Source organism: Procambarus clarkii, chromosome 14 (assembly GCF_040958095.1).
Source record: "Procambarus clarkii isolate CNS0578487 chromosome 14, FALCON_Pclarkii_2.0, whole genome shotgun sequence".
NCBI classification, from domain to species: Eukaryota; Metazoa; Arthropoda; class Malacostraca; order Decapoda; family Cambaridae; genus Procambarus; species Procambarus clarkii.
The window spans coordinates 33,147,810-33,436,167 of NC_091163.1; the positions used below are offsets into that span (position 1 = coordinate 33,147,810).

The window sequence follows — 288,358 nt, forward strand, 5'->3', positions numbered from 1 at the left end:
CGGCAGCTTAACAGTCATGTGCTCCACACCCACCCAAATGGGCGGCAGCTTTACAGTCATGTGCTCCACACCCACCCAACTGGGCGGCAGCTTAACAGTCATGTGCTCCACACCCACCCAACTGGGCGGCAGCTTTACAGTCATGTGGTCCACACCCACCCAACTGGGCGGCAGCTTAACAGTCATGTGCTCCACACCCACCCAAATGGGCGGCAGCTTTACAGTCATGTGCTCCACACCCACCCAACTGGGCGGCAGCTTAACAGTCATGTGCTCCACACCCACCCAAATGGGCGGCAGCTTTATAGTCATGTGCTCCACACCCACCCAACTGGGCGGCAGCTTAACAGTCATGTGCTCCACACCCACCCAACTGGGTGGCAGCTTTACAGTCATGTGCTCCACACCCACCCAACTGGGCGGCAGCTTAACAGTCATGTGGTCCACACCCACCCAACTGGGCGGCAGCTTTACAGTCATGTGGTCCACACCCACCCAACTGGGCGGCAGCTTAACAGTCATGTGCTCCACACCCACCCAAATGGGCGGCAGCTTTACAGTCATGTGCTCCACACCCACCCAACTGGGCGGCAGCTTAACAGTCATGTGCTCCACACCCACCCAACTGGGCGGCAGCTTTACAGTCATGTGGTCCACACCCACCCAACTGGGCGGCAGCTTAACAGTCATGTGCTCCACACCCACCCAAATGGGCGGCAGCTTTACAGTCATGTGCTCCACACCCACCCAACTGGGCGGCAGCTTAACAGTCATGTGCTCCACACCCACCCAAATGGGCGGCAGCTTTATAGTCATGTGCTCCACACCCACCCAACTGGGCGGCAGCTTAACAGTCATGTGCTCCACACCCACCCAACTGGGCGGCAGCTTTACAGTCATGTGCTCCACACCCAACCAACTGGGCGGCAGCTTAACAGTCATGTGCTCCACACCCACCCAACTGGGCGACGGCTTTACAATCATTTGCATGAATTACTTACAGTAAGCAAATTTTAGATACTTCGCTAAGATTTCGGGCAGCACATCATTATAAATGAAGTACTTACACTTTTCTTGGACACCAATGATGGTGTTATCTCTGAATTCCGCGATTTTTTTTAAATTCCAGTACTGTATATAATGACGCAAAGTATGCGAATAGTTCTGCAATAGTGATCCTATCCTGCGTCATAATTTACATACATATCTACTTCTGTTTTGTGTATTAAAATTACTACATTTTTATGTTAATTTATTTCTGTAAATGATGATGATGATAAATTTCAATAAATGTAAGAACATAAGAACGGAAACTGGTCGCGTAAATGGAAATGGTTGGGTATATTTCCTTTCACCTACCTAATGCGAATATTCATGTGTCCGGACACTGGCGATGGTGTGGTATTGCCTATTTATTTGACCATATCTTTGCTTTCATTTAAGATATGTTTTCCTTGAAATGTATTTACATTATCGTCTACATCTGTCTTTATTCTGAAATAAAAACCTTTGACGTTACTTTGCATATATGTACATTAATTATAAAATTGATTGGCTTGTGTGCAGGCCTTCAAACTCCCTGAGCGAGCCATCAAGTAACTATAAAAAGGCATATATCTTCACTTTCACTTCAGTTATATTTATACCAAAGTATTAACATGCAGCTTATATGTCTTTCTGATGACATAAAAAACTTCGTTTTTTACAATATATAGATTCAATTAACATTGATTTTCAAAAGGTCATAGTTCCCATCGAAAGGGAGAGCGTCGGCCAAGAAGCCTTGTTTAAAATATGAATATTTTTCCTCTCTAATAAGGTATAATCTCTGTGATGCATTAACACAAACTATTTTATATCTGCCTTTCTGATAACATATATAAATATAATCTTTATTTGTGAATATTTGTTAATTAAGCAATATATCAGAGAGCGTGTAGGGTTCGGTGTTCTATGAACGAAAAGGACTGGAGTAGTTTAAATAGCGAACGCATACCAACGAATAACGCTAGTATCTATATAACAAATTTATTGTCATGTGGAATTGATTTAACTTCCAGACACTTTTTTTTAATAAATATTAAATATTTTGTGGCTGTTTATGAAAAATATTATTATAAATACACATTCTACTTGTTAATATTACCAATTAAATTTGCGACAATTTGAGCCATGAAATACGACGACTGGATCAATGTGTACAGGAGGCTGTTATGGCAGCAAACACTCTCCAGGCGACCATATATCTTGGATAAGTCGCTCCACACAATTGTCGCTTGGACCGTCGACTTCCTATGGCGTCACCTCTCACATATTTACGTCTCATTTCGTTATGAAATTAGATTATTTCAGAGTAAAAATAGGTTTGATCATGTTCTACGTGTAGCACCAACATTATAGTAAGTAAATATACCATATTTCTTCATTACTTACGTAATGCTAGGACGATTTGGGTAGTTTTGGCCTGATTTGGGCCGACTTGGGTAATTCTATGGACCCCCCGTGGGTAAAGGGGACTGGTCAAGTCGTATACTGCAATTTCGGATATCGGGCTAGAAACAACTTCGTTCAATGAGAAGTTTGTACATACAAACCATTCCGTTCGTATATTTTTTTTTTTTTTTTTTTTTTTTTTTTTTTTTTTTGAGATATATACAAGAGTTGTTATATTCTTGTACAGCCACTAGTACGCGTAGCGTTTCGGGCAAGTCCTTAATCCTATGGTCCCTGGAATACGATCCCCTGCCGCGAAGAATCGTTTTTTCATCCAAGTACACATTTTACTGTTGCGTTAAACAGAGGCTACAGTTAAGGAATTGCGCCCAGTAAATCCTCCCCGGCCAGGATACGAACCCATGACAGCGCTCGCGGAACGCCAGGCGAGTGTCTTACCACTACACCACGGAGACTGCAAATATGCGCTGGTTTGTGTTCGCTGTTGTTCTCGTCTGAATAAATACATGGCATATAATTAGCGCTTCCATTATTAGAATTATTTATCCATTATTAGAATAACAAGGTGCAAACCATATCCCCTTACAGTTGAAATCTATTTATTTATATACAAGAAGGTACATTGGGTTGCGAGAGTACATAACATTTATTAAGCGGAACATTGTAGCAAGATTTGAGATTAAAGGATTTAAGACTAACACGTTTAGAAACAAGGCGCACACGAAGGAGGCTATTATTTGTTATGCACCCCATACTCTACCAGTAAGTAGTGGAGCAAAACATAGATTACATGGTCATAAAGTCTTAATCAGACCAATTCAATTTCTTTCTTTATTATGCACCCCATACCCATTCCGTGGGCGGTGGTGTAAAGGATTACAGAGGCACATAATCGGTTCAGGAATTGAACCCTCTAGTTCGTTTAGCTAAGCAAATAACAATTTTTGACGCTAGTTACAAAATTATTAATATTATATATACATGTACACACTCTCATACATACATGTACATATATATATACGTATACACATATACATACACATGCATATCTAATCACCTACACAAATACACACATCAATAATCTTTGTGTCACAAGTGATCAACAAGAGGCTCACAAGTCACTATACAAGGCACTTTACATCCATGGTGAGTCACACAGTTACTAGTCTTGCTGCACACCCACCCAACTGGGCGGCAGCTTTACAGTCATGTGCTCCACACCCACCCAACTGGACTGCAGCTTTACAGTCATGTGTTCCACACCCACCCAACTGGGCGGCAGGTTTACAGTCATGTGCTGCACACCCACCCAACTGGGCGGCAGCTTTATAGTCATGTGCATGCATTACCTACAGTAAGCAAATTTTGGATACTTTGCTAAGATTTCGAGCAGCACATCATTATGAATGAAGTACTTACACATTTCTTGGACACTATTGATGGTGTTATCTCTAAATTCCGCGATTTTTCACATTCCATTATATAATGACGCAAAGGATGCGAATAGTTCTGCTGACAGAGTTTACATTTAGTCAAATCTACATCAGCAGATATTACAAACTGCCAGAGGTACTTGTAGCCGAGCCTAAGCCTAGCAGTGGTAACATCTAGAAGTCTGCTAACATTATTGGATGACCCATAGACGTGCGGTTCTTCCTGCATAATAGAATGATGATAGATGGAGTAACTGGTTTGAATTTCACTTTGCCTCAAGTCTCCGAAATTTAGTTGATGTTCCTGGGATATTGCTGCCCTCAGGCTGCTCAAAGGCAGTCCAAGTTTGTAATCAATTCCCTCTTTACTAGCAAAAGTCTGGGGCAACTCATCAGTTCTCAGTGGCTATTTTTACATTATCATTTACAACTAACTTAAGTTAAATAACAACCAGTAAACAGACTGCTGTTTTCTAATTCTAGTTCAGGCACTTCCTGGGATAAAACGCGAACATTCCTTGAGGAACTGTGAGGTGCTTATCTGTTTTTCCTCGTAACGGTCCCAAAGCTTCCACAAATGTTCCTGTTTCTCTTTATTGCCCTTGCGGCGACTGGACTTTAGCTTTTAATCAGAAACCAGTTGGTATTGCAAGGTTACCAGGGACGCCTCACGGTATAGTAAGGGGATTAAAATATATAAAGCCAAGTTGTCCCTCACTGCCCTTTGATTCAGACGCTGGTGCCATCCTTCTACGTCATTGTTGGTCCTCACCAGTCGTCTAAATGCACACCAGTTCCCCAATTCCCACACACTGTTGCACAGCCACGTATTTTATTATGTAATGAGTTAATTGTGTCGTTAAGGGTGGACTGCTAGCCGACTTTTCTAATTCAGCAAACGCCTTACAATTATGTAGTGCATACGTACCACATAAGTACGTGTGTGTTACACACGTACTCATAAAGGTACATACAGATAAAGGTACATAAAGATAAACTGTTTAACACGGGTGGTAGGCGAACAAGGGGACACAGGTGGAAACTTAGTACCCAAATGAGCCACTGGGATGTTAGAAAGAACTTTTTCAGTGTCAGAGTAGTTAATAGATGGAATGCATTAGGCAATGATGTGGTGGAGGCTGACTCCATACACAGTTTCAAATGCAGATATGATAGAGCCCAGTAGGCTCAGGAATCTGTACATCAGTTGATTGCCAGTTGAGAGGTGGGACCAAAGAGCCAGAGCTCAACCCCCGCAACCACAACTAGGTGAGTATTCACACAAACACACACACGTACACATACACACATACACACGTACACACACACACACAGACACAAACATACACACACTAATGCCTCTATTCACCTTGAAGTAAATAGTAACCTAAAAGTCAGGAAGCTGCTAAAGGCTGCATCTTGGGGATGTGTGTGTGTGTTAGATAAAAATATATGTTGTTTAGATATGATGGAGGAAAAGAGGCCGAGAGTCGGTACATTAGACAACCGACGCTTAGAAAGGCGGGGTCCAAGAGCTAACAGCTAAATCTTGGAAATAATAAATTCAAATATTTAATACACACACATACATATTTCACATGAATTTGGCTGAGGGCACACTGAGGGCTGATGGCCCCGTCGACGGGGGCAGGAAGTCGGTGGTTGATCAAAGGCCTCCCACATCCTCCACATACCTGAGGATTATTCCGGCTTAATATTAAACGGAAGTAATGTCTTGGCATTTACGGCTTCAGCGGGTGGGTGGGTCCGTAGGTTTATTACACTATAAGTGAAAACAATCGCCTATTCTCTATTTTATATTGCCGCTTGTAGAGCTAGAAGCTGTTGCCTCTTGTGTGCGTTGCACAAGGGGATTAATATCTGGATTAACATCTTTCAATATTTCCAGTATTTTTTAAGGTATCGCTTAAATACCGAAGATACTGTTATTGGACACCGCTTAATTAACAATGTCTCAACAACGCAGGCTGAAGATGTGCGTGGCTCCTGCTATTGCAATGATGCGCATTAGTTGTCCCCTCTCTAACTTACCGTTCTAAATACCCCTTCTCCATCTCTCGCAAACATTCCCCCCTCATACATCTCCCCCCTTTCCTCCTGTCCCCCTGTCCCTCACTTTGTCCCCTTGCCCACATTTTCTGTCCTCTGTCCCCGATCCCTTTCCCCCTGTCCCCTGTCCCCCTCTCTGTCCCCTTGTCCCCCCTTTCCATCTCTCTGTCCCCCTGTCCCTCTCTATCCCATTGTCCCTCTCTCTGTCCCCCCGTTCCTCTCTCTGTCCCTCTGTCCCCCTGTCTCTCTCTGTCCCCCCGTTCCTCTCTGTCCTCCTGTTCCTCTCTCTGTCCTCCTGTCACTCTCTGTCCCCCTGTTCCTCTATGTCCCCCTGTCCATCTCTGTCCCCCTGTCCTTCTCTCTGTCCTCTGTCCCCCCTGCCCACTCTTTCTGTCCGCTGTCCTTCATCTGTCCCCCTCCCTTTCCTCCAGTCCCCCTATCCATCTCTGTCCCCTTGTCCCTGTCTCTGTTCCCCTGTCCCTATCTCTGCCCCCTGTCCCTCTCTCTGTCCCCCTTTCTGTCCCCCTGTTCCTGTCCCTCTGTCCCTGTCCTTCTCTGTCTGTCCCTGTCCCTCCCTCTGTCCCCCTGCCCACTCTTTCTATCCCCTGCCTCTCCTCTGTCCCCTCTCTCTTGGTCTCCTGCCCCCTCTCCTCCCTCTGTCCCCCGGTCCCCCTCTCTGACCCTGTCCCTCTGTCTCTGTCCCTCTGTCTCTGTCCCTCTCTCTGTCCCTGTCTCCCTCCCTGTCCCACTGCCCCCCTCTGTTCCCCCGTCCCTCCTCTGGCCCTGTCCGTCTGTCCCTCTGCTCCTATCCCTGTCCCTCTGTCTCTGCCTCTCCTTGTTTCTGCCATTCTCTGTGTCAGCCTATCTCTCTGTCTCTTTCCTCGCTCTATCTCTGTCATTCTCTCACTGACTTTGCATATCCTTATCTATCCGTCTCTGTGTCTAACATTCTCTCCCTGACTCTGTCTATATCTATTTTTCTGTCTCGGTCTTCATCTCTTTCTCTCTCTCTCTCCTTCTCTCTCTTTCTCTCCTCTCTCTCTCCTTCTCTCTCTTTCTCTCCTCTCTCTCTCCTTCTCTCTCTTTCTCTCCTCTCTCTCTCCTTACATACATACATACATACATACATACATACATACATACATACATACATACATACATACATACATACATACATACATACATACATACATTTATTTAACACATGTAGTACACGCACAAGGGGACACAGGTGGAAGCTGAGTACCCAAATGTGCCACGGAGAGATTATAGAAAGAACTTTTCAGTGTCAGGGTAGTTAATAAATGGAATGCATTAGGCAGTAATGTGGTGGAGGCTGACTCCATACACAGTTTCAAATGTAGATATGACAGAGCCCAGTAGGCTCAGGAATCTGTACATCAGTTGATTGACGGTTGAGAGGCGGGACCAAAGAGCCAAAGTTCAACCCCCGCAACCACAACTAGGTTAGCACATACATACATAAGATATAAAACAGTGGAGGATTCCCAGGTAGAACAATCAACCACAATGCCCATTACCCCTTTACCCTGTTGTCCTTAACTACACAACTATACAAGAGTCATTAACACGTGTAATGGCTGATCCCCCATCACGATAGCATGAAGACCAATTGCCTGACCCGCAGTCCGTCTTGCTCCTCAAATAATTTTCGGGTTAATATGAAAACGTCTCTCGAGTTTATCTCTCTAATGTTGTTTTCCCATCTTTCATTTTATCAGCTTAGTTCCTTTATTATGCCCCAATTACTCATTCATTGAGCGGTAGTTAAACTGAACCCAAATTTAAAAAAAGTTCCCTTTGCTAAGCAAGCTGCAGTCTTGATAAAGTCAGATATATTGTTTGTTAACACATTTCTCAACAATGAACAGTCAGTTTTATCAAGCTAACATATCCTAACACAACGAGTGAGAGTATTAACTGGTCTAATTATTTTATTAGACCAGTATATATTATTAGATTATACTGGTATAATTATATATATATATATATATATATATATATGTCGTACCTAGTAGCCAGAACTCACTTCTCAGCCTACTATGCAAGGCCAAATTTGCCTAGTAAGCCAAGTTTTCATGAATTAATTGTTTTTCGACTACCTAACCTACCTAACCTAACCCAACCTAACTTTTTCGGCTACCTAACCTAACCTAACCTTTAAAGATAGGTTAGGTTAGGTTAGGTAGGGTTGGTTAGGTTTGGTCATATATCTACGTTAATTTTAACTCCAATAAAAAAAAATTGACATCATACATAATGAAATGGGTAGCTTTATCATTTCATAAGAAAAAAATTAGAAAAAATATATTAATTCAGGAAAACTTGGCTTATAAGGCAAATCGGGCCTTGAATAGTAGGCCAAAAAGTGAGTTCTGGCTACTAGGTACGACATATATATATATATATATATATATATATATATATATATATATATATATATAATTATATATATATAATTATATATAATTATATATATATATATATATATATATATATATATATATATATATATATATATATATATATATATATATATATATATATATATATGGTCACTGCTTCACAAGCGGGGATTTTTCTGGCGGGGGAGAAAGAAACAATTGCGCAGCGCGTCCCGCGGCGTTGCGCGGGCAGTTTGGGGCCGTATAAATACGGGCACACAATGGGGCTCTGCCTCACTCCGCCCGCCTTCGCCGCTGCCCTCGCAACCACTCCCCGGCCGCCCGACTTCGCACGAGATGGACAACACGCCAGCCGCCTCGGTACCTGACCTCTCTCTCACGGACATCCTGGGGCCCTCGACACCCCAGACTGTTCCGGCAGGGCCCTCCTGCCCTACACTTTTAAACCCAAGGTGAGGTTTTCTGTTCAATTCTAGTCAGGTCTTCCCCAGTGCGGCGTGTGCCATGCGCCATTCCCTCGCGGTACGTGTGTGCCGCCTTAGTTAGTCCTTTGGGCTCTCTGCTGTTAGTTCCCGGAGAGCTGGGGCGCCCTCCTTGGGCCTGTGCCGGGCGCCCCCGTGCTGTGCTGGTCGCGTGGCTGGCTTAGGGTCGGCGTGCCCCGGGCCGCGTCCCTAGTGGCCTGCGTTCGGTCTCCTCTCCTCTGGGGCCCCGTCCAGCCGTGCCCGTCCGTGTCCAAGGGGCCCCGCAGCGCGGCGTGCCCAGGCGCGCGCCCTGCCCGGGGCCCCGTCGGCGGCCAGGCGTGCCCTTGCCGGCGTCGCCATGTGGCCAGGCGTGGTGGGCCCTACGCACTTTGTGCTCTGCCTTGGGGCCCTTCCCTCGCCGCCATCGACCACGTGTCTGGGCGTGCTTCGGCGTCCTTCCCGCCTTTCCTTCGGGGCTCCCTGTCGCCGGCCCGCCGGGTTTCCCTGGGTGTCTCAGGGGGCCAGGCTTCGCCTTGTCCGAGGACATGTGTCGCCGTCGGCGACGGATTGTGGCCAGGTTCGGTCCTACGCCCGGGGCGCATGTTCTCAGCGGCGGCGACACGTGGCCAGGCGTGGGCGGCCCTATGGCGGGCCCCGCCTTGGGGCCCATGCATGCCTTGCCGGGTCGTCACGTGCCTGGCCGGCAGGGCGTGCTTCTGCGTCTTTCCTGTTTTTCCCTCGGGTGTTCCCTGTTGCCGGTCTGCCGGCTTCCCTGGGATGTCCCCAGGGGTCGGGTCTCCCTGAGCGGACAAGCGTCGCCCCTGGCGACGACTCGTGGCCAGGTCCAGCCCTCCGCCCGGGCCTGCTACGGGGCACGCGCCTGGTCATGCTGCCACGTGGCACGGCGTTCCGTGGCGCGCACGGTTGGGCTGTGTCCCGCCCTTCCTGTTCCCTTTTGGGTGCTAATCCACGTGGCTTTGCGCCACAGCTTCCCACGTCGGGGCTCGGGCTGCCTCGCGCCCGTACGGCCGTGCCTGTGTGCGGCCCCCCCCCCCCCCTCCCCTTTTCGTCTAGGCCCTGAGCATGCCGTGTGGCAGCGCGTGGTTGGTAGGCCACGGGGTCCTTGCCGTGTGTGGTGTGTTCTCTGCTAGGCACGTCGCCCTCGGACGTCTCGCCCGGCCGTGTTGCCCGGGGTGTTAGCCCCAGGCCCTTCGGTGTCCCGGAGTCCCCAGGTACGTCTTCCCCAGAGTGGCGCCGATCAAGATGTCCCCAGACGTCCGTCGGCCGGTGTAGTCCGGCATGTAGTCCCCAGACGTACGTCTGGCCGGTGTTGCCCGGTGTGTTATTTCAAGCTTTCCGCCGTCCAGGCCCTCAGGCACGTGCCCTGCTTGCCTGGGGGGTAGCCAGGACCGTTACTCCATGTCCTCCGTCTGGCCGGTGTTGCCGGCAGGTTGGTTCCCAGGCGCTCCCGCCTGGCCAGTGTAGCCTGGTGTGTTTGTCTTAAGCGCCCTGCACGTCCGTTGTAGCAGGGATTCCTCCTACGTCGTAAGTTCAGCGTTCGTCCGCCTGCCCGTCCGCCTGTGTCGTCTGTTGTTCTTCTTCGTCGGAGGGAGACGCCGGCGTTGGAGCAAGGACCCGAGATCAGCTCGACGACGACGGCAGGTTTACGTCTAACGGTACGCACCACAGGCCCTGGGTTCGGCGTTGCCGCCGGCAATCCAGGATGACTTCGTTATGTCCGTTAAGTCCTCGGCGTCCAGTTCCAGGGGCCGTGCCCTGGACAGGGGGGTGGCCCCCATGTTGCCTGGGGCACGGTATCCTCCAGCAGATGGCGGCGTCGAAGCGTCGTCGGGAACGTCGTTTATTTAATGTTTCTCATTCGTTGCCTTCCTAATTAAGACACTGTAAATTAAGACTTTCTCACACTTGGTGTGAGAAAATACGGAAGGTTTCTTATTTTGTACTAGCAGACATCTCGCGGCATGCCTTGCCCTTATTCATATTTATGTTCTACATTTCAGCACTGACATGCCTCTGCTTTCAGATCACCTCGGATTCACTTTGCCACCAGCCTAACTTTTTACTCAGGCATTCGTAGCCTTGTGCATGTCGCACGTTCAAATCTTCGCGTTCGCTGTGTTACAGTATGCTTGTTTCACCTTTCCTTGTCTTACGTCATTAAGTAAAGTCAGCCAGGATGTCCTATTTGCAGAGTTATAAGTAATTTATTAAGTAAAGTCAGCCAGGAGGTGCTATTTGCAGTATTTGCGGGCCCTTATTTTGCTTTACGTTCCCTGGCCCTGCATTTTGCCTAGTTTCCTCAGTAGTTACAGTACTTTCACTTGGCTCTTGCAGTTTATTCACGTCGCTTATTTGGTTATATTTATGTTATGCATCTCCTCCGTTCTCTTAATGTAAAATGGCTATCTATAGTTATTAATCTATATTATTCTATAGTTATTAATCATTAGCTTAAATTTGCCTATGTTTATTATTCAACTTTTCTTTGATTTCATTTATTACCTAGGTTGCCTAGCCTTGCCATGCTCCCTTACTCCATTGTACCCCTGGCTTTGCCTGCATCTCAAATTGCAAATTGTTACTTACAGTGTACCTGTGAGTACTCGTAAGCAATCTACCTCATTTTTGCTCAATTTGTTTTTTTTTGTATTGCTTAGTCTTGCTTATATTTTTTGTTTTGTATTTCCATTTCTTGTGTTTTGTATAGTCCATGTTTACATGTTTTTTCTTTAATCTCATTAATTGCCTAGGTTGCCTAGCAGAGCCATACTCCCTTACTCCATTGTACCCCTGTAAGCCCCTTTTGTGTTTGTTTTGTACAGTATTGTGTATATATTTTTCCCTATTTTATAGCTTTTTTCTACTTATTTCTGATTCTACATTCAGCTTTTTTTATGCAGTCAAGTATAGACCCAGAACTTAACCTCTTATCCACTATCTATGACAATAATCACTTTAATGATCTAAATTGCAGATATTTTGCAGCACATGATGTAAACAATGTATTAACTCATAATCACAATATCTCTGTAATCAATTTGAACGTTAGATCCCTAGGTAAACACTTCGATGATGTTAGTGCCTTGATTGAAACTATTGACAACAAATTCTCTTTTATTATACTTACTGAAACATGGTTGAAAGAGGATACTACTCAACTCTTTAACATGCCTAACTACTCAGCAATTCACAACTGTCGTCAACTTCAGAGAGGTGGTGGCACTGCTCTTTACTACCACCAAGAACTAACATGCTTAAAAGAAATTAGAACTAGAGACTGCTATGGGGAGTATATCTTCGCCAGCTTCAGAGTCAAGGGTGCCGAGTCTGTCCTGTCTGTGGGTGCAGTCTATAGAATTCCCAACACTGATGTGTCTGTATTCAACTCAAACCTTAGAAATCTAATACTTGATAACAGACTGAACAAAAACCACCTAATTATCGCAGGGGACTTTAATATTGACCTCTGCGAGCCAGAACACCCTACTGCTGTTAGCTTCCTCAACTGTATGAATTCCTGCCTCCTCATACCCTTAATCACTAGACCTACTAGAATCACTGATAGCACTGCCACGACTCTAGATCACATCTGGACCAACATAACCTCTCCGCTTACTTCAGGTATAATCACCGATAGCACTACAGACCACTACCCCACATTTCTCTTAACTAACATTAGCAAACCACCTCTAGAAACAAGGGAGTTAAGCTTTAGGCTGCACAATGAAACTGCTATAAACAATTTTATAACTGCTGCTGATAATGTCAACTGGGAGTCCGAGTTAGGTAACATAGGGGACATCAACCTAGCAGTGCAATCTTTTCTACAAACAACTCTTAGCCTTTATAACACCCACTGTCCTAGGCTTACAAAACAAGTCACAAGCAAAAGGCTTAACAATCCTTGGCTTACAAAGGGAATACTGAAATCCATTAACAAAAAACACGACCTTGAGAAGAAGTATAGGTTAGGAATTGTCTCCAAAGAATTCTCAAAGAATTACTCATTATTGCTATCTAAGATAATTAGACGAGCCAAAACTAAATACTACGAAGATAAATTTACTCAAATAAAGAGCAACATTAAACAAACTTGGAGCACAATTTCACAAATATTGGGATCAAAGAAATCTTTAAATAACAAACCGACTCTCCTGTCTAATAACGATGGTCAGCTTTCAGCCTCTGATTCTGCTATTGAGTTCAATAGGTTCTTCTCTTCCATTGGTTCATCCCTTGCAAATGATATTCCATCTTCCAGTACTGACATTAAGGACTATCTTACAGGTAACTATCCACAGTCTCTGTACCTAAAGCCTATTAACTCCACTGACGTCAATGAGATAATCCTTTCCCTTAAAACCAAGTCTGGTGCCCTTGAGGAGATACCAACTTTAATTTACAAAAAAGCCTCCAGATCTTTAGCCCCTGCTATTGCTTTGCTCTTCAACAAGTCACTTGAACTCCAAACCTTTCCAGATATTCTAAAAAAAGCGAGAGTAACGCCTGTCCACAAATGTGGTGACCCCACAGATGTTAACAACTACAGACCTATATCAATCCTGCCAAACTTGTCAAAAATTTTTGAAAAACTTATATACAAGCAGCTTTACTCATATCTAGCCAAACTCAATATACTTAGCCCTTGCCAATATGGCTTCAGACCCAAAAAAAGCACTAACGATGCACTTATTAGTATGCTTAACTCGATTCATACAGCTCTTGATAAAAAGGAGTTCCCTGTTGGGTTATTTGTGGACCTGCGTAAAGCTTTTGATACTGTCAACCACCATAACCTTCTTCTTAAATTACATCATTATGGAGTCAGAGGACACTCCCTACAATACCTCGAGTCCTACCTTACTGACAGGCTCCAATATGTTTCTGTGAATAATACAATTTCTCCCACCCTACCCATCAACATTGGTGTTCCTCAGGGCAGCATACTTGGCCCTCTCCTCTTTCTCATCTACATTAATGACCTTCCAAATGCCTCCCAACACCTCAAACCAATTCTATTTGCTGACGACACAACCTTCATTTACTCCAGTCCTGACCCTCTTGCTCTAAATGCCACAGTAAATACTGAGCTAAATAAAGTCCATCTTTGGCTAACTGCCAACAAACTCACCCTTAACATTGACAAAACCTTCTATATTCTGTTTGGCAATAAATCCTCTAGTCTTATAAATCTCAAAATAAACAATACCCAAATTTGTAACAAATTAGATGGCAAATTCCTTGGCATTCTCATTGACCACAAGCTGAATTTCCAGGGACACATTCTAAATATATCAAAAAAAGTTTCAAAAACTGTGGGCATTCTTTCTAAGATCAGATATTATGTACCACGCCCTGCCCTGGTGACTCTCTATTACTCCCTTATCTATCCTTATCTCAACTATGGTATTTGTGCTTGGGGTTCTACTACCCAAAATCACTTACGTCCTCTAATTACCCAACACAAAGCCGCTATTAGAACAATATCCAACTCTGGCCCCAGACATCACTCGGTACCCCTACTCAAATCTCTTAATATGTTAGATATTAAGTCACTGCACATTCTCTCATGTGTATTATACATATATAAAACGCTAAACTATAATGCCAATCCTGATCTTAAAAGCCTCATAGAAGGTTGTAACAGAACCCATGAGCACCACACCAGAAATAAATACAGTTTTGATATTCCTAGAGTACGTCTTAATCAAACTAGAAATGCTCTGCAAATCAAGGGGCCCAGAATGTGGAATGACCTTCCCAACCATGTTAAAGACTGTACCTCTCTCAACCAGTTTAAGATAAAAACTAAACACTACCTAATAAATTCCCTGTAATCTACCTCAATCCTCTATTGTCAACCCATGTCTGTTATTTTCTTTTTTTTTTTTTTTTTTTTAATCAACACTGTTTGTCAACCTATTGTATTTGTGCTGCTTTTTCAGTCATGTTCCCCCTTTTTTTTTATCTTTATTTGTATTTGTTCTCAACATCTTTTATTCTTTATGCTCAATTAGTATTAAGTTCTAGATATTAATGTTTTTCTTGCCCGAAACGCATTGCGTAATAGTGGCTTTAGGCATTGTATGTACTAGCTCTATCTATATATCAATCCATTAATGTAACATCACTTGTATGTATATACCTTACCTGAATAAACATCTGAATCTGAATCTGAATCTATATATCCACGCCGATTGTATACCCTTATTTTGTACTTGCAGATACCACGTGCCATGCCTTGCCCTATTCATAATTATGTTCTACATCTCAGCGCTAACATGCCTCCTTTTTCAGGTTACCTCGGACTCTCTTTCCCAAACAGCCTCCTTAATTTACTCCGACAGTTGATGCGTTGCTCATGTCGCATGTTTATTTTTGCGTTGCTGTGTTCAGTGTGCTTGCCCACTTTTACCCTGCCTTACGTCATTAAGTAAAGACAGCCAGGATGTGCTATTTGCAGAGTTACCAAGTAATTTATTAAGTAAAGTCAGACAGGCAGTGCTAGTTGCAGAGTTACTAAGTAAATTATTAAGTAAAGTCAGCCAGGATGTGCTATTTGCAGAGTTCCTAAGAATTATTAAGTAAAGTCAGACAGGATGTGCTAGTTGCAGTATTCGCGGGCCCTTATTTTAGCTTCTCGTCTCCTGGCCCTGCATATTTGCCTAGTTTCATCGGTAGTTACAGTAGTTTATGCTTAGCTTTGCAGTTTAGTTTCCTCAGTGGTTACAGTATTTACACTTGGCTCTTGCAGTTTATTCACGTTACTTATTTGGTTATAATTATGTTATGCTTCACCTCCGTTCTCTTAATGTAAAAATGGTTATATATGCACGCCGATTGTATACCCTTATTTTGTACTGGCAGACATCTCGCGACCTGCCTTGCCCTTCCTCTTAATTACGTTCTACATTTCAGCACTAACATGCCTCCTGCTTTCAGATTACCACGGATTCCTTTTCCCAAACAGCCTACCTTAATTTACTCCGACAGTTGATGCTTTGCTCATGTCGCATGTTTAATTTTGCGTTGCTGTGTTCAGTATGTTTGTTCATTTTTCCTTGCCTACGTCATTAAGTAAAGTCAGCCAGGATGTGCTATTTGCAGAGTTACTAATTAAATTATTAAGTAAAGTCCGCCAGGATGTGCTATTTGCGGAGTTACTATGTAATTATTAAGTAGAGTCAGCCAGGATGTGCTGTTTGCAGAGTTCCTAAGTAAATTATTAAGTAAAGTCAGCCAGGATGTGCTATTTGCAGAGTTACTAAGTAAATTATTAAGTAAAGTCAGCCAGGATGTGCTATTTGCAGAGTTCCTAAGTAAATTATTAAGTAAAGTCAGCCAGGATGTGCTATTTGCAGAGTTACTAAGTAAATTAAGTAAAGTCAGCCAGGATGTGCTATTTGCAGAGTTACTAATTAAATTATTAAGTAAAGTCAGCCAGGATGTGCTATTTGCAGAGTTACTATGTAATTATTAAGTAGAGTCAGCCAGGATGTGCTGTTTGCAGAGTTCCTAAGTAGATTATTAAGTAAAGTCAGCCAGGATGTGCTATTTGCAGAGTTACTAAGTAAATTATTAAGTAAAGTTAGCCAGGATGTGCTATTTGCAGAGTTATTAATTACTAATTACTAGTCTTTTGCTGGGTTACCTTTATGCTTCTCCCCCTCCTGTCTAGGCATGTCTAGGTATGGCTAGCGGTGCGCGAGCCCCGGCTTATCGGTTGCCCCCCCCCCCCCCCCCCGGGTCCCTGTTTACTCGGTCTCGCCCGCTTACTTCCGCATTCTTCCACCCCATTCTACGTTATCGCCTCTCGCTTTTGGGCCTATGCCCTTTCTCAGACCGGGTTGTGTGCCGTCCAGCGCGCCTCGGCGACGTTATCTTCTCTTCGGCCCTCTGTCATTTCCGCCCCCCCCCCAGCCGTGTGGGCTCGCCTGTGCGAAACGTCCCCTTGGTTCCTCCTACGTCTGCGTGTCTGTTAATTTTGTTATTGTTGGACTCGCAATTTGATTTGTATTTATTACGGCAAAAATTTTTCTCCCGCAATTTACTCTTTGTTTAAGTTTCACGTTCAATTTGTTATTAAGGGACTATCAATTAGGATTTGTATTAATCTATTGCTTTGCCTCTGTGCCTTTAAGTTATTTTCAGCTAGGGTACGCTAGTTGCAGTGCATTCGGGTGGCCCCCCCCCCCCACAATTTTTTTTTCCACCGGCTATTTCGTCCTATTACACTCGTTTCCCTCTTTATATATTCTAAGTTCGCGCATTATATTTGACCACCCTTTCTTCATCGTATCGACAGTACATTAAGATCATTTGGAATGCTACCGAGTTTAGCATGGCCGCGCACGGTGTCATGCAAAAACTGGCCATTCGGCCTTCCTTCGGCACGCTCAAGCCAGTCAGTTAGCATGATGACGGCCAGCATGTTGTTGGCCAGCAGCAGACAGCATGTTGTTGGCCAGCAGCAGCCAGCATGCTGTTGGCCATACGGTCGCTAACGTTCTTTGGCCATCCGGCCTTTTGGGCTATTTTACTCTTCTTGTTCCTTCGCCATTGTTGTTTCCTACTACGTAATAGTATTCTATTAAACTTTACCTCATCTATCATTAGGTTAGGGGCCTTACCTCCAACCGCTATTCCTTCCACCGCGCTCCGCCCGCTTGGCGTTCAACGCCGGCTTCTTCTGATCCCTTTATTTGCAGCCACGACAAGCCGGAAACCCCCCCCCCCCCTCCTCACCCTACTGCGGCGAGGAAGAGAACGCGAGCCGGATATTCCTCTGATCACCATTACAACGCACGCAGCGGTGCCGGGATGCAGCCGCCCAGGGCCTACGTTAATACTATTATCTTCCCTTTATTTGCTGGGCTATATGGCAGTATTAATATTATTCCGTATCGTTACTGTCATTCCAGTATTATTTTATTAAAATATAAATTGTTATTATGGTTTGGCGTTGCTTTCTTAATTTCTTCCATTCTGCGGCACTTGCCGTCATCGGTTATTTACGATATTACATTGTATTCTTCATTGTACGATTATTTACGACATTGTATTCTTATTATTATCCTTATTACAGTTACTGAATGGCAGCTCCTTGCCGTCGATTTCACTTTGCTCCTGTTCTAAAGATGTTGCCGAGGTTCACGGCGTACTAGCTGCGGCTCGCAGACGCTCATTGACAACACAAGACTACACTCAGCGGCCACTTAGGCAGACTCCTTGGCTTCTATCCAGCCCAATCACCCGTCTGGAGGCAGAGATGGGATAGAGACCAAGGGTAATGTTCCCCGCTCACATTCTACATCCGCTTAGGACACAAGCATGTTATAGATTTGGCTTTAAGAATTGGTTCTTATTCCATTTTATTGTTTATGTATATGTTGCTTAGTTAATGTTATACCCGTTCTTGGTATATGTATTGTTTATATTCAAGATTTATAGTGTTTCGTATTACCCTGTTATAGTTGCTTTGTGCTTCCTTGCTGTTCTCCTACTGGTTTTCTCCCACCTTTGCTCTTAGCAAAGGTACTTCCCCCTTCTGCTTGCTGGAAGATTCTTAGAATTGTTAGCCCCTTCATTGCTACAGTATAATTACTCGGATGCTCTTTATTCATCCAGGATTGTTAATTAAGGTTTCTCTTAATTCCTGCTGCCGGGCTCCCTCCCCCGTTTTTCGTCTCTGTATTGATTCAGCTAGGGTTTCCCCCTCGTCTGTGCTCTTGCCTGTCACGATAACACTGCACGCCGCTTCTGCCCACCCTTACTGCCTTATATCTTTCAGCCCGGGGGAGGTGAGCTACGCGACAAAAAATCGTCGCACGCTCCGACTGGACCAGGTATCGCTTACATGGTCAGGAATCAACACTCTTCGGATCCTACAAGCACAGATCCTACAAGCGCTCCTGTCACCAGGCGGGATTTCTCCAGGATCCTATGCGCTGCCCTCTCGGCGCTAGGCTTGACTTCAGATGACTACGCTCAGCACCCAGCTGTCTCGGGACGGGCTCGCCACATCAGAAATAATGGCAGACGGCAGGCGGAAGAGTAGTGCTCACATCCTACGTCAGACGGGACGTTGTTGCTCTGCTACTTTGAGTGCCTCACGCGGCCAGCTGGCACTCGCCCTTCGGGGGGAGGGGGGGGGGGGTCCGGCCGCTGGCCTGCGGTGGGGGTGCAGCGCCGGTCCCCAAGTGTCCCGCTGTCCGCAGCTAATACTTTGCCCAGTCTAGGTGCTAGTAAGCCCTACTTGTAGTCACACCCCCTTCTCCTTATCCATTAGGTCTTTTACGGCCTCTTGGCCGGGTACATTACGTGTTATGTGGTCTCTCACTTATTAGTTATTCTTTGTGTCCTGCCTGTTATATCCTAGTGTTATATAATTACTACACATTTGCACTCGGCCTTAATTCTAGTACCAGTTAACCTTTAGGTTTCTGCAGAATTAGTTTCCATGTCACTATAGGCTAAGGTCTCATACTTACTACGGGTGTACCTTAAGTTAAATCTAGTCCTCGGACTTGGAATTGTTACTGTTAATTCTTACTTTATATATTTACTTTATATATTTTGATATAAACGTTATATATTTACTTTATATATTTACATGTTCAATATTAAGTTTAATATAATATCAACTTGTTATAAGTCTATAATATAAACCGTGTTTAATATAGACTTTATATAATTACTTACTTTATATTTGAACTTTATATATTTACATGTTCTGCAGAATTTAATCCTCAATAAACTTTAACGCCCCATACTGCCAGTATCTTTCTCCCCCTGGTCAGAAAATATATATATATATATATATATATATATATATATATATATATATATATATATATATATATATATATATATATATATATATATATATATATATATATATATATATAGTGCCTGTTCATTACAACTATATAACACTGAGAAGGGATCAGGATAAGGATTTGGGATGGGATGGGGAGGAATGGTGCCAAACCACTTGGACGGCGGTCGGGGATTGAACGCCTAGGACTGCTACTGTGCATTTAAATTACTAACTTACCTGAAAGTCTATATCCCTACATGTCAATGTTTGTGTATACTGGTAATGTGAGGAACATACAGAAGATAAGGGTAGCTGAACACCACAAAATGCTGAAGGACAACTTTATTAAAGTTGCATAATGAAATGTGTAAGTACTTCATTCATAATGATGTGCTGCCCGAAATCTTAGCGAAGTATCCAAAATTTGCTTACTGTAGGTAATGCATGCACATGACTGTAAAGCTGCCGCCCAGTTGGGTGGGTGTGCAGCACATGACTGTAAACCTGCCGCCCAGTTGGGTGGGTGTGGAGCACATGACTGTAAAACTGCCGCCCAGTTGGGTGGGTGTGCAGCAAGACTAGTAACTGTGTGACTCACTACAGATGTAAAGTGCCTTTTATAGTGACTGTTGTGAGCCTCTTGTTGATCACTTGTGACACAAAGATTATTGATGTGTGTATTTGTGTAGGTGATTAAATATGTATGTGTATGTATATATGTATACTATATATATATATATATATATATATATATATATATATATATATATATATATATATATATATATATATATATATATATATATATATATATATATAAGATTACAAATTCTTGAGGCAATTCACATAAGAATAGAGCGACCTACCATGAACACCCAAATCACGGAACTATATATATATATATATATATATATATATATATATATATATATATATATATATATATATATATATATATTTATATATATTGGTGTATACTGGCAGCAGGTTTTCTTTCAAACATGTTTCATTGAATATGACCGCATATTCTGTATTTATTATTTTCTGGTTTAGGGCTTCTATCCCTCTAACTATTTTCTTAGCATCAGGGCTTAATTGAAATAGGAGTTCTCCAAAACTCATTTTCGTACTTTTAAGGTGAAGAAAAGAAGTGATTTACTATAGAGTGTATTACACTTATTTGTATAATTTGCACGACGTTTCGAACCTCCATGGTTCATTCTCAAGTGAACAGATCTTACAATACTAGTTGATTTTATACCCGCATTAGGTCAGGTGATAATACAATGAAGGTGAAAACATGGGGAGATACATAAGGGATAAACATAGGGGCTGCAGAAGGCTTATTGGCCCATACGAGGCATCTCCTATCTAAACATAAGGGATAAACATAGGGGCTGCAGAAGGCTTATTGGCCCATACGAGGCATCTCCTATCTAAACACAAAGATTAATCCAGTGTAATTGGCCTGTTATGTTGGACATTGTCTTCTGTGTTGGCATCGATATGTTCTTGTCTTGTCCTTACTCTCATGGTGGGTAGAGTAAATAGTTCCGTGATTTGGGTGTTCATGGTAGGTCGCTCTATTCTTATGTGAATTGCCTCAAGAATTTGTAATCTTCTTGAATCTTGGGTTTTGTCTATTATGCAAGTATTCTTGTTCAACATTTCTCTTGTTAGAGTAATGTCATGGGCTTGTCTCATGTGATTCCTAGGGGCACCAGATTGAAGATGGCATGTCAAACGCCTCGTCAGCTTGGTCGACGTCATACCTATGTACTTACATTGAAGGTTACATCCTTCGTGGGGGCAAGTGTACATGTATACAACGCTTGACTGCTGTAGAGGGTTCTCCGTCGGCTTCGGGCTGTTTTTGATAAGGAGTTCGGAAGTCTTCTTGGTTTTGTAGAATATTATCAGGTAATAATAATTACTGATAATATTCTACAAAACCAAGAAGACTTCCGAACTCCTTATCAAAAACAGCCCGAAGCCGACGGAGAACCCTCTACAGCAGTCAAGCGTTGTATACATGTACACTTGCCCCCACGAAGGATGTAACCTTCAATGTAAGTACATAGGTATGACGTCGACCAAGCTGACGAGGCGTTTGACATGCCATCTTCAATCTGGTGCCCCTAGGAATCACATGAGACAAGCCCATGACATTACTCTAACAAGAGAAATGTTGAACAAGAATACTTGCATAATAGACAAAACCCAAGATTCAAGAAGATTACAAATTCTTGAGGCAATTCACATAAGAATAGAGCGACCTACCATGAACACCCAAATCACGGAACTATTTACTCTACCCACCATGAGAGTAAGGACAAGACAAGAACATATCGATGCCAACACAGAAGACAATGTCCAACATAACAGGCCAATTACACTGGATTAATCTTTGTGTTTAGATAGGAGATGCCTCGTATGGGCCAATAAGCCTTCTGCAGCCCCTATGTTTATCCCTTATGTTTAGATAGGAGATGCCTCGTATGGGCCAATAAGCCTTCTGCAGCCCCTATGTTTATCCCTTATGTATCCCCCCATGTTTTCACCTTCATTGTATTATCACCTGACCTAATGCGGGTATAAAATCAACTAGTATTGTAAGATCTGTTCACTTGAGAATGAACCATGGAGGTTCGAAACGTCGTGCAAATTATACAAATAAGTGTAATACACTCTATAGTAAATCACTTCTTTTCTTCACCTTAAAAGTACGAAAATGAGTTTTGGAGAACTCCTATTTCAATTAAGCCCTGATGCTAAGAAAATAGTTAGAGGGATAGAAGCCCTAAACCAGAAAATAATAAATACAGAATATGCGGTCATATTCAATGAAACATTTATATATATATATATATATATATATATATATATATATATATATATATATATATATATATATATATATATATATATATATATATATATATATATATATATATGTACATGCATGTATGAGGGTGTGTACATGTGTATACAACATTAATAATTTTGTAACTAGCGTCAAACATTGTTATTTGCTTAGCTAAACGAACTAGAGGGTTCAGTTCCTGAACCGATTATGTGCCTCTGTAATCCTTTACACCACCGCCCATGGGATGGGTATGGGGTGCATAATAAAGAAAGAAATAGAAGAAATTGAAATTGCATAATACGGTTATTGACATTCAATAATAGTAAGATAAAGCAATGAGGACCAAATGGGAGACCAGTGATCAGATGAATATTACAGACTCAAGGGTAGCCTTCTCTTCTTGTATATAAATGAAAAAATAAATTCGTTTGTTTAATTCTAATGCTTGTAGACGAGAACAGTTGTGAACGCCAGCTAGCGCACAAGTACATGAGCGCCCAAAATACTTTTACACAAAAGACATGTACAGACAGGCGTGTGGCTTCTGACTTCTTTTTTATTGATTAATATTAAATATTAGGGGCTTACCTATAATAGTTATCATTTTATACAAGTATAACTTTCACATAATAAATATAAAAGGAGTTTATCCAAAAACTGACATAAGTGTTATGTTTTGTGCGTTGTATCGTGTTTGTGGGCATTCGGGTGTGTTGTGTTTACGCTGGCGGGCGGCGTCCTTACCAACTCCGGATTATGTCTATTACATCACTAAACTTCATTTAATAACTATATGCCTGTTAAATAGAAGATTTTAATTGTTAATAGCATTATATTGTCGTTTTAATATGGAACACGTACACATATGCGAAACGTCGAAAGCTGGTGTCCGAAGTGGTAAAAATATTAGTGTGCGATGTTGTCAATGTACGGAGTGTCTTGTATCCTGGGTTAACACTGACGCTCCTCGCCTATCTTAAAGACGGTCTCCTGTGTCCAAAATACCCGCCAAATTGTCCCTCCCACAATACTCACAAGACAGTTGTGGCAGTGTAAGTGTGTGGTGAGGGCACACCACTGAAGACATTGAGGATATACCACGAGGAAGAGACAAAACTGTTGAAAAAAGGAGTCACTGGCTCCACCTGACCACCTTGGGCCACATTCACCAAGGTACTTAGCAATGTTTTTCTTCTTAGCTACCAATGTTTTTCTAATTAGCTACCAATGTTTTTCTTCTTAGCTACCAATGTTTTTCTTCTTAGCTACCAATGTTTTTCTTCTTAGCTACCAATGTTTTTCTTCTTAGCGCCTTTGTGGCGGCTACGTCGGTATTCAGGTAGCAATACTAAGAAGAAAAACCTTCGTAACTTTGGTCCGTCATCTAAGTGTACTGTCGACCACTCGTAACTGGATATAACAATTTTTCTCTACTACATAACACTGGGATCGATTTTAATATAAACAAAAGATTATTAGTTGGTGAATCTCGTGAAGAGGAGTCCTTCGTGTTAGTTATATATGCATTCTCTGCTTGAAACTTGAAGTAAATATGTCTTTTATGATAGTAGAATTAGTTTTATAATAGCAAGATATTATACCAGTAGTTATTAAGTAAATAAACACTGGTGAACATGAAATTTGAGAGAAGGTTATGAGCCCTGCCTGATGGGAGCATTTACTATCACCAAATGCCCCTGTTCACCTAGTAATCAGTAAGGGTGTACCTTAGCTATACATACACAGTTTTAATTTATTTTGTTTGGTTTTATTTTGAAATTAAATCTGGGTGAGACACAAAAGAAAAATATCCTGCACTAAGATGTTAGGTTAGGGTAAAAACTTCAAAAACTTTTCTCATTGAATACTTAAACCTATAATTATGACTATATGGACTATTTATTTATTTATTTATTTATTTATTTATTTATTTATTTATATATATACAAGAAGGTACATTGGGTTTGTGAGAATACATTGGATAGTACAGTATTTACATTCTTGTAAAGCCACTAGTACGCGCAGCGTTTCGGGCAGGTCCTTAATCTAGCAGATAATTTTAAGTAGGTAATTTCAATCAGAATTGATAAATGATAAAGATACATTACAAGAGAAAAATGAGATGAGAGAGATAAGTAGGTATATTAAAGCACATTGTTATATTAAAGCTCTGATTGATTACATTGACAGCTTGATTAGTAATTTAAACAAGGTTAATAGACACCATACAGCAGATAGACAGCACATATAAGACAGCAATGATCACAATGGTAAAGATGTTCAGAATGGGTACATAAGGATTGGGAGACTGGGTAGCAAAAGATACAGATAAACAAGATTTATAAACACCATACAACAGATTGGCAGCACATATAAGAAAACAGCAATGATCACAATGGTAAAGATGTTCAAATTGGGAACATAAAGGTTGGGAGATTGGGTAGCAATTGATACAGTGCAATTTTAAGGCAAAAAGTGAAAAACTATGAAGATGAAATTAGGTACTTTTTAGTATTGATTTTGAATGATGTAAAAGTTGGACAGCTTTTCAATTCAGTAGGGAGTGAGTTCCATAAACTGGGTCCCTTTATTTGCATAGAGTGTTTACACAGATTAAGTTTAACTCTGGGGATATCAAAGAGATATTTATTTCTGGTGTGGTGATAATGGGTCCTATTACATCTGTCCAGGAAGAGTTTCAGACAAGGATTTGCATTTAAGAACAGGGTTTTGTAAATGTAGTTGACACAAGAGAATTTGTGGAGTGAGATTATGTTTAGCATGTTTAGGGAGTTAAACAAGGGGGCTGTGTGTTGTCTGAAAGCAGAATTTGATATTATTCTGATAGCAGATTTTTGCTAGGTGATGATGGACTTGAGGTGGTTTGCAGTGGTTGAACCCCATGCACAGATACCATAGTTGAGATAGGGATAGATTAGTGCATAATATAGAGAGATGAGAGCAGAGTTAGGAACATAATATCTGATTTTGGAGAGTATACCAACTGTTTTAGAGACTTTCTTAGTTATGTGTTGTATGTGGGTACTGAAGTTGAGTCTCTTGTCTAGGAATATGCCAAGAAACTTTCCATCATTTTTATTGCTAATGTTTACATTGTCAATCTGAAGCTGAATTGCATTTGTAGATTTGCTTCCAAATAGGATGTAGTAGGTCTTTTCTATGTTAAGTGTTAGTTTGTTGGTTGACATCCATAAGTGGACTTTTTTTAGTTCATTATTAACAACACCATTTAGTGTATGTGGGTTGGGGTTGGAGTAGATGAGGGTTGTATCATCAGCAAACAAAATAGGTTTCAGAATGTTAGAGACAGTAGGCAGATCATTAATGTATATAAGAAAAAGAAGAGGTCCCAAGATGCTGCCCTGTGGCACTCCAACAGTTATTGGTAGAATGGGAGAGATTATATTATTGATGGCTACACATTGGTGTCTATCACTAAGATAGGATTGGATATAGTCCAGTGCATGGCCTCGGATTCCATAATGATGGAGTTTACTTAAGAGGTAATCGTGATTAACAGTATCAAAGGCCTTTCTCAGGTCAATGAAGAGTCTAATTGGAAACTCATTTTTGTCAAGAGCTGAGTAAATTATATCAAGGAGACTAATAATTGCATCGTTGGTACTCTTGTGAGAGCGGAATCCAAACTGACAGGGGCTGAGAATGTCGAATTTTAGGGCTGTAGTCCTAGTGCTGTAAGTAGTGCATTTATATCATCAAAATGTTTACCATCCATATCTATCCATATCTCAACTATGGTATTTGTGCTTGGGGTTCTACTACCTAAAATCATTTACGTCCTCTAATTACTCAACACAAAGCTGCTATTAGGACAATATCCAACTCTAGCCCCAGACATCACTCGGTACCCCTACTCAAATCTCTGAATATGTTAGATATTAAGTCACTGCACATTCTCTCATGTGTATTATACATATATAAAACGCTGAACTGTAATGCCAATCCTGACCTCAAAAGATTCATTGAAGGTTGTAACAGAACCCATGAGCACCACACCAGAAATAAATACAGTTTTGATATTCCAAGAGTACGACTTAATCAAACTAGAAATGCTCTTCAAATCAAGGGACCCAGAATGTGGAATGACCTTCCCAACCATGTTAAAGACCGTACCTCTCTCAACCAGTTTTAAGATAAAAACGAAGCACTACCTAATAAATTCCCTGTAACATACCTTACCCCTCTGTTGTCAACCCATGTCTATTTTTTTTCAAAACAACGCTGTTTGAATGTAATTGTCTGTAATAATTTGTAATTTTATTTGTGCTGCTTTTTCAGCCATGTTCCCCCCTCTTTTACCTCTATTTTTATTTGTTCTCAACACATTTTATTCTTTATACCCATTAGTATTAAGCTTTAGTCATTAATGTTTTTCCTGCCCGAAACGCTTTGCGTAATAGTGGCTTTAGGCATTGTATGTACTAGCTCTATCTATTAATCCAACAAGCTTTGTAAAATCTCTTGTATGTATGTACCTTACCTAAATAAACATTTATTATTTATTTATATTTATATGATCACAAAGGTAATATTGTTTGGATTTAGTACATAAAGATTAGGAGATTGGGTAGCACTAGATACAGACCAAATTTAAAGCACAGTGTAGGAAACTATGAAGATGAAATTAGGTACTTTTTGGTTTTGTTTTTGAATGAGGCAAAAGTCTGACAGCTTTTCAATTCATTAGGGAGTGAGTTCCATAGACTAGGTCCCTTTATTTGCATAGAGTGTTTACACAGATTAAGTTTGACTCTGGGGATATCAAGGAGATATTTATTTCTGGTGTGGTGATAATGGGTCCTATTACATCTGTCCAGGGAGAGTTTCAGAGAATGAACTATATGGTCCTTCATACAGAATAGGGAAGCAGCACATTGCTGTGTATGCCTAAGCATGTTAAAAAAAAAATTGTTTGAGAGGAGTCTTGTAGAAACTAGTAAGAGAACTGTAGTTATAATATAATGTTTCCATGATTCAGTGCTTACCTCTCGTGAAAATTGTGAAGTTATTGTTTAGTCAGAGTTGATTTATTTTTTGTATTGAGGCAGGTAATTTCTCCCCTGATTCCATGTATGACTAACCATCCTGTGAGATGGGAGTATTAGATGAACTTATAGCTAGTTTTTTATCTACACTGTATAATCTTCCATATAGAATAGGGTAGCAGCACATTGCTATGTATACCTTAGCTTCTTAATACAAAAATATCAGTAATAAAGATTTTAAATTATAGTTTGTGTTATTACCAATATTATCCTTATTAAATCATGTTAACCATGGATCATTAAGTTCTCATGTTGATATGTAATACAGTAGTCATATTTATTTTGAATCATTCATTAAATTGTGCATTATGTCTCAATATTTCACTTCTTTGAATATACTGTACTGTATAGTACAAAAAGATAGAATAAAAATAAACCAGTAATATTTCTTTCATTATATTTTTTATTTAACTGCATCAATACTTTTACAGCTGACAGGATTTGTTTCTCACAGGTGCATTATTTGTTAAAAAAAAATTAGGTTTATTGCTATACACAATGGTGCTACATAGCCTTCCCAGCTTGGTGCCTTCTTTTGATAATTACTTACTGATTGTTACACAGCCAAATTGTGTAACAGGAAGAGGTCTTGGACACAAATTTGTTCCATGCTAAATGTAGAGGAATCAGCTGAGCATTCCTCAAATAAAATAGGCTGCCTCAGCTTATAAGGTAAATAAAATAAGCATTCCTCAAATAAGTAGCTGACTCACCTCACTTCCTTAATGCTACATAGCCTTCCCGGCATGGTGCCTTCTTTTGATAATTACTGGTTCCACACACCCAAATTGTGTAACAGGAAGAGGAACCCTACTTCCCTCTCTCTTTTTTTAATAGTCATTTGTCAAATTTTTTTTATATATTCATCTTGACAGTCTCTACTGATTTTTTTGTTCTCTCCACCAAACTTGTGTATCCTCCATGGCTATCTAGTGACTTTTATTCTACCTCTAATTGTTTCAATTCTTTTGTTTACTTGCATTTATTGTTGTATTTTGCCATAATTATTCTCTAATTTTAGCAGACTCAATACTTTGTAAGCACTTATTGTATTGTTATATTATTATATTGCTGTGTTTTGCTATAATAACTTTCTATTTTACAGCAGATTTAGTTTTCATCTGTTCCTGAAATTGCTTATCTTATTGTATCGTGACATTATCTTATCTATATGCTTACTGATATTGATCCAGATCGAAATCTTCTGTCCCATATCCACACAAATCAGCACATTGATCATCATTATTGCAGGTATTACACAGCAAATCTTGCAAAAAACAAACTCCTAAATAGCACCTGCTTATCAGTTTACAACCAAAATGTTAGGTCACTTGGTAAACATTTTGATGATATAAATGCACTTCTTACAGCACTAGGTACTAAATTATCTTTCATCATTTTAACAGAAACTTGGCTAAGTAATGACTATACCCAACTCTACAATTTAGCTGGTTATAAAGCCATTCATAACTGCAGGCCTAACAAAAAAGGTGGCGGTACAGCAATATATTACAAAGATACCTTCATTTGCAATAGTGTCATTAGTGATAGAGACGACTATTGTGAATATACCTTTGCCAAGTTCTCCAGTAAATCCCTTAAATCCTCCCTGATAATCGGTGCCATCTATAGATTTCCTAATACCAACATAGCTTTATTCTCTGACAATGTAAGGAATCTTATCATAAATAACAATCTCAACAAAAATCACATTATTCTGGGAGGTGATTTCAATATTGACCTGGGTCTTCAAAACAACCCTCAAGTTGACTATTTCCGTAACAGCATGCACTCCTGTATGCTAATCCCCACAATCACCAAGCCCACCCGAGTCACTCAAACATCTGCCACTACCCTGGATCACCTATGGACTAATATAACAGCTCCCCTTACATCTGGGGTAATTTATGACAGAACAACTGACCACTATCCTACTTTCCTCATAGCAAACATTGACACATCACCACCAGAAACCAAAAAACTTTCATTCAGGCTACATAGTGAATCAGCTTTAGGCAATCTCTCTAATGCACTCCACAATATTAACTGGGAATCTGAATTTAATAATTCACAGGATATAAACTCATCAACTAACCTCTTTCTCTCCAAAACTCTAAGCCTCTACAACACTCACTGTCCCCTCCTTACCAAACAAGTAACTGATAAAAGAAAAAATAACCCGTGGCTCACAAGTGGCATAATTAAATCAACAAAAAACATGAATATGAAAAGAAATTTAGGAGTGGCCTAGTTTCAATGGAAGTAGTTAAAAGGTACTCGTCAGTGCTTACCAGTATCATAAGAAAAGCAAAACTTTCATATTATGAGACTAGATTCAAAGAAGCAAAAGGCAACATGAAAAGCACATGGAATACCATCTCTAATATCCTGGGAACTAAACAACATTCCCACAACCAGATAACACTCTCTATGGATGGCCTTGCACCGTCATCTGACTTAGAAATGGCGAATGAATTTAATAGCTTCTTTTCATCGATTGGTGCTAACCTTGCAAGTAAAATCCCACAGACTCAGACACATATCAACACATATCTCTCAGGCAGCTATCCAAACTCTCTTCTCCTCTCACCAGTCAGCCCGACAGATGTTGTGTCCATCATACACTCACTAAAAAACAAAGCTGGGAACATCAGTGAAATCCCATCCATTGTATACAAGAGCGCCTCCCATGCCCTTGCGCCACCTATAGCTCTGCTGTTCAACAAATCCCTTGAGTGTCATACCTTCCCTGATATCCTTGAAAAAGCAAGAGTAACGCCAGTTCATAAAGGAGGTAATCCGGCAGACATAAACAACTATAGACCAATATCGAACCTACCCATACTATCAAAAATACAGGGTATTAGAAAAAATTATCTACAAACAGCTCTACTCCTATCTCGTAAAATTCGACATTCTTAGCCCCAGTCAGTTTGGCTTCCGCTCTCAAAAGAGTACCAACGATGCAATTATTAGTCTCCTTGATATAATTTACTCAGCCCTTGACAAAAATGAGTTTCCAATTGGACTCTTCATTGACCTGAGAAAGGCCTTTGATACTGTTAATCACGATTACCTCTTATGTAAACTCCATCATTATGGAATCCGAGGCCATGAACTGGACTATATCCAATCCTATCTTAGTGATAGACACCAATGTGTAGCCATCAATAATATAATCTCTCCCATTCTACCAATAACCGTTGGAGTGCCACAGGGCAGCATCTTGGGACCTCTTCTATTTCTTATATAAATCAATGATCTGCCTAATGTCTCTAACATTCTGAAACCTATTTTGTTTGCTGATGATACTACCCTCATCTACTCCAACCCCAACCCACATACACTAAATGATGTTGTTAATAATGAACTAAAAAAAGTCCACTTATGGATGTCAACCAACAAACTAACACTTAACATAGAAAAGACCTACTACATCCTATTTGGAAGCAAATCTACAAATGCAATTCGGCTTCAGATAGACAATGTAAACATTAGCAAGAAAAATGATGGAAAGTTTCTTGGCATATTCCTAGACAAGAGACTCAACTTCAGTACCCACATACAACACATAACTAAGAAAGTCTCTAAAACAGTTGGTATACTCTCCAAAATCAGATATTATGTACCTAACTCTGCTCTCATCTCTCTATATTATGCACTAATCTATCCCTATCTCAACTATGGTATCTGTGCATGGGGTTCAACCACTGCAAACCACCTCAAGTCCATCATCACCCAGCAAAAATCTGCTATCAGAATAATATCAAATTCTGCTTTCAGACAACACACAGCCCCCTTGTTTAACTCCCTAAACATGCTAAACATAAACTCACTCCATAAATTCTCTTGTGTCAACTACATTTACAAAACCGTTCTTAAATGCAAATCCTTGTCTGAAACTCTTCCTGGACAGATGTAATAGGACCCATTATCACCACACCAGAAATAAATATCTCTTTGATATCCCCAGAGTTAAACTTAATCTGTGTAAACACTCTATGCAAATAAAGGGACCCAGTTTATGGAACTCACTCTCTACTGAATTGAAAAGCTGTCCAACTTTTACATCATTCAAAATCAATACTAAAAAGTACCTAATTTCATCTTCATAGTTTTTCACTTTTTGCCTTAAAATTGCACTGTATCAATTGCTACCCAATCTCCCAACCTTTATGTTCCCAATTTGAACATCTTTACCATTGTGATCATTGCTGTTTTCTTATATGTGCTGCCAATCTGTTGTATGGTGTTTATAAATCTTGTTTATCTGTATCTTTTGCTACCCAATCTCCCAATCTTTATGTACCCATTCTGAACATCTTTACCATTGTGATCATTGCTGTCTTATATGTGCTGTCAATCTGCTGTATGGTGTCTATTAATCTTGTTTAAATTACTAATCAAGCTGTCAATGTAATCAATCAGAGTTTTAATATAACAATGTGCTTTAATATACTTACTTATCTCTCTCATCTCATTTTTCTCTTGTAATGTATCTTTATCATTTATCAATTCTGATTGAAATTACCTACTTAAAATTATCTGCTAGATTAAGGACCTGCCCGAAACGCTGTGCGTACTAGTGGCTTTACAAGAATGTAAATACTGTACTATCCAATGTATTCTCACAAACCCAATATACCTTCTTGTATATATATAAATAAAATAAAATAAAATAAAAAAATACTTTGTCCTTTATAGACGGGGTATTGGGGAGGTGCAGCGCCGGCCCCTAAGTATTACGCTGTCTGCAGCTACTTACTCTGACTTGTAAGGGTAATGTTAAATTTGCACTCTAGGTGTATTCTACAGCTACTGGTAATATACGATTTCACATTATGTCTGGGATTGGCGCATTATTTCTGTCATGTGTTAGGCCACTATATGCTACTCTATAAGCCCTGATTCTACTTGAAAATTATGTTAAACGTTTGCCTTACTTGTACACATAGTTAATAAGGATTCGGCGTTCTGCAGACCATGTTTTATTTAGTTACCGGCTATAAGCATATGTATTAATGTTATTAAGTTGTTGTAGTGTAGTCAAGTTATACATGTATTTATGCTGTTGTAAATTATACAAGTTACCTGCTTCATTAACATGGTCTGCAAAAATTATTTATTTGTTTATACTATTAATTAAATAAATAGGTCCCCATGCTGTTGGTGTCTTATTCCTCCTAGATCAGAAATTAAACGAAGAAGCAAATAATATTATAATAGGAGTTATATATAGGCCACCAAATTTAGACAGAATGGAAGCAAAGCATCTATGGGATGAAATATCTAGAGATCTAGATCTAACAGTATTTATGTCATTGGTGACTTTAATTTTAGTGGAATAAACTGGTTGAACAAAACGGAATAATGAAGCAGAAGATTTTCTAGAATTAATTAACGATTGCTTTCTTACGCAACACATTAAGGAACCAACACGGGAAACCAATATTTTAGATTTAGTATTAACTAACAGGGAAACACAAATTAATGACATCGAAATAAGGAATGAGCTAGGGAACAGTGATCATAAAGAAATCAGATTTAGCATAGAATGTAGGAGAAAATTATGTTTAAGTACCTGATTTTCGAAAAGCTAATTTTAATAACCTAAGAAATTTATTGGGTCAAATAGATTGGAAAGTCTTGGGTATGGGGTGTGGGCCGGTCTTGGAGCTAGACGTGAACCCAGCGATAGGTGACGTAAAAGGGGTTTTCGATGTGGACTCAAAATATAACCTATTTAAAAATATTCTAAGCGAAGCTCAGGAATGTAGTATACCATATAAATTGAATAGATCGAATACTAATGATCCCAAGTAGATAACAAAGGATCTGAAGAACCTTATAGGTAAAAAGAGAGCGTGGTACAAAAAGATTAAGAATGGCAAAGTCAGTTTAGAACAGGAATTCGTACAACTGGTTAGAAATACTAAAAAAGAGATAAGGAAAGCAAAAAGAAAATATGAAGTTCGCATAGCAAGCAAAGACAAATCCTAAAGGGTTTTTCCAGTTATACCTGACAAAGATTAGGGAAAGGATAGGTCCATTAAAAACTGAAACAGGTCAAATAACAGATAATGATGAAGAGAGGAGTAGTATTTTTAATAAATATTTTATATCTGTATTTACTAAAGAGGAACTTAACAATATGCCTTCAGCCGAACAAGTATATGTGGGTGGGGACGAGGACAGGTTGACTAGTTTAGCAGTTACCAGGGAGGATGTAATTAAACAAATAGTTAAACTCAAACCAAACAAATCCCCAGGGCTGGATGAAGTGTTTGCCAGGGTGCTTAAAGAATGCAAAGAGGAGCTTTCCGAGCCACTGTCTACCATATTTAATAAATCAATAGAGTTAGGCAGAGTGCCAGAGTTATGGAAAGTTGCTAATGTGATACCAATTTTTAGGAAAGGAGATAGATCACTTGCGTCAAACTATCGACCAATTAGCCTAACGTCTATTGTGGAAAAGTTACTTGAATCGATAATTGCAATTGAAATTCGTCTTCATCTTGAAAAACACAAATTAATAAATGAGTTGCAACATGGTTTTACAAATGGCCGTTTATGTTTAACAAATTCGCTATCTTTTTATTCCAGCATAGTTGAGGCAGTTGATAGTGGTAAGGATTGTGATGTGTACCTTGACTTTAGCAAAGCTTTTGATACAGTGCCACATGAAACACTGATTAAAAAAATAGAGGCTCATGGTATTGGAGGTGCTATATTAAGTTGGATTAGGGCATGGCTATTGTAAAGAAAACAGTTAGTATAAATGGGGTTAAGTCAGAGTGGGAAAATGTTGTAAGTGGAGTGCCTCAGGGCTCTGTCTTGGGACCTCTGTTGTTTATAATATATATCAATGATTTAGATTCAGGTATGAGTAGCAACATTTGCAAATTTGCCGATGATACAAAAATCGGCAGGGAAATTATCACGGAAGAACACTCACTATCACTTCAAGTTGATCTAAATAAGGTTTTGAAATGGTCAAAACCAAAGGATTGGCAGATGCAGTTTAGTGCTGATAAATATAAAGTTTTGAGGCTAGGTAATGATGATAGTTACAAGATACGAGCTAGATGGTGTTGAGATTGCTAAGTCAAATTGCGAAAGGGATCTGGAAGTTATGATAAGTAAGAATTTAAAACAAAAGGGTCAATGCATGAACGTTCGTAATAAGGCAAATAGGACACTGGGATTTATTAATCGAAGCATTAGTAACAGGACACCTGGTGTGGTTCTTCAGCTATATCTTGCTCTGGTTAGGCCCCATTTAGATTATGCAGTTCAGTTTTGGTCGCCGTACTATAGAATGGATATAAATTCACTTGAACGTGTCCAGCGTAGGATGACTAAGTTAATTCCCCAAATTAGAAATCTTTCATATGAAGAAAGATTAACAAAGCTTAAATTGCATTCACTGGAAAGGCGAAGAGTTAGGGGTGACATGATAGAGGTTTACAAGTGGATGAATGGCCATAACAAAGGAGATATTAATAGGGTATTAAAAGTATCAACACAAGACAGAACACGAAATAATGGGTATAAATTGGATAAGTTTAGATTTAGGAAAGACTTGGGTAAATACTGGTTCGGTAACAGGGTTGTTGATTTGTGGAACCAATTACCGCGTAACGTGGTGGAGGTGGGGTCCCTCGATTGTTTCAGGCGCGGGTTGGACAAGTATATGAGTGGGATTGGGTGGTTATAGATAGGAGCTGCCTCGTATGGGCCAATAGGCCTTCTGCAGTTACATTTGTTCTTATGTTAGGTTGATATCCCCTATATTACCTAACTCGGACTCCCAGTTGACATTATCAGCAGCAGTTATAAAATTGTTTATAGCAGTTTCATTGTGCAGCCTAAAACTTAACTCCCTTGTCTCTAGAGGTGGTTTGTTAATATTAGTTAAGAGAAATGTGGGGTAATGGTCTGTAGTGCTATCGGTGATTATACCTGAAGTAAGCGGAGAGGTTATGTTGGTCCAGATGTGATCTAGAGTCGTGGCAGTACTATCAGTGATTCTAGAAGGTCTAGTGATTAAGGGTATGAGGAAGCAGGAATTCATACAGTTGAGGAAGCTAACAGCAGAAGGGTGTTCAGGCTCGCAGAGGTCAATATTAAAGTCCCCTGCGATAATTAGATGGTTTAGATTAGATTAGATTAGATGATTGTTTGGTTTTATTTTGAAATTAAATCTGGGTGAGACACAAAAGAAAAATATCCTGCACTAAGATGTTAGGTTAGGGTAAAAACTTCAACAACTTTTCTCATTGAATACTTAACCCTATAATTATGACTATATGGACTATTAAAAAAAGAGAGGGGGAAGTAGGGTTCCTCTTCCTGTTACACAATTTGGGTGTGTGGAACCAGTAATTATTAAAAGAAGGCACCATGTCGGGAAGGCTATGTAGCATTAAGGAAGTGAGGTAAGGCAGCTACTTATTTGAGGAATGCTTATTTTATTTATCTTATAAGTTGAGGCAGCCTATTTTATTTGAGGAATGCTCAGCTGATTCCTCTACATTTTGCATGGAACAAATTTGTGTCCAAGACCTCTTCCTGTTACACAATTTGGCTGTGTAACAATTAGTAAGTAATTATCAAAAGAAGGCACCAAGCTGGGAAGGCTATGTAGCACCATTGTGTATAGCAATAAACCTAATTTTTTTTTAACAAATAATGCACCTGTGAGAAACAAATCCTGTCAGCTGTAAAAGTATTGATGCAGTTACTGTAACCCCGCGATTATCCGGGATTCAAACATCCGGAAAACGCCTTTATACGGCCAAAATCGTGATCGGATAAAGTTATCACAATATCCGGCCAAAATGGCCACAGGAACCGGATAAAAGCTGGTTTGGCCGGATGAAAATACGGCCATACCGTATTAATCCCGTCTGTGGCTCTAGACGCATGGTGGAGGAGGGGGGTGGGGTGGGTGGGTGGTGTTGGGAGGGTGGGAGGGGTGCGTCAGGAGGGACCACCTGGGTACAGGAATTACCAATAATTTTAGAACAATTAATCATAGCCAAAAACAAATGAAATAACTACTAGTAATTATGTAATAACAAATAAATAAGTTTCCTAAAAGCATTGTGCATAGGCTGAAGTTTCCTTCAAAAATATTGTGAATTTTTTTCCTCCTGGCGGCCTACGTAACGCGCTATCCCAAGTGGACCCGTCCAACACTGGTCAACCCATGTGCGTCCGTCCCTCGTGTTATACACAGTGCTGCGCCATTAGTGAAATATTTTTTTAAATAACTTTTTTATTTTCATAGTAACTTTGAACATTTTTGGCCAAGACTATGTCTGGTAGCAGCATCAATCGTTCTGGAGGTGTTAAGAGGAAGAAAGTTGTCCTGACAATAAAAGACAAGTCACAGTTATACACCTCAACCAGTGCGGCCTCACAGTGTTGCGCCATTAGTGAAATATTTTTTTAAATAACTTTCTTAATTTTCATAGTAATTTTGAACATTTTTGGCCAAGAATATGTCTGGTAGCAGCATCAATCGTTCTGGAAGTGTTAAGAGGAAGATTGTCCTAGCAATTAAAGACAAGTTACGTGTTGTTCAACCAGTGAGGCGTCACAGGCAGCCAAGCGCCTTCAACAAGTGAGGCGCCACAGGCAAGCCAAGCTCCTTCAACAAGTGAGGCATTACAGGCAAGCCAAGCGCTTTCAACAAGTGACGCGCCACAGGCAAGCCAAGCGCTTTCAACAAGTGAGGCGCAAGTAAGCGCCTTTAACAAGTGAGGAGTCACAGGCAAGCCAAGCGCCTTCAACAAGTGAAGGCATGCAAGCGCTTCAACAAGTGAGGTGCAAGCAAGCGCTTCAACAAGTGAGGTGCAAGCAAGCGCCTTCAACAAGTGAGGCCTCACAGGCAACCCAAATGCCCTCAACCAGTGAGGCTTCAGCAGCTGGCAGTCAAAACTAACTTAGCTTAATGAACTGTACAGTAATTTTAAGTGTTAATTTTAGTGTTGTGTTAGTATAGGTTACGTAAATTGTTAAGAATTTTTAACTTCAGGATGTGTGGCATCAATCAAGAAGACAAACACCAACAAGGTAAGTTGAGGTTTCTAGTTGAATATTTAATAAATGTATGTGGCAAGGCAATTCAAATTATGTTGTTTGTAGTATAAAAATAGTTGGAAATGGTCACTTTTGGACTCGTAGGTGAAAAAGTACCATTATCCGAAAAATGTGATAATCCGGCTGGGGGTCCTTCCCATATAGTCCGGATGATCGAGTGGAGACAGTATTTAAATAAAAAATATAATGAAAGAAATATTACTGGTTATTTTTATTCTATCTTTTTGTACTATACAGTACAGTATATCCAAAGAAGTGAAATATTGAGAAATAATGCACAATTTAATGAATGATTCAAAAGAAATATGACTACTGTATTACATATCAACATGAGATCTTAATGATCCATGGTTAACATGATTTAATAAGGGTAATATTGGTAATAACACAAACTATAATTTAATATCTTTATTACTGATATTTTTGTGTTAAGAAGCTTACGTATACATAGCAATGTGCTGCTACCCTATTCTATATGGAAGATTATACAGTGTAGATAAAAAACTAGCTATAAGTTCATCTAATACTCCCATCTCACAGGATGGTTAGTCATACATGGAATCAGGGGAGAAAATACCTGCCTCAATACAAAAAACAAATCATCTCTGACTAAACAATAACTTCACGATTTTCACAAGAGGTAAGCACTGAATCATGGAAACATTATATTTTAACTACAGTACTCTTACTAGTTTCTACAAGACTCCTCTCAAACAATGTATTTTTTTAACATGCTTAGGCATACACAGCAATGTGCTGCTTCCCTATTCTGTATGAAGGACCATATAGTCCATTCTCTGAAACTCTCCCTGGACAGATGTAATAGGACCCATTATCACCACACCAGAAATAAATATCTCCTTGATATCCCCAGAGTCAAACTTAATCTGTGTAAACACTCTGTGCAAATAAAGGGACCTAGTCTATGGAACTCAGTCCCTAATGAATTGAAAAGCTGTCAGACTTTTACCTCATTCAAAAACAAAAACAAAAGTACCTAATTTCATCTTCATAGTTTCCTACACTGTGCTTTAAATTTGGTCTGTATCTAGTGTTGCCCAATCTCCCAATCTTTATGTACTTAATCCAAACAATTTTACCTTTGTGATCATTGCTGTCTTTTTTTCAGTGCTACCAATATTGTGTATTGTGCCTTGTAATTTTTGTTAAACTATCATTCAAGCTGTCAATGCAATCAATCTGAGCTACCTATGTGCTTTAATATACCTTCTAATTTCTCTCATCTTTTTTCTTTGTTTTCTTACCATGTACATTGCCTGTTATCATTTTTATAAATTTTGCTAGTATTTACTACTTAAAATTTTCTGTTAGATTAACCCTTACACTGCTTAGGGGTCCTTGGGACATTTACACCCTTGTGCGCAAGAAAAAAAAAAATAAAAAAAATTTTTTCGTCTTCTAAACATGTTAATTTGTGTCCCCTGAGCACGGAAAAAAAAAAAAAATCGTAGGTGACATATTTTGGTCGCAATTGACCGAGGAAATCTGGCAAAAAGTGGGCGTTGACAGAGCGGTCGTCAGACCTGGTCAGCGTCACCCGCGTTGACAGATGGGAGTTGCCACAAAGATATTATTACCTAATTGTTTCAATGTCTCCGATTGATTTTTTCTTAGTTTTTTTGCAGTAATATTATTCAATAGTGTGTATTGTAATATATTTATATAATAAAACTGGTTAATAATCGCTATACTCAAAAGTATGATGTGCATATTAGTGATTCAATTATTATGTTTATAAAACAATGAACAAATAGTTTTGCTGCTATTACACTCTATACACAAGTTATATATAAGTATTGGCATGTTTTGGTCACCATAACGAACCACTAAGTTGGTATTGAGAGTCGAAAAGCAACGAGGAGTTACCGCCACACACCAGCCAGCCACTCGCTGCCACTCCCTCAACACACGCACTAAACTTTCTCCCCCAACAATACCAGTTGTGGTGTTATTACACTATATGCAGACGTTATATATATGTATGTGTATATTTTGTTCACCACAACTGTACAGCTAAGCTGATATAGTTAGTTCAGACACTAAGAGTCGTCGCTATACACAGATGGAGGCTGGCGGCTCCCTCACTCATTCAAGGTCACACGCACTAAACTTTCATCCCCAACAATACCATTTGTGGTGTTATTACACTATATACAGACGTTATATATAAGTATGTGTATATTTTGTTCACCACAACTGTACAGCTAAGCTGATATAGTTAGTTCAGGCACTAAGAGTCGTCGCTATACACAGATGGCGGCTCCCGCACTCATTCAAGGTCACACGCACTAAACTTTCTCCCCCAACAATACCAGTTGTGGTGTTATTACACTATATACAGACGTTATATATAAGTATGTGTATATTTTGTTCACCACAATTGTACAGCTAAGCTGATATAGTTAGTTCAGGCACTAAGAATCGTCGCTATACACAGATGGCGGCTGGCGGCTCCCTCACTCTTTCAAGGTCACACGCACTAAACTTTCTCCCCCAACAATACCTTTTGCAGTGTTATTACCCTATATACACATATTATATATAAATATCTACATGTTTTATGCACTGTAACTGTACACCTAAGCTTGTAGTGCGCCCAAAGAGCATAGTGGCCTCCCTCTAAACAGCTAGACAAATCGTGCAGACGACGTCACCTCCGTCACACATATGGCTCCTCCCAGCATAATCCTTTTGCTGTTATTACACTAATACACACATTATATATAAGTATCTACATTTGTGTTCACCATAGAGAACCACTGACCTGGTATGGTCAATGCAAACAATAACAGGTGGCCACACAGTCAGTAAACGATGCTGTCTCCCTCCGTCTCTCAGCATCACTCCTCCCACAGCGCTAATTATTACAACAATCCTGCTATTATCACAACCCTGGTTATTTATATCACAGTCATTGGTCATCTGTAATATTGTCATCGCTAAATAATAACAATTATATATTTATTTTGACATTTTTCGGCGATGCTGTGGTCACAAGCTGAACATCAATGCTGTTCGCTCATGCTGCGTGCGCCGGCCTTGGTTGCTCCATCAGTACTGTGCCTCTCACACCTGAGAATATTGCCCACGATTTTTTTTTTAAATGGCATCTGTTTACAAGAGCCCTGAGGAAGCTAATGTGAACCCCGTGTAGCCGCGGGCCATTTGAATCAGGCCTGGCACCCTATGGCGTATATATACGCCATGCGCACCATGGGATATGTTACTCAGGGCGTATATATACGCCATGCGCAGTTTAAGGGTTAAAAACCTGCCCGAAACGCTGCACGTACTAGTGGCTTTACAAGAATGTAATCACTATGCTATGTATCCTCATAATCTCACTGTACCTTCTTGTATTTATATATTAATAAATAATAATTAATAATAATAAATAAATAGTCTAGATAAAAAACCAGCTACAAGCTCATCCAACATCCTCACCTCACAGGACGGCCAGTCATACATGGAATCAGGAGAGAACAAAATACTTAAGGCTGATCTATTAGCTCCCACTGACAAAATCTGGGTACAGCACAAGAATATCTTCAATATTCCTGAGTGTATGAAGTAATTACAGAGCTCAAAGTGCCTCATATCATCTGGTATGAAGTCACTGATACTGTAACAGGGCAATCACAGATATAGTGTTGGAAAGTATGTCCTCTCAAGTAAGACTGAAAAGAGATGTTTTTTTTACCCAGATGGTTAAAACCCATGGAACTGCCTACCCACTGAAGCCGTACCTGCCAAAATCCAGTTAGAAAATATCATTAGGACAATTAGCGAGACTTAACAAGCCCCCGGCTTTTTATCCTCGTCGAGGCCACTTGATAGATTGTGGCCCTTGGGTAAATTTAGGTAAATATATACGTAAATAGATACCATCGCTTCTCAAATCTTGAGAGCGAGAAGGGGAGCTATACACTATCTCTTAGAATTACGTAGGTAAAGAAAAAATGTAACATATTTGTATACTACAATGTCGGTGCTGACTGTACAAGTTGAAAAAAACATTGTTTTACTTCGAAATACAGTGCTTCCTCAGACTAATGAACCCCGCTCTATCGAATTCCCGGAAGAGCCGAACAAATTGAATTCGGTACCAAATGTTCAGTGGAACATACAAATGTTCGATTAAGTGAGGAATGTTCGTCCAAGCGGTCACTGAGGCCGAGCGTCGGAGCTGGCTGTCATCAACTATGATTCGCCAGAGTGTAAACAGTTATGTAGTGTTTTATTATCCTTACCCATTGTTTCTAGGGAGAAATGGTGATAAAAATGGTGATAAAATGGTGTCAGGGGGCATTAGTGAGAGAGTTGTTGCCAGGAGGCAAGAGGCAACACGTGACTGGCGCCTCCATGCTCCCCCGCCCCCACCCTCCATCCTCCACCTGACCACAGAGACCACTCACTCTCCTCTCGTTGTCAGATGCCAAGAGTCAATTTAATGATAATTATCGCATTATCTACACTGAAAATAGCCTTTTTATTAGAAAAATGTCATATTGGAGCAATAATAATGGTGAAAATTGTAATATATACAGTACATATTTTAAACAGTTTGAACACATTTCCTTTTCACAGAATTTTTAATACAATTGGGGTGTAGATAACAGCTGGCATTGTGTGGCCGGCCGGTCGCTCCCTGAGCCATTGGGGGGGTGGGTGGGAGGGGGGGTTTGTTTCCTGGATCCCTCCCTCCCTCCCTCTAACAGCCTACGTACTGTACTAATATCTATTTAGAATAAATTTTGAGTAGACCAATAAAACAAGCACAGGTCGTGTGAACGTTAGGCCTTGGTGAGGTGGCTAGCATCATTTGTGGTGGTGTCAGGGGAGGCAGGCGGTGTCAGGGGAGGCAGGCGGTGTCAGGGGAGGCAGGCGGTGTCAGGGGAGGCAGGCGGTGTCAGGGGAGGCAGGCGGTGTCATGGGAGGCAGGCGGTGTCAGGGGAGGCAGGCGGTGTCATGGGAGGCAGGTGGGGTCAGGGGAGGCAGGTGGTGTCAGGGGAGGCAGGCGGGGTCAGGGGAGGCAGGCAGGGTCAGGGGAGGCAGGCGGGGTCAGGGGAGGCAGGCGGGGTCAGGGGAGGCAGGCGGGGTCAGGGGAGGCAGGCGGGGTCAGGGGAGGCAGGCGGTGTCAGGGGAGGCAGGTGGGGTCAGGGGAGGCAGGCGGGGTCAGGGGAGGCAGGCGGTGTCAGGGGAGGCAGGTGGGGTCAGGGGAGGCAGGTGGGGTCAGGGGAGGCAGGTGGTGTCAGGGGAGGCAGGTGGGGTCAGGGGAGGCAGGCGGTGTCAGGGGAGGCAGGTGGTGTCAGGGGAGGCAGGCGGTGTCAGGGGAGGCAGGTGGGGTCAGGTGGTGTCAGGGGAGGTAGGTGGGGTCAGGGGAGGCAGGTGGTGTCAGGGGAGGCAGGTGGGGTCAGGGAAGGCAGGTAGTGTCAGGGGAGGCAGGTGGTGTCAGGGGAGGCAGGCGGTGTCAGGGGAGGCAGGCGGTGTCAGGGGAGGCAGGCGGGGTCAGGGGAGGCAGGTGGTGTCAGGGGAGGCAGGTGGGGTCAGGGGAGGCAGGTGGTATCAGGGGAGGCAGGTGGGGTCAGGGGAGGCAGGTGGGGTCAGGGGAGGCAGGTGGGGTCAGGGGAGGCAGGTGGGGTCAAGGGAGGCAGGGAGGCAGGCGGTGTCAGGGGAGGCAGGTGGTGGAAAGAGGCAGGTGGGGTCAGTGGTGGAAGGTGTTGTCAGGGGAGGTGGAAGTGGAGAGAGAAGGGTGGTGACCACGCATGGCTGCCAAACCTCTCATTCATTCTCTATTATAAATCTCAATCTTAGCTGTAAAATATTTATGCCAAAATATGTTAATTTTCGTGTATTAATACACATTATTAATCATTAACATGTTTTATTGTTTCCTGTAGAAAACAATTGCTGACTTGGCATTGTGGTGTGTATGGCCGGGTACCTGGGGGGTGGGTGGGGAGGAGGGATCCTGGAGGTGTGAGAGGAGACCTGTCAACCCATCATTTTTTTTGTCGGGCGAGTTGAGACTCTTCCAAGCCTGCTGCTTCAATACACCCCGTGGATGGTGTGGTGTGGTGTGGTTTGGGTGGTGTGGTGTGGTTTGGGTGGTGTGGGTGGGTTGGTGTGGGTGATGTGGTTGGGTGTGGGGGGATGATGTGGGGTGTGTGGGGGATGATGTAGGGTGTGTGGGGGATGGTGTGGGTGGTATGGGGGATGGTGTGGGGGATGATGTGGGGGATGATGTGGGGGATGGTGTGGGGGATGATGTGGGTGGTGTGGGGTGTGTGGGGGATGATGTGGGTGGTGTGGGGTGTGTGGGGGATGATGTGGGTGGTGTGGGGTGTGTGGGGGATGATGTGGGTGGTGGTGTGAGGTGTGTGGGTGGTGGTGTGGGGTGTGTGGGTGGTGGTGTGGGGTGTGTGGGTGGTGGTGTGGGGAGTGTGGGTGGTGGGGGCGAATGGTGTTAGTGGTGTGGGGGATGGTGTGGGTGGTGTTGGGGGATGGTGTGGGTGGTGTGGGGGATGGTGTGGGTGGTGTGGGGGATGGTGTGGGTGGTGTGGAGGATGGTGTGGGTGGTGTGGAGGATGGTGTGGGTGGTGTGGAGGATGGTGTGGGTGGTGTGGGGGATGGTGTGAGTGAGGTGGGGGATGGTGTGAGTGGGGTGGGATCTGGTGATTCTCGCATCTCAGATTATTATTGACACCAAAAGAGCATGAAAGATATTATAATGAAGCACCACACAACAAAGAAACAAACTAATGTGTCCTGGCATATGTTTAAAAAAAAAAATAATAAGAAGGTTGTTGGGGCCGGACGGATGGAACGAATTCCGCACTGGAACGAATCGGCTTCGCCCCATATAGTTCGTTCAAGTGAGGACACACTGTATACTAATTTTATAAGAAAATTTGACGTAAATATGTTGCAAGTGGTCACGGATTAGCTCTGATATGGCAGCGTCATGATTGACTACAGCTGTAAGATGAAAAATGTTACCTTCTCTCTGATTGGTCAAACTAAAAGCGTAGTGATATCTAGCGAGACCTAAGTGAACTACAGTACTGTCTCCACTCGATCATCCGGACTATATGGGAACGACCCCCAGCCGGATTATCACATTTTTCGGATAATGGTACTTTTTCACCTACGAGTCCAAAAGTGACCATTTCCAACTATTTTTATACTACAAACGACATAATTTGAATTCCCTTACCACATACAATTATTAAATATTCAACTAGAAACCTCAACTTACCTTGTTGGTGTTCGTCTTCTTGATTGATGCCACACATCTTGAAGTTAAAAATTCTTAACAATTTACGTAACCTATACTAACACAACACTAAAATTAACACTTAAAATTACTGTACAGTTCATTAAGCTAAGTTAGTTTTGACTGCCAGCTGCTGAAGCCTCACTAGTTAACCCCTTAACTGCGTTGCCTCCAAATGTGACACCCCCGCAGTGCGCAGGAAATAAATTCTCTTGAAAAAATTATTTTTTCTTTTTAAAGTGTCAAAAACCCTTCCCTGAGTATGGGTATGTAAAAAAAAATTCGAAATTGTACTTACTTTGGGTGCTATGGGGTCCGGAAGTTGGGGCGTGACGTCATCATTCCCCGTGCGCCCGTGGTGTAAGCTCTCAGAGGCGGTGGGGCGCTCGGGGCGGGGCGCGCGAGTTGCCGCGAATATATTTTTGTTCATTTATTGCGCACATTTCCCAATACATTTTCATTGTTTTTATGTGCCAATCCAATGTATAATGAACACGTACACTGTAATATCGCAGTACAACATCCGTACTGTCCGTAGACACTGTGTTACGTGCATCACAAACAACTTCACTTATCCTACACAATTTCCAATGTATCATGCCAAATAAATTTATATTTACACTTTATATACACACTGTACAGTATCACACACTATATACACACACCATAAACACACTCAGTACTCCGCGAGTGTGTGATATGCTGCGAAACAGCCAACGGGGCAGAGTGGCACCTTGCACTCCACGCACCAGGTGCTGATACATCTTCGTTTCTGTTCTCTGCGGGTAGTGTTCCTGCATACTATACACGCACGTTTACCCTTCTCCCGTGATGCTGTGCCTGGCATATACTCGAGCATATGTACTCCGAAGTTCTCATTACCCCTCAATCTGTCTGGAGCTGCATGTGGCATTGTTGCTTGCACTCCGCGCGGTACAACAGAACCCTCCTTGCCATACTTTACTAGCAGCTGTGACACAACACCAGCACTGAATGTACGTATAGACGGTCTCCTGCCAGATTTTACTAAGTACATATTGAAGCAGTTGAGCACTGCAACATCCATCAGGTGGAAGAAGAACTTTTTAGTCCACTTCACAGACTTGCGCACGCACTCTACTCCACCAAGCATCATGTCACACTTATCGACGAGGCGCATGTTCACGTTATAGTCTATGACACAGTCTGGCTTATACACGGTGTTGCGTGTCTGAAAGTGGACTTTCCCACTGTCCAACATGGCACCGGTGTGAATCGTACTCAGCATATTCACCTCGCGTCTGTCCTTCCACCGCACTGACAGCGTATTGTCACACTTGCGCAGCTGGCACTCGCCCACGGCTATAGCTATACCGAACACTGGCATTTCCTTCCTATGGCTCTTCACAGTGCCACATACGCCGGTGTTGTGGGCAAGGAGGTATCTGGTCAATAAGGGGCTGGTGTAATAGTTGTCGGTGTACAGTACATGCCCCTTGTTCAGCAACGGTTCCATCAGGGTCTTTACAACACTGCCAGAGAACCCGTGTTCATCTTGAGCCGGTATGTCGACGTCTGTACCAGAATATAATATCATGTCCAAGACAATACCAGTCTCACAGTCGCATAGCACAAAAAACTTCAGTCCAAATCGGTGCCGCTTTGATGGAATGTACTGTTTGAATGCCAGTCGCCCCTTGAACAGTACAAGCGACTCGTCAATAACCACATTCTGTCCAGGTACAAAATAATCCCTGAACTTCCCTCTCATGTCACTGAACATCTTCCGTACTTTCCACAGTCTGTCGTGTCTGTCCTCATTTGCATTATTCTCGAAATGCAGGCACCTGAGAATCAAGAGATACCTATCACGCGACATGTACCGGTTGAACACAGGCGATGGAACAAGGCTGTCTTTGCTCCAATATTCCTGGATGACAGCTTTCTCAGAGTGCTTCATCATCATGGTGAGTGCCAGAAACACGTACATTTCGTCAATTGTCGTGTCCTTCCATCGTGTGAGCCGTGAGGCAGGTAAAATGCCTTCGTCTATGAGGCTGTGAGCGAACCTGTTTGTCTCAGTCACAAGATGCGCCATGAATACATTGTCATAATATGCCTGAAAATATTCCATGTGTGCCATATCATCACCAGTATATGGGAATAATGGTGTAACACCAAAATCGCTATCATCAAATGTTGGTATTTGAGGGGCAAATGTGGTGCAATCCTCCCACACAAGTACACCAGGGGGTTTGGTGTTGGCGCCAACACCACGGCCAACACCACCACGAGCACCAAAACTACGGCTACGTCGTCCGCTGCTTCTGCTGGAGCTGCGTGAGGGTATGCTAGGCGCTGAGGCAGATTTACGTACTGTACACCTACCACGAATAAATGATGTTGAGGGGCCACTGTCGTTGTCCACATGCTGTGAGGCACGCTGCCGCCTGCCGCGGCGTGTTGCTGAGGTAGCAAAACCCCGCCTGGTAACACCACCACTGCTCGTACTCGGGTCGTCCACACTACTCGTATCGGAGCCAATGTCACTGAAGCCCGAGAAAGATTCGTCACATGTACTATCACTGAATAAACTACTAGCGTCTGGGGACATACATGATGGTGGTGATGATAACGGTGTTGACCCAGGGCGGCGAGGCAGGCCGGGCGAGGCACGAGTACCCCACACACTCGCCACATCTTCCAATTCTGTCTCTTCCTCACTCGTATCAGATCTCTGAGTTAGGTCTTTATCTGGATCATAGTCCAGGTCATCATCCAGAGCACCGTCATCATACAAAATATCGCGTATTTCCTCCTCAGAGAGTCGTTTTCCATGACCGCGGGTCACCGTGGAGCGGGAGCTCGTAGAGGATGCGTCAGACATGGTTGCTGCCGTGAAACTGAGGCTCCCCACGGCCGCAGGGCATGCTGGGATTTTTTTTTAAGATGGCGGACGATCACTGGGGCCCCCACCCACCCATACCATACCCGCGTCACCGCGCGCCAGTTTTGAATGGAACGTGAAAAATCAAAATACCTGGAGGCGCGTTGCGCAAACCAGACGCGAGCCTGCAGGCGCGTTGCGCAGTTTAAGGGTTAAAGGCATTTGGGTTGCCTGTGAGGCCTCACTTGTTGAAGGCGCTTGCTTGCACCTCACTTGTTGAAGCGCTTGCATGCCCTCACTTGTTGAAGGCGCTTGGCTTGCCTGTGATGCCTCACTTGTTAAAGGCACTTGCTTGCGCCTCACTTGTTGAAGGTGCTTGGCTTGCCTGTGGCACCTCACTTGTTGAAAGTGCTTGGCTTGCCTGTAATGCCTCACTTGTTGAAGGAGCTTGGCTTGCCTGTGGCGCCTCACTTGTTGAAGGCGCTTGGCTTGCCTGTAGCGCCTCACTTGTTGAAGGCGCTTGGCTGCCTGTGACGCCTCACTGGTTGAACAACACGTAGCTTGTCTTTAATTGCTAGGACAATCTTCTTCCTCTTAACACTTTCAGAACGATTGATGCTGCTACCAGACATATTCTTGGCCAAAAATGTTCAAAGTTACTATGAAAATTAAGAAAGTCATTTAAAAAAATATTTCACTAATGGTGCAGCACTGTGAGGCTGCACTGGTTGAGGTGTATAACAGTGACTTGTCTTTAATTGTTAGGACAACTTTCTTCCTCTTAACACCTTCAGAACGACTGATGCTGCTACCAGACATAGTCTTGGCCAAAAATGTTCAAAGTTACTTTGAAAATAAAAAAGTTATGTAAAAAAATATTTCACTAATGGCGCAGCACTGTGTATAACACGAGGGACGGACGCACATGGGTTGACCAGTGTTGGACGGGTAAACTTGGGGTGGGGCAGCTATAGCACGTTACATAGGCCGCCAGGAGGAAAAAAATTCACAATATTTTTGAAGGAAACTTCAGCCTGTGCACAATGCTTTTAGGAAACTTATTTATTTGTTATTACTTAATTACTAGTACTTATTTCATTTGTTTTTGGCTATGATTAATTGTTCTAAAATTAATGGTAATTCCTGTACCCAGGTGGTCCCTCCTGACGCACCCCTCCCACCCTCCCAACACCACCCACCCACCCCACCCCCTCCTCCACAGTGCGTCTAGAGCCACAGACGGGATTAATACGGTATGGCCGTATTTTCATCCGGCCAAACCAGCTTTTATCCGGTTCCTGTGGCCATTTTGGCCGGATATTGTGATAACTTTATCCGATCACGATTTTGGCCGTATAAGGGCGTTTTCCGGATGTTTGAATCCCGGATAATCGCGGGGTTACAGTACTTAGAAATCTTCGTAAGTTTACTTCTCTAAATTGCCCTTTGGCGCGTTCTTAGCGGGCACTTGGGAACCTTCGTAGCAAACCAACTGACGAAGAAATACATGGAGCTTCGTGAATCTAGGTCCTTGTTCCTCGCACTCTCATCATCCACCATAAGTACTTTAGTGCTGTATGCTCCACCATTGTCTTACATAGATAGGCCTATGCAAGTGTTGGCGTATGGACATAGGCCTATGGAATTGCTGGGGCTTGGACATTGACTTATCGAATTGTTAGTGTTTGGACTATATTGATCTAATCATCGACCTGGAAAGTGAGGGTACTGCCTCTGCTGGTTAACCGAGAAAGATACAGACAAATGTCCAAATACTGATGACCTTCCAGATATTGGTGACCATCCAAATACTGGCGACTGTCCAGATGCTGGCGGCTGGGTAGCGGTAACTGTCTGGATATTGGTGACCATTCAGGTACTGGAAACAATCAGGATATTGGTGGCCATTCAGGTACTGGAAACAATCTGGATATTGGTGGCCATTCGGGTACTGGAAACAATCTGGATATTGGTGGCCATTCAGGTACTGGAAACCATCTGGATATTGGTGGCCATTCAGGTACTGGAAACCATCTGGATATTGGTTGCCATTCAGGTACTGGAAACCATCTGGATATTGGTGGCCATTCAGGTACTGGAAACCATCTGGATATTGGTGGCCATTCAGGTACTGGAATCCATCTGGATATTGGTGGCCATTCAGGTACTGGAAACCATCTGGATATTGGTGGCCATTCAGGTACTGGAAACCATCTGGATATTGGTGGCCATTCAGGTACTGGAAACCATCTGGATATTGGTGGCCATTCAGGTACTGGAAACCATCTGGATATTGGTTGCCATTCAGGTACTGGAAACCATCTGGATATTGGTGACCATTCAGGTACTGGAAACCATCTGGATATTGGTGGCCATTCAGGTACTGGAAACCATCTGGATATTGGTGACCATTCAGGTACTGGAAACCATCTGGATATTGGTGGCCATTCAGGTACTAGAAACCATCTGGATATTGGTGGCCATTCTGGTACTAGAAACCATCTGGATATTGGTTGCCATTCAGGTACTAGAAACCATCTGGATATTGGTGGCCATTCAGGTACTGGAAACCATCTGGATATTGATGACCATCTAGTTACTGGTAACCGTCCTGATAGTGGCAACCATCCAGTTACTGGAAACTGTCTGGTTAATGGCAACTATCCAGTTACTGGCAACTGTCTGGTTACTGGTGACTGTCCAGATAATGGTAACCTTTCAGATGCTAGCACCTGTCCAGATATGGCAACTGTCTGGATACTGGGACCTGTTCAGATATGGTAATTGTCTGGTGACAATTGACTGGTGACTGTCCAAATTGTGGCAATATTTCAAATACAGGCATACCTCAGTTTAAGAGTTTAATTGGTTCCTGGAGATGCCTCGTATTCCGAAAACTCGCATTCCGAAGCTAATTTCCCCATAAGAAATAAAGGGAAATGAATTAATCCGTTCCTGACTACCCCAAAAACCCCACATCAAACTAAATTTTTATACCTAATTCATCTAAATAAACCTACAAAACTATGTTCAAGTTATTACTTACATTGTTGTTGAATGCTGTAGGCGTATGGAAGATGGTGAGGAGGTGGGAGGAAGAGAGGAGTTACTGTTTGGAAGGGGAGTCCCCTTCCATTATCACATCAGGCAGTGAGGACTTCACTGGTATGCACACTCTGGCACATTTTGCCTGCATACCACTAGGACTTGCTTGTTTTACTAAGAATTTATCTAATGACACTTGTTTTTCCCTACATTTTAACACTTGTCTGTAGTAAGAAGACATCACATTGTCATTTAAAAGGTTAATGCAATGGCCTGCTACAGCTTTATCTGGGTGAGTTTTTTCAACAAAACTTTGCAGTTCTTCCCATACTTCACACATTTTCTTAATCAAGAAGGGACATCCTCTACTGCCTCTACTCACAGCTATTTTCTTAGGTTGAACCTTATCAATGGCTTTCTTGAGACCCATGGCAAGATATATAATGACAACTTTTATGCTCAAATGGCCAAAAAAACGATAAAAAACTGTAAATCCTTGTGAAGAATTCAGGTGGGATAGTCACTGGACACGAGACACTGGTAAACTGAGGCGCGATCGCCATGCCACCACGCGCCAGTCGGCCTGTACACGTATCAACAAACTCGCGTCCCGAGGTAACCCTCGCCTTCCGAGACATATTTTTGGAGTAAATCCTGCTCATCTTCCGAAAAACTCGCATACAGGGACACTCGCATTCCGAGGTACCACTGTACTGGCAACTGTTCAGTTACTGGCAGCTGTTCAGTTTCTGGTAACTGTCCAGATACTGATGACCCCTCTAGATACTGGTGACCCTCTAGATACTGGTGACCCTCTAGATACTGGTGACCCTCTAGATACTGGTGACCCTCTAGATACTGGTGACCCTCTAGATAATGGTGACCATTCAGATATTGGTGACCATTCAGATATTGGTGACCATCCAGATGCTAGTAACCAGACATTGGTGACTGGTCACTGGCAATTGTAGAGTTACTGGTGACTATCCATATACTGGCAACCATCCAAAGATATTTTGTGTAGTGCATCCTGGGGTTCAGGGGCTTTCTTGTTTGACACTCAGACAATTGGGTATGGCTCGCAGCAGGTTTCTGGAGTTTGTGTCTCATCCCATTTTGGGTAGATGGCCTGGCTCAGGTGCCTGGCCCTGTGCTGGGGTCCTATCATGGTGCCTGGCCCAGTGCTGGGGTCCCATCATGGTGCCTAGCCCGGTGTTGAGGTCCCATCGTGGTGCCTGGCCAGTGCTGGGGTCCTATCATGGTGCCTGGCCCAGTGCTGGGGTCCTGTCATGGTGCCTGGCCCAGTGCTGGGGTCCCATCGTGGTGCCTGGCCCAGTGCTGGGGTCCTATTGTGGTTCCTGGCCTGGTGCTGGGGTACCATTGTGGTTTCTGTGTTTTTCTTGTGAGTTTTGTCTTCAGTTTTTTGGAAGATTTTAATTTTGATTCAAAATGAATATTCTGCATTTTGGAAGAAAATGCAGAATAGAACCAGTGAAGAGCAGGGGTGCCATAGGCACAATCAGAGAACACTGTATAAACATCAGAGCTCCACGGTTGTTCAACATCCTCCCGTGAGCATAAGAAATATTGCCGGAACAACCGTGGACACCTTCAAGAGAAAACTAGATAATTTTCTCCAAGGAGTGCCGAACCAACCGGACTGTGGTGGATATGTGGGCCTGCGGGTCGCTGCAAGCAACAGCCTAGCGGACCAAACTCTCACAAGTCAAGCCTGGCCTCGGGCCAGGTTTGGGGAGTAGAAGAGTAGTTTACAGTCTCCGTGGTGTAGTGGTAAGACACTCGCCTGGCGTTCCGCGAGCGCTATGTCATGGGTTCGTATCCTGGCCGGGGAGGATTTACTGGGCGCAATTCCTTAACTGTAGCCTCTGTTTAACGCAACAGTAAAATGTGTACTTGGATGAAAAAACAATTCTTCGCGGCAGGGGATCGTATTCCAGGGACCTGCCCGAAACGCTACGTGTACTAGTGGCTGTACATGAATGTAACAACTCTTGTATATATCTCAAAAAAAAAAAAAAAAAAAAAAAAAAAAAAAGAACTCCCAGAACCCCATCAACCAGATATCAACCAACCAGGTATCAACCAGTTCTGGGGTTTCTTCATACCTCTATTCCTTCAAAAGAAAGGGTAGGGAAGAGGGTTGTATTCTTTCCTCTTCCTGATAACTATGCGGGAATGCAGGCAAAAGACACTGGCACTGTGGCAGAAAATTCAGGTTAATTTCGTCTCCACCCAACACTACATTGCCTAACTGCTGTCTAGCAAGAGATAAGTGCATGGAGACTTAATATGCCATAACTCACAGGAAACTTCAACAGTAATCAACCATAAATAACCAATTTTCATTGTGCATGTTTATGTATGACCCTGCTGCCAGGCGTACACTATATGCTTAACCCACCTCCACTACCAATCTCCACGTATCTACTTCTGTAAACATTACCAAGTATCTACCACCGTAAACATGTCCAAACCTGGCAACAAGCAAGGTAGAGGTGCCTCTCGCCCATTCAACTTGTTACCAAGAGACCCAAATGAAACAACGGCAACACTGGGATCATCGCCAGTGTTGGTAAACACAGCATCTGGCGTTACAACCCTCTCTCCCAGCCGCTGCCAACGACTCAACTCAAAACTCAAGCTGTGGAATTCACTCAATCTATGCCTCCCTGTATAAATTTCAAACCATTGTGGGACAACAAATGGCTGAAGAAACTACACAATTTAGTGTAGATTGTGTAGTTTCAATCTAGTTTCCTCGGAAGCAATTGAGGCCCTCCAAGCCACGGTCTCCCATCAACAACAAACTATGTCCGCCTCCTTTAATCTTCGATGACCAACAATCAAGCAATTCACAAGTGACACAATGGAGCAAATAAATAAGATTATGACCAGGGGAAATGCAACCAGGATAAAGCGACATCCTTCAAAAGCTGGAAAAATAAATCTCCAGATGCACCAGGCGGCCTCTGAAGACGCCTTAGAACAACAACAACTTCACGACTCTCTGATCATTAGCTCTGCGGATCTACCAGAGGAACTACAAGGTGAGAACTGCTGTAATGTAGCTCACGCCCTTAATTATTTCAAAGATCAAAGTCTACGTTGATATAAAATCGGCTGTCAGGAAAGATTAAAACAGTCCCCACAGCATTACGTGAATGCTCATCAAACTTGCAAATCAGGCTGCTAAGTATGACCTCATACAAACAGCTACAAAGCAAAAAACCAATCTCTATATAAATGAGTGCCTTACCAAGCAGCATGGATCCCTCCTCTACAGACTGCATCAAATTCGCCAACAAAACCCAGGTGTTATTAAGCAGTGCTACACTAGGAATGGAACGATCATTGTAAAGAAGGATAGAGCAGGAAGAAGATAGGAAATAAAGTGTGACCAACAACTACTGACCTTTAATGACTGTGGCATATCTGAAAACCAGAATCTTTCCAATGCCAATACTGAAAATATCTCATGAGTGTCTGAGCCTAACCTGGCCTAACCTTGTCCAAGGTGCTGTCTTTCACTCTATTGGTTAAATAATGCTCTCTCATCCATAAAAGTTCCTAACATCTCAGTAAAGTCTCCATGTACTTATGTAAGCATCTACCTCAGTATCTTAGTAAAATCTTACTCATATGTATTATCTTACTCTGTTATCTTTAAATTTAATGGTATTTTGATTTATATTAGTCATTTATTGGATTTAATTAATTGAGTTCATATTTTTCTTAAGTTTATAATAATAATAATAGTTTATAATAATAATAATAATAATAATAATAATAATAATAATAATAATATATTTAGGAACAGTACATACAAAGTTGCAGAGTTACAGTACAAACATTTTGTTAGATTTAAAGATAGAGCTAGTACATACAATACATTAATTTATATTAATTATAGGATCATAACTAAGCTAATTATAGTTAATTATCATTAAGATTATACAGTATTACTTTATGATTATTTAAGTCAGTATTAATTAATTAAGATTAACCTTGTAATTTTTTTGTCTTCATTAACCCTTAACATGCTCGGGGTCTAATATCCTGCTATCCACACAGGCGCATGTCATTTTGAAAAAAAAAAAAATTTTTTTTTTTTGCTAATCTGTTAAGTTCTGTTCACTGATCACGGGAAAAATAAAAAAAAAATTCTATTGTACTTACTTTTGTTGCAATAGAGCCGAGAAGCTCTGCGATGACGTCACAATCTGCATGGTCGCTCATGCAGTACACGCCCGGGAGATGTTGCGCGCGGTCCTCAAACAGCCAGAGTTGCCACAAATATATTTTCGCGCTATTTATTTACAATGTCTAAGCGCATTTTATCTAATCTTTTTTCACTAATTGTGTTTCAAATACTGTTTGAACATATTTTGTATCAATAATTGTTGCATATTTGAGTATACACAGGCGCACACAAATGTTTTCAATTACGGCAATATAATATGTCATTACAGTCTATTATATTATATGTTCTGCTTATATGTTTACATATTTACACACTCGCACACGCTATACACACTTTGAAGCACACTTAGAAGATTTCTAGACTGTGGTAGTCATTGAAGCAGTCGACAGCACATAATGGGATACCACACGTTTCACACCATGTTTGCACAAGCTTCCGTTTCTTGTCTCTACGTGTCGTTGTTTTACACACCAAGCAATCACGTTGGGCTATTGCACGCTTCACACCAGGTGGCAAATACTTAAGTTTGTGTGCTAGGAAGCCTTCAGTGTGAGCGAGGCGTGGAGTACCAGCATGCTGCAACAGTGGGTTTATGATGGGCCGCTGAATACCTGGGACATCTTTTGCAAACTTTCCTAATAACTGTATTGCAGCATCAAATCATCATCAGGTGTTCGGTCCTGAACACTTCCAAAATGTAGACACCTGAGGAGTATCTGAAACCTGTCTCGTGACATATATTTCCCGAATAAAGGTGTTGGTATTGTCTTGTCCTTGCTCCAATAGTCATTTATTGCATGTTTGTGACAGTGCTTCATCAACAAACAGAGTGCCAAAAACACATACATTTCCGCCACTGTGGTATTTTTCCAACGCTGCAGTCGTGAAAATTCTGTGATTTCCCTCTCAATCAGGTAAGCAGCATGCAGGTTCGTTTGGTGTACAATGTATTCCATGAGTGGTTCATCATAGAATGCTGTAAAATATTCCATCTCAGCCATGTCCTCACCTTGATTAGGGAAAAGGTTTGTAATCCCTACATCTTTATCGTCAAAGTGAGGAATATTAGGAATAAAATCGTCACCATCACTCCACTCAAGTACACCAGGCGTCCTGCGAGATGCAGAGGAAAGACGGCGAGGAAGCGATGCATACCGGCGACCAGGAGCTGAATACCGTCTGCGAGAAGCACGGCGGCTACGTGCACGTGAGCGCTTGGCTGGGCGAGATGCTGCTGACGCGACAATTTCTCGCCCAGTTACACCACTGGTACCAGCCACAGGCTCAATAAAACTTTGATCTGAGTCACTAAACCCAGAAAAGGAGTCACCTCCCTCTGACTCGTCACCCTCAAACAGAAAATATCCACAGGAACTGTGAGGTCGTGGTAGAATTGGGGTAGAAAATGGGCGAGGAGGCATGGGAGAGCGTATAGGCCTCGCCATGGCATGGCGGTCATTCTCACTTTCACTGCTGCTGCTACTATCTCCCGACAACTGTGTATAATCCTCATCGTTGTCTGAATCGTCAAACACACTTTCTTCACCTTCAGAGAATAATTCGTGGGCTATTTGCTCTGGGGTGAGGGACTGAGTGATGCGTGCTCGTGAGGCGTTTGACCATGCGCTCGCCATGGTGACTCTCGCTAAACTGAGGCCTCCCATGCCATCGGAGCGTGAGCTGGATTTTTTTTCAAAATGGCCGCTGTTTACTAGAGCCCCTGGGCAGCGTATGGGACCCCCAGCTACACCGCGGGCCATTCAAATCGTGCGCGGTACCCATACACTTCATATGAAGTGAAGCGCAGTTGACTGGTAAAACGATTTACACTTCATATGAAGTGATGCGCACTTTAAGGGTTAATTATATATTCTTATCGAACCTTATTCTTGTCAATCTTTATTGATTTTTTTTTTTTACTTCTGTATCCTTCTTGTCTAACTACAGTGATCTTTATTTGACTTTTTTTGTGTGTGTTTTTGTTATAGTTATTTTATATTTACAGCAGATATAGTATTTTACTGTTGTGTAATTGCTTGCCTTATTGTATCTTGACTCCATTGCATCTACATGCAAGCTGATATTGATCCTCAACTAAATCTGCTCTCACACATCTACAATAACCACCATATTGATCATCACTACTGCACCTATTACACACAAAACTTTGCACAAAAAAAAAATAACTCCAAAATAACACTTGCCTATCAGTTTTCAACCAAAATGTCAGATCACTTGGTAAAAAATTTGATGATATAAATGCACTACTCACAGCATTAGGTACTAAACTATCATTTATTATTTTAACAGAGACCTGGCTAAGTAAAGACTATACTCAACTCTACTTTTTCACTTACTGTGTTGCATATAATATTACTTGATGTTGAATTATAATGCAACTTGCATACATTAAGTATACACCTGATTAATAGTGTCACAATAATGCACACACAAATGTTTTCAATTACGCCATGTATGTATTCACATTTTTCATTATTATATTTACACACATCCACTCACTGTTTACAGGTTTTTGCAACATCATTGTACATTTAGAAGTCTTGGAGATAGTGGTAGTCGTTGAAGCAGTTGACAGCACACAACGGGACTGCACACACTTCACACCATATTTGCACTAGTTTATGGTTCTGTGGTCTCTTTTTTTTTTTTTTTTTGTTCTACAAACTATGCAATCACGTTGGTCTATATGCACGCTTTCCAGCTGGTGGCAAATGTTTTAGTCTGTGTGCTTAAAAGGCCTCCATGTAAGTGAGCCTGGGTGTAGCAGCATGTTGCAACACTGGGTTCATGATGGGGTCTTTGTATGCCAAGAATTTCTTTGCCAAACTTTGTTAGTAACTTTGTCACAAGTGTAAAATGGAAACTTGGTTTACGTCCAGTTTTCACCAGATACATATTGTAGCTGTTCAGCATGCTTACGTCAACCAGATGGAAAAACACTTTTCTCATCCACTTCAATGTTTTCCTAACACACTCGACAGCGCCCACCATCATGTCACGTTTATCAACCAAACGCATGTTAATATTATAGTCAAGAAGACAATCTGGCTTATATACTGGTTGTTTTGTTACTCGGTTCACCTTGCCACTGTTCACCATTGTACCATCATGAACGGTTGTCAGCAAGTTCACTTCTCTCGTCTTTCCACCTAACTGAGAGTATTTGATCACTTTTTCTTAGCTGGCAGTCACCAACTTCAAGATTATTGTCAAACACTGGCATTTCTCGTCTTCTTGACTTTACTGTGCCACACACTCCAGTTCTATTTTCAATCAAGAACTTAGCTAGCAAGGGACTTGTATAGTAGTTATCTGTGTATAAAATGTGGCCCTTGTTCATCCATGGTGCCATCAGTGACTTTACCACACTACCTGAGAAACCATGTTGGTCGTTACCGGGAATGTCTACATTGCTAATAGAATACAGAATCATGTGTAACACGTATCCTGTTTCACAGTCACAAAGAACAACGAATTTCAATCCAAATCTGTTGCGTTTGGAGGGAATATACTGCTTGAACCCAACACGTCCTTTGAAAAGCACAAGGGATTCGTCAATCACCAGCTTCTGTGCTGGTACGTTGAAATATCTGTGCTTTCCAATCACTTCATTCATAATATGCCTGACTCTCCAAAGTCTATCAATCTCTGTCCGGTCTTCATTACTTGCAAAATGAAGACACCTGAGGAGTATCTGAAACCTGTCTTGGGACATATATATCCTGAACTAAGGTGTTGGAACAGTCTGGTCTTTGCTCCAATAGTCTGAGATAATATGTTTTACACAATGTTTCATCAACATACATAGTGCCAAAAATAAATACATTTCACCTACAGTGGTGTTTTTCCAATGCTGTAATCGTGAAAATTCTGTTATATTTTTCCAATGAGATGAGCTGCATGAAGGTTCGTTTGGTGTACAATATATTCCATGAGCGTCTCATCATTAAATGCTGTAAAATAGTCTATTTCACACATGTCCTCACCAGTATCAGGGAAAAGGTTTGTAATACCATCACTCCACACAAGTACACCTTGTGTCCTGCGAGACGAAACACCGGCACGACGGCGAAGAATCGTTGCACACCATGTACCAGGAGCTGAAGCCTGTCTATGCAAAGTACAGGTGCTATGTGAACATGAGGTAACATCACGTGAACATGAGGGTCTTGGTTCCTCATGTGGTGCCATGCGGTGGCGCTTGGCTGGGTGAGACGCTGCTGACGCGACAAAATCTCGCTTGGTAACCCCACTGGCACTAGTGACAGGCATGGTAACACTATGTTCTGAATCCACCTCATTAAAAGCAGAAAAAGAGTCACCTTCCTCTGACTCGTCGCCCAAAATATCCTCATACTCTAAATAAGTACAGGAACTGTGTGGTCGTGCGCGAATTGGAGTAGACACTGGGCGAGGAGGCACTGGTGAGCGTGTAGGCCCCGCCATGGGAGGAGGCTGTATCTCAAATTCACTCTGTGCTACTATCATCGGTCAATTGCGTGTAGTGCTTATCAATGTCACATTCCTCACCATCAGAAAATAATTCACTAGTTATAATTCACTTAACTCTTGAGTAAGTGATTGAGTGGTGTGTGCCCGGGAGGCGTTTGGCCGTGCGCTCACCATGGTGACTTCTAGGTAACTGAGGCTTTCCACGCGTTGGTGGCGGAGCTGGATTTTTTCAAAATGGCGGCTGTTTACTATAGCCCCTAGGCAGTGTATGGGGGGCCCCCACTACCCCCCACTGGCTATTCAAATCTTGCGCGGTACTTCATTACGTCATGTGACGTGATGCGCACTTTTGCGTAAGTTACTCAAAAGTCATATGACGTGTTTTGCAGCTTAAGGGTTAAGTGAATGAGTATTACCTGATGCTTGGACAAAGAGTGTTATTGTTCATATCCCCAAACCACACTCAGATAATTATAGGCCCATATCTCTAACATCATGTGTTTGTAAAGTGCTTGAACACATTGTCCTTAACCGACTCACATATCGTATACAGGGGCACCTGTCTCCCCAACTGTTTTGATTTATGCCTGGGCTCAGTACACAACACTGTTTTCCTGACTACTTCGCTCATATTAAAGCTTCCCCTCAAGCCGTCTTCATCAAGCTAGCAGCAGCTTTTGATACAGCAAACAGGGAAATCATGCTAGAACAGCTTGCTGAGCTGGGAATACAAGGAAAATTACCTTAACCGACTCACATATCGTATACAGGGGCACCTGTCTCCCCAACTGTTTTGATTTATGCTTGGGCTCAGTACACAACACTGTTTTCCTGACTACTTCGCTCATATTGAAGCTTCCCCTCAAGCCGTCTTCATCAAGCTAGCAGCAGCTTTTGATACAGCAAACAGGGAAATCATGCTAGAACAGCTTGCTGAGCTGGGAATACAAGGAAAATTACTGAAATGGATAATGGGCTGCTGAAATGGTCTAATCGAACAGCATGTTTTGTTTAACCACTGTACTGTTCTGCATTAAAATATGACAACCGCTTGGTGCACAGAAAATAAATTCTTTCAAAACAATTATTTTCTCTTCTTATATTGTTAAAAGAAGTCTCTGATCAATGAGAATAACTGGAAAAGTAGGATGCTGGATACTCAATTTCCTGTCGAACAGAACACAAAGAGTAACAGTCAATCAGATAAAATCGAGTCCAAGCGATGTTAAAAGCTCTGTACCTCAAGGTACAGTCCTTGCACTGCTACTGTTCCTTATTCTCATATCTGATATAGACAAAAATACACGTCACAGCTTCGTGTCGTCCTTTGCAGATGACACAAAAATCAGCATGAAAATTACCTCTGCTGAAGACATTGAAAAACTACAAGCAGATGTCAACAAAGTTTTCAATTGGCAGCAGAAAATAACATGATGTTTAACAGTGATAAATTTCAGGTACTCAGGAACGGCAAAAATGAGGATCTGAAACATAATACAGGCCTACCTTGAGGTAGGCCTAATTAAATTATAATTAAAATTATAATTTTAATTAGGCAGGCCTAATTAAACAGCTTGTCTTATATACTCGCATTTGGGTGAGGTGATATGTTGCAACAGTTTTGTATGAGGTGAACAAACTTTTGACCAACACAAGACAGAATATGGAACATTGGGTATTAATTGGATAAATGAGAGGGAAGAATGAAAGTAACTGCAAAGGGCCTATTGGCCCATACTTACTCTTGATGCTTCTGGTATTCCGTACCAATATAGAACCTGCTCTTAGCATAATACATAAACAAAATTATTACATTTTTCTAAACATTTATTATGTTTTGATGGGAAAATTTAGTTATAGAAACCTTAAATGTTTTATTTCCCCTAATAGGTAATACGGCTTCCAGTCTCTGCTCGGCTACCAAGGACGATAGCAAACACAACTTCTGCCCATTAATGATGGTAAGAACACTTTTATTCTTACTGTACAAGAGGTGAGTGTGTGTGTCATGTTGATGTCATTAACCAGTTATGGTGAGCATATTAATCATGATGTTTACAGTAACTAGTGATAATGACTGTATTTATTATGTTTTCAATAACTAGTGATGGTGAGTGTATTTATTATAATGTTATTAACTAATGATGGTGAGTATTAATCTTGATGTCATTAACCAGTAATGGTGAATGTATTAATCATGGTGTTGTCATTAACCAGTGATGGCGAGTGTATTAATCATATTGTCATTAACCAGTGATGGTGAATGTATTAATCATGGTGTTGTCATTAACCAGTGATGGTGAATGTATTAATCATATTGTCATTAACCAGTGATGGCGAGTGTATTAATCATATTGTCATTAACCAGTGATGGTGAGTGTATTAATCATAATATCATTAATACTCTCACCATCACTGGGTAATGACACCATAATTAATACACTCACCATCACTGGGTGATGACAATATGATTAATACACTCACCATCACTGGGTAATCATATTGTCATCACCCAGTGATGGTGAGTGTATTAATCATGGTGTTATTAACTAGTGATAGCAAGTGTATTAATCATGGTGTCATTACCCTGTGATGGTGAGTGTATTATTGTTATCACCCAGTGATGGTGAGTGTATTATTGTTATCACCCAGTGATGGTGAGTGTATTATTGTTATCACCCAGTGATGGTGAGTGTATTATTGTTATCACCCAGTGATGGTGAGTGTATTATTGTTATCACCCAGTGATGGTGAGTGTATTATTGTTATCACCCAGTGATGGTGAGCGTATTATTGTTATCACCCAGTGATGGTGAGTGTATTATTGTTATCACCCAGTGATGGTGAGTGTATTATTGTTATCACCCAGTGATGGTGAGTGTATTATTGTTATCACCCAGTGATGGTGAGTGTATTATTGTTATCACCCAGTGATGGTGAGTGTATTAATCATGGTGATATTAACTAGTTATGTTGAGTGTATTAACCCTCTGAACTGCACATAGTGCCTTAATGTACTCAATCGGGGGTGCGCATAACCCCTTAATGCACTCGTAGATATATTGTAGGATTCAAAACTTGGGTACAAGATGGAGGCCTGAGGCTTCCAATGAGCATCCACCAGTTTGAAAAATATTCCCAGCATGCCTCACAGCCGTGGGCAGACTCATTTTCTGGGGGGAGCCCCAACGGCTCCCCGGAGCTATTCATGGCTGATATGGATACCCTAACTATTTTGCATCAGTCAATGTGGGTGGAGTTCTAGGCCTACCGGGGATCACGAGCCAGAACCTGGCCCCTCAGAGAGGCACGGGGAGCAATGGCCCATAGAAATGCACATATGATTTGGAGCATTCTGTATCTGCCATCGACCGGGACAGGCACCCAGAAAGGTAAGCGCCACAAAACAAACCCCTATTCTGGTTAACAACAAAAATCGACAAACGAGTGGACAGAACTCCCCCAGGGAACTAACAAGCATGACGTCACACGAGCCACGCCGCATGTCTGCACAGCTTCCCCCCTCCCCGGGAGGGGGAAGGGGGAGCCCCAGACCCCCGCGCCGGCGAACCCCCCTCCCCAGTTTCTCGGCTGATGGGATAATGCACGGTCGTGTGGCTCCAGCTGCGGTCTTGTCTCAGTGCTGTGACTTGTTTTCAGTGCTGCTCTTACGGTGGTCGTGTGAGCTGGGAGTAGTATTCTCAGGTATTCAGGCTGCATGTGCTTAGGGTCACCTTCCCTGAGTGCCCTGTAAGTACCGCCCTTGGGGCTTGGGGTTGCCTTCCACAAGTCACCTTGGGTCTACCTCTTTTGGCTTTTCGCTGCTTGGCGTTTGGCCGCCTTGAGGGTTTGGGGGTTTTACTCCCTTGTTTACCTTGGGGTAAGTGGTAGTTATAGCACTGGTGGGGTGCAGGGTACTGCGTAGCTAGTTTTCACCTATGACAGCGGCCGGCTCTGTTTCCTCTGGGTACGTTGTCCACTTGTGTGGTTTTTGTTTTATATTTGTTTTTGCCTGGTAGGGGGGTCTGCCTTTTGTTCCTCCCCCCCCCCTTATATTAGGTTCGTTTGTGTGGTGGCACCCCCTGCTTCACCCTCACGGGTGGACACGTCCCGTGGGTTCAGCTTTAGCAGTTTGCTTGGTAGTTTGGGGCGCCGGTTAGCAGTACCCTGCCTGGGATAACCCTTAGCAGACCCAGTCTAGGGGCCCTGGAAAACCCCGCGGGGGCTCCCGGATCCGATAGTGGAGACCCTTGCGTCCCCTCTCGCTTTGTGCGAGTTGAGGGTTGCTCTGTCCCTTTGTCTCAGGGTGACTATCCTTGTTTTTGCCTCCGTCATGCTGCCTGTTGGGTCAGTGACACATTCGACCCTTGAGTCATGCGAGCTTTGTTGCTTGTTCGTGACTCCATTTACCCAGTCTGCTGATGAATTCCCATGGGTGCAGGCAGCTCGCGCGTTGCTGGGTAGGATGTTGCAACACGCTCAGGTTTGTCGCTTCCCCGGACGCCCCGATGCTGCCCCGCTTGTGTAGGGACCCAGACTTGGGGGTTTTGGTCGCTTCGGCCTTGGTTCTTCCACGCCCCCTTTGTTTTTCCCTCCTGCTTCCGGCCCCTATGCATCTCCAGGCTTTGGGGTCGGGGCGGGGTTAGAGGTTCTGAGACTTGGGCAGTTTCGGGGGTTGCCCTGTCTGGGGTAGCTGCGGAGGCATTCGAGTCTGTTCCTCCGGCCGATGCTCCGGGGTCTGACCAGTGGGCCCCTTCTCTTCCAGCTCTCTCGGCTGCCCCGGCTTTTTCTTGTGGGGCTGGGGCTTTGGAGGTCGACTCGGCCCCGGGGCCTGGTGTAGAGTCTCCTGGGGTTGGGGATGAGCGGCCTTGGGGGCCTTGGGCTCCATTGCGCCCCGCCTGGATTTCCGTCCTTCTAAGTGGGGCTTACTGTTGCGAGGAGTGGGGTTTTCTTTCCCCCCTCTGCGTACGATATGGGCTTGGGTTCTGCTCCTCCCCGGGTTCGGTTCCGTGTCCCTGTGGTTTCTTCGGTTCCGTCTTCCGGAGGTTTTCGGCTAACTGCATCTCTTCGCCTGCGGTGTGGTTGGCCTTTGCGGCTTGCCTCCTGCGTGTCCCGGAGTTTGCCTCCATACTGGTTCCTTCTGTTCTGGACAGGTTGGGCTCCTTGTAGCCGTTTGGGCTCCTTGTAGCCGTTTGGGCTCCTTGTAGCCGTTTGGGCTCCTTGTAGCCATTTTGGGCTCCTTGTAGTCGTTTTGGGCTCCTTGTAGCCGTTTTGGGCTCCTTGTAGCTGTTTGGGCTCCTTGTAGCCGTTTTGGGCTCCTTGTAGCCGTTTTGGGCTCCTTGTAGCCATTTTGGGCTCCTTGTAGTCGTTTTGGGCTCCTTGTAGCCGTTTTGGGCTCCTTGTAGCCGTTTAGGCTCCTTGTAGCCGTTTGGGCTCTTTGTTGCAGTTTGGGCTGCTTGTCGCCGGTTGGGCTGCTTGTCGCCGGTTGGGCTACTTCTCGCCTTGTTGGGCTCCTTGTAGCCAGTTGGGCTACTTCTCGACTGGTTGGGCTACTTCTCGCCTTGTTGGGCTACTTTTTTTTTTGCGTCCTGAGCATACGCCGTGGGAGTTAGTTTTGGTTCCGGGCTGTGTGCACACGTGTTCTGCATCCATTTTCTCTCGAGGGGGGGGGGCTTCGCCTATCGCTCTTTTCTTAATCCAATCCGTTCCCCGTTGCTTTGGGGGTGTTCTGGGGTGCCGCTGTGGGGAATTCACGTGGTTTTTCCCTGCGTTCTAGGGTGGGGAGCCTCTTTTGCCGCTCCCCTCCTCTCCAGCATGGGCGCCCTGGCCGCCTTCGGCGGCTACGGACTCGAAAGCTTGCGTCATGGCCCTTCAGCGCCTATGTTCTGCAGGTGAGTTGGTGCGGTTTGGCGTCTCCTTCGTCCTGACGCTGTTTTTGTTTTTGGGAGTAGGAATGGGTGTACATACGTACTTGAGAACGTGGACCATACCACCCGAGGTGCCTACTGCAGGGCTATTAGCCCAAACTGGGCAGCTCTTGTTCTCTCCATCTGATTCCTTCCTCGGTTCACAGGTGTCTGCGGGGTGGCCTCTTGGCCCTTCCGAGGCGGCTCCTGCCTGTACTCCTGCCCCTCTCCTCTGATTGTCTAACCTTGCTTGAGTTCGGGGCCCCGCCTCCACCTTGTTCCGCAGTGCAGCGGTGGGGGTGCCTGTTCGGTGGTACGTTTTCCTGTGTCGAGGGTGTTTTGTGCTCACCTCCTTGTGCTTTCAGGATTGGGTTCTGGCTCTTTGGTTCCGCCTCTCCCCTGTCGTTTGCCTGTCGAGTGGATTCTGTGCTTCATGGGTGCTCTCGTCTCTGCTCTTGGGGCTGTGTATGGGGTCAGGCCAAGTTGGGCTGCCTAATGTGTTCCTTTGATTGCCTGTTACACTGCACACATTTCTTCTACCGTCCCTGTGGCTCAGTTGGGTGCTCGGTTTCCGCCTGTGTCCCCTTGTGTGCCACTCATGTACGATTTATCTATCTTCTGTCGCTTCCTCGGGGAGTGTGGTGACGTTTTGCTGCGGTTTTGGTACTGCAGCTGCGTGTCGGGGTTGGTTGTGGCATTATGTTCGGCCCTTCAGTGCTCCCTCTGGGGCCCTCCTTCCTTGCTGGTCTTGCTGTGCCGGGCCTGGTTTTTCCATGTTCCTTGGATTCTCTGTCTTGTCCTCGCCTCGTTGTGCTGGCTGGGGATGAGCTTGGGGTCTTCATCTCGCCCCTCGCCTATCCTCCGGTTTTGGTTCAAGTTCCAGAGCCTAGTGGGCTCCTTTCCTTAGTGTTTTTCCCGGCTGCCCCGGGGTTTTTCTTGACGCTGGGGCTTTGAGGGACAGCTCGGCCCCGGGGCCTGCAGGGTGGTTTCCCGGGGCTGGGGTTGGGCTCACGTGAGGGGCCTTAATCCCCGTTGGTCCCCGCCTGGGTATATCTACCCCTCTGGGCGGGGCTTGCGGTTTTATGGTGTGGGGTTTTTCCGTTCCCCCTCTCCGCACATGCTTTGTGGGCGTCGCCCCTCCCTGGGCTCGGTTCCCTTGTCCATTGTGCCCGGTGTTTCCGTCCTGTCGGTGGGTGCTTTTCTATGGTCTTCGTCCCTTTTTTCCAGGATGGGCCTTCTCCGTCATGTCCCCCTCTTCTTGGGGTTTCTGCATGACTTTTGGTCTCGGGTGCAACAGGGTTTTTGTGCCTTTGTCCTTTGTGTTTACTTCTTTTTGTTCTCGAAGGTTCGGGACGGTTTTGCTACTTCCCTCCGGTCCTTTCTAGAGCTTGTGGGTCCTATTCCTGGCAGCTTCTGGGTGTTTGGCCTTCTTGTTCTTTTGTGCATATCTCTTCTCTTTGCGCTGTCTCGGCGCTACTTGTTTTCCTGGGGGCGATTTGGTCCTCTTAATGAGTTTTTTCGCTCCTGCCCTTCTGCGGGATGTTGGTGCGGGGTGGCTCCTTATGCGGGTTCCTTCCCTGTCGGCTGCACTTGTGGCGGTGGACTTGCACGCTTGAGGCATTTTGGTTTTGGTCCTGCGTTTTCGTTTCCCTCCTGGGGCTGTCATAGGATTGGCTTGCGGAGGATGTAGAGGCGCTTGGGGCCGTTCCTGGGTCTGGTACCTAGGTTTCTGCTGCTAGCTTTCGGTATCGATGTTCCTTCTGCGCCGTTTCGCAGGCTGTCTCGTGTGTTGTTTCACCTCCGGCCTGCTTATGCACTGCCTGTGCCGTCCTGGTCTTTGGACAGGGTGCTCTCCTGTTTTTCTTCTCCATGGCGGTTGTGACTCCTTGGGGTCAGATTTGCTTTGCCTCTGCTCTCTTTTTATGTTGGCATTGGCCTCTGGGGGTCGTGTGGCAGAGCTTCATGCTCTTCTCAGGCGCAGTGGTTTTTAGCTCCTATGGTCGTGGTCATAGGTTTCTTCGTCTGCGGCCGTTCTCCCTTTTTCTGGTGAATCATGTGCCTGCTGCTTCCCGGAGGAGTCCTTGGGTTGTCGTCTCGACTACGTGTTGAGGAGTGGTTCACTGACCGCCTCCCGGGTATGTCCCCTTGTTTTCTTAGGTAGTCTTTGGTGAAGTAGCTCCGGGGAGCCGTAAGGGCTCCCCCCAGAAAACCAGCATTGAATGTAATGAAAAGCCATTTTCTGGGTGAGTCCCGGAGGCTCCCCGGCACCCTCCTGCCCTCCGGTCGGCGTTTTTTTCGCAATTTTGATATCCAGCCTCAGAACTGGGGCGGGGTTCGCCGGCGCGGGGGTCTGGGGCTCCCCCTTCCCCCTCCCGGGGAGGGGGGAGCTGCGCAGACATGTGGCGCGGCTCATGTGACGTCATGCTTGTTAGTTTGTTTTCGTGGGGGAGTTCTATCCACTCGTTTGTCGATTTTTTTTATTAACCAGAATAGGGGTTTGTTTTGTGGCGCTTACCTTTCTGGGTGCCTGTCCCGGTCGATGGCAGATATAGAATGCTCCAAACCACATGTGCATTTCTATGGGCCATTGCTCCCTGTGCCTCTCTGAGGGGCCAGGTTCTGGCTCGTGGTCCCCAGTAGGCCAGAACTCCACCCACATCGACTGATGCAAAATAGTTAGGGTATCCATATCAGCCATGGATAGCTCCGGAGAGCCTCCGGGACTCACCCAGAAAATGGCGTTTCATTACATTCAACGCTGGTTTGTTTACTGTAGCAACCATGTCGGACACATCCACATTGAGCTCCCAGTCCCCATTCGGCCATGTTGAGAAAACACTCCGATGTTGAAATACAGGGCATATTGCTTGGAGATGACCATGCCAATGATATTGATAACTCGAATCTGGAAAAAGATCTAATACTGTACAGGTGTCTGATACTAGTGATACGGATATTGAAGTGGTCGATGTGAAGAGTGTGTACAGTACACAATTCTCTCACCAGCCTTGCCGTGCCAGTCTAGGTCAACACCATCAGTAGAACAACACAGATGAATATTTGTATATTCCACTGAACATTTAGTACCGAATGCAATTTATTCAAACCAGCTGGGAATTTGTTAGAGCGAGGTTCGTTAAGAGTGAGGATGCACTGTACAGTACAGTGGAACCTCGGTTGACGAATGCCCCTCTTTACTAATATTTCGGCTTATGAGCTCAGTTTCTTCATAAAAATTTGACTCGGTATACGAGCTCTGCCTCGCTTGGCAAGTTTGTTGATACACGTATAGGTCGACCGAGCACGTGGTTCCTGGTTTACCAGTGTCTCCTGCTTAGTGGCTTAGTGATGATCATGTCAGAATTCTTTGTGAAGAATTTAATTGTTTTTGTGCTTCTCTTGGGGGAGCCCTTGTCGGCTTCCCGGAGCTATTATGGCTGATATGGATATACAGTGGCACCTCGACTTACGATTGCCCCAACTTACGATAATTTTGAGTTACGATGTAAATTTCATCGAAAAATGCGACTCGACATACGATGGTGTTGTTGACTAACGATATTTGTTGGTACACGTTCGGGTCGACCGAGCGTGTGGTTCCCGGTCACGCGTTCCGACCTGCCTCAGTTTACTACAGCTGCTCACTTAGTGACGATCGCGCCTATAAGAAATTCCGCGTTTGTGGTGATTTTTTGCATTTTGAACATTAAAGTAATTATTATATATCACGCCATGAGTCCCAAGAAAGTCAGTGGTAAGGCTCAACATATGAGATCCCATGTAAGGATGACCATAGATCAGAAACAAGAGATCATTCGTAAATATGAAGATGGTGTGCGGGTTGTTGAATTGGCTAGGCAATACAACAAATCCCAGTCAACGATATCCACCATACTGGCTAAGAAAAAGGACATTATGGGTGCTAAAGTGGCAAAAGGCGTATCAATAATCACAAAACATAGAACACAAACACTTGAAGATGTTGAACAGTTATTATTAATTTGGATCCACAACAAGGAGTTAGCGGGTGATAGCGTTTAGGAGGCCATCATTTGTGAAAAGGCAAGAAAATTGCATGAAGACCTTTTGAAGAAAACCCCTGGAACGAGTGATGCAGAAGTGAAAGAGTTTAATGCGAGCAGGGGATGGTTTGAGAAATTTAGAAAAAGAAGTGGAATTCATAGTGTTGTTAGACATGGGGAGGCTGCCAACTCAGACAAACCAGCGGCTGAAAGATTCATTGGCGAATTTAAAGATTTTGTGCAGAGTGAGGCATACCTACCACAACAAGTGTTTAATTGTGACGAGACAGGACTATTTTGGAAAAGATTGCCAAAGAAAACATACATTACCAAGGAGGAGAAGTCATTGCCTGGACACAAGCCTATGAAAGATCGGTTTACTCTAGTGTTGTGTGGTAATGCGAATGGCGATTTGAAAATTAAACCCTTGCTTGTGTATCATTCTGAAAATCCAAGGGTTTTCAAAAAATATAATGTGCAGAAACACAAAATGTGTGTGATGTGGAAGGCTAATGCTAAGGCATGGGTGACTAGGCAATTTTTTACGGAGTGGGTGAATAAAGTGGTGTGCCCTGCCATCAAAAAATATTTGCAGGAGAACAGTTTGCCACTCAAGGCCCTGCTTCTCCCCAATAATGCTCCTGCCCATCCTCCAGGTTTGGAGGATTCATCGATGGAGGAATTTAGTTTTGTTACAATAAAGTACCTTTCTCCCAACACCACTCCTCTACTTTAGCCTATGGACCAGAAAATCATTGCCAATTTTAAGAAACTTTATGAGAGGGCTGTGAGATTTTTTTCTACGCCTACCTCCCTTAGGAGGTGGACCTCAAGTTTAAAGAACTGCACACGGCAGATAAGCATGAGTCCAATAGAAAAAGGAAAAGCGGGAGCAAACCGCCAGGCTTCCACCACTAGGGTGAAAACCTGTCCACATAGGCTGCTGATTCCTCCTAGTTAAACAGGACGTTAAAACCAATAAAGGGTAACCGACGGGTTCTCACAATCAAATATTTGTATTTGATGTGGTGCTATGAATTGGAATTCGAATTCCCAAGAACAACCGTCATTTAAAACTTTGCAACAATCGTAATAAAGCAGAACATGGGTGGAAAAGAATGGTTGAAGGGTTGACATCAAAGACCGTTTCTATAACAACAAATAATTTATTAATAACAAGAGACTAAATTAATACAACATCAAGTTTATGTTACGTTAATGTCCATCCAGTGGCACTAAAACAAACAGCTAAAATAGCAATGACTTCGGTCCATTGCTGTGCGGCTGCATACTGAACTAACCTGAACACAGGTGTGCCCACTGACGACGCAATATTGCAAAGCAAAAAATAGAAAAATAATTCACAAGCCTAGTTTACACCACAGTGAGTGATTCGTTACGTTATTGTCTATCCAGTGGCACTTGCAACACAGCTATTCAACAGCCCTTCGCACTGTGGGCTGATAAATGAACTAACTGAACAATGATGCCCACTGATGACACAAGCTTGCAATCAATATTGTCACGGCGAACAGATACTATAATCACAATCTTACAGGTCCTCCAACCCTACAGCTGAGATACCCACGTAACTAGGCGGGTAGTCCAACAGTGACTCCCCCTATCACAACCTAATGAGAACACTCTTTGCAACTCCCTGCAAGAAGTTGCACTGTAAACTGTAAACAAAGCCAGGCAAGGTGGGATTCTGAGACACTACTTCAGTAATCCCCAAGTTACTTTACTCCTGTCACCAGATGATAAACAAAAGAAATTGCCTTAATCAATAACAAAATTGATTATGTGATTAATTACATTAATTGACTGATCACAGCAGTCAGCAACAAGGTACTTCTACGTTAATCACAAACACTTGTCTCACTTAACACAAGTCATCTTGTTAACAATAACTCAAAGTCTCTTACATTACATCACACTTGACTCCTTGCAAGTATTCAGTGAGTAATTCCTAATTAATGTCAAACGGACAACTAATTAAATCCCCATCGAGTTATGTTAACTAAGCCTACCACTAGCTTGGTAGCTTCTCAACAGTCTTATGTCAAAATTACTTTAATGAGTGTTAATTACCCTAATTAACCCCAAGCAATTAATTAACTGTCACCAGGACCGATAATTAATCATACATAAATACGTCTCGCTCCGCACTGCGTAAGCAAGTCTCATCAAACACTGTGAATTCACGGACGAGGAGTTAATTACTCCACTAATTAACAAGAGTGCATCTTAATCCACTGTCATCAGACAGGATATGATTAATATAATGAGTTATGCTAGCTCCATGGCCTCGCTTTACCGAGTCATCAAGACCCCTGACGTTAATTACTCCACTAATTAACATGAGCTACTTATTGCTATACCCCAGAAAGGTGATTAGTCTCGAGCAAATTACGTTAACACAAATACTGACAGACTCTGACAGTTCCTCACCACTACGTGAATTCATGATGAGAATGCTAATTACATAATTAGCTAGAGCGGTCAATTAGTTGTCACACGGACAATTAATTGCACCGGAAACGTATCTCAACAAGCTCAGCACTGTTCCCCTTAACAGCTCTCACACTCATCAAGTAATGTGCAACCCCTTATAAAGTTAATTCCCATTAATTAACTCACTGAATCCTTAAGTCCTCAACACAACTTAAAGAATACAAAGTAACCCCAGGTTACATAGGTCACACTTACAGTGGCATGCATAACAACATAAATGCACAGCCCACATACGGTTGCAGCTTCTACAACACGTTAATTACTGCACCCACACAGTAATGACACACGGTTTGGCAACAACAAAAGTATACCTACATTACTGCCCCCTCTAATCTTGCAACAGTTGCAAGGAACTACTGTGTGCAATCACAACTACTTCAGCAAAACAATTTACGTTAATATAAAACACCGTCACTACGCGGACAGCTGGCACTAATTCTTATAATTAGGCTATAACTAATCAATTGCTTGCTCACATTAAGTACCATGAATTTCCCTGAATAATCAAAGGGACCTCCTTACATCAACAACACACCTCCTAGGGTGGATGTCACTTCTGCTCCGTTCCGCAAGCTTTCTCGGGCATTCTTTCACCTCCGGCCTGCTCGTGCGCCGCCTGAGCCGTCCTGGTCATTGGACCGGTTGCTCTCTTTTCTCTCTTCTCCTCGACTTGTGGTGGCCCCCTCGGTTCAGGACTGTTTTTCTAAGGCTCTTTTCTTGTTGGCAATGGCCTCTGGGGTTCAGATCGGGGAGCTTCATGCTCTTCTCCGGAGAAGGGGTTTCTGCTCTTTCGGTCCTGGTGGTTGTTTCGTTCGTTTGCAGTCTTCTCCCTCTTTTCTGGTGAAGAATGAGTCTGCTGCTTTCCGAAGGGGTCTTTGGGTTGTTGATGCTTGGTTGGTTCAGCCGGGGGTGCATGATGTTTTGTGTCTGGTTGCAGTTCTTCGCCGTTATCTGCGCGCCACAGCCTCTGTGGTAAGGGACGCTCTTTGGGTGGATCCGGGTTTCCCTTCTTTCCTGTTCCAGGGTCTCCCAAGTCATCCGCAGGATTATTTGGTCCAGTCAGCCTGCAGTCTCTCCCCATGCCCACGACGTTCGTAAGTTCACGACTTTGGCTGCTGTTTTGGGGAATACTGTATGTCCTGGGCTGACATTCGGGCATAGGGCTTTTGGAGGTCGAACATGGTCCTGGCCGCACGGTATCTTGTTAATGTTCCTGGCCCTTCTCGGGCGTGTGTATCCTTGGGTCGCAGGTTGCAACCAGTTGTCTCGACTTTGAGTTGATGAGCGAGTGACGACTGCCTCCCGGGTAAGTCCCTCTTTTCTTTTTCTTTGGTTAGGTAGCTCCGGGGAGCTGAAGGGGCTTTCCACAGAAAACCACCGTTGAATGTAATGAAAAGCCATTTTTTGGGTGAGACCCGGAGGCTCCCCGGCATCCCTCCCTCCCTCCGGTTGGCGTTTTTTTAGCGTTTTTGATACTCGGCCTCTGAACTGGGAGAGTTGCCGGTGCGGAAGTCTGGGACCCCTCCATCCCTCTCTCAGGGAGGGGGGAGGGGGGGTTGCGCAGACGGATGCTCGGCGTTTGTGGTGACGTCATACTGTTTTCCTTGGTTTTGACTGGGGAAGTTCTGTTGCTAGTTAGGCTTTTGGTTTGCAATTTATTTGATCAGCAGTAATTTGTTTTGGAATTCCTACCTTTCAGGGTGCCTGACCTGGTAGATGGCAGACAAAGACTGCTTCCAATTACGCAGGGGTGTCTTAAGGCCATTACTCCTCGTGCCTCTCTTGAGGGGGGCCAGGTTCTGGCTCTGGTCCCTGGTAGGCCTAGAACTCCTTCGATTGACTGTTGCCACGGTCTAATATATACACATCAGCCCGGTATAGCTCCGGGGAGCCTCTGGGTCTCACCCAGAAAATGGTGTTTCATTACATTCAACGCTGGGTTTTTTTAACCACTGCACTGCTCTGCATTAAAATATGACAAACCCCTGATGTGCAGAAAATAAATTCTTTTCCAAAAATTATTTTCTTATATTGTTACAATACAGTCTCTGATCATGGGAAACTAAAAAAAATATATTGTATGTGACATACTTTAGCCGTGATGGAGCTGGGAAGTTGAGCAAATTATGGGCGCTGAGCGATGAAGGGTTCAAGGTCATTACGCCCCGCCACCCCATGGGGCAGCAGTTGCCCCGAATATAATGTTTCACAATTATTTTGATGTTTCTCATTCATTTCTTCTCTGTTTTTTTATGTAATATTATTCAAAAGTGTGTAATTTATGGAATTTATATAGTTCAATGTGTGGAATATCGCTATGCTGAAAATTATGGGGCTCATATATGTGACATGTATATATCTATTCTATGATCAATCAAACAGTGTTTTTGCTGTTATTAGACTATATGCACATATTGTATATACCTATCTACATATGTGTTCACCATAACAAACCATTAAGTTGGTATAGTGAGCCCAAAACAACAAGAGTGGCTGCGACACAGCAGGCAGCAGACTGACTCCCTCCCAACCCGTTCTCGCAAATTTAATAAGTCAATATTGACTTATTAAATATGTGCATAGGTGACATACTTAACATAATAGATACCCTTAAAAAGATTCATAGAAAACACCGACCTTACCTAACCTACTTAGTATGTTAAGATAAGCATCTTATTGCTTCGTAATTACAATTATTACCTAACCTATAATAGGTATAGGTTAAGTAATAATTGTAATTACGAAGCAATAAGATGCTTATCTTAAGATACTAACAAGGTTAGGTAAGGTCGGTGTTTTCTATGAATCTTTTTAAGGGTATCTATTATGTTTAGTATATCACCTATGCACGTAGTTAATAAGTCAATATTGACTTTACGAATTTGCGAGAACGGGTTGGAGGGTTTCGGGGTCGGAGCAGGGGTTACTTGATCTCGAGACTCGGGCAGCTTCAGGGGGTGCCCCATCCGGGGGGGCGGCAGAGGCATTCAAGTCTTGTCTCCTGGCCGAAGCTTCTGGGTCTGACCAGTGGGCCCCCCTTCCTCCAGCTTTTCCGGCTGCTCCGTGCTTGTCTTGTGGGGTCGGGGCTTGGGGGAGAAGACTCGGCCTCGGGTCCTGTGGTGAAGAACCTCGAGGCTGGGGACCTTACCTTGCCTTGAGGTTACCTTGAGGGGCTGACTTGGGGGGCCTTGGGCCCCGCTGGACCCCGCCTGGGTTTTTCTTCCCTCTGAGCGGGGCTTATTGTTACAAGGAGTGGGGTTTTCTTTTCCCCCCTCTGCGTACGAGTTGGATTTGGTGTCGGCCCCTCCCCGGGTTCGGTTCCGTGTTCCCCCGGGTACGTCGGTTCCGTCCTTCCTGAGGTTTTCGGCTTATCGCATCCACCCTGGTGTGGTGCGAGCAGCCTTTGCAGCTTACCTCCTGCGTGACCCGGATTATGCCTCGGAACTGGATCCGTCCGCATTCAGGTTTCGGACTCCGTTCCCTTTCTGGCTCCGTTACGAGGTTCCGGAGTCGTCCTGGCTAGCAGACTGCCCCTTGTTTGTTCTGGATTCCTGGCATTCCTTCTGTCGTTCCCGCACGCTGGAGTGGCGGGAAGCTTCCACGGTGCTGCAGGTTTTCCTGGGGGGCGACCTTGAGTATCTGAATGAGTGCTTGTTTGCCCCTGCCCTTCCCCGCGATGTGGGCGTTATTCAGCTCCATGTGCAGGTTCCCTCCCTTTCGGCGGCACTCGTTGCGGAGGACTTGCGCGCCCGGGGCCTTTTGGCTTCGGCCTTGCGGTTCTTTTCCCTCCTGGAGCTGTCTTCGGATTGGCTCGTGGAGGATGTGAGGACGCTTGGGTCCGTCCCGGGGTCCGGCACCTTGTCCTCGGCTGCGCGTTCGTCGGCTGCCTTGTTGAAGCTGTTCACGCCGATTTTGCAGGATGCGGTTTCCCTGTTTTATGCTTCCCGTCTCACGTGTCGGCAGGCGGTGCTGGGTTCCTCCGTGGAATCTGCTTGGGCTCTGGCTCTTAGGCGTTCTTCACCTTTTTGTCCTCTTCTGTTTGAGGAGTCGGCCGTGGCGCAGTTTATTCAGGCTGCGTCGACGGCTTGTCGTCCGATGTCGGACTTGTTGGTTTTCCGGGGGTCCAGGGGTGGGTCTTCCCGGAAAGGTCGTGCCAGGGCTCGGGGTTCTTCTCGTCGTGGTAGGCCTCTGGTGTCAGGTTCGGGGTTGGCTCCTCCTGTGGACCCTCCCTCGTCTGGTCGGCGCGGTGTTCGCGCTGTGCGGGGTTCTGGGTCTCGTAAGGGTCACCGGCCCTTTCGCGGTTTGCCCCCCTAACGGGGGGAGGCTTGCACTGTTCGCCCACGCCTGGTCCCACGATTCATGGGCCTTTCGGGTCGTGTCTCGCGGCCTGCGGTGGCGTTGGGTGGCCCCTCCCCCCTTTGGGGGGTCGGGGCTGGCAGGGCAGGTTTCTTCCCCTGCTCTCTGTCGAGTCGTCTTGGAGTGGGTACGCTTGGGCGTCGTCGAAACAACGTCGTCCCTCAGATGGGTTTCCCGTCTGTTTCCGGTTCCGAAACGGGACTGCGCGGACCTGCGGTTCATTCTGGACTTGTCCCGTCTGAACCCCTGGGTTCATTGCCCCTCCTTTCGGATGACTACGCTGTCTCAGGTTCGGCTCCTCTTGGAGCCGGGAGCTTGGATGGTGTCCCTGGACCTCCGGGACGCTTATTGGCATGTCTCGATTCATCCACGGTTCAGGGACTGGCTCGGTTTTGTTGTGGGGCGTCTGAGTTACCGCTTTCGTTGTCTCCCATTCGAGTTGAACCTGGCACCTCGCGTGTTCACACGCCTTACACGGGTTGTGGTGGCTCGTTTGCGTCTCCTAGGTGTTCGGGTGTTGGCCTACCTCGACGACTGGCTGGTTTGGGCTCCCAGCCAGTCAGCTTGCTTGCTAGCCAGGGATTTGGTTTTTTCCCAGCTCGCCGAGTTCGGGTTCTTGGTGAACTGGAGGAAGTCCCATCTGGTTCCCTCTCAGGCTCGGACTTGGCTGGGTCTCGTTTGGGACTCTCGAACCTCCTCCTTGTCTCTCCCTCCGGAGTCTTTCCTGCGGCTGCGGTCCCGCCTTCGTCTGTTTCTGGAGGGCCCTCGGGTCACCCGGCGGTTGCTCGAGGGGCTGTGTGGGAGCCTGAACTTCGCAATGGTGGTCTACCCGCCAGGTCGGGTTTGGCTTCGACGGATGTTCTGGTTCCTTAGGGGTTCCCCCTTCCGCCTCTCTCGCAATCGCAGAGTTCGACCCCCAGGGGCCTTGCGTCGGTTGCTGCGTCACCGGCTTCCTCTTCGGGTTTTTCGGGGTTCAGTGCCTTGGCGCCTACCCGAGCCCTCGCTCGATGTGTACACGGATGCGTCGTCTCTCGGCTGGGGTTTTGTGACCAGTGCTCACCAGGCCGGCCAGGGGCGTTGGGATCCGTCCTTCCGTCGAGCTCACAGCACGGTGCGGGAGTTCGCGGCAGTGTGGTTTGCTCTGGGGAGGATTTGGGTGGCCCGCGGATCGACGGGCCACCCGTCGGAATGGAGCCGGATTCGGCTCCATTCGGACTGCTCTCCGGTGGTTCATTGCCTGAACCGCGGGGGTTCGATGCGGTCCTTGTCTCTTTGGGGTTGGTCGCTTCGGGTGACTCGTCTGCTGAGTTCTCGGGGTTTGGCTCTCTTTGCGGTTCACGTACGGGGCGTGTCCAACGTCTTGGCCGACGCCCTGTCTCGCTTCGTTCCCCTCTCCACGGAGTGGACGGTCGATGATGAGTCCTTCCGTTGGCTTTGCCAGACGTTTGGGCACCCCAAGGTGGACCTTTTCGCGTCAGCGTGGTCGCGGCGTCTTCCCGTTTATGCGGGAAGACGCCGATCGCGAGGCGGTCGGGGTCGATGCCTTTCGGCTAGACTGGTCGAGATGGGGGTGTACCTCTTTCCCCTGTACCTCTTTACCCTGGTTCGGCTGTTGCTCCAGGTCCTGACTCGCTTAGAGACTTACCAGGAGAGAGTTGTCCTTCTGGCCCCTTGGTGGCCGGCCCAGCCTTGGTTTCAGGCGCTGGTTGCTCGGTGTCCGAACCTGAGGGTTTTCCCGTGGCTCCGCCTCTTTCAGCAGATCAGGCCGGTACGTCACGTGGCTGGTTCGATCTTCTCCTCGAGTCTTCGCGTATGGTTTTTTTGACTCGAGTCTATCATCATCTCTATGGTGATCAGGTGGCCTCCTTGTTGGTGTCCCACCTGAGGGCTTCTTCTCGGCGGCAGTATGAAGTTTCCTGGCGGTCCTTCCGTTTCCTTTTGCGTCTTCGTCGTGTTAGTTCCTTGTCTGTTCGGGTGGTCTTGTCCTCCTCTCGTGGTTGTTTCAGGACCGTCATCTTATGCCTAACACTGTCGCTTCGTATCGTGCGGCGCTGGCGGAGACGCTTCAGCTTGCTTTCGGTATCGATGTTACGTCTGCGCCGTTTCGCAAGCTGTCTCGTGCATTGTTTCACCTCCGACCTGCTCATGCATTGCCTGAGCCGTCCTGGTCTTTGGACAGAGTGCTCGCTTTCCTTTCGTCTCCTCATTTCGTTGTGGCCCCTTCGGTCCAGGATTATTTTTCCAAGGCACTTCTCTTGTTGGCTTTGGCCTCTGGGTGTCGGGTAGGGGAGCTTCATGCTCTCCTCCGGCGCAGGGGTTTCTGCTCTTTTGGTCGTGGTGATTGTTTTGTTCATTTGCAGCCGTCTCCTTCTTTTCTGGTGAAGAATGAGACTGCTGCGTTCCGGAGGGGTCCGTAGGTGGTTGATGCTTGGTTGGTCGGGCCGGGGGTGCATCATGTTTTGTGTCCGGTTGCGGCGCTTCGCCGTTATTTGCACGCCACAGCTTCTGTGTCCGGGGATGCGCTGTGGGTTGATCCGGTTTCCCTTCTTCCCTGTTCGCGGGTTCGGGTCTCCCAGGTCGTCCGCAGGGTTATTAAGTCCAGCCAGCCTGCGGTCTATCCCCGTGCCCATGACGTTCGTAAGTTTGCGGCTCTTGCTGCCGTCTTTGGGAATATGTCTTGGTCTGATATTCGGGCGCGGGGATTTTGGCGGTCGAACAGGGTCCTGGCTGCTCGTTACCTTGTGAATGTCCCTGGGCACCGTCGGGCCTGTATTGCTTTGGGTCGGCGGTTGCAGCCAGTTGTCTCGGCTTCGAGTTGAAGTGTGAGCGACGACTGCCTCCCAGGTAAGTCCCTCTTTTTTCTGTCTGTGGGTAGTTAGCTCCGGGGAGCCGACGGGGTTCCCCCCAGAAAACCAGCATTGAATGTAATGAAACGCCATTTTCTGGGCGAGTCCCGGAGGCTCCCCGGCATTCCTCCCTCCCTCCGGTCGGCGTTTTTTCGCGTTTTTGACATCCAGCCTCAAGAACTGAGGTGTGGGTAGCCGGCGTGGGGGGTCTGGGGGCTCCCCCTTCCCCCTCCCGGGGAGGGGGGAGCTGCGCAGACAGCGGCGCGGCGGTGTGTGACGTCACACTAGTTTGCTTGTTTTCAGTTGGGGAGTTCTTTCCACTAGTTCGGCTTTTGGTAGCAATTTTAACCAGAATAGGAGTTTGTTTTGAGGTGCTTACCTTTCTGGGTGCCTGTTCCGGTCGATGGCAGACATAGAATGCTTCCAACCGCACGGGGGCTTCTATAGGCCATTGCTCCCCTTGCCTCTCTGAGGGGGCCCGGTTCTGGCCGTGGTCCCCGGTAGGCCTAAGAACTCCATACACATGACTGATGCTAAAGTCTGACATTAGCATATCAGCCTGGGATAGCTCCGGGGAGCCTCCGGGACTCACCCAGAAAATGGCGTTTCATTACATTCAACGCTGGTTTTTTGACAGACTTTCCCGCCCTATTGCAGCCAAAATGTGCCACTTACGATTTTTTTATTATTTTCTCCCATGATCAGGGAACACAAATGAACACTTTAATAAGACAAAATAATTTTTATTTTTTTTATTTTTTTCCACCTGTGGGTGTTGAAAGCCAAATAACCCAGAGAAGCTTAGGGGTTAAACTGCCCAGCATAAGGGGGCATGGAAGCAAAAAATATTCAAATTATGTAAAAATTACTTAAAAATGTTAAACAAATCACCAACTTATTGGCTTCAGCGTTGTGAAACTTTTATAAAAATATTTTCACAAATTGATTTTAGGCGAATATTAAAAAAAAAAAAACATTTTTGTTGATAAGGAGAAGAGGTGCTGTTAACTGGAAGTGATGGATAATACAATAATAAAGAGATGCAAGCACCTGTCCGACACATAAAGAAGAATAATAGTAGTAAGAAGTGTTCACAAAGTGGATATGCAGCTGGTGCCTTTATAGCATTGCTCAGTAACACATAATAACATAAATAATAATGAGTAACTATGTTATTATGCTCTATTTTGGTATATATCATATAAATACATTGACCAATCTTATTATCACTTACTGTAAACAATGCCCAAAAAATATTTTTTTTAGGGGGATTTTTTTTTTAGGTTTTTAGTTTTTTCTTCTTTGTTTATTATTTGAATTTGTTGTAACGTTTACATGGTGCAGAGTGCTTACCCGTCCCTAATTATGTGAAGACACAATTATATTGGTCAACAAATAAATCACTCACAACTCTCACAACTTGGAAATTTGAATTTTTGTTGACTGATTTTTTTTCACAAATTTCAAACTCTATTTTCCTTATTTTTTTAGGTTGTTTTGACGATTAGGGACCAGATTAGGGATTTTTTACTTATATATAGTATACCATAAATATATCCCCTAAATCATTACAATTATCCCTATATTTTGTTTTTTGTGGGGGGGAGGTATTTTTTCTTGACTTCATTTCAACACATATTGACCTACAACTTTCACATATTCGAGTACGAATGCCAAACAATGTTTATTAAAACATACAAGTAAATTCAAGACTTAAAACTGTCTTATTCATTGTCGATAACTTCAACTTCAATTATATCTATAACTAGAATTTCAACTTACTTCAGTATCCAAAAATCTAGTTTCTGATCAATTCTCACCATTTTTAAATATAGTGTGCACAGCTGTCTGTTCTACAATCCCTATAGAATTGATTTTTCATAAACTCTAAACGTTTGGAGTTAAAAAATTTTGTTGTCTAAATTTGCGCATATTTCAAATGCTATATTGACAATTTTTTTTTACAGTAAACTATACTGAAAACCTATATTCTAAATATATGAAAATGAAGATCATATGTTATTGTGAGAGCATAACAACACCAAATGAACAACTGGTGATATTTTATATTTTGCAGCCGATTTCAAATTTTGAAGTTTTCAATATTCAATTTTATAATTATTTTGTATTTTTCTTGCTTTTCAAGTTACACTTGTATCATTTAGACAAAGTTGGAGCATTTGCCTAGTATATTATGCAAAAAACATTTGAAAGAGTTTCAGCAAATTTTAAAAACCGAGTTCAATGTCTCGCTTCATATAAAGTTTTGTGCAGCTTAAGGGTTATGCCCATGCAGCCCTAGTACACTAATTACACCTAGCCATCACACCACAAACAGCAGATACACCACGAAGGTACAAATACAGAGCACCACTTGGTTTCCGAACTTTAGTTATCCGAAACTTCCAGTTTCCCGATTGGGGTTGGGGAGTCATGCTACCCGAACAAAGTTCGGGTAGGAAGGGGTCCACCAAGCGTCACGCCGGCTTGTGGTGGTGGGTGGGCGATGGTCCAGTTTGCCCACTGTGACTTCACAGATTCACGGCCTATTATTCCTATTATTTTGAATTGCCATAAGGCTGGAATGTTCGTTCTGTGCTTTTGTTTTACATATCTGCACAATCAAGAAACATCTGTGCACCATGTTGGCTCCAAATGCACCCATTGCGTCAGTGATGGCTGACTGGTGGGTGGATGGACGATGGAACTTAGGTGGGAGGCAGTATGAATGAGGGGGAGAAGGAGAATCAGTGAGAGAGGGGGGGAGAGAGATGCTAGGAGGGAGGGGGAGGTAGGGAGAGATGTTAGGAGATAGGGAGAGATGCTAAGAGGGAGGGGGAGGTAGGGAGAGATGCTAAGAGGGAGGGGGAGGTAGGGAGAGATGCTAGAAGGTAGGCAGGAAGGGATGGAAGTAGTGAGAATTAGGGAGGGAAAGGCAGGCTGGCAGGCACAGGCAGGCAGGCACAGGCAGGCAGGCAGGCAGGCAGGCAGGCTAGCTTGCAGGCAGGGAGTGAGTGGTAGTCACGAGGTTGAACCGCGTGACCTTGAGAGATGGGATGTAGGGGGCGGGTGGTTTGTTGGTGGTGGGGGTGAGACCGGCTCATTCCCGAAGATAAGCCTAACACACACTACCCGTTAGCATGATGGCAGGGGGGGAGGCAGGCAGGCAGGCTGGCTGGCAGGCTGGCTGGCAGGCTGGCAGGCTGGGAAAGAGGCAGGCTGGCAGGCAGGCTGGCTGGCAGGCTGGCTGGCAGGCTGGCAGGCTGGGAAAGAGGCAGGCTGGCAGGCTGGGAAGGAGGCAGGCAGGCAGGCAGGCTGGGAAGGAGGCAGGCTGGGAAGGAAGCAGGCTGGCAGGCAGGCTGGCTGGCAGGCTGGCAGGCTGGGAAGGAGGCAGGCTGGGAAGGAGGCAGGCTGGGAAGAAGGCAGGCTGGGAAGGAGGCAGGCTGGGAAGGAGGCAGGCTGGGAAGAAGGCAGGCTGGGAAGGAGGCAGGCTGGGAAGGAAGCAGGCTGGCAGGCTGGGAAGGAGGCAGGCTGGGAAGGAGGCAGGCTGGGAAGGAAGCAGGCTGGCAGGCTGGGAAGGAGGCAGGCTGGGAAGGAGGCAGGCAGGCAGGCAGGCTGGGAAGGAGGCAGGCAGGCAGGCAGGCTGGGAAGGAAGCAGGCTGGCAGGCTGGGAAGGAGGCAGGCTGGCAGGCTGGGAAGGAGGCAGGCTGGCAGGCTGGGAAGGAGGCAGGCTGGCAGGCTGGGAAGGAGGCAGGCTGGGAAGGAGGCAGGCTGGCAGGCTGGGAAGGAGGCAGGCTGGCAGGCTGGGAAGGAGGCAGGCTGGCAGGCTGGAAAGGAGGCAGGCTGGCAGGGTGGGAAGGAGGCAGGCAGGCAGGAAGCGATATATGGGTGTTGAAGTGAACTGTGAACCACGTGACCTTTGAGAGTGTGTGTGTGTGTGTGTGTATGGGTTTGGGGTGGGGGGTGGGGGTGGTGTGTCGGTGGTGGGGGGAGAGGGGGAGGTGTGTCGGTGGTGGGGGGAGAGGGGGAGGTGTGTCGGTGGTGGGGGGAGAGGGGGAGGTGTGTCGGTGGTGGGGGGAGAGGGGGAGGTGTGTCGGTGGTGGGGGGAGAGGGGGAGGTGTGTCAGTGGTGGGGGGAGAGGGGGAGGTGTGTCGGTGGTGGGGGGAGAGGGGGAGGTGTGTCGGTGGTGGGGGGAGAGGGGGAGGTGTGTTGGTGGTGGGGGAGGGACCGGCTGACTCCGTAAGCCTAACCACACTCCACAGACCTGTGACCCAGATTTGTTTCTTAAATGTACAGTACATCATCGTATATTTTAGGCAGGATGTGCCTGCAGGCTGGCAGGAAACATCCAGAGGATGTTTGCCAGACGTCTTAATAATCAGTTAGGAACAATTAAGGACTTTTATAAAGCGGATCAGGACTTCACTTATTGATGAGTACAAACAAAACACGGTCGCATTTACGCCATGAACCTGACGATTTTTTTCCCTAGAGTTTTTTCATAAATTTTTCGGAAAAATTTCTTTTTACATTTCTAGTTTATTTTTCCCCTCTATTTCTCGTATACGAACTTACATGTTAACCGACGGGTCTCGTCCCCAAGGGGTTCGGAAACCAAGTGGTGCGCTGTACAGTGGTACCTCGCATAACGAATTTAATCCATTCCAACGCCGCCGTCGTCTTGTGAAACCGGCGTCATGCAAAACAATTTTCCCCACCCAAAACAATGTAAATACAAATAATCCGTTCCACCCCCTAAAACAACAATATGACATTATACACTGGTAATATTATACTGTACATGTTAAATAAATGTTTGTTTGACTGTTTCCATGTGTATATTCACTTAACCTTATGAAGAGTCGTTGCTGGCTTGAGGGAGCCGATCGGGAGGGAGGGAGGAGAGGGCTTATGGGGAGGAGGGTGACACCACCTCTGGGTCAGGCGGGCTCGCTCTCTTTGGGAATTTAACCCCACTAGGACCGGGTTGTGGTTCAATATCACTAGCACGTCTCTTCCCACCCTGTCCACTGACCATATCGCGTGTCACTTGCTGTTGTCTTCGTTTGAGGATATCCCTAAATCGAGACAGCACATTGTCATTAAACAGGTTCACGCACCGTGTTGTCACCGCCTTATCAGGGTGATGCTTTTCCGCAAATGCTGTCACCTTTTCGAACATGCCCAGCACATCCCTGATCTCACTAGATGGGATAGCATCCTCGCAGACCTCCTCCTCCCCCGATGAGAGCTGTACCTCCTGTTGCACCAGCTCTTTCTGCAGTTCCAGGAGTTCCTCGGTGGTCAGTTCATCACTGTGCTCCTCCACCAACTCCTGCACATCAGCGGCATCCACCTCCAGACCCAGTGTGTGTCCAAGAGCGACAATATCATCCACTAAAAGAGCCTCCGGGTCATCCACAGGTGTGGATGCAGATGCAGGTGCAGGACCGAAACCTTTGAAGTCTCGCTTAGGGACACCCTCAGGCCACAGGTTTCGCCATGCAGAGTGTAGAGTTCTCCGTGACACCCCTTCCCAGGCCTTATCTATCAAACGCAAGGCCCCCATGATATTGAACTGCTCCTTCCAGAATTGTCTGAGGGTCAGCTCTGTGGTGTCAATCACATGAACACATCTCTCCAACAAGGCCTTCATATAGAGCTTCTTAAAGTTAGCAATGACCTGCTGATCCATGGGTTGGAGGAGTGGCGTGGTGTTTGGAGGAAGAAACTTGATGGTGATAAACTGATTTTCAGGGAACAGATCATCTTGCAGTTGGCGAGGATGCGCAGGTGCATTATCGAGCACAAGCAAGGCCTTGAGTGGTAACTGCTTGTCGACGAGATAATTTCTCACTGTGGGGCCGAAAACGTCATTTACCCACTCACTAAAGAAGATCTGCGTGACCCAGGACCTCTTGTTCGACCTCCACATCACATTCAGCCGTGTCTTGTGAACCTTAAACGCCTTGAACACACGTGGATTTTCTGAGTGATAGACGAGCAGCGGCTTGACCTTGCAATCGCCACTTGCATTGGCGCAGAGCACGAGAGTAAGGCGATGCTTCATCGGTTTGTGGCCAGGCAATGATTGTTCCTCTTGCGTGATGTAGGTCCTCTTCGTCAGTTTTTTCCAAAAAAAGGCCGGTCTCGTCACAATTGAAAACTTGTTGTGGCAGAAACTGCTCCTGATCAACAAATTTCTGGAACTCTGGCACAAAAGCCTCAGCAGCACCTTTATCAGAGCTGGCAGCCTCCCCATGTCGCACAACACTGTGTATACCACTCCTTTTCTTAAAGTTCTCAAACCAGCCACGGCTTTCCCTAAATACCTCCTCATCTTCAGACGACGCACCTGGTATCTTCTTGACAAGGTCCACATACAGCATCCTAGCCTTAGCGCAAACGATAGCTTCAGAGACACAATCGCTATGCAATTGTTATTCATTCATCCACACCAGCAGTAGCCGTTCCACATCTTCCAGGAGTTTTGGACGTTTGCTGGTGAGCTTGCTAACTCCTTTGGCCACGTCAAGCGTCTTATATTTATCCTTGCCCTTCAGCATGGTGGATATTGTTGAGGGAGCCCTGCCATACTCCCTGGCAAGATCAACCACACGAATACCACGCTCGTGCTTTGCTATGATCTCTTTCTTCACTTCCACAGTGATTACCTCTTTCTTCCCCTTGCAAACTCCTGCTTTCGCAGGCTGCTTCTTGGACGACATCGTGCGTTCAGAATTGTAGTCACAAAACCACAAAAAAAAAAAACACGAATATCAGAATTGTGTGCGGAGCGATACAGACGGATACTGGTCGTGTGAGACACCAATACAACACTGTCGACAGTGGTGGCGTGACCCCACCATGTGGTGTTGACGTTACACAAACGAGCGTTCGTCATATGGGACGATTTCTCGCCGATCGGGCCAGTCGTTACCCAAAATATTCGTCTTGTGGGGCGATCGTTATGCAAGGTACCACTGTACTGCCAAAGAATGAGGTCAGAGTCGATGACCACCCAGGAGAGCATCAGCCAACGAACTGGGGTCATGAGCTCCCCCTTCCCACTCCTGAGGAGGGGAGGGCTGCGTGGACAAGCAGCACGACGGTGGTGTATGACAATTGCTTGTTTCTATAGATAGGGGGAGTTCTGCCTCACTGTTTGGGCTTCGGTTGCAATTTTTCTTACCATGTGGGGTTTGTTTTGTTATGCCTACCTTTCTGGGTGCTAACTCTGGTCGATGGCAGACATGGAATGCCCCCAAATACATGGGGGTTTCCATAGGCCATTGCTCCCTTTGCCTTTCTGAGGGGGCCCGGTTCTGGCTCATGGTCGTCGGTAGGATGAACTCCAATTGTCTGATGACTCCGGACTAATATGCACATATCAGTCCGATAGCTCCAGGGAGCCGGATGACTATACACAGAAAAAAATATTACAGTATTTTATTCACCGATACAAATTATATTATATTAACATAATTTCTTTATATTAATTATTCTAGAACAGAGTTAATATTTCTGGCAAACTTATCCCAGAGCAGAGCTAACATTTCTGACAGGGTTAAACATATTCCAAAGCTGGGCTAACATTTCTGACATACAGTGACACCTCGGCTTACAAATGCCCCTATTTACAAACTTTTCAGGTTAAGAGCCCAATTTCTTCAGAAAATTCAAATCGGGTTACGAGCTTTGCCTCGGGAAACGAGTTTGTTGATACGTGTATGGCCAATCACATATATGCACAGTGGCACAGCGATTGTGCCTCGGTTTACCAGTGGCTCCCGCCTAGTGACAATCCCGCCCGAATTCTTTGTAAAGAATTTCAGTGTTTTTTTATTTTTGGGTATTTGAACATAAAAGTATTATATATCTTCCCATGGGTCCCAAGAAAGTCAGTGGTAGGGTTCAACCTAAGAAAATAGTTGTGAGTAGAGGCAGTAGAGGATGTCCCTTCCTCATTAAGAAAGTGTGTGAAGTATGGGAAGAACTGCAAAGTTTTGTTAAAAAAACTCACCCAGATAAAGCTGTAGCAGGCCGTTGCATTGACCTTTTAACCAGTGAACTGCACAACGCGCCTGCATGCGCTCAACGGGGGGGGGGGGGAGAAGATGATGGGTTCACATCATCTTCCTCAGGGCTCTTGTAAACAGACGCCATTAAAAAAAAATTGTGGGCAACATTCCTGGTTGTGAGAGCCTCAGTACTGAGTGAGCAACCAAGGCTGGCACATGCAGCATGAGCTCACAGCACTGCTGTTCAGCTTGTGACCACAGCATTGCCTAATAATATCAAAATATATATGTGACTGGTATTATTTAGCCATGATAGTATTACAGAAGAGCCTGAGTGTAATAATGACTGTGTACAATGATCAAATCAGTGAATCAATGCTGTTCACGATGTTCACAGCGCTAACCACAGCACCACAGCATTATTTCGTCCATCTAGGAATCTTCAAACGACTTCTTATGTTCCTTTACAAAATAAACTTGTGGTCAATTATTCATTTACAGGATTTAGTGTCTAGCATTGTGATAATAGCAAGATTGTGGTGATAATTAGCGTTGTGCTTAGTAGTGTGGGAGGAGGAATTTTGGTGAGGGAGGAAGGGAATAGAGGTAGCCTCACTGTGTGGCAGCCACTCTTGTTTTGCTCACCATACTAGCTTAGTGGTGCGCTATGAACACATATGTACATGGGTATATACAATGTGTGCATATAGTGTAATAACAGCAACAGGAGTATGTTGGGAGGAGCCATTTTGGTGAGGGAGTTGGCATTGTACTCATAGCGTCGTCGTCTGCTGTGTGACAATTGTCATGTAGTGTATGGCGACCACTGTGCTGTTTCGACACAATACCAGCTTAGTTGTATAGTTATGGTGAACAAAACATGTAGATAGGTATACATAACATGTGTAAATAGTGTAATAAAAAGAATAACAGTATGGTGGAAGGAGGAATGATGGTGAGTGTGATGTTGGAGGAGTGAGGGAGGACTGGCTGGGTGTGGCAGCTCACACTCTCGGAGTTCTGAGTGTGTTGATGGTGAGTGAATATAGTGTGTGACAGTGTACAGTGTGTAAATATAAATAAATGAACATGAAACATTGGATATATGAGCAATATATGTGAACACATGTGTGATGCATGTAACAGTGTCTTGGGATAGTATGGATGTTCTACTACCATAAAATTGTGTACGTGTTAATTATACATAGGATTGGCAAGAAAAAACAAAACAAATGTATTTGGAACTGTGCAAAAAATGAACAAAAATATATTAGTGGCAACTGGCGCATCTTGAACCTGGCGGGTGACCCCCAATTGATGATGTTACAGGCCATTTTGAGGATCCCATTGAGGCCAAAGTAAATACAATTTTGAGTTTATTTTTACATTTCTGTAATCAGGGAAGGGTTTTTAACAGATTAAAAATAAATAAAAAATTCACGAGCATTTATTTCCTACGCACGGTGCCATATTTGGAGGCTGAACAGCCCAGTGCTTAAATGACAATGTGATGTCTTACTACAGACAAGTGTTAAAATGTAGAGAAAAACAAGTGTATTTAGACAGATTCTTAGTAAGACAAGCAAGCTGTGAAGCAAGCAAGCTAGGACCAAAAGCAGGTCCTAGTAGAATGCAAGCAAAACGTGCCAGAGAGTGTACCCCAGAGAAGTCGACAAGAGTTATCAGTATAGGTAATAACTTGTACATTAGTACTGAAGATTTTGGTGAATTAGGTATAAAATTTACTTTGAAGTAAATTTTTTGGGGGAGTCTGGAACGGATTAATTCAATTTCCATTATTTCTTACGGGGAAAATTTGTTTCAGTTTACTAATATTCGGCTTACGAGCCGTCTCTGGGAATGGATTAAATTCGTAAGCTGAGGTACCACTGTACTAACATATCCCAGAGGAGGGCTAATATTTATGACAAGATTAAAATATCCCAGAAGCAGGCTACCATTTCTGATAAATTAACATATCCCAAAGCTGGATTAATATGTTTAACAAACTAACATATACCTGAGTTGGGTTAACATTCAAACAAACATCCCAGAGCTGGGTTAATATTATGACAAACATCCCAGAGCTGGGTTAATATTCTGACAAACATCCCAGAGCTGGGTTAATATTATGACAAACATCCCAGAGCTGGGTTAATAACCTGACAAACATCCCAGAGCTGGGTTAATATTCTGACAAACATCACAGGGCTGGGTTAATATTCTGACAAACATCCCAGAGCTGGGTTAATATTCTGACAAACATCACAGGGCTGGGTTAATATTCTGACAAACATCACAGGGCTGGGTTAATATTCTGACAAACATCCTAGAGCTGGGTTAATATTCTGACAAACATCCCAGAGCTGGATTAATAACCTGACAAACATCCCAGAGCACAACAGTTCAGTATTGAACATACAAACTTATGAACAGAGAAGAATGACAAAGACAATCCTGGGAATTAGGAACCTCGCTGATGAAGACATTAAAAACTTTCTTTGAGTTCTTTACAAAGGTTAAGAATACGAAGGGACAAGACTCAGGTATACAAAGGTTACAAGTAAGGGGAGACAAGACTCAGGTACACAAAGGTTACAAATAAAGGGAGACAAGACTCAGGTACACAAAGGTTACGAGTAAGAGGAGACAAGACTCAGGTACTCAAAGGTTACGAGTAAGGGGAGACAAGACTCAGGTACACAAAGGTTACGAGTAAGGGGAGACAAGACTCAGGTACACAAAGGTTACGAGTAAGGGGAGACAAGACTCAGGTACACAGGTTACGAGTAAGAGGAGACAAGACTCAGGTACACAAAGGTTACGAGTAAAGGGAGACAAGACTCAGGTACAAAAAGGTTACGAGTAAGGGGAGACAAGACTCAGGTACACAAAAGTTACAAATAAAGGGAGACAAGACTCAGGTACACAAAGGTTACGAGTAAAGGGAGACAAGACTCAGGTATACAAAGGTTACGAGTAAGGGGAGACAAGACTCGGGTACACAAAGGTTACGAGTAAGGGTAGACAAGACTCAGGTACACAAAGGTTACGAATAAAGGGAGACAAGACTCAGGTATATTAATACACTCACCAACACAGGTTTTGGTTTTTCTCTCCATTTTCCTCCATTTCTCATTTACGAACGTACATGATAACTGACGGGTCTCGTCCTCAAGGGGTTCAGAAACCAAGTGGTGCGCTATATAAGTATCTACATGTTTTATTCACCATAACTGTACAACTAAGCTGGTATGGTGCCCAAAGAGCATAGTGTCCACCCTACATAGCATGACAAGTCATGCAGATGATGCCTCTCCCTCACCAAAATGACTCCTCCCATCATACTCCTTTAGTTGTTATTACACTAATACACACATTATATATAAGTATCTACATTTGTCTTCACCACAGAGAACCACTGAGCTGGTATGGTGAGTGCAGACTGTTATAAATATATATGTGTGGGGCTTCTATGGGTACTGGTACTAAGGGGGCGTCTGGTTATTATAATGAAAGTTGTTCAATGTCAACCAATATTATTTTTCTAGTTGTATATGAAAAGTGCTTAAATTGTCCCAAGTTTCAGTACTGCAGCGTAAATAGAAAGGGAGTTTTTTTTTTTTTTTTTTTTTTTTAACGTTTTTTACACATTTTCAAGTTCACACTTCAGAACACACGTTTCAGATAAAATTATTCTGTGACACTTTTCTGACACATTAGCATATAATAAAGGATTTGGGGATTTAGAATTTCCAAAACATCTTTAGTTTTCCTAATACAAATGTTCAAAGTTCCCCAAATTTTTTTTGCAAATATGGCATGTTTATTGCTATTATAAAATCAATAAATGAACTTAGAGAAAAATGAAAGCCCCCCAATGTAGAGACATGCCCTCCACATATACTGTGTAAGTTTCATGTAAATTGAATAAAAAAAGAATGAGTTTTGTAAACGTTTGTGTCAATTGAAAAAAAAACAGAAATGAATAAAGTCTAAGGTTCTAAAATCTGTGGCTGGGGTTGACATCAACCAATTTTCTCCAAAATTGGCATCCTTACAGATAGGCTTACGTACAGTCAGGTGTGTAAGTTTGATGCAAATCGCCCCCAAAAAAAATGAAAAAAAAAATATTTAAAAAAAAAAAAGAAAAAATTTTTTTTTTTTTTTTTCCTTAAAACTTTTTTCCAATTAAACTAATAATAATATTTGTTTAATATATGCTATTGTGATAGCAAAGAGTTGTAGTTATGATTTCAGTTGACACTTTTGATTGATAATCGATTTTGACCATTTTTGCATAATTTTCACAACTACTTCAATATTTTTTTTCTCCCTTCCTATTTATGCTACAATGCTGAAACTTGGACCAGATGAAACACTTTTCATATAGAACTTGTCAAAAAAGTTTGATTGAAATCGAATGAGTTTTCATTTTTGCATTTTTGGACCCAGATGCCAACCAGACGCCCCCTTAAGGGGTAAAGGTAGTTAGAAGACAAGAGTATCAAATATGGGAGAGCTAAAAGGCCCGGCCCCCAAAATAAACTATCCACAGTAGTAGTAACTTGCTACTAGACCATATATGTTAGTCTAAGGGTTGATCAATGCGCTCCCACATAGGAAGAAGGGATACTCTGTAATTCATGTACTTATTTATTAACCCCTTAACAACCCCCCCATATACACTCACACCAATAACAATAATAATAATAACTTTACCACACTATCTTACGTTAAAAGCCTTGGTCCACTTAGGCAGGATACAAGGTTTACACTAATAACAAGCTAGGGTAAAGTACTACTGGATAAGCACTGAAGCTGGATGCCGCTTAGGGTAGGGAAACCACGTGGGACCCTAATACAAAACACAACACTTAGGGGTACCCAAAACACTGGCAAATACTACCCCCAGGTCTCACCAATCGTTACTACCAGAGTAGGTACACTTAATAATGCCCCGTACTTAACTTAAGGGTACAGGAACTTCAGGTAAGGGAAATAAGTAAGAGGAGAAGGGAGAAGAGTAGGGGTGCAGCCACAGAGTAGGTCTCGTCCGCACGAACACCAACCAGAGAAGAGAGAGCTCCTAGCGACCAGCTGGCCTCCCTCATGTCGTGGTGCCGGAAGGAGCCTAATTGATCGTGCAGCTAAGCACATTAAAGATCTTCCCCTATGCAATGTATTGTTACTTTACAAATGATTAGAAAGTATTAGTAAGCAAAGTTGGTGCCTATGTTATTATTTAATAATCAACCCCCAGCTCAGTCTTTAAATGCTCTTTGAGAAACAACAATAGTCTTACGTCTGGCAGGGAAGATACAAACAATTGCCGCTAGTGATGCACCCAACTGTACTACCAGAAAGTTTAATAGCTCAATTTTGACCTCTGGTTTCCACTGGAGAACCCAGGGTCGTAACACAGACAATAACAGGTGGCCACACAGTTAGCAAACAACGTTATCTTCCTCCCTCAGCATTACTCCTCCCACAATACTACGCACAGAGCTAATTATCACAACAATCCTGCTATTATCAGAATCCTGGTCATTTTTTATCAGTCAGGGGTCTTCTGTAATACTATCATTGCTAAATAATACCAGTTACATGTATATTTTTACATTTTTAGGCGATGCTGTAGTTACAAGCTGAACAGCAATGGTGTTAGCTCATGCTGCATGCGCCAGCCTTGGTTGCTCAGTCAGTACTGAGGCTCTCACACCTTGGAATGTTGCACACAATTTTTCTTTTATATGGAGTCTGTTTACAAGAGCCCCGAGGAAGCAGATATAAACCCCGTGTAGCCGCGGGACTTTTAAATCTTGCGCGCGATAATCCAACACATCAATAGCTGTGGTGTGCAATTCTGCGATAGTTACTCACCACAGCTATTGTTGTGTTGCGCAGTTTAAGAGTTAATATGCAATACAGCATGTGAAGTTAAGTAGGTAGTAATGAATTCATAAGTGTTTCATGTTCTCAAGACAACAGGAATCAACAAAAACTCCATTATTTGCTCATCATCAGTTCTGCTGATCTGCCTGAAGAACAAGAAGGTGAGAACTGCTCCAGTGTAGTGCATGAACTGATTAGAACAGAAACAAACTTTAATGATAATATTATATCTATCAGAATAGATAAAGAACAATCACCATATCATCAGACAGATGCTCACTAAGCTAGCTTATCCCAATGATAAGTAAGACCTCATTCAATTAACTGCAAATATAAAACCAGCCCTTATATTAACCCTTAAATGGGGCAATACATACATATACGATGGGAGTAACTGTCGCAGAATGGCGCACATCGTACATTTACGATTGAGGGTCTAGCACATGATTTTAAATGCCCTGCGAGGGATAGGGGCAATTATAGTCCAGCCAGGATCGATAGTAAACAGACTCCATCTTGGAAAAAAATTGTGGATAACATTCCTGTGAGAGCCTCAGTAATGAGTGAGCAACCAAAGCTGGTGCATGCAGCATAAGCTAACAGCACCGCTGTTTGGCTTATGAACACACCATCACTTAAATATGTAACAATATCAGGCAATGCAATGGTATATAGCAATGGTTCACACATTTTATTTTATAAATATATCACAATACACACTATTGAATAATATTACTGCAAAAAATTAAGAAAAAATAAACCAAAAACATTGAAATATATAGGTAATAATATATTTGTGGCAACTCCCGCCTGACAGCTCAGGTGGAGCAGACCTCCTCCAATGCTTGCTCTGTCAACGCCTCTTTTTTGCCAGACTTCCTTGCCCTATTGCGACCAAAATATGCCATCTACAATTTTTTTTTTTATGTGTCTTGTGCTCAGGGAACAAAAGTTAACACTTTTATCAGACAAAAATATTTTGGATTTTTTTTCTTGCGCCTGGCGGTGTTGAAGGCATTAACCACTGTGATGCGCCGAGTTTATTGTGAAATTCCCCCCGTGCACATAAAATAAAGTGTTCCCCCAAAATCCTTTTTTCTTCGTAAAATGATAAATTCCCTTCCCTGAACATGTCTATGTAAAAATAAATACCAAATTCCATTCACTTTGGCTGTGGGGACGTGGACAAGGTGTGCTGTGACGTCATCAGGGCCTGGTCGCCCGTGCGTGACACGCCCAGACACGGTCGCACAGGCCATTCAAGTACAGGGTGTTGCCACAAATATATTTTCAATTATTTGTTCAATGTTTTTCCAATGCTGTTTTATTTTTTTTAATGTATATGATGCATATTTGTGTCCTTTACAATATGTATACAGTAGAACGTTCATAATGTTCCATAGAACTGTGATACACGTGTCAGTAATGTGTCCACAATAAATGTTTATTGTCGCAATATTACTTGTTAAAAATTCACTAAAATTGCAATATGTACAGTTTCACACACTATTTACACAGTAACACACTGTATTACACACTCAACTTGCTTCTGAACTTGCTTCTGAAGTACTGAGTAATTACACTTAGGTAATTACTCAGTACTTCAGAAGCAAGTCCGATAATCAACGAAGTGGTCCATGATACACAGCGAGACTTCGTTCTCGTTGCACCAGGTACAGATAGATTTTCGCTTCATGTTTCTTCATTCTGTGTGCTTGCAAATAACACATTCATGTACACTCTTAGCTTTAGTACCTGTAGGTGGTATGTAGTCAAGCTTGTAAAGCGTAAGGTAGTCTTGAAAAGATTATAGGAAAAAATCAATTTGTAAGATGGTCTTGAAAAGATGGCTTTGTAAGTTCCCACATAGGAAGAGATTCAGCCAGCCTTGAAGAGTGTCCGTCAGTCTGAAAGAGATTCAGCCAGTCTCAAAGAGTGTCCATCAGGCAGGAAGAGATTCAGCTATTCTTGAAAATATCTATGGAAAACACCACCATGGAAACTGCTAACTGTTCATCTATGCTACTTGTATCAGATGCATCATCACTGAACGCAGAAAACGATTCATCTATATAAATTGGAGATAGCACAGGTGAGCAAGGATGGCGCTCTGAGCTACAACGGGATACGCTCGCTGTATTGTCCTCATAGGTGCTGTATCACTTGCATTCAACCTTTGTGGTAGGTCCTTATTGCGCCTAGCTTCACCGATATTATGACCCTTATGTTCTTCAAATAAGGTTTGAATTTCACCAACAGAGCGTGATCTTTCAACACCGAGTCAGACAGGTGTTTGGGAGCCAGAGGTGCGTGCGCCACCCATGGTTGCACACTTTATTTTTATTTATTTATTTTATTTTATTTATATATATACAAGAAGGTACATTGGGTTTGTGAGAATACATTGGATAGTACAGTAATTGCATTCTTGTAAAGCCACTAGTATGCGCAGCGTTTCGGGCAGGTCCTTAATCTAGCAGATAATTTTAAGTAGGTAATTTCAATCAGAATTGATAAATGAAAGATACATTACAAGAGAAAAATGAGATGAGAGAGATAAGTAAGTATATTAAAGCACATTGTTATATTAAAGCTCTGATTGATTACATTGACAGCTTGATTAGTAATTTAAACAGGATTAATAGACACCATACAGCAGATTGACAGCACATATAAGACAGCAATGATCACAATGGTAAAGATGTTCAGAATGGGTACATAAAGATTGGGAGACTGGGTAGCAAAAGATACAGATAAACAAGATTTATAAACACCATACAACAGATTGGCAGCACATATAAGAAAACAGCAATGATCTCAATGGTAAAGAAGTTCAAATTGGGAACAAAAAGGTTGGGAGATTGGGTAGCAATTGATACAGTGCAATTTTAAGGCAAAAAGAGAAAAACTATGAAGATGAAATTAGGTACTTTTTAGTATTGATTTTGAGTGATGTAAAAGTTGGACAACTTTTCAATTCAGTAGGGAGTGAGTTCCATAAACTGGGTCCCTTTATTTGCATAGAGTGTTTACACAAATTAAATTTAACTCTGGGGATATCGAAGAGATATTTATTTCTGGTGTGGTGATAATGGGTCCTATTACATCTGTCCAGGAAGAGTTTCAGACAAGGATTTGCATTTAAGAACAGGGTTTTGTAAATGTAGTTGACACAAGAGAATTTGTGGAGTGAGATTATGTTTAGCATGTTTAGGGAGTTAAACAAGGGGGCTGTGTGTTGTCTGAAAGCAGAATTTGATATTATTCTGATAGCAGATTTTTGCTGTGTGATGATGGACTTGAGGTGGTTTGCAGTGGTTGAACCCCATGCACAGATACCATAGTTGAGATAGGGATAGATTAGTGCATAATATAGAGAGATGAGAGCAGAGTTAGGAACATAATATCTGATTTTGTAGAGTATACCAACTGTTTTAGAGACTTAGTTATGTGTTGTATGTGGGTACTGAAGTTGAGTCTCTTGTCTAGGAATGTGCCAAGAAACTTTCCATCATTTTTATTGCTAATGTTTACATTGTCAATCTGAAGCTGAATTGCATTTGTAGATTTGCTTCCAAATAGGATGTAGTAGGTCTTTTCTATGTTAAGTGTTAGTTTGTTGGTTGACATCCATAAGTGGACTTTTTTTAGTTCATTATTAACAACATCATTTAGTGTATGTGGGTTGGGGTTGGAGTAAATGAGGGTAGTATCATCAGCAAACAAAATAGGTTTCAGAATGTTAGAGACATTAGGCAGATCAATAATGTATATAAGAAATAGTAGGGGTCCCAAGATGCTGCCCTGAGGCACTCCAACGGTTATTGGTAGAATGGGAGAGATTATATTATTGATGGCTACACATTGGTGTCTATCACTAAGATAGGATTGGATATAGTCCCGTGCATGGCCTCGGATTCCATAATGATGGAGTTTACATAAGAGGTAATCGTGATTAACAGTATCAAAGGCCTTTCTCAGGTCAATGAAGAGTCCAATTGGAAACTCATTTTTGTCAAGGGCAGAGTAAATTATATCAAGGAGACTAATAATTGCATCGTTGGTACTCTTTTGAGAGCGGAAGCCAAACTGACAGGGGCTAAGAATGTAGAATTTTACGAGATAGGAGTAGAGCTGTTTGTAGATAATTTTTTCAAATATTTTTGATAGTATGGGTAGGTTCGATATTGGTCTGTAGTTGTTTATGTCTGACGGATTACCTCCTTTATGAACTGGCGTTACTCTTGCGTTTTTAAGGATATCAGGGAAGGTATGACTCTCAAGGGATTTGTTGAACAGCAGAGCTATAGGTGGTGCAAGGGCATGGGAGGCGCTCTTGTATACAATGGATGGGATTTCACTGATGTTCCCAGCTTTGGTTTTTAGTGAGTGTATGATGGACACAACATCTGACGGGCTGACTGGTGAGAGGAGAAGAGAGTTTGGATAGCTGCCTGAGAGATATGTGTTGATATGTGTCTGAGTCTGTGGGATTTTACTTGCAAGGTTAGCAGCAATCGATGAAAAGAAGCTATTAAATTCATTCGCCATTTCTAAGTCAGATGACAGTGTAAGGCCATCCTTAGAGAGTGTTATCTGGTTGTGGGAGTGTTGTTTAGTTCCCAGGATGTTAGAGATGGTATTCCATGTGCTTTTCATGTTGCCTTTTGCTGCTTTGAATCTAGTCTCATAATATGAAAGTTTTGCTTTTCTTATGATACTGGTAAGCACTGATGAGTACCTTTTAAATACTTCCATTGAAATTAGGCCACTCCTAAATTTCTTTTCGTTTTCATGTTTTTTGTTGATTGATTTAATTATGCCACTTGTGAGCCACGGGTTATTTTTTCTTTTATCAGTTACTTGTTTGGTAAGGAGGGGACAGTGAGTGTTGTAGAGGCTTAGAGTTTTGGAGAGAAAAAGGTTAGTTGATGAGTTTATATCCTGTGAATTATTAAATTCAGATTCCCAGTTAATATTGTGAAGTGCATTAGAGAGATTGCCTAAAGCTGATTCACTATGTAGCCTGAATGAAAGTTTTTTGGTTTCTGGTGGTGATGTGTCAATGTTTGCTATGAGGAAAGTAGGATAGTGGTCAGTTGTTCTGTCATAAATTACCCCAGATGTAAGGGGAGCTGTTATATTAGTTCATAGGTGATCCAGGGTAGTGGCAGATGTTTGAGTGACTCGGGTGGGCTTGGTGATTGTGGGGATTAGCATACAGGAGTGCATGCTGTTACGGAAATAGTCAACTTGAGGGTTGTTTTGAAGACCCAGGTCAATATTGAAATCACCTCCCAGAATAATGTGATTTTTGTTGAGATTGTTATTTATGATAAGATTCCTTACATTGTCAGAGAATAAAGCTATGTTGGTATTAGGAAATCTATAGATGGCACCGATTATCAGGGAGGATTTAAGGGATTTACTGGAGAACTTGGCAAAGGTATATTCACAATAGTCGTCTCTATCACTAATGACACTATTGCAAATGAAGGTATCTTTGTAATATATTGCTGTACCGCCACCTTTTTTGTTAGGCCTGCAGTTATGAATGGCTTTATAACCAGCTAAATTGTAGAGTTGGGTATAGTCATTACTTAGCCAAGTTTCTGTTAAAATGATGAACGATAATTTAGTACCTAGTGCTGTAAGTAGTGCATTTATATCATCAAAATGTTTACCAAGTGACCTAACATTTTGATTGTAAACTGATAAGCAGGTGCTATTTAGGAGTTTGTTTTTTGCAAGATTTGCTGTGTAATACCTGCAATAATGATGATCAATGTGCTGATTAGTGTGGATATGGGACAGAAGATTTCGATCAGGATCAATATCAGTAAGCATATAGATAAGAATGTCACGATACAATAAGATAAGCAATTACAGGAACAGATGAAAACTAAATCTGCTGTAAAATAGAAAGTAATTAAAGCAAAACACAACAATATAATAATATAACAATACAATAAGAGCTTACAAAGTATTGAGTCTGCTAAAATTAGAGAATAATTATGGCAAAACACAACAATAAATGCGAGTAAACAAAAGAATTGAAACAATTAGAGGTAGAATTAAGGTCACTAGATAGCCATGGAGGATACACAAGTTTGGTGGAGAGAACAAAAAATCAATAGAGACTGTCAAGATGAATATATAAAAAAATTTGACAAATGATAATTGTAAAGTAAAATAATCTTAAAGATAATAAATTTTATTTAGCTTAGTTTTAACCTATAATTAGTATGAACTTAATTAAAAGAACAAAAATGAGATCAATAATTGATTTCAATAAATGACAGATCAATACAAATAAATTTAAAATATAAATGGAATAGGGTAAGATTAGATTGAAGAGTAAAATTTTACAATGAAACTGAGGTAGATGCTTGCATAAGTGCATGGAGATTTGATGGATTATTTAGGAAATTATATGAATGAGAGAACATTAGGTAAATGGTAAGGCAGAGACAGCACCTTAGACAAAGTTAGATTAAGTTAGGTTAGGCTCAGGCACTGAAAGAGTTATTTTAAGTACTGGCATTGGTCGGGTTCAGGTTTTCAGATATACCACAATCACTTAAGAAGGCCAGGAGTTGTTGGTCACATTTTATTTCTTATATTTTCCTGTACTTTCCTTCTTCGCAAAAATCGTACCATTCCTAGTGTAGCACTGCTTGATAAGACCAGGGTTTTGTTTGCGAATTTGACGCAGCCTGAAGAAGAGGGATCCACGCTGCTTTGTAAGACACTCATTTATATTGAGGTTGGTTTTTTGCTTAGCAGCTGATTGTATGAGGTCAAACTTCGCAGAGGGATTTGCAAGTTTGATGAGCATTCTCCTACTGTTACGGGGATTGTTTTTATCTATCCTAATAGCCGATTTGATTTGAACATTGACACTGATCATTGAATTAATTAGGGTGTGGGCTATGTTACAGCAATTCTCACCTTGTTGTTCATCAGGTAGATCAGTAGAGCTAATTATCTGGGAGTCATGAAGTTGTTGTTGCTCTTGGTCATCTTCGGAAGCCGCCTGGTGAATCTGAAGGAGATTGATCTGTTTTTCCAGCTTTTGAAGGAGGTCACTTTGAGCTGAGAGGGTTTCTTCGGCCTGAATCTTATGTATTTGATCCATTGCACCATTTGCAACAGTTTGTAAGTTGAGAATTTCTTGGTTGTTGTTCGTCGACGATTCAAGGAGGCGGTCTATGGTATGTTGTTGTCGGGTGACTGTGGCTTGGAGGGCCGAAATAGCTTCAGATTGCATTTTCACAAGGTTGTGCAGTTTCTGAAGCCATGGATTACTTCTGAGAGGTTTAAAGTTTAGACAGGGAGCCATAGATTGAATGAATTCTACAGCTAGAGATTCGAGGTGAGTTGAAGGGGGGGAGTGAGGAGGGGGAGCGGATGTTGGAAATTTCCAACACCGAATACAACACTGTTGTATTCTCATTAATTATTACTAATTCTACTAATCATTGTAGTAAGTAAAATTAACCCAACGTAGAATTCACATGTACTAATAATTACATCTGTACAATAGGCTAGAATTCCTACGTCACCCGACGCCAGTATTGCGTCAGATTTCATTGTAATAAACACATTTATATCCAATGTGCCTGAGAATTGAATTCGATTCTCTATAACAAATGGTGTTCTGTGTGACAATTAATTACAGATAAACTGACCTCCAACTAAAGCCGAATAGAGCGTTAAAGTCATAGCAGTTATCTAGTAATAAAAATTAACGTCACGCGTTAATGCCATGGAGAGACATTAATTCTTCTCCATTATATGTTTACTCTCACTGAACTGGCAAATAATAATATTTAACTCTTCTAAATAATAAACCCGTCCTGACTCGAGCATTTCAAGCACAACCGCGAGAAATGCTAATATCCATAATAATAACTTGGTTAATGCACGCGAGACGCGGTGGGGGGAGGGAGAGGACGCCAGTGCACGTGTTGAGACGCTCCCGAGCGGACCTGTTCACGTAGTGCTCACGAGGAGACGCCATTACCCAGCCATCAGGGTAAACGCTATCCATTCTCCCGAAGAAAGTCGCCACTGTGAGGCGTGAAGAGCCTTGCAGACAATATCTTCACCTGGTGTCAGTGTCATACAAGGAACCTATTAAATCTGGTTCTTTGTGACTCCACGTGACCGGCCAGTGAAGCGCGTCATTATCCAGGATAGGCTAAGCCAGAGCCTGGGACGTGAATTTCGGCAAACTTAAACTTACACAGTGCCCATATTAGCTAAGTATCTTATCCTTATTTGATGCATCTGATAGGGTGTAGAATTATAGCTGGGTAGTTTGTCGTGACGACGTATAACAACAACAAATCACAGGTCATTATCCTTCACCCACTGTTAATATTAATTTATTGAACATAGAAATCCAGTAGTTTAATTAGTTGCTACTGTAAACATTTATTTTGCAGCATGTGAGAAGAATTCTCCTAGCTGCCCTCTCCCATGTTAATCAACTCCTAGTGTTCCATGCCGAGCCCAGGAGAATCAGAGGAAGCGTCGTGACTCACTTTAAGGAATCGTCATTAAGCTAAGATTCCTTTGTATTCCTCTAATTTGTTATCTGTGATCCTTTACATGCAGAACTCTGTTTATTGGATTGACATGTGTTTATTATGATTATCATTATTATATTCATAATCTATGTTCCCATTAATGATAATGACAATGATTTCACAATTATTCATAGGATTAGATTATTATATCTTGGATTAGTGAATGAACCACACTAGTTCCTGGACGTACTGAGTTCCAGTAATAACCCCCCAATGTAGGTGTTTGAGGTTTGATTCATTTAATTATACAGCCCATTAATTATTTATATGATCATATTCTCTAGTATTTTATCCATAGTTACTGGTTCATCTAGGAATTATCAAATGATCATAATTTCTCAATTTCCCTCTTTACTATAAAAGCGGGTGGTCCTTCGTAATTTATTTTACTACATTAATATTTAAATAATTAGATTCAGACCCCAAATGTCCCACATTATGGTCCTTCGAACCGGATAGGCATTAAATTTATAATTACAAATATTAATCATTAATAACTAATCCTTGTGTGATATAAGCTAGACTATTTAATTAATTGTGTCAACTAACAGTGTAACACATCAGTTAGTCTAGATCACACTAACATATTGCTACTTTCACCTCATGTATAAGGTAGCTTTAGTGGGTCATAGCCAATTACCCACAACACTTAGACCTATACCTCACACAGAGGTGAGAATCTTTAGGTCACCAGGAGCAACAGCTCATAACTTTTATAACAACCCCACACTAACACCTGCGTTAGAGTGGCCTCACCATCTAACCATTATATACTTAGGTGGTAATGACATCCATCCCACTCGTCATCCAGCTGAGGTGATCAAACACCTCAAAGCCATAATTTCTTCTTTCAAGCTCATCAGTAAATCGGTAGTATTCACATTAGTGGAACCTCGCCAACCAAGTCAAGATAATCATTGGGGAGTAACCCCAGAATACTACCAGAGAGCTGCTAAGTACATAAATTTCAGGCTGAAAAAACAAGTGAGATTGGATGCCACATATATCCAATTTACAGCCAGACCTTATAGACAGAACCTGACCAGAGATGGTGTACACTTGTCAGGTGAGTCTAGGTTGCATGTGGTTGACAAGTTAATTAACACCATCAACCATCACAAACGGCTGTGGCTAGCAAGCCAAACTTAACTGTACATAATTGTTTCACCTGTGTGTGCAAGAGCACTCTTATAAAACAAAAAACCCAAAAATACAGCACAACTATATTCACCTTACTGCACCACAATAATCTTTACCAATGTTATTAGGTAGAATTTAGGCTGAGATTGTGCTGAATTTGGTACAAGCCCAGACTAAATAACTTTATAGTTCTTAGTTAGGAATTATCACGACTAGTCCTAAGCTAGTCAGTAGTGTATGTATTACACTATTTGTGCTGACCCTAAACAGGGTGGGATTAAATTTTGAGATAACTCTGATTGGAGTGTCTCCATAATATTTCTCTTGTATGCATTATTTGTGTATCTATTTTGTGTATTGCTGGATAATCTCCATTAACTCTGATGGTGATATAGAAGAGCTAACCGGACGAGAACTAATGGTGAAGTTCAGACAGTGCACAAAATATCTAGCTATTTGTTGTTAGGTAAGTAGGTACATTCAACCTCAAGTGAGGTAAATTATAAATAGCCACCTTAAATTAGGCTACATTTAATGTTACTTGTCCACTAATGAACAAGTACCCAAGCTTCATTAGTAATACATATACTAATCCCATGAAGTTTGGACCTAAGCCCAACATGGCTACTCCTGAGCAATTGAGGAGAACCTACATTGGCCTTAAAGGTCATTTGACCAGATTAATTAACAAGGCTGAGGGCTTAACTAAAGATACTCCCATTGACTCTTATCACTTAGAGACATCAGTTAGAGTGGCTGATCTGAAATTTGATCAAGTCAAATCTACAGGTCAATCTTACCTTGATCTGCTAAATACTGTAGAAACCGATCCTGATCAAGTAAGTCAAATTGTAGACGACATCTCCCAGTATGAAGAGGAGACTCAAGATATAATTATCAGGCTATCTAAATTAGCAAAACAATCTGGATCCAATACCAGTCACACAGGGTCTCACTTCAATAACCAACTACCAGAGGTTCGTTTACCTACTTTAGATTTACCTACATTTTCAGGATTAGATACAGAAAATTGGGACAATTTTTGGACTTCCTTTGAAGTTCACATCCATAAGAAGCCGTCTCTAGACAAGGTTTCTAAATTTTCATACCTGCTTAGTCTTCTCCAAGGAGAGGCTAAAAAGGTCATACATAACCTCACTCTTGATGAGATTAATTATGAGGAAGCTATAAAACTCCTGAAGTTGAACTATTGCAACAAAGAGTTAAGTATAGCTACCCTCTATTATCAATTGCTAGATCTGAATGCACCAAATAGTAGACCAGAGTCACTTCAAAGCTTCAGACTAGAAGTAGAGTCTCTAGTAAAGGCCTTAGGTACTAAAGTTAATATACCTGCTTCAGAATGGTCTATCAAGTTACTATTACAGAGGAAATTACCTCGAAATGTCTTGACAGAGCTCTGCTCACATTATAATACCGAGTTTCTCACTCTTGACCAAATTTTCGAGGGATTGAGGATCACGGTTAACAGGTTGAAGACTCATGATAAAATTAAACCTGAGTCTAAACCAACTAGTACTGACATTTCAGTCAAACCTAAACAGACTCAGAGTAAGTCTAATAAATATAAATCCAAAACTACTCCATCCACTGGGAAAAGAAGTGGAAATGTAGGTACATATTCGGTGTCTCCTGAGATAACCAATGACTTGTCTACTAAAGAGACTAAGTCTATTAACCAGAGAAGGTGTCTGTTCTGCAATCAGGGACACACCACTTATCAATGCTCTGTTTATCCTACTTATAATGTTAGGGTTAAAAGGTTGCAAGAATTGCACAAGTGCACCAAGTGCATGGGCTCTCATGATCCCAAGAAATGTGCAGTGCAGCTACGTTCCTGCAACCGCTGTAACCAAGGTGTACACCACTACGCCTTATGTAGAAAATCTTCTACACCAACCATGACCACTGGGGAGAATTCCATGAATTCTACCGCAGTGCAATATTGCAAAGTGCATCAAGAAGTAAATGTACTTGCTACCGAGTCAGGCAATAATACTACTCTGCCTACAGCTCAACTTAAACTAATAAACCGAAGATCTAGAATTAACACTAGAGGTCTTTTTGACCAAGGTTCACAGAAAACCTTCATTACACAACAGTTGGTAGATGAGTTAAATTTAAAACCTACCAAAAGTGTGAGGTTAAATATTTCTGGTTTCTTGTCAAATAGTGGACCTCGTGACTACAAGGTAGTTAAAGTATTAGTAAGACTCGGATCTTCTACTAGTCCAATACAAGCGGTAGTAGTGGATAAACTTCCTACAGACCTGCAGGTCACAGGATTAGCTCGCACTGCGAGACATCTTAAACGAAACCGCATGAGGCTAGCAGATTATAAAATAAATTCTGACTGCCTCACAGATGTTGGAATACTTATAGGCGCGGATCATTATTACAAGTTTATAACTGGATGCACTAGGCAACATGGAATGAATTTGTTGTCGTCCGCAGGAGGCAAATTGCTTACGGGACCGGTGCTTTTCAGACAAGGTCCAGCGTCCACAAACCAACAGTCCAATAACATAATAGTGGCGTGACTAGGCTTGGAGCAGTCACCCCTACGTTTCAGGGAAATATCTGAGGATATTGAGTCTGACCCACCAATACATCGTTTGTGGGATTTAGACACTTTAGGCATTATCCCTGAACAACCAAGTCCTGATGATACGTGGACTTACCAGCAATACCTGGATACAGTTGTCTATTCAAATAAACAATACTGGGTAAGACTCCCATGGAAGTTGGATCATCCACAACTTCCAGTTAATTATTTTATGGCAGCCTCACAATTGCAGTCTCAGTTAACACGACTACAGAAGCAGCCAGACAAACTGAACATGTATCATCAACTTATCCAACAACAACTTAACAGTAAATTCATTGAAGTTGTTGAACACGATGACCGAAAAACAGGTCATTATTTACCTCATCACACTGTGGTGAAAGACTCATTGACAACACCTATTCGTATTGTCTTTAACTGCAGTGCTAAAGTAAAGCCAAGCAGTGTGTCTTTAAATGAATGTCTCCAAACGGGACCTAGCCTAACACAAAGGCTACATGATGTGTTGTTACGATTTCGCACAGGCATTTTTGCCTATACAGCTGATATCAGCAAAGCCTTTCTCCGAGTAGGTTTGCAGGAGGAAGATCGTAACTACACAAAATTCCTCTGGATTAAGAATCCACTGGATCCTAACAGTGAAGTAATCACCTATCGTTTTGCCTCAGTATTATTTGGAGCTACGTCCTCACCGTTTCTTTTGCAAGCAACATTAGACACACATTTGAGGAAATCAAACAGCTCCTATAAGGCAGACATTAGCGACAACTTGTATGTCGACAATTTCCAGGGGACAACTAATGATCAAGCTGATCTGGTAGAAATCTACCATGAGGCTAACCGTGAACTATTAGGAGCCAATATGCCACTACAGTCATGGGCCTCAAATAATAAACTGCTTAACCAGGTAATCGAGAAAGAATTTCCAGATTATCAGGTACCCAGTCAATTAAAGGTTCTAGGCGTGGAATGGAACACCCGTACTGACGAGATGAACGTCAAGTCAGTACAAACTGATAATTCAACCCTTACCATGAGAACACTGCTCTCGTTTGTCAGTCAACCATTTGACCCTTTAGGCCTACTTAGTCCTATATTAATAAAGGGCAAACTCCTAATGCAGGAGTGCTGGCAGAAACATATGGGATGGGATGATCCGTTACCAAGTGAGTTACAAGCTAAATGGCAAATACTCTCAACGGATTTTAATCAGTTAGGCGTTTTGAAATTTCCTCGTAATGCTTCAGGACCAAACTTACCCACCAATTTGCACGTTTTCTGCGATGCCTCTGGCAAAGCATATGGCGCAGTAGCCTATTTATTCAATAGTGCACAATCAATTTTGCTCACATCTAAAGCAAGAGTTACTCCCATTAAGAAGAGATCTTTACCTCAGATGGAGTTGACTGCATTGCTGGTGGGAGTAAGATTGGCTCATTGCCTGGCAAAGACACTCAATAATATCCACTTTGGTGAGATTGTAGTGTGGTCAGACAACGAGGCAGTCCCAGCAAACATTTACACGTTTTTAAAACGTTCTAAAAACGACATTTCATTGTTTTCAGCACGTTTATAATTACGTTTTAAAAATGTTTTTTGAGAATTTTTTTATACGACCTTAGAACGTAAATAAATAACATTTAAAAAAACCTTTTTATAATCTTTTAATTACCTACATTAAAACATTTAGGGTAAATCAGGGTATAATAATTTTTTAAATTATATCTGAAATAGAAAGGGAGAGAAAGAAAGAAGACATATCTGAGAAAGAAATGGACATCCTATATATGTACGTGTAAATTACAAATAAATAGGGTACAAAAAGAGAATTAAAATATTATATTTATTTAAGATTGAGTAATACAACAAAATATATGTAATAGCTCGAAATATATAGACTATATCTATAATAGAATATAAAAGTAAAAATCTATATAAGCAATATGTGAACACAATAGATTTCGTGATCAAGCAGCCTGTGATTCATGTCATGCTGAGATCAGTCTGACGTTACAAGCAGTTATTGTTACTTAAAACTAAAACAAGTAAAATTTCCCGAGTATACATATAACATTATAGTTTTTCTGTGACTAAAAATAAAAATCTATAAATCAAAAGTTTAGGACTAATTAACTAAAAATAAAAATCTACAAGTGAATGTAAACACAGTCAAGTATAATATTCATGTAGAAAGAGAAAGAAAGAGAAAGAGAAAAAGAAAGAGAAAGAAAGAAAGAAAGAAAACAAAGGAGAAAGAAAGAAAGAGAAAGAAAGAAAAAGAAAGATAGAAAGAAAAGAGAGACAAAATATATATTATTCAAGAGAACTTGACAATTAAGCACCTTCAAACAATTCATGATCAAGCAGGCTGTGATTCATGGAATGCTGAGATCAGTCTGACGTCACAAGCAGTTATTGTTACTTAAAACTAAAACAAGTAAAATTTCCTGAGTATACACTATATACTATATAACATAACACTATAGTTTTTCTATGACTAAAAATACAAATTATAAATCATTTATTCAAATGTTAGCACCATGCAAGAAGAGAGGAGACAGAACAAAATTAAGGCAAGGGGAGAGAAGACAGAATAGAAACAACAGAGAGGGGAGAGAGAAATGAGAGAACATTGAAGAGAAGGGGAAGAGAAAGACAAGATAAGAAAAAGATACAAGATAAAAACGACGCAAGTGAATTCCACAAATGTAAAAAGTAAAGGAAGAGAGAAGCTAGAAGAGACAGAAAACGAGAGGTGTTAGAAGAGAAGAGGAAAGGAGAGATAAAAAGAGACAAGAAAAACAGGAGAGAAACGTAAAAGAAATTAAAAAAAAAGGGACATTTGTGAGGAGAGAAAATAATGAGACCAGAGAAGACCATATATCAAGAGTGAGGATATAAGCCGAACAAAACAAAGCCGAAACATAGCCGATAACCGATAACAAAGCCGATAACAAAGCCGAAACGTTCTCCTCATTTCATATTTCTCTGTGGATTTTCCGCATAAAATGATCAGTGTTTTGTGATCGTCAATTGCATGTATATATATATATATATATGAGGGAAGGGGATGTTCCCTCCATGCTGGATATTATATTTACCAGGAAAGAGGAGAGATTTATCATTCAGTACCTCCCTCCCTTGGGTAAAAGTGACCATGTCTTTTTGGGACTAAAGTATGCAATGCATTATAATCTGGAAGAAAATGAGCTTGAAGCAGTTGAAAAACCTGATTTGTGGAGAGGTCATAATGGGGAACTCAGATATTTCCTTAAGGAATTTGACAGAAACACTTGCTGTTAAGACATTAGGACATCTTCGGACATTAGGACATCTTCAGAACGAGTGGATTTACAGGTCGAGAACTGGACATAAATAGGCAGGAGAGAATGGTGGAGTGAGGCGAGGTACAATACGTGGACACTGCAGAGGGCCTATTGGCCCATCCGATGCAGCAACCACACACAGGCCCAAACATAGATTGGGAGATGGCTTCCTCAATAATGAATTGTAAAAGTACTTATAACAGAAACATAATTGGATCTGCTTTGATACAGATCACAAAAGAAAGTAAATTGAACATTAGCAGCGGTTTATATAACTTAGATCCATTTTTAATAGATCAATTAAAGGGCGATTTAAGTAGGATCATTGGAACACATTTGTCTCACTAATTCATTGTAAATATTTACTATTTTTATGCTATGATTATCCATGTTTGGGCCTGTGTGTGGTTCCTGCATCGGAAAAATTCTTGTTTCAATTTTCCTCCGTGGTCTGACACTGACTATCTATCTATCTATCTATATATCTATATATATATATTTATATATATATATATATATATATATATATATATATATATATATATATTTATATATATATATATATATATATATATATATATGTGTGTCGTACTTAGTAGCCAGAATGCACTTCTCAGCCTACTATGCAAGGCCCGATTTGCCTAATAAGCCAAGTTTTCATGAATTAATATATTTTCTCTAATTTTTTTCTTATGAAAAGATAAAGCTACCCATTTCATTATATATGAGGTCAATTTTTTTTATTGGAGGTAAAATTAATGTAGATATATGACCGAACCTAACCAACCCTACCTAACCTAACCTATCTTTATAGGTTAGGTTGCGTTAGATAGCCGAAAAAGTTAGGTTAGGTTAGGTAGGTTAGGTAATCGAAAAACAATTATTTCATGAAAACTTGGCTTATTAGGCAAATCAGGCCTTGCATTGTAGGCTGAGAAGTGTGTTCTGGCTACTAGGTACGATATATATATATATATATATATATATATATATATATATATATATATATATATATATATATATATATATATATATATCATAACTTATGATAAGGCATCTTATCATAAATAACATCTCAACAAAAATCACATCATTCTAGGAGGTGATTTCAATATTGACCTGGGTCTACAAAATAACCCTCTAGTTGACTAATTCCATAACAGCATGTAATCCTCTATGATAATCCCCACAATCACCAAGCACTAGACCAAAGTTCTCAAGTCAAGCCTAGCCTCGGGCCGGGCTTGGGGAGTAGAAGAACTCCCAGACCCCCATCAAGCAGATAAGTGTGTGTGTTATGAAGAGATACATCTCAACGACTAACAAAATTAGCAAGAGAAATATAGTCGTTGAAATGTAAGCCTCATCCTAACCATACACTCAAGACCTTGAGAAAGCACTCAGGAGAGTGTGAAAGACTCTGTTAATATTACATAATTTACAAATACATAAGTGTTATATTTTATCCTATCCTATATAAACAAGATTATATCATTATTCTTATTATTTAGCAATTTTATCTTTTCTGCATGAACTATCAAAAAATTTTAATTAGAAAATTAGCAAATATCTGTAATATTTAATATGAAAAATTGAAGGAAACATTACTGTTAAAATACCACTTACAAATTTTGTTCTGAAACTCGATTCCGCTAACTTCCTATTGAGAACATTAAGATCACTTTCTGCAGCAATAGGATTTGGTATTAGATCTTCTATGATCTTGTCTGTTTCTTTTGTAGTCAAAGTTGCTTTCAATATCTTCACATCACTTTTCAGTTCATTCACTTCAGTGTATATGGCCTGCAACATGTTACCTGGAAATTTATACAGTATATAGAAAGTGTACATGCTATTATATTACATATCTTGAATGTACATTTAAAATAAAAGCATTATAAAGTATATTTTAAAATAACTGACACTGAGAAAGCACCCAAAAAGTAGGCTATGACTGATGTGATAGATAATGGGATAATTTCTTAGTAATTATGAAACTGCTTATATAATTGGAAGCAAATTCAGCAATCTAACCTGCTCAGTTTGCAGTCTACTTGAACATGAAACTTATGCCTATCACCCATAGGGTACATATAGGTTATAGGCTACATAATAAATTAATTAAACTTTCAAAACTTACTCATATTCTGCATCATTTCTTTCAAACTCCCATCGTTCTTGTCTGGTGACTTTGGGTCGAATAAATTCCTTGACCTTGGAGTCCTAACGACTGAAGTACTTGGCGTGACCAGCTCATTGTCTTTAAGATTGCAAGATTTAGCTATTAAAATCTAACTACTGTACTGTATAATCAACAAATTTCATGAGCTTTTACTACTGCATACTAATATTATAAGTTATACTATATGTCTACATCACATTTAAACTACCCAACATCAGAAAGAGGGTGAGCCAACATCAGAGAGGGGGGGGGGGTTATCATGAGAGAGAGGAGGGCCAACATGAGAAGAGAAGAAAAAAGAAAAGAAAGAAATAAATAAAGAAAAAGAAAGAAAAGAAAGATAGAGAGACATACAGAGACAGACAGACACATACACACAGAATAAGAAGAGGTGACAGAACAAAATTAACAAAACAAATTTCAACATGAGAAAAGGGAGGTCAACATGAGAGAGTGGGTCAACATGATATATATTTTAAATAATTACTTATTACCTTCATGAAGAAATACTGATGGCGTCAACGGTGTATTGTGAAGTGTAGTCTTCACTGGAGACTGCTTTTGTAGGACTGTTCTATTAGCTGAAAAGGAGTTATGTTTATTTCAAACACTTTTTAACCAAATAATATTTTTAAGACTTTAATATAGTTTGAACTAACATGAGAGAGGTGGGGGTCAACATGAAATACACATTTTAAAAATTAACTTATTACCTTCATGAGGAAATACTGATGGCGTTGAAGGTGTATTGTGAAGTGTAGTCTTCACTGGAGACGGCTTTTGTAGGACTGTTCTATTAGCTGAAAAGGAGTTATGCTTATTTCAAACACTTGTTAACCAAAATATATTTTTAAGACTTTAATATAGTTTGAACTAACATGAGAGAGGTGGGGGTCAATATGAGATACATATTTTAAAAATTAACTTAAGGTAAGGGACAAATTAACACGTAAGGTAAAGGTAAGATAAAGGACAAATTAACACGTAAGGGACAAACAAAAAGAAAAGTAATAACAAACCTGCTTGTTTCTAGTGACTAGATCAAAGGAAAACCAAAATTTCCCTGAACTGTGACAAGTGAAAAGCACCTGCTAGACAAAGTGGGAAAAGTTCACTAGACCCCATATGCACATAAAAGAATAATATACTTAATATTAAACAATTAGAAATAAACACATATTTCTATACAGAAATTCCAGATAAGCATAAAAATTACTCAAAGCTTCTAGTACTTCCAGAAGGAATTAAAAAAAAAAAAAAAAAAAAAAACAGCAAGAACTAAGTTTAGAGCAGTTTTTAGTTTTTTTTAAACCAAAAGCATAAATAACCAAACAAAGGAAGCATGGTTAAATATCAATTTAGAACTTTTAATGTTATTTACTACTAATCCTTACATTCACTTAATATACCAGAATAATATGGTATTTGCGGAGGACTTATTTCTTTTGAAGGTGTATTCTCATATGAAGATGGCGAACACTTCTTCTTGGATTGAGACGAGTGATGATTGCCTGAAATTATTTAAATTGCTTAATGTATTGAATGGCATTTTTCAAGTTGCAATTTTTTTTTAAATTACTGTAGTAGGTTATCAATGCTTACGTTTGTTATTCTCGGAATTCTCTTCTTCATATTTGAAGCATGGTTTCCTTTTTCGTTGTCGAGGATAGCCCATATCGTCTTCAGTTTCGACATTTGAAGTGTCTTCCGCAGCTAAGCATCTTCGTTTTGCAACGTCAAAATCATCTGTAATAATTGAATATAATTAGTAATATATCAGCGAGATATATATTTATCGTTACCTAGTAGAGTAGTGAACACTAAGAAATAACTTAAATCAGCTTCCTAAAGAGATGTTTAATAAAACAACGTACATGATTTGGAACTTATAACTGGGGCACAAAAGTCTTAAGTAGCTATGAGGAAACCCATCTTGTGATTAAAATATAATTATAATGCTGTTTTTGTCTGCAGTGTTAAAGTTATGGTGAATGAATGAATAGGTGTCTTGTATCTTAAATCTTAATAATTATAAATTTAATACCTACCAGTTGTTGATAGGATTGTTGATACGACATGCACTCGCCAATTTGTCGTGTCTGGCTTTTCGTGCTTTTGGGCACTAACTGTATGCCTGCTCTGTGGCCACCAGCACAATATTTTTTCCTGAAAAGTCGAAATAAACTGTTACATGCTAATTTTAGCACTAATTTGGAATATTTTTAAAGCAACTCAATATATGCAATTTTTTAGTTTCAAAGTAATGCTTACATCATCAGATTTTTCAATCCAGGTTGTGGAGATGATACCCACACTACGATCATTGAAGCCTACCACTGCATACCGCTTTTCAGATGTCATCTACAAAATTGAAAAATCTTATTAAGGGTTGTTCTCCCCAAAAAAAGAAATTAGCATAAAGTTGGTAATAGATTTACTTGATTGTGTCAATCATAGATTAGCCACATTTGTAAATGATTTTCGGTTGGTATAAACAGTAGCTGCCATGTATGGACTAAAAGGCTTAATACAGTTTTATCTCTTAATGTGCTCTCAAAATATTAATAATTTTCATGAAATACAGGGTAATGGGATTTTTAAACAGGTAAATATTGGTCAAAAGATAATAGCTTTAATAAAAAACAAAATTGTGAATCTCATTAACTTACAATATTAGTTCAAACTATTATTAAAGCATGGATACAGTATTTAAATACGTACTTGTCATAAGTCATGTAGTATTGACAGAAAAGTATTTGCGCTTTCTGTCTCGATCATCATACCTGTGCGGTTTAGTTTTCTTGCTGGAATCACCTTCATGGATGAATTCCTAGTAAGAACCTTAAATGCTCCAATTAATTTGGAGTTACAAGGTTTCTCAAAGAGAGGTATACTTCTCGAATATACCCTGCAAAGGAACATGCTGTCTCCATTTTCATCGGTGTCACTGACAGTGTCCAAAACTTGGCAGCAAGTTTCATTATTCAGCAAATAGGCATTGTTTGGTGCCTTGGTATATATTTTATGTTCTGTATTTGGTGTATAAATCCTTTGAGCATGCTGCATCTCTTTCAGCCTCTTTGCAATTTGAACAAGAGGGTTTTTACTTGATCGAACCATATTCTTAACCTGCTGCAGGTAATTTTCAAATGGAAATGCTGAACATCTGTCCAAACTACCAAACTCTTTGGCATCAGAGGATATGTGTGTTAGGCAGTGTACATTGTACACTAAAAAATCCTTACCATACAGCTCACGAGCCTTTAACACAAAGTACAGCAAAAGATCATGTGCATATTGGCTGTAATTTAACTGAATCAATTTAGGTGATACAAGAATAGAAATGGCTACACTCAGAGTCAGGAAATGGTCATACAATTCTTTGGGTAAGATTCCCTTCAGTACAATCTTACCGGTGTAGAGAAGGAGTTGCCTGTATTCAGTCGCTTTCCATCTATCAACCTCTGAAAGACTTCGAGGTTTACGTGCAAAGTGCATAGGCACAAATTGTGTTAGCTGAATTAGACGCTGACTAATTTCATCAACTTGGCGAGCACATAATTTTACGTTTTTATTTTGTATCCAGGCAAGAAGTAACCTTTTCATAACCCCAAGACATATCTGATGCATATAGTCTATGGGAAAAGTACTCACCATATTTATATTTAAGTCACAGAATGGTGATCTACCATGGTGATGTTGAGAATTAGATTGATTACGAAAATCTTCATCTGTTATGAGTTGTAAATTTTTCACTTGTTGATAAGTCATTCTTCCATTCCAAACACCCTCTTGGGTACATCTATCACACCCAAAGTAGCCAGAGTGGAGTTTGATTGCCTTCACCATTGCTTTTGCTGGGGCATCACATATGACTCCTTTTAGTTTTACTGGCAATGTTTTGTCATCATTTTTAAATCCATAGTGCATAATTTTTTTCAAATCCTGAATGAATTCATTTAAAAAATCTAAATCACTAGGTTTAGAGCTTCCGTATGTGAGGACTACTGGGAAAACTCTTATAGGTTTGACATTATTGATAGCACAAAGAACAGGCCATAAACTTTCATTTTTACTTCTAAATATTGGCAAACCATCAATGTTGCAAATTAAAGATATTTCTGCCAAATCTCTTATTGTTGATTTAGGATACAGCCTTAAAGTTTTCAACATTTCCTCCTCTAACCCCAAGTAGATATACATCATGCCTGATTTAGTCTCAGTAGGTATATGTTTAACTGTATTCAGTAACGAACGAGCTGTTTTTGGCAAGTCAGCATGTCCCTGTTTTCTCAATTTTTTTAATAAATTATCAATGGCATTGTGTGTTATGCCATATTTATTAACCCATACTAACAATACATCTGATAATGATTTATCATCCTCATCACCACTGCTCTCTGACTCTGATGATATTGGGTCATGCTCATCAATCATGTCCCAAGTCCAATCTCTCTCTCTCTGACTTTCCAGAGATGATGCATCTTCATTGGCTCCACAACCAATATTAGGTTCTGAATTAGATGACAAAGCAGCATGGTCATCGTCTATGCTGTTTGTTGTAACATTGGCCAAAGGATCCTGATTCAACAACTGAATCTCAACCTCATCACTATTTTCATTTTTGCCACGCTGGGACGCCTGTTCTTTTAGGCGTCGCTTTTTGGCCCGTGACATACGCTGCCATCTTGTGTGGTATTCTCTTCTTTTTTCTATAATGTGTGCATACATTCTGAAGGAGAAAGGCCAAGTGCTACATTACCAATTACTATTACAAGATATTAGTAAAGTACTGTACTGCAAAAAGCAAATAAAATGGGGTAAACTAAACTTTGAAAACAAATAATAATTAAAACAGGTAAATTAGTAAAATAACAAAGGCTTAAGCAGACATGACTCTGCTTAAGCCATGTAAAGCAGACAGATAAGATGGCAATATATAAGGGGAAAAAATTAAAAAGCTAGGATATAAAACTAATTGAGATCAAAAGCATAAATTACTATAGGGGAAAAAATAACAAATGACTTCATAAAAAAATTATCCAATTGCCAACAGCAACTTGGTAGTACGAGTCTAAGTCTAAGAAACAAACAAAATTTAAATGCTGTTATCTGCAATGAAACAATACATACTATTGCACGTACCGAAACATTGATGAATGTAAAAAATAGAGGTGTGAAAAAAAGGAGGTGTTATACCAAAACAGATGCAGAACTAGGAAACAGGATTTCTTCAACAGAAATTTTGAAATTGTTCGCAATTTTTGTTAGACCAAAGTTGGAGTATGCAGCAGTTGTATGGTGCCCATATCTTAAGAAGCATATCAACAAACTGGAAACGGTGCAGAGACATGCCACTAACTGGCATTAACTAAATGCCAAAAAATATGCCAAATATACTACATAAATATACATACTACACATGCACAATAATTGTCCTGGGTCCAATGTCCTGGGACCTCTGATATTCATAATATATACATATAACATAATATATACATAATATATACATAATATATACATAAATATAAATATAAATATAAATAAATATAAATACATAATATATACATAATACATAATATATACATAATATATATATATATAACATAGGGCCATCAACACACCTCCAGCTAGGGCCACCAACACACCTCCAGGGCCATCAACACGCCTCCAGGGCCATCAACACAACACCACCATCAACACACCTCCAGCCAGGGCCACCAACACACCTCCAGGGCCACCAACACACCTCCAGCCAGGGCCACCAACACACCTCCAGGGCCACCAACACACCTCCAGGGCCACCAACACACCTCCAGGGCCACCAACACACCTCCAGGGCCACCAACACACCTCCAGGGCCACCAACACACCTCCAGGGCCATCAACACGCCTCCAGGGCCATCAACACAACACCACCATCAACACACCTCCAGCCAGGGCCACCAACACACCTCCAGCCAGGGCCACCAACACACCTCCAGCCAGGGCCACCAACACACCTCCAGCCAGGGCCACCAACACACCTCCAGCCAGGGCCACCAACACACCTCCAGGGCCACCAACACACCTCCAGGGCCACCAACACACCTCCAGGGCCATCAACACGCCTCCAGGGCCATCAACACAACACCACCATCAACACACCTCCAGCCAGGGCCACCAACACACCTCCAGGGCCACCAACACACCTCCAGGGCCACCAACACACCTCCAGGGCCACCAACACACCTCCAGGGCCATCAACACGCCTCCAGGGCCATCAACACAACACCACCATCAACACACCTCCAGCCAGGGCCACCAACACACCTCCAGGGCCACCAACACACCTCCAGCCAGGGCCACCAACACACCTCCAGGGCCACCAACACACCTCCAGGGCCACCAACACACCTCCAGGGCCACCAACACACCTCCAGGGCCACCAACACACCTCCAGGGCCACCAACACGTCTCCAGGGCCATCAACACACCTCCAGGGCCACCAACACGCCTCCAGGGCCATCAACTCAACACCACCATCAACACACCTCTAGCCAGGGCCATCAACACAACACCACCATCAACACACCTCCAGCCAGGGCCATCAACACACCATCCAGCCTACCACCACAAGCTTATATATATACTACACATGTCTAAGAGCAAATAAAAGAAAACAGTTACCTTAACTATTGAAGATGCAGCAGGATTTTGTGGATAAGCCAACAGCAGTCCCTCTCGACACGGTTTTAAAATGGCGGCGACTACCACAACATGCAACGAGCCTAAAGAATGTCCAGCGCTAGCATTATCTAAACGCTATTATATATTATCAAGCAATACGGAAATCTAAAATAAAAAAAATGATACAAATAATTGTATTAAATATTTATTTGCAATTACAATACCTCGGGAATATATTTTTGCGTTAGCAAAACATATTAAGTTTGTATTTAGTTTAACTCAAATTAAAAAATTCTTTACAAATTCATTCATGTTTTTATTCATGTTGTTCATGTTTTTATGTTAAAATGTTTTTGTTGATTTGTTTGTATATTTTCATAAGTAAAGCATGCTTACCGTCTTATTCCAAGTTTTATGATAACTTTACAAGGTTTAAAACATAAAGTTCAATATATATTCTGGTTTTCACACAGGAATTATACGTTAATATAACATCATAATAACGTAATGATGTCGTGTAAATAACGTTATACTGACGTCATATAAATGTTATATTTATGTTATAAGAACGTAAATTGGATAGCTTTACAGAAAGTAAACAAAAAAAACTAAATGTTGACTGAAAATTATTTATTCTTAAATATAAAGCATGAAAACATTATAATTCCATAGCATTTACTATTATTTTTAAATTTTTACATAAATCTTAAAAAATTGTGTCTCAAGAATATATGTTTTTAGTTATATCCTTTGGTTTTAAGAACGTCAGATATACGTATTTATGTCAAAAGTTACAGTATTACCTTTGTGGAACCATTTAAAAACGTCCACAAACGTTCTGTGTTTGCTGGGGTCTTACAATGGGTAAGAAACAATAACAACAAAACTCCCTACGTCAGTAATCGTGTCAGGGAGATTCATGAGTTATCTGCTGGATATAAATTCAGACATGTTCCTACTAAGGACAATCCTGCAGATTATTTATCTCGAGGATTAACACTAAAACAACTTATCAAGTCTTCGCTGTGGTTCAATGGACCTTCATGGCTTGTTGGTGGTCAGTGGCCCAAACAAAAGCCACAAGTCATAGTGACCAATATCACCACTCCCATGAAAGAACCAGAACCTCAACGAACATTAGCCATTGATCCTCACCATTATTCTAACTTAAGCAAATTATTAAGAGTAACTGCACATGTGTTTGATTTTCTTGCTAAGGTAGGAATTCGACATAAGTTTCCCAATCCTATTCTCTACTGGATCAAACGTGCACAACAATAGACATATGGAAGCGAATATGAAAATCTTCCAGATAAATTAACTAAGTCTCTAGGTATCTGGTATGATGCCAACACTCATAATATACTACGATGTGGAGGACGTTTGCTTCATGCAAAAATTGATTTGGACACAAAGAATCCAATTCTTCTACCACGTCACCACATCATCACTAAACTTCTTGTCTTACATCACCATCAATATGGTACCTTACATGGTGGAGTGTTAGATACTCTCACCGACCTTAGACAAAAGTACTGGCTTCCTCAAGGTCGTCAGACAGTTAAGTCAATTATTAAATCTTGTGTAATCTGTAAGAGATACGACGCTAGAGTATGTCCTTACCCAGGACCTCCACCACTCCCAGAAGAGAGAGTGGTTCATCTTCGTCCTTTCGAAACCACTGGTGTTGATTACACAGGAGCCTTACTTCTCACTGGTAACCCAGATAATATACCAGTGAAGGCATACATTTGTCTCTTTACATGTGCTACAACCAGAGGCGTACATTTAGAAGTCACTTCAGATATGAGTGCTGAAGCCTTCATCCAGGCCTTCTGCAGATTTGCTGCTCGCAGATCTTGTCCCAAATTAATGATATCGGACAATGGTTCCAATTTTGTGGCAGGAGAAACTTGTTTGCGAGAAGTCTGGAACCACCCAGAAGTACAGTCGGTCCTACAGAGACGACAATGTCACTGGAAATTCATAGCACCAAGAGCCCCTTGGCAAGGTGGGTTCTATGAGCGAATGGTAGGCACAGTCAAGAAGTGTCTAAGGAAAACTTTACACCGACAAAAGGTCAGTTACTCCGAACTCCAAACTATTGTTGTGGAAATCGAGGCGCGAGTCAATAACCGCCCAATAACCTACCTGTCTGATGATTTCACCCAGAGAGAACCTCTGAGTCCCTCACATTTGATCCATGGAGGTCTACTGAGCCCTCTCATCCCTTTAGCCGAAGAGGACCCTGTAGACCCGTCACATGTGACCAGAGGAGACTTGGTGGAAAGCTACCAGCATCTCTCCAGAGTTATTAACAGGTGGAATGAGGTGTGGACTCGAGAGTACCTCACAGCTCTACGAGAGTACCACTACGGAGCTTCGAGTCCTTGCAATAAAGTGCAATTAAAACCAGGGGACCTAGTACTAGTCGACAGTGATGGATCAAGGTCAGAGTGGCCTATAGGCAAAATTGTTGCCATTCATCCAGATCATCAAGGTGTCCTGAGAGTAGTTAAAGTTTTATGCCGAGGCAACACTACTCTAAAAACTTTAGAGAAGCTGGTTCCCCTTGAATTGACTGAGCGAGAATATCAGCCAGAACCAGTTTCCCCAGTAATTTCCGAGGACAGTAATTCTGATCCTCCAAGCAACCGCCCCACTAGAGCTGCTGCTCAACAATGTAGGCAGAATTTGCAAGCCTATTACAACTCTGAACAAGAGTAATTCCTTTCACATCCCATTTGAATAACTATGATGATACTACGGTGTGATATCACGTAACAAACCATTACAAGTCACTATGACCCAGGATATTCACATCACAGTAGATTCTGTTGTTTAAATTGTGCGATTTAAAATCTTTAATTATTGTGTAGGCTATAAACAACATGTTTCATTTGACATGTAAATAGCAAGACTTGTTCTTGTAAGTCCTTGCTAAATACGGGACGTTCGTTATGTGTGTACTAACATACTAACATATTAACCTACTAATATACTAATATTAATCTCAACTTCGGGATAGGTCAGTACTCTACAGTACACTACGACCCTAGAATCCTCCCCCCGGAGGTATGTTGGAAATTTCCAACACCGAATACAACACTGTTGTATTCTCATTAATTATTACTAATTCTACTAATCATTGTAGTAAGTAAAATTAACCCAACGTAGAATTCACATGTACTAATAATTACATCTGTACAATAGACTAGAATTCTTACGTCACCCGACGCCAGTATTGCGTCAGATTTCATTGTAATAAACACATTTATATCCAATGTGCCTGAGAATTGAATTCGATTCTCTATAACAAATGGTGTTCTGTGTGACAATTAATTACAGATAAACTGACCTCCAACTAAAGCCGAATAGAGCGTTAAAGTCATAGCAGTTATCTAGTAATAAAAATTAATGTCACGCGTGAATGCCATGGAGAGACATTAATTCTTCTCCATTATATGTTTACTCTCACTGAACTGGTAAATAATAATATTTAACTCTTCCAAATAATAAACCCGTCCTGACTCGAGCATTTCAAGCACAACCGCGAGAAATGCTAATATCCATAATAATAACTTGGTTAATGAACGCGAGACGCGGTGGGGGGAGGGAGAGGACGCCAGTGCACGTGTTGAGACGCTCCCGAGCGGACCTGTTCACGTAGTGCTCACGAGGAGACGCCATTACCCAGCCATCAGGGTAAACGCTATCCATTCTCCCGAAGAAAGTCGCCACTGTGAGGCGTGAAGTGCCTTGCAGACAATATCTTCACCTGGTGTCAGTGTCATACAAGGAACCTATTAAATCTGGTTCTTTGTGACTCCACGTGACCGGCCAGTGAAGCGCGTCATTATCCAGGATAGGCTAAGCCAGAGCCTGGGACGCGAATTTCGGCAAACTTAAACTTACACAGTGCCCATATTAGCTAAGTATCTTATCCTTATTTGATGCATCTGATAGGGTGTAGAATTATAGCTAGGTAGTTTGTCGTGACGACGTATAACAACAAATCACAGGTCATTATCCTTCACCCACTGTTAATATTAATTTATTGAACATAGAAATCCAGTAGTTTAATTAGTTGCTACTGTAAACATTTATTTTGCAGCATGTGAGAAGAATTCTCCTAGCTGCCCTCTCCCATGTTAATCAACTCCTAGTGTTCCATGCCGAGCCCAGGAGAATCAGAGGAAGCGTCGTGACTCACTTTAAGGAATCGTCATTAAGCTAAGATTCCTTTGTATTCCTCTAATTTGTTATCTGTGATCCTTTACATGCAGAACTCTGTTTATTGGATTGACATGTGTTTATTATGATTATCATTATTATATTCATAATCTATGTTCCCATTAATGATAATGACAATGATTTCACAATTATTCATAGGATTAGATTATTATATCTTGGATTAGTGAACGAACCACACTAGTTCCTGGACGTACTGAGTTCCAGTAATAACCCCCCAATGTAGGTGTTTGAGGTTTGATTCATTTAATTATACAGCCCATTAATTATTTATATGATCATATTCTCTAGTATTTTATCCATAGTTACTGGTTCATCTAGGAATTATGAAATGATCATAATTTCTCAGTTTCCCTCTTTACTATAAAAGCGGGTGGTCCTTCGTAATTTATTTTACTACATTAATATTTAAATAATTAGATTCAGACCCCAAATGTCCCACAGCGGATGCTGTGTTTACCAACATCGGCGAGGGTTGCAGCGTTGCCAGTGTTTCATTCAGATCTCTAGGAGTAATGGAACCAGAGCGAGAGGCACTCCTACCTTGCTTGTTGTTATGTTTGGGCATATTTTCGGCGAATAGATTCTTGGTAGTGTTTCTAAAGGTAGATACTTGGTGAATTATAGTAGGGATGGGCGTATAGGGAACACTTGGCAGAAGGGTCGTAGAAAGGCAGGCGAAAATTGGTTAATTTTGGTTGATTACTGTTGAGGTTCACTGTGAGTTATGGCATATTAAGTCTCCATGCACTTAACTCGTGCTGGGCAGCAGTTAGGCCATGCAACATTGAGTGGAGACGAAATTAACACGAATTTTCAGCAGCAGTGTCGGAGCCGGTACCACCCGCCAGCGTTTCCCGTACTCAGTACTAACTAACTCAGTACTCAGTACACACTCAGTACTAACCCAGCCAGCAGCCCTAGGGCATTCTGGGAATTTGTTCTAAGATGACTGCCTCTCACTGGAGGAACTAAGAGTACATTTCGTACACAACCAACTGTGCACACATTTAGAATAGGTACAAAAAAATAAAAAATAGTTTTCTCGTTTGGCGCAGTTTCCCAGTGACCGAGAATACTCGGTTGGCGCAGTTCAGTGGTTAAGGCCCAGAGCAGCACAAGTGTTAATGAGTGCCTAACCAACCAAGCAACGTTGATCCTCTACAGACTGCATCATAATCACAAACAAAACCCAAATCTTATCAAGCAGTGCTACACCAGGAATGGAACGATCATTGCTAAGAAAGAACAGGCAAAAATATGAAATAAAAAATGGCCAACAATTATTGGCTTTCTTTGTTGATTGTGGCATAGCTGAAAGCCAGCAAACTTACAATGTCATTGCTGCAAGTAATACATGAGTGACAAAGCCTACCCAGCTTAAACATATTTAACCACTACACTGCGCAACGCGCCTTGAGATCTCATAGGTATAGCGCATCATTCATAACTCTCACGGCTACATGGAGTTCACAATAGCTTCCTCAGGGCTCTCCTAAACAGACACCATTTAAAAAAAAAAAAAAAGAAACGTGGGCAATATTCCCGGGTGTGAAGGCTTCAGTACTGAATGAGTAACCAAGGCTATAGCACACAGCATGAGCTAACAGCATTGCTGTTCAGATTGTGACCACAGCATCGCCTAAAAATGTCCAAATACAGTGGTACCTCGCATAACGAATTTAATCCGTTCCATGTTCGTCATGTGAAACAGACGTCATACAAAACGAGTGTCCCCCATGTAACCAGTGTGATGCACTGTATTTATTGTGAAATTTCTCCAGTGTGCATGACATCAAATGTTCCCCAAAATAAAATTTTTCTTTGTAAAATGATAAATTACCGTCCCTGAACATGTCTATGTAAAAATAATTACCAAATTCCACTTACTTTGGGTGTGAGGGCGTGGACAAGGTGCGCTGTGACGTCATCAGGGCCTGGTCGCCCGTGTGTGAAGCTCCCAGACACGGTCGCGCAGGCCATTCAAGCACCGCGTGTTGCCACAAATATATTTTCAAATATTTTTTCTATGTATTTCTAATGCGGTTTTATTTGTTTCTTTTATCATATATGATGCATATTTGTGACCTTTACAATATGTATACAGTAGAATGTTCATAATTTTCCATGAAACTGTGATACATGTGTCAGTAATGTGTCCACAATAAATGTTTATTGTCACAATATTACGTGGTAAAAATTCACTAATATTACAATATGTACAGTTTCACATACTATTTACACAGTAACACACTGTATTACACACTCAGTACTTTGGAGGTGCGTAATAGTCAACGAAGTAGTCCATGGTACACAGCGCGACTTTGCTCTCCTTGCACCAGCTACAGATAGATTTTTGTTTCCTGTTTCATCGTTCTGTGCGCTTGCAAATAACGCACTCGCGTGCACCCTTGGCTTTAGTACTTGTAGGTGGTATGTAGCCAAGCTTGTAAAGCATAAAGTAGTATTGAAACGATTATAGGAAAAGCTCAATTTGTAAGGTAGTCTTGAAAAGATCGCTTTGTAAGGTCCCACACAGGAAGAGATTCAGCTAGCCTCAAAGAGTATCCATCAGTCAGGAAGAGATTCAGCTAGCCTCAAAGAGTGTCCATCAGTCAAGAAAAGATTCAGGTATTCTTGAAAATATCAATGAACACCACCACCATGGAAGCCGCTAACACTGTTCATCTATGCTACTTGTATCAGATGCATCATCACTGAACGCAGAAAACGATTCATCTATGTATCATCTATATACATTAGAGATGGCAAGGGTGAGGCTCAGAGCTACAACTGGATACGCTCGCTGTATCATCCTCATAGGTGCTGTATCACTGGCATCCGACCGTTGTGTTAAGCCCTTATTGCGCCTAGCTTCACCAATGTTATGACCCTTATGTTCTTCAAACAATAGGGTCTGAATTGCACTGACTGAGCGCAGTCTTTCAACACCGTGTGGGACAGGTGTTTGAGAGCCAGAGGCACGTGTGCCACAAATGGTTGCTCACGCAGTACTAACCCAGCCAGCAGCCCTTGTCTTTCATATTCGTTATAGCAAAAGGTTCGTTGAGTGTTTGTTGGGTAGGCTGATCCATTATGACAATCTTTCTTTGTTTCAAATGTGTTCCATTTGTTTTGTATTTGTCACTTACGTCTCAATAATGGAGCAGCCTACTCGACAAACACTGAACGAAGCTTTATGACATTTGTCCATTTTTCAAATTGTTTCCACAGTTCTTTTTTTTTTTTTTTTTTTTTTTTTAAGAAACATGGAGCAGTCGACCTGTAGACCACCGAACGAACCTTTTTGACATTTGTACTGGTTTTCAAGTCTTAATTTTTTTATTATTTACATTTTTTGTATGTAAGAGACATGGAGCAGCTTACCTGCCGACCACCGAACGAACCTTTTGCTATAAGACAAATGAAAAATAAATATTGAACACATTTGAAGAAAGGAAAATGTCATAATGGTTTATTCAGTGTATGTAAAGTAGGCTTCTCCATTATTGAGACGTAAATGACAAATAAAAAACAAATGGAACACATTTGAAACAAAGAAAAATTGTTATAATGGAGCAGCCTACCTGCCGAACACCAAACGAACTTTTTTGACATTTGTTGTATATCAGACATTTCATTTCTTTTTTCCTACAAAAACGTCAATGCTTTGCAACATCTCAGCAGTCACCCTTTTATATCCCAGCATCATTAGCATCTTTAAACAAGAACAACATAATTTATGTGCATCGTCGGAGGCGTCTAAGAATGTGCAAGAAACAACGCGACCCCACCATGTGGTGTTGACGTTACTCAAACCAGCGTTCGTCATATGGCACGATTTGACGCCAATCGGGCCGTTCGTTACCCAAAATATTCGTCTTTTGGGGCAATCGTTATTCGAGGTACCACTGTATATATATATCTAGTATTATTTAGCCATGATAGTATTACAGAAGAGCCTGACTGATAAAGACTGTGTACAATGTTCAGATATCAGTGAATAAACGCTGTTCAAGATGCTCACAGCGCTAGCCACAGCACACTGCCATTATTACGTCCATCTAAAATTCTTCAAGCGACTTCTCATGTGTCATTATAAAATAAACATATGGAAAATTATTCATTTACATGATTTAGTGACCAGGATTCTAATAATAGCAGGATTGTGATGAGAATTAGCGATGTGGGAGGAGGAGTATTGTTGTTGAGGGAGGGAGGGAGATAGCATTGTCTGCTGGCTGGCTGGCGTGTGGCAACATGTTATTGTCTGGAACCACGATAACAACTAAGTGGTTCGCTATGGTGAACACAAATATAGATGCTTATATATAACGTGTGTATAGTGTAATAACAGCAAAAGGAGTTTGTTGGAAGGAACCATTTTGGTGAAGGAGTGGGTGAGGCTGTCATCTGCTACCTGCTGTGTGACTTATAATGCAGTGGTCACTATGCTGTTTGGACATCATACCAGCTTAGTTGTACAGTTATGGTGAATAAAACATGTAGATATTTATGTATAATGTGTGTATATTGTGTAATAACACCACAAACAGTATTGTTGTGGGAAAAATGTTAGTGCATCTGGTCTTGAACCAGTGAGGGAGGCAGCTTCAGCTGTGTGTGTGTGTGTGTGTGTGTGTGTGTGTGTGTGTGTGTGTGTGTGTGTGTGTACTCACCTATATGTACTCACCTATATGTGCTTGCAGGATCGAGCATTGACTCTTGGATCCCGCCTTTCTAGCTATCGGTTGTTTACAGCAATGACTCCTGTCCCATTTCCCTATCATACCTAGTTTTAAAAGTATGAATAGTATTTGCTTCCACAACCTGTTCCCCAAGTGCATTCCATTTTTCTACTACTCTCACGCTAAAAGAAAACTTCCTAACATCTCTGTGACTCATCTGAGTTTCCAGTTTCCACCCATGTCCCCTCGTTCTGTTATTATTACGTGTGAACATTTGATCTATTTCCACTTTGTCAATTCCCCTGAGTATTTTATATGTCCCTATCATATCTCCTCTCTCCCTTCTTTTCTCTAGTGTCGTAAGGTTCAGTTCCTTCAGCCGCTCTTCATATCCCATCCCTCGTAGCTCTGGGACAAGCCTCGTCGCAAACCTCTGAACCTTCTTCAGTTCCTTTATGTGTTTCTTCAGGTGGGGGCTCCATGATGGCGCGGCATACTCTAAGACGTGTGTGTGTGTGTATGTGTGTGGTGCGACCTCTCTTATTGCCTGAACTCGTCATACCAGCTTAGTTGTACAGTAATGGGGAATAAAACATGTAGATACAGTACTTATATATAACGTGTGTAAATAGTGTAATAAAACAATAACAGTATGGTGGGAGGAGGAATGTTGGTCAGTGGGTGTTGAAGGGTGGAGGGAGCAACCCGTTCTCGCAAATTCGTAAAGTCAATATTGACTTATTAACTACGTGCATAGGTGATATACTAAACATAATAGATACCCTTAAAAAGATTCATAGAAAACACCGACCTTACCTAACCTTGTTAGTATCTTAAGATAAGCATCTTATTGCTTCGTAATTACAATTATTACTTAACCTATACCTATTATAGGTTAGGTAATAATTGTAATTACGAAGCAATAAGATGCTTATATAAGCAATTAGATGCTTATACCTAACATACTAAGTAGGTTAGGTAAGGTCAGTGTTTTCTATGAATCTTTTTAAGGGTATCTATTATGTTAAGTATGTCACCTATGCACATATTTAATAAGTCAATATTGACTTATTAAATTTGCGAGAACGGGTTGCAACCCTCAGACGCTTCGGGGCCGGAAGCAGGGGGGGGGGGACCAGAACGAACAGAAGGGGAAGGAGGAGGAGGTGCAGACTGAACCAGGATTGAAGCGACCCCCACCACCAAGTCCGGGTCTCGAAAAGCAAAGCGGGACAGCCACAGGGCATCCGGGTGAGCAACCCACCGAGCGTGTTGCAACAGACGAAACCTAGACTGCAATGCACGCGCCGCCTGTACCCGAATAGAATCATCATAGGATTGGGTAAATTGAGTCACAAGCAAGCAGCAACACTCACAGGACTCAGGGTCGAAAGTATCACCGACCCAACAGGCAGCGTGGCAGAGGCAAAAACAATGAAGGTCACCCTGAGACAAGGGGACCGAGCAACCCTCAAATTCGCACACAGCAAGTGGGGACTCCGGGGTCACATCCATCGGACCCACGCGCCCCCTAGGGGATTCCCAGGGTCCTGAGTGTTTACTTTAAGAGGACTCGCACTCAGGTAGTCCCAGGCAGGGTGCTGCAAACCGGCGCCCAAAACTACCAACCAAACTTCTATAGCTGAACCCCAGGGACGTGTACACTCACGGGGACCTAGCAGGGGGCGCCACCGAGGAGAACAGTGGAAGGGCAAAAACAAACTGAATAAAATGACAGAACCCCGCACCAGGCAAAAACAAAAAGAAAAACAAAACCCCGCAAGAGGACAGCGAACCCCAAGGAACAGAGCCGGCCGCGATGGTTGGAAATACAAGCTGAGCAGCACCATGCGCCCCTACCAGTGCAAACTGCCTCCTACCTGCCGGTAACAAGGGAGAACAGAACACCCAAGAGCCCAACAGGCGGCCGAAAAAGCGAAAGGTAAAACGGACCAGCAGAGGCAGACCCCGAGGAGCCTGTGGAAGGTGGCCCTAAGCCCCAAGGGCAGTACTTACAGGGCACCTAGGGAAGGCAGCCCTAGGCGCATGCAGCCCGAGTACTGAAGATAACTCCTGGCTCTCGCACCCACAAAACCAACACCACAGTGCAGTAGCGACACCGGAGCCAGAGCACACGACCATCGCCTATAGCATCAGCCTCAAGAACTGAGGTGTGGGTAGCCGGCGTGGGGGGTCTGGGGCTCCCCCTTCCCCCTCCCAGGGAGGGGGAAGCTGCGCAGACAGCGGCGCGGCGGTGTGTGACGTCACACTAGTTTGCTTGTTTTCGGTTGGGGAGTTCTATCCACTAGTTCGGCTTTTGGTAGCAATTTTAACCAGAATAGGGGTTTGTTTTGAGGTGCTTACCTTTCTGGGTGCCTGTTCCGGTCGATGGCAGACATAGAATGCTTCCAACCACACGGGGGCTTCTATAGGCCATTGCTCCCCATGCCTCTCTGAGGGAGCCCGGTTCTGGCCGTGTTCCCAGGTAGGCCTAAGAACTCCATACACATGACTGATGCCAAAGTCTGACATTAGCATATCAGCCTGGGATAGCTCCGGGGAGCCGACGGGGCTCACCCCAGAAAAGAGGCGTTGACAGCAAGCGCCAGAGGCTGTCTGCTTCGCCCCAGCTGTCAGGCGGGAGTTGCCCCAAAGATATTATTACCTAATTATTTCAATGTCTCTGATTTGTTCTTAGATTTTTGTTTGCAGTAATATTATTCAATAGTGTGTATTGTGATATATTTATATAATAAAATGTGTGAATAATCACTGTACTCAAAATTACAGTGTGCATATTATTGATTCAATTATGTCAATTATAACATCCTCCTCCCACCATACTGTTTTTTACCTTTATTCACTATATACAGACATTATATATAAATATCTACATGCTATGTTCACCATAACTGTTCATCTAAACTGGTATAGTGCACAAAGAGCATAGTGACCACCCTTGCACAGCGTGACAAGTCAGGAATGTGATGCCACCACCCTCACCAAAATGGCTTCTCCCAACACCCCTTTTGCTGTTATATATAACGTGTATATATAGTGTAATAAGTATCTACATTTGTGTTCACCATAACGAAGCACTAAGTTGGTATGATGAGTCTAAAAGCAGCAAGGAGTGGCCGGTACACCAGCTAGCCAGCCAGTCATTGGCCACGACTCCCTCCCTCACCTCACCTGACTTGCCAACATTCTCCTCCCACCATACTGTTTTTGCTTTTTTCACTATATACAGACATTATATGTAAGTATCTGCATGTTTTGTTCACTATAGCAAACCACTAAGCTGGTATAGTAAGTGCAGACAGCAACAGGTGACCACACAGATTCGGCAGACGACGCTACAGCCCTCCCTCAACATTGCTCCTCCCACAGCACAGCACAAATTATCACAACAATCCTGCTATTATCAGAATCCTGGTCATTATTATCACAGTCAGGGGTCTTCTGTAATACTATCGTCATTAAATAATACCAGTTACATATATTTTTTACATTTTTAGGCGATGCTGTGGTCACAAGCTGAACAGCAGTGCTGTGAGCTCATGGTGCATGCGCCAGCCTTGATGGCTTACTCAGTACTGAGGCCCCTCACTCCCGGGAATATTGCCCATGATATTTTTTTTTTAAATGTCATCTGTTTACAAATGCCCTGAGGAAGGTGATGTGAACCCCGTGTATCTGCGGGTTGTTTAAATCTTGTGTAGTACTCCAAAATGTCATATGACGTGATATGCATAAGTTCATTTTGCATAAGTTACTCAACACGTCATATGATGTGTTGAACAGTTTAATGGTTAAGGGTTAAGGCTCCCTTTCCTATTTGCCCTGTAAGTACTACCCATGAGTTCTAGGGGTTATCTTCCATAGGGCTTTCAGGATTCCACTTCCGTAGGAGTTCTTGCTGCTCAGTTTTTGCCCCGCCCTTGGGGCCAGCTGTGGTTTTTGTGGCCTTTGTTTGGCCTTGGGTAGGAAGTAGTGTTGTCTTGCTGGTTGGAGCGCAAGATACTGCCCAGCTTGCCTACCTACGTAGCGGCTGTGTTCTGTTCCTTTGGTGATGCTGTACTCTTGTGGGTTTTTTTTCCTTCCTTGGAGGGGCGGTCTTCCTTATTTGGCAATTCGTCCACGTTAGGGTATTTGGGTGGCCCTTCACTATGCCCCCGTGATTGTACACGTCACAGGGGTTCAGCTTTTAGCAGTTTTCCCCTTGGTAGTTTTGGGTTTAACTGGTTTTGGCAGTGCCTTGCCTGGGTTTCCCATAGCAGGTCAGCCTGGGGGCCCTGGAAATCCCCGTCGGGGCTCAGCTGACCAGTGGATGCTTCTTCTGAGTTTCACCTCGCCTTGTGCGAGTTTGAGGGTTGTTCTGTGCCCTTGTCTCAGGGTGACAGTCACCTTTTATGCCTTTATCATGCTGCTTGTTGGGTCAACAACACCTTTGACCCAGAATCTTGCGAGACATGTTCTCTGCTTCTGCTCTAATTTCTCACACTCTTGACACTGATGTTCGGGTACAGGCAGCTTCAGTGTTGCAAGGGATCCAGACTTGTGGGTGTTTGTTGCTTTGACTCTGGTTCCATCTGCACTTCTCAGTCCTTTCCCTGTTGTTTGCTCTGCCCTTTTCCCCCCCTCTATGCTCCTGACTGGCGGCTTCGGGGGTTGCCCCATTCGGGTCGGTGACGGAGGCATTTGAGCCTGTTCCTCCTGCCAAGGCTTCTGGGTCCTACCAGCAGACCCCTTTTTTTCTGCCTTTTTCCTAGACTTTACCTTTCTGCAGGGTTAGTGGGCATTGAGGACGGCTCTGGCCTAGGAGCCCCTGTTGTGGGTTCTCAGGTCTTTGTGGGGAGCCCAATTGCAGCGCTTGGGCTCTTTGCTTCTTCTTGAGCCTTTTGTGCCTTCTGTGTAGGGGGTTTTCATCCCTTTCTGGGGGGGGATGAATTATACACCTCACAGGGGTTCAGCTTTTATCAGTTTTTCCCTTGGTAGTTTTCCTCTTTTCCCCTATCCAGGCTGATAGCCGTCCCCCCAGCACTCTTTGTCATATAACGCTTTGAAATTACTGACAGTTTTGGCCTCCACCACCTTCTCACCTAACTTGTTCCAACTGTCTACCACTCTGTTTACAAAAGGAAATTTTCGTATATTTCTCCGGGAGCTTTGTTTCGTTAGTTTAAATCTATGACCTCTTGTTCTTGTAGTTCCGGGTGTCAGGAATTCTTCCCTATCAATTTTATCGATTCCTGTTACTATTTTGTATGTAGTGATCATATCGCCTCTTTTTCTTCTATCTTCTAATTTTTGCATATTTAATGCCTCGAAACAGGGGAGCCGGTTGGCCGAGCGGACAGTACACTGGACTTGTGATCCTGGGTTCAATCCCAGGCCCCGGCAAGAAACAATGGGCAGAGTTTCTTTCACCCTATGCCCCTGTTACCTAGCAGTAAAATAGGTACCTGGGTGTTAGTCAGCTGTCACGGGCTGCTTCCTGGAGGTGGAGGCCTGGTCGAGGACCGGGCCGCGGGGACACTAAAAGCCCCGAAATCATCTCAAGATAACCTCAAGATATAACCTCTCCTCGTAGCTCTTGTCCTTCAGTTCTGGGAGCCACTTAGTGGCATGTCGTTGCACCTTTTCCAGTTTGTTGATGATACGGGCACCATACAAACGCTGCATATTCCAGCTTTGGTCTAACAAAAGTCGTGAACAATTTCTTTAGTATTTCAACATCCATGTATTTAAAAGCAATTCTGAAGTTAGAAAGTGTAGCATAGGCTCCTCGCACAATGTTCTTAATGTGGTCCTCAGGTGACATTTTTCTATCTAAAACCACCCCTAGATCCTTTTCTTTATCAGAATTCTTTAAAGATTTCTCACATAATTTATAGGTTGTGTGGGGTCTATGTTCTCCAATTCCACATTCCATAACATGGCATTTATTCACATTAAATTCCATTTGCCAAGTGTTGCTCCATATACTTATTTTGTCCAAGTCTTCTTGAAGGGCATGACAATCATCTAAGTTTTTTATCTTCCCTATTATCTTAGCATCATCAGCAAACATGTTCATGTAATTGTGTATTCCAACTGGTAGATCGTTTATGTAGACAATGAACATTACCGGTGCAAGAACTGAACCCTGAGGTACTCCACTCGTGACATTCCTTCAATCTGATACCTTGCCTCTGATTACGGCCCTCATTTTTCTGTCAGTTAGGAAATTTTTCATCCATGTTAGAAGCTTACCTGTCACCCCACCAATATGTTCCAGTTTCCAGAACAACCTCTTATGTGGAACTCTGTCAAAATCCTTTTTTAAGGTCCAGATAGATGCAGTCAACCCAACTATCTCTTTCCTGTAAAATCTCTGTGGCTCGGTCATAGAAACTGAGTAAGTTCGTTACACAGGATTTTCCAGATCGAAAACCATACTGTCTGTCTGATATTATATCGTTTTTCTCCAGGTGTTCTACCCATTTAGTTTTAATTATTTTTTCCAATATTTTGACTACAGAGCACCACTTGGTTTCCGAACTTTAGTTATCCGAAACTTCCAGTTTCCCGATTGGGGTTGGGGAGTCATGCTACCCGAACTTGTTCGGGTAGGAAGGGGTCCGCCAAGCGTCTCGCTGGCCTGTGGTGGTGGGTGGGAGATGGTCCAGTTTGCCCACTGTGACTTCACAGATTCACGGCCTATTATTCCTATTATTTTGGCTGGCAGGCAGACAGACTGGGAAGGAGGCAGGCAGGAAGGGATGTATGGATGGATGTTGCGGTGAACCACGTGACCTTTGAGAGAGAGTGTGTGTGTATGTATGGGTTGGAGGGGGGTGTTGGTGGTGGGGGAGGGACCGGCTAACTCCGTAAGCCTAACCATACTCAACAAACCTGTGACCCAGATTTGTTTCTTAAATGTACATCATATATTTTTGGCAGGCAGGCTGACAGGCAGAGAGGCAGGCAGGCTGACAGGCAGAGAGGCAGGCAGGCAAGCAGGCAGGCAGGCAGGCAAGTAGGTGGGCAGGCAGGCAGGCTGGATGGCAGGCAGAGAGGGAGGCAGACTGGATATGGCAGGCAGAGAGGGAGGCAGGCTGGATGGCAGCCAGAGGGGGAGGCAGGCAGAGGGAGGCAGGCTGGATGGCAGCCAGAGGGGGAGGCAGGCAGAGGGAGGCAGGCTGGATGGCAGGCAGAGAGGGAGGCAGGTTAGATGACAGGCAGAGAGGGAGGCAGGCTGGATGGCAGGCAGAGGGAGGCAGGCTGGATGGCAGGCAGAGAGGGAGGCAGGCTGGATGGCAGGCAGAGGGAGGCAGGTTGGATGGCAGGCAGAGAGGGAGGCAGGCTGGATGGCAGGCAGAGAGGGAGGCAGGCTGGATGGCAGGCAGAGAGGGAGGCAGGCTGGATGACAGGCAGAGAGGCAGGCAGGCTGGATGGCAGGCAGGCTGGATGGCAGGCAGAGAGGGAGGCAGGCTGGATGGCAGGCAGAGAGGGAGGCAGGTTGGATGGCAGGCAGAGGGAGGCAGGCAGAGAGGGAGGCAGGCTGGATGGCAGGCAGGCTGGATGGCAGGCGGAGAGGGAGGCAGGCTGGATGGCAGGCAGAGAGGGAGGCAGGTTGGATGGCAGACAGAGGGAGGCAGGCTGGATGGCAGGCAGAGAGGGAGGCAGGCTGGATGGCAGGCAGAGGGAGACAGGCTGGATGGCAGGCAGAGGGAGGCAGGCTGGATGGCAGGCAGAGGGAGGCAGGTTGGATGACAGGCAGAGAGGGAGGCAGGCTGGATGGCAGGCAGAGGGAGGCAGGCAGAGAGGGAGGCAGGCTGGATGGCAGGCAGAGGGAGGCAGGTTGGATGGCAGGCAGAGAGGGAGGCAGGCTGGATGGCAGGCAGAGGAAGGCAGGCTGGATGGCAGGCAGGCTGGATGGCAGGCAGAGAGGGAGGCAGGCTGGATGGCAGGCAGTGGAAGGCAGGCTGGATGGCAGGCAGAGAGGGAGGCAGGCTGGATGGCAGGCAGAGAGGGAGGCAGGCTGGATGACAGGCAGGCAGAGAGGCAGGCAGGCTGGATGGCAGGCAGAGAAGGAGGCAGGCTGGATGGCAGGCAGAGAGGGAGGCAGGCTGGGTGACAGGCAGGCAGAGAGGCAGGCAGGCTGGATGGCAGGCAGAGAGGGAGGCAGGCTGGATGGCTGGCAGAGAGGGAGGCAGGTTGGATGGCAGGCAGAGGGAGGCAGGCTGGATGGCAGGCAGAGAGGGAGGCAGGCTGGATGGCAGGCAGAGGAAGGCAGGCTGGATGACAGGCAGGCAGAGAGGGAGGCAGGCTGGATGGCAGGCAGAGAGGGAGGCAGGCTGGATGGCAGGCAGAGAGGCAGGCAGGCTGGATGGCAGGCAGAGAGGGAGGCAGGCTGGATGGCAGGCAGAGAGGGAGGCAGGCTGGACGGCAGGCAGAGGAAGGCAGGCTGGGTGGTAGGCAGAGAGGGAGGCAGGCCGGATAGCAGGCAGAGAGGCAGGCAGGCTGGCAGGATATTCCTGTAGGCTGGCAGGAAACATCCAGAGGATGTTTGTCAGACGTCTTAATAATCAGCTAAGAACAATTAAGGACTTTTATAAAGCGGATCAGGACTTCACTTATTGGTGAGTACAAACAAAATACGGTCGCATTTAAGCTATGAACCTGTCGATTTTTACCCTAGAGTTTTTTCCATAAATTTTTCATAATTTTTTTTTTTTACATTTCTAGTTTATTTTTTCTCTTTATTTCTCGTTTACGAACTTACATGTTAACCGACGGGTCTCGTCCCCAAGGGGTTCGGAAACCAAGTGGTGCTCTGTATTACACTTGTCAATGATACAGGACTATAATATATACAGGTCTGGGTGCCAGGCACGATTCAAATGGCCCGCGGCTACACGGGGTTAACATTAGCTTCCTCAGGGCTCTTGTAAAGAGATGCCATGTATAAAAAAAAATCGTGGGCAATATTCTCCGGTGTGAGAGCCACAGTACTGTGGGAGCAACCAAGGCTGGTGCACACAGCATGAGATAACAGCATTACTGTTCAGCTTGTGACCACAGCATCGCCTAAAAATGTCAAAATAAATATGTAACTTCTATTATTTAGCGATGACAGTATTACAGATGACCCCTGACTGTGATAAAAATGACCAGGATTGTGATAATAGCAGGATTGTTGTGATAATTAGCGCTGTGAGAAGAGTAGTGCTGAGGGACGGAAGGAGATAGCATCGTTTATTGACTGTGTGGTCACCTGTTATTGTCTGCATTCACTATACCAGCTCAGTGGTTCTCTATGGTGAACACAAATGTATATACTTATACATTTATAAGAGAGTGTATATAGTGTAACAAAACTGTAAACAGTACTGTTGGGGGAGGAATTTTAGTGCACCTGACCTTGAATGAGTGAGGGAGGTAGCCGCCAGCTGACTTTGTGTAGCGACATCTCTTGGTGCCTGAACTAACTATATCAGCTTAGTTGCACAGTTGTGTTGAACAAAACATGTAGATCCTTATATATAACGTCTGTATATAGTAAATTAAATAAATAACAGGACGGTGGGAGGAGAAAGTAGACAAGTGAGGCGTTGTTGACGGAGTGGCTGGCTGGTGTGTGGCGGTCACTCCACGTTGCTTTTCGACTCATAATACTAACGTACCCTTAGTGTTCATTATGGTGAATAAAACATGCAGATACTTATATATAACCTACGTATAGAGTGTAATAACAGTAAAACTATTTGTTTATTGTTTTATGAACATAATAATTGAATCACTAATATGCACACCATACTTTTGAGTATAGCGATGATTCACCCCATTTATTATATAAATCTATCACACTACACACTATTGAATAATATTACTGCAAAAAAACTAAAAAAATCAATCACATTGAAATAATTAGGTAATAATATCTTTGTGGCAACTCCCACTTGTCAGCTCGGGTGACGCTGACGGTCTCTGACGACCGCTCTTTCAACTTCCACATTTTACCAGACTTCCTCGGCCTATTGCGGCCATAATATGTGACCTACGATTTTTTCTCCATGCTCAGGGAACATAAATTAACATTTTTAGAAGACAAAATAATTTTTTTGAATTTTTTTTTCTTGCGCACAGGGGTGTAAATCTCCTCAGGACCCCTTAGCAGCTTAAAAGTTAAGGGGGCCTTCTCTGCTGCCACTTTTGTAGATTGGAACTATGTTAGCCTTTTTCCACACATCAGCTACAACTCCTGTAAACAGGGATGCCTGAAAAATCAGTTGAAGAGGAATGCTGAGCTAAGGTGCACATTCTCTCAGAACCCATGGTGAAGCTCCATCTGGACCAACTGCTTTGTTCTTATTTAGCTCCTTGAGCATTTTTTCCACTTCGTCTCTAGACACCTCTATGTGCTTTATGTTGTTCTCTGGAATTCTTATTGTATCTGGTTCCCTGAAGATTTCATTTTGTACAAACACACTTTGAAACTTTTCGTTTAATGTTTCACACATTTCATTTTCATTTTCCATGAATCTATTTCCCATTTTCAACCTCTGAATATTATCCTTTACCCACAATTTGTTGTTTATGAATTTATAGAATAGACCTGGTTCTGTTTTACATTTGTCTGCAATCCCTTTTTCAAAATTTCTTTCTGCCTCTCTCCTCACTGCCGTGTAGTTGTTTTTCGCATCTTTGTATCGCTGGTATGTTTGGGGGTTTGGCCTTTTCCTGTATTGATTCCATTTTTGTGTCTTTTGGTCTCTGGCCCTCTCGCAATTTCTGTTGAACCAAACCTGTTTCCTAGTTCTGCATCTCTGTTTTGGTATAATTTTTTTGTGCCTTTTATCATATATTTCACAAAACTTGACATACATCTCATTCACTTCTTTGTCTAGCAACAAGTCTGTCCAATTATACTCACTAAAATTTTTTTTAAGGTTGCCATAATGTCCTCTCCTAAAGTCAGGTTTTTCAATTTCATCAACTATCATATTTTCTTCCAGATTATAACAGATCTTCCTCTGTTGGTCTTTTGCTGCTTGGTGATTGACTGCCCCGAGTGTGTTGGGGAGTATTCTTCCATTGTTTACCTTGGGGGTAAGTGGTAGTTTTTGCACTGGTAGGGGCGCAGTTTTCACCTATTACAGTGGCCAGCTTTTTTCCTATTGGGTACGATGTCCTCTTGAAGGGGTTTTCTTTTCATTTTTGTTTGTGCCTGGTGGGGGGTGTCTGCTTTTGTTCCCCTACCCCCAGTTATCTTAGTGTCTTAACCTCCTATGTTCAGCAGTACCCCCTTGCTTGGCCCCCGTGAGTGGACACGTCTTGGGGGTGGTTCAGTTTTAGAAGTTTGATAGATATGGGCGCCGGTTAGCAGTACCCTGCCTGGGCTTACCCTTCGCGATAACAGTCTAAGGGCCCTGGGAAATCCCACGGAGGCACAAGGGGTTCAATGGATGTGACCCTTGGGTCTCCCTCTCTCCTTGTGCAAGTTTGAGGGTTACTCTGTTCCCTTGTCTCAGGGCGACACATTGTTTCTTCCTCCGTTATGCTGCCTGTTGGGTTGGTGACACTTTCAACCCGGAGTCCTGCGAGCATTTTTACTTGTTTGTGACTCACTTTACCACTGATGACACTATCCGGGTGCAGGCGGCTCAGGCGTTGCATGCTATCTTGAGGTTATCTTGAGAGGATTTTGGGACTTAGTGTCCCTGTGGCCCGGTCCTCAACTAGGCCTCCACCCCCAGGAAGCAGCCCATAGCAGCTGTCTAACTCCCAGGTAACCTATTTACTGCTAGGTAACAGAGGCATCAGGGTGAAAGAGACATTTTGCCCATTTGTCTCCGCCTCTACTGGGGATTGAACCCGAAACCTCAAGACTATGAATCTGAAGCGCTGTCCACCCAGCTGTCAGGCGTCAGGTGCTAGGTTTAGGTTGCTGCAACATGCTAGGTTGATTGCTACCCCGGATGCCCCGAGGCTACCCTGCTTTGCTTGTAGAGACCCGGACTTGGGGGTGTTGGTCGTTTCGACCTTTGTTCAGTCTGCACTCCCTCGTTCTTCCCCTGCTGTGGTTCATTCTGGTCCCCCCCCCCTCCCTCCTTGCTTCCGGCACCGGAGTGTCTGTGGGCTTCGTGGTCTGGAAGGTTGGGGGGAAGTTTAGAGGATTCTGAGACTCAGGAAGTTTCGTGGGTTGCCCCTTCTGGGGTGGCGACGGAGGCATTTGATTCAATTCCTCCAGTTGTTGCATATCAGTCTGACCAGTGGGCCCCCTTCCTTAGTGTTTTCCGGCTGCCCCGTCTTCTGATTTTGAAGCCGGGGCTTTGGAGGACAATTTGGCCCCGGGACCTGGTATAGAGGTTCCCGGGGTTTGGGGGGAGGGCTGGCTTGGGGACCTGAGCCCCATTAGACCCCACCTGGGTTTTCTTACCCTTTGAGTGGGGCTTACTTTTACAGGGAGTGGGGGTTTTCCTTCCCTTCCCTTCCCTTCCCTTCCCTTCCCTTCCCTTCCCTTCCCTCTCTACATACGAGTTGGTTTTGGTGATGGTCCTTTCCCGGTTCAGTTCCATGTCCCTACGGGTCCTTCAGTTCCGTTCTTCCTGTGGATAATTTTAACAACATTCTTATCTGGGTCATGTATTCTTCTGCGTCATGTCACATTCATGTAAGAATCGTATCGGGATCCTGCATGACTCTTGGTCAAGTATACCAATGGGCCCATATGTGCCTCTGTGATTTAGTGCTTGATTATCTAGGGTCTCGAAGGTTTGAGAAGAACTTCGATAATTCACATATTATTGGTACGTCTGTCAGTTTCTTGTGAGGATTACCTCCAGTCCTTTCTTGGACTCGTTGGTCCACTTCCATACTACTTATCATCTTTCAATACTATATCTAATTATTTTCTAATCACATCTCATTTCCGTAATCTGTCTCGGCAATAAAAATAATTGTTAAATAAACATTGTCGACTACCCTCTCCGAAAGAAGGGTGGAGTCAGCTTGGACCTCATGCATTCTGAGCATGGCCCGAGGGAGATAGTTTTGTTTCTAGGCAGTATAACATGTGTTGGTGTTCCGCGACCTTTCTCAAGGGTAATACACCGCACTAGCTACTCTCTCTCTCCAGTCATAGCCCCCTTAATACTGGGGGAGTTCTGGATTTTCTATATAAGGAAACTTCCTAGTTTTTCTCTGAATGCAGGAGTAGGGTGGCTCGGAGTAATGCCTTCTCCGCCTCTACTCTACGCCTACTCTTATCCTAATGCATATGCAACGTAGGACATAATCCACTACCAATGCTCCCAGAATATTACATGGCTGAGCTGTGTCAAAACTCTACATGCGAGATTATACGGTCTGGCTACACTGTCAGCCAGGCACTGGCTGTCGATTTTTGGATAAGTGTTGGGTATTGTTTGTGGTATGTTGATTGGGCACTTTGTGTGCATTTTAACGTTGCTTTAATATGTCCGTATATCTTGTTGTTCATTACACTGTGGGGCATAGCCCAAAATTTTGGTAACTTTTGATTTACTTTTTCAGCGACTGAATCTTTTTTTGACTCTGGGCACTCATTCATTGACCGTCATTCAATGCCTGGCCTTATATATATATTGGAATCTCTCTGTATATATAGTTTATCTTGTACATTACATTAGCAATTGCTAATTAAGTCATGTTAGTTCACCATATTGATTATACACGTGTACTCTCTTGTCCCTAGCTACCGGTGTGTTGACCATATTTACAGTAATTTCATTGCATATTTACGTATTTCCTACCTCTGTGCTACACATTCTTGTGTATATTAGTATGTGCATATTGACTATACTGATGATAGTGCTAGGCTGGACTATGTACATGTTCAGTGCCCTGATTTTGAACTGACCAGTGTTCAGTTATAGTGCAGAGTTCTATCCTCTTCTTGTATCACACTACCGACTGCCGGGTATGCAATGTCTGCAGGTGGATGTCGATTTCCATTCAACTACTCCTGCCCTCTGCAGTTAATTTTCATTGGGACGGGGGGAGCTCGGAATTACAGCCCTGGTTACGAACTTTTCTTTGAGTTAGTTTTCCATACGGGAATTTTTATTTTAGTGCAGTACTTATCCTAACCAGTTTTCCTCATACGACACGTGCGTCGTTCTGCCCTGCTGGAGCTGGTTGCACCATTCCTGCAGGATGCAGTGTCACTGTTTTCACTTCACGTCTCGCATGTTGGCTCGTGGTGCTCGCTACCTCGTTGGCCTCTGCCTGGGCCTCTGGCTCTTCTGTTTTCATCACCATTTTGTCCTTGCTGTTTGCGGGGTCTGCTGTTGGGCTGTTTCTGCAAGCGGTTTCTTCTTGTTGTCATCCGTTGTCGGTCTTGTTGGTCCTTCAATGGTCCCAGGGGGTGGGGATCCTCCAGGATGGGGCGTGTCTGCTCGCCCGGGTTGGTTCTTTCCCGGCTCGCTGGGTTTGGTGCCTGGTGCCCTGATGGACATTCCATCTGGTTCCCTGACAACCTTGGTTTCAGGCACTGCTTGCTCGGTGTCCGTACCAAGGGATTGTTTAGAGACGTACTCAGACGATTGTTACGGGGCTGGTTTGGTCTTCTCGAGGCTTTGCGTCTGGTACTCTACTTTTGACTCGAGTCTATCACCATCTGTTCATTTTCGTTGGGACGGGGGAAGCTCGGTGGATATCAGGTGGCTTCATTGATGGTGTCCCACCTGCGTGCTTCATCTCGGTGTCTGTATGGGGCTTCCTGGCGATCCTTCCTTTTTCTCTTTTTGTCTCTTCGTAGGTATACTTCGCTTTTTGTTGAGGTGGTCTTGTCCTTTCTCTAGTGGCTGTTTCAGGACCGTCTTCGTATGCCGCATTCTGTCGCCCCGTATCGTGTGGTGCTGGCGGAGCTGCTACGGCTTGCTTTCAGTTTTGATGTTCCTTCTGCACCATTTCACAAGTTGTCTAGGGCTGTCTCTTGCACCGCCTGAGCTGTCCTGTTCTTTGGACGTGATGCTCTCTTACCTCTTCCCCCCGGTTGGTTGTGGTCCCTTCGGTTCCGGATTGTTTCTCAGAGGTTTCTACTCCTTTGGGTTCTGGTGTTAGGTTTGTTTGTTGCAGCCATTCTTCTTTTTCTGGTGAGGTTGGGTTGGCTGTTTTTCTGGAGGAGGTCCATGGGGATGTTGTTGCTTGGTATTTTTGGCCGGGGGTGCATCTTCTTGTGTCTGGTTGTGGCTCTCAGCAATTGCCTGCATGCCATGGCCTCTGTGGCCCCTGGACATGCTTTGAGTGTCCCGGGGTTCCTCTTTGTCCCCTGTTCTGGGGTTTTGGTCTCCCGGGTTGTCTGCGGGGTCCTTTCGGTGTTGCCTGTTGTCTTCCTTTCGGATTTTAGGCACATGGTTTCTGCCTCCCAGGTTTGTCCCTCTTTTGTCCTTGGCTTTGGGTAGATAGCTCTTGGGAGCCGAAGGTGGCTCACCCGAGAACTCCTCGCCATTTTCTGGGTGAGACCCGGAAGCTTTTTGGTAGCCCTCCCTTTCCCCAGTTGGCTGGTTTTGTCGCGTGTTTTGACATCCTCTCTTGAACTGACAAGTGGATAGCCGGTGCAATGGGTCGAGGGGCTCCCCCTTCCCCCTCTCAGGGAGGGGGAAGCTGCGCAGACAAGCAGCGCGTAAAGTGTGACGTCATGCTCGTTTTTCAATTGGGGAGTTCTGTTTGCGTGTTAGTTTTCTGTAGTACAGTAATTTTAACCAGATTAGGGGTGTTTAGGCCACGAAATTGTTTTTGATTTCTGTGTGCTTCCCCGGCTGGCCAGCAAGGCGGTGCTGTGTCTTGTTTACATGTGACTGTGTGTGGCTCAAGTTTTGGAGGAGTTTTTGCCTCCATCTGGAGGTACTGTGGTACCTGAGCTTACGTATTTAATCCGTTCCCAAAGATGGTTCATAACCCAAAAAATTTTAAACCGAAGCGAATTTTCCCATAAGAAATAATGTAAATTGAATTAATCCATTCCACACTCCCATAAATATTAACTTCAAAGTAAATTTTATACCTAATTCACCCTAATCTTTAGTACTAAAGTATGTACAGGTTATTGCTTAAATTTATTGATGACTCTTGTTGGTGTATGGAAGACGGTGAGGAGGGGAGAGAGGAGGAGAGGTGTTAGTGGTTGGAAGGGGAGTCCCCTTCAATTATGACATTAGGCGGTGATGACTTCTATGGGGTAATCTCTCTCCTACATTTTGCAGGAGCACTACTAGGATCTGGTTGTGGCTCACTGCTTGCTTGTCTTACTGAGAATCTGTCTAAACACACTTGTTTTTCCCTATATTTTAACACTTGTCTGTAGTGAGATATCATATAGCCATTTAAAAGGTCAATGCAATGGCGTGCTACAGCTTTATCTGGGTGAGTTTTTTTAACAAAACTTTGCAGTTCTTCCCATAATTCACACATTTTCTTAACCCCTAAGCTGCTCAGGACTTTTAGGCCTTCAACACCCACAGGTGCAAAAAAAAAAAAAAAAAAAAAAAAAAAAAATATTTTGCCTTATAAGTGTTCATTTGTGTTCCCTGATCACAGGAAAAATAAAAAAAATAAATCCTAACTGGCATATTTTGGCTGTAATATGGTGGGAGAAGTCTGGCAAAAATGAGACGTTGACAGAGCAGGTGCCAAAGAAGGTCTGCTCCGCCCCAGCTGTCAGGCATGAGTTGCCACAAAGATATTATTACCTAATTATTTCAATGTCTGATTGTTCTAATTTTTTTGCAGTAATATTATTCAATAGTGTGTAATGTGATATATTTATATAATAAAATGTGTGAATCATTGCTGTACTCAAAATTATGTTGTGCATATTAGTGATTCAATTATTATGTTCATAAAACAATTAACAAATAGTTTTGCTGTTATTACACTCTATACACAGGTTATATATAAGTATCTGCATGCTCTTTTCATCATAACGAACCACTAAGTTGGTATTGTGAGTCAAAAAGTAACAAGGAGTGACCGGCACACACCAGCCAGCCACTCCCTCCCTCGCCAACATCCTCCTCCCACCATATTGTTTTTGTTTGTATTCACTATATACAGACGTTATAGATAAGTATCTACATGTTTTGTTCACCATAACTGTTCAACTAAGCTGGTATATTGCCCAAAGAGCAAAGTGGCCACCTTTACACAGCATGACATGTTATGCAGATGATGCCACCACCCTCACCAAAATGGCTTCTCCCAACACTCCTTTTGCTGTTATTACACTATATATATACACAGTATATATAAGTATCTACATTTGTGTTCACCATAACAAACCACTAAGTTGGTATGCTGAGTCAAAAAGCAACAAGGAGTGGCCACCACACCAGCCAACCACTCGCCACCACTCCTTCCCTCGCTATCATCCTCCCACCATACTGTCTTTGCTTTTATTCTCTATATACAGACATTATATATATAAGTATCTACACATTTTGTTCACCATAGCAAACCACTAAGCTGGTATAGTAAGTGCAGACAGCAACAGGTGGCCACACATTCGGCAGACGACGCTACAGCCCTCCCACCCTTAACATTACTCCTCCCACAGCACAGCGCAAATTATCACAACAATCCTGCTATTATCAGAATCGTGGTCATTTATATCACAGTCAGGAGTCTTCCGTAATACTATCATCGCTAAATAATAGCATGTACACATATATATTTTGACATTTTTAGGCGATGCTGTGGTCACAAGCTGAACAGCAGTGCTGTGAGCTCATGTTGCGTGCACCAGCCTTGGTGGTTCACTCAATACTGAGGCCCCTCACTCCTGGTAATGTTGCCCACGATTTTTATTTAAAATGGCGTCTGTTTACAAGAGCCCTGAGGAAGGTGATGTGAACCCTGTGTATCCGCTGGCCGTTTAAATCTTGCGTAGTACTCCAAAGCTACATATGCAGTGATGCGCACTTTTGCGTCAGTTACTCAAAACTTCATATGCAGTGTTGGGCAGTTTAAGGGTTAATGAGGAAGGGACATCCTCTACTGCCTCTATTCACAACTATTTTCTTAGATTGAACCTTACCACTGGCTATCTTGGGACCATGGCGAGATATATAATAATTACCTTTATGTTCAAATACCCAAAAATCCAAAAATACTGAAATTCTTTACAAAGAATTCAGGCGCGATTGTCACTAGGCGGGAGGCACTGTTAGACTGAGGCGCGGTCGCCGTGCCACCACACGCTATGTCGGCCATACATGTATCAACAAACTACTTTACCCCTAGGCAAAGTTCGTAATGCAATTTGGATTTTACGAAGAAATTGGGCTTGTAACCTGAAAATTCGTAAAGAGGGGCATTTGTGAGCCGAGGTATCACTTTACTTCTCCTGGAGCCGTGTGTATATGTAAATGTGTGTTTGATTATTTGTATATGACTAGTAGTATGTTTTATGGCCGCCTGTTGTTGTTTTTTCCAGGATACCTTTTCCGCCAGCAGTTGTGGTGCTTCGGGCTCCATTTTGGGTTCGGGTTCATTTCCAGGTTCCTTTGGGTTCTTCGGTTTCGTCTCCCGGAGATTTTCCTCTCAAATTTCTCTTGTACAGGTTTGGGTGGCCCTTAATGGTTTCCTCCGGTGTGGCCCAGTCTTGGCCTCTAATCTGGCCCCGACCTCTTTTGAGGGGCGGCCCCTGGGTCTTCCTGCCTTGCAGACTGCTGTCTTGCTTTGGCCTGGGCCCTAGCTCTGGGGTTTTCTCCACTCTTTTGTCTGTTTTGTTTGCAGTCTAGGTTGTTCCTCAGTTCCTGGCAGCTTCTGCTGTTGCCGTCCTCTTTCTGCTTTGTTGGTGATCCGGGGTCGGCGTTCTCGTGCTCCCGGCTGGATCGTGCCAGGGTTCGGGTCTCTTCAGGTCGAGGTAGGCCTTGTTGTAAGTTGCTGAACCGGCGCCACCTTCTCGTACGGGATGTTGGCCCTTTCGTGGGTTGCCCCATTGCCAGGATGCTGGGGGGGGGGGGCAAGGACTCGTGCTGTTTGCTGATGCCTGATCCCATGATTTGTGGGTTTTTCGGGTTGCGTCATCCGGCCTGTGGTGGTATTGGGTGGCTCCTCTTCCTACCGGGGGATTCGGGGCTGACTTCCCATTCACTCCGTCAGGTCATCTTGGAGTGGGTGAGCTTGGGAGTGGTCGAAAAGACCTTGTCCCACAGGTGGGTTTCCCGCCTGTTTCCAGTACCGAAGTGGGACTGTGCGGATATGTAGTTCATTCTGGACTTGTCCTGTCTGAACCTCTGGATTCCTTGCCCCTCCTTTTGGATAACTACTCTGTCCCTGGTTTGGCTTCTGTTAGAGCCGGGTTGTTGATTAATGTTTCTGGATCTCCGGGATGTATATTGGCACCTCCCTATTCATCTGGAGTTCAGGGACTGGTTAGGTTTTGTGGTGGAGGGGCAGGCTTACCGCTTTCGTTGCCTTCCTTTTGGGTTGAATCTGGTGCCTCGCATGTTCACGCATCTTCCCAGTTCGTGGTGGCCCTTCTGCGTCTGCTAGTGGTTCAGGTGTAGGCCTATCTCGACAACTGGTTGGTGTGGGCTCCCAGCTGGTCTGCTTGTCTGCTCACTAGGGGGGTGGTTCTTTCCCAGTTCACCGGATTCTGGTTCCTGGTGAGCTGGAGGAAGTCTCATCTGGTTCTGTCCAAAGGTTCGGACCCAGCTGGGCCTCATGAGGGACTCTCGGAACACTTCCTTGTGTCTCCCTCCGGAGGCATTGCTGCTGCTGCAGTCCTGCCTTCTACTGTTTTTTTTTTTTGGGGGGGGGGGAGTTTCCCGGGTCATGTGGTGGTTGCTTGAGCAGTTGTGCAGGAGTCTGACCTTCCCCATGCCGGTTTACTCACTGGGTCGGGTCTGGCTTCAGCGTCGAGGCCATCCCTTTCACCTCTCTCGCGATGGGTGGGTTCTGCCTCCAGGGGTTCATGTCCAAAATTCACGGATGCCTCGATTCTCTGCTGGAGCTTTGTGACCAGTGCTCACCAGGCCGACCAGGGGCAGTGAGCTCCGTCCTTCTGTTGGGCTCACAGCATGGTGTGGGAATTCGCAGAGATTTGGTTGTCACTTTGGAGGGTTCGGATCACTCGGTGTTCAATGATCCAGCTCCATTTGGACTGCTCTCTGGTGGTACATTGTCTGAACCGCAGGGATTCTCTTTGGTCCTTGGCTCTTTGGGGCTAGTCCCTTTGAGTAACTCATCTACTGGATTCTCGGGATTTGGCTTTCTGTGCGGCAAATATATCCGTGGAGTGTCCGACGCCCTGGCAGATGGCCTGTCTCGGTTTATTCCCTTGTCCATGGAATGGATGGTCGACGCCGACTCCTTCAGTTGGCTCTGCCAAACGTACGGGCTCCCGGAGGTGGATCTCTTTGTGTCGACGTGGTCTCAGTGTCTCCCGATATATGTGGCACCGTTCTCCAACTGCAGAGCTGTTGCGGTTGACACCTTTCAGCAGGACTGGTCAAGGTGGGGCTACTTGTACCTCTTCCCTCCAGTCCAGCTATTGCTGCAGGTTCTGGTTCATTTGGAGTCTTACCGTGGGAGAGTCGGGCCTCTTCTGGCCCTTCGGTAGCCTTCCCAGTCTTGGTTTCAGGCACTGCTTGCTCGGTGTCTGAACCAGGGGCATTTTCTGTGGCTCCGCCACTTTCAGCAAATTGGACCGGTCAAGTACACAGCTGGTTCGGTCTACTCCTCTGCTTTTTGCATCTGGTCTTTTTGACAGGGGTTTTATTACCACTAATATGGTGATCAGGTAGCTTCTTTGATGGTGTCCCACATGTGAGCTTCGTCTCAGTGACAGTATGAAGTTTCCTGGCGTTCTTTTCGCCATATTCGTTCTCTTTGTAGATTGTCTTCTGTTTTGGATCGGATCAGGACTGTCGCCTCTTATTGTGCGGTGCTGCCGGAGCTGCTCTAGCTTGCATTTAGGATGTCACTTCTGCCCCATTCCGTCACCTTTCTCGTGCTGTGTTTCACCTCCAGCCTGCTCATGCGCCGCTTGAGCCATGCTGGTCCTTGGACTGGGTGCTCTCTTTTTCCCTCGGTTTGTGGTGGACCCTTCGGTTCAGGACTGTTTTTCTAAGGCGCTGTTTCTGTTGGCATTGGCCTCTGGGGGTCTGGTGGGGGAGCTTCCTGCTCTCCTCTGGCGCAGGGGTTTCTGATCTTTCGGTCCTGGTGGTCGGTTTGTGCGGTTGCAGCCGTTGCCTTCTTTTCTGGCGAAGAACAAGACGGTGGCTTTCTGGAGGGGCCTTGGGTCATTGATGCTTGGCTGGTCAGACCGGGGGTGCATCAGATGTTGTGTCTTGGGGCGGCTCTTTGCCATTATCTGTGCGCTTCGACTTCTGTGGCTGGGGGATGCGCTTTGGGTTGATCCGGTTTCCCTCGTTCCCTGTTCCAGGGCTCGTGTCTCCCAGGTCATCTGCAGGGTTATTAAGTCTATCCAGCCTGTGGTCTACCCTCGTGTCTATGATGTTCGTAAGTTTGTTGCTTTGGCTGCCGTGCTTGGTAACATGTCTTGGGCTGACATTCGGATGTGGGGGGTTTTGGAGGTCGGATAGTGTCCTGGCCACTCATTACTTGGTCATTGTTCCTGGTACTGGTCTTTCGTGTGTGGCTTTGGGTCGCAGGTTGCAGCCAGTTGTCTCGACTTCGAGTTGAGGGGCGAGTGGCAGCCGCCTCCTGCGTTAGGCCTCTTTTATTTTACTTCTCTTTAGTTTGGTAGCTCCAGGGAGCCAGAGGAACTCTACACAGAAAACCAGCGTTGAATGTAATGAAACGCCATTTTCTGGGTGAGTCCCGGAGGCTCCCCGGCACCCTCGCTCCATCCGGTCGTCAGTTTCCATTTTGTTTTTGATTCTCAGCCTCTGATTTAGGGTGTGAGTAACCGACACAGGAGGTCCAGGGCTCCCCCTTCACCCTCCCAGGGAGGGGAGGGCTGCGTGGACAAGTGGTGTGGCGGTGTGTATGATGTTTGCTTGTTTCTTTAGATGGGGGGGGGGGAATCTGCCTCTCTATTCGGTCTTTGGTTGCAATTTTTCTTACCATGTGGGGGTCTGTTTTGTTATGCCTACCTTTCTGGGTGCTAACCCCAGTTGATGGCAGATATGGAATGTCCCCAAATACATGGGGTTTCCATAGGCCATTGCTCTCTTTGCCTTTTTGAGGCGGCCAGGTTCTGGCTTGTGGTCCTCGGTAGGCTGAACTCCAGATGACTGATGACCCCGGACTAATATGCGCATATCAATCCGATAGCTCCAGAGAGCCAGAGGGACTCGCCCAGAAAATAATTTTTTTCGTTGTAAATACATGTAACTTAACCAAATATTCTTTATCCACAGGATAACAACCCAGAGGAATGTTCAGTGTGTTTTAACAATTATGATGACACTCTGCTACGGCCTCGCACTCTGCCTTGTGGTCACACATTCTGCTCCCAGTGTATTGACAATGCTATCAAGAATGGTCAGCTGAACTGCCCCAGCTGCCGTGCCCAGCACACTGCCACAGCTGCTACTCAGTTCCCAATCAATTATGGTATGGAGGCCTTTATCAGAAAATTAAAAGGTATGGAGGTTGTGCCAGTGACAATGGTACCCACAAAACCCAATAAAGCTCCGACCAGAGGCATCAGTAAGAAGTTACGTTCCCTGGTGGAGGAGCAGAAGAGCAGCATCAGCAGCCTCATTACCAGCTGTGAAGAGGTACTGTCCCAGCTGGGTGAGTACCGGGGGCAGCTGGGGGACTGGAAGACTCAACACCTCCAGCTCCAGGACAGACTCTATGCTCTGGTAGAGCAGAACAAGTCAGCAATGAAGCTCTTGGAACTGGAGGATACCAGTGTGGTGGATATGACAACACAAGGAGAGGAAGGGAAGACTCAGCTGCAGGCCATGTTGGGGAGCCTCGACACAGTCAACACAGCACAGGAAGTATTCATGACCATCAACGAAGTTGACCAATGCAACATGGAGGTAGAAGATTGGCTCCAGAAGTGCCAAGAACTCTTCCCAGATGTCAAGACTGTCCACACCTCAGTGAAGGTATGCTGCTGAAGGTCACATTGTTCTCACCCAACTGAGTGTAGTATTGCCTCTATATAAACACTTTTGATATGGAGACACATCAAGATAAGAGTAAACTTTATATATATAGGATGATATGGAGACACATCAAGATGAGAGTAAACTTTATATATATAGGAAACTTTTTTGTTTTAAAATCTGAAACATTTTTATTAATAAAGTCAACTGTCATCGTGGTGTTTCTCTACCTTGTGGTCAGCACTCAGTGTACACTACACTGTGGTCAGCACTCAGTGTTCACTACACTGTGGTCAGCACTCAGTGTTCACTACACTGTGGTCAGCACTCAGTGTACACTACACTGTATTCACCTAGTTGTGCTTGCGGGGGTTGAGCTCTGCTCTTTTGGCCCACCTCTCAACTGTTACTAACTACTAACTAATTTTTTTCTTGGGGCGCCCCTACGGCCCCGGAACTATCCAGGCTGACATGAATATCCGTAACTTTGGCATCAGTTGATGTGGGTGGAGTTCTAGGCCTACCAGAGACCATGAGCCAGAACCTGGCCCCCTCAGAGAGGCACGAAGAGCAATGGCCTATAGAAATGCATATGTGGTTTTGGAGCATTCTATATCTGCCATCAACTGGGACAGGCACCCAGAAAGGTAAGCACCCCAAAACAAACCCCTATTCTGGTTAAAACGACAAAAATAGACAAACGAGTGGACAGAACTCCCCAAATGAAAACTACCAAACGAGCATGACGTCACACAAGCTGGGCCTCATGTCTGCGCAACTCCCCCTCTCCCCGGGAGGGGGAAGGGGAAGCCCCAGACCCTCGTGCCAACGATCCACACCCCAGTTCTTCAGCTGGTGTGATGCATCGCAGTCGTGTGGCTCCAGCTCCTGACTCTTGTGTTGTGCTATGCTTTGGTTCAGTGCTGCTCTTATGGTGGCGTGGGAGCTGGAAGTATTATTCCAAGGTACTCATGCTGTATGCACTTAGGGTTCCCTTCCCTAAGTGCCCTGTAAGTACCGCCCTTGGAGCTTGGGGTTATCATCCACAAGTCACCTTGGGTCTACCTCTGTTGGTCTTTTGCTGCTCAGCGACTGACCGCCCCGAGTGTATGGGGGGGGGGGGGGTTCCCGCCCTTGTTTACCTTGGGGTAAGTGGTAGAATTTGCACTTGTAGGGGTGCGGGGTACTGCACAGCTAGTTTTCACCTATAACAACAGCCAGCTCTGTTCCCTTTGGGTACGTTGCCATCTTGCGAGGATTTTTTTTTTTTTTTATTGGTTGTCTGCCTCGGTATTACTTTCCCATTTTACTAGGGTTGCTTTTGTTTGGTGGTACCCCCTGCTTTGCCCTCGTGAGTGGACACGTCCCGGGGTTCAGCTTTAGCAGTGTTGTTTGGTCGCTTAGGCGCTGGTTAGCAGTACACTGCCTGGGATTACCCTTAGCAGACCCAGTCTAGTGGCCCTGGGAAACTCCGCGGGGGCACTCGGGTCCGATGGATGTGACCCCTGAGTCTCCTCTCGCTTTGTGCAAGTTTGAGGGCTGCTCTGTCCCTTTGTCTCAGGGCGACGCTTATTGTTTTTGCTTCCGTCATGCTGCCTGTTGTGTCGGTGACACATTTGACTCGGAGTCCTTCGAGATTTGTTACTTGTTTGTGACTCAATTCACCCAATCTATAGATGACATTGTTCGGGTGCAGGCGGCTCGCACGTTGCAGGATAGGTTTAGGTTGTTGCAACGTGTTCGGTTGGTTGCTTCCCCAGATGCCCTGAGGCTACCCCATTTTGCTTATAGGGACCCCAGACTTTGGGGTGTTGGTCACTTCGGCCTTGGTTCAGTCTGCGCCCCCTTGTTCTTTTCCTGCTGTAATTCATTTGGTTCCTCACAGCCCCCACCCCCCCCCTGCTTCCGGCTCATAAGTGTCTGAGGGCTTCGGGGTCGGGGCAGGGTTTAGAGATTTCTGAGACTAGGGCAGTTTCGGGGGTTGCCCCTTCCGGGGTGGAGATGGAGGCATTCAAATCTGTTCCTCCAGCCGTAGCTCCAGGGTCTGACCATTGGGCCCATTCTCTTTCTGCCATTCTGGCCGCCCCGGCTTTTTCTTGTGAGACCAGGGCTTTGGAGGACGACTCGCTCCCAGGGTTGGGGAGGAGCTGGCTTGGGGTCTTGGGCCCCATTGGACCCATGGAGGGTTGGAAGACTCTCCGAGCGAGGCTTACTGTTACAAGGAGTTGGGTTTTCCTTTCCCTCCTCTGCGTACGAGTTGGATTTGAGCTTGGCTCCTCCCCGGGTTCGGTTCCGTGTCCTTGCAGGTCCTTCAGTTCCGTCCTTCCAGAGATTTTCAGCTTCCCGCGTCTCACATGCTGAGATGCGGGCGGCCATTGCGGCTTACCTCCTGCACGACCCGGAGTATGCCTCCATAATGGATCCATCTTCTTTCAGGTTTGGGGCTTCGTCTCTGTACCGGGTTTGTTATGAGGTTCAGGGTTCGTCCTGGCTTATGGACTGCCCTTTGTTCTCGCTGGATGCTTGGGAAGCCTTCTGTCGTACCCACACGCTTGAGTGGTACGAGGCGTTGACTGTGGTCCAGGTTTACCTGGGGGGCAACTTTGAGTACCTTAATGAGTGCCTTTTTGCTCCGGCCCTTCTGCTGGATGTTGGCACGGTTCAGCTTCACGTGCAGGTTCCTTCCCTGTTGGCTGCACTTGTGGCTGAGGACTTGCGTGCACGTGGCCTGTTGGCTGCGCTTGTGGCTGAGGACTTGCGCACACGTGGCCTGTTGGCTGCGCTTGTGGCTGAGGACTTTCGTGCACGTGGCATGTTGGCTGTGCTTGTGGCTGAGGACTTGTGTGCACGTGGCCTGTTGGCTGTGCTTGTGGCTGAGGACTTGTGAACACATGGCCTGTTGGCTGCACTTGTGGCTGAGGACTTGTGAACACATGGCCTGTTGGCTGTGCTTGTGGCTGAGGACTTGTGTGCACGTGGCCTGTTGGCTGTGCTTGTGGCTGAGGACTTGTGCACACGTGGCCTGTTGGCTGCACTTGTGGCTGAGGACTTGCGTGCACATGGCCTGTTGGCTGCGCTTGTGGCTGAGGACTTGTGCACACGTGGTCTGTTGGCTGCGCTTGTGGCTGAGGACTTGTGTGCACGTGGCCTGTTGGCTGCACTTGTGGCTGAGGACTTGTGAACACATGGCCTGTTGGCTGCGCTTGTGGCTGAGGACTTGCGCACACGTGGCCTGTTGGCTGCGCTTGTGGCTGAGGACTTGCACACACATGGCTTGTTGGCTGCGCTTGTGGCTGAGGACTTGCACACACGTGGCTTGTTGGCTTCAGTCCTGCGTTTCTTTTCCCTCCTGGAGCTGTCTTCGGATTGGCTTGAGGATGTGGTGGAGGCGCTTGGGGCCGTTCCTTGGGTCTGGTGCTTTGGTCTCGGCTGGTCGTGCGTCGTCTGCACTTTTGAAGTTGTTTGCGACGATCCTGCGGGATGCACTGTCGTGGTTTTTTGCTGCACGTCTCTAGTGTCGACAGGTGGTTTTCGCTTCCTCCACAGAATCCGCTTGGGTCTTGGCTCTTAGACTGTCTTTGCCCTTTTGTCTTTTGATGTTTGCGGCCTCTGCAGTCGAGCAATATATGTGGGCAGCTTCTTCCAGCTGCTGACTTGTTGGTTCTCCGGGGTTCCCGGGTGGGTTCTTCCCGGAGGGGTCGTGCCAGGGCTCGTGGTTCTGCTCGTCGGGTAGGCCACAGGTGCCAGTTTTGGAGCGGTGCCACCTTCGGTCCCGGCTGCACCTGGTGCAGCCTGGTGATCTTTTTGCGGTGATCGCTCTGTGCGCAGGTTGGATTCTCATAAGGGGCATCGGCCATTTTGCATTTTTTCTCGCGGCCTGCGGTGCTGTTGGGTGGCTCCTCCTCCTTAGGGGGGGGGGGGGGGTTAGGGGCTGGCAGGGCAGGCCTCTTCTCCTGCGCTTTGTCAGGTCGTCTTGGAGTGAGTGAGCTTGGCGTGGTCGAAATGACGACATCTCTCAGGTGGGTTTCCTGCCGTTTCTGGTTCCGAAATGGGACTGTGTGGACCTGCAGTTCATTCTGGGCTTGTCATGTCTGAACCCCTGGGTTTCCTGCCCCTCCTTTTGGATGACCACTCTGCCCCGGGTCCGGCTGCTGGTGGAGCCGGGTGCTTTGATGGTGTCCTTGGACCTCAAGGACACGTATTGGCATGTCCTGATTCATCCTGGGTTCAGGGACTGGCTTGGTTTTGTTGTGGGGCATCGGAGTTACTGCTTTCGTTGTCTCCCGTTCGGGTTGAACCAGGGGTCTCACATGTTCACACTCTTTACCCGAGTCGTGGTGACCTATATGCGTCTGTTAGGTGTTCAGGTGTTGGCCTACCTTGACGACTGGCTGGTTTGGGCTCCCAGTTGGTCCATGTGTCTGCTCGCCAGGGGTTTAGTGCTTTTCCAGCTAGCTGGGTTAGGGTTCCTGGTGAACTGGCAGAAGTCCCATCTGGTTCCCTCCCAAGTTCGGACCTGGCTGGGTCTTGTATGGGATTCTCAGACCACTTCCTTGTCTCTCCCTCTGGAGTCTCTCCTTCAGCTGCAGTCCCGTGTGTGTTTGTTTCTGGCGGGTTCCCGGGTCACTCGGAGGTTGCTCGAGGGTTTGTGTGGGAGTCTGAACTTTGCGATGATGGTCTACTCACCGGTCGGGTTTGGCCTTGTCGGCTGTTCTGGTTCCTTTGGGGACGTTCCTGTCCCCTCTCATGCGATCGCTGGGTTCGACCCCTGAGGGGGCCTTACATCAGCTGCTGCATTGTCAGCTTCCTCTTCGGGTTTTTTCCGGGTTCATTGCCTTGGCGCCTATCCAAGCCATCGCTCAATGTGTTCATGGAAGAGTCATTTCTCGGCTGGGGCTTTGTGACCAGTGCTCACCAGGCCAGCCGATGGCAGTGGGGTCCGTCCTTCCGTTGGGCCCACAGCACGGTGCGGGTGTTCGCTGCGGTGTTGTTCGCGCTTCTGAGGGTTCAGGTCGCCCGCGGATCGACGATCCTGCTCCATTCGGACTGCTCCCTGGTGGTTCATTGCCTGAATTGAGGGGGTTCGATGCAGTCCTTGGCTCTTTGGGGCTGGTCGCTTCAGGTGATTCGTCTGCTGAGTTCTCGGAGTTTGGCTCTCCTGGGGGTTCACTTCTGGGGGGTGTTCAATGTCCTGGTGAACGGCCTATCCCGGTTCGTTTCCCTGTCCATGGAATGGACGGTCGATGCTGACTCATTCAGTTGGCTGTGCCAGAAGTTCCGGTGCCCATTCAGGTGGACCTCATCGGATCGGTGTGGTCGAGGCATCTTCCGGTATATGTGGCGCCCCTCCCCAACCATGAAGCCATCGGGATTGACACCTTCCACCAGGACTGGTCGAGGTGGTGGTTCCTGTACCTCTTTGTCCCGGCTCAGCTGTTGCTCCAGGTTCTGGCTTGCTTAGAGACTTAACAGGGGCGAGTAGTCCTCTTGGCCCTGTGGTGGCTGGCCCAGCCGTAGTTTCAGGCGCTGCTTGCCCGGTGTCCAAACCCGGAGGTTTTCCGTGGCTCCACCTCTTTCAATAGATCGCCCTGGTCCGTTACGAGACTGGTTCACTCCTCTCCTCAAGTCTTCGCATTTGGTGTTTTTGACTCTGGTTTATCACCATCCGTATGGTGATCAAGTGGCTTCTTTAATGGTTTCCCACCTTCGGGCTTCTTCTCGGCGGCAGTATGAAGTTTCCTGGCGATCCTTCCGGTTCTTTTTGACTCTTCGTCTCTATACTTTCCTTTCAGTTTGGGTGGTGGTGTTCTTTTTCTTTCTCTCATGGTTGTTCCAAGACCATCCTCTTATGCCGAATACTGTCGCCTCGTATCGTGCGTTGTTGGTGGAGCCGCTGCAGCTTGCTTTCGGTATAGATGTAACTTCTGTACAGTTCCGCAAGCTTTTTCGTGCGTTGTTTCACATCCGGCCTGCTCATGCGCAGCCTGAGCAGTCCTGGTCTTTGGACAGAGTGCTCTCCTATCTCTCTTCTCCTCGGTTTCTTGTGGGCCCCTTCAGTTCAGGATTGTTTTTCTAAGGCTCTTTTCCTGTTGGCATTGGCCTCTGGGGGTCAGGTTGGAGAGCTTCATGCTCTCCTACGGCGCAGGGGTTTCTGCTCTTTTGGTCGTGGTGATAGGTTTGTTTGTTTGCAGCTGTCTCCTTCTTTTCTGGTGAACAATGAGACTGCAGGTTTCTGGAGGAGTCCTTGGGTTGTTGATGCTTGGTTGGTCAGGCCGGGGGTGCATCATGTTTTGTGTCCAGGGACGCGCTTTGGGTTGATCCAGTTTCCCTTCTTCCCTGTTCGCGGGTACGGGTCTCTCAGGTCGTCCGCATTGTTATAAAGTCTAGCCAGCCTGTGGTCTATCCCTGTGCCCATGACGTTCGTAAGTTTGCTGCTCTTGTTGCCGTCTCTGGGAACATGTCCTAGGCTGACATTCGGGTACGGGGTTTTTGGTGGTTGAACAGGGTCCTGGCTGCATGCTACCTCATTAACATTCCTGGGCTTTGTCGGGCCTGTGTCACTTTGGATCGGCGGCTACAGCCTGTCTCGACTTTGAGTTGAGATGTGAGCACTGACCGCCTCCTAGGTAAGTCCCTTTTCTTTTTTGTCTTTGGTGAAGTAGCTCTGGGGAGCCGTAGGGGCTACCCCCTGAAAACCAGTGTTGAATGTAATGAAAAGCCATTTCCTGAGCGAGTCCCAGAGGCTCTCCACCAACCCTCCCTCCCTCTGGTCGGAGGTTTTTGCGTATGTTGATATCTTGCCTCAGAACTGGGGTGTGGATCACCGGCATGGAGGGTCTGGGGCTCCCGCTTTTCCCTCCTGAGGAGGGGGGAACTGCGCAGACATGCGGCACGGCTCGTGTGACGTCATGTTCATTTGCTCGTTATCATTTGGGAAGTTCTGTCCACTTGTTTGTTTATTTTCGTTGTTTTAACCAGAATAGGGGTTTGTTTTGGGGCGCTTACCTTTCAGGGTGCTTGTCCCAGTTGATGGCAGATATAGAATTCTCCAAAATCACATGTGTATTTCTACAGGCCATTACTCTTTGTGCCTCTCTGAGGGGGGGCCAGGTTTTGGCTCGTGGTCCCCAGTAGGCCTAGAACTCCACCCACATTGACTGATGCCAAAGTTAGGGATATTCATATCAGCCTGGATAGGTCTGGGGAGCCTCCAGGACTCACCCAGAAAATGGCATTTCAATACATTCAAAGCTGTCTTTTTTCACACACACACACACACACACACACACACACACACACACACACACACACACACACACACACACACACACATACATCTCTCTGTGTGTGCAGAGAGGTGTGTGTGTATGAAGAACTAGGAGACAGGATTGGTTCAACAGAAATTGCGAGAGGGCCAGAGACCAAAAGACACAAAAAATTGAATCAATACAGGAAGAGACCATACCCCCAAACATACCAGCGATACAAAGATGCGAGAAACAACTACACGACAGTGAGGAGAGAAGCAGAAAGTAATTTTGAAAAAGGGATTGCAGACAAATGTAAAACAGAACCAGGTCTATTCTATAAATTCATAAACAACAAATTGCAGGTAAAGGATAATATTCAGAGGTTGAAAATGGGAAATAGATTCATGGAAAATGAAAAGGAAATGTGTGAAACATTAAACAAAAAGTTCCAAAGTGTGTTTGTACAAAATGAAATCTTCAGGGAACCAGATACAATAAGAATTCCAGAGAACAACATAGAGCACATAGAGGTGTCTAGAGACAAAGTGGAAAAAATGCTCAAGGAGCTAAATAAGAACAAAGCAGTTGGTCCAGATGGCGTTTCACCATGAGTTCTGAAAGAATGTGCACCTGAGCTCAGCATTCCACTTCAACTGATTTTTCAGGCATCCCTGTTTACAGGAGTTGTAGCTGATGTGTGGAAAAAGGCTAACATAGTTCCAATCTACGAAAGTGGAAGCAGGGAAAAAACCCTTAATTATAGACCGGTATCATTGACAAGTGTAATAATCAAAATATTGGAAAAAATAATTAAAACTAAATGGGTAGAACACCTGGAGAGAAGGGATATAATATCAGACAGACAGTATAGTTTTCGATCTGGAAGATCCTGTGTATCAAATTTACTCAGTTTCTATGATCGAGCAATAGAGATATTACAGGAAAGAGATGGTTGGGTTGACTGCATCTATCTGGACCTAAAAAGTCTTTCGACAGAGTTCCACATAAGAGGTTGTTCTGGAAACTGGAAAATATTCGAGGGGTGACAGGTAAGCTTCTAACATGGATGAAAAATTTTCTGACTGATAGAAAAATGAGGGCAGTGATCAGAGGCAATGTATCAGACTGGAGAAATGTCACAAGTGGAGTACCACAGGGTTCAGTTCTTGCACCAGTGATGTTTATTGTGTACATAAATGATCTACCAGTTGGTATACAGAATTATATGAACATGTTTGCTGATGATGCTAAGATAATAGGAAGGATAAGAAACTTAGATGATTGTCATGCCCTTCAAGATGACCTGGACAAAATAAGTATATGGCGCACCACTTGGCAATGGAATTTAATGTTAATAAATGCCATGTTATGGAATGTGGAATAGGAGAACATTTGAGCCGAGCGGACAGCACGCGGGACTTGTGATCCTGTGGTCCTGGGTTCGATCCCAGCCGCCGGCGAGAAACAATGGGCAGAGTTTCTTTCACCCTATGCCCCTGTTACCTAGCAGTAAAATAGGTACCTGGGTGTTAGTCAGCTGTCACGGGCTGCTTCCTGGGGGTGGAGGCCTGGTCGAGGACCGGGCTGCAGGGACACTAAAAGCCCCAAAATTATCTCAAGATAACCTCACACAACCTATATATTATGTGAGAAATCGTTAAAGAATTCTGATAAAGAAAGAGATCTAGGGGTGGTTCTAGATAGAAAACTATCACCTGAGGACCAGATAAAGAATATTGTGCAAGGAGCCTATGCCACGCTTTCTAACTTCAGAATTGCTTTTAAATACATGGATGGCGATATACTAAAGAAATTGTTCACAACTTTTGTTAGGCCAAAGCTAGAATATGCAGCGGTTGTGTGGTGCCCATATCTTAAGAAGCACATCAACAAACTGGAAAAGGTGCAAAGACATGCTACTAAGTGGCTCCCAGAACTGAAGGGCAAGAGCTACGAGGAGAGGTTAGAGGCATTAAATATGCCAAAACTAGAAGACAGAAGAAAAAGAAGTGATATGATCACTATGTACAAAATAGTAACAGGAATTGATAAAATCGATAGGGAAGATTTCCTGAGACCTGGAACTTTAAGAACAAGAGGTCATAGATTTAAACTAGCTAAACACGGATGCCGAAGAAATATAAGAAAATTCACTTGCACAAACAGAGTGGTAGAAGATTGGAACAAGTTAGGTGAGAAGGTGGTGGAGGCCAAGACCGTCAGTAGTTTCAAAGCGTTATATGACAAAGAGTGCTGGGAAGACGGGACACCACGAGCGTAGCTTTCATCCTGTAACCACACTTAGGTAATTACACACTTAGGTAATTACACATATGCCAGTCTGGCCAACATAAGAACAGCATTCAGAAACTTGTGTAAAGAATCATTCAGAACTTTGTATACCACATATGTCAGGCCAATCCTGGAGTATGCAGCCCCAGCATGGAGTCCATATCTAGTCAAGGATACGACCAAACTGGAAAAGGTTCAAAGGTTTGCCACCAGACAAGTACCCGAGCTGAGAGGTATGAGCTACGAGGAGAGGCTACGGGAATTAAACCTCACTTCGCTAGAAGACAGAAGAGTTTGGGGGGACATGATCACCACATTCAAGATTCTCAAGGGAATTGATAGGGTAGATAAAGACAGGCTATTTAACACAAGGGGCACACGCACTAGGGGACACAGGTGGAAACTGAGTGCCCAAATGAGTCACAGAGATATTAGAAAGAACTTTTTTAGTGTCAGAGTCAAATGGAATGCATTAGGAAGTGATGTGGTGGAGGCTGACTCCATACACAGTTTCAAGTGTAGATATGATAGAACCCAATAGGCTCAGGAACTTGTACACCTGCTGATTGACAGTTGAGAGGCGGGACCAAAGGGCCAAAGCTCAACCCCTGCAAGCACAATTAGGGGAGTACACACACACACCCTCAGGTCAGTTTTTACTACAACTAAATAAAGACTTTGGGTCCAGAATATAGACAATGCTTCATCAGTTAGAACTAATGACTTATAACTAATATTATAACCCAAGTCTCAAGGCAACATGTTATACTTGAGTCCTTCACATGTTGACCCATTTGTGTATGTCAGCATGTCTATTATCTCTTAACTCAGAGCCAGATGCTTCATTATAGTCCAGTTACTTTACTCAGAGCCTGATGCTTCATTATAGTCCAGTTACTTTACTCAGAGCCAGATGCTTCATTATAGTCCAGTTACTTTACTCAGAGCCTGATGCTCCATTAGTCCAGTTACTTTACTCAGAGCCTGATGCTTCATTATAGTCCAGTTACCTTACTCAGAGCCTGATGCTTCATTATAGTCCAGTTACTTTACTCAGAGCCAGATGCTTCATTATAGTCCAGTTACTTTACTCAGAGCCAGATACTTCATTATAGTCCAGTCACTTTACTCAGAGCCAGATGCTTCATTATAGTCCAGTTACTTTACTCAGAGCCAGATGCTTCATTATAGTCCAGTTACTTTAGTCAGAGCCTGATGCTTTATTATAGTCCAGTTACTTTACTCAGAGCCTGATGCTTCATTATAGTTCAGTTACTTTACTCAGAGCCTGATGCTTCATTATAGTCCAGTTACTTTACTCAGAGCCTGATGCTTCATTATTGTCCAGTTACTTAATTCAGAGCCAGATGCTTCATTATAGTCCAGTTACTTTACTCAGAGCCTGATGGTTCATTATAGTCCAGTTACTTAACTCAGAGCCTGATGCTTCATTATAGTCCAGTTACTTTACTCAGAGCCTGATGCTTCATTATACTCCAGTTACTTTACTCAGAGCCTGATGCTTCATTATAGTCCAGTTAATTTACTCAGAGCCTGATGGTTCATTATAGTCCAGTTACTTAACTCAGAGCCTGATGCTTCATTATAGTCCAGTTACTTTACTCAGAGCCTGATGCTTCATTATAGTCCAGTTACTTTACTCAGAGCCTGATGCTTCATTATTGTCCAGTTACTTTACTCAGAGCCTGATGCTTCATTATTGTCCAGTTACTTTACTCAGAGCCTGATGCTTCATTATTGTCCAGTTACTTTACTCAGAGCCTGATGCTTCATTATAGTCCAGTTACTTTACTCAGAGCCAGATGCTTCATCATAGTCCAGTTACTTTACTCAGAGCCAGATGCTTCATTATTATCCAGTTACTTTACTCAGAACCAGATGCTTCATTATTGTCCAGTTACTTTACTCAGAGCCAGATGCTTCATTATAGTCCAGTTACTTTACTCAGAGCCAGATGCTTCATTATTGTCCAGTTACTTTACTCAGAGCCAGATGCTTCATCATAGTCCAGTTACTTTACTCAGAGCCAGATGCTTCATTATTGTCCAGTTACTTTACTCAGAGCCAGATGCTTCATTATTGTCCAGTTACTTTACTCAGAGCCAGATGCTTCATTATAGTCCAGTTACTTTACTCAGAGCCTGATGCTTCATTATTGTCCAGTTACTTTACTCAGAGCCAGATGCTTCATTATAGTCCAGTTACTTTACTCAGAGCCTGATGCTTCATTATTGTCCAGTTACTTTACTGAGAGCCAGATGCTTCATTATAGTCCAGTTACTTTACTCAGAGCCAGATGCTTCATTATTGTCCAGTTACTTTACTCAGAGCCAGATGCTTCATCATAGTCCAGTTACTTTACTCAGAGCCAGATGCTTCATTATTGTCCAGTTACTTTACTCAGAGCCAGATGCTTCATTATTGTCCAGTTACTTTACTCAGAGCCAGATGCTTCATTATAGTCCAGTTACTTTACTCAGAGCCTGATGCTTCATTATTGTCCAGTTACTTTACTCAGAGCCAGATGCTTCATTATAGTCCAGTTACTTTACTCAGAGCCTGATGCTTCATTATTGTCCAGTTACTTTACTCAGAGCCAGATGCTTCATTATAGTCCAGTTACTTTACTCAGAGCCTGATGCTTCATTATTGTCCAGTTACTTTACTCAGAGCCTGATGCTTCATTATTGTCCAGTTACTTTACTCAGAGCCTGATGCTTCATTATAGTCCAGTTACTTTACTCAGAGCCAGATGCTTCATCATAGTCCAGTTACTTTACTCAGAGCCTGATGCTTCATCATAGTCCAGTTACTTTACTCAGAACCAGATGCTTCATTATTGTCCAGTTACTTTACTCAGAGCCAGATGCTTCATTATAGTCCAGTTACTTTACGCAGAGCCTGATGCTTCATTATTGTCCAGTTACTTTACTCAGAGCCAGATGCTTCATTATAGTCCTGTTACTTTACTCAGAGCCTGATGCTTCATTATTGTCCAGTTACTTTACTCAGAGCCTGATGCTTCATTATAGTCCAGTTACTTTACTCAGAGCCTGATGCTTCATTATTGTCCAGTTACTTTACTCAGAGCCTGATGCTTCATTATTGTCCAGTTATTTTACTCAGAGCCTGATGCTTCATTATTGTCCAGTTACTTTTCTCAGAGCCAGATGCTTCATCATAGTCCAGTTACTTTACTCAGAGCCAGATGCTTCATTATTATCCAGTTACTTTACTCAGAACCAGATGCTTCATTATTGTCCAGTTACTTTACTCAGAGCCAGATGCTTCATTATAGTCCAGTTACTTTACTCAGAGCCAGATGCTTCATTATAGTCCAGTTACTTTACCCAGAGCCAGATGCTTCATTATAGTCCAGTTACTTTACTCAGAGCCAGATGCTTCATTATAGTCCAGTTACTTTACTCAGAGCCTGATGCTTCATTATTGTCCAGTTACTTTACTCAGAGCCTGATGCTTCATTATAGTCCAGTTACTTTACTCAGAGCCTGATGCTTCATTATTGTCCAGTTACTTTACTCAGAGCCTGATGCTTCATTATTGTCCAGTTACTTTACTCAGAGCCTGATGCTTCATTATTGTCCAGTTACTTTACTCAGAGCCTGATGCTTCATTATAGTCCAGTTACTTTACTCAGAGCCAGATGCTTCATCATAGTCCAGTTACTTTACTCAGAGCCAGATGCTTCATTATTATCCAGTTACTTTACTCAGAACCAGATGCTTCATTATTGTCCAGTTACTTTACTCAGAGCCAGATGCTTCATTATAGTCCAGTTACTTTACTCAGAGCCAGATGCTTCATTATTGTCCAGTTACTTTACTCAGAGCCAGATGCTTCATCATAGTCCAGTTACTTTACTCAGAGCCAGATGCTTCATTATTGTCCAGTTACTTTACTCAGAGCCAGATGCTTCATTATTGTCCAGTTACTTTACTCAGAGCCAGATGCTTCATTATAGTCCAGTTACTTTACTCAGAGCCTGATGCTTCATTATTGTCCAGTTACTTTACTCAGAGCCAGATGCTTCATTATAGTCCAGTTATTTTACTCAGAGCCAGATGCTTCATTATAGTCCAGTTACTTTACCCAGAGCCAGATGCTTCATTATAGTCCAGTTACTTTACTCAGAGCCAGATGCTTCATTATAGTCCAGTTACTTTACACAGAGCCTGATGCTTCATTATAGTCCAGTTACTTTACCCAGAGCCTGATGCTTCATTATAGTCCAGCCTCCACCATTAATGTTAGTGTTGGTAATGACAGGTGCAGGAGACCATCAGGGAGGCCCTGGAGATGACGACCACAGAGACAGGTGCCACAGCTGACCCCGTACACCTGGGAGACTCAGCCTCCACCATTAATGTTTGTGTTGGTAATGACAGGTGCAGGAGACCATCAGGGAGGCCCTGGAGATGACGACCACAGAGACAGGTGCCACAGCTGACCCCGTACACCTGGGAGACTCAGCCTCCACCATTAATGTTTGTGTTGGTAATGACAGGTGCAGGAGACCATCAGGGAGGCCCTGGAGATGACGACCACAGAGACAGGTGCCACAGCTGACCCCGTACACCTGGGAGACTCAGACTCCACCATTAATGTTTGTGTTGGTAATGACAGGTGCAGGAGACCATCAGGGAGGCCCTGGAGATGACGACCACAGAGACAGGTGCCACAGCTGACCCCGTACACCTGGGAGACTCAGCCTCCACCATTAATGTTTGTGTTGGTAATGACAGGTGCAGGAGACCATCAGGGAGGCTCTGGAGATGACGACCACAGAGACAGGTGCCACAGCTGACCCCGTACACCTGGGAGACTCGGACTCCAGCATCATGACTAAAGTTAAGGAAATCACTGGAGAAATCCCCCAGAAGGAAATAACAGTAAGTTTTTTTTATTTTCTCTCATAGGTCATATCACAATATATTGAGTTCCATTTTGAAGACAGGAAGACTGTTCTTAGGTTTATTGAGGTTCCCCTAAATCAACTACTGACTTTCCTCAACATGCAATCTGCAGTCCAGCCTAACTCCTGGATAAATATTTACTGGTAGGTGAACAGAGGCATCAGATGAAAGGAAACATGAGAACTATTTCAGCTACAGGACCAGCACCAACCCCCTGCCAGTAGAGGGGGGCTGGAGCTATAGGTCCAGCACCAACCCCCTGCCAGTAGAGGGGGGCTGGAGCTACAGGTCCAGGACCAACCCCCTGCCAGTAGAGGGGGGGCTGGAGCTACAGGTCCAGCACCAACCCCCTGCCAGTAGAGGGGGGCTGGAGCTACAGGTCCAGCACCAACCCAGTGCCAGTAGAGGGGGGCTGGAGCTACAGGTCCAGCACCAACCCCCTGCCAGTAGAGGGGGGCTGGAGCTACAGGTCCAGCACCAACCCAGTGCCAGTAGAGGGGGGCTGGAGCTACAGGTCCAGCACCAACCCCCTGCCAGTAGAGGGGGGCTGGAGCTACAGGTCCAGCACCAACACCCTGCCAGTAGAGGGGGGGCTGGAGCTACAGGTCCAGCACCAACCCCCTGCCAGTAGAGGGAGGCTGGAGCTACAGGTCCAGCACCAACCCCCCTGCCAGTAGAGGGGGGCTGGAGCTACAGGTCCAGCACCAACCCCCTGCCAGTAGAGGGAGGCTGGAGCTACAGGTCCAGCACCAATCCCCCTGCCAGTAGAGGGGGGCTGGAGCTACAGGACCAGCACCAACCCCCTGCCAGTAGAGGGGGGCTGGAGCTACAGGTCCAACACCAACCCCCTGCCAGTAGAGGGGGGGCTGGAGCTACAGGTCCAGCACCAACCCTCTGCCAGTAGAGGGGGGCTGGAGCTACAGGTCCAGCACCAACCCCCTGCCAGTAGAGGGGGGCTGGAGCTACAGGTCCAGCACCAACCCTCTGCCAGTAGAGGGGGGCTGGAGCTACAGGTCCAGCAGCAACCCCCTGCCAGTAGAGGGGGGCTGGAGCTACAGGTCCAGCACCAACCCCCTACCAGTAGAGGGGGGGCTGGAGCTACAGGTCCAGCACCAACCCTCTGCCAGTAGAGGGGGGGCTGGAGCTACAGGTCCAGCACCAACCCCCTGCCAGTAGAGGGGGGCTAGAGCTACAGGTCCAGCCCCAACCCCCTGCCAGTAGAGGGGGGGCTGGAGCTATAGGTCCAGCACCAACCCCCTGCCAGTAGAGGGGGGCTGGAGCTACAGGTCCAGCCCCAACCCCCTGCCAGTAGAGGGGGGCTGGAGCTATAGGTCCAGCACCAACCCCCAGCCAGTAGAGGGGGGCTGGAGCTACAGGTCCAGCACCAACCCCCTGCCAGTAGAGGGGGGCTGGAGCTACAGGTCCAGCACCCACCCCCTGCCAGTAGAGGGGGGCTGGAGCTACAGGTCCAGCACCAACCCCCTGCCAGTAGAGGGGGGCTGGAGCTACAGGTCCAGCACCAACCCCCTGCCAGTAGAGGGGGGGCTGGAGCTACAGGACCAGCACCAACCCCCTGCCAGTAGAGGGGGCTGGAGCTATAGGTCCAGCACCAACCCCCTGCCAGTAGAGGAAGGCTGGAGCTACAGGTCCAGCACCAACCCTCTGCCAGTAGAGGGGGGCTGGAGCTACAGGTCCAGCACCAACCCAGTGCCAGTAGAGGGGGGCTGGAGCTACAGGTCCAGCACCAACCCTCTGCCAGTAGAGGGGGGGCTGGAGCTACAGGTCCAGCACCAACCCCCTGCCAGTAGAGGGGGGGCTGGAGCTACAGGTCCAGCCCCAACCCCCTGCCAGTAGAGGGGGGCTGGAGCTATAGGTCCAGCACCAACCCCCTGCCAGTAGAGGGGGGCTGGAGCTACAGGTCCAGCACCAACCCAGTGCCAGTAGAGGGGGGCTGGAGCTACAGGACCAGCACCAACCCCCTGCCAGTAGAGGGGGGCTGGAGCTACAGGTCCAGCACCAACCCCCTGCCAGTAGAGGGGGGGCTGGAGCTACAGGTCCAGCACCAACCCTCTGCCAGTAGAGGGAGGGCTGGAGCTACAGGTCCAGCACCAACCCCCTGCCAGTAGAGGGGAGCTGGAGCTACAGGTCCAGCCCCAACCCCCTGCCAGTAGAGGGGGGGCTGGAGCTATAGGTCCAGCACCAACCCCCTGCCAGAGTAGTAGGGAGTAAGAGCCACAGACGATATTTTTTGGGGGGAGAGGACCCCTGTGGACTGTAAGAGCCACAGACGATATTTTTTTTTTGGGCAAATATCGTGTGTGGATCTTCGGGGGTTTCAGGTAATTTAGAATATCGTCTGTGGATCTTCGGGGTTTTCAGGTGAATTTGTGCAGTCACAGGTTTGGAATTAGGGAATTCTTATAATGAAAAATAATGTCATACGAGTTTGTTAAAGTTCTTATGAGAAAAATAATTTCCGAGACTTAGAAGTTTGTTAAGGCCTTATAGGAGAAATTCAAATAACGTATGTAGCGCTTTAGGGTTTCCATGAGAACTCTACGGACATATTTTACATGTTTTCAACTTACAAAATCGTCTATGTAAGCCTTAGTTATTCATGTAAATTTAGAAAGTTATCTGTGTAAGTCAGGGTTTTCAGGGGTTCGTACCTCACACCCCCTCCCTCCCCCCTTACCTCGCAATCTCTCGCGTCACCTTTATTTACCTTACGCCCGGCCAGCCAGTCGCCTCTTATCATATCTTATCTTCTCCATAATATCTGGACCGTCCCTCCTCTCTCTCTCCTCCTATTTCCTTACAGCTATTTTCAGAGTTTCAAATAATCATAGAAGTTTATTTTTATGTTTATGACCAAATTTGTAAAGGACCATTTTCAGAGAATATTGTCTTAGATGTTTTGTTAAGGAAAACAGACAACTTATCCATAACATTTAGTTTTATATCCATTTACGACTATTTCACCTGTAAAGACCAAAATTGAACAGAGCCCAGTTTTAAGCTCATATTTCATCAGAGTCCAGTTTATACCGAAAATTTGCCAGAGTCTACTTTGAGAGCAAAATTAGTCAGAGGCAGTTTTAAGCTCATATTTCATCAGAGTCCAATTATCAACAGAAATTCGCCAGAGTCTACTTTGAGAGCAAAATTCGTCAGAGACAGTTTTAAGCTCATATTTCATCAGAGTCCAATTATCAACAGAAATTCGCCAGAGTCTACTTTGAGAGCAAAATTAGTCAGAGACAGTTTTTAGCTCATATTTCATCAGAGTCCAATTATCAACAGAAATTCGCCAGAGTCTACTTTGAGAGCAAAATTCGTCAGAGACAGTTTTAAGCTCATATTTCATCAGAGTCCAATTATCAACAGAAATTCGCCAGTCTACTTTAAGAGCAAAATTCGTCAGAGACAGTTTTAAGCTCAAATTTCATCAGAGTCCAGTTTATACCGAAAATTTGCCAGAGTCTACTTTGTGCCAAAATATTCAGAGTCCAGTTCATGATCGAAATTAATCAGAGTCCAATTAAAGACCCAAATTTGACAGAGACCACATTTTCACTACTAGCAGTCCAATCCCCCTGAAATTTTAAACAGTCATATTTCAGACGTAGTAAATAAGATCAAGTCAGTTACTGAGCTCCAGCTCTTGTCCCCCCACCCTCTTCCACCCTCAAGTCTTTGTAAATAAACCATCAATTTCCCCGAAATTTTTACCCTCTGTATTTCAGACATAGTAAATATGAAGTAACAAATATAAAACTCTAGCTCTTGTCCTCTGTCCAAGTTCACTCCTGTAAATTCATTACTATCAGTCCAAATCCCCCTGAGATTTAAACACCCAACTACATTTTCAGACATAGTAAATAAAAACCAGTTCAGTTATCAAGTTTCAACTCTTGTGCCCCCAGCTTAGTTCATTTGTACAAGTTCTTTATTTTCCAACTAAATCACCCTGAGATTTAAAATCACCTTATTTTCTAACGTAGTAAAATTAATCTGGACATTAGCCAAGTTTCCATTTCCTCAGCCTTAGATCATCAGACATAAATATATTCAATCAAGTCCATCTCCAGCCTAACTCTTATCCGAGTACACACATAACCCCAACCTGTGTAATTATCTTTCACCCCCTCCCACCTTCCTCCATCTCATCTCACCTTACCCTTTCCCTCCCTTACCTTCTCATCCCCAACGTATCCAAACCTTCAATAATCATACTGTATTTGCATATTTTCTCTATATTCAGCTGTGTTCTTCACATTTTGTCCATGTTTTCTGTGTTCATTCCATGTTCTACAAACGTTCACAGCATGCTCAGTTCAAATTTTTTCTGCCGTTTTCCCCGTATGTTCACTATGTTCTTTGTCATGTTTTCATGTGCATCATATGTTCTCTGTATAACTTTTATACTCAATATTCATGTTCTCAATGTTCTTAGTGCATTCTTCACATTTTTCCATGTTTTTCTGCTTTCATTCCATGTTCTATAAATGTTCACAGCATGCTCAGTTCAATTCTTTTCTACCGTTTTCCCCGTATGTTCACTCTATTCATCAACTTTTTCTTACATGTTTTCTGTGTTCACCGTATGTTCACTGTGTTCATTCCCTTACTTAACCTCAATTTTGTTATGTTCTTTGTTTCTTCCATTCACTAACTAGTTCTTTGTCAAATAATATTATACAGCATTACAGTTCCCTCAACAATTTTAATCACCAAGTTTTATTTTCAAAACTATGTCAAAGTAATTCTCGTTGTCAACTTAATAGTTCTACCAACCCCGTTCTTAAACAAATCTACACTTTATTCAGTTCCAAATTTACAAAAGACAAACCTTTCTTGTAACTTCTTAACTAAAAATCTTTCGCCAATCAACTGAAACATAGTCACTTTCCTCATTTCTCAACTAAACTTATTATCCAGTCAACTAAAAATTGTCAAAGGAATCTTTCCAACACTGTTCATAACTAAACTTATTCCCTAGTCATCAGAAAATAACCGTGTTCTTCATGTTTCAATGTCATTTCATAACTAAAATTATCCATCAATCAACAGAAAAAGTCATATTCATCATTTCGTAACAGCCATTATGTTTTCGTCAAGTAAGAAAATATAGTCAAAGATATCTATCATCGTCGTTCTTAACTGACATTTATACTTTGTGGAGCACTAAAAAATAGTCAAATGTAACTTTTTCAACACTTTCGTAACTAAAATTATATGTCGCTAAGTAAGAAAAATTGTCAAAGGAATCTTTCCAGCACTGTTCTTAACTAAACTTATTCCCCAGTCATCAGAAAATAACCGTGTTCTTCATGTTTCTTTGTCATTTCATAACTAAAATTATCCATCAATCAACAGAAAAAGCCATGTTCATCATGTTTTGTCTTTTTGCTTAACTAAAATTATGTTTTGTCAAGTAAGAAAAAATAACCAAAGATATCTTTCATCGCTGTTCTTAACTGACATTATACTTTGGGGAGCACAAAAATAGTCTCCCTCGTCATGTTTTGTCTTTTTCCTTAACTAAAGTATTCATCAGTCAACTAAAAAATAGTTACTTCATCATGTTTCCTTGTCATTTCTTAACTGAAATATCACTTCTCTCATTTAAAATAGTCAGGTGTAGCCTCTTTCCAACACTGTTCTTAACTAAAGTAACCTTTCACTTCGCTAGAATAGTCATATTCATCGTTGTTCCTAACTAAAATTATATGTCGTTAAGTAAGAAATATAGTCAAAGACACTCTTCGAGACATCAAGGACATACTCAAAGACATCAAAGTTGCACTCAAAGACATCCTTTGAGACATCAAAGACATCCTTTAAGACTTCAATGGGACTCTTCGAGATATCAAAAGACACTCTCAAACACTCAAAAATTTACTTGCATCCTCAAAGTTATTCTCAGAGCTATCAAATTATTCTCGATGTCATCAAAAAGTATTTTCTCGTTCATCAAAGTTAATCTCAGAGTTAACAAAGGTAATCTCTAACTCACTCTCGTACATCAAAGTTGTTTCAAAGACATCAAAGTTAATCTCAGAGTTATCCAAAGATATTCTCATGTCCACAAAAGTTATTCTGAGCTATCAAAGTTAATCTCAAACATCTCCGTTCATAAAAGTTATTCTCTAAGAGCTATCAAAAAGTTATTCTCAGTCATCAAAGTTATTCCAAGAGACGTCAAAGTTAATCCAAGACATCATCTTTCATCAAAGATATTCTCTCTAAGCCATCAATGTTCTTCTCTAAGACATAAAAGTTATTCTCTATGTCATCAAAAGTTATTCTCTGAGCTAACAAAATACTACTCATGTTCTCAAAGACATTCTCCAATTCATCAATGTTGTTTCAAAGACATCAGAGTTAATCTCATAGTTATCCAAAGACATTCTCAAAGTCATCTAAAGTTATTCTCTAAGACATCAAAGTTATTCTAAGAGTTATCAAAAGTTATTCTCAGTCATGTTATGTTATTCTCTAACTCACTTCCATTCATCAAAGACATTCTCTAAGCCCTCAAAGTTATTCTCTAAGACAACAAAGTCATTCCCAGAGTCATCAAAAAAGTTATTCTTCGAAACATAAAATTTGCTCTGTAAGATATCTTCGTTCATCAAACTTATTCTCAGAGACATCTAAAGTTATTCTCAGAGCTATCAAACTTGTTCTCAGAGTCATCAAATGTTATTCTCGAAGTCATCAAAGATATTTTCAGAGACATCTAAAGTTAATTTCTATGTTATAAAAGTTATTCTCAGACATAAAAGTTATTCTCAGAGTCATCAAAAGTTGTTCTCTAAAACATCAATGTTGCTATCTAAGACATCAAAGATGTTCTCTAAATCATAAAAGTTAATCTCTAAGTCACCTTCGTTCATTAGAGAAACTTTCCAATCCATATTCGTTGACCAAAGTTATTCTCAGAGTCACCAAAGTGATCTCTAATTCACCTTCGTTCTCCCAAAGTTGTTCTCTAAGACACCTTCGTTCATCAAAGAAACTCTCCTTCTTCCATCATGTTATTCTTTAAGACATCTTCAGTCATAAAATTTCTCTCCAAAATGTAACTAGTTCAGCTTTTCATACCAAACCTGCATTTCTGTTAACCCCTTAACTGCGTTGCCTCCAAATGTGACACCCCCGCAGTGCGCAGGAAATAAATTCTCTGGAAAAAATTCTTTTTTCTTTTTAAAGTGTCAAAAACCCTTCCCTCAGTATGGGTATGTAAAAAAAAAGTCGAAATTGTACTTACTTTGGCTGCTATGGGGTCCGGAAGTTGGGGCGTGACGTCATCATTCCCCGTGCGCCCGTGCCATAAGCTCTCGGGGGCGGTGGGGCGCTCGGGGCGGGGTGCGCGAGTTGCCGCGAATATATTTTCGTTCATTTTTTGCGCACCTTTCCAAATACATTTTCATTGTTTTTATGTGCCAATCCAATGTATAATGAACACGTACACTATAATATCGCAGTACAACATCCGTACTGTCCGTAGACACTGTTACGTGCATGAAACTTGTGCGCACATATGCAGCACATATTTACTATGTATCATGCTAATTTGTGTATATATACAATCTATTTACACACTATACACTGTCACACACTATATACATTCACCATCAACACATTCAGAACACCGCGTAGCAGCTGTTTCATATGGGCCAATAGCAGCTGCCTCGTATGGGCCAATATCAGCTGCCTCGTATGGGCCAATAGCAGCTGCCCCGTATGGGCCAATAGCAGCTGCCCCGTATGGGCCAATAGCAGGTGCCCCGTATGGGCCAATAGCAGCTGCCTTGTATGGGCCAATAGCAGCTGCCTCGTATGGGCCAATATCAGCTGCCTCGTATGGGCCAATAGCAGCTGCCCCGTATGGGCCAATAGCAGGTGCCCCGTATGGGCCAATAGCAGCTGCCTTGTATGGGCCAATAGCAGGTGCCCCGTATGGGCCAATAGCAGCTGCCTTGTATGGGCCAATAGCAGCTGCCTCGTATGGGCCAATATCAGCTGCCTCGTATGGGCCAATAGCAGCTGCCCCGTATGGGCCAATAGCAGGTGCCCCGTATGGGCCAATAGCAGCTGCCTTGTATGGGCCAATAGCAGCTGCCTCATATTGGCCAATAGCAGTTGCCTCGTATGGGCCAATAGCAGCTGCCTCGTATGGGCCAATAGCAGCTGCCGCGTATGGGCCAATAGCAGCTGCCTTGTATGGGCCAATAGCAGCTGCCTCGTATGGGCCAATAGCAGCTGCCTCGTATGGGCCAATAGCAGCTGCCTCGTATGGGCCAATAGCAGCTGCCTCGTATGGGCCAATAGCAGCTGCCTCGTATGGGCCAATAGCAGCTGCCTCGTATGGGCCAATAGCAGCTGCCTCGTATGGGCCAATAGCAGCTGCCTCGTATGGGCCAATAGGAGCATTTGACCATGAACACATTCAGAACACCTCGAGTGAGAGCAGCCACACCCAGCCAGTCTCCCTCACTCCAACATCTTACTCGCCAACATTGTTCCTCCCACCATATTATTATAGTTCTTATTACACATGTTCTATATACCTATCTACATGTTTTATTTACCAGAACTATGCAAGTAAGCCGGTATTGTGTCCAAAGAGTACAGTGGCCACCATACACTGCATGAAAAATCACACAGCAGACGACGCTACGATTACGTCACCTCCCTCACCGAAATAGCTCCTCTCAACATTCTCCTGTTGCTGTTCTTACACTATATACACACACTATATATACCCATGTACATATGTGTTGCCCATAGCGAACCACTAAGCTAGTATGGTGAGCAAAACAAGAGTGGCAGCCACACACACACAATGAGGCTACCTCAATTCTCGCCCTCCCTCATCAAAATTCCTCCTTCCACAATACTACGCACAACGCTAATTATAACCACAATCCTGCTATTATCACAATCCTGGTCACTAATTCCTGTAAATGAATAATTGACCACACGTTTATTTTGAAAAGGAACCTAAGAAATCATTTGAAGATTCCTAGATGAACGAAATAATGCTGTGGTGCTGTGGCTAGCGCTGTGAACATCGTGAACAGCATTGAATCACTGATATTTGAACATTGTACCCAGTCATTATCACACTCAGGCTCTAATATAACACTATCATAGCTAAATAATACAAGTTATATATATATTATGGCATTATTAGGCGATGCTGTGGTCACATGCTGAACAGCAGTGCTGTGCGCTCATGCTGCGAGCGCCAGCCTTGGTTGCTCACACACTACTGAGGCTCCCACACCCGGGAATGTGGACCACGATTTTTTTTAAAGATGGCGTCTGTTTACAAGAGCCCTGAGGAAGCTGATGTGAACCCCATGTAGCCGCGGGAGTTTTGAATGGAACGTGAAAAATACAAATACCCGGAGGCGCGTTGCGCAAACCAGACGTGAGCCTGCAGGCGCGTTGCGCAGTTTAAGGGTTAAAACATATTTTCTTAGTTGCTTTACCCTAAAACTGTTCTCTGAACTACACTGTTCAAACCTACGTAACCTATCCTCTCCACCCAATGTTACTTAGTTAACGTAACGTTCCTAAACCTAACTTTACCTATGTTACCTTACCTACCTTACCTGACTTTACCTATCTTACCTAACTTAACCTGCATAACCTAACTTTACCTATGTTACCTTACCTTACCTATCTTACCTAACCTAACCTAACTTTACCTATCCCAGCAAACAATTTTAGGTTGCCACAACATATCTGGAAAGTATTTGAAAGTATTGGAAACGTTTGTTTTATCGTATCAGATACGATATTGTGTGTGGACTAAAATAGGTTTCCAAAACTTATAACCAAGACATATGTATCTAACACTAATTTGAGATGTTGTGGCAACTTTACACTCCTAACATGAGTCATTCATAATCCATTCATATACCAATATGAATCTCTTATGAAAGGTTTGAGCCAATAATCTGAACCCTTTTTACATCTTTGTGTTTAAAGTTAAATTTCTTGAAATTAAATTATATTTTATATTATATTATTTTTATTATATTTTATATTATATTATTATTTTCAATTTAAATATTAAAACCAATTTAAGGGTAAAAAAAATCTAATAATTTATATTTCTTTTATTATTTACTAACAATTATAATTATTTACTAACGGAGAGAGTGGCGGCTGTGGCGGACAGTGGCGGCGGTGGCGGATAGTGGCGGCGGGCGGACAGTGGCGGCGGGCGGACAGTGGCGGCGGCGGGCGGACAGTGGCGGCGGCGGGCGGACAGTGGCGGCGGGCGGACAGTAGCGGCGGTGGCGGACAGTGGCGGCGGGCGGACAGTGGCGGCGGTGGCGGACAGTGGCGGCGGGCGGACAGTGGCGGCGGGCGGACAGTGGCGGCGGGCGGACAGTGGCGGCGGGCGGACAGTGGCGGCGGGCGGACAGTGGCGGCTGTGGCGGACAGTGGCGGCGGGCGGACCGTGGCGGCGGTGGTGGACAGTGGCGGCGGTGGTGGACAGTGGCGGCGGGCGGACAGTGGCGGCGGCGGGCGGACAGTGGCGGCGGCGGGCGGACAGTGGCGGCGGCGGGCGAACAGTGGCGGCGGCGGGCGGACAGTGGAGGCGGCGGGCGGACAGTGGAGGCGGCAGGCGGACAGTGGAGGCGGCGGGCGGACAGTGGCGGCGGCGGGTGGACAGTGGCGGCGGCGGGCGGACAGTGGCGGCGGCGGGCGAACAGTGGCGGTGGCGGGCGGACAGTGGAGGCGGCGGGCGGACAGTGGAGGCGGCGGGCGGACAGTGGAGGCGGCGGGCGGACAGTGGAGGCGGCGGGCGGACAGTGGAGGCGGCGGGCGGACAGTGGAGGCGGCGGGCGGACAGTGGAGGCGGCGGGCGGACAGTGGAGGCGGCGGGCGGACAGTGGTGGCGGCGGGCGGACAGTGGTGGCGGTGGCGGACAGTGGCGGCGGTGGCGGACAGTGGCGGCGGTGGCGGACAGTGGCGGCGGTGGCGGACACTGGCGGCTGTGTCTGGCGGTGGTGGCGGGCGGTGGCGGGGTCTGTGATGAGTGGTGTCGGCTGGCGGTGGTGGGTGGTGGCGGCGGTGGTGGTGGGTGGTGGTGGCGGCGGCGGCTGGTGGTGGCGGCGGCGGTGGTGGCGGCGGCGGCTGGTGGTGGGTGGCGGCGGCGGCTGGTGGTGGTGGGTGGCGGCGGCGGCTGGTGGTGGTGGGTGGCGGCGGCGGGTGGTGGTGGTGGGTGGCGGCGGCGGGTGGTGGTGGTGGGTGGCGGCGGCGGGTGGTGGCGGCTGTGGTGGGTGGTGGCGGGCGGTGGCGGGCGGCGGCGGCTGTGGTGGGTGGTGACGATCGGCGGTGGGGGGGGGGCTGGTGGCGGCTGGCGGTGGCGGCTTGCGGTGGCGACTGTGGCAACGGGCGGTGACTGCTGATAGCGGGCGGTGGTGGCGGCTGGTGGCAGGTGGTGGTGGCGGTGGTGGTGGCGGTGGTGGCGGCTGGTGGTGGCGGCTGGTGGTGGTGGCAGCTGGTGGCGGTGATGGCGGCTGGTGGTGGTGGCAGCTGGTGGCGGTGATGGCGGCTGGTGGTGGTGGTGGTGGCGGCTGGTGGTGGTGGCAGCTGGTGGCGGTGATGGCGGCTGGTGGTGGTGGTGGTGGTGATGGCGGCTGGTGGCGGGCGGTGGCGGCTTGTGGCGGCTGGTGGTGGGTGGTGGTGCCGGCTGTGGTGGGTGGTGGCGGTGGTGTCGGCGGCGGCTGTGGTGGGTGGTGGCGGCGGCGGCGGTGATGGGTGGTGGCGGCGGCGGTGGTGGTGGGTGGTGGTGGCGGCGGCGGTGATGGGTGGTGGCGGCGGTGGTGGTGGGTGGTGGTGGCGGCGGCGGTTGGTGGTGGTGGGTGGTGGTGGTGGGTGGTGGTGGTGGGTGGTGGCGGCGGGTGGCGGTGGTGGGTGGCGGCTGGTGGTGGGTGGTGGCGGCGGGTGGTGGGTGGCGGTGGCTGGTGGCGGGTGGTGGTGGGTGGCGGTGGCGGTGGCTGGTGGCGGGTGGCGGCTGGTGGTGGGTGGTGGCGGCTGGTGGTGGGTGGTGGCGGGTGGCGGTGGTGGGTGGCGGTGGCTGGTGGCGGGTGGCGGTGGCGGCTGGTGGTGGGTGGTGGCGGGTGGCGGCTGGTGGTGGGTGGTGGCGGGTGGCGGCTGGTGGTGGGTGGTGGCGGGTAGCGGCTGGTGGTGGGTGGTGGCGGGTGGCGGCTGGTGGTGGCGGGTGGCGGCTGGTGGTGGCGGGTCGCGGCTGGCGGCGGGTGGCGGCTGGTGGCGGCTGGTGGCGGGTGGCGGCTGGTGGTGGGTGGCGGCGGGTGGCGGCTGGTGGTGGGTGGCGGCGGGTGGCGGCTGGTGGTGGGTGGTGAGTGGCGGTGGTGGGTGGCGGTGGCTGGTGGCGGCTGGTGGTGGGTGGTGGCGGGTGGCGGCTGGTGGTGGGTGGTGGCGGGTGGCGGCTGGTGGCGGGTGGCGGCTGGTGGCGGGTGGTGGCAGGTGGCGGCTGGTGGTGGGTGGCGGCTGGTGGGTGGTGGCGGGTGGCGGCTGGTGGTGGGTGGCGGCTGGTGGTGGGTGGTGGCGGGTGGCGGCTGGTGGTGGGCGGCGGGTGGCGGCTGGTGGCGGCCAGCTGGGACACACCCTTCTCCACTGTAGGTCTGAGTACAACTAACCATATGTCTCTCTCACCCACCAGAACAGTGTTGCCAGCTTGCGCTCTCAAAATGTTTCCTTCAAAGATTGTATATTATCTTTGAACAACAAGTTTGATTATCAAGGAAATAATGCATATATTATTGTCACATTAATACTGTGCAATATCTTATTACATTCCTGCTAAATAATTATAATTTGAAACAGGACAAAAAATCCCACATATATATAAAAACCAACATTAGAGATCACGAGGCCTAGGCCTCGCCTGTGACCACACATCCTGCCTCCCTGGCCTGCTACACTCACACACCTCACACTCTTAACTCTCTCATAATCACTCTCACTCTCTTACTCTGTCACTCTTACTCTGTCACTCTTACTCTGTCACTCTTACTCTCTGTCACTCTTACTCTGTCACTCTTACTGTCACTCTTACACTCTGTCACTCCTACTCTCTGTCACTCTTACTCTGTCACTCTTACTCTCTGTCACTCTTACTCTCTGTCACTCTTACTCTCTGTCACTCTTACTCTGTCACTCTTACTCTGTCACTCTTACTCTGTCACTCTTACTCTCTGTCACTCTTACTCTCTGTCACTCTTACTCTCTGTCACTCTTACTCTGTCACTCTTACTCTGTCACTCTTACTCTCTGTCACTCTTACTCTGTCACTCTTACTCTCTGTCACTCTTACTCTCTGTCACTCTTACTCTCTGTCACTCTTACACTCTGTCACTCTTACTCTGTCACTCTTACTCTCTGTCACTCTTACTCTCTGTCACTCTTACTCTCTGTCACTCTTACTCTCTGTCATTCTTACTCTCTGTCACTCTTACTCTGTCACTCTTACTCTGTCACTCTTACTCTGTCACTCTTACTCTCTGTCACTCTTACTCTCTGTCACTCTTACTCTCTGTCACTCTTACTCTGTCACTCTTACTCTCTGTCACTCTTACTCTGTCACTCTTACTCTCTGTCACTCTTATTCTCTGTCACTCTTACTCTCTGTCACTCTTACTGTCACTCTTACTCTCTGTCACTCTTACTCTGTCACTCTTACTCTCTGTCACTCTTACTCTCTGTCACTCTTACTCTGTCACTCTTACTCTCTGCCACTCTTACTCTCTGTCACTCTTACTCCCTGTCACTCTTACTCTCTGTCACTCTTACTCTCTGTCACTCTTACTCTGTCATTCTTACTCACTCTGTCACCCTTACCCATTCATACTCACTCTCTCACTCTTACTCTCATACTCTTACTCTCAATTACTCTTACTCTCAATCACTCTTACTCCCAATCACTCCTACTCCCAATCACTCCTACTCTCAATCACTCCTACTCTCATTCTTACTCTTACTCTTACTCCCAATCACTCTTACTCTCAATCACTCTTATTCTCATTCTTACTCTCACTCTTACTCTTACTCCCAATCACTCTTACTCCCAATCACTCTTACTCTCAATCACTCTTACTCTCAATCACTCTTACTCTCAATCACTCTTACTCTCATTCTTACTCTTACTCACTCTTACTCTCAATCACTCTTATTCTCATTCTTACTCCTACTCTCACTCTAACTCCTACTCCCAATCACTCTTACTCCCAATCACTCTTACTCTCAATCACTCTTACTCCCAATCACTCTTACTCTCAATCACTCTTACTCTCAATCACTCTTACTCTCAATCACTCTTACTCTCAATCACTCTTACTCTCACTAACTCTCAATCACTCTTACTCTCACTCTAACTCTCAATCACTCTTACTCTCATACTCACCCTTACTCTCAATCACTTTACTCTCACTCTTACTCATTCTGTCACTCTTACTCACTCTGTCACTCTTACTCACTCTCAGTCACTCTTACTTATACTCACTCTTACTCACACTTACACACTCTCTGGCACTCTCACTCACCTTCATTCACTCTTACTCACTCTTACCCACTCTCGCTCACTCTTACTCACTCTAGTTAATAAGAACACGCCAATATAAGACAACAAAACGTTTTCAGATTCGTTCTCACCACTTTCCAGCAACTTTTAAAATTTATATAAATTATCTTAGGGAATAATACATAAATTATATATTTAAACATGATATTAGTGTTTAGTGGAATGCATAAGGAGTCAAATTGTGTTAAAAAGAGCGATTTTTAGAAAATTTGGAAAACTACTTTTTTCTGTTCATATTATAACTAAATGGATTTTAAAGGTTTCACTCAGCCAATATATATCATTCACAATTTATTAATGAATTTTACAAAAAAACACCATAAATTTTATATTTAAACATGTAAAAACTATTTGTTTTACATTTGGAAGAAAATAATTGTAGAAAAACAATTTATAATTAAACCTTTGTGTTTGGATTTTTTGAGTAAAAGTTTCTCAAAGGCTCTCCTGCACCATTCTCAATGCAAATCATTCCCACGCCTATGGGAAGAGATAGGCGAACGTTGTGTAGATGATTTGTGTTTGCTGGGATGTTACCTTACCTTACCTATCTTACCTAACTTTACCTATCTTACCTATCTTACCTAACTTACCTACATTACCTAACTTAACCTGCTTAACCTAACTTACATAATTTAACCTAACTTTACCTATCCTAACATAACTTACCTTACCTTACCTATCTTACCTAACTTTACCTATCTTACCTAACTTTACCTATCCTAACTTAACTTACCTAACTTATTCTGCTTAACCTAACTTATTTAACTTATCTTACCTATCCTAACGTAACCTAACTTGCTTTACCTAACTTAATCTTACATTCCCAAACTGATGTATCCTAACTTATCTAGTCAAACCAGACATGATCTAACTTACATAAGTACAGTGGTACCTTGCATAACGATCGCCCCACAAGGCGAATATTTTGGGTAACGACTGGCCCGATCGGCGAGAAATCGTCCCATATGACGAACGCTCGTTTGTGTAACGTCAACACCACATGGTGGGGTCACGCCGCCACTGTCGACAGTGTTGTATTGGTGTCTCACACGACCAGTATCCGTCTGTATCGCTCCGCACACAATTCTGATATTCGTGTTTTTTTTTTTTGTGGTTTTGTGACTACAATTCTGAACGCACGATGTCGTCCAAGAAGCAGCCTGCGAAAGCAGGAGTTTGCAAGGGGAAGAAAGAGGTAATCACTGTGGAAGTGAAGAAAGAGATCATAGCAAAGCACGAGCGTGGTATTCGTGTGGTTGATCTTGCCAGGGAGTATGGCAGGGCTCCCTCAACAATATCCACCATGCTGAAGGGCAAGGATAAATATAAGACGCTTGACGTGGCCAAAGGAGTTAGCAAGCTCACCAGCAAACGTCCAAAACTCCTGGAAGATGTGGAACGGCTACTGCTGGTGTGGATGAATGAACGACAATTGCATAGCGATTGTGTCTCTGAAGCTATCGTTTGCGCTAAGGCTAGGATGCTGTATGTGGACCTTGTCAAGAAGATACCAGGTGCATCGTCTGAAGATGAGGAGGTATTTAGGGCAAGCCGTGGCTGGTTTGAGAACTTTAAGAAAAGGAGTGGTATACACAGTGTTGTGCGACATGGGGAGGCTGCCAGCTCTGATAAAGGTGCTGCTGAGGCTTTTGTGCCAGAGTTCCAGAAATTTGTTGATCAGGAGCAGTTTCTGCCACAACAAGTTTTCAATTGTGACGAGACCGGCCTTTTTTTGGAAAAAACTGACGAAGAGGACCTACATCACGCAAGAGGAACAATCATTGCCTGGCCACAAACCGATGAAGGATCGCCTTACTCTCGTGCTCTGCGCCAATGCAAGTGGCGATTGCAAGGTCAAGCCGCTGCTCGTCTATCACTCAGAAAATCCACGTGTGTTCAAGGCGTTTAAGGTTCACAAGATACGGCTGAATGTGATGTGGAGGTCGAACAAGAGGTCCTGGGTCACGCAGATCTTCTTTAGTGAGTGGGTAAATGACGTTTTCGGCCCCACAGTGAGAAATTATCTCGTCGACAAGCAGTTACCACTCAAGGCCTTGCTTGTGCTCGATAATGCACCTGCGCATCCTCGCCAACTGCAAGATGATCTGTTCCCTGAAAATCAGTTTATCACCATCAAGTTTCTTCCTCCAAACACCACGCCACTCCTCCAACCCATGGATCAGCAGGTCATTGCTAACTTTAAGAAGCTCTATATGAAGGCCTTGTTGGAGAGATGTGTTCATGTGATTGACACCACAGAGCTGACCCTCAGACAATTCTGGAAGGAGCAGTTCAATATCATGGGGGCCTTGCGTTTGATAGATAAGGCCTGGGAAGGGGTGTCACGGAGAACCCTACACTCTGCATGGCGAAACCTGTGGCCTGAGGGTGTCCCTGAGCGAGACTTCAAAGGTTTCGGTCCTGCACCTGCATCCGCACCTGTGGATGACCCGGAGGCTCTTTTAGTGGATGATATTGTCGCTCTTGGACACACACTGGGTCTGGAGGTGGATGCCGCTGATGTGCAGGAGTTGGTGGAGGAGCACAGTGATGAACTGACCACCGAGGAACTCCTGGAACTGCAGAAAGAGCTGGTGCTACAGGAGGTACAGGAGCTCTCATCGGGGGAGGAGGAGGTCTGCGAGGATGCTATCCCATCTAGTGAGATCAGGGATGTGCTGGGCATGTTCGAAAAGGTGACAGCATTTGCGGAAAAGCATCACCCTGATAAGGCGGTGATAACACGGTGCGTGAACCTGTTTAATGACAATGTGCTGTCTCGATTTAGGGATATCCTCAAACGAAGACAACAGCAAGTGACACGCGATATGGTCAGTGGACAGGGTGGGAAGAGACGTGCTAGTGATATTGAACCACAACCCGGTCCTAGTGGGGTTAAATTCCCAAAGAGAGCGAGCCCGCCTGACCCAGAGGTGGTGTCACCCTCCTCCCCATAAGCCCTCTCCTCCCTCCCTCCCGATCGGCTCCCTCAAGCCAGCAACGACTCTTCATAAGGTTAAGTGAATATACACATGGAAACAGTCAAACAAACATTTATTTAACATGTACAGTATAATATTACCAGTGTATAATGTCATATTGTTGTTTTAGGGGGTGGAACGGATTATTTGTATTTACATTGTTTTGGGTGGGGAAAATTGTTTTGCATGACGCCGGTTTCACAAGACGACGGCGGCGTTGGAACGGATTAAATTCGTTATGCGAGGTACCACTGTATTCCTTCTTGTCTTTTGTGTTTCGTCAATCATTGTCTCATATTCATTTACTCATTTCAAGGGATAATTTCTCAAATGGTCACTTATGCATTTCAAGTGTTATTTGTTTAAGATTGGGTATTTAACCATTTCAAAGGTTTTTCTTATATATGGGAACTTACTCGTTTCAAGGGTCAATTTCTCAAATGGTCATTTTTGCAGATCAAGGGTTATTTGTTAAAGTTCATCAAGTTGCTCATAAGTTGTATTTATTATGTTTGTTATCATATGTTCTTATTCCCCAACCCCTTAACCTAACCTCTTGTAATCGTAGTGTATTTGGTAGGTTCTAGCTTATGTTCTTATTCCCAACCCCTTAACCTAACCTCTTGTAATCTTAGTGTATTTAGTAGGTTCTAGCTTATGTTCTTATTCCCAACCCTTTAACCTAACCTTTCAGATGTAGTTTATGGTGTTTTTGACGTATTTGTTGAATATATTATCCTTTTCCTAACCTTTCAGATGTAGTTTTGTTTCTCCTTTGTATATTTTTACCCAAACCTTCTTTCCTTCTTTTACTTTGATTCTCCTACTCCTTCTAACCCTCCTTTTCTATCTCTCTCCCTTATTCTCTCTCTTCCTCCCCCTCTCTCTCCCTCATTTGCTCAAATGCTCTCTTGTTTCTCAAATTCAAGTCTTAATGCTCCCATTCTCACACCCTTACTCTCATTCACTTAGTTTTCTTTTTTCTCAAATTCAAGTCTTAGTTCCCCCATGCCCACACTCTCTCTCTCATTCTCTCTTCTTTGGTCCCATTTTCTTCCGCCCCCTCTCTCTTACTCCTTGCTCTTCTTTCATGCTCTCACTCCCTTGAGCTCTTGTTTCTCAATTTCAAGTCTTAGTAGATCTGATTCTTTACTATTGTAATTCTATTATTACTAAGATAAAGAATGAACTTATATGTAAAATCAAAGTAAAAGAAGGAAAGAAGGTTTGGGTAAAAATATACAAAGGAGAAACAAAACTACATCTGAAAGGTTAGGAAAAGGATAATATATTCAACAAATATGTCAAAAACACCATAAACTACATCTGAAAGGTTAGGTTAAAGGGTTGGGAATAAGAACATAAGCTAGAACCTACTAAATACACTAAGATTACAAGAGGTTAGGTTAAGGGGTTGGGAATAAGAACATAAGCTAGAACCTACCAAATACACTACGATTACAAGAGGTTAGGTTAAGGGGTTGGGGAATAAGAACATATGATAACAAACATAATAAATACAACTTATGAGCAACTTGATGAACTTTAACAAATAACCCTTGATCTGCAAAAATGACCATTTGAGAAATTGACCCTTGAAACGAGTAAGTTCCCATATATAAGAAAAACCTTTGAAATGGTTAAATACCCAATCTTAAACAAATAACACTTGAAATGCATAAGTGACCATTTGAGAAATTATCCCTTGAAATGAGTAAATGAATATGAGACAATGATTGACGAAACACAAAAGACAAGAAGGAATACTTATGTAAGTTAGATCATGTCTGGTTTGACTAGATAAGTTAGGATACATCAGTTTGGGAATGTAAGATTAAGTTAGGTAAAGCAAGTTAGGTTACGTTAGGATAGGTAAGATAAGTTAAATAAGTTAGGTTAAGCAGAATAAGTTAGGTAAGTTAGGAGAGGTAAAGTTAGGTAAGATAGGTAAAGTTAGGTAAGATAGGTAAGGTAAGGTAAGTTATGTTAGGATAGGTAAAGTTAGGTTAAATTATGTAAGTTAGGTTAAGCAGGTTAAGTTAGGTAATGTAGGTAAGTTAGGTAAGATAGGTAAGATAGGTAAAGTTAGGTAAGATAGGTAAGGTAAGGTAACATAGGTAAAGTTAGGTTAGGTTAGGTAAGATAGGTAAGGTAAGGTAACATAGGTAAAGTTAGGTTATGCAGGTTAAGTTAGGTAAGATAGGTAAAGTCAGGTAAGGTAGGTAAGGTAAGGTAACATAGGTAAAGTTAGGTTTAGGAACGTTACGTTAACTAAGTAACATTGGGTGGAGAGGATAGGTTACGTAGGTTTGAACAGTGTAGTTCAGAGAACAGTTTTAGGGTAAAGCAACTAAGAAAATATGTTTTAACAGAAATGCAGGTTTGGTATGAAAAGCTGAACTAGTTACATTTTGGAGAGAAATTTTATGACTGAAGATGTCTTAAAGAATAACATGATGGAAGAAGGAGAGTTTCTTTGATGAACGAAGGTGTCTTAGAGAACAACTTTGGGAGAACGAAGGTGAATTAGAGATCACTTTGGTGACTCTGAGAATAACTTTGGTCAACGAATATGGATTGGAAAGTTTCTCTAATGAACGAAGGTGACTTAGAGATTAACTTTTATGATTTAGAGAACATCTTTGATGTCTTAGATAGCAACATTGATGTTTTAGAGAACAACTTTTGATGACTGAGAATAACTTTTATGTCTGAGAATAACTTTTATAACATAGAAATTAACTTTAGATGTCTCTGAAAATATCTTTGATGACTTCGAGAATAACATTTGATGACTCTGAGAACAAGTTTGATAGCTCTGAGAATAACTTTAGATGTCTCTGAGAATAAGTTTGATGAACGAAGATATCTTACAGAGCAAATTTTATGTTTCGAAGAATAACTTTTTTGATGACTCTGGGAATGACTTTGTTGTCTTAGAGAATAACTTTGAGGGCTTAGAGAATGTCTTTGATGAATGGAAGTGAGTTAGAGAATAACATAACATGACTGAGAATAACTTTTGATAACTCTTAGAATAACTTTGATGTCTTAGAGAATAACTTTAGATGACTTTGAGAATGTCTTTGGATAACTATGAGATTAACTCTGATGTCTTTGAAACAACATTGATGAATTGGAGAATGTCTTTGAGAACATGAGTAGTATTTTGTTAGCTCAGAGAATAACTTTTGATGACATAGAGAATAACTTTTATGTCTTAGAGAAGAACATTGATGACTTAGAGAGAATATCTTTGATGAAAGATGATGTCTTGGATTAACTTTGACGTCTCTTGGAATAACTTTGATGACTGAGAATAACTTTTTGATAGCTCTTAGAGAATAACTTTTATGAACGGAGATGTTTGAGATTAACTTTGATAGCTCAGAATAACTTTTGTGGACATGAGAATATCTTTGGATAACTCTGAGATTAACTTTGATGTCTTTGAAACAACTTTGATGTACGAGAGTGAGTTAGAGATTACCTTTGTTAACTCTGAGATTAACTTTGATGAACGAGAAAATACTTTTTGATGACATCGAGAATAATTTGATAGCTCTGAGAATGACTTTTATGCCTCTGAGAATAACTTTGAGGATGCAAGTAAATTTTTGAGTGTTTGAGAGTGTCTTTTGATATCTCGAAGAGTCCCATTGAAGTCTTAAAGGATGTCTTTGATGTCTCAAAGGATGTCTTTGAGTGCAACTTTGATGTCTTTGAGTATGTCCTTGATGTCTCGAAGAGTGTCTTTGACTATATTTCTTACTTAACGACATATAATTTTAGTTAGGAACAACGATGAATATGACTATTCTAGCGAAGTGAAAGGTTACTTTAGTTAAGAACAGTGTTGGAAAGAGGCTACACCTGACTATTTTAAATGAGAGAAGTGATATTTCAGTTAAGAAATGACAAGGAAACATGATGAAGTAACTATTTTTTAGTTGACTGATGAATACTTTAGTTAAGGAAAAAGACAAAACATGACGAGGGAGACTATTTTTGTGCTCCCCAAAGTATAATGTCAGTTAAGAACAGCGATGAAAGATATCTTTGGTTATTTTTTCTTACTTGACAAAACATAATTTTAGTTAAGCAAAAAGACAAAACATGATGAACATGGCTTTTTCTGTTGATTGATGGATAATTTTAGTTATGAAATGACAAAGAAACATGAAGAACACGGTTATTTTCTGATGACTGGGGAATAAGTTTAGTTAAGAACAGTGCTGGAAAGATTCCTTTGACAATTTTTCTTACTTAGCGACATATAATTTTAGTTACGAAAGTGTTGAAAAAGTTACATTTGACTATTTTTTAGTGCTCCACAAAGTATAAATGTCAGTTAAGAACGACGATGATAGATATCTTTGACTATATTTTCTTACTTGACGAAAACATAATGGCTGTTACGAAATGATGAATATGACTTTTTCTGTTGATTGATGGATAATTTTAGTTATGAAATGACATTGAAACATGAAGAACACGGTTATTTTCTGATGACTAGGGAATAAGTTTAGTTATGAACAGTGTTGGAAAGATTCCTTTGACAATTTTTAGTTGACTGGATAATAAGTTTAGTTGAGAAATGAGGAAAGTGACTATGTTTCAGTTGATTGGCGAAAGATTTTTAGTTAAGAAGTTACAAGAAAGGTTTGTCTTTTGTAAATTTGGAACTGAATAAAGTGTAGATTTGTTTAAGAACGGGGTTGGTAGAACTATTAAGTTGACAACGAGAATTACTTTGACATAGTTTTGAAAATAAAACTTGGTGATTAAAATTGTTGAGGGAACTGTAATGCTGTATAATATTATTTGACAAAGAACTAGTTAGTGAATGGAAGAAACAAAGAACATAAAAAAATTGAGGTTAAGTAAGGGAATGAACACAGTGAACATACGGTGAACACAGAAAACATGTAAGAAAAAGTTGATGAATAGAGTGAACATACGGGGAAAACGGTAGAAAAGAATTGAACTGAGCATGCTGTGAACATTTATAGAACATGGAATGAAAGCAGAAAAACATGGAAAAATGTGAAGAATGCGCTAAGAACATTGAGAACATGAATATTGAGTATAAAAGTTATACAGAGAACATATGATGCACATGAAAACATGACAAAGAACATAGTGAACATACGGGGAAAACGGCAGAAAAAATTTGAACTGAGCATGCTGTGAACGTTTGTAGAACATGGAATGAACACAGAAAACATGGACAAAATGTGAAGAACACAGCTGAATATAGAGAAAATATGCAAATACAGTATGATTATTGAAGGTTTGGATACGTTGGGGATGAGAAGGTAAGGGAGGGAAAGGGTAAGGTGAGATGAGATGGAGGAAGGTGGGAGGGGGTGAAAGATAATTACACAGGTTGGGGTTATGTGTGTACTCGGATAAGAGTTAGGCTGGAGATGGACTTGATTGAATATATTTATGTCTGATGATCTAAGGCTGAGGAAATGGAAACTTGGCTAATGTCCAGATTAATTTTACTACGTTAGAAAATAAGGTGATTTTAAATCTCAGGGTGATTTAGTTGGAAAATAAAGAACTTGTACAAATGAACTAAGCTGGGGGCACAAGAGTTGAAACTTGATAACTGAACTGGTTTTTATTTACTATGTCTGAAAATGTAGTTGGGTGTTTAAATCTCAGGGGGATTTGGACTGATAGTAATGAATTTACAGGAGTGAACTTGGACAGAGGACAAGAGCTAGAGTTTTATATTTGTTACTTCATATTTACTATGTCTGAAATACAGAGGGTAAAAATTTCGGGGAAATTGATGGTTTATTTACAAAGACTTGAGGGTGGAAGAGGGTGGGGGGACAAGAGCTGGAGCTCAGTAACTGACTTGATCTTATTTACTACGTCTGAAATATGACTGTTTAAAATTTCAGGGGGATTGGACTGCTAGTAGTGAAAATGTGGTCTCTGTCAAATTTGGGTCTTTAATTGGACTCTGATTAATTTCGATCATGAACTGGACTCTGAATATTTTGGCACAAAGTAGACTCTGGCAAATTTTCGGTATAAACTGGACTCTGATGAAATTTGAGCTTAAAACTGTCTCTGACGAATTTTGCTCTCAAAGTAGACTCTGGCGAATTTCTGTTGATAATTGGACTCTGATGAAATATGAGCTTAAAACTGTCTCTGACGAATTTTGCTCTCAAAGTAGACTCTGGCGAATTTCTGTTGATAATTGGACTCTGATGAAATATGAGCTAAAAACTGTCTCTGACGAATTTTGCTCTCAAAGTAGACTCTGGCGAATTTCTGTTGATAATTGGACTCTGATGAAATATGAGCTAAATACTATCTCTGACTAATTTGCTCACAAAGTGGACTCTGTTCATTTTTAGGTATAAAATGGTCTCTGATGAAATATGAGCTTAAAACTGTCTCTGACGAATTTTGATCTCAAAGTAGACTCTGGCGAATTTCTGTTGATAATTGGACTCTGATGAAATATGAGCTAAAAACTGTCTCTGACTAATTTTGCTCTCAAAGTAGACTCTGGCAAATTTCTGTTGATAATTGGACTCTGATGAAATATGAGCTTAAAACGGTCTCTGACTAATTTTGCTCTCAAAGTAGACTCTGGCGAATTTCTGTTGATAATTGGACTCTGATGAAATATGAGCTTAAAACTGTCTCTGACTAATTTTGCTCTCAAAGTAGACTCTGGCGAATTTCTGTTGATAATTAGACTCTGATGAAATATGAGCTAAATACTGTCTCTGACTAATTTGCTCACAAAGTGGACTCTGTTCATTTTTAGGTATAAAATGGTCTCTGATGAAATATGAGCTTAAAACTGTCTCTGACTAATTTTGCTCTCAAAGTAGACTCTGGCAAATTTCTGTTGATAATTGGACTCTGATGAAATATGAGCTTAAAACTGTCTCTGACTAATTTTGCTCTCAAAGTAGACTCTGGCGAATTTCTGTTGATAATTGGACTCTGATGAAATATGAGCTTAAAACTGCCTCTGACTAATTTTGCTCTCAAAGTAGACTCTGGCGAATTTTCGGTATAAACTGGACTCTGATGAAATATGAGCTTAAAACTGGGCTCTGTTCAATTTTGGTCTTTACAGGTGAAATAGTCGTAAATGGATATAAAACTAAATGTTATGGATAAGTTGTCTGTTTTCCTTAACAAAACATCTAAGACAATATTCTCTGAAAATGGTCCTTTACAAATTTGGTCATAAACATAAAAATAAACTTCTATGATTATTTGAAACTCTGAAAATAGCTGTAAGGAAATAGGAGGAGAGAGAGAGGAGGGACGGTCCAGATATTATGGAGAAGATAAGATATGATAAGAGGCGACTGGCTGGCCGGGCGTAAGGTAAATAAAGGTGACGCGAGAGATTGCGAGGTAAGGGGGGAGGGAGGGGGTGTGAGGTACGAACCCCTGAAAACCTTGACTTACACAGATAACTTTCTAAATTTACATGAATAACTAAGGCTTACATAGACGATTTTGTAAGTTGAAAACATGTAAAATATGTCCGTAGAGTTCTCATGGAAACCCTAAAGCGCTACATACGTTATTTGAATTTCTCATATAAGGCCTTAACAAACTTCTAAGTCTCGGAAATTATTTTTCTCATAAGAACTTTAACAAACTCGTATGACATTATTTTTCATTATAAGAATTCCCTAATTCCAAATCTGTGACTGCACAAATTCACCTGAAAACCCCGAAGATCCACAGACGATATTCTAAATTACCTGAAACCCCCGAAGATCCACACACGATATTTGCCCAAAAAAAAAATATCGTCTGTGGCTCTTACAGTACACAGGGGTCCTCTCCCCAAAAAAAAAATATCGTCTGTGGCTCTTACTCCCAACTACTTGCCAGTAGAGGGGGGCTGGAGCTACAGGTCCAGCCCCAACCCCCTGCCAGTAGAGGGGGGCTGGAGCTACAGGTCCAGCACCAACCCCCTGACAGGGGGGTTGGTGCTGGACCTGTAGCTCCAGCCCCCCTCTACTGGCACTGGGTTGGTGCTGGACCTGTAGCTCCAGCTCCCCTCTACTGGCAGGGTGTTGGTGCTGGACCTGTAGCTCCAGCCCCCCTCTACTGGCAGGGGGTTGGTGCTGGACCTGTAGCTTCAGCCCCCCTCTACTGGCACTGGGTTGGTGCTGGACCTGTAGCTCCAGCCCCCCTCTACTGGTGCTGGACCTGTAGCTCCAGCCCCCCTCTACTGGCAGGGGGTTGGTGCTGGACCTGTAGCTCCAGCCCCCCCCCCCCTCTACTGGCAGGGGGTTGGTGCTGGACCTGTAGCTCCAGCCCCCCTCTACTGGCAGAGGGTTGGTGCTGGACCTGTAGCTCCAGCCCCCCTCTACTGGCAGGGGGTTGGTGCTGGACCTATAGCTCCAGCCCCCTCTACTGGCAGGGGGTTGGTGCTGGTCCTGTAGCTCCAGCCCCCCCTCTACTGGCAGGGGGTTGGTGCTGGACCTGTAGCTCCAGCCCCCCTCTACTGGCAGGGGGTTGGTGCTGGACCTGTAGCTCCAGCCCCCCCTCTACTGGCAGGGGGTGGGTGCTGGACCTGTAGCTCCAGCCCCCCTCTACTGGCAGGGGGTTGGTGCTGGACCTATAGCTCCAGCCCCCCTCTACTGGCAGGGGGTTGGGGCTGGACCTGTAGCTCCAGCCCCCCTCTACTGTCAGGGGGTTGGTTGTAGTAGGTGTGTTGTGGTGGTTGTTAATGTGCTGGTTGTTGTAGGTGTGTTCTGGTGGTTGTTAATGTGCTGGTTGTGGTGGTTGTTAATGTGTAGGTTGTGGAAGGTGTGTTGTGGTGGTTGTTAATGTGTAGGTTGTGGAAGGTGTGTTGTGGTGGTTGTTAATGTGCTGGTTATGGTAGGTGTGTTGTGGTGGTTGCTAATGTGCTGGTTGTGGTAGTTGTGTTGTGGTGGTTGTTAATGTGTAGGTTGTGGTGGTTGTTAATGTGTAGGTTGTGGAAGGTATGTAGTGGTGGTTGTTAATGTGCTGGTTGTGGTAGGTGTGTTGTGGTGGTTGTTAATGTGCTGGTTGTGGTAGGTGTGTTGTGGTGGTTGTTAATGTGCTGGTTGTGGTAGGTGTGTTGTGGTGGTTGTTAATGTGCTGGTTGTGGTGGTTGTTAATGTGTAGGTTGTGGAAGGTGTGTTGTGGTGGTTGTTAATGTGTAGGTTGTGGAAGGTGTGTTGTGGTGGTTGTTAATGTGCTGGTTATGATAGGTGTGTTGTGGTGGTTGTTAATGTGGTGGTTGTGGTAGGTGTGTTGTGGTGGTTGTTAATGTGCTGGTTATGATAGGTGTGTTGTGGTGGTTGTTAATGTGGTGGTTGTGGTGGTTGTTAATGTGCTGGTTGTGGTAGATGTGTTGTGGTGGTTGTTAATGTGCTGGTTGTGGTAGATGTGTTGTGGTGGTTGTAATGTGCTGGTTGTGGTATTTGTTAATGTGCTGGTTGTGGTAGGTTTGTTGTGGTTGTTAATGTGCTGGTTGTAGTAGGTGTGTTGTGGTATTTGTTAATGTGCTGGTTGTGGTAGGTGTACTCACCTAGTTGTACTTACCTAGTTGTGTTTGCGTGGGTTGAGCTCTGGCTCTTTGGTCCCGCCTCTCAACTGTCAATCAACTCATGAACAGATTCCTGAGCCTACTGGGCTCTCTCATATCTACATTTGAAACTGTGTATGAAGTCAGCCTCCACTACATCACTTCCTAATGCATTCCATTTACTAACTACTCTGACACTGAAAAAGTTCTTTCTAATGTCTCTGTGGCTCATTTGGGTACTCGGCCTCCACCTGTGTCCCCTTGTGCGTGTGCCACCTGTGTTAAATAATCCATCCTTGTCCACCCTATCAATTCTTTTGAGAATTTTGTATGTGGTGGTCATGTCTCCCCTAGCTCTTCTGTCTTCCAGCGACATGAGGTGCAGTTCACGTAGTCTGTCCTCATAACTCATGCCTCTTAGTTCTGGGACTAACCTAGTGGCATACCTCTGAACTTTTTCCAGCTTTGTTTTGTGCTTGATTAGGTACGGACTCCATGCTGGGGCTGCATACTCCAGGATTGGTCTTACATATGTGGCATACAAGGTTCTGAAGGATTCCTTGCACAGGTTTCTGAAAGCAGTTCTGATATTAGCCAGCCTCGCATAGGCTGCTGATGTTATTCTTTTGATGTGGGCTTCAGGAGACAGGTTTGGCGTGATATCAATTCCCAGATCTTTCTCTCTGTCCGTTTCGTGAAGGACTTCATCTCCCATTCGGTATCCAGTGACTGGCCTCCTAGTTCTTCCTCCTAGTTTCATTACCTTACATGTTCTTGGGTTGAACTTTAGTAGCCATTTGTCGGACCATTCCTTCAGTTTGTCTAGGTCATCTTGTAGCCTCATACTATCCTCCTCTGTCCTGATCCTCCTCATAATTTTCGCGTCATCAGCAAACATCGAGAGGAACGAGTCAATTCCTTCTGGAAGATCATTTACGTATATCAGAAACAGTATAGGTCCAAGGACTGATCCCTGTGGGAATCCACTGGTGACTCCCCGCCACTCCAAGACCTCACCTCTCACGGTGACTCGCTGTGTCCTCTTGCTTAGGTACTCTCTTATCCAGTGGAGTACCTTCCCTTTCACTCCTGCCTGCATCTCCAGTTTGTGCACTAGTCTCTTATGTGGTACTGTGTCAAAAGCTTTCTGGCAGTCCAGAAATATGCAGTCTGCCCAGCCCTCTCTCTCTTGCCTGACTTTTGTTGCCTGGTCATAGAACTCAATTAATCCTGTTAGGCATGATTTGCCATCTCTGAACCCATGTTGATGTTGTGTTACAAAGTTCTTTTGCTCCAGATGTTCCACTAGCTTTTTTCGCACAATCTTTTCCATCATCTTGCATGGAATGCAAGTTAGGGACACTGGCCTGTAGTTCAGTGCCTCCTGCCTATCACCCTTCTTGTATATTGGGACTACATTGGCTGTCTTCCAAATTTTTGGCAGTTCGCCTGTTACCAGTGACTTGTTGTACACTATGGAGAGTGGTAGGCACAGAGCCTCTGCTCCTTCCTTAAGGATCCATGGTGAGATTCCATCCGGGCCTATAGCCTTTGTCACGTTCAACTCTAGCAGATGCTTCCTCACCTCCCCACTGTTATCTCAAACTCCTCACAAGTGGTGTCTGGGTTGGTGTTCCCTCCCTTATCTCTGGGACTTCTTGCTCTGAGGTGAAGACTTCCTGGAATTTCATATTGAGTTCCTCGCACACTTCCTTGTTGTTTGTAGTGAATCTTTCTGCCCATATCCTCAATTTCATTACCTGTTCCTTCTCTGTTGTTTTCCTCCTGATGTGGCTATGCAGCAGTTTGGGTTGAGTCTTTGCCATGCTCGCTATGTCATTTTCATACTGCCTCTCTACCTCTCTTCTCACCCTGATGTATTCATCCCTGGCGCTCTGGTATCTTTTTCTGCTCTCTAGTGTTCTGTTGTTTCTATAGTTTCTCCACGCCCTTTTACTTAGCTGCTTTGCTAGCTTGCAACTCTGATTAAACCATGGGTTTCTCATTTCCATTTCATTTTTTTTCATTTTGGACTGGGACGTACTTGTCTGCTGCCTCCTTACACTTCTGTGTGATGTAGTCCATCATGTCTTGAACCGTCTTTCATCTGAGCTGTATTTCCCAAGCTATTTCAGTTAGGAATTTTCTCATCTTTTCATAGTTTCCCTTCCGGAATGCCGGCCTCTTGTTTTCTGGTCCCTTCCTTGAGTACGTTAACCCTTCTTCGACCAGATACTCAAACAACAGTACACTGTGATCACTCATACCCACGGGGGCTTCAAGACCGATTTCCCTTATGTCTGAATCGTTCAGAGTGAATACTAGGTCGAGTCTTGCTGGTTCATCGTTGCCTCTCATTCTCGTGGGACCCTTGACATGCTGACTTAAAAAGTTTCTAGTCGTCACCTCTAGCAGTTTCGCTCTCTATGTTTCCTCCCCTCCGTGTGGTTCTCTGTTTTCCCAGTCTATCCTTCCATGATTAAAGTCCCCCATGATGAGCACAGGTGTGTTGTGGTGGTTGTTAATGTGCTGGTTGTGTAGGTGTTTTGAGGTGGTTATTAATGTGCTGGTTGTGTAGGTGTGTTGTGGTGGTGGTTAATGTGCTGGTTGTGGTAGGTGTGTTGTGGTGGTTGTTAATGTGCTGGTTGTGGTAGGTGTGTTGTGGTGGTTGTTAATGTGCTGGTTGTGGTAGGTGTGTTGTGGTGGTTGTTAATGTGCTGGTTGTGGTAGGTGTGTTGTGGTGGTGGTTAATGTGCTGGTTGTGTAGGTGTGTTGTGGTGGTGGTTAATGTGCTGGTTGTGGTAGGTGTGTTGTGGTGGTGGTTAATGTGCAGGTAGTGGTAGGAGTGTTGTGGTGGTTGTTAATGTGCTGGTTGTGGAAGGTGTGTTGTGGTGGTGGTTAATGTGCTGGTTGTGTAGGTGTGTTGTGGTGGTTGTTAATGTGCTGGTTGTGGAAGGTGTGTTGAGGTGGTTGTTAATGTGCTGGTTATGGTAGGTGTGTTGTGGTGGTTGTTAATGTGCCAGTTACAGTAGTTGTGTTATGGTTGTTGTTAATATGCTTGTTGTGGTTGTTGTTAATGTGCAGGTAGTGGTAGGAGTGTTGTGGTGGTTGTTAATGTGCTTGTTGTGTAGGTGTGTTGTGGTGGTTGTTAATGTGCTGGTTGTGGTAGGTGTGTTGTGGTGGTTGTTAATGTGCTGGTTGTGGTAGGTGTGTTGTGGTGGTGGTTAATGTGCTGGTTGTGTAGGTGTGTTGTGGTGGTGGTTAATGTGCTGGTTGTGGTAGGTGTGTTGTGGTGGTGGTTAATGTGCAGGTAGTGGTAGGAGTGTTGTGGTGGTTGTTAATGTGCTGGTTGTGGAAGGTGTGTTGTGGTGGTGGTTAATGTGCTGGTTGTGTAGGTGTGTTGTGGTGGTTGTTAATGTGCTGGTTGTGGAAGGTGTGTTGAGGTGGTTGTTAATGTGCTGGTTATGGTAGGTGTGTTGTGGTGGTTGTTAATGTGCCAGTTACAGTAGTTGTGTTATGGTTGTTGTTAATATGCTTGTTGTGGTTGTTGTTAATGTGCAGGTAGTGGTAGGAGTGTTGTGGTGGTTGTTAATGTGCTGGTTGTGTAGGTGTGTTGAGGTGGTTGTTAATGTGCTGGTTGTGGTAGGTGTGTTGTGGTGGTTGTTAATGTGCTGGTTGTGGTAGGTGTGTTGTGGTGGTTGTTAATGTGCTGGTTGTGGTAGGTGTGTTGTGGTGGTTGTTAATGTGCTGGTTGTGTAGGTGTGTTGTGGTGGTTGTTAATGTGCTGGTTGTGTAGGTGTGTTGAGGTGGTTGTTAATGTGCTGGTTGTGGTAGGTGTGTTGTGGTGGTTGTTAATGTGCTGGTTGTGGTAGGTGTGCTGTGGTGGTTGTTAATGTGCAGGTTGTGGTAGATGTGTTAATGTGCAGGTTGTGGTAGATGTGTTAATGTGCAGGTTGTGGTAGATGTGTTAATGTACTGGTTATAGTAGGTGTGTTGAGGTGGTTGTTAATGTGCGGGTGGTGGTAGGTGTGTTGTGGTGGTTGTTAATGTGCTGGTTATGGTGGTTGTTAATGTGCTGGTTGTGGTAGATGTGTTAATGTGCTGGTTATAGTAGGTGTGTTGTGGTGGTTGTTAATGTGCAGGTTGTGGTAGATGTGTTAATGTACTGGTTATAGTAGGTGTGTTGAGGTGGTTGTTAATGTGCGGGTGGTGGTAGGTGTGTTGTGGTGGTTGTTAATGTGCTGGTTATGGTGGTTGTTAATGTGCTGGTTGTGGTAGATGTGTTAATGTGCTGGTTATAGTAGGTGTGTTGTGGTGGTTGTGTGTGTGGTGGTTATGTGTGTGTGTGTGGTGGTTGTGAGTGTGGTGGTTGTGTGTGTGGTGGTTATGTGTGTGTGTGTGGTGGTTGTGTGTGTGATGGTTGTGTGTGTGGTGGTTGTGTGTGTGTGTGTGTGGTGGTTGTGAGTGTGGTGGTTGTGTGTGTGGTGGTTGTGAGTGTGGTGGTTGTGTATGTGTGTGTGTGGTGGTTGTGAGTGTGGTGGTTGTGTGTGTGATGGTTGTGTTTGTGGTGGTTGTGTGTGTGTGTGTGTGGTGGTTGTGAGTGTGGTGGTTGTGTGTGTGGTGGTTGTGAGTGTGGTGGTTGTGTATGTGTGTGTGGTGGTTGTGTGTGTGTGGTGGTTGTGTGTGTGTGTGTGTGTGTGTGTGTGGTGGTTGTGTGTGTGGTGGTTGTGTGTGGGGAGGTTGTGTGTGTGGTGGTTGTGAGTGTGGTGGTTGTGTGTGTATTGGTTGTGAGTGTGGTGGTTGTGTGTGTTGTGGTTATGTGTGTGGTGGTTGTGAGTGTGGTGGTTGTGTGTGTGGTGGTTGTGAGTGTGGTAGTTGTGTGTGTGGTGGTTGTGAGTGTGGTGGTTGTGAGTGTGGTGGTTGTGTGTGTGGTGGTTGTGAGTGTGGTAGTTGTGTGTGTGGTAGTTGTGAGTGTGGTGGTTGTGAGTGTGGTGGTTGTGTGTGTGGTGGTTGTGTGTGTGGTGGTTGTGTGTGTGGTGGTTGTGAGTGTGGTGGTTGTGTGTGTGGTGGTTGTGTGTGTGGCGGTTGTGAGTGTGTAGGTTGTGAGTGTGGTGGTTGTGTGTGTGGTGGTTGTGTGTGTGGTGGTTGTGTGTGTGTAGTGGTTGTGTGTGTGGTGGTTGTGTGTGTGGTGGTTGTGTGTGTGGTGGTTGTGTGTGTGTAGTGGTTGTGTGTGTGGTGGTTGTGTGTGTGGCGGTTGTGAGTGTGTAGGTTGTGAGTGTGTAGGTTGTGTGTGTGGTGGTTGTGTGTGTGGTGGTTGTGTGTGTGTAGTGGTTGTGTGTGTGGTGGTTGTGTGTGTGGTGGTTGTGTGTGTGGTGGTTGTGTGTGTGATGGTTGTGGGTGTGGTGATTGTGAGTGTGGTGGTTGTGCGTGTGGTGGTTGTGGGTGTTGTGGTTGTGAGTGTGGTGGTTATGTGTGGTGGTTGTGTGTGTGGTGGTTGTGTGTGTGGTGGTTGTTTGTGTGGTGGTGGTGTGTGTGATGGTTGTGAGTGTGGTGGTTGTGTGTGTGGTGTTGTGTGTGTGGTGGTTGTGTGTGTGGTAGTTGTGAGTGTGGTGGTTGTGTGTGTGATGGTTGTGCGTGTGGTGGTTGTGGGTGTTGTGGTTGTGAGTGTGGTGGTTATGTGTGGTGGTTGTGTGTGTGGTGGTTGTGTGTGTGGTGGTTGTGCGTGTGGTGGTTGTGGGTGTTGTGGTTGTGAGTGTGGTGGTTATGTGTGGTGGTTGTGTGTGTGGTGATTGTGTGTGTGGTGGTTGTGTGTGGTGGTGGTGTGTGTGATGGTGGTGTGTGGTGGTTGTGTGTGTGGTGGTGGTGTGTGTGGTGGTTGTGTGTGTGGTGGTGGTGGTGTGTGTGGTGGTGGTGTGTGTGTGGTGGTGGTGTGTGTGGTGGTGGTGTGTGTGTCGTGTCTTGTGAGTGTGGTGGTTGTGAGTGTGGTGGTTGTGAGTGTGGTGGTTGTGAGTGTGGTGGTTGTGTGTGTGGTGATTGTGTGTGATGGTTGTGAGTGTGATGTTTGTGTGTGATGGTTGTGTGTGTGATGGTTGTGAGTGTGGTGGTTGTGAGTGTGGTGGTTGTGTGTGTGGTGATTGTGTGTGATGGTTGTGAGTGTGATGTTTGTGTGTGATGGTTGTGTGTGTGGTGGTTGTGAGTGTGGTGGTTGTGTGTGTGGTGGTTGTGTGTGTGTGGTGGTTGTGTGTGTGATGGTTGTGTGTGTGTGTGATGGTTGTGAGTGTGATGTTTGTGTGTGATGGTTGTGTGTGTGATGGTTGAGAGTGTGATGGTTGTGTGCGTGATGGTTGTGTGTGTGGTGGTTGTGTGTGTGGTGGTTGTGTGTGTGGTGGTTGTGCGTGTGGTGGTTGTGTGTGATGGTTGTGTGTGTGATGGTTGTGTGTGTGATGGTTGTGAGTGTGGTGGTTGTGTGTGATGGTTGTGTGTGTGATGGTTGTGAGTGTGGTGGTTGTGAGTGTGGTGATTATGTGTGATGGTTGTGTGTGTGGTGGTTGTGAGTGTGGTGGTTGTGAGTGTGGTGGTTGTGTGTGTTGTGATTGTGTGTGATGGTTGTGTGTGTGATGGTTGTGAGTGTGGTGGTTGTGAGTGTGATGTTTGTGTGTGATGGTTGTGTGTGTGATGGTTGTGAGTGTGGTGGTTGTGAGTGTGGTGGTTGTGTGTGTGGTGGTTGTGAGTGTGATGGTTGTGTGTGTGATGGTTGTGTGTGTGGTGGTTGTGTGTGTGGTGGTTGTGCGTGTGGTGGTTGTGAGTGTGGTGGTTGTGAGTGTGATGTTTGTGTGTGTGGTGGTTGTGAGTGTGATGGTTGTGTGTGTGGTGGTTGTGTGTGTGGTGGTTGTGTGTGTGGTGGTTGTGAGTGTGATGGTTGTGTGTGTGGTGGTTGTGTGTGTGGTGGTTGTGTGTGTGGTGGTTGTGCGTGTGGTGGTTGTGAGTGTGGTGGTTGTGAGTGTGGTGGTTGTGAGTGTGATGGTTGTGAGTGTGATGGTTGTGTGTGTGATGGTTGTGTGTGTGGTGGTTGTGTGTGTGGTGGTTGTGAGTGTGGTGGTTGTGAGTGTGATGGTTGTGTGTGTGATGGTTGTGTGTGTGGTGGTTGTGCGTGTGGTGGTTGTGCGTGTGGTGGTTGTGAGTGTGGTGGTTGTGAGTGTGGTGGTTGTGAGTGTGATGGTTGTGAGTGTGATGGTTGTGTGTGTGTGATGGTTGTGAGTGTGGTGGTTGTGTGTGTGTGATGGTTGTGAGTGTGATGGTTGTGTGTGTGGTGGTTGTGAGTGTGGTGGTTGTGTGTGTGATGGTTGTGAGTGTGGTGGTTGTGTGAGTGATGGTTGTGTGTGTGATGGTTGTGAGTGTGGTGGTTGTGAGTGTGGTGGTTGTGTGTGTGGTGGTTGTGAGTGTGGTGGTTGTGTGTGTGTGATGGTTGTGTGTGTGTGATGGTTGTGAGTGTGGTGGTTGTGTGTGTGTGATGGTTGTGAGTGTGATGGTTGTGTGTGTGGTGGTTGTGAGTGTGGTGGTTGTGTGTGTGATGGTTGTGAGTGTGGTGGTTGTGTGAGTGATGGTTGTGTGTGTGATGGTTGTGAGTGTGGTGGTTGTGAGTGTGGTGGTTGTGTGTGTGGTGGTTGTGAGTGTGGTGGTTGTGTGTGTGTGATGGTTGTGTGTGTGGTGGTTGTGAGTGTGATGGTTGTGTGTGTGGTGGTTGTGTGTGTGGTGGTTGTGAGTGTGATGGTTGTGAGTGTGATGGTTGTGTGTGTGATGGTTGTGAGTGTGGTGGTTGTGTGTGTGTGGTGGTTGTGTGTGTGGTGGTTGTGAGTGTGGTGGTTGTGAGTGTGGTGGTTGTGTGTGTGATGGTTGTGAGTGTGGTGGTTGTGTGTGTGTGGTGGTTGTGAGTGTGGTGGTTGTGTGTGGTGGTTGTGAGTGTGGTGGTTGTGAGTGTGGTAGTTGTGTGTGTGATGGTTATGTGTGTGGTGGTTGTGAGTGTGGTGGTTGTGTGTGTGGTGGTTGTATGTGTTGGTTGTGTGTGTGGTGGTTGTGAGTGTGGTGGTTGTGTGTGTGGTGGTTGTTAGTGTGGTGGTTGTGTGTGTGGTGGTTGTGTGTGTGGTGGTTGTGTGTGTGTGGTGGTTGTGTGTGTGGTGGTTGTGCGTGTGGTGGTTATGTGTGTGGTGGTTGTGTGTGTGGTGGTTGTGTGTGTGGTGGTTGTGAGTGTGGTGGTTGTGAGTGTGGTGGTTGTATGTGTGGTGGTTGTGTGTGGTGGTTGTGTGTGGTGGTTGTGAGTGTGGTGGTTGTGAGTGTGGTGGTTGTGTGTGTGGTGGTTGTGTGGTGGTTGTGAGTGTGGTGGTTGTGTGTGTGGTGGTTGTATGTGTTGGTTGTGTGTGTGGTGGTTGTGAGTGTGGTGGTTGTGTGTGTGGTGGTTGTGAGTGTGGTGGTTGTGTGTGTGTGTGGCGGTTGTGTGTGTGTGGTAATTGTGTGTGTGGTGGTTGTGTGTGTGGTGGTTGTGTGTGTGGTGGTGGTTGTGAGTGTGGTGGTTGTGTTTGTTGTGGTGGTGTGAATGTGGTTGTGTGTGTGTGTGTGTGGTGGTTGTGTGTGTGTGGTGGTTGTGTGTGTGTGGTGGTTGTGTGTGTGTGTGTGTGGTTTTTTTTTGTGTGTGTGTGGTGGTTGTGTGTGTGTGTGTGGTGGTTGTGTGTGTAGTGGTTATGTGTGTGGTGGTTGTGTGTGTGTGGTTTTTGTGTGTGTGTGTGTGGTGGTTGTGTGTGTAGTGGTTATGTGTGTGGTGGTTGTGTGTGTAGTGGTTGTGTGTGTGGTGGTTATGTGTGTGATAGTTGTGTGTGTGGTGGTTGTGTGTGGTGGTTGTGTGGTGGTGGTCGTGTGTGTGTGTCTGATGGTTGTGTGTGTGGTGGTTATGTGTGTGATAGTTGTGTGTGGTGGTGGTTGTGTGTGTGGTGGTTGTGAGTGTGGTGGTTATGTGGTGGTGGTTGTGTGTGTGGTGGTTGTGTGTGTGGTGGTTGTGTGTGTGGTGGTTGTATGTGTGATGGTTGTGTGTGTGGTGGTTGTGAGTGTGGTGGTTGTGAGTGTGGTGGTTGTGTGTGTGGTGGTTGTGAGTGTGGTGGTTGTGTGTGTGTGTGTGTGGTGGTTGTGTGTGTGGTGGTTGTGTGTGTGTGTGTGTGGTGGTTGTGTGTGTGTGTGGTGGTTATGTGTGTGGTGGTTGTGTGTGTTATGGTGTGTGTGTGGTGGTTGTGTGTGTGGTGGTTGTCTGTGTGGTGGTTGTGTGTGGTGGTTGTGTGTGTGGTGGTTGTGTGTGTGGTAGTTGTGAGTGTGGTGGTTGTGAGTGTGGTGGTTGTGAGTGTGGTGGTTGTGTGGTGGTGGTTGTGTGTGTGATGGTTGTGTGTGTGATGGTTGTGTGTGTGGTGGTTGTGTGGTGGTGGTTGTGTGTGTGGTGGTTGTGTGTGTGATGGTTGTGTGTGTGGTGGTTGTGTGTGTGGTGGTTGTGTGTGTGGTGGTTGTGTGTGTGGTGGTTGTGTGTGTGATGGTTGTGTGTGGTGGTTATGTGTGTGGTGGTTGTGTGTGTGGTGGTTGTGTGTGTGATGGTTGTGTGTGTGGTGGTTGTGTGTGTGGTGGTTATGTGTGTGATGGTTGTGTGTGTGATGGTTGTGTGTGTGGTGGTTGTGTGTGTGGTGGTTATGTGTGTGGTGGTTGTGTGTGTGGTGGTTGTGTGGTGGTGGTTGTGTGTGTGGTGGTTGTGTGTGTGGTGGTTATGTGTGTGATGGTTGTGTGTGTGATGGTTGTGTGTGGTGGTTGTGTGTGTGGTGGTTGTGTGTGTGATGGTTGTGTGTGTGGTGGTTGTGTGTGTGGTGGTTGTGAGAGTGGTGGTTGTGTGTGTGATGGTTGTGTGTGGTGGTTGTGTGTGTGGTGGTTGTGTCTGTGATGGTTGTGTGTGTGATGGTTGTGTGTGTGGTGGTTGTGTGTGTGGTGGTTGTGTGTGTGGTGGTTGTGTGTGTGATGGTTGTGTGTGTGGTGGTTGTGTGTGTGGTGGTTATGTGTGTGGTGGTTGTGTGGTGGTGGTTGTGTGTGTGGTGGTTGTGCGTGTGTGTGTGTGGTGGTTGTGTGAGTGGTGGTTGTGTGTGTGGTGGTTGTGTGTGTGGTGGTTGTGTGTGTGATGGTTGTGTGTGTGGTGGTTGTGTGTGTGGTGGTTGTGTGTGTGGTGGTTATGTGTGTGGTGGTTGTGTGTGTGGTGGTTGTGTGGTGGTGGTTGTGTGTGTGGTGGTTGTGTGTGTGGTGGTTGTGTGTGTGGTGGTTGTGTGTGTGATGGTTGTGTGTGTGGTGGTTGTGTGTGTGGTGGTTATGTGTGTGATGGTTGTGTGTGTGGTGGTTGTGTGTGTGGTGGTTGTGTGTGTGGTGGTTATGTGTGTGGTGGTTGTGTGTGTGGTGGTTGTGTGTGTGATGGTTGTGTGTGTGGTGGTTGTGTGTGTGGTGGTTATGTGAGTGATAGTTGTGTGTGTGGTGGTTGTGTGTGTGGTAGTTATGTGTGTGGTGGTTGTGTGTGTGGTGGTTGTGTGTGTGTTGGTTGTGTGTGTGGTGGTTGTGTGTGTGGTGGTTGTGTGTGTGATGGTTGTGTGTGTGGTGGTTGTGTGTGTGGTGGTTGTGTGTGTGGTGGTTGTGTGTGTGGTGGTTGTGTGTGTGGTGGTTGTGTGAGTGGTGGTTGTGTGTTTGGTGGTTGTGTGTGTGGTGGTTGTGTGTGTGATGGTTGTGTGTGTGATGGTTGTGTGTGTGGTGGTTGTGTGTGTGGTGGTTGTGTGTGTGGTGGTTGTGTGTGTGGTGGTTATGTGTGTGATGGTTTTGTGTGTGGTGGTTGTGTGTGTGGTGGTTGTGTGTGTGGTGGTTATGTGTGTGGTGGTTGTGTGTGTGGTGGTTGTGTGTGTGGTGGTTGTGTGTGTGGTGGTTGTGTGTGTGGTGGTTGTGTGTGATGGTTGTGTGTGTGGTGGTTGTGTGTGTGGTGGTTGTGTGTGTGATGGTTGTGTGTGTGATGGTTGTGTGTGTGGTGGTTGTGTGTGTGGTGGTTGTGTGTGTGATGGTTGTGTGTGTGGTGGTTGTGTGTGTGATGGTTGTGTGTGTTGTGGTTGTGTGTGTGGTGGTTGTGTGTGTGGTGGTTGTGTGTGTGGTGGTTGTGTGTGTGATGGTTGTGTGTGTGGTGGTTGTGTGTGTGATGGTTGTGTGTGTGGTGGTTGTGTGTGTGGTGGTTATGTGTGTGGTGGTTGTGTGTGTGGTGGTTGTGTGTGTGGTGGTTATGTGTGTGGTGGTTGTGTGTGTGGTGGTTGTGTGGTGGTGGTTGTGAGTGTGGTGGTTGTGTGTGTGGTGGTGGTGTGTGGTGGTTGTGTGTGTGTGGTGTCGTGTGTGTGTAGTGGTGGTGTGTGGTGGTTGTGTGTGTGTGGTGGTGGTGTGTGGTGGTTGTGAGTGTGGTGGTTGTGTGTGTGTGGTGGTGGTAGTGTGTGTGGTGGTTGTGTGTGTGGTGGTGGTGTGTGTGGTGGTTGTGTGTGTGTGGTGGTGGTGGTGTGTGTGGTGGTTGTGTGTGTGTGGTGGTGGTTGTGTGTGTGTGGTGGTGGTGTGTGTGTGGTGGTGGTGGTGTGTGTGGTGGTTGTGTGTGTGTGGTGGTGGTTGTGTGTGTGTGGTGGTGGTGTGGGTGGTGGTGGTGTGTGTGTGGTGGTGGTTGTGTGTGTGGTGGTGGTGGTGTGTGTGGTGGTTGTGTGTGTGTGGTGGTGGTTGTGTGTGTGTGGTGTTTGTGTGTGTGGTGGTTGTGTGTGTGTGTGTGGTGTTTGTGTGTGTGGTGTTTGTGTGTGTGTGTGTGTGTGTGTGGTGGTTGTGTGTGTGGTGGTTGTGTGTGTGGTGGTTGTGTGTGTGGTGGTTGTGTGTGTGGTGGTTATGTGTGTGGTGGTTGTGTGTGTGATGGTTGTGTGTGTGATGGTTGTGTGTGTGATGGTTGTGTGTGTGATGGTTGTGTGGTGGTGGTTGTGTGTGTGTGTGTGTGTGTGGTGGTTGTGTGTGTGGTGGTTGTGTGTGTGATGGTTGTGTGTGTGGTGGTTGTGTGTGTGGTGGTTGTGTGTGTGTGTGTGTGGTGGTTGTGTGTGTGTGGTGGTTGTGTGTGTGTGTGTGGTGATTGTGTGTGTGGTGGTTATGTGTGTGGTGGTTGTGTGTGTGATGGTTGTGTGTGGTGGTTGTGTGGTGGTGGTTGTGTGGTGGTGGTTGTGTGTGTGTGTGTGTGTTGTGGTTGTGTGTGTGGTGGTTGTGAGTGTTGTGGTTGTGAGTGTGGTGGTTGTGTGTGTGGTGGTTGTGAGTGTGGTGGTTGTGTGTGTGGTGGTTATGTGTGGTGGTTGTGTGTTTGGTGGTTGTGTGTGTGGTGGTTGTGTGTGTGTGGTTGTTTTGTGTGTGTGTGGTGGTTGTGTGTGTGGTGGTTGTGTGTGTGGTGGTTGTGTGTGTGGTGGTTGTGTGTGTGGTGGTTGTGTGTGTGGTGGTTGTGTGTGTGTGGTGATTGTGTGTGTTTGTGGTGATTGTGTGTGTGGTGGTTGTGTGTGTGGTGGTTGTGTGTGTGGTGGTTATGTGTGGTGGTTGTGTGTGTGGTGGTTGTGTGTGTGTGGTGGTTGTGTGTGTGTGGTGGTTGTGTGTGTGTGGTGATTGTGTGTGTGGTGGTTGGGTGTGTGTGGTGGTTGTGAGTGTGGTGGTTGTGTGTGTTGTGGTGGTGGTGTGTGGTGGTTGTGTGTGTGGTGGTTGTGAGTGTGGTTTTTGTGAGTGTTGTGGTTGTGTGTGTGTGGTGGTGGTGTGTGGTGGTTGTGTGTGTGGTGGTTGTGAGTGTGGTGGTTGTGTGTGTGGTGGTTGTGTGTGTGGTGGTTGTGTGTGTGTGGTGATTGTGTGTGTGTGGTGGTTGTGAGTGTGGTGGTTGTGTGTGTGGTGGTTGTGTGTGTGGTGGTTGTGAGTGTGGTGGTTGTGTGTGTGGTGGTTGTGTGTGTGGTGGTTGTGTGTGTGGTGGTTGTGTGTGTGTGGTGGTTGTGTGTGTGGTGGTTGTGTGTGTGTGGTGATTGTGTGTGTGTGGTGGTTGTGTGTGTGTGGTGGTTGTGTGTGTGGTGGTTGTGTGTGTGGTGATTGTGTGTGTGTGGTGGTTGTGTGTGTGGTGGTTGTGTGTGTGTGGTGATTGTGTGTGTGTGGTGGTTGTGTGTGTGGTGATTGTGTGTGTGTGGTGGTTGTGTGTGTGTGGTGGTTGTGTGTGTGTGGTGGTTGTGTGTGTGGTGGTTGTGTGTGTGTGGTGGTTGTGTGTGTGTGGTGGTTGTGTGTGTGTGGTGGTTGTGTGTGTGTGGTGGTTGTGTGTGTGTGGTGATTGTGTGTGTGTGGTGGTTGTGAGTGTGGTGGTTGTGTGTGTGTGGTGGTTGTGTGTGTGGTGGTTGTGTGTGTGGTGATTGTGTGTGTGTGGTGGTTGTGTGTGTGGTGGTTGTGTGTGTGTGGTGGTTGTGTGTGTGTGGTGGTTGTGTGTGTGTGGTGGTTGTGCGTGTGTGGTGGTTGTGTGTGTGGTGGTTGTGTGTGTGGTGGTTATGTGTGGTGGTTGTGTGTGTGTGGTGGTTGTGTGTGTGTGGTGGTTGTGTGTGTGTGGTGGTTGTGTGTGTGGTGGTTGTGTGTGTGTGGTGGTTGTGTGTGTGTGGTGGTTGTGTGTGTGGTGGTTGCGTGTGTGGTGGTGGTGTGTGGTGGTTGTGTGTGTGGTGGTTGAGTGTGGTGGTTGTGTGTGTGTGGTGGTGGTGTGTGGTGGTTGTGTGTGTGGTGGTTGTGAGTGTGGTGGTTGTGTGTGTTGTGGTGGTGGTGTGTGGTGGTTGTGTGTGTGGTGGTTGTGTGTGTTGTGGTGGTGGTGTGTGGTGGTTGTGTGTGTGGTGGTTGTGTGTGTGGTGGTGGTGTGTGGTGGTTGTGTGTGTGGTGGTTGTGAGTGTGGTGGTTGTGTGTGTGTGGTGGTGGTGTGTGGTGGTTGTGTGTGTGTGGTGGTGGTGTGTGGTGGTTGTTTGTGTGTGTTGGTGGTGTGTGGTGGTTGTGTGTGTGTGGTTGTGGTGTGTGGTGGTTGTGTGTGTGGTGGTGGTGGTGTGTGTGGTGGTGGTGTGTGTTTGGTGGTGGTGGTGTGTGTGGTGGTTGTGTGTGTGTGGTGGTGGTTGTGTGTGTGTGGTGGTGGTGTGGGTGGTGGTTGTGTGTGTGTGGTGGTGGTTGTGTGTGTGGTGGTGGTGGTGTGTGTGGTGGTTGTGTGTGTGTGGTGGTGGTTGTGTGTGTGTGGTGGTTGTGTGTGTGGTGTTTGTGTGTGTGGTGGTTGTGAGTGTGGTGGTTGTGAGTGTGGTGGTGGTTGTGAGTGTGGTGGTGGTTGTGTGTGTGTGGTGGTGTGGGTGGTGGTTGTGTGTGTGTGGTGGTGGTTGTGTGTGTGGTGGTGGTGGTGTGTGTGGTGGTTGTGTGTGTGTGGTGGTGGTTGTGTGAGTGTGGTGGTGGTGTGTTGTGGTGTTTGTGTGTGTGGTGGTTGTGAGTGTGGTGATTGTGTGTGTGATGGTTGTGAGTGTGGTTATGTGTGTGGTGGTTGTGAGTGTGGTGGTTGTGTGTGTGGTGGTTGTGAGTGTGGTGGTTGTGTGTGTGGTGGTTATGTGTGGTGGTTGTGTGTGTGGTGGTTGTGTGTGTGGTGGTTGTGTGTGTGTGGTTGTTGTGTGTGTGTGTGATGGTTGTGTGTGTGGTGGTTGTGTGTGTGGTGGTTGTGTGTGTGATGGTTGTGTGTGTGGTGGTTGTGTGTGTGGTGGTTGTGAGAGTGGTGGTTGTGTGTGTGATGGTTGTGTGTGGTGGTTGTGTGTGTGGTGGTTGTGTCTGTGATGGTTGTGTGTGTGATGGTTGTGTGTGTGGTGGTTGTGTGTGTGGTGGTTGTGTGTGTGGTGGTTGTGTGTGTGGTGGTTGTGTGTGTGGTGGTTGTGTGTGTGGTGGTTGTGTGTGTGATGGTTGTGTGTGTGGTGGTTGTGTGTGTGGTGGTTATGTGTGTGGTGGTTGTGTGGTGGTGGTTGTGTGTGTGGTGGTTGTGCGTGTGTGTGTGTGGTGGTTGTGTGAGTGGTGGTTGTGTGTGTGGTGGTTGTGTGTGTGGTGGTTGTGTGTGTGATGGTTGTGTGTGTGGTGGTTGTGTGTGTGGTGGTTGTGTGTGTGGTGGTTATGTGTGTGGTGGTTGTGTGTGTGGTGGTTGTGTGGTGGTGGTTGTGTGTGTGGTGGTTGTGTGTGTGGTGGTTGTGTGGTGGTGGTTGTGTGTGGTGGTTGTGTGTGTGATGGTTGTGTGTGTGATGGTTGTGTGTGTGGTGGTTGTGTGTGTGGTGGTTATGTGTGTGGTGGTTGTGTGTGTGGTGGTTGTGTGTGTGATGGTTGTGTGTGTGGTGGTTGTGTGTGTGGTGGTTATGTGTGTGATGGTTGTGTGTGTGGTGGTTGTGTGTGTGGTGGTTGTGTGTGTGGTGGTTATGTGTGTGGTGGTTGTGTGGTGGTGGTTGTGTGTGTGGTGATTATGTGTGTGTTGGTTGTGTGTGTGATGGTTGTGTGTGTGATGGTTGTGTGTGTGGTGGTTGTGTGTGTGGTGGTTGTGTGTGTGGTGGTTGTGTGTGTGGTGGTTGTGAGAGTGGTGGTTGTGTGTGTGATGGTTGTGTGTGGTGGTTGTGTGTGTGGTGGTTGTGTCTGTGATGGTTGTGTGTGTGATGGTTGTGTGTGTGGTGGTTGTGTGTGTGGTGGTTGTGTGTGTGGTGGTTGTGTGTGTGGTGGTTGTGTGTGTGGTGGTTGTGTGTGTGATGGTTGTGTGTGTGGTGGTTGTGTGTGTGGTGGTTGTGTGTGTGGTGGTTATGTGTGTGGTGGTTGTGTGGTGGTGGTTGTGTGTGTGGTGGTTGTGCGTGTGTGTGTGTGGTGGTTGTGTGTGTGGTGGTTGTGTGTGTGGTGGTTGTGTGTGTGGTGGTTATGTGTGTGGTGGTTGTGTGTGTGGTGGTTGTGTGGTGGTGGTTGTGTGTGTGGTGGTTGTGTGTGTGGTGGTTATGTGTGTGGTGGTTGTGTGGTGGTGGTTGTGTGTGGTGGTTGTGTGTGTGGTGGTTGTGTGTGTGGTGGTTATGTGTGTGATGGTTGTGTGTGTGGTGGTTGTGTGTGTGATGGTTGTGTGTGGTGGTGGTTGTGTGTGTGGTGGTTATGTGTGTGGTGGTTGTGTGTGTGTGATGGTTGTGTGTGTGTGGTGGTGTGTGTGATGGTTGTGTGTGTGATGGTTGTGTGTGTGGTGGTTGAGTGAGTGGTGGTTTTGTGTGTGGTGGTTGTGTGTGTGGTGGTTGTGTGTGTGTGTGTGGTGGTTGTGTGTGTGGTGGTTGTGTGTGTGTGGTGATTGTGTGTGTGTGGTGGTTGTGTGTGTGGTGATTGTGTGTGTGTGGTGGTTGTGTGTGTGTGGTGGTTGTGTGTGTGTGGTGGTTGTGTGTGTGGTGGTTGTGTGTGTGTGGTGGTTGTGTGTGTGTGGTGGTTGTGTGTGTGTGGTGGTTGTGTGTGTGTGGTGGTTGTGTGTGTGTGGTGATTGTGTGTGTGTGGTGGTTGTGAGTGTGGTGGTTGTGTGTGTGTGGTGGTTGTGTGTGTGGTGGTTGTGTGTGTGGTGATTGTGTGTGTGTGGTGGTTGTGTGTGTGGTGGTTGTGTGTGTGTGGTGGTTGTGTGTGTGTGGTGGTTGTGTGTGTGTGGTGGTTGTGCGTGTGTGGTGGTTGTGAGTGTGGTGGTTGTGTGTGTGGTGGTTATGTGTGGTGGTTGTGTGTGTGTGGTGGTTGTGTGTGTGTGGTGGTTGTGTGTGTGTGGTGGTTGTGTGTGTGGTGGTTGTGTGTGTGTGGTGGTTGTGTGTGTGTGGTGGTTGTGTGTGTGGTGGTTGCGTGTGTGGTGGTGGTGTGTGGTGGTTGTGTGTGTGGTGGTTGAGTGTGGTGGTTGTGTGTGTGTGGTGGTGGTGTGTGGTGGTTGTGTGTGTGGTGGTTGTGAGTGTGGTGGTTGTGTGTGTTGTGGTGGTGGTGTGTGGTGGTTGTGTGTGTGGTGGTTGTGTGTGTTGTGGTGGTGGTGTGTGGTGGTTGTGTGTGTGGTGGTTGTGTGTGTGGTGGTGGTGTGTGGTGGTTGTGTGTGTGGTGGTTGTGAGTGTGGTGGTTGTGTGTGTGTGGTGGTGGTGTGTGGTGGTTGTGTGTGTGTGGTGGTGGTGTGTGGTGGTTGTTTGTGTGTGTTGGTGGTGTGTGGTGGTTGTGTGTGTGTGGTTGTGGTGTGTGGTGGTTGTGTGTGTGGTGGTGGTGGTGTGTGTGGTGGTGGTGTGTGTTTGGTGGTGGTGGTGTGTGTGGTGGTTGTGTGTGTGTGGTGGTGGTTGTGTGTGTGTGGTGGTGGTGTGGGTGGTGGTTGTGTGTGTGTGGTGGTGGTTGTGTGTGTGGTGGTGGTGGTGTGTGTGGTGGTTGTGTGTGTGTGGTGGTGGTTGTGTGTGTGTGGTGGTTGTGTGTGTGGTGTTTGTGTGTGTGGTGGTTGTGAGTGTGGTGGTTGTGAGTGTGGTGGTGGTTGTGAGTGTGGTGGTGGTTGTGTGTGTGTGGTGGTGTGGGTGGTGGTTGTGTGTGTGTGGTGGTGGTTGTGTGTGTGGTGGTGGTGGTGTGTGTGGTGGTTGTGTGTGTGTGGTGGTGGTTGTGTGAGTGTGGTGGTGGTGTGTTGTGGTGTTTGTGTGTGTGGTGGTTGTGAGTGTGGTGATTGTGTGTGTGATGGTTGTGAGTGTGGTTATGTGTGTGGTGGTTGTGAGTGTGGTGGTTGTGTGTGTGGTGGTTGTGAGTGTGGTGGTTGTGTGTGTGGTGGTTATGTGTGGTGGTTGTGTGTGTGGTGGTTGTGTGTGTGTGGTTGTTGTGTGTGTGTGTGATGGTTGTGTGTGTGGTGGTTGTGTGTGTGGTGGTTGTGTGTGTGATGGTTGTGTGTGTGGTGGTTGTGTGTGTGGTGGTTGTGAGAGTGGTGGTTGTGTGTGTGATGGTTGTGTGTGGTGGTTGTGTGTGTGGTGGTTGTGTCTGTGATGGTTGTGTGTGTGATGGTTGTGTGTGTGGTGGTTGTGTGTGTGGTGGTTGTGTGTGTGGTGGTTGTGTGTGTGGTGGTTGTGTGTGTGGTGGTTGTGTGTGTGGTGGTTGTGTGTGTGATGGTTGTGTGTGTGGTGGTTGTGTGTGTGGTGGTTATGTGTGTGGTGGTTGTGTGGTGGTGGTTGTGTGTGTGGTGGTTGTGCGTGTGTGTGTGTGGTGGTTGTGTGAGTGGTGGTTGTGTGTGTGGTGGTTGTGTGTGTGGTGGTTGTGTGTGTGATGGTTGTGTGTGTGGTGGTTGTGTGTGTGGTGGTTGTGTGTGTGGTGGTTATGTGTGTGGTGGTTGTGTGTGTGGTGGTTGTGTGGTGGTGGTTGTGTGTGTGGTGGTTGTGTGTGTGGTGGTTGTGTGGTGGTGGTTGTGTGTGGTGGTTGTGTGTGTGATGGTTGTGTGTGTGATGGTTGTGTGTGTGGTGGTTGTGTGTGTGGTGGTTATGTGTGTGGTGGTTGTGTGTGTGGTGGTTGTGTGTGTGATGGTTGTGTGTGTGGTGGTTGTGTGTGTGGTGGTTATGTGTGTGATGGTTGTGTGTGTGGTGGTTGTGTGTGTGGTGGTTGTGTGTGTGGTGGTTATGTGTGTGGTGGTTGTGTGGTGGTGGTTGTGTGTGTGGTGATTATGTGTGTGTTGGTTGTGTGTGTGATGGTTGTGTGTGTGATGGTTGTGTGTGTGGTGGTTGTGTGTGTGGTGGTTGTGTGTGTGGTGGTTGTGTGTGTGGTGGTTGTGAGAGTGGTGGTTGTGTGTGTGATGGTTGTGTGTGGTGGTTGTGTGTGTGGTGGTTGTGTCTGTGATGGTTGTGTGTGTGATGGTTGTGTGTGTGGTGGTTGTGTGTGTGGTGGTTGTGTGTGTGGTGGTTGTGTGTGTGGTGGTTGTGTGTGTGGTGGTTGTGTGTGTGATGGTTGTGTGTGTGGTGGTTGTGTGTGTGGTGGTTGTGTGTGTGGTGGTTATGTGTGTGGTGGTTGTGTGGTGGTGGTTGTGTGTGTGGTGGTTGTGCGTGTGTGTGTGTGGTGGTTGTGTGTGTGGTGGTTGTGTGTGTGGTGGTTGTGTGTGTGGTGGTTATGTGTGTGGTGGTTGTGTGTGTGGTGGTTGTGTGGTGGTGGTTGTGTGTGTGGTGGTTGTGTGTGTGGTGGTTATGTGTGTGGTGGTTGTGTGGTGGTGGTTGTGTGTGGTGGTTGTGTGTGTGGTGGTTGTGTGTGTGGTGGTTATGTGTGTGATGGTTGTGTGTGTGGTGGTTGTGTGTGTGATGGTTGTGTGTGGTGGTGGTTGTGTGTGTGGTGGTTATGTGTGTGGTGGTTGTGTGTGTGTGATGGTTGTGTGTGTGTGGTGGTGTGTGTGATGGTTGTGTGTGTGATGGTTGTGTGTGTGGTGGTTGAGTGAGTGGTGGTTTTGTGTGTGGTGGTTGTGTGTGTGGTGGTTGTGTGTGTGTGTGTGGTGGTTGTGTGTGTGGTGGTTATGTGTGTGGTGGTTGTGTGTGTGGTGGTTGTGTGTGTGTGTGGTGGTTATGTGTGTGGTGGTTGTGTGTGTGTGTGTGTGGTGGTTATGTGTGTGGTGGTTGTGTGTGTGTGTGTGTGTTGTGGTTGTGTGTGTGTGTGTGTGTTGTGGTTGTGTGTGTGGTGGTTGTGTGTGTGGTGGTTGTGTGTGTGGTGGTTATGTGTGTGGTGGTTGTGTGTGTGGTGGTTGTGTGTGTGATGGTTGTGTGTGTGGTGGTTGTGTGTGTGGTGGTTATGTGAGTGATAGTTGTGTGTGTGGTGGTTGTGTGTGTGGTGGTTATGTGTGTGGTGGTTGTGTGTGTGGTGGTTGTGTGTGTGTTGGTTGTGTGTGTGGTGGTTGTGTGTGTGGTGGTTGTGTGTGTGATGGTTGTGTGTGTGGTGGTTGTGTGTGTGGTGGTTGTGTGTGTGGTGGTTGTGTGTGTGGTGGTTGTGTGAGTGGTGGTTGTGTGTTTGGTGGTTGTGTGTGTGGTGGTTGTGTGTGTGATGGTTGTGTGTGTGATGGTTGTGTGTGTGGTGGTTGTGTGTGTGGTGGTTGTGTGTGTGGTGGTTGTGTGTGTGGTGGTTGTGTGTGTGGTGGTTATGTGTGTGATGGTTTTGTGTGTGGTGGTTGTGTGTGTGGTGGTTGTGTGTGTGGTGGTTATGTGTGTGGTGGTTGTGTGTGTGGTGGTTGTGTGTGTGGTGGTTGTGTGTGTGGTGGTTGTGTGTGTGGTGGTTGTGTGTGTGGTGGTTGTGTGTGTGGTGGTGGTGTGTGGTGGTTGTGTGTGTGTGGTGGTTGTGTGTGTGTAGTGGTGGTGTGTGGTGGTTGTGTGCGTGTGGTGGTGGTGTGTGGTGGTTGTGAGTGTGGTGGTTGTGTGTGTGTGGTGGTGGTAGTGTGTGTGGTGGTTGTGTGTGTGGTGGTGGTGTGTGTGGTGGTTGTGTGTGTGTGGTGGTGGTGGTGTGTGTGGTGGTTGTGTGTGTGTGGTGGTGGTTGTGTGTGTGGTGGTGGTGGTGTGTGTGTGGTGGTGGTGGTGTGTGTGGTGGTTGTGTGTGTGTGGTGGTGGTTGTGTGTGTGTGGTGGTGGTGTGGGTGGTGGTTGTGTGTGTGGTGGTGGTGGTGTGTGTGGTGGTTGTGTGTGTGTGGTGGTGGTTGTGTGTGTGTGGTGTTTGTGTGTGTGGTGGTTGTGTGTGTGTGTGTGGTGTTTGTGTGTGTGGTGTTTGTGTGTGTGTGTGTGTGTGTGTGGTGGTTGTGTGTGTGGTGGTTGTGTGTGTGGTGGTTGTGTGTGTGGTGGTTGTGTGTGTGGTGGTTATGTGTGTGGTGGTTGTGTGTGTGATGGTTGTGTGTGTGATGGTTGTGTGTGTGATGGTTGTGTGTGTGATGGTTGTGTGGTGGTGGTTGTGTGTGTGTGTGTGTGTGTGTGTGGTGGTTGTGTGTGTGGTGGTTGTGTGTGTGATGGTTGTGTGTGTGGTGGTTGTGTGTGTGGTGGTTGTGTGTGTGTGTGTGTGGTGGTTGTGTGTGTGTGGTGGTTGTGTGTGTGTGTGTGGTGATTGTGTGTGTGGTGGTTATGTGTGTGGTGGTTGTGTGTGTGATGGTTGTGTGTGGTGGTTGTGTGGTGGTGGTTGTGTGGTGGTGGTTGTGTGTGTGTGTGTGTGTGGTGGTTGTGAGTGTTGTGGTTGTGAGTGTGGTGGTTGTGTGTGTGGTGGTTGTGAGTGTGGTGGTTGTGTGTGTGGTGGTTATGTGTGGTGGTTGTGTGTGTGGTGGTTGTGTGTGTGGTGGTTGTGTGTGTGGTTGTTGTGTGTGTGTGTGGTGGTTGTGTGTGTGGTGGTTGTGTGTGTGGTGGTTGTGTGTGTGGTGGTTGTGTGTGTGGTGGTTGTGTGTGTGGTGGTTGTGTGTGTGTGGTGATTGTGTGTGTGTGGTGATTGTGTGTGTGGTGGTTGTGTGTGTGGTGGTTGTGTGTGTGGTGGTTATGTGTGGTGGTTGTGTGTGTGGTGGTTGTGTGTGTGTGGTGGTTGTGTGTGGTGGTTGTGTGTGTGGTGGTTGTGTGTGTGTGGTGATTGTGTGTGTGGTGGTTGTGTGTGTGGTGGTTGTGTGTGTGGTGATTGTGTGTGTGTGGTGGTTGTGTGTGTGGTGGTTGTGTGTGTGTGGCGATTGTGTGTGTGGTGGTTGTGTGTGTTGTGGTTATGTGTGGTGGTTGTGTGTGTGGTGGTTGTGTGTGTGTGGTGGTTGTGTGTGTGTGGTGGTTGTGTGTGTGTGGTGGTTGTGTGTGTGTGGTGATTGTGTGTGTGGTGGTTGGGTGTGTGTGGTGGTGGTGTGTGTGGTGGTTGTGAGTGTGGTGGTTGTGTGTGTTGTGGTGGTGGTGTGTGGTGGTTGTGTGTGTGGTGGTTGTGAGTGTGGTTTTTGTGAGTGTTGTGGTTGTGTGTGTGTGGTGGTGGTGTGTGGTGGTTGTGTGTGTGGTGGTTGTGAGTGTGGTGGTTGTGTGTGTGGTGGTTGTGTGTGTGGTGGTTGTGTGTGTGTGGTGATTGTGTGTGTGTGGTGGTTGTGAGTGTGGTGGTTGTGTGTGTGGTGGTTGTGTGTGTGGTGGTTGTGAGTGTGGTGGTTGTGTGTGTGGTGGTTGTGTGTGTGGTGGTTGTGTGTGTGGTGGTTGTGTGTGTGTGGTGGTTGTGTGTGTGGTGGTTGTGTGTGTGTGGTGATTGTGTGTGTGTGGTGGTTGTGTGTGTGGTGGTTGTGTGTGTGGTGATTGTGTGTGTGTGGTGGTTGTGTGTGTGGTGGTTGTGTGTGTGTGGTGATTGTGTGTGTGTGGTGGTTGTGTGTGTGGTGGTTGTGTGTGTGGTGATTGTGTGTGTGTGGTGGTTGTGTGTGTGTGGTGGTTGTGTGTGTGTGGTGGTTGTGTGTGTGGTGGTTGTGTGTGTGTGGTGGTTGTGTGTGTGTGGTGGTTGTGTGTGTGTGGTGGTTGTGTGTGTGTGGTGATTGTGTGTGTGTGGTGGTTGTGAGTGTGGTGGTTGTGTGTGTGTGGTGGTTGTGTGTGTGGTGGTTGTGTGTGTGGTGGTTGTGTGTGTGTGGTGGTTGTGTGTGTGTGGTGGTTGTGCGTGTGTGGTGGTTGTGAGTGTGGTGGTTGTGTGTGTGGTGGTTATGTGTGGTGGTTGTGTGTGTGTGGTGGTTGTGTGTGTGTGGTGGTTGTGTGTGTGGTGGTTGTGTGTGTGTGGTGGTTGTGTGTGTGTGGTGGTTGTGTGTGTGGTGGTTGCGTGTGTGGTGGTGGTGTGTGGTGGTTGTGTGTGTGGTGGTTGAGTGTGGTGGTTGTGTGTGTGTGGTGGTGGTGTGTGGTGGTTGTGTGTGTGGTGGTTGTGTGTGTGGTGGTTATGTGAGTGATAGTTGTGTGTGTGGTGGTTGTGTGTGTGGTGGTTATGTGTGTGGTGGTTGTGTGTGTGGTGGTTGTGAGAGTGGTGGTTGTGTGTGTGGTGGTTGTGTGTGTTGTGGTGGTGGTGTGTGGTGGTTGTGTGTGTGGTGGTTGTGTGTGTGGTGGTGGTGTGTGGTGGTTGTGTGTGTGGTGGTTGTGAGTGTGGTGGTTGTGTGTGTGTGGTGGTGGTGTGTGGTGGTTGTGTGTGTGTGGTGGTGGTGTGTGGTGGTTGTTTGTGTGTGTTGGTGGTGTGTGGTGGTTGTGTGTGTGTGGTTGTGGTGTGTGGTGGTTGTGTGTGTGGTGGTGGTGGTGTGTGTGGTGGTGGTGTGTGTTTGGTGGTGGTGGTGTGTGTGGTGGTTGTGTGTGTGTGGTGGTGGTTGTGTGTGTGTGGTGGTGGTGTGGGTGGTGGTTGTGTGTGTGTGGTGGTGGTTGTGTGTGTGGTGGTGGTGGTGTGTGTGGTGGTTGTGTGTGTGTGGTGGTGGTTGTGTGTGTGTGGTGGTTGTGTGTGTGGTGTTTGTGTGTGTGGTGGTTGTGAGTGTGGTGGTTGTGAGTGTGGTGGTGGTTGTGAGTGTGGTGGTGGTTGTGTGTGTGTGGTGGTGTGGGTGGTGGTTGTGTGTGTGTGGTGGTGGTTGTGTGTGTGGTGGTGGTGGTGTGTGTGGTGGTTGTGTGTGTGTGGTGGTGGTTGTGTGAGTGTGGTGGTGGTGTGTTGTGGTGTTTGTGTGTGTGGTGGTTGTGAGTGTGGTGATTGTGTGTGTGATGGTTGTGAGTGTGGTTATGTGTGTGGTGGTTGTGAGTGTGGTGGTTGTGTGTGTGGTGGTTGTGAGTGTGGTGGTTGTGTTGTGGTGGTGTGTGTGGTGGTTGTGAGTTTGGTGGTTGTGTGTACTCACCTAGTTGTACTCATCTAGTTGTGTTTGCGGGGGTTGAGCTCTGGCTCTTTGGTCCTGCCTCTCAACTGTCAATCAACAGGTGTACAGGTTCCTGAGCCTATTGGGCTCTATCATATCTACTCTTGAAACTGTGTATGGAGTCAGCCTCCACCACATCACCTCCTAATGCATTCTATTTGTCAACCACTCTGACACTAAAGAAGTTCTTTCTAATATCTCTGTGGCTCATTTGGGCACTTAGTTTCCACCTGTGTCCTTTTGTGCGTGTGCCCCTTGTGTTAAATAGCCTGTCTTTATCTACCCTATCAATTCCTTTCAGAATCTTGACACTGACCACAGGTAATAATGGGGCTGACACTGACCACAGCTGATAATGGGGCTGACACTGACCACAGGTGATAATGGGGCTGACACTGACCACAGGTGATAATGGGGCTGACACTGACCACAGGTGATAATGGGGATGACACTGACCACAGGTGATAATGGGGCTGACACTGTCCACAGGTGATAATGGGGCTGACACTGACCACAGGTGATAATGGGGCTGACACTGACCACAGGTGATAATGCGGCTGACACTGACCACAGGTGATAATGGGGCTGACACTTTCCACATCTATATGGTAAATTGACTTTGGGAGAGATTAAAGCCCTTTCGGGTCTTTGTTGGTGTCAATCATGGACTTAACGTGAGTCTTGCTAGAATGTTTTATGTATCATTTATACGCTCTGTGATTGACTACAATGCTCTACATCTCACACTGTAAACTGACAAAGAGCTGAAATCTCTTGAAACCTTGCAAAATGAAGCTATGCGTCTCATCCTTGGGGTTCCAAAGTCCACGAGAATAGTTAATATGAGAGCAGAGTTAAAATTACCTACCATAAGTGAGAGAATTTTGTCTATTAGCATAGTTTTCGGCGTGAAGGCATTGAGTAGATCTAGACAACACATGAAGTTTCAAGCTAAACTTTCTAATATGCTGCACTCAACTGAGGTCTATAGAAGAACGAAATCTGATTATGTATATTGGTTCTACAAGGTAGCCAACTCCATCAAAATATTAAATATGTACCCAACTCAACTAATGATTAATCAGCCAATTACTCCATGGGATAACTGGGATCTATCAGTTGATTTTGTAAATGCGCCCAAGAAAGATAGTGTGCACACTACATTATTAAAACAGTTAACACTGAAAAGCATCACTGAGAGTACTCAGAGTATGGGTAACGATGTGTATCAGTGCTATACCGACGGCTCTGTAGAAGAAGGTGGACGATGTACCGGATGTGCATGTAACATATTTGAACAATCTTCTCTCGTACATACAGCAATGAAGCGCGTCAATGACTGGGCAAGTACAACTCAAACCGAACTTGCAGGCATATACCTTGCCACTGAATTTTTAAAAGACAAAGGCAGTGGACTTATGTACTGTGACTCGCAGAGTGCACTCCTGGCATTGAACGCACATAGTAGGGACACCCAGAAAATAGTCAGTGATATTCGAATGAATGTTTTAGCTGCCAAAGAAAACAGATTTGAGATTAAATTCCTATGGATACCATCACATGTTGGCATCTCAAGGCATGACACTGTTGATATGCTTGCTAAGACAGCCTGCAGAAAACCAGTGGTAGAAATTGATATGGGTGTTTCATTAGCAGTGACAAAGAGAATACTTAAACAAATATCTAATGAAAATCTCACCGACCTAACAAATTCTCAAATACCTGAAAGTTGTAGCATTAAATATTATGATAGATATCGGGAGGAGACATTCACATATGGGACTAATAGAACAAGAACCCGGCAATGTGATGTTATAGTGGCCAGAATACGCCTGGGATATAGACGTATCTGGCAGCTTTCTCAAAACGCAAATGTCGAGTACACAATGTGTCAACTTTGTGAAAGAGAAAACATGCACTCTCTTGAACATTATATTGTAGAATGTCCCATACTGACTGGCTTTCGCCCTCCTGGGCTAAGGTATGCTGAACTCTGTAATTACTATATGAGTACTGGAACACTTGATGATATATTGGACTTGTATCCAAGATTGACCATGTAATATATCAATCATACAATGTATATATATGATGTAACTATATAACCTGAGCTTGTAAAAGCACCTTCATCACCTTCAGTGATTAAGGGCTTAGTTGCACACTAGTTTCTTTATCAGCTACCTCACCCTGTCAGGGTAAATGAGACAAATGTATGTGAATGCATGTGTGTGTGTATATATGTATGTATATGTGTGTGTGTATGTATATGTATGGGTATAAAGTATATATGGAAGCTGATCAGAGTTACATTTCACCATTGTGAATGTACATTAATGACACTATGTAAAAGACACATCAAACACTTTATGTAGGGCATACGTAAATCTGTGTACCTATGTATTTACGTATGTAGGTTAGCTTAGCATTTTAAAAGCACCGAATCACCTTCTGTCGTTGAGTGTTCAATAAACCCTTCAACTATATGTTTAGCACTTCTCTAACCCTGTCCATGGAGGACAGAAGAAAATGTATATATGCTGGTTAGCATTGTAAATGTGTGGCCACGTCTGTGGTAGAAAAAAAAAACTTTCCACAGGTGATAATGGGGCTGACACTGACCACAGGTGACAATGGGGCTGACACTGTCCACAGGTGATAATGGTGCTGACACTGTCCACAAGTGATAATTGAGCTGACACTGATCACAGGTTATAATGGGGCTGACACTGACCACAGGTGATAATGGGGCTTACACTGACCACAATTGATAATGAGCCTGACACTGTCCACAGGTGATAATGGTGCTGACACTATCCACAAGTGATAATTGAGCTGACACTGTCCACAGGTTATAATGGGGCTGACACTGTCCACAGGTGATAATGGTGCTGACACTGTCCACAAGTGATAATTGAGCTGACACTGACCACAGGTTATAATGGGGCTGACACTGTCCACAGGTGATAATGGTGCTGACACTGTCCACAAGTGATAATTGAGCTGACACTGACCACAGGTTATAATGGGGCTGACACTGTCCACAGGTGATAATGGTGCTGACACTGTCCACAGGTGATAATGGTGCTGACACTGTCCACAGGTGATAATGGTGCTGACACTGTCCACATGTGATAATGGGGCTGACACTATCCACAGGTGATAATGGTGCTGACACTAACCACAGGAGATAATGGGACTCTCACTGTCCACAGGTGATAATGGGGCTGACACTGACCACAGGTGGTAATGGGGCTGACACTGTACACATGTGATAATGGTGCTGACACTGTCCACAGGTGATAATGGTGCTGACACTGTCCATATGTGATAATGGTGCTGACACTGACGACAGGTTATAATTGAACTGGCACTGTCCACAGGTGATAATGGGGCTGACACTGACCACAGGTGATAATGGGTCTGACACTGTCCACAGGTGATAATGGTGCTGTCACTGTCAACAAGTGATAATAGGGCTGACACTGACCACAGGTGATAATGTGTCTGACACTGACCACAGGTGATAATGGTGCTGACACTGTCCACAAATGATAATGGGGCTGTCACTGACCACAGGTGATAATTGAGCTGACACTGACCGCAGGTGATAATGGTGCTGACACTGTCCACAGGTAATAATGGGGCTGTCACTGACCACAGGTGATAATTGAGCTGACACTGTCCACAAGTGATAATGGGGCTCACACTGACCACAGGTGATAATGGTGCTGACACTGTCCACAGGTGATAATGGGGCTGTCACTGACCACAGGTGATAATGGGGCTGACACTGTCCACAGGTGATAATAGGGCTGACACTGACCACAGGTGATAATGGGTCTGACACTGTCCACAGGTGATAATGAGGCTGACACTGTCCACAGGTGATAATTGGGCTGACACTGTCCACAGGTGATAATTGGGCTGTCACTGACCACAGGTGATAATGGGACTGACACTGTCCACAGGTGATAATGGATCTGACACTGTCCACAGGTGATAATGGGGCTGACACTGACCACAGGTGATAATAGGGCTGACACTGACCACAGGTGATAATTGGGCAAACACTGTCCACAGGTGATAATTGAGCTGACACTGTCCACAAGTGATAATAGGGCTGACACTGACCACAGGTGATAATGGGGCTAACACTGACCACAGGTGATAATTGGGCTGACACTGTCCACAGGTGATAATAGGGCTGACACTGACCACAGGTGATAATGGGTCTGACACTGTCCACAGGTGATAATGAGGCTGACACTGACCACAGGTGATAATGGTGCTGACACTGACCACAGGTGATAATAGGGCTGACACTGACCACAGGTGATAATGGGGCTGACACTGACCACAGGTAATAATGGGGCTGACACTTACCACAGGTGATAATGATGCTGACACTGTCCACAGGTGATAATGAGGCTGACACTCAGCAGGTGATAATGGAGTTGACACTGACTACAGGTGATAATGGACCTGACACTGACCACAGGTGATAATGGGGCTGACACTGACCACAGGTGATAATAGGGCTGACACTGACCACAGGTGATAATTGGGCAAACACTGTCCACAGGTGATAATGGGTTTGACACTGTCCACAGGTGATAATGGGTCTGACACTGTCCACAGGTGATAATGGGGCTGACACTGACCACAGGTGATAATAGGGCTGACACTGACCACAGGTGATAATTGGGCAAACACTGTCCACAGGTGATAATTGAGCTGACACTGTCCACAAGTGATAATGGGGCTGACACTGACCACAGGTGATAATGGGGCTGACACTGACCACAGGTGATAATTGGGCTGACACTGTCCACAGGTGATAATAGGGCTGACACTGACCACAGGTGATAATGGGTCTGACACTGTCCACAGGTGATAATGAGGCTGACACTGACCACAGGTGATAATGGTGCTGTCACTGACCACAGGTGATAATGGTGCTGACACTGACCACAGGTGATAATAGGGCTGACACTGACCACAGGTGATAATGGGGCTGACACTGACCACAGGTAATAATGGGGCTGACACTGACCACAGGTGATAATGATGCTGACACTGTCCACAGGTGATAATGAGGCTGACACTCAGCAGGTGATAATGGAGCTGACACTGATTACAGGTGATAATGGACCTGACACTGACCACAGGTGATAATGGGGCTGACACTGACCACAGGTGATAATGGACCTGACACTGACCACAGGTGATAATGGTGCTGACACTGACCATAGGTGATAATGGGGCTGACACTGATAACAGGTGATAATGGGGTTGACACTGTCTACAGGTGATAATGGTGCTGACACTGACCACAGGTGATAATGGGGCTGACACTGTCCATAGGTGATAATGGGGATGACACTGACCACAGTTGATAATGGGGCTGACACCGTCCACAGGTGATAATGGGGCTGACACTGACCACAGGTGATAATGGGTCTGACACTGATCACAGGTGATAATGGGGCTGACACTGACCACAGGTGATAATGGGGTTGACACTGACCACAGGTGATAATGGGTCTGACACTGATCACAGGTGATAATAGAGTCGACACTGATCACAGGTGATAATGGGGCTGACACTGACAACAGGTGATAATGGAACTGACACTGTCCACAGGTGATAATGGGGTTGACACTGTCCACAAGGGATAATGGGGTTGACACTGTCCACAGGTGATAATGGAACTGACACTGATCACAGGTGTTAATGGGGCTGACACTGTCCACAGGTTGAGGACCTCCGCAGGATGAGGGAGCCCGTCAAGAGCCTGGTGGAGGCTGGCCGGGTGGTGGCCGTCAAGAGACTGGTGGAGGCTGGCCGGGTGGTGGCCGTCAAGAGGCTGGTGGAGGCTGGCCGGGTGGTGGCCGTCCAGGAAGACCAAGATGGCCGCCGCTCCGCCAGGATAACTCTACAAGACGGACAGCTGTATCTCCACCCACTCCTGCGTCAGTCCACGCCCGCCCACGCCCACACCATCCAGGTTACTTTATTACAACCACTAGTCTTACTGACATTACTGACTTACTGAGTTGTGATAACTAATATGATAACATTTTGTTATACAGTTACCAGCATGATTTATATCATCTTGTGCAGGAGAGTGATGTTGTGGGCGTGCTGGACCCCTCCTGCACCCTGGCGTTCCTTGACCTCGGGTGGGCGGGGTCAACAAGAGGGCGGGTCACCATCCGGCTGACCCCTGACACTCCGCTGGCCAGACAGTTTGTGTTGTTGTGTACGGGCCAGCGGGGCCACACCTTCCGCAACACTAAACTGTTGTGGGTGGAGTACAAGGGTCGCCCGGGGGAGTGGGTGGTGGGCGGAGACTACGAGAGTAATGATGGTGAGGGAGGAGCCCCACTGTTGCCTGACCTCCAGGGGCAGTACCGGGGGTCAGGCCAGGCAGGAGCTGTGTGGTCCTGGTGGCCGCTGGGGGGTCCCAAGAGTGCCCACTTCGTCATCGCCACCAGGGACCGCCAGGATGGTCGCCAGTGGTCATGTGTCTTCGGTCATGTGGTGAGCGGCCTGGATGTGGTGAGGGCAGCAGTCAACCACAGTAACATACAGGAGGTGACTGTGGTGGACTGTGGTGTTGTGCTGCCACTCTAGTTCACTGTACCATCACCATCACTACTGTGGTGTTGTGCTGCCACTCTAGTTCACTGTACCACCACCATCACTACTGTGGTGTTGTGATGTCACTCTAGTTCACTGTACCATCACTTCTGTGGTGGTGTGCTGCCACTCTAGTTCACTGTACCATCACCATCACTACTGTAGTGTTGTGCTGCCACTCTAGTTCACTGTACCACCACCATCACTACTGTGGTGGTGTGCTGCCACTCTAGTTCACTGTACCATCACCATCACTACTGTGGTGTTGTGCTGCCACTCTAGTTCACTGTACAATCACTACTGTGGTGTTGTGCTGCCACTCTAGTTCACTGTACCTCCATTACTGTCGAGTTGTGCTGCCACTCTAGTTCACTGTACCACCACCATCACTACTGTGGTGTTGTGCTGCCACTCTAGTTCACTGTACCATCACTACTGTGGTGCTGTGCTGCCACTCTAGTTCACTGTACCATCACCATCATTACTGTGGTGTTGTGCTGCCACTCTAGTTCACTGTACCATCACCATCACTACTGTGGTGTTGTGCTGCCGCTCTAGTTCACTGTACCATCACTACTGTGGTGCTGTGCTGCCACTCTAGTTCACTGTACCATGACTACTGTGGTGCTGTGCTGCCACTCTAGTTCACTGTACCATCACCATCACTACTGTGGTGTTGTGCTGCCACTCTAGTTCACTGTACCATCACCATCACTACTGTGGTGTTGTGCTGCCACTCTAGTTCACTGTACCACCACCATCACTACTGTGGTGTTGTGCTGCCACTCTAGTTCACTGTACCATCACCATCACTACTGTGGTGTTATGCTGCCACTCTAGTTCACTGTACCATCACTACTGTGGTGTTGTGCTGCCACTCTAGTTCACTGTACCATCACTACTGTGGTGTTGTGCTGCCACTCTAGTTCACTGTACCACCACCATCACTACTGTGGTGTTGTGCTGCCACTCTGGTTCACTGTACCATCACTACTATGGTGTGCTGCTACTCTAGTTCAATGTACCATCACCATCACTACTGTGGTGTTGTGCTGCCACTCTGGTTCACTGTACCATCACCATCACTACTGTGGTGTTGTGCTGCCACTCTAGTTCACTGTACCATCACCATCACTACTGTGGTATTGTGCTGCCACTCTAGTTCACTGTACCATCACTACTGTGGTGATGTGCTGCCACTCTAGTTCACTGTACCACCACCATCACTACTGTGGTGTTGTGCTGCCACTCTAGTTCACTGTACCATCACCATCACTACTGTGGTGTTGTGCTGCCACTCTAGTTCACTGCACCATCACTACTGTGGTGATGTGCTGCCACTCTAGTTCACTGTACCATCACCATCACTATTGTGGTGTTGTGCTGCCTTTATAGTTCACTGTACCACCACCATCACTATTGTGGCGTTGTGCTGTCACTCTAGTTCACTGTACCACCACCATCACTACTGTGGTGTTGTGCTGCCACTCTAGTTCACTGTACCACCACCATCACTACTGTGGTGTTGTGCTGCCACTCTAGTTCACTGTACCACCACCATCACTACTGTGGTGTTGTGCTGCCACTCTAGTTCACTGTACCATCACTACTGTGGTGTTGTGCTGCCACTCTAGTTCACTATACCACCACCATCACTAATGTGGTGTTGTGCTGCCACTAGTTCACTGTACCATCACCATCACTACTGTGGTATTGTGCTGCCACTCTAGTTCACTGTACCATCACTACTGTTGTGTTGTGCTGCCACTCTAGTTCACTGTACCATCACCATCACTACTGTGGTGTTGTGCTGCCACTCTAGTTCACTGTACCATCACTACTGTGGTGATGTGCTGCCACTCTAGTTCACTGTACCATCACTACTGTGGTGTTGTGCTGCCACTCTAGTTCACTGTACCACCACCATCACTACTGTGGTGATGTGCTGCCACTCAAGTTCACTGTACCATCACTACTGTGGTGTTGTGCTGCCACTCTAGTTCACTGTACCATCACCATCACTACTGTGGTGTTGTGCTGCCACTATTTCACTGTACCATCACTACTGTGGTGTTGTGCTGCCACTCTAGTTCACTGTACCATCACCATCACTACTGTGGTGTTGTGCTGCCACTCTATTTCACTGTACCATCACTACTGTGGTGCTGTGCTGCCACTCTAGTTCACTGTACCATCACCATCACTACTGTGGTGTTGTGCTGCCACTCTAGTTCACTGTACAATCACTACTGTGGTGTTGTGCTGCCACTCTATTTCACTGTACCATCACTACTGTGGTGCTGTGCTGCCACTCTAGTTCACTGTACCATCACCATCACTACTGTGGTGTTGTGCTGCCACTCTAGTTCACTGTACCATCACCATCACTACTGTGGTGTTGTGCTGCCACTCTATTTCACTGTACCGTCACTACTGTGGTGTTGTGCTGTCACTCTAGTTCACTGTACCACCACCATCACTACTGTGGTGTTTTGCTGCCACTCTATTTCACTGTACCATCACTACTGTGGTGCTGTGCTGCCACTCTAGTTCACTGTACCATCACCATCACTACTGTGGTGTTGTGCTGCCACTCTAGTTCACTGTACCATCACCATCACTACTGTGGTGTTGTGCTGCCACTCTATTTCACTGTACCGTCACTACTGTGGTGTTGTGCTGTCACTCTAGTTCACTGTACCATCACCATCACTACTGTGGTGTTGTGCTGCCACTCTATTTCACTGTACCATCACTACTGTGGTGTTGTGCTGCCACTCTAGTTCATTGTACCATCACCATCACTACTGTGGTGTTGTGCTGCCACTCTAGTTCACTGTACCATCACTACTGTGGTGTTGTGCTGCCACTCTAGTTCACTGTACCATCACTACTGTGGTGTTGTGCTGCCACTCTAATTCACTGTACCATCACTACTGTGGTGTTGTGCTGCCACTCTAGTTCACTGTACCATCACCATCACTACTGTGGTGATGTGCTGCCACTCTAGTTCACTGTACCATCACCATCACTACTGTGGTGTTGTGCTGCCACTCTAGTTCACTGTACCATCACCATCACTACTGTGGTGTTGTGCTGCCACTCTATTTCACTGTACCATCACTACTGTGGTGTTGTGCTGCCACTCTAGTTCACTGTAACACCACCATCACTACTGTGGTGTTGTGCTGCCACTCTAGTTCACTGTACCATCACTACTGTGGTGTTGTGCTGCCACTCTATTTCACTGTACCATCACTACTGTGGTGTTGTGCTGCCACTCTAGTTCACTGTACCACCACCATCACTACTGTGGTGTTGTGCTGCCACTCTAGTTCACTGTACCACCACCATCACTACTGTGGTGTTGTGCTGCCACTCTAGTTCACTGTACCATCACCATCACTACTGTGGTGTTGTGCTGCCACTCTAGTTCACTGTACCATAACCCATCACCATCACTCCTGCATCACTATAGACTGTGGGTTTTGATGCCAATGTAATTCAGGTACAACCTTTATCACTATATTACCATAACTTCACTATCTTTGGTGTTTAACTATCATACGTGACTATCACTGCTGTATCACCATCATTTGCTCTTGCACAGTACTGTCACCTATCATTGCTCTATCACTATCACCTCACTATAACATCTATATCGCCATCACCTCAGGTCCCACACCTGGGATAATGTACTGACCATGTTGAGTAACTGATTGTTGGTGTCACTATATGACAGCTGTTGTCACTGTTATATCACCAACAGCTCACTATCACTTTCACTGCTTCACCAACATCATCTCACTTTCACTGCTTTATCACCTCACACTGATATATTTCCTCCTTACTTTCACTAATATATCACTATCATTGCTACATCACCACTACTGCACCATCACTGCTATATTTCCTTCACCTCACTATCACTGCTATATAACCATCACCTCACTATCACTGTTATATCACCACATCACACTATCACTGATATATCATATCACCTCATTATCACTGTTATATCACTATCACTTCTATATCACCATCACCTCACTATCACTGCTATATCACCACATCACACTATCACTGCTATATCACCACCTCACTATCACTTGCTATATCACCATCACCTCACTATCACTTGCTATATCACCATCACCTGCTATATCACCATCACCTGCTATATCACCATCACCTGCTATATCACCATCACCTGCTATATCACCATCACCTGCTATATCACCATCACCTGCTATATCACCATCACCTCACTATCACTTGCTATATCACCATCACCTGCTATATCACCATCACCTCACTATCACTGCTATATCACCATCACATCACTAATATATTACCTTACTATCACCATCACCTCACTATCACTGCTATATCACCATCACCTCACTATCACTGCTATATCACCATCACCTCACTATCACTAATATATCACCACTTGCTATATCACCTTCACCTCACTATCACTGGTATATCACCATCACTGGTATATCACCATCACCTCACTATCACTTGCTATATCACCATCACCTCACTATCACTTGCTATATCACCATTACTGGTATATCACCTTCACCTCACTATCACTGCTATATCACCATCACTTGTACATCACCATCACCTGCTATATCACCATCACCTCACTATCACTTGCTATATCACCATCACCTCACCATCACTGCTATATCACCATCACTGGTATATCACCTTCACCTCACTATCACTGCTATATCACCATCACTTGTACATCACCATCACCTGCTATATCACCATCACCTCACTATCACTTGCTATATCACCATCACCTCACCATCACTGCTATATCACCATCACTGGTATATCACCATCACCTCACTATCACTGCTATATCACCATCACTGCTATATCACCATCACTGGTATATCATCTTCACCTCACTATCACTGCTATATCACCATCACTGTTATATCACCTTCACCTCACTATCACTGCTATATCACCATCACTTGTACATCACCATCTCCTCACTATCACTCAGGTCCCACACATGGGGTCAAACACTAAGCTAAGTAACAAAACTTAGCTGTGGATAAGCTGCCATGTATATATTTTACACCAGAATATAACAATGTAATATAATATATATTATTTCATTATCCATAGTGTTACTCAACAGTTGTAAATTGGTCGGTGCTTGTTAGTCTGTAAATAATATTATTGCTAAACACTACTAATAATTATGTGTTTAAATCACGAAAATTTACTCATGATGAAAAATTTGTTTCAATAATTACCCCTGGAATCATTCCATGGTTTAGATATGTTGATGATATTTTGTGTATATGGCCTACAGATGTAAACACAGACAAATTTGTAGCTAAACTTAATGATCAAGTCGCCTCTAGAAAATTGACTATGGAGACTGAAATTGGTAAATGTTTGCCATTCTTAGATATACTTATTCATAGGGAAGATTGTTCACTAAAGTTTAGTTTTTACAGGAAGTCTATGAATAATTTATCTTATTCATTATTTCTCAGGACAGATACAATGTGAAAAAATTCTATTTTTTCCTCTATGTATCTCAAGAGCTCTTCGGGTTGTTAGTCCAGAATTCTTTGATGAAGAGTTTAAGAATATTGATTCTATTGGTCTCAAGCTTTGTTATCCACTGAGTTTTTTGGAAGTTTGCCGTAGCAAAGCACGTCGTACATATTATAATAATATATGCAGTGAGAAAATTCGCCCAAAGAATGTGTTGTGTTTTCCATATTTTTCTGGGTTTGAAAATATTGTGAAGGCCTTGAAACTTTTTGATATACATGTATTGTTTAATTACAAAAATACTGTTAGAAAACTATTAGCTAGAAACAGTCCTCGTAGTGATAATTGTATCATATATAAAATACCTTGTAAAGATTATAATAGGTTCTATGTTGGGCAAACATCTTAAGATTTGAAATGTAGAATGTCACAACATAAATACTCTGTAAGACATGACCAATTGTATAATGCGTTGTTTGTTCATTTGTCAGAAAATTCCCACCAAATTGATTGGGAAATGGCTTCTTCATTAACGAATCGTAAAAGCACTTTCAATAGGAACATAACTGAATCTGCTTTAATACAGATTACAAATTTATGTAACTTGAACATTAGCAGTGGTTTGTATAATTTAGATCCATTTTTGATTGATCAGTGAAAGGGCATTTTTAGTAGGATCATTGATACACATTTGTCTCACTAATACCATGTTAATATTCACTATTTTATTAATATCAATGTATGGGCCTATTGGCCCATAGGATACAGCCCCCTATTTACATCCACCCTTTCCCAGTTATATATTTATCATTGTACCTCACTTCACTTCACCTCTCTCTCCTGCCTATATATGTCCAAATCTATGTACATGTAACTCACCCTTCTGAAGATGTATTATTAAATATGAAAGTACTTAAGGAAATTCCTGTTTCAATTCTTCCTTCGTGGTCTGACACTGTCACTACTAATAATTATGTTAATTGTAATAGTTATGGCAATTATGTTTTGTAACTGTTTGTTAACAGTTTCCACTGACTGTTGTCATACTGGTCCATGGTGTGTTGTGATATTACCATACTGGTCCATGGTGTGTTGTGATATTACCATACTGGTCCATGGTGTGTTGTGATATTACCATACTGGACCATGGTGTGTTGTGATATTACCATACTGGTCCATGGTGTGTTGTGATATTACCATACTGGTCCATGGTGTGTTGTTATATTACCATACTGGACCATGGTGTGTTGTGATATTACCATACTGGTCCATAGTGTGTTGTGATATTACCATACTGGTCCATAGTGTGTTGTGATATTACCATACTGGTCATACAAATACAGGTTTGGATAACCTTCTGGTTATCCAAACCTGTATTTGTATGTTCTCTCCATGTTCCTAAAATATCCTCCCAAATGTCCATTCCATATTTTTCACCCGTTTCTCCATATTTTCCATTATCTACCAATGTTCACAGCATGTTCTCTGCCAGTTCAAATCATATTTTTGCATTCTCTTTCATGTTTTCTATGTTCTTTGTCATATTCTCAATGTTCTCAGCAAGTTGTTCACTGGGTTTATGTCATTCTCATTCATGTTCTCTGTGTACTTTCTCATGTTCCCCGTATGTTAACTGTGTCCTCCGCATTCTCTTACATGATCTTTAAAATCAAATGTACAATTATTTCTTCCATTCAGTAACTAGTTCTTTGTCAAATACTATCAACAGCAACATTACTAATTCTTAACAAGTTAATACAAAGTAACTTTGTAGTAGCTCATCACCTTTATTTTCAAAAACTATGTCCATGTATTTTTGATTAACAATTTATTATTTGTTACCAGCACTGTTTGTAAACAAATCTTCACTTTATACAGTAACAAATTTACCAAGATAAACTTGTTCGTTTTAACTAAAAGTTTTTGTCAACAAAAAAATAATCACATTCGTCATCTTTTCTTATCTTTTCTTAACTAAACTCATTCGTCAATCAACTAAAAATAGTCAGGATTAGCTTCGTTCAACACTGTTCTTAACTAAAATAAACCTTTCTCTTAGCTAAAAATAGTCAAAAGAAACTTTCCAACACTGATCATAACCTACTTTATCCATAGTCATTCAACTAACAATAGCCACATTCATCATTTTTTAACTAAAATTATTTGTCAATCAACTAAAAATAGACAAATACGTCATCTTTACATCCTTAACTAAAATAATTCTTCCCCTTAACTAAAAATATTCAAATGTAACTTCTTTAAACACTTTTGTAACTAAATATACTTCATGGAGTAAGAAAAATAGTAAAATGTAACTTCTTTAAACACTTTGTAACTAACAATATACTTCATGGAGTAAGAAAAATAGTCAATGTAACTTCTTTAAACACTTTTGTAACTAACAGTATACTTCATGGAGTAAGAAAAATAGTCAAAGACACTCTTCGAGACATCAGTAACAAGCTCAAAGACTTAAGTGCCTCAAAGGCATTCTCTAAACATCTTTGTTAATCACAGTTATTCTCTAACACACCTTCGTTCATCAAAGTTGTTCTCTAATACATCTCAAAGTCATCAAAGTTATTCTCTAAGTCACCTTAATTCATCAAAGAAATTAAGCAGACTATGATACATTAGTGGACTGTATGACTCAAAAGTTGTCCTGCTAGTGGCCTGACGGCTGAGTGGACAGCGCTCGGGGTTTGTAGTCCTAAGGTTCCATGTTCGATCTCGGTGTAGGCGGAAACAAATGGGCAGAGTTTCTTTCACCCTGATGCCCCTGTTCACCTAGCAGTAAATAGGTACCTTGGAGTTGGACAGCTGCTTCTTGGGGGTGTGTAACATAAAGGAGGCCTGGTCGAGGACCGGGCTGCAGGGACGCTAAGTTCCAAAATCACGTCAAGATAACATCAAGAAGATAAGCTAGGAACTTCCCTCACCACCTGGGAGTTTATTTAATAACCAGCTGTACCCGGCCACGCATTGCTGTGGCCCAGCAACACATGTGCGTCGCTGAGCCACAGCAACCTATCCCTGTCTCCTAGTCCTCCCCACCATTCTCCCCCTCCCCCTGTCTCCTAGTCCTCCCAACCATTCCCCACTCCACCGTCCCCTCGTCCTCCCAACCATTTCTCACATTCCTGTCCCCTCATCAACCCTGTCCACTCGTCCTCCTCACCCTCACCTGTTCCCTTGTCTTCCCTACCACTTTCCATTCCCCTATCCCTTCGTGTCCATCCCCAACTCCCACGTCCCCTCATCTTCCCCACCATTACCCCCTCCCTTGTTCCCTCGTCCTCCCCACCATCCATCCCCCACTACTGTCCCCTTGTCCTCCCCACCATTCCCCACTCCCTCATCCGATGCATTCCCAAATGATCTGATGTTCCCATCAGAAAATTGGAAACATCAAATGATCTGATGTTCCCATCCCTGAAATATAAGAAAAACATTTAAACAACAAAATGAAAAACATTGAAAAAAACATAAAATAAACTATACTCACGAAATGAATGGTATGGTAAACAACACAGCTCAATTTCAATGCAATGTCACACAAAATAATTATAACAAAATTAAAATAAATCGAAATCTATGAAAATTCAATTTATGAATGCAATCAGAAACATTTAAATGGAATCGTAACATATTTAATATAGTGTGTGTTGCTATTGTGTGCAACAGATGGCACTGTTTTAAAAAAAAAAAACGTTTTTACCTGTCACAGGTGTGGCATCTATATAGTAGGTATATAAAAACACAAGCGTATTCAAATGGAACATTGTGTCAAATTTCAAAACAATTGGTGAAGAACGTTCTGAGATTACAGTGTGTTGCTCTTACCTACAACAGATGGTGCTGTTTTTCTAAAAAAAAAAAACGTTTTTTCCTGTCACAGGTTTGGCATGTATATAGTAGATATATAAAAGGTATTCTCGAATGCAACGTTGTGTCAAATTTTCAAAGCAATCGGTTAAAAGGTTTCGAAGATTTACCTCACATAAAAAACACAGTTTTTCAAAAAAACATGTTTTTTCCTGTCACAAAAGGGACATCTATATACTGTAGTATGTATATAAAAACCCACTCGGATGCGAACAGAAAGTTATGTGAAAATTTCAAAGCAATGACTGAAGAACTTTCGCATATTAGCAATTTTGAACAAACGAACTTTTACATTCTTATTTGTATAGACTAGCTGTATCTGGCCACGCGTTGCTGTGGCTCAGCAACACATGTGCGTTGCTGAGCCACAGCATCCTTTCCCTGTCTCCCAGTAGTCCCCACCATTCCCCACTCCCCCGTCTCCTCGTCCTCCCAACCATTTCTCACATTCCTGTCCCCTCATCAACCCAACCATTCCCCACTCCCCCATCCACTCGTCCTCCCCTCCATTCCCCACTCCCCCATCCGCTCGTCCTCCCCTCCATTCCCTCTTCCCAAGTCCCATTGTCCTCCCCACCATCCCCCACACCAGCATCCCCTCGTCCTCCTAACCATTCCCCACTGTACTGTCTCCTCGTCCTCCCCACCAGCTCCCACTCTCCTCGTTCCCTAGCCCACCCTACCCCTTTCCCTGTCCCCCTCGTCTTCCCCACTATTACCCCCTCTGCCCTGTCCCCTCGTCCTCCCCACCATCCCCCACTCCCGTCCCTTCGTCCTCCCTACCATTCCTCATTCCCTTGTCCGATGCATTCCCAAATGATCTGATGTTCCCAATCAGAAAATTTGGAGCATAAAATGATCTGATGTTCCCATCACTGGAATATAAAAAAAAATTAAAAAAATGAAAAAAACTATGCTCATGAAATGAACATTTTGGTAAACAATACAGCTATATTCCAACGCAATGTCACACAAAATAATTTTCTGATCAGGGGAAGGAAGACACCAAGGCATGGGGGCGTAATTTTATTGACATGATAAATAATTCTGCAGAAGTAAAACAGGCTTTTAAATAGGGCTTAACAAATGTATAACATAGCCGTGGCTAACTCAAAGTACACGAAACATCTTAAATTGTACACCCGTAGTAAAAGAACGTAATCTTATAGCCTAGTAACAAACTGCAGAAACCTAATGTCCTAAGTCTAGAATTAGCAGTGAGGCGAATGTAACAAATCTAATTCTAAGTATAACAGGACACCAAAGTGAACAACATAACATAAGGGAAACCCTAGCTGGAGAATAATCAGGCGGCAGAAAATACATAGTGACTGGGGAAGCCTGATATGTATTTGGAGAAGAAAATAACCCCAGGCCAGAGGCCGAGCCGCCAAGGAAGGAATTACCTGACAAGGTAGGGCTTACTAGTAGAATGGCTGTAAAGTCAAAGTAGTAGCTGTGGACAGCGGAACACTTGGGGACGGGCGCTGCACCCCCACCCCGCAGGCCAGCAGGCCGGACCCCCCCCCCCCCCGAAGGGCGAGTGCCCGCTGGCCGCGAGGGAAACCTCAGGGTGGCAGAGCAACTACGCTACCAAACTAGGAAGGAAGGAGGACAGACTGGAGGAGCTCGCACGTCGCCTCGACTTATGCCCCCTGGCCCTGGCCCGTGGGCGACGGTCGGTGAAGGTGGGGGGCAGGGCGGCTGTAGCAGCCGCGGCAGGGTCGGCCTCGGTGGTTCCCATGCCCAGAAGGCTTGTGACATGAGAGGGCCCCCGAGCCTGCGCGATGGGCGCCTGCAGCGTCGTCCAATCGTCGGCCGAAAAAGGTGGAGGCTGCGACGCTGTGCCACCCGCCGCTTTGCCGGCAGGGGCTTCTGGGAAGTGTGGTCGCCGTCCACATCAGAGCCGCCCGAGGAGGCCCCCGAGGAGGGGGAGGCGAAGCGGGAGGGTTTCGTCCTGGCCCAGGCCGGCTGCGTCCTCACACCACTGCGCTGTTGTCCTCGCACGACGTCGCCTGAGCCCTCTTTCGTGTTGCAGTTGCTGCGTGATCCGGCTTCTCGCCATTGCGGAAAATGAAAAAGTAAGCATCGGCAGGTCTAACGGGGGAAAAAACAGGCAGGGAGACCCAGCTGCCGCACCGGCAACCGTCACATACACAAGTAGAAAAAGCAAGGTAAAGTGAAGTGTCCATAGTGATTGAGAATACCGGACATAGCCAATGCTATCGTAATAAAAGCCAATGTAATAAAATCTGAGCAGTTAAATAGATTAAGAGAGTAATATTCATGTATAGATTGAACAGTATTATTCATGGTATAGTTTGGTTATAATAAGACCGTATTATTCATTGTATAGTTTGTTTATCTGTGACGTCTGTGACGAGCAAGCAGGGCTGCGCCAGCCAGACAAACAGCTGAGACGAACAAGCTGGGCTACACCAGCCAGACAAACGACTGGGACAAACAAGCTGAGCTACACCGACCAGACAAACAACTGGGACGAACACGCTGGGCTTCACCAGCCAGACAAACAACTGGGGCGAACAAGCTGGGTTACACCAGCCAGGCAAACAACTGGGACTAACAAACTGGCTTCAACAGCCAGACAAACGACTGGGACGAACAAGCTAGGCTAAACCAGCCAGACAAACGTCTGGGACGAACGAACTGGGCTACACCAGCCAGACAAACGTCTGGGCGAACGAGCTGGGCTACACCAGCCAGACAAACGTCTGGGCGAACGAGCTGGGCTACACCAGCCAGACAAACGTCTGGGCGAACGAGCTGGGCTACACCAGCCAGACAAACGTCTGGGGCGAACGAGCTGGGCTACACCAGCCAGACAAACGTCTGGGGCGAACGAGCTGGGCTACACCAGCCAGACAAACGTCTGGGCGAACGAGCTGGGCTACACCAGCCAGACAAACGTCTGGGCGAACGAGCTGGGCTACACCAGCCAGACAAACGTCTGGGGCGAACGAGCTGGGCTACACCAGCCAGACAAACGTCTGGGGCGAACGAGCTGGGCTACACCAGCCAGACAAACGTCTGGGGCGAACAAGCTGGCCTACTCCGGCCAGACATCAACTGGGACGAACAAGCTGGGCTACACCAGCCAGACAAACGACTAGGTACGAACAGGCTGTGCAACACCAGCCAGACAAACTTCTGGGACAAACAGGCTGGGCTACACCAGCCAGACAAACTTCTAGGACAAACAGGCTGGGCTACACCAGCCAGACAAACGTCTAGGGCGAGCAGGCTGGGCTACACCAGCCAGACGAACGTCTAGGACGAACAGGCTGGGCTACACCAGCCAGACAAACGTCTAGGACGAACAGGCTGGGTTACACCAGCCAGACAAACTACAGGGACAAACAGGCTGTGCTACACCAGCCAGACAAACGTCTAGGAACGAACAGGCTGGTCTACCCCAGCCAGACAAAACGCCTAGTTACGGACAAAACGAGCAACACCGGACGGACAAACAACTGGGACGAACAAGCAGGGCATCACCGTCCAGACAAACGTCTGAAGAACATGCCGGACGACACCGGCTGACGCAAGGCAGCCAATAACAAGAAAGTGTTGGGCCTACCCACCGGGGCACCGCCGCCACAAGGGCGTCTCCTGCCCGAGGGCGAGAAGGGAGAAGGACAGGAAGGAAGCGAACACAGCCCAAGGCAAGCGCTCCTCGGAGCGCCATGCCACGTGGGTGATGCCGTCCTTGGCATGGGCCCCTAGGGTCGGGCCCTAGGGACAAAGACAACTAAAAACCCGGCCAGGAGGCGTCGCCACCAGGGTGACGCCAGGACGCTCGCAGGGAGCCTGGCCGGTCACGCACGGCCAAGCGCATCACGAACCCTGGCCCCTAGGGCCAAGCCTAGAAGGCGCAACAAACCAGGTTCCAGGGAAAACGCCTGGGACGGGGAAGGAAACGAAGGGCATCCTTGGGGCGAGTGCTTCGCCGAGCTCCAAGCCACGTGGTCGCCGCCTACCGGGCTTGGGCCGCAGGGCTCAGAACCCCGGAAACCGCCGCGTGGCGTCACCACAGAGGGCGATGCCAGACCACAGAAGGAGCCTGGCCGCGCACGCACGGCCAGGCGCGGGCGAAACATGGCCCCTAGGACAAGCCTAGGGGCACAGCAAACCGGGGAGGGCACACCTGGGACGAATGGTCCACCGAGCATGCAATAGGGCCGGGCCCCAGGGCACAGGACCACCGAAACCAGGCCACATGAAGTCGCCGCAGATAACCAGCGCACCAGTCCCGACCTGGAGGCGCGCCAGCAACCCCAGGGAGGCAAGCAGGCGGAAGGCCCTAGGGAACTAGCTAAGCGGCACGAACGGGCCGCGAGGGACGGCGCAAACACACGCCAGCACTGGGGGTAGTCCTGACTAACTTGTACAGGAAACTCTCTTACCTTAGGGTTTGCTGGGTAGGGCAGGGGGCCCCTGCGGTACCGGCCTGGGATGTGGAAGGCCCCAAAGGATCAGAGAACATCAGATCTGGGACCATAGTAGCGGGGATGGAGTCTATTTGCTTGAGAAATCTCGTGTACACAGTAAACAGAACGTAGAAGTGGTAAGGGTACTGGCCCACGTGTCAATGAGGCGTGGTGCTGAGCGTGGAGCCGCTTCGTGAATCGTGGACCGGGACAGGAGAGGGAGTGAGAGCGAGACCTGACTTCGCGCGCTTTTTATGCCACCCAGGCTGGCCGCACCGCGCCTTGCGGAACGCGATGCGCAATTGTCTCTTTCTTCCCCATCAGAAACTCCACCGCCTTTCGTCAAAAGGCAGTGGCCATTAAATTTAAATCTATGAAAATTCAATTTTTCAATGGAATCAAAAACATTGAAATGGAATCGTAACATATTTAGTATAGCATGTGTCGCTACACTAAATATGTTATAAGTATACTAAATAAGTATACAACACGAGGTATTCCAGGTGCAACACGTGGTATACCCCGTGTCACGTGGTATACCTCGTGTTGCACGTGGTATACCTCGTGTTGCACGTGGTATACCCCGTGTTGCACATGGTATACCTCGTGTTGCACGTGGTATACCCCGTGTTGCACGTGGTATACCCCGTGTTGCACGTGGTATACCTCGTGTTGCACGTGGTATACCCCGTGTTGCACGTGGTATACCCCGTGTTGCACGTGGTATACCCCGTGTTGCACGTGGTATACCCCGTGTTGCACGTGGTATACCCCGTGTTGCACGTGGTATACCTCGTGTTGCACGTGGTATACCCCGTGTTGCACGTGGTATACCCCGTGTTGCACGTGGTATACCCCGTGTTACACGTGGTATACCCCGTGTTGCACGTGGTATACCTCGTGTTGCACGTGGTATACTCCGTGTTGCACATGGTATACCCCGTGTTGCACGTGGTATACCTCGTGTTGCACGAGGTATACCCCGTGTTGCACGAGGTATACCTCGTGTTATACCTCGGGAATTACATAATACAAACATATGATCAGCAATATGACCATACTACACTAAACTGCTACAAGCCGGTAGCTCTCCACTATCATATCCTGGCTTCACCAACTGTCCATATCAAGTGGCTGCACAACTCTTGGCTTACCACTTACTACTCTTTCACTTCTTGGAGCTGAGATACCTCAAACATCTACATAAGTATCCCACAACAAAAGAATATATTAATCTCTCACTTTACACTGCGTCTTATATGCCAATAACCATTCAAGCACTTGCCCTTATACAATCATGTGTCCACAATGAACCTCTGTTCTGCTCCTAGAAGCTCCTTAATCATTGCGTATATCTGGATCCTCCAAAATATCAGGAAAGGCACTTGTGCAGTTCTCCCAATCTGCTGCACTCCTCACTATGGAGTTCTGCTCTACCACAGAGTTCAGCACACACTTCTTCTCCAGCCTCGAAGTTCCTCCATTAACTTCTCCAACCTCAATGTTCCTTCATGTACTTCTTCCCAGACACACCGCGCCCTCCAACAGTGTAGGGTACTCCCCCATCCTTGACGAGTCCAAGCTGGGAACATGTCTTGACATGCCAATAACCATTCAAGCACTTCCCCTTATAAATACTAACTTAACTTACCTAACCTAACCTAACCTACCTAACCTTACTAACTTAAGTAGTAAGTCATAAGGTTAACTTTCCTAACCTTACTCACTTACATAATGTAACCTATCCTAACCTAACCTTACTAACTTAATTTTACTTACATATCCTAATGTAACTTGACTTACCTGTACTAGCCTATTCTAATGTAACTTAGTTAAACTTACCTATCCTGACAGTACCCAACTTACATAACTTAGCCAACTTAACTGAACTTAGCCTACCTTAATTAACATAACTTACACAACTTAACTTTGCTTACCTAACCTAACTTTCCCTCTCCTACATAATGTAACTTAACCTAAGAATCATCTTATTCTCTCTGAAACATAATTTTTTCATTTATTTTCCCAGAAATTCATACAACTCTGACAAAAACACGAGCATCCTTACACAAACTTTATCAATAATCCTTTATATACAACCTCTCTCACCCCCCCCTTCCCACCACCACCACCACCACAACCTCTCCCCCCACCACCACCACCACTACTCCCCACTACTGAGAGGTTGTGGTGGAGCAGGGAAGCCAGATGTGGCCACACCCCAGGCACCGTCCTGGGAGGCCAGATGTGGACACACCCAGGCACCAGGCTGGGAGGCCAGATGTGGACACACCCCAGGCACCATGCTGGGAGGCCAGATGTGGACACACTCAGGCACCATGCTGGGAGGCCAGATGTGGACACACCCAGGCACCATGCTGGGAGGCCAGATGTGGACACACCCAGGCACCATGCTGGGAGGCCAGATGTGGACACACCCAGGCACCATGCTGGGAGGCCAGATGTGGACACACCCAGGTACCATGTTGGGAAGCCAGATGTGGACACACCCAGGCTCCATGCTGGGAGGCCAGATGTGGACACACCCAGGCTCCATGCTGGGAGGCCAGATGTGGACACACCCAGGCTCCATGCTGGGAGGCCAGATGTGGACACACCCAGGCACCATGCTGGGAGGCCAGATGTGGACACACCCAGGCACCATGCTGGGAGGCCAGATGTGGAATGAGCAATCCGAAAGAAGAGAGGCGAGACCAACCGCCGAAGATCCCGTAGTACAGGAGAAGTATGAAAACCACAGTGGTTTTTCCCTGTCCAATGAGAGGGGAAATCACACTATTATATATATATATATAAATATATATATATATATATATATATATATATATATATATATATATATATATATATATATATATATATATATATATATATATATATATATATATATATATATATATATATATATATATATATATATATATATATATATATATATATATATATATATATATATATATATATATATATATATATATATATATATATATATATATATAGAGGACGGGTTCTCACACCAATAATTTATAATTACAGGAGACTGGAGTTACGGGATGGAACCTGAGCCAACTCAAGCCAACATAGAATGATTAAGTACCAAACTGAATAAGTGGAGCGGGGCGGTACTGGAGAATGACATAAAGGCTTGTGTAAACAACATGACAATTTATTCAACAAACTTATTGTCTACTACACAGCCCCACACTTTACGTTAAGCCAAGAGTGTCACTTTACCTCTGACAAACACCACTGTTGTAGCAGGTGTCCTTGACCCACCACCTGACAGGTGTGTAGTGACACAAGGCCTCGACCCACTGTTGTAGAAGGTGTCCTTGACCCACCACCTGACAGGTGTGTAGAGACACAAGGCCTCGACCCACTGTTGTAGCAGGTGTCCTTGACCCACCACCTGACAGGTGTGTAGTGACACAAGGCCTCGACCCACTGTTGTAGCAGGTGTCCTTGACCCACCACCTGACAGGTGTGTAGTGACACAAGGCCTCGACCCACTGTTGTAGCAGGTGTCCTTGACCCACCACCTGACAGGTGTGTAGTGACACAAGGCCTCGACCCACTGTTGTAGCAGGTGTCCTTGACCCACCACCTGACAGGTGTGTAGTGACACAAGGCCTCGACCCACTGTTGTAGCAGGTGTCCTTGACCCACCACCTGACAGGTGTGTAGTGACACAAGGCCTCGACCCACTGTTGTAGCAGGTGTCCTTGACCCACCTGTGGGACATTTGGGGCTTGAATCTAATTATTTAAATATTAATGTAGTAAATTAAATTACGAAGGACCACCCGCTTTTATAGTAAAGAGGGAAACTGAGAATTTCTGATCATTAGATAATTCCTAGATGAACCAGTAACTATGGATAAAATACTAGAGAATATGATCATAGAAATAATTAATGGGCTGTATAATTAAATGAATCAAACCCTCAAACACCTACATTGGGGGGTTATTACTGAAACTCAGTACGTCCAGGAACTAGTGTGGTTCGTTCACTAATCCAAGATATAATAATCTAATCCTATGAATTATTATGAAACCAATGTCATTACCATTAATGGGAACATAGATTATGAGTATAATAATGATAATCACAATAAACACATGTCAATCCAAAAAGAGTTCTGCATGTAAATAATTTCAGATAATTAATAAAGGAAAACAAAGGAATCTTAGCTTAATGACGATTCCTTTGTGTAAGTCACGATGCTTCCTCTGATTCTCCTGGGCTCGGCTAGATGACGAGTGGGATGGATTAACATGGGAGAAGGCAGCAGGGAGAATTCTTCTCACGTGCTGCAAAACAAATATTTACAGTAGCAACTAATTAAACTACTGAATCTCTATGTTCAAGAAATTAATATTAATAGGAGATAATGGGTAATAACCTGTGGTTTGGTGTTGGTATACGTCGTCACGACAAATCACCCAGCTACTATTCTACACCCTATACGATGCATCAAATAAGGATAAGATACTTAGCTAATATGGGCACTGTATAAGTTTTAAGATTGCCGAAATTCGCGCCCCAGGCTCTGGCTTCACCTATCCTGGATAATGGCGCGCTTCCCTGGCCGGTCACGTGTAGTCAAGAACCAGATTAAAAAGGTTCCTTATATTACACTGACACCAGTTGAAGATATTGTCTGCAAGGTTGTTCACGCCTCACAGTGGCGACTTTCTTCTGAGGATGGATAACGTTTACCCTGATGACTGGGTAATGGCGTCTCCTCGTGAGCACGACGCGAACAGGTCCGCTCGAGAGCTTATGCACACGTGTACTGGCGTGCCCTCCTTTCCCACGCCGCGTCTCGCGTTCATTAGACAAATTATTGTCATGAATATTAGTATTTCTCGCATTTGTGCTTGAAATGTTGGAGACAGGACGGGTTTATTATTTAGAAGAGGGAAATATTATTATTTGCCAGTTTCGTGATAGTAAACATATAAGGGAGAGGAATTAATGTCTCTCCATGGCATTCACTTGTGACGTTAATTTTCATTACTAGATAACTGCTATGACTCTAACGCTCTATTCGGCTTTTAGTTGGAGGCCAATTCATCTGTAATTAATTATCACATAGAACGCCTTGGTTATAGAGAATCGAATTCAGTTCTCAGATACATTGGATATAATGTGTTTATTGTAATGAAATCTGACGCAATACTGGCGTCGGGTGACGTGAGAATTCTAGCCTACTGCACAGATGAAATTATTAGTACATGTGAATTCTACGTGGTGTTAATTTTACTTACTACAATAATCAGTAGAGTTAGTAATAATTAATGAGAATACAACAGTGTTGTATTCGGTGTTGGAAATTTCCAACATAACTCCGGGGGGGAGGATTCTAGGGTCGTAGTGTACTGTGGAGTACTGACTTATCCCGAAGTGATATTAAGATTAGTACATTAGTAGGTTAATATGTTAGTATGTTAGTACACACATAACGAACGTCCGGGATTTATCAAGGACTTACAAGAACTTGAGTCTTGCTATTTACATGTCAAATGGAACATGTCATTTATAGCCTACACAATAGTTAAAGATTTTAACTCACACAATTTAAACAACCGAATACACTATGATGGGAATGTCCTGGGTCATAGTGACTTGTAATGGTTTGTTACTCGACATCCCATCGCAGCATCATCATAGTTATCTAAGTGGGATGTGAAGGAAATTACTCTTGTTCAGAGTTGTAATAGGCTTGCAAATTCCGCCTACATTGTTGAGCAGCAGCTCTAGAGGGGCGGTTGCTTGGAGGATCAGAATTATTACCCTCGGAAATTATTGGGGAAACTGGATCTGGCTGATATTCTTGCTCAGTCAGTTCAAGGGGAACCAGCTTCTCTAAAGTTTTTAGAGTAGTGTTGCCTCGGCATAAAACTTTAACTACTCTCAGGACACCTTGATGATCTGGATGAATGGCAACAATTTTGCCTATAGGCCACTCTGACCTTGGTCCATCACTGTCGACTAGTACTAGGTCCCCTGGTTTTAATTGCACCTTATTGTAAGGACTCGAAGCTCCGTAGTGGTACTCTCGTAGAGCTGTGAGGTACTCTCGAGTCCACACCTCATTCCACCTGTTAATAACTCTGGAGAGATGCTGGTAGCTTTCCACCAAGTCTCCTCTGGTCACATGTGACGGGTCTACAGGGTCCTCTTCGGCTAAAGGGATGAGAGGGCTCAGTAGACCTCCATGGATCAAGTGTGAGGGGCTCAGAGGTTCTCTCTGGGTGAAATCATCAGACAGGTAGGTTATTGGGCGGTTATTGACTCGCGCCTCGATTTCCACAACAATAGTTTGGAGTTCTGAGTAACTGACCTTTTGTCGGTGTAAAGTTTTCCTTAGACACTTCTTGACTGTGCCTACCATTCGCTCGTAGAACCCACTTTGCCAAGGGGCTCTCGGTGCTATGAATTTCCAGTGACATTGTCGTCTCTGTAGGACTGACTGTACTTCTGGGTGGTTCCAGACTTCTCGCAAACAAGTTTCTCCTGCCACAGAATTGGAACCATTGTCCGATATCATTAATTTAGGACACGATCGGCGGGCAGCAAATCTGCGGAAAGCTTGAATGAAGGCTTCAGCACTCATGTCTGGAGTGACCTCTAAATGTACGCCTCTGGTTGTAGCACACGTAAAGAGACAAATGTACGCCTTCACTGGTATATTATCTGGGTTACCAGTGAGGAGTAAGGCTCCTGTATAATCAACACCAGTGGTTTCGAAAGGACGAAGATGAACCACTCGCTCTGTGGGAACCGACCTGTGAGATTTATATTTATTTAATTTATATGAATTTATATTTACGTTAATTTATATACTTCGATAGCAATTTGTATAATGATAAGTGGACTGTATTTCTGCAATAATCTCAATCTCACAAATCGATCCTCTACACATTAGGGGGGGTTTATTATTAATTGAATATATATGCAGCCAATCAAACTACAGTAATAGACTACATACATTGAAGAGGTTCCTTAACTTATAGTACAGCAGGTTAGTCCACCAGGTATAACTTGGGTGTAGACACCAAATTATCCTCTTTGAGGTAGCTTCCATCACCCAGTAACTGGTGCACAGTCTTCCTCGTCTTGACCTGTCAAAAGGGCGCTAGCTGTAAAGCCAGAAACCTATATATGACAAGTATATCAGAGAAAACACTATACATGGAACCTGAAGACCTGGCTTAATTACCTTTAGTTTGAGGCGATTTCGTGATCTAACCGGATCACCCTATATAATGACATTAATGGCCACTAATGATAGATAATGGGTTTCGGAAAGAACACTTAACTTGATTTGATGACAGCGTGTTGAAAATGGTACACCTTTGGTTTCCATAACACTACGTCCAAGTAAATTTAACAGGAGCCGAATTTGCTCCCTGTGAGCCTCTGGTCTAGTCTCAACAATGGCTGCCCTCCTTCCCCACTGACGCCTGGCTTACATTGTCCAGATGTCAGAAGTTGATAGAAGGGTCACATTTACTCTACTTTAATATTGATAATTAAGTTAATTTATATGAGATTTTTATGATGGTAAAGTCCAAAGACTAATGTATTTAAGAATAATTCCCACCATAATAGGTGGAGAATATAATAGTATGTGGTGATGATATCCCGTTTTCTATAGACGGTAATTCCACTACAAGTTACGTTTTCTATGGGTAACTTGTTGGTAATACAGCAGCAATTATTATCTGTCTGTATGATATATTAAATGGTGTCGGATTTTCCGACATAATTCCCCAGGGGCTGCTGACGGGTCGAAGTCCTAATTAGAACAGACGAACACCGATACTCCTCCTTCGAATTATTAGATTAATTTGATGTTAGTAGTTAGTAATCACACATTTGTGTGTCAGTTCGTACAGGACGGATGTCCCGTACTAGAGTTGCAGGGGTTAGAAGTCTTAATGCGATTTCATTTCCCTGTCAACTCTTGAAAGGCTAATATTCAAGCCTTATTACATATTATTTAACCCAGAAGACTGGATGTGATCAAGTACTACAGTCAAGTATGATTCAGGGACTGCAGTGAGATCAGTGACATAGATATAACTTGAAGTTTGTTCAGGTAACTAGTCACTGATATATAAACACTGAGGCCCATGGAATACATCTTGATTAAATAATAAATGTATCAAATCAGTCATCAGATTTATTGGGGTTTAATTTAGTTAATTGATTCAGAAGATTGAATAGCTCATCATTAAAGTAAAGTATGGTTCTGAGACTGCAGTGGGTTCAGTGACATTGGTCGCAGTGACTTGTAGCTGTTTTAGGCTACTGTTCACTGATTTGCCACTGAGGCCTCATGAACTCATCTTCAGCTTTAAATGATGATACTAACATCAACCTCTGTTACTATAGTCAGCTGTAATCTCCTTAGTATAATGCTACTGGAGAAATATAATCAGCTGACAAATTTAGATTTCTACTGGTATTGTTTATCTGCAGGCATAGGTCTCCTCAGGCTTGATACTGGGCCTGAGAGTAATTTACCTCCTGCAGAGTTTAACATGGTTATACCCTGATATTTAGTAGGGCTACCGATGAATCGATGGCAATAGTCTGTCCCTACAAGGAGACCGAAGTCAGTGAGGTGATCAGACTTAATATTATCTGCCAATTTTATTCCTCTATTTCTCAGGAATTTGGCTGTTGCTCTCAGACCTTGAACTTGTAGGTCTACTGGTATTTTGTCCACCACAATGGCTTGTACTCGACAGACGTACCTGCCTAAGCGTACTGATGGTTGTACCACCTGGTAGACTTGAGGTCCTGCATCTGTTACAAACCCTGAGATGTTGAATGACATCTGGGCTACAGGCCTTAATTGTAGTTCATCTGCCAACTTTTTAGTGATATATGTTCTCTGGGATCCTTGGTCAAACAACCCATGGGTATGGACCTTGGCCCTTGTTATAAATGATATGTGTGGGGCTTCTATGGGGTACTGGTACTATTAAGGGGTAAGGGTAGTTAGAAGACAAGAGTATCAAATATGGGAGAGCTAAAAGGCCCGGCCCCCAAAATAAACTATCCACAGTAGTAATAACTTGCTACTAGACCATATATGTTAGTCTAAGGGTTGATCAATGCGCTCCCACATAGGAAGAAGGGATACTCTGTAATTCATGTACTTATTTATTAACCCCTTAACAACCCCCCATATACACTCACACCAATAACAATAATAATAATAACTTTACCACACTATCTTACGTTAAAAGCCTTGGTCCACTTAGGCAGGATACAAGGTTTACACTAATAACAAGCTAGGGTAAAGTACTACTGGATAAGCACTGAAGCTGGATGCAGCTTAGGGTAAGTAAGTAAGTAATTATCAAAAGAAGGCACCAAACCGGGAAGGCTATGTAGCACCATCAAATACGCAAAATAATCAGAGGGCGCTAAATATCACCAAGGATGCCAATACGAGAACAAAAACGCATAAGGCGAACGATATCAAAAGTATCCGAGTCACCAAGAATTCTATCGAGGGACAGGTGACCGCGAGGGGCGGTCGGAAAGCAAGACACACGCTCGTCCTGGAAGTCAGGACATTCAAAAAGGACATGCACGACCGTAAGAGGGACAATGCAACTAGGACAATAAGGAGCAGGGCGGCGCTCCATCAAGTGACCATGGGTTAAGCGAGTATGGCCAATACGCAACCTCGCCAGAGCTGTTTCCCACCGCAGGTTACGGTGGAAGGAGGACGGCCACGAGGAAACACAACATTTAAGAGTACGTAGCTTGTTACCAGTAACAGACAACCAAGAAGCCTGCCAACGGGTAAGGACTGAGGAATGGATAACCGGGTAAAAGTCGGAATACGGAATGCCTTTACGAGAGATGGGACAAGAGCGGACAGCTTCCTTAGCGGCAGCATCCGCACGCTCATTTAAAGACACACCAATATGGCTGGGAACCCAACAAAACTCAACCGACTTAAATTTACTGTGAACGAGAAACAGCCAATGCTGGATCTCGACAACTATTGGATGAACCGGATTAAAGGACCCGAGAGCCATGAGGGCACTACGAGAGTCAACAACAACCACAAAGGAAGACTGACAACGAGAAAGCAGGAGACGAAGAGCATAGAGAATAGCATAAAGTTCCGCTGTAAAGATGCTAGTCTCCGGAGGCAAGCGACACATATAAGTGCGATCAGGAAAAACAACAGAGTAGCCAACACCGTCCGCTGACTTAGACCCATCGGTGAAGACAGAAACGGAGCGGGAGTGAGAAGAAAAGTGCTCGAGGAAAAGGCGTTTTAGAACCGTAGGAGGGGTAAAAGCTTTAGTGATACGGGTCATGGAAGTACAAAACCGCGGAAGAGGGACCCTCCACGGGGGCAAAGAAGGAACAACACGAGGAGAAACATCAGAAATACGAACGGAGAGAGAATCCTGTAGGCGAGATAACCGGACAGAAAGAGGGAGGTGGTGAAGAGGAACAGGAACCGCAGGAGGGCTAAAAGTTAAAGCACGACAGAGGCGAGAGGAAGGATGTTGCAAGGACCGCGCAAGATACCGAAGACAGTAGCGATCACGGCGGTCCTGGAGAGACAGGAAGCCAGTGTCAACATATAAGCTAAGGATGGGAGTCGAACGAAAGGCACCAGAACTGAGGCGCAACCCAGTATAGTGCAAAGCATCAAGACGGCGAAGAGTAGAAGGAGAAGCAGACGAGTAAGCAGGGCAACCATAATCGAGCTTAGACAGGACGAGAGAGGAATGTAAAGCAAGGAGAGTGCGCCTATCTGCCCCCCAAGAAGTATGGGACAAGACCCGAAGGAGGGTAAGGGCCTTAGAGCACTCAACACAGAGGTAAGAGATATGGGGAGACCAAGACAAACGAGTGTCAAGGAATAACCCCAAAAGCTTCGCGGAATCTTTGTACTCAAGGGGATGACCATAAAGTGACAAAGAGGGACGAAGAACAACCCGTTTCCGCGTAAAAGTCATGGCACAGGTCTTAGAAGTAGAGAACTTGAAGCCATGACCTGTGGCCCAAGATAACACGGCATCAATTGCAAGTTGAAGCCGGCGTTGAAGGAGAGGCGAATCATCACCCTGACAACAAAGGGTAAGATCATCGACATAGAGAGCGGAGAAGACACCAGAAGGAAGAGAGGAAAGAAGACCATTGAGGGCAAAGAGAAAAAGAGTAGTGCTCAGAACACTACCCTGGGGCACACCTTCGTATTGCTGAAAAGAGAGAGAGAGAGCGGTACCAAGGCGCACCCGAAAGGAACGACGAGAGAGGAAGCTGCGGAGAAAGAGAGGGAGATGACCACGAAGGCCAAAAGAATGAAGTTGAGATAGGATATGATAACGCCAAGTGGTGTCGTAAGCCTTTTCCAGGTCAAAAAGGACGGCAACAACGGAGGTCTTCGCAGCAAAAGCAGTACGAATATAGACCTCCAAGTTCACCAGGACATCTGTCGTGCTGCGGCACTTGCGGAAACCAATTTGAGGTGATGGGAGAAGGGGAGAGGAGGTGATGGTGTTCCAGGAACCACATCAGACGAACGTTAACCATACGTTCAAAGAGTTTGCAGACACAACTTGTGAGAGCAATAGGGCGAAAGTCCTTAAGGGAAGTACCCAGAGACCCCGGTTTGCGAACAGGGAGGACAACGGCATCGAGCCAGTCCTCAGGGACTGACGACGACTCCCAGATCCGATTATACAGACTCAGTAAATACTGAGACGTGCTCGGAGGGAGATGGCGAAGCATCTCATAATGAATACCATCGGAGCCCGCCGCCGTAGAACCGCAGAGGGCCAGGGCAGAACGAAGTTCAGAGAGAGAGAAGGGATCATTATAGGGAAGCTGAAGATGAGTGCAGAAATCTAAAGGACGAGACTCAAGGACAGGTTTACGAAGAAGGAAAGATTGGGGAAGATGAAGACCAGAGCTAACAGAAGAAAAATGGGAACCCAGTTCGGAAGCGACCTGCAACGGGTCCGCCACAAGAGTATCATGGAGGTGAAGGACCGGTGAAACATCGGGAACGAACTTACCCGCTATCTTGCGGATACGTTTCCAGATCTGGGCCAGAGGGGTCTCGGACGTAATTGTTGAGACATAAGATGCCCAACATTCACGTTTAGCCGTACGGATGGCCCTACGGGCCACCGCACTCGCTTTCCGAAAGAAAAGAAAAGAATCGGTCGTCTGCCTACGGCGGTGCCTCTTCCAGGCTGCACGCTTACAGCGGACAGCCCGAGCACAGTCCGCATTCCACCAGGGAACGCACTTCCGTGGACCCCGAGAGGAAGAGCGAGGAATAGAGCGGAGGGCAGCGTTGAAGACAGTGTCATGAAAAAGGAGGAGAGCGCGAGAGAGAGGCAGAAGGGAGAGGTCAGGGAGAGCAGCACTGAGGGTAAATAGGGTCCAGTCTGCCTTAGCAAACTGCCACCTAGGGAAAGAGAGGGAAGGGCGAAAAGAGAAAAAGGAAACAAGGATGGGGAAATGATCACTTCCATGGAGGTCATCAAGAACCTGCCACGTGAAATTTAAGTAAAGAGAAGAAGAGCAGAGAGAAAGATCAAGACAAGAAAGGGTGCGAGTCCGAGAGTCCAAATGAGTGGGCTCACCAGAATTCAGAAGAGACAGGGAAGAAGAGAGGAGAAACGGCTCAAGGAGGCGACCCCGGGTATTCGTCAGAACGTCACCCCAAAGAGAATGACGACAATTGAAGTCACCCAGCAGGAGCACAGGCTCCGGCAAGGAGTCCAGAAGGTGTTTCAAATCAGGAAGAGAGAGCGGGACACTCGGGGGGAGATAAATGGAACAAACTGTGTACCATTTCCCCACAAAGATACGAACGAGCAGCAGAACAATGGAGAGGCGAAGGAAAAAGTAAAGGAACAAAGGGAACATCAGCCCGAATCAAGAGAGCAGAAGAATTAGAAGCCCCAGCAATGGCTGGGGGGGGGGGAGAGAAAGGAATAGCCACAAAAACGACCAGGACGAGCACCAAGCATTAGCTCCTGGAGACAGACACAAAGGGGCGAAAACCGCGAAATCAGAAGTTGGAGTTCGAGGAAATTGGCGTAATAACCTCGAACGTTCCATTGAAGAATGGACAACGACGAGAAGAGAAAGGACAAAAACAGAGAACAAGGAAGAAACAAAGGCGAAAGAGCAACAGAGCACGTTAAAGAATATCAGGGTCGGGATCAGGGTCAGCAAAGTCAGGGTTAGGGGGCATGGGTAAACTGAGCAAAGACGGAGGGAAGGAAACGGGAGAACAGATCAGAGGTGGGCGGGCAGGGTCCGGAGGAGAAGGAGGAGGAAGAGGAGGAGACAACGGAGAGGAGCCGTCAAGGACAGCAGCAGGAGGAGGGGGAGTAGAAAGAGGGGAGCGCACCCCAGCAAGAGCAGCAACCGAAAGGGAAGCAGGGGCCAAAGAAACCTCCATAGCAGGAACAGGGGGACGCAAGCACTGAAACGGGAGGGGAAGGAGCAACAGAGCCAGAAGGAGGAGCTGAGGAAGAAAGCGAAGCCTTCTTACCCGCCGGGGAAGAGGAAGGAGAGGAGCCAGGCTTACGCTTCTGACTTAAAGAGACCGGTGTCCCAGCAACTACGTACCGGGCAACGGATTCCAGTGTCTCAACAGGAGAAGCCGAACGAGAGCACACACGACGGCCGTTAGGAGAGCGATGGACATCCGGCCGCACCGACAGGCGGTGGGGAGAGCCGATAGATGGAGGAAGAGGATGGGAAGGAGGATCGGAGGGGGACGAGGAAGAAGACACAGAAGACACGACAGACCGGGTAGAAGGAAGGGGAACCCCAGACAGAGGACCAGGAGGAGGATCCTTCGGGAGAGAACCCAAAGGAACAGAGGAGGGGGCAGTGGGCGCATCAGGGTCCAAGGCCCGGAAACGGTTGTGAGTCTGAGGAAGGCGGGAAGGACGAGGAGAGGAAGAGCGCAACACGCGAGCATAAGAGATATTAGCATAAGGCGGGAGCCGGCGAACCTGGCGCCTCGCCTCAGGAAAAGATAAACGCTCCCGGTGCTTCAGGTTGAGGACGGCTGCCTCAAGCTTGTAATGGACACACGCACGGGAGAAGGTAGGATGGGCCTCACCGCAGTTGAGGCAACGAGCCTGGGGAGAAGTGCACTCCGACTTAGAGTGACCTTCGCCACCACACAAAGGACAGAGAGAGACAGTCCCGGAGCAGCGGAGGGCACCATGCCCAAACCTCCAGCACTTGTTGCAGAGCCGAGGAGAAGGAATGTACTCCTGGACAGAGCACCTGGCACCAGCAAGAATGACAGAGGGTGGAAGGGTCCTACCATCAAAGGTAATCTTCACAACCCGGAGGGGTTGACGGCGACTACCACGAGGGGGACGAGTAAACGTGTCCACCTGGAGAATAGAATGGCCCTGGGCAGCGAGGATATGTTGAATATCGTCGTGGCAGTCGCGCAGGTCCCGAACACCGGTTGCAACATGGGGCGGGAGCAAAATAGTGCCAACACTGGAATTCAACTGAGCGTTCTTCGAGACCCGAACGGGGGTCTCGCCAAGGCAGGATAAGGCAGCCAAGCGGGAAGCAGCATTCTGAGAAAGAGCAGCAACGACACGCGTACCGAGACGAGTGGGGTTGAAAGTAATGGAGGCATCCACGGAATCAATGAGATGTCGATGAAGGGAGAAATCGTCAGGAGGCGCAGAATCAAGAGGGAGGAGATCAAAATATTTGGCCCACGAAGCGGGACCAAACAAGGCTTGATAGGTAGCAGAACTGGAAGGAATCGAGCGAGGGCGGCCGTGACGAGGACGGCGGTGAGAACCCCCAGAGAGAGAGGGGTTAAAAGGCGCAGTAGTTACAACTAGAGAAGGAGCCGCGCCAGGGGACGAGGTAGTCACCACTGGGGGCTTGGGGCTCGACCCAACCACAGAGGAGGGAGGGGAGCCAGGGGAAGGAGTCAGAGAGGCCAAAGGAGGAGCAAGGTCGGGGCCCAATGCAGCGGAGGCTACAGAGCCCGATCTTCCAATACGGACCGACCCGGGGGCTTGGTCGCCCACCCCACGAGCCTGAGAAGGTAAGCCAGAAGCAGCCGAAACAGGGGTTATCATCTTGACGAAAAGAAGAATTCACTCACGAATGTGCCCCCACACCCACCATGGAGCCACAATTAGAGGCAGGACACCCAACAAGAAGCTATCGCCGATCTTGTCGGGGCCTCCTAGGGGTGCGTCGTGAGTATACGCCCCACAAACGCCACCTTAAGAAACCGACAGTCCGTCGAGATCGGGTTCAGTGACGAAGTGGGGATTGACAATAAAAGGTTCCCCTCGCTCTCGACGTCGGGTACTGCAGTTCTACGGGTGCATGAGTATGCCTCCTCAAGCACCCGGGCGTCAAAATAGAAGAAGTCCATGGAAGAACCAGAACGAGCAAAAGGTCGGCAGGAAACGGCAAGCAGATAGGAGAAGAGGGGGGAGAAAAACGAAACAGAAGGAAAAGGAAAAGGTGCCCAGCAGAATTGGAGAGGGCGGCAGCAGGAGCACAAGGCTAGAAAAGGACAGAGGACTGTCCCAAGGAGCATCACACTCCGGCAGCCGCCCACTAAGCCCCCACACGGCGACAATGAGCTGAGCGGGGAGGGGGCAGCTTAGGGTAGGGAAACCACGTGGGACCCTAATACAAAACACAACACTTAGGGGTACCCAAAACACTGGCAAATACTATCCCCAGGTCTCACCAATATTTACTACCAGAGTAGGCACACTTAACACCATATAATACTTAACTTAAGGGTACAGGAACTTAAGGTAAGGGAAATAAGTAAGAGGAGAAGGGAGGAGATTAGGGGTGCAGCCACAGAGTAGGTCTCGTCCGCACGAACACCAGCCAGAGAAGAGAGAGCTCCTAGCGACCAGCTGGCCTCCCACATGTCGTGGTGCCGGATGGAGCCTAATTGATCGTGCAGCTAAGCACATTAAAGATCTTCCCCTATTCAACGTATTGTTACTCTATGAATGATTAGAAAGTATTAGTAAGCAAAGTTGGTGCCTATGTTATTATTTAATAATCAACCCCCAGCTCAGTCTTTAAATGCTCTTTGAGAAACAATAATAGTCTTACGTCTGGCAGGGAAGATACAAACAATTGCCGCTTGTGATGCACTATACTGTACTACCAGAAAGTTTAATAGCTCAATTTTGACCTCTGGTTTCCACTGGAGAACCCAGGGTCGTAACACTCCTCCCCCCTTCAGAGAAAAAAAAAATGTGACTACTAGAATAGTAGTCATATTTTTTTGTAAGAGTATACAGAGAATAAAAAGAAAAAACATGACAAAAAACAAAAAATCAATCAAAAACAATTTCTCTGCAAAAAAATACAAAGGAGTTCTCTGAAAGAAAAAAAAAAACATACACAAAAAAATAAAAGAACAGGGAAGTAAATAAATTGGACACGGAATATTTAATGTCACAGGAGAACCTAAAAAAAAATAACTAAAGCATGACAGTTGGTAAATGGCTTTCTGTGGCTCAGATGAATGTTATTCAGGCAACCGGGACAGAGCGTCGGCTATCACGTTGAGTCTGCCCGGTAGGTGGGTAATGGAAAGATTGAAGTCCTGTAGGTACAACGCCCACCTGAGGATGCGTTTATTCTTACCCTTCATCTGAGTCAGGAAGACTAGTGGGTTATGGTCCGTGTATACTTCCACTATATTACCTGTGAGGTAAACTTCGAACTTTTTACATGTTAACACTAGCGCCAACGTCTCTTTTTCTACCACTGAATAATTGCGTTGCGCCTTGTCGAATTTCACAGAGTAATAATATACTGGGTGTTCCACCTGATCATCCCCAGTTTGCAACAACACTGCACCAGCACCCGAGTCAGACGCGTCAACATGAATTTTAAACGGTCGGTCGAACCTTGGACTAGCAAGCACTGGGGCGGAAGCTAAGATCAATTTCAAATTTTTAAATGCCTCTGCACAGTCTGATGACCACTTAAATTTAACGGCTTTCCGCAACAAGTCTGTGAGAGGAGTGGCAACACTGGAAAAGTTCTGACAAAAACGTCGATAGTACGCACACATACCGATAAATCTTTGAACGTCCTTTTTAGACTTTAGTACTGGATACTCCAGAATGGCACTGATTTTATCTTGCCGAGGTAACACTTTTCCTTGGCCCACTTCATAACCGAGGTACGTCACTGTGCCTTGGCCAAAATGACACTTTTTAGCATTTAAGGTAAGATTTGCCCTTTTCAAGATGGCAAACAACTGGCGTAACCTAGCTATGTGGTCAGCCCAATTACTGTCAAAGAGCACGATATCATCTAAATACGCCCGACAATTTGGCACCTTAGCGAGTAGAGAGTTCATGAGCCTCTGGAACGTGGCAGGAGCATTACGCAAGCCAAACGGTAACACTTGATACTCAAAAACACCCTCGAGTGTCACGAACGCAGTTACCTGTTTAGCACGTTCAGTGAGTGGGATTTGATAATACCCCCTCGAGAGGTCGAATTTCGAAACGTACTTGGCATTTCCCAACTCGTCGATGCAGTCCTCGAGGAGGGGCAGCGGATAGGCATCCACAATGGTCACCTTGTTGAGCTGCCGATAGTCGGTGCATAATCGCCAGGAGCCGTCTGGTTTGGGGACCAAAAGGCAGGGCGAGCACCAAGAGCCCTGGCTCGGCCGGATGAGGCCGTGCTGGAGCAAGAAGTCGACCTCCTTCCGTACGATGGCCTTCTTTTCTGGACTCATCCGATAGGGTTGAAGGCGAATGGGAGTGTAGTCCGTCAACTCGACATCATGGCAAATGGCATCAGTCTGGGTCGGGACCTCCCCGAACAGACTGGAGAATTCATCAACCAACGACTGCACCTCTTCACGTTGGGCCATCTGCAAATGGGACAGTCCCTCCTCCACAGCATTCACAGAACTAGAATTATTGAAAATGAGATTAGTTGGGTCCCCAGAACAATCATCCCCTCTCTCACTGGAAATGGAAACATTGGTTAGTGCAATGGGCCTGGGGCACTGGAACTTCTTCAGTCGATTTACATGTATGAGCATTACCTGGTTACGTTTGTCAGAGTGCCTCACTTTGTACGTGAGGTCCCCAGTCTTTTCTGTCACAATGTAGGGGCCTTCGTACTTGTGGGACATAGTGTTCCCTAGTCGAGGCTTTAATACCAGGACAGGGTCGCCAGGCTGAAATACCCGTAACTTAGATTTAGCATCGTTACGTTCTTTCATCTTTTCTTGGGCCTTGCCAAGATACTTTAATGCAGCCGCCTTGCAGTCCTTGAGTCTCTGGTGCTGTTGCGCAAAGAAAGCCGAACCTTCGGTTAATGTTACGTTCCCTAACAGATTCTCCTGTAACATTTGCAAGGGTCCACGAACTTTATGGCCAAAGACTAACTCAAAAGGAGAACAACCCAGTGAACTTTGTAATCCCTCTCTAGCCGCAAACAAAACATACGGTAAATTCTCATCCCAGAAGGTGTGGGAACTCTCGCACGATGTCTTCAACATCTGCTTCAGAGTTAGATGGAAACGTTCAATTACCCCCTGACTCTGTGGATGGTATGGGCTGGAAACCTTATGAGTTATTCCATGTTCCTTACAAAATTGCTCAAAAATATCAGACTTAAAATTAGTACCATTGTCAGTTTGCACGACCCGAGGCAGTCCAAAAGTGGAAAAAAATTGCAACATACGAGCAACAACAGTTTTTGCTCGGATGTTCTTTACAGCAAAAGCCTCTGGGTAACGAGTAGTGATACACATCATTGTGATTAGGTAAATATTACCAGACTTAGTTCTAGGCAATGGTCCAACACAGTCCATTACCACATGAGAAAATGGTTCCTCTGGCACGACAATAGGCCTTAGAGGAGCTTTAGGTGGAGTCTGGTTTGGTTTCCCAACCAGTTGACAAACAATACACGCATTACAAAATTTTGCCACATCGCTTTTCAGCTTGGGCCAGAAAAAATACTTTAAAATTTTGTGATACGTAATATTAATACCTTGATGTCCCCCCATAGGATCATCATGAGCAGCTGCCAAAACTCTCTCTCTATAGCAGGTCGGCAACATAACCTGGTGGACTACCTCCCACTCATTTGACAAGGGAGCACTCTGTGATCTCCATTTTCTCATCAAAATCCGATCATTGTAGTAGTACCCAGTTGCTGCGTCTACAATTTCCTCCATAGAGACAGCTGTCTCATGACAATCTGCAAGAGTGGGGTCAGCTTTCTGTAACTCACTCAAGGAGGCATCTAGGCCTTGGTCAGATGCCATTGGCCGAGGCTCAACAGTGTTCTCCTCCACCTCCCCACTACTCTCAGTAGATGGCGGTGGCAGGCTCTCCACAATGTCCTCGGCCACGTCATCGAGTCGGGCCATGAATGTGTCCGCGAGGTCCACTTGGTTTTCACCACTCGGAAAGCTCCTCGTGACCTCGGGATTTACCACCTTGGTAAGCACAGGGCTGCCCTTACATTTAAGTCCCATAGACCTGGTCACCGCGCACGCAGGGTACACAACATTATCCTCTGCGGCGGGTGGATCCAGGCAAACCTTAGGGGTAGGCAACATAATAGGCAGTCTGGAGTCCCCTACCTTATCCCCTGCTAAATCATTACCAACTATTACATCAACATTAGGAAAAGGTAGGTATGAAGTGACTCCGACTGTACAAACACCCCTGTGGAAATCAGATCCCAGGGTAACCTTATGGAGGGGGTACTGCTCGAGTATCACTAGTGACACCCTCGACCAGTACCACCTCTCCAGTGTCGAGAGTGTTGGCACCTTGCATCGCATTCTCTAAAATTAAAGTCTGGATGGCACCGGTGTCTCGGAAGATCACCACGTCCTTCCAGGAAGAACCCTCAGACAAAAGTAGTCTCCCTTTCGATAAGAATGGGGTAAGCAAGTCCAACCACTGTGGGTTGGAGGTCTTACTCCCTAATCCTTCCGAAGGCCTCAAGCCCTGTGTCACAACTAGAGCATTGGGTCTTTTTTCTGGGTACAGTTGCCAACAACGGCTAATATTGTGGTTTGAACGATTACAGTGACCACAAAAACGTCGGGGAGAAGAGACATTACTAACAGAATTACCCTTCGGTTCACCTTTAGGTGCCGTTGGGCTAGACACTTTAACAGGGTTAGTTATGTCTGAAACAGAAGGTGCATTAGGTAAAGGGTTAGAATGAGCTGGTCTGGACTGGCTGTGGGTATAAGTTTTGCTACTCTGTGGGGTATAATTATTTTTATTGGGCCTTTTGCCCGCCAATTGGTAGTTTTCTGCCAACTTGGCCAAATCCCCTATTTTAGAATTTACCTCTACCCTTCCTCTAATGTAATTTGAAACATTCTCTGGCATAATATCTATAAAATGCTCCATTAAAATTAAGTTTCTGAGAGCCTCGTATGTTTCGGCTTTCGCCGAGCGAATCCATCTATCAAATAATCGAATTTGATCATTCACAAATTCAGTGAGCGGTTGGTTGTGAGTAGGCCTAAAGTTGCGATAAACTTGGCGGTGAGCTTCAGGAGTAATTTCATATGCCCGCAAAATACATTCCCTGACTTTATCATATTCAAAACACTCGTCGTCAGGCATGTTTATAAAAATATCTTGTGCTTTACCCCTAAGTCTTCCCTGTAGGATTTTCACCCACTCTTCCTTTGGCCAGTTCATGGACGTGGCCAATCTCTGAAAATGGTTGAAAAACCTTTCAGGGTCAGACTCGGAAAATTCAGGCAAATTATGCTTTTTCTCATAATGCCTGGGGTTTGAATCCCCGGCAGGTGGAGGTCCAGTGGCATTCGCTCTAATTCTAGCCTCCTCGGTTTTGAGTCTTTGCTCCTCTAATTTTATTTTTGCTAACTCTAAAGCTAATTCTCTATCCCTATGAGTTGCACTTTCTGCTTGGCTAGGCTGGCATAAAGGTGTAAAAACAGAGGGAGAAACAAACAGGCAGAAACGTGGCAGGAGTACGGATGGAGAGGGGGAAATGCCCAAGACTGGACTACAGTTCGGCATCAAGCCCACACATACTACACCCCCCAACTACACAGAGACTACCACACCCCTCAACTACACAGAGACTACCACACTCCCCAGTATCACTTCCAAAACTGGACAAACCATTACCACAACAACACACCCTGGGTCAGGGTAGAGAGGAGGGAGAACTACCAAAACCTTCCAGAAGTGACACACAATATGGACAATCATTCATATTTGCAAACATTCAAGGTTTAAAGCCAAAGTCAAGAAATAAAGTTAAGTTCATAAATGGCCTTCTATTAGAGTCAAACTCAATATTTGGGGCATTCACGGAAACTCATACAAAAGATTACATGGATGGTGAAATCTGGATTCCAAATTATAATCTATATAGATGTGATAGAAAAACTAGGTCAAATGGAGGAGTAGGTCTGTATATTAAAGAAGACCTGGTATGCACAGAACTACTAAATTCAACTAATGAGGTGGTAGAGGTACTTGGAATGAAGGTAGAGAAACTAAACTTAATTATTATTTTAATATATAAACCGCCAGATACAACGATTGAGGAATTCACAGAGCAGATGCACAAAATAGAGAACATACTTGACAACCTAGCAAACCCAGCTCCAGATATTATCTTTCTTGGAGATTTCAATTTACCGAGTCTAAGATGGAGAACGGCAAACACAAATATCATAACAGGGAATGACCCGGGAAATAACCAACCACAGGTTAGAGAACTTTTGAGATTCTGTGACAAATTCTCGCTCAGTCAACAGATTACAGAACCAACTAGGAACGAAAACACACTAGACTTGTTATTCACAAACAATGATGAACTAATCAGGGATATCACAATCTCAGATACTTCATACTCAGACCATAAGCTCATTGAAGTGCGAACTAGCATAAATAACGGTAGTAGGTCTAAGAGACCAAACAAGCGAGAAGGAATATTCAATCAATTCAATTTCAACAATAAGAGGATTGACTGGGAAAAAATAAATGTAGACCTTGCAACCATTCAATGGGAGACGGTCTTAAGCGACAAAACTCCCACACAGGGAATAGCTCAACTGACAGCTGAAGCTTACAAGGTCTGCTTGAAGCACGTGCCTGTGAGGAGGGGCAGAAAGAGGACCACTCTAGAAAGAGAACGGAGACGACTGTACAGGAGAAGGAAAAAAATAACGGAAATGCTTCGGCAGACACAACTATCACAAGCAAGGAAAACAAGCCTAAGCAGGGAGATTGAGGAAATAGAACAAACGTTGAAGCGATCATATGAGTCTGAGGAAATGGAATTGGAACAGAAAGCTATACAAGAGATAAGGAAAAATCCGAAATATTTTTTCACATACGCAAAATCAAAATCCAAAACCTCGACCAGTATTGGACCGTTAATTACAAATGAAGGTACGTACACAGAGGACAACAAAGAGATTAGTGAAATTCTAAGAAGCCAGTATGAGGCTATGTTTAGCACACCAATAAACAACATGAAAGTTGATGACCCAGACAGCTTCTTTATGAATGACATTCAAGCGGCAGATAATATAACGGATATTACCACAAACTCGGAAGACTTTGAAAGAGAAATTGATAATATGCCTATGCACTCAGCTCCTGGGCCTGACTCATGGAATTCAATATTCATAAAGAAATGTAAAGTACCAGTAGCGAGAGCACTCAGCGTAATATGGAGAAAGAGCCTGGATACAGGGGAGATACCAGCAGCACTTAAATCTGCAGATATAGCTCCGTTGCACAAGGGGGGGAGTAAAGCCTTGGCAAAAAATTATAGGCCAGTTGCACTAACATCACACATAATAAAAGTGTTTGAAAGAGTGATTAGGAATCAAATTTCCAGTTTTATGGAAAACAATGAATTGCACAATCCAGGACAACATGGATTTAGAGCGGGAAGATCCTGTCTGTCACAGTTACTCAACCACTATGACAAAATCACAGAAGCCCTAGAAGAAAAGCAAAATGCAGATGTTGTATACACAGACTTTGCAAAGGCGTTCGACAAATGTGACCATGGGGTGATAGCTCACAAAATGAGGTCAATGGGAATAACTGGAAAAGTAGGACGCTGGATACTCAATTTCCTGTCGAACAGAACACAAAGAGTAACAGTCAATCAGATAAAATCGAGTCCAAGCGATGTTAAAAGCTCTGTACCTCAAGGTACAGTCCTTGCACCGCTACTGTTCCTTATTCTCATATCTGATATAGACAAAAATACACGCCACAGCTTCGTGTCGTCCTTTGCAGATGACACAAAAATCAGCATGAAAATTACCTCTGCTGAAGACATTGAAAAACTACAAGCAGATGTCAACAAAGTTTTTGATTGGGCAGCAGAAAATAACATGATGTTTAACAGTGATAAATTTCAGGTACTCAGGTACGGCAAAAATGAGGATCTGAAACATAATACAGGGTACAAAACACAATCGAATCTTCCCATAGTAGAAAAACAGCATGTCAAGGATTTGGGAATAATGATGTCCGACGATCTAACGTTTAGGGAACATAACCAAGCAAATATCGCGGCAGCCAGAAAAATGATCGGATGGATTACGAGAACTTTCAAATCCAGGGATCCCATCACAATGGTTGTACTCTTCAAGTCACTTGTGCTGTCCCGTCTCGAGTACTGCTCAGTACTCACTTCCCCCTTCAGAGCAGGAGAGATTGCTGAAATAGAGGGAATACAGAGAACATATACGGCACGCATAGACGAGATAAAACACCTAAATTATTGGGATCGTCTCAAAGCTCTCCAAATGTACTCTCTAGAAAGGAGACGAGAGAGATACCAAATAATATACACATGGAAAACACTGGAGGGTCAGGTCCCAAATCTACACAGTCAAATAACAACGTACTGGAGTGAACGATATGGAAGAAAATGCAAGATTGAACCAGTGAAGAGCAGAGGTGCCATAGGCACAATCAGAGAGCACTGTATAAACATCAGGGGTCCGCGGTTGTTCAACGTCCTCCCAGCGAGCATAAGAAATATTGCCGGAACAACCGTGGACATCTTCAAGAGAAAACTGGACGGTTTTCTAAGAGAAGTTCCGGATCAGCCGGGCTGTGGTGGGTACGTGGCCCTGCGGGCCGCTCCAAGCAACAGCCTGGTGGACCAAACTCTCACAAGTCGAGCCTGGCCTCGGGCCGGGCTTGGGGAGTAGAAGAACTCCCAGAACCCCATCAACCAGGTATCAACCAGGTGTATCACTTGCCAATAGTTCTTCATCAATACAATGTTGTAATATTTCATTCACCAAAGTCCACTTTTTATCTGCGACATTTAATTCTAGGTCAAATTCCTTGCCTAACAATACTAAATTAGACTTGGTAAGTTTCTTTATCTCTACTGCTGAAGGCTCCCTTGCCAGTCTTTGCATTTCAGAAGACATCACTAATAATTTTAGCTCCCAGCCAAAGAAAAAATTAAAAAATAAAAATTGGAAAAAAACAAAAATTTGCACGGCCCCTAACACAAGGCCACACTAACCTTAATCGTGAAGGGATCCAGCTGGGTGTCCAGTCAGTGCAAGAATGTCCTTTGCTAGATGAGCTGGACCCTAGGCTAGCACACAACTGTTCTGCGGAAAACAAAAAATTTTAATTTTGGCACTCAAGAATCTAATTTTTTTACACTTATAATGTTCCTCCCGGACTGGCCAACCACTTGTTATAAATGATATGTGTGGGGCTTCTATGGGGTACTGGTACTATTAAGGGGTAAGGGTAGTTAGAAGACAAGAGTATCAAATATGGGAGAGCTAAAAGGCCCGGCCCCCAAAATAAACTATCCACAGTAGTAATAACTTGCTACTAGACCATATATGTTAGTCTAAGGGTTGATCAATGCACTCCCACATAGGAAGAAGGGATACTCTGTAATTCATGTACTTATTTATTAACCCCTTAACAACCCCCCATATACACTCACACCAATAACAATAATAATAATAACTTTACCACACTATCTTACGTTAAAAGCCTTGGTCCACTTAGGCAGGATACAAGGTTTACACTAATAACAAGCTAGGGTAAAGTACTACTGGATAAGCACTGAAGCTGGATGCAGCTTAGGGTAGGGAAACCACGTGGGACCCTAATACAAAACACAACACTTAGGGGTACCCAAAACACTGGCAAATACTATCCCCAGGTCTCACCAATATTTACTACCAGAGTAGGCACACTTAACACCATATAATACTTAACTTAAGGGTACAGGAACTTAAGGTAAGGGAAATAAGTAAGAGGAGAAGGGAGGAGATTAGGGGTGCAGCCACAGAGTAGGTCTCGTCCGCACGAACACCAGCCAGAGAAGAGAGAGCTCCTAGCGACCAGCTGGCCTCCCTCATGTCGTGGTGCCGGAAGGAGCCTAATTGATCGTGCAGCTAAGCACATTAAAGATCTTCCCCTATGCAACGTATTGTTACTCTATGAATGATTAGAAAGTATTAGTAAGCAAAGTTGGTGCCTATGTTATTATTTAATAATCAACCCCCAGCTCAGTCTTTAAATGCTCTTTGAGAAACAATAATAGTCTTACGTCTGGCAGGGAAGATACAAACAATTGCCGCTTGTGATGCACTATACTGTACTACCAGAAAGTTTAATAGCTCAATTTTGACCTCTGGTTTCCACTGGAGAACCCAGGGTCGTAACAGCCCTCTTATTCAGGATGGTAATTTGGGCAGTAGGCAAAGTTGTATTACCTTTAGACTTTGCCGATTGAACACCCTACCCATCAACATTGGTGTTCCTCAGGGCAGCATACTTGGCCCTCTCCTCTTTCTCATCTACATTAATGACCTTCCAAATGCCTCCCAACACCTCAAACCAATTCTATTTGCTGACGACACAACCTTCATTTACTCCAGTCCTGACCCCCTTGCTCTAAATGCCACAGTAAATACTGAGCTAGAGAAAGTCCATCTTTGGCTAACTGCCAACAAACTCACCCTTAACATTGACAAAACTTTCTATATTCTGTTTGGCAATAAATCCTCTAATCAGATAAATCTCAAAATAAACAATACCCAAATTTGTAACAAATTAGATGGCAAATTCCTTGGCGTTCTCATCGACCACAAGCTGAATTTCCAGGGTCACATTCTAAATATATCAAAAAAAGTTTCAAAAACTGTTGGCATTCTTTCTAAGATCAGATATTATGTACCCCGCCCTGCCCTGGTTACTCTCTATTACTCCCTCATCTATCCATACCTCAACTATGGTATTTGTGCTTGGGGTTCTACTACCCAAAATCATTTACGTCCTCTCATTACCCAACACAAAGCTGCTATTAGGACAATAACCAACTCTGGCCCCAGACATCACTCGGTACCCTTACTCAAATCTCTGAATATGTTAGATATTAAGTCACTGCACATTCTCTCTTGTGTATTATACATATATAAAACGCTGAACTGTAATGCCAATCCTGACCTCAAAAGCTTCATTGAAGGTTGTAACAGAACCCATGAGCACCACACCAGGAATAAATACAGTTTTGATATTCCTAGAGTACGACTTAATCAAACTAGAAATGCTCTACAAATCAAGGGACCCAGAATGTGGAATGACCTTCCCAACCATGTTAAAGACTGTACCTCTCTCAACCAGTTTAAGATAAAAACTAAACACTACCTAATAAATTCCCTGTAACCCACCTCACTCCTCTATTGTCAACCCATGTCTGTTATTTTATTTTATTATTATTATTTTTTTTTTTTTAATCAACACTGTTTGTCAACCTATTGTATTTGTGCTGCTTTTTCAGTCATGTTTCCCCTTTTTTTTATCTTTATTTGTATTTGTTTTCAACACTTTTTATTCTTTATGCTCAATTAGTATTAAGTTCTAGATATTAATGTTTTTCTTGCCCGAAACGCATTGCGTAATAGTGGCTTTAGGCATTGTATGTACTAGCTCTATCTTTATATCAATCCATTAATGTAACATCACTTGTATGTATGTACCTTACCTGAATAAACATATTTATTTATATTTATTTATTTATTTATAACACTCTCCGTTTGTTGCACCTTGCAGTACTGTACTGTGGTGGGAATGCTATCTTCCACCTTGGGGTTTGGAGACGTTGTTTTGTTGTCTCTGCACAATGCTGCATGGTGCTGACCTTTGTTACACCTATTACAGGTGTGTAATTGGGTATCACAGTCGTTGATGTTATGTTTCCTGAGGCACCTCGTGCAATGTTGCAAATCTTTGAGTCGCTCAACACGGGCGTCACTATCAGGAAAATTAGGGCAGTGGTACATTGAATGTTTCTCATTGCAGAACAAACATGTTCCATAGTTTCCAGTACCCTTTGGTGTCACGTTCTTGGGTGACACAGTAACTATAGGCTTGGAGGGTCCCACTGCATATACGCCCACACTGCTACTGTTCCATTTTGGTGTTGAATTATATTGTCTAGATTGATTTGGAGTACCTTTGGTACTCTGTGGTTTACTATTATTGGTTTCTGAGGGTTTACTTGGTGGTTTTAATTTGTCATGTGTTCGTAATTGATGAACTACTGACTTTAAACCTTCAGATATTTCATTCATGGATAAGATACTTTTATTGTAATGAGCACTCATTTGTCTCAATATGTCCCTAGGTATTTTCTCCTGGACAATTATTTTCAAGACCCACTCAGCCCCGTTTGTATCTGCTGTCAGGCTGAGGGCATTGATCAATGATTCTACCTCCAGCTTGAAGACTTGGAGTGAATCAGCTGAAGCCTCCGGTGGGGGTAAATGCAACAGCTCATGTACTAAATGTGATGTTCTTACTTCTGGATCAGCATAATTATCCTTGAGGAGTTTTACTGCCAGATCATAGCCATCATTAGTTAATCTCAGATGGGATACTACTGTTTTAGCCTCACCTGATAATTGGCCTTGCAAATAAGAGAATTTACTACTCTTTGGTAAAGATTGTTTTGAGTCTACAAGGTCAACGAATTTGTTCCAAAATTCGTCCCAATCTTCCTCATCTTTTCCTGAGAAAGTGGGTAAATTAATTGGAGGGAGTCGAGCTTCTGCTTGACTCGTATTAGATGCAACTGTTGTTGTTGTTGCTGTTGCCTTGTTCTGGGCAATTAATTTGACATAAGGCTGTAACGTGGCCTGAGTGTGATCTTCATAATTCGCAAGATCAACCATAATGTCGTCTATTTCTGTTTCTGATAAATTGGTGTTGGCAAGTTCAGCCACATATGTTGCTATTTGACATTTGATTTGCTCAAATTTACCTGCAGCTGCTTGATAATAGCTTTCCAGGTCAGCATAATCAACTTGAGATTGTTGTGACAAATCTTCACATTTCTTGATCTGTCTTGTTAAGTGGCCTTTAAGACCTGCAAGGGTTCTTTTCATTCTCCCTGCATTATCCATACTGGCTCGTTGGTGAAGCCTTGTGGGGCTTGTACTTGGGCTGCTCATAATACTGAACAAGCTCTAATGGTAGCCTAGGGTAAAATGCACTCACTAGGCAATAATCCTACCTCTACTAGAGGTTAGCACTTAAAATTAATACACATTATATATATATACAATCATCCACACTAATGATTTGAGTGATAAACCAGTGTCACTGGAAGTACCTTTAGATTAGCTCTTCTATATCACCCTAGGATGGTAGAGACACTAATTAATCACTCAAAGGTGCAATGATCATAAGTAATTTATTATATATACAACTCAACTCGAGTTGATAAAAATTACACCCAAAATAGGGTCTGGACCATTCATTAATGGTGTTAGGTTGTTTAATATAGTACAACTGACTATGGTAATAATGGGACTAGGATGAGCAATAATAGTTCAACTAGTCAATGGTAATTTACTACCCTGTTGTGGGTTGGCAATTAGTAAATATTATATTGTGAACACTAGTGCAATATATATTAAATAATTCTCTATTTGGAGAAATAATATACACAATTATTGATAATAGCCTCTTAATTAGCCTCTATGAAACTTCTAATATTATCAAGAAGTATTAAATATTATTAGTGACCTCGCGAAATAAACTCCACAAAATTCGTAGATAATCTCTCGCGAAATGTAACACCACGAAATCCGTGAACAATGTCGCGACACAGTCACTAATTTGGCTGGCTTCTATATTAGTGCTGTGATTTCACAGAATAACACGCCACCAAATCTGTGCGTGTGCATGAAACCGCTGACGAAGCTGAACTGAGCAGGGCTCGTGAACTCGCACGAGTCAACGCCGCCATCATTGACTGCTGGCTTTGTTTAAATAACACTGCACTAGTATATTTAATGAATCCACTGGTTAACTGGTTCATCCGGTACTAAGATGACCAAATGTGGGTTCAAAGGATCAAATAATCCGTCATCCGGTTCGAAGATGACCAAATAATGTGGGAACCGACCTGTGAGATTTATATTTATTTAATTTATATGAATTTATATTTACGTTAATTTATATACTTCGATAGCAATTTGTATAATGATAAGTGGACTGTATTTCTGCAATAATCTCAATCTCACAAATCGATCCTCTACACATTAGGGGGGTTTATTATTAATTGAATATATATGCAGCCAATCAAACTACAGTAATAGACTACATACATTGAAGAGGTTCCTTAACTTATAGTACAGCAGGTTAGTCCACCAGGTATAACTAGGGTGTAGACACCAAATTATCCTCTTTGAGGTAGCTTCCATCACCCAGTAACTGGTGCACAGTCTTCCTCGTCTTGACCTGTCAAAAGGGTGCTAGCTATAAAGCCAGAAACCTATATATGACAAGTATATCAGAGAAAACACTATACATGGAACCTGAAGACCTGGCTTAATTACCTTTAGTTTGAGGCGATTTCGTGATCTAACCGGATCACCCTATATAATGACATTAATGGCCACTAATGATAGATAATGGGTTTCGGAAAGAACACTTAACTTGATTTGATGACAGCGTGTTGAAAATGGTACACCTTTGGTTTCCATAACACTACGTCCAAGTAAATTTAACAGGAGCCGAATTTGCTCCCTGTGAGCCTCTGGTCTAGTCTCAACAATGGCTGCCCTCCTTCCCCACTGACGCCTGGCTTACATTGTCCAGATGTCAGAAGTTGATAGAAGGGTCACATTTACTCTACTTTAATATTGATAATTAAGTTAATTTATATGAGATGTTTTATGATGGTAAAGTCCAAAGACTAATGTATTTAAGAATAATTCCCACCATAATAGGTGGAGAATATAATAGTATGTGGTGATGATATCCCGTTTTCTATAGACGGTAATTCCACTACAAGTTACGTTTTCTATGGGTAACTTGTTGGTAATACAGCAGCAATTATTATCTGTCTGTATGATATATTAAATGGTGTCGGATTTTCCGACACGCTCTTCTGGGAGTGGTGGAGGTCCTGGGTAAGGACATACTCTAGCGTCGTATCTCTTACAGATTACACAAGATTTAATAATTGTCTTAACTGTCTGACGACCTTGAGGAAGCCAGTACTTTTGTCTAAGGTCGGTGAGAGTATCTAAAACTCCACCAAGTAAGGTACCATATTGATGGTGGTGTAAGACAAGAAGTTTAGTGATGATGTGGTGACGAGGTAGAAGAATTGGATTCTTTGTGTCCAAATCAATTTTTGCATGTAGCAAACGTCCTCCACATCGTAGTATGTTATGAGTGTTGGCATCGTACTAGATGCCTAGAGACTTAGTTAATTTATCTGGAAGATTCTCATATTCGCTTCCATATGTCTCTTGTTGTGCACGTTTGATCCAGTAGAAGATAGGATTGGGAAACTTATGTCGAATTCCTACCTTAGTAAGAAAATCAAACACATGTGCAGTCACTCGTAGCAATTTGCTTAAGTTAGAATAATGGTGAGGATCAATGGCTAATGTTCGTTGAGGTTCTGGTTCTTTCATGGGAGTGGTGATATTGGTCACTATGACTTGTGGCTTTTGTTTGGGCCACTGACCACCAACAAGCCATGAAGGTCCATTGAACCACAGCGAAGACTTGACAAGTTGTTTTAATGTTAACCCTCGAGATAAATAATCTGCAGGATTGTCCTTAGTAGGAATATGTCTAAATTTATATCCAGCAGATAAATCATGAATCTCCCTGACGCGATTACTGACGTAAGGAGTTTTGTTGTTATTGTTTCTTACCCATTGTAAGACTGCCTCGTTGTCTGACCACACTACAATCTCACCAAAGTGGATATTATTGAGTGTCTTTGCCAGGCAATGAGCCAATCTTACTCCCACCAGCAATGCAGTCAACTCCATCTGAGGTAAAGATCTCTTCTTAATGGGAGCAACTCTTGCTTTAGATGTGAGCAAAATTGATTGTGCACAGTTAACTAAGTAGGCTACTGCGCCATATGCTTTGCCAGAGGCATCGCAAAAAACGTGCAAATTGGTGGGTAAGTTCGGTCCTGAAGCATTACGAGGAAATTTCAAAACGCCTAACTGATTAAAATCCGTTGAGAGTATTTGCCATTTAGCTTGTAACTCACTTGATAACGGATCATCCCATCCCATATGTTTCTGTCAGCACTCCTGCATTAGGAGTTTGCCCCTTATTAATATAGGACTAAGTAGGCCTAAAGGGTCAAATGGTTGACTGACAAATGAGAGCAGTGTTCTCATGGTAAGGGTTGAATTATCAGTTTGTACTGACTTGACATTCATCTCGTCAGTACTGGTGTTCCATTCCACGCCTAGAACCTTTAATTGACTGGGTACCTGATAATCTGGAAATTCTTTCTCGATTACCTGGTTAAGCAGTTTATTATTTGAGGCCCATGACTGTAGTGGCATATTGGCTCCTAATAGTTCACGGTTAGCCTCATGGTAGATTTCTACCAGATCAGCTTGATCATTAGTTGTCCCCTGGAAATTGTCGACATACAAGTTGTCGCTAATGTCTGCCTTATAAGGGCTGTTTGATTTCCTCAAATGCGTATCTAATGTTGCTTGCAAAAGAAACGGTGAGGACGTAGCTCCAAATAATACTGAGGCAAAACGATAGGTGATTACTTCACTGTTAGGATCCAGTGGATCTTTAAACCAGAGGAATTTTGTGTAGTCACGATCTTCCTCCTGTAACCCTACTCGGAGAAAGGCTTTGCTGATATCAGCTGTATAGGCAAAAATGCCTGTGCGAAATCGTAACAACACATCATGTAGCCTTTGTGTTAGGCTAGGTCCCATTTGGAGACATTCATTTAAAGACACACTGCTTTGCTTTACTTTAGCACTGCAGTTAAAGACAATACGAATAGGTGTTGTCAATGAGTCTTTCACCATGGCGTGATGAGGTAAATAATGACCTGTTTTTCGGTCATCGTGTTCAACAACTTCAATGAACTTATTGTTAAGTTGTTGTTGGATAAGTTGATGATACATGTTCAGTTTGTCTGGCTGCTTCTGTAGTCGTGTTAATTGAGACTGCAATTGTGAGGCTGCCATAAAATAATTAACTGGAAGTTGTGGATGATCCAACTTCCATGGGAGTCTTACCCAGTATTGTTTATTTGAGTAGACAACTGTATCCAGGTATTGCTGGTAAGTCCACGTATCATCAGGACTTGGTTGCTCAGGGATAATGCCTAAAGTGTCTAAATCCCACAAACGATGTATTGGTGGGTCAGACTCAATATCCTCAGATATTTCCCTGAAACGTAGGGGTGACTGTTCCAAGCCTAGTCACGTCACGATTACATTATTGGATTGTTGGTTTGTGGACGCTGGACCTTGTCTGAAAAGCACTGGTCCTGTATGCAATTTGCCTCCTGCGAACGACAACAAATTCATACCATGTTGCCTAGTGCATCCAGTTATAAACTTGTAATAATGATCCGCGCCTATTAGTATTCCAACATGTGTGAGGCAGTCAGAATTTATTTTATAATCTGCTAGCCTCATGCGGTTTCGTTTAAGATGTCTCGCAGTGCGAGCTAATCCTGTGACCTGCAGGTCTGTAGGAATTTTATCCACTACTACCGCTTGGATTGGACTAGTAGAAGATCCGAGTCTTACTAATACTTTAACTACCTTGTAGTCACGAGGTCCACTATTTGACAAGAAACCAGAAATATTTAACCTCACACTTTTGGCAGGTTTTAAATTTAACTCATCTACCAACCAACTGTTGTGTAATGAAGGTTTTCTGTGAACCTTGGTCAAAAAGACCTCTAGTGTTGATTCTAGATCCTCGGTTTATTAGTTTAAGTTGAGCTGTAGGCAGAGTAGTATTATTGCCTGACTCAGTAGCAAGTACATTTACTTCTTGATGCACTTTGCAATATTGCACTGCGGTAGAATTCGTAGAATTCTCTCCAGTGGTCATGGTTGGTGTAGAAGATTTTCTACATAAGGCGTAGTGGTGTACACCTTGGTTACAGCGGTTGCAGGAACGTAGCTGCACTGCACATTTCTTGGGATCATGAGAGCCCATGCACTTGTTGCAATTGTGCAATTCTTGTAACCTTTTAACCCTAACATTATAAGTAGGATAAACAGAGCATTGATAAGTGGTGTGTCCCTGATTGCAGAACAGACACCTTCTCTGGTTAATAGACTTAGTCTCTTTAGTAGACAAGTCATTGGTTATCTCTGAAGGAGACACCGAATATGTACCTACATTTCCACTTCTTTTCCCAGTGGATGGAGCAGGTTTGGATTTATATTTATTAGACTTACTCTGAGTCTGTTTATGTTTGACTGAAATATCAGTACTAGTTGGTTTAGACTCAGGTTTAATTTTATCATGAGTCTTTAACCTGTTAACCGTGATCCTCAATCCCTCGAAAATTTGGTCAAGAGTGAGAAACTCGGTATTATAATGTGAGCAGAGCTCTATCAAGACATTTCGAGGTAATTTCCTCTGTAATAATAACTTGATAGACCATTCTGAAGCAGGTATATTAACTTTAGTACCTAAGGCCTTTACTAGAGACTCTACTTCTAGTCTGAAGCTTTGAAGTGACTCTGGTCTACTATTTGGTGCATTCAGATCTAGCAATTGATAATAGAGGGTAGCTATACTTAACTCTTTGTTGCAATAGTTCAACTTCAGGATTTTTATAGCTTCCTCATAATTACTCTCATTAAGAGTAAGGTTATGTATGACCTTTTTAGCCTCTCCTGTGAGAAGACTAAGTAGGTATGAAAATTTAGAAACCTTGTCTAGAGACGGCTTCTTATGGATGTGAACTTCAAAGGAAGTCCAAAAATTGTCCCAATTTTCTGTATCTAATCCTGAAAATGTAGGTAAGTCTAGAGTAGGTAAACGAACCTCTGGTAGTTGATTATTGAAGTGAGACCCAGTGTTACTGGTATTGGATCCAGATTGTTTTGCTAATTTAGATAGCTTGATAATTATATCTTGAGTCTCATCTTCATATTGGGAGATGTCGTCTACAATTTGACTTGCTTGATCAGGATCGATTTCTACAGTATTTAGCAGATCAAGGTAAGATTGACCTGCAGATCTGACTTGATCAAATTTCAGTTCAGCTACTCTAACTGATGTCTCTAAGTGATAAGAGTCAATGGGAGTATCTTTAGTTAAGCCCTCAGCCTTGTTAATTAACCTGGTCAAATGACCTTTAAGGCTACTGTAGGTTCTCCTCAATTGCTCAGGAGTAGCCATGTTGGGCTTAGGTCCAAACTTCATGGGATTAGTATATGTATTACTAATGAAGCTTGGGTACTTGTTCATTAGTGGACAAGTAACATTAAATGTAGCCTAATTTAAGGTGGCTACTTTATGTTTTTCCTCACTTGAGGTTGAATGTACCTACCTACCTAACAACAAATAGCTAGATATTTTGTGCACTGTCTGAACTTCACCATTAGTTCTCGTCCGGTTAGCTCTTCTATATCACCATCAGAGTTAATGGAGATTATTCAGCAATACACAAAATAGATATACAAAATAATGCATACAAGAGAAATATTATGGAGACACTCCAATCAGAGTTATCTCAAAATTTAATCCCACCCTGTATAGGGTCAGCACAAATAGTATAATACATACACTACTGACTAGCTTAGGTCTAGTCGTAATAATTCCTAACTAAGAACTATAAAGTTATTTAGTCTGGGCTTGTACCAAATTCAGCACAATCTCAGCCTAAATTCTACCTAATAACATTGGTAAAGAGTATTGTGGTGCAGTAAGGTGAATATAGTTGTGCTGTATTTTTGGGTTTTTTGTTTTATAAGAGTGCTCTTGCACACACAGGTGAACAATTATGTACAGTTAAGTTTGGCTTGCTAGCCACAGCCGTTTGTGATGGTTGATGGTGTTAATTAACTTGTCAACCACATGCAACCTAGATTCCCCTGACAAGTGTACACCATCTCTGGTCAGGTTCTGTCTGTAAGGTCTGGCTGTAAATTGGATATATGTGGCATCCAATCTCACTCGTTTTTTCAGCCTGAAATTTATGTACTTAGCAGCTCTCAGGTAGTATTCTGGGGTTACTCCCCAACGATTATCTTGACTTGGTTGGCGAGGTTCCACTAATGTGAATACTACCGATTCACTGATGAGCTTGAAAGAAGAAATTATGGCTTTGAGGTGTTTGATCACCTCAGCTGAATGACGAGTGGGGTGGATGTCATTACCACCTAAGTATATAATGGTTAGATGGTGAGGCCACTCTAACGCAGGTGTTAGGGTGGGGTTATTATAAAAGTTATGAGCTGTTGCTCCTGGTGACCTAAAGATTGACCTAAAGTGACCTAAAGAACTCAGATTCTCACCTCTGTGTGAGGTATAGGTCTAAGTGTTGTGGGTAATTGGCTATGACCCACTAAAGCTACTTTATACATGAGGTGAAAGTAGCAATATGTTAGTGTGATCTAGGCTAACTGATGTGTTACACTTTTAGTTGACACAATTAATTAAATAGTTAGTCTAGCTTCTATCACACAAGGATTAGTTATTAATGATTAATATTTTAATTATAATTTTAATGCCTATCCGGTTCGAAGGACCATAGTGTGGGACATTTGGGGCTTGAATCTAATTATTTAAATATTATTGTAGTAAATTAAATTACGAAGGACCACCCGCTTTTATAGTAAAGAGGGAAACTGAGAATTTCTGATCATTAGATAATTCCTAGATGAACCAGTAACTATGGATAAAATACTAGAGAATATGATCATAGAAATAATTAATGGGCTGTATAATTAAATGAATCAAACCCTCAAACACCTACATTGGGGGTTATTACTGGAACTCAGTACGTCCAGGAACTAGTGTGGTTCGTTCACTAATCCAAGATATAATAATCTAATCCTATGAATTATTATGAAACCAATGTCATTACCATTAATGGGAACATAGATTATGAGTATAATAATGATAATCACAATAAACACATGTCAATCCAAAAAGAGTTCTGCATGTAAATAATTCCAGATAATTAATAAAGGAAAACAAAGGAATCTTAGCTTAATGACGATTCCTTTGTGTAAGTCACGATGCTTCCTCTGATTCTCCTGGGCTCGGCTAGATGACGAGTGGGATGGATTAACATGGGAGAAGGCAGCAGGGAGAATTCTTCTCACGTGCTGCAAAACAAATATTTACAGTAGCAACTAATTAAACTACTGAATCTCTATGTTCAAGAAATTAATATTAATAGGAGATAATGGGTAATAACCTGTGGTTTGGTGTTGGTATACGTCGTCACGACAAATCACCCAGCTACTATTCTACACCCTATACGATGCATCAAATAAGGATAAGATACTTAGCTAATATGGGCACTGTATAAGTTTTAAGATTGCCGAAATTCGCGCCCCAGGCTCTGGCTTCACCTATCCTGGATAATGGCGCGCTTCTCTGGCCGGTCACGTGTAGTCAAGAACCAGATTAAAAAGGTTCCTTATATTACACTGACACCATTTGAAGATATTGTCTGCAAGGTTGTTCACGCCTCACAGTGGCGACTTTCTTCTGAGGATGGATAACGTTTACCCTGATGACTGGGTAATGGCGTCTCCTCGTGAGCACGACGCGAACAGGTCTGCTCGAGAGCTTATGCACACGTGTACTGGCGTGCCCTCCTTCCCCACGCCGCGTCTCGCGTTCATTAGACAAATTATTGTCATGAATATTAGTATTTCTCGCATTTGTGCTTGAAATGTTGGAGACAGGACGGGTTTATTATCTAGAAGAGGGAAATATTATTATTTGCCAGTTTCGTGATAGTAAACATATAAGGGAGAGGAATTAATGTCTCTCCATGGCATTCACTTGTGACGTTAATTTTCATTACTAGATAACTGCTATGACTCTAACGCTCTATTTGGCTTTTAGTTGGAGGCCAATTCATCTGTAATTAATTATCACACAGAACGCCTTGGTTATAGAGAATCGAATTCAGTTCTCAGATACATTGGATATAATGTGTTTATTGTAATGAAATCTGACGCAATACTGGCGTCGGGTGACGTGAGAATTCTAGCCTACTGCACAGATGAAATTATTAGTACATGTGAATTCTACGTGGTGTTAATTTTACTTACTACAATAATCAGTAGAGTTAGTAATAATTAATGAGAATACAACAGTGTTGTATTCGGTGTTGGAAATTTCCAACACCACCACCTGACAGGTGTGTAGTGACACAAGGCCTCGACCCACTGTTGTAGCAGGTGTCCTTGACCCACCACCTGACAGGTGTGTAGTGACACAAGGCCTCGACCTACTGTTGTAGCAGGTGTCCTTGACCCACCACCTGACAGGTGTGTAGTGACACAAGGCCTCGACCCACTGTTGTAGCAGGTGACCTTGACCCACCACCTGACAGATGTATACAGACACAAGGCCTCGACCCACTGTTGTAGCAGGTGTCCTTGACCCACCACCTGACAGGTGTGTAGTGACACAAGGCCTCGACCCACTGTTGTAGCAGGTGTCCTTGACCCACCACCTGACAGATGTATACAGACACAAGGCCTCGACCCACTGTTGTAGCAGGTGTCCTTGACCCACCACCTGACAGGTGTGTAGTGACACAAGGCCTCGACCCACTGTTGTAGCAGATCTCCTTGACCCACTGTGAGATTTTTCTCTACGCCTACCTCCCTTAGGAGGTGGACTACAAGTTTATAGTCTGCTCACGGCAGTTAGGCATGAGTCCAGTAGAAAATGGAAAAGCGGGAGCAAACCGCCAGGCCTCCACCACCAGGGGTGAAAACCTGTCCACAATAGGCCGCTGGCTCCTCCTAGTTAAACAGGACGTTAAAACTAATAAAGGGTAACCGACGGGTTCTCACAATCAAATATTTATATTTGATGTGGCGCTATGAATTGGAATTCGAATTCCCAAGAACAGCCGTCGTATCAAGATCACAACAACATTTAATAATATGCAGAAATATGGTGGAATAATATGGTTGAAGGGTTGACATCAAAGACCGTTTTCTATAACATAACAATTTATTAATAACAAGAGACTAACTACTACATTACCGAGTTTACGTTACGTTAATGTCCATCCAGTGGCACGATAACAAACAGCTAAATAGCAACCCTTGCTGTGAGGCTGCATACTGAACTAACCTGAACACAGGTGTGCCCATTGATGACACAATATTGCAAATCAAAGAAAAATATCACAGACTAAGTTACATCACAGCGAATGGTTATGTTATTGTACATCAAGTGGCATTTGCAACACAGCTATTCAACAGCCCCTCGAGAAGTGACAGCAGGCGCCATCTTGCTGACACTTCGGGCTGACAACATGAACTAACTGAACAAATGAAGGATATCCACTGAAGACAAAGACACAAGTATGCAATCAATAGTGTCTCGGTTTCCCTGACAGCTACTATAATCACAAACTTAGGGGTCCTCCCGCCCCCCAGGAGAGACCCACGTAACTAGGAGGGTAGTCCAACAGTGACTCCCCCTATCACAACCCAGTGTGAACACTCTTTGCAACTCCCTACAAGAAGTTGCACTGTTGTAAACAGTAACAAAGACAGGCAAAGCGGGATTCTGGGACACAGCTCCACAGATCCCTAGATGACTCTACTCTCGTCACCAGACGACAACCAAAAGAAATTGTCTTAAGTGATTAATTACGTTAATTGACTGATCGCAGCAGTCAGCAACAAAGTACTACGGTAATCACAAACAATTGTCTCACACTAGACAACAACATGATGATACTCTGCGTTAATCTTTAACACTTGTCTCTCTCTTGTTAACAATAACTCAAACATATATTACATCACACTTGACTCCTAGCAAGTATTCAGTGAGTAATTCTCAATTAAGGTCAAACGGACCACTAATTACATCCCCATTGAGTTACGTTAACTAAGCCTACCCTAACTTGGTAGCTTCTCAACAGTCGTTGTCAAAAAATTACTAGTGTTAATTACCCTAATTAATTCCCTAATTAATTCTGAGCGATTAATTAACTGTCAACAGGACCGATAATTAATCATCCATAAATACGTCTCACTCCGCACTGCCTAAGCAGGTCTCATCAAACACTGTGAATTCACGGGAAAGGAGTTAATTACCCTAATTAACAAGATGTGCCACTAATCCACTGTCCTCAGACAGGATATGATTAATACAACGATTTATGCTAGCTCCATGACCTCGCTTTACCGAGTCATCGGAGCTCTCCAATGTTAATTACTCCACTAATTGCTATACCCCAGAAAGGTAATTAGTCTCGAGCATATTACGTTAACACAAATACTGACAGACTCTGACAGATCCTCTCCCACTACGTGAATTCATGATGAGAAGGCTAATTACATAATTAGCTAGAGTGGTCAATTAATTGTCACATGGACAATTAATTGCTCCCGAGACGTATCTCACTCAAGCTCAACACTGTTTTCTCTCATAACAGCCCTCACTCACTCCACAATACTAAGTGTGCACCCCTTATCCAGTTAATTACCCCTTACTTAATTAACTCACTGAATCCTTAAGTCCTCAACACAACTTAAAGAAACAAAGTAACCCCAGCGTTACATAGGTCACACTACAATGGCATGCAACATCATAAAAGCACTGCCCACATATGGTTGTGGCTACTGCAGCTCGCTAACTACTGTGCCCACACAATAATGACACACGGTTGTGCAACACACAAAAGTATACTAATATTACTGCCCCCCTCTTTATCTTGCACCCATTGCAAAGGACTACTGTGAACACACACACTTACCTCAGCAAGGCAATTAACCCATCAATTGCCTGCTCTCATTAAGCACTGTGAATTCCCCTGAATAATCCTAGAGGTCCCTTAAACCCTCAACACAGTTCCTGGGGCAATAATATCGTATAAACTGATAACAATACTGCACAAACCTGCAACATAATGATGCCGTCGGCATACCCCACATGCTAATGACATCATTAGGCAATCAGTCAGCAATCACATCTACTGACTCACCACACAACACAGTACATAAACATGCAAATGAACATATAGAAATGGCATTCACATAATCAATGAAAATTATATCATCATGTAAATGTAACTAATTACACAGACCTCAGGGCCCCCACTGAAATCCCTGCACCTGGGCTGCCTACCTCTAATGATTATAATTTACGGTACTCTATGGCATTAATCCAGTCTGAACGATTATATAGAATCGACAGGCTGGATCACTTATATGGTAAATCTCTACACTGACCGGTTACATACTCTAGTCAGTCTACTATATATACATTATGATACTACAGTGTGGTCCCGTGTATAATATCTATCTCCAGGTACCGCCCTATCAATCACCTGGCCCTACTGACAGCTGTCACTCAGCTGCTTCTCTAGCCTGGCGAGGCTCTGAGACAACTCTTACCGTGAATTTCCACCGGTATGCATCACACTGTAATAGTACTCATTTCTACTGCCCTCTTTCCCTTATTTTTTCCTCATTTCCCAAGTCACTACCACACTAGCTGACAACACTTAGCTTGCTTGCTCCTCATGCGTCGACAAGATGTGGCCCTAGGCTGTCCCGGGAAAGTGGCCAAGGCATGTGGCCACCGCGTGGCCCACAGCGCCCCTCCCGAGCTGAGAGGGGGGGGGGGTGGGGTTTGGCTGCGCGGGTGGCCTGGGTGGGTGGCCGGCGCACGGGCAGGCGGGTGGAGTGGCCGGACCATGCGGCGGGTGGCCGGAGTGGCCCCCCGGGCATACACACGTGGTTGAGGAAACGCCCACAACTCCAGCAGACCAGAACCTGCCTTGCTCTACACTGGGGTGACAATGGCCGGCGGCGTCCCCACACTGACGCAGCCTGGCAGAATGCAAAGTCCAACATGGGCCTGTAATATCACACTCACTTACACTGCCCAACACCAATTGTCCATTGCCACTAGACAGGATACTCGACCCACCTGTTACACCATGAGGCTCTGCCAGCTGCCCCCTGGGTGAACACAGTCAACTGTCTCTTTAGCTTTTTACTGTTCCTTCCGTAAATCCTTGGCCCCAATTCACCTAATTGGGCCTTGACACAACCCCTGATGGCAGGAGTGCCATATTCGATGAGTAATTTGGACGAGAGAAGCGATTAACGTGGGGTGGAGGTGGCCGGCGTGCCACCTCCACCAGACACTTCTTCCTCCCCTGGCCGCCCAATTCAAACTGCCTCCCTGGCGGGCAGGGAAACTCAAATACCCATACCTCCTCCCTACTTTGTCTTGACCAATCAGCCTGGAGCCGGCACACTACCAAGATTCCGCTTCCAACTACAGCTCTTCGCGCCAAAACTAGGCTTGGAGCACACATGCCTAAACCAATCACCTCTCTCCGTCACCCTCGGGCGTCCTGTGACGTCACAAGGAGGGTGAGGCCTAAAACAAAGGCGCGATGTCTCCCATGTAGGGGGGGGGGGGGGGGAAGGCAACGTTCACTCCACTCTCCCCCCACCTCTAACGGTTTTAGTCAAGTACCTCCTCATCCTATTTCACAGAAACATAAAAATTTCTGTAATTCTCTCTACAGAGCAATCACAGACCTCTAACTACTCACAAATGATAGTCCATAACATAAGCTTTCATTCAACACCCAACAAGCATATGCTATTTTGAAAGCTTCAGTTTCTAGAGTGACTAGCCTAATCTAGAAACTAGGAAAACTAGCTGAGGGATCTAGATCCCTCACACAACCTCCCACTAAAGAATATATTTTCCTGCAAGGAAAATACATTCAAAACACCAGCTAGTTTTTCTGCACACACCTGCCCAACAGGTGTACTAGCTAAACATGTGTGGAGTGTGAAACTCTGTTTCCTATACATCCCTGGCCTGAGGGTCTCTGTGCACTACCACCGGATCACCCTGGTGGTGCTGCCCGACCTTGGAGTGGCACATGTTTGGCTCCAGCTCTGGTCCTGGCCGGTTCAACACCTCGCAACCATTTCCATCACTGAACCTCCCATTTCCATCCTCGGTCTGTGTCATACTGGACACATGTGCAACACAGTGGTGTGGCCTTACCGGTGAAGCACTTCTACACTCCCCTCAGCCTACAAAGGACTTACTGTCAGTCCTCCACCTGACCTAGCAACAAGTTGACAGGATCACTCTCACTGTCCAACTGCCCAACACCAGCCGGCCTTGCTCTACCGACTGAACTATCTGGGAGAAAACCCTCTTCTACAAGTACCTATGCTCCCCTACTGAGCTTGGAGTCCCTCCCTTGCTTCTCCTAGGTCTCGCTACTCTAACAAAGACTCAAGCGAAACTTTTTGACATCTGTCAAACTCTCTTGTCTATTTCTCCCTGGATCTAACTTGGAATGTGATCAGCATTCCTTCTGCAGATCTACTATAACCCTTTACCAAGGCAATCCTTAAAGAACAAAATCATTATGCTGCTGGGGATCTGAACCATGGAAAATCACCAGCCCAAAATGACCTTTGCCATCTTGCATTGGCAGCCTTTCTTCAAAAGGCGATCGATGTATGCATCCATCGAATCGTCTTTCTCAGAACTGCCAAGCTAGGCATCTTTACCTTCATACCTTGTCACCGGGTTAAGTGCACTAGGGTGGGTTTGGCTTCCCTTCCCTGTGTGAGATTGCCTCCTTGCAATCTGCACTTGAGCCAGCACTGACTTGCTGCGCTCTCACCATCAGGCTCGAACTCGGCCTTGCTGTCACCTCTGCAAACGGGAGCCTCTGCTCAACCTCTCTAGTGACTACCCTGAATTCTTCCTGGGGTTGTACGGTCCCCACTCTGGCAAGAAATTCCATCACCTGTCTAACTACAGATGAATTACTCCCTTTTTTAAAAAAGTCTACTTGGATCCTTAGCTGGTGGCGCGACCTCCCACTAAGATCCATCTGTGTAATAACGACTACACTCCTATGACACCCTTGACAACTACAGAGTCGTCCAATAAGACCTCTCACTCTTGAGGTCACTTCTAGAAGCTTCTTCTACCCTAAGGTTGGTGGTGTCTTGCACCTCAGGCAGATCCTGAGTGCACTCTTGCAACCACTGTTGCACGCTGGCTGGGTGTCCACGACACCTGCTGCTGAGCTGACACCCCTCACCAATGAGTGTGTCAATGTCCATAAGCTAGCAGCCACAAAAAGCCAGACAGATTTCCCCATATTTACCATGAAATACCTCTTCCATACTGCGTGTGTGGTGTGTGTGTACCTAAGTGTGACAACCGTGCACAAAACCTACCTCCAACAATACTGTTCCACAATATTCTGCAACGATATCTTATGTTACTTTAAAAATCAATAAGACTGCTCTTCATGGGCTCGAACCCAAGTTGCATAGCCCCACGTTGGGCGCCAGTTGTGAGATTTTTCTCTACGCCTACCTCCCTTAGGAGGTGGACTACAAGTTTAAAGTCTGCTCACGGCAGTTAAGATTGAGTCCAGTAGAAAAAGGAAAAGCGGGAGCAAACCGCCAGGCCTCCACCACCAAGGGTGAAAACCTGTCCACAATAGGCCGTTGGCTCCTCCTAGTTAAACAGGACGTTAAAACTAATAAAGGGTAACCGACGGGTTCTCACAATCAAATATTTATATTTGATGTGACGCTATGAATTGGAATTCCAATTCATAGCGCCACATAATTCAAAAATCTCACACCCACCACCTGACAAGTGTGTAGAGACACAAGGCCTCGACCCACTGTTGTAGCAGGTGTCCTTGACCCACCACCTGACAGGTGTGTAGTGACACAAGGCCTCGACCCACTGTTGTAGCAGGTGTCCTTGTATTCGTTTGCCTTGTTCGGGTTGAAGGTAGACACAGTAGTCACTTCTGTATATATTTATTCACCGAGACAACAAAGTATATATCTGGCCAACCGAGGTCTACCTACTCTGAGTCTGTGAGGAGAACTGAGGCTGCTGGGAGCATCGCTGATGCTCCTCTGTCTGGCATGACGTCAGAGGCCTACTTGCCTGTGATTGGTTATATTTCAACTGACATAGAATTTGGGTATAACATGGTAGTAACGTGTGAGGAAGCTATGGTAGTAACGTGTGAGGAAGCTACAGTAGTAACGTATGAGGAAGCTATGGTAGTAACGTGTGAGGAAGCTACGTGAGTAACGTGTGAGGAAGCTACGTGAGTAACGTGTGAGGAAGCTACGTGAGTAACGTGTGTAGAAGCTACATGAGTAACGTGTGAGGAAGCTACGTGAGTAACGTGTGAGGAAGCTACGTGAGTAACGTGTGAGGAAGCTACGTGAGTAATGTGTGAGGAAGCTATGGTAGTAACGTGTGAGGAAGCTATGGTAGTAACGTGTGAGGAAGCTACGGTAGTAACGTGTGAGGAAGCTACATGAGTAACGTGTGAGGAAGCTACGTGAGTAGCGTATGAGGAAGCTACGTGAGTAACGTGTGAGGAAGCTACATGAGTAACGTGTGAGGAAGCTACGTGAGTAACGTGTGAGGAAGCTACGGTAGTAAAGTGTGAGGAAGCTATGGTAGTAACGTGTGAGGAAGATACAGCAGTAACGTGTGAGGAAGCTACGGTAGTAAAGTGTGAGGAAGCTATGGTAGTAACGTGTTAGGAAGCTATGGTAGTAACGTGTGAGGAAGCTATGGTAGTAACGTGTGAGGAAGCTACAGTACTAACGTGTGAGGAAGCTACGGTAGTAACGTGTAAGGAAGCTACAGTAGTAATGTGTGAGGAAGCTACAGTAGTAACGTGTGAGGAAGCTGTGGTAGTAACGTGTGAGGGAGCTACAGTAGTAACGTGTGAGGAAGCTATGGAAGTAACGTGTGAGGAAGCTATGGTAGTAACGTGTGAGGAAGCTACAGTAGTAACGTGTGAGGAAGCTACGGTAGTAATGTGTGAGGAAGCTACGGTAGTAACGTGTGAGGAAGCTACGTGAGTAACGTGTGAGGAAGCTATGGTAGTAACGTGTGAGGAAGCTACAGTAGTAACGTGTGAGGAAGCTATGGTAGGAACGTGTGAGGAAGCTACGGTAGTAATGTGTGAGGCAGCTATGGTAGTAACGTGTGAGGAAGCTATGGTAGTAACGTGTGAGGAAGCTACGGTAGTAACGTGTGAGGAAGCTATGGTAGTAACGTGTGAGGAAGCTACAGTAGTAACGTGTGAAGAAGCTATGGTAGTAACGTGTGAGGAAGCTACGGTAGTAATGTGTGAGGAAGCTATGGTAGTAACGTGTGAGGAAGCTATGGTAGCAACGTGTGAGGAAGCTACGTGAGTAACGTGTGAGGAAGCTATGGTAGTAACGTGTGAGGAAGCTACGGTAGTAACGTGTGAGGAAGCTATGGTAGTAACGTGTGAGGAAGCTACAGTAGTAACGTGTGAGGAAGCTACAGTAGTAACGTGTGAGGAAGCTACGGTAGTAATGTGTGAGGAAGCTATGGTAGTAACGTGTGAGGAAGCTATGGTAGTAACGTGTGAGGAAGCTAAGGTAGTAACGTGTGAGGAAGCTATGGTAGTAACGTGTGAGGAAGCTACGGTAGTAATGTGTGAGGCAGCTATGGTAGTAACGTGTGAGGAAGCTATGGTAGTAACGTGTGAGGAAGCTATGGTAGTAACGTGTGAGGAAGCTATGGTAGTAACGTGTGAGGAAGCTATGGTAGTAACGTGTGAGGAAGCTACAGTAGTAACGAGTGAGGAAGCTATGGTAGTAACGTGTGAGGAAGCTACGTGAGTAACGTGTGAGGAAGCTATGGTACTAACGTGTGAGGAAGCTACGGTAGTAACGTTTGAGGAAGCTATGGTAGTAACGTGTGAGGAAGCTACGGTAGTAATGTGTGAGGAAGCTACGTGAGTAACGTGTGAGGAAGCTATGGTAGTAACGTGTGAGGAAGCTACAGTAGTAACGTGTGAGGAAGCTACAGTAGTAACGTGTGAGGAAGCTATGGTAGTAACGTGTGAGGAAGCTACAGTAGTAACGTGTGAGGAAGCTACGGTAGTAATGTGTGAGGAAGCTATGGTAGTAACGTGTGAGGAAGCTATGGTAGTAACGTGTGAGGAAGCTACAGTAGTAACGTGTGAGGAAGCTACGTGAGTAACGTGTGAGGAAGCTACGGTAGTAACGTGTGAGGAAGCTATGGTAGTAACGTGTGAGGAAGCTATGGTAGTAACGTGTGAGGAAGCTACGTGAGTAACGTGTGAGGAAGCTACGTGAGTAACGTGTGAGGAAGCTACGTGAGTAACGTGTGAGGAAGCTACGTGAGTAACGTGTGTAGAAGCTACCTGAGTAACGTGTGAGGAAGCTACGTGAGTAACGTGTGAGGAAGCTACGTGAGTAACGTGTGAGGAAGCTACGTGAGTAATGTGTGAGGAAGCTATGGTAGTAACGTGTGAGGAAGCTACGGTAGTAACGTGTGAGGAAGCTGCATGAGTAACGTGTGAGGAAGCTACGTGAGTAGCGTGTGAGGAAGCTACATGAGTAACGTGTGAGAAAGCTACGTGAGTAACGTGTGAGGAAGCTACGGTAGTAACGTGTGAGGAAGCTATGGTAGTAACGTGTGAGGAAGCTACAGTACTAACGTGTGAGGAAGCTACGGTAGTAACGTGTGAGGAAGCTATGGTAGTAACGTGTGAGGAAGCTACGGTAGTAACGTGTGAGGAAGCTACAGTACTCACGTGTGAGGAAGCTATGGTAGTAACGTGTAAGGAAGTTACGTGAGTAACGTGTGAGGAAGCTACAGTAGTAATGTGCGAGGAAGCTACAGTACTAACGTGTGAGGAAGCTATGGTAGTAACGTGTAAGGAAGCTATGGTAGTAACGTGTGAGGAAGCTACGGTAGTAACGTGTGAGGAAGCTATGGTAGTAACGTGTGAGGAAGCTATGGTAGTAACGTGTGAGGAAGCTATGGTAGTAACGTGTGAGGAAGCTACGGTAGTAACGTGTGAGGAAGCTACGGTAGTAACGTGTGAGGAAGCTATGGTAGTAACGTGTGAGGAAGCTACGGTAGTAACGTGTGAGGAAGCTACGGTAGTAACGTGTGAGGAAGCTATGGTAGTAACGTGTGAGGAAGCTACGGTAGTAAGGTGTAAGGAAGCTATGGTAGTAATGTGTGAGGAAGCTACAGTACTAAAGTGTGAGGAAGCTACGATAGTAACGTGTGAGGAAGCTATGGTAGTAACGTGTGAGGAAGCTACAGTACTAACGTGTGAGGAAGCTACGGTAGTAACGTGTGAGGAAGCTACGGTAGTAAGGTGTAAGGAAGCTACGGTAGTAACGTGTGAGGAAGCTACAGTACTAACGTGTGAGGAAGCTATGGTAGTAACGTGTGAGGAAGCTACAGTAGTAACGTGTAAGGAAGCTACGGTAGTAACGTGTGAGGAAGCTATGGTAGTAACGTGTGAGGAAGCTACAGTACTAACGTGTGAGGAAGCTATGGTAGTAACGTGTGAGGAAGCTACAGTAGTAACGTGTAAGGAAGCTATGGTAGTAATGTGTGAGGAAGCTATGGTAGTAACGTGTGAGGAAGCTACAGTACTAACGTGTGAGGAAGCTATGGTAGTAACGTGTGAGGGAGCTACGGTAGTAAGGTGTGAGGAAGCTATGGTAGTAACGTGTGAAGAAGCTATGGTAGTAACGTGTGAGGAAGCTACGGTAGTAAGATGTGAGGAAGCTATGGTAGTAACGTGTGAGGAAGCTACGGTAGTAAGGTGTAAGGAAGCTACGGTAGTAATGTGTGAGGAAGCTACAGTACTAACGTGTGAGGAAGCTATGGTAGTAACGTGTGAGGAAGCTACGGTAGTAACGTGTGAGGAAGCTATGGTAGTAATGTGTGAGGAAGCTACAGTAGTAACGTGTGAGGAAGCTATGGTAGTAACGTGTGAGGAAGCTATGGTAGTAACGTGTGAGGAAGCTACAGTACTAACGTGTGAGGAAGCTACAGTACTAACGTGTGAGGAAGCTATGGTAGTAACGTGTGAGGAAGCTACGGTAGTAAGGTGTAAGGAAGCTACGGTAGTAACGTGTGAGGAAGCTACAGTACTAACGTGTGAGGAAGCTATGGTAGTAACGTGTGAGGAAGCTACAGTACTAACGTGTGAGGAAGCTACAGTACTAACGTGTGAGGAAGCTATGGTAGTAACGTGTGAGGAAGCTACAGTACTAACGTGTGAGGAAGCTATGGTAGTAACGTGTGAGGAAGCTATGGTAGTAACGATTGAGGAAGCTACAGTACTAACGTGTGAGGAAGCTATGGTAGTAACGTGTGAGGAAGCTATGGTAGTAACGTGTGAGGAAGCTACAGTACTAACGTGTGAGGAAGCTATGGTAGTAACGTCTGAGGAAGCTATGGTAGTAACGTGTGAGGAAGCTACGGTAGTAACGTGTGAGGAAGCTATGGTAGTAACGTGTGAGGAAGCTATGGTAGTAACGTGTGAGGAAGCTACAGTACTAACGTGTGAGGAAGCTACGGTAGTAACGTGTGAGGAAGCTACAGTAGTAACGTGTAAGGAAGCTACGGTAGTAACGTGTGAGGAAGCTATGGTAGTAACGTGTGAGGAAGCTATGGTAGTAACGTGTGAGGAAGCTACGGTAGTAACGTGTGAGGAAGCTACGGTAGTAACGTGTGAGGAAGCTACGGTAGTAACGTGTGATGAAACTATGGTAGTAACGTGTGAGGAAGCTACAGTACTAACGTGTGAGGAAGCTATGGTAGTAACGTGTGAGGAAGCTACAGTACTAACGTGTGAGGAAGCTACGGTAGTAACGTGTGCGGAAGCTATGGTAGTAACGTGTGAGGAAGCTACGGTAGTAACGTGTAAGGAAGCTACGGTAGTAACGTGTGAGGAAGCTACAGTAGTAATGTGTGAGGGAGCTACATGAGTAACGTGTGAGGAAGCTACAGTACTAACGTGTGAGGAAGCTACGGTAGTAACGTGTGAGGAAGCTACGGTAGTAATGTGTGAGGAAGCTACATGAGTAACGTGTGAGGAAGCTACAGTACTAATGTGTGAGGAAGCTACGGTAGTAACGTGTAAGGAAGCTACAGTAGTAATGTGTGAGGGAGCTACATGAGTAACGTGTGAGGAAGCTATGGTAGTAACGTGTGAGGGAGCTACAGTAGTAACGTGTGAGGAAGCTATGGAAGTAACGTGTGAGGAAGCTATGGTAGTAACGTGTGAGGAAGCTACAGTAGTAACGTGTGAGGAAGCTATGGTAGTAACGTGTGAGGAAGCTACGGTAGTAACGTGTGAGGAAGCTATAGTAGTAACGTGTGAGGAAGCTACGGTAATAACGTGTGAGTAAGCTATAGTAGTAACGTGTGAGGAAGCTATGGTAGTAACGTGTGAGGAAGCTACAGTAGTAACGTGTGAGAAAGCTATGGTAGTAACGTGTGAGGAAGCTATGGTAGTAACGTGTTAGGAAGCTACAGTAGTAATGTGTGAGGAAGCTACGGTAGTAACGTGTGAGGAAGCTACGTGAGTAACGTGTGAGGAAGCTATGGTAGTAACGTGTGAGGAAGCTACAGTAGTAATGTGTGAGGAAGCTATGGTAGTAACGTGTGAGGAAGCTATGGTAGTAACGTGTGAGGAAGCTCCAGTAGCAACGTGTGAGGAAGCTATGGTAGTAACGTGTGAGGAAGCTATGGTAGTAACGTGTGAGGAAGCTACGGTAGTAACGTGTGAGGAAGCTACAGTAGTAATGTGTGAGGAAGCTACAGTAGTAATGTGTGAGGAAGCTGCGGTAGTAACGTGTGAGGAAGCTACGGTAGTAACGTGTGAGGAAGCTACAGTAGTAACGTGTGAGGAAGCTATGGTAGTAACGTGTGAGGAAGCTATGGTAGTAACGTGTGAGGAAGCTACGGTAGTAACGTGTGAGGAAGCTATGGTAGTAACGTGTGAGGAAGCTACAGTACTAACGTGTGAGGAAGCTACGGTAGTAACGTGTGAGGAAGCTATGGTAGTAACGTGTGAGGAAGCTACGGTAGTAACGTGTGAGGAAGCTACAGTACTCACGTGTGAGGAAGCTATGGTAGTAACGTGTAAGGAAGTTACGTGAGTAACGTGTGAGGAAGCTACAGTAGTAATGTGCGAGGAAGCTACAGTACTAACGTGTGAGGAAGCTATGGTAGTAACGTGTAAGGAAGCTATGGTAGTAACGTGTGAGGAAGCTACGGTAGTAACGTGTGAGGAAGCTATGGTAGTAACGTGTGAGGAAGCTATGGTAGTAACGTGTGAGGAAGCTATGGTAGTAACGTGTGAGGAAGCTACGGTAGTAACGTGTGAGGAAGCTACGGTAGTAACGTGTGAGGAAGCTATGGTAGTAACGTGTGAGGAAGCTACGGTAGTAACGTGTGAGGAAGCTACGGTAGTAACGTGTGAGGAAGCTATGGTAGTAACGTGTGAGGAAGCTACGGTAGTAAGGTGTAAGGAAGCTATGGTAGTAATGTGTGAGGAAGCTACAGTACTAAAGTGTGAGGAAGCTACGATAGTAACGTGTGAGGAAGCTATGGTAGTAACGTGTGAGGAAGCTACAGTACTAACGTGTGAGGAAGCTACGGTAGTAACGTGTGAGGAAGCTACGGTAGTAAGGTGTAAGGAAGCTACGGTAGTAACGTGTGAGGAAGCTACAGTACTAACGTGTGAGGAAGCTATGGTAGTAACGTGTGAGGAAGCTACAGTAGTAACGTGTAAGGAAGCTACGGTAGTAACGTGTGAGGAAGCTATGGTAGTAACGTGTGAGGAAGCTACAGTACTAACGTGTGAGGAAGCTATGGTAGTAACGTGTGAGGAAGCTACAGTAGTAACGTGTAAGGAAGCTATGGTAGTAATGTGTGAGGAAGCTATGGTAGTAACGTGTGAGGAAGCTACAGTACTAACGTGTGAGGAAGCTATGGTAGTAACGTGTGAGGGAGCTACGGTAGTAAGGTGTGAGGAAGCTATGGTAGTAACGTGTGAAGAAGCTATGGTAGTAACGTGTGAGGAAGCTACGGTAGTAAGATGTGAGGAAGCGATGGTAGTAACGTGTGAGGAAGCTGCGGTAGTAAGGTGTAAGGAAGCTACGGTAGTAATGTGTGAGGAAGCTACAGTACTAACGTGTGAGGAAGCTATGGTAGTAACGAGTGAGGAAGCTACGGTAGTAACGTGTGAGGAAGCTATGGTAGTAATGTGTGAGGAAGCTACAGTAGTAACGTGTGAGGAAGCTATGGTAGTAACGTGTGAGGAAGCTATGGTAGTAACGTGTGAGGAAGCTACAGTACTAACGTGTGAGGAAGCTACAGTACTAACGTGTGAGGAAGCTATGGTAGTAACGTGTGAGGAAGCTACGGTAGTAAGGTGTAAGGAAGCTACGGTAGTAACGTGTGAGGAAGCTACAGTACTAACGTGTGAGGAAGCTATGGTAGTAACGTGTGAGGAAGCTACAGTACTAACGTGTGAGGAAGCTACAGTACTAACGTGTGAGGAAGCTATGGTAGTAACGTGTGAGGAAGCTACAGTACTAACGTGTGAGGAAGCTATGGTAGTAACGTGTGAGGAAGCTATGGTAGTAACGATTGAGGAAGCTACAGTACTAACGTGTGAGGAAGCTATGGTAGTAACGTGTGAGGAAGCTATGGTAGTAACGTGTGAGGAAGCTACAGTACTAACGTGTGAGGAAGCTATGGTAGTAACGTCTGAGGAAGCTATGGTAGTAACGTGTGAGGAAGCTACGGTAGTAACGTGTGAGGAAGCTATGGTAGTAACGTGTGAGGAAGCTATGGTAGTAACGTGTGAGGAAGCTACAGTATTAACGTGTAAGGAAGCTACGGTAGTAACGTGTGAGGAAGCTATGGTAGTAACGTGTGAGGAAGCTATGGTAGTAACGTGTGAGGAAGCTACGGTAGTAACGTGTGAGGAAGCTACGGTAGTAACGTGTGAGGAAGCTACGGTAGTAACGTGTGATGAAACTATGGTAGTAACGTGTGAGGAA

General features: G+C 44.6%; 3 protein-coding genes across 9 annotated transcripts; 2 read left to right on the forward strand and 1 right to left on the reverse strand.

The window, feature by feature from the left end:
* Positions 1-23,169: 23,169 nt before the first annotated feature.
* On the forward strand, positions 23,170-227,076 carry LOC138364602 (tripartite motif-containing protein 5-like). 6 transcript variants are annotated; one of them, XM_069324442.1, is made up of 7 exons: positions 23,266-23,723; positions 32,342-32,410; positions 61,538-61,608; positions 149,006-149,707; positions 164,034-164,180; positions 221,055-221,306; positions 221,423-227,076. In XM_069324442.1, exons 3-7 carry the CDS (start codon positions 61,603-61,605, stop codon positions 221,933-221,935), a joined length of 1,620 nt encoding a protein of 539 aa, XP_069180543.1. In that variant the 5' UTR covers positions 23,266-23,723; positions 32,342-32,410; positions 61,538-61,602; the 3' UTR covers positions 221,936-227,076. The 6 variants fall into 6 exon arrangements, with proteins under 6 accessions (XP_069180540.1, XP_069180541.1, XP_069180543.1 ...); XM_069324443.1 differs by lacking the exon at positions 32,342-32,410 and having other exon boundaries at positions 221,055-221,102; positions 221,139-221,306; XM_069324441.1 differs by lacking the exon at positions 32,342-32,410.
* On the forward strand, positions 49,415-50,691 carry LOC138364782 (uncharacterized). The gene is made up of 2 exons (XM_069324756.1): positions 49,415-49,469; positions 49,784-50,691. Exons 1-2 carry the CDS (start codon positions 49,415-49,417, stop codon positions 50,689-50,691), a joined length of 963 nt encoding a protein of 320 aa, XP_069180857.1.
* LOC123748556 (uncharacterized) lies at positions 111,939-118,222 on the reverse strand. 2 transcript variants are annotated; one of them, XM_069324438.1, is made up of 5 exons: positions 117,706-118,222; positions 113,308-113,397; positions 113,085-113,202; positions 112,639-112,782; positions 111,939-112,547 (listed from the first exon to the last, which is right to left on the reverse strand). In XM_069324438.1, the coding sequence occupies exons 2-5, from the start codon at positions 113,395-113,397 to the stop codon at positions 112,420-112,422; spliced, it is 480 nt and encodes a 159-aa protein (XP_069180539.1). In that variant the 5' UTR covers positions 117,706-118,222; the 3' UTR covers positions 111,939-112,419. The 2 variants fall into 2 exon arrangements, with proteins under 2 accessions (XP_069180539.1, XP_069180538.1); XM_069324437.1 differs by lacking the exon at positions 117,706-118,222 and adding an exon at positions 113,758-114,055 and having other exon boundaries at positions 111,941-112,547.
* Positions 227,077-288,358: the final 61,282 nt, after the last annotated feature.

Excerpts from the sequence above, each read along its gene's own strand:
- LOC123748556 (XM_069324438.1), bottom strand. The coding sequence starts at position 113,397 with ATGACATCTGAAAAGCGGTATGCAGTGGTAGGCTTCAATGATCGTAGT. Across the intron at positions 113,203-113,307 it reads GGATTGAAAAATCTGATGAT|GAAAAAATATTGTGCTGGTG; the intron begins GTAAGCATTACT and ends TCGACTTTTCAG. Across the intron at positions 112,548-112,638 it reads GAATTCCGAGAATAACAAAC|GCAATCATCACTCGTCTCAA; the intron begins GTAAGCATTGAT and ends AAATAATTTCAG.
- LOC138364782 (XM_069324756.1), top strand. The coding sequence starts at position 49,415 with ATGGAGCTTCGTGAATCTAGGTCCTTGTTCCTCGCACTCTCATCATCC. Across the intron at positions 49,470-49,783 it reads ACTCTCATCATCCACCATAA|GTACTGGAAACAATCAGGAT; the intron begins GTACTTTAGTGC and ends GTGACCATTCAG.
- LOC138364602 (XM_069324439.1), top strand. The coding sequence starts at position 103,493 with ATGAACAAGTACCCAAGCTTCATTAGTAATACATATACTAATCCCATG.